The sequence below is a fragment of the Chaetodon auriga genome, chromosome 18, assembly GCF_051107435.1.
Source record: "Chaetodon auriga isolate fChaAug3 chromosome 18, fChaAug3.hap1, whole genome shotgun sequence".
Taxonomy (NCBI): domain Eukaryota; kingdom Metazoa; phylum Chordata; class Actinopteri; order Chaetodontiformes; family Chaetodontidae; genus Chaetodon; species Chaetodon auriga.
This window is the reverse complement of record NC_135091.1, coordinates 3522739-3771629: the sequence shown is the minus strand read 5'-3', so window position 1 is coordinate 3771629 and position 248891 is coordinate 3522739. Positions and strand designations below refer to the sequence as shown.

The window sequence follows — 248891 nt, the reverse complement described above, 5'->3', positions numbered from 1 at the left end:
TGAGTTTGGTGTACAACAGTTTTGAATGACCGACCCCAGACTTTATTAAGGGAGAATAACAGTTCAGAATTTACATATGATTCATTTCTTTATTAAACGGTTTAATTGCTAATTAAGCAAAACATAAGAACCAATGACTTCTGATTGTGCACCTTTTGGATTTATCCTACTTTAAAACACTTTGTCCTGATAACTGACACAAGGCAGCACTCGGTGAGATTTCTCTGTCTGCACCTGTCAAGAAGTGACAACAGGAGAATTTAAATAGAATAGACTGGTTCACTGAACACCATTGTCATGCTTTATCAGGCACTCACAAAAGCATTCAATTGTATATCCACCGCGGGACACTTAGCAGCGCTTCAGCTCAGGCAGCCAAAAGCAAACATCAGAGAGTGAGAGTGGTTATCTTCGCTCTACACCTGAGGAGTTGGGAATTAAATGGAGGACAGCGCTAAAAGGTGGGACTTTTTAAGCTTGGTGAAAAGGGAATTTCCGTGGTTCCTGGGTCATTTCAACGACTTAATATTTGTGCATGCAAGCAACAATATCCACACAGCAGCACGTCACAGTGCTGGATGAGCCGTGAATTAGGAATACAGCCACACCGCCTGCCTGAGCACATTCAATTTTTGCACATTTTCCATTTAAAAATGTGTGACCTGATGTGTAGAGCTGCAATGATTAATTGATTAATCAGCTCGTTCACCTGCGGAAAATAATCAATTCATCGTTTCAGCCATTATTCAAGCAAAAATGTATATTCTCTGATTTCACATGCTCAAATGGGGAGATTTTGCTGGTTTTCTTTGTCATTTAACATCTTTATATTTGGGTTTTGGTCGAATAGAAAAAAGGAATTTAAAGACATTAACTTCACATCCTGGAAAATTACAATATTTGCACGATTTGATTTGCAGATCAGTCAAGAAAGTGAAACAATCATCAGTTTCAGTGTGGAAACTGCTGTATTTTGAGGTGAGGATGTTCTGTGTGACCTGCCTGTGTTTAATCATCTCTCTGTCCTCCTTTGTCTGTATGATTACCAGCATGACTTTCTGCATCTTCCTCCTCCTCCAGCTGACTGCTATCAGAGCAGAACAGGGCGTCCGTAGGCTGGCAGGAGATCCAGGAACTCCATCATTTGCTGTTACTTCCACAGCTTGTTCTGACCCTCCTGCTGCACCACTTTGCACTGAATTCATGAACTGTGCAAAATGTCACTTGTATTATATTTAAATCACTGAGAATCTTTTTAATATTAGAGCTGGATGTCTGCTGCTGATTTATCCCAGTGGCCAACCACGGTACTGCAACAAAACACCTGAAGCAACACATTTTTCCCTCAGCAGACGTCTGTAAAAGTGTTACACAGGACACCTTTAATTGCAAATGCGTAATTACTCTTCAGTTCTCTTCCATTCGAACATCCACAGGAGCCTTGAAGGTGCAGACAGTTACACACACGAAGCTTCTTCAGCAGATCAGGTCAGCTTTTTATCAGTAAAACCAAGCACGGGCAGCTGCAATGAAAGCTTTCTCTTCTTTCAGGTTTAATCAGGTCTGGTCAGGTAACACTACATGACCGAGTGCATTTCTGCTTCTCGCTCACACCTGTTGAGCTTGTGAAATTTTTTTTTTATGAAGATGCAGTGAGAGACCCAGAAGCAGACGATCCAGGAAAATAAATCTTATATTCAATCATCTTCACCGATGTGGGCTTCTCTCTCTCTCACACACGCACACACACACACACACACACGCACAGTTCATCGTCAGCTCCCATTTCACAGGATTCCCATTAGAGGCCTCCAACTGTAATGAGACAGTCATGAATAAATTAGCATGTCATTGGTGAGAGAAATCACACAGATTGTATTGGGCATGGATTTAAGAAATTATGCGAAAGTGTGTCGATTATCGATTCTAGCTAACACGACAGCGAGCCGAACCTCACACCAGGCTGAGAGCGACGATGAAGCAGCACGCAGGTTAAAGGAGCAGTCCACCAAAAGTCGGACTTTTGTGGACTTTCCTGTGTGTAAAAGCAGGTGATCATCCATGAGACACAGAAATGAAGAGCACCGTTGTTGTTGTCTTACATGCCACACGTGACTGCAGCTTATTATGAAGTGAAACAAAAAACATCTGTGTATATATACAGCAGTTTATTACCTCTTGGAAATATGGAAACAGTAAATGGGTGCAAAGTTCTGCGCATGTAAACATATCTGTGTATATGGAAAACTCCACATGGAGCCTTTAATAAATCAGAAATAACGAGTCTGCAGAAGGAAAACAAGCAAGAAACAACAGTGTCTTCAGACTCTTGAGGTTCTGCATCTTCTCTCCTCATTATGTGTGACTTCGGGACTGACTGCAGAGATTTAACAGTAATCGTTATTCCTGCAGGTTTAAGGACTAAATCTATCGTTGTTGGGTTTAATGAGCGAACAAAGGCCGGCCTTCCCTGCTCGTTTATCTGACCGGTAAACCACACACTGGCCTTTTCAGCTGCCTAATTAAACTGATTACAAGTCAAGGAGTCTTAATCACACTGACAGGATCTCACCAGTGTGTGTGTGTGTGTGTGTGTGTGTGAGAGAGACACTGACAGTCTGACCGGCCTGCTTTCATAAGGCGTTACAGGTTAATGCAACACCAGCACCAGCTCTTCCTTCACAGCTTCCATCTCACCTCCGGGTCAGTCCTCTGTGCGTGTGTGTGTGTGTGTGTGTGTGTGTGTGTGTGTGTGTGTGAGTGAGTGGCACAGAGGCAGTTGTTATTTCCAAACCGCGGGTCTGAACCTGAGGGTCGGCGTTGATATCCGACAGCTCGTGTTACCCGCCTAATGACAGATTTGATGCAGCTTGTTCGTTTCTAGCGTGCGTAATCGTCATCGACCTGGAATTCAATGAACGCCTGTGGCTCACGATATCAATGCAGTTTTCACATACATACGCAGCGTGACAGGAATCCAAATCGTAATGAAGCGCAGACTGTGTGTCATTAAGGAGCTTTATTTGTCTTAAAGATGGCCACATGTGCAGAATGGTCGGGCCTCTTTCTGCGTTCTTAATGCTGCAGTGTCTTTGGATGAATACCCCTCCGAAACAAACCTGAGGACAGTTCGTGTGGTGCATTTCTGCAGGTGATGCTTTAGTTTTCAGGGTCATCCCTCTCAGAGCGCCAGGCTGTGTCGGAGTCATCCTCCCTCCTTCCTCCCTCTGCCTTGTTGGGGTGTAATTATTCGGCAATGAGGCAGAAAGACCATTAAAATCCACTTAAGGGAAAAAGTAGTGTTTTGGGGCCGTCAGAGGTCATTGGTCAGCTCCTCTATAAAGCATGGAGAGAAGAAGTCACACAGAAACACGCATGCTTAAAAACACACGCCAACACTCACAGAGGCAGAACAGGTGCGTACAAACATGAACACAGAACCAAAAGCATCCACACAAGGGTTCAATCCAGATCATTTTTTACGACTGGAAGTAGACGCGTTTTTTTATTTAACCCGTCATTATGAATTAAATGTTGATTGCACGATGTAACAGCTATAGAATAATGATGCCATTAGTGTTTAGATTGGACCCCTATAAGCTTTGCTTTCACTGTGTAATTCTGTCTGCAGCGGGTATGATCTCCTGGGGAAGTGAAGGCTAAATAAATACATTCATATACCCTTAGAGTGCAAATGCTCTACATGGCCGTTCCAATAGTTACATTTAGTAATGAACGACACCTCGTGGCTCCTTTAATGGCTTCCTATATAAAGGGTTCTTATATGTGTTTTTGGGGGTAACAGCTCCTGAAAGTCTCTCCAAGCAAATTGTTCCTGATGAAGGGTCAGAGAGATGAAGAAGCCTTGTGGAGAACAAAGCAGCCTTGTCCAAATTAGGGATGCTGAGGTCCCCCTCATGGAGGGGGGGCTCATTAGCCCTAATCTGGGAGGGGAGTTTACTCTGGTGAGTGACCAGAAATAACACGGAGCCACTGTCTTATGGATCCACCACCTACAAGGTTAGCGGTCATGCAGAATGGCAGGTGACGGGTAAAGGTGGAGGTTTCAGCGTGCTCACCCCAGGCCAGAAAACCTGGTTTGATGGATGTGCAATATCATCCTTCTGGTGCTGCAAATTTTTTCCTGGCTGTGACCGTTGGGAGTCTTTACATCGCTGTGAGCTTGTCTGGAAACCAGCAGAGGCTTCACAAGTCATTGCGGTCAGCTACAGATTTCGAGGTGTTGGTAGGTGTAGTTTTGATCTTTGGAGGGAGCAAGGCTAGCTGTTTCCCCCTGCTCCCAGTCTTTATGCTAAGCTAGGCTAACCACATCTGGACCCCAGCTCTGTACTTATTACACAAATTACAATTAAATGCTGATTTACTGTTTCAGAATGAAGTCCTTTAAATCATGAATGCACTGATGCAGAACCTGCACTGTTTGTATCACGTCAGGAAGTCAAGTGACATCTTCTGCAATTCAGACACAAAGTCTTTTATTCTTTTGTGCTCATTCCCTGTGAGTAAACTCTGCACCTCCTCAGCTGCACTACAAGCTGCTCAGGAACGAATCATGACATTATGACATGGCATAAAAAAAAAAAAAAACAGCGCTGAGGCGACAAACAATGAAAGCAGAAACAGGGAGTTAAAACATTAGGAGGGATGTCTCATCTGTCCAAAGTGCCAGATGTGATTCCAGGAAACGCAGCGCTGAGGGGACAGACGGACAGAAAGAGACAGTGAGTCAGAGACATACACAGAGCACCACAATTAGTTCCCAGCAACACAATAACCTCTGAATCAAGCAGAAACCCAGAGAAAATCACACTGCACACAGCAGTGATCGGGATGGGAAGCCAAGTGTTGATTGGATGGAAGATGTGTAAAAGAGGAGGAAACAGTCATGATGGTTTTTCTAAGCATCTTGCCACCAATGTTCTCATTCTGCGATTTCTCATTTCAAAGGCACAACAGGAGCCTTTCCTGGTCTTTTTGTTAGCTGCTCACCCCGGAGGCCATTGTACAAGAGGCAGTCAAATAAGAAGAGAAACTCCTCATCATCATTTTAAGGGTCAATTAGAAAACAGCAACTTCCAAGCTTGGATAATATCTTACCTCCGCCATGTCCTTCAGTAATTAAATGTGTCCTCAGATGATCGGTGACATCTCTCTGGGTTTCTGCCAGTGTTTGTTAGTTATCGGTAGCTGCTTAGAGAACTATTAATACTTTATCATTTACTGATAAACGAGGCTCTCATACGAAGAGAGGACTATAGGTGAAAACCAGGACAGAGAGATTTGATTGTAATCAGGGGAAAGAAGCACTTCAGGCAACAAAAAGACTCTGACTCTGCTCCTGACAACATGAAATCCATTATGTCTGAGTCATGACTGTAACCACCAGAGCAGAACAACACAAATGGAGGAGCTGTGTTCATCCTGGGAGACTGAGTGTGTAGAAAACGTCCCACAGAGGAAGTCGCAGCATGAAGATGTTGATAGATGCACCACGGCATCAGATTATACTCAGAAGGTTTACTTCCAATTAGGTGACGGCAGAAAAGAGGTGGCTCCGTCATGTATGGATAAAATTGCATTTTGTAATTATGAGGACAGAAAGGATTGAGAAGCATGTAAACAGAAATGAATTTCCCAAAGGATTACAGAGGTTACCGAACGCACCGAGGACCATGACATCATTCACTGCTCAGCTGGAGGCAAATCCGGAAACCACAGCGCATTACATGAGTCGCTGTACAGGAGCAGGGGGAAGACAATTATTAAGAGGCCTGAAAAATTGACATTAGGGACTGAAGGAAGATCATTTTCTAAAAGGAAATGAAGTTATGTGGAGCTTCAAAGCAAAATTTTGGAGAAAATAGGAAGCAGAAATGAACGTATGCTGTCTGAACGTTTGTGGAAGACGTATTATATGTAAAATTTATGTTAAGATGTCCGCGGTTTGCAGAAACGTACAATGCTGACATTTTATTCTGGTGACGGGCTGGAAGAGAAAACAAAGACGAACAGCAGAGTGACGACCAAAACTGTCCGAAACCAGAGCAGCTTATTTGAATAATGTTAATGTTTGCTTAATGTTAAGCATAAGTATGGGCATGGCTGCTTTGAGTGACAGCTCGCCGCTAGTTTTCAACATCCCCTCTATGTTCTTGAGTCACGCCAACATTTTTTGACTCTAATTGGCTAAACTGACGGTGACCATCTTGTGTAAATGGAAGCATACGTATAGAGCATCTGTTGGCTCCTACAGGTCTTCAAAGACGCTGCAGGTGTGGATTATCGTAAAAATCTAACGAGGAGAGAAGACAAAGACAACCGGACAGAAAAGAACTGCACCAAAGTTTTTCAAAATGTGCATATCATGTTTTCCTCCTCACTTTTCTCCCCTCCAGTTTTGTCCAGACTCCAGCCAGGATCAATAAAGTTTCATCTCACTTTTGCAAAGCTGAAAATAATTCTGACACAGACATGACATGCTGGCATCTCAGAAGGCTGTGAAGTGAAAACACCTCATCTGAGACGCTCTAAAGGGATCAATACGACCCTTTGAGTGTTTCTCATCAGTCCCACCTCACACACACGCCTTCCAGACACACCGGTCATCTGGCTGCAGGCCGGCATGAGCAAACTTTCATCCATCCTGTGAATAATACACGAGCAGCGCAAGTCAACTCACGGAGCATTTTGCATTCGCACATGAGATTAACATTTTACTTCTCTGAAACCAGATGTGTTGGTCCCGAATCATCGCGTTTCGATTTTACTCTCACTGCAGTCAGTTAAAGTTGAGCGTGACATGGAGGAAGCTCCCGAATCCCACTTTGAATGACGCGCCCAGGTCGCCCGGTGAGGCGGCGACTGCTCTCCAACTTTATGTTCTCACAAGTCAGGGCTGCAGAGAAAACTGCACAACAGAGAATAAACACTAATATGATGCCAATAAATAAGTATCAGCATTATTATTAACACACAACACATACAGGCTTACTGCCTGATGTAGCTTTAGTGATATATCTGCCGAGCCTTGTAGAACACTCTGGTCGTGTGCACAGGCAGAGTGCACTGAAAAGGTGACTTGCACAGTGCGTGCGTTGGTGCTGGCCGAGCTCACACATCTGCAGGGTTACAGTCCAACAGAAACGGCTCTAATTCCAAACAACTTAAAATTTCGACTTGTTGAATTGTTGCCAAGTACTTTTTCATTACGGATAAATGTGCTTGGGGGGGCTTTTACAATCAATTGGTAATGTGCTCCTGCGCTCTCTGCATGTTTCGGATTCAGCCATATTTGCATAATGAGAGCTAAATTGAAAGGTGGCATCATCTCTTTCTGAGTTTTTGAGGCTTTTTACAGGTTGATGGATTCTGCTGGAGTAAAACTGACAGGCAGTTTCACCGACACACGTTCTGAAAACGTTTTAAATGGAAGGACCTTCTTCCTTATTCAGCCCCACGGTGTTAAGCCCATATGAGATTTCCTCCAGTGTAAGTAACCATAACATGGAGGGTCGATCATTCCCAGCGCGTCGTGTATGTCATCTTTCCTTCAGTAACGAGCTCCCTCGCCTGCTCTTCACTGACATGGACTTCTTTCTTCTTGCTCTTCCTCTCTTGTCTTTAACTTTTCTTTCCTCTCCCGTTTATTTTGTCTCTTGTTAGGTTTCTCCTCAGCTTCCTCTATTGTTTCTGCTGCCTCTTTCTTCCCTCTGTTGTTGTCTCTCTTTGTTGCTTTTGGCCTCTGTCCAGCCGGATGATTTCAAAAACTGAGGATGATGCCAACAAAAGACCTGATAGAAAGAGAGTAGTTTGCAGAAAATTAGTCTGCATTTGATGATTACACTGTTGGACAAGAGCACCAGGCTTGTAAAGGGGTTGTATCAGCACAAAATGCACATGTGGAACAAAACAGGACGATGGCAACAACAGGAAGCTGCTGATGGAGGAAATATATTGACAAAATTTAGCATTCAGAAGTTGCTTCTTGAGCAAAGTGAGTGTAGAAAAGAAATTCAGTGTCAGAGCATCCAGTGAAATCTTCACTCCCACACCTTGACCTTGGGACACAAAAGCAGCGCTATCTGAACCAAGATTATAGTTTAGCATGCTAATATTAGCGTTTAGCTCAAAGCACCACTGTGCCTAATTAGCCTCAGAGATCTGCTAGCATGAAAGACTGATCTTAGTCTCATCACGTACACAAAAACTAATCATTTTAACGTTTGTATGGTCAAAAACCTTATTTTAGTGCCATTACTGCCTTTTAATAAGAGTTGTACTACATTCAGTCATACGTCCTGAGGAGACTCAGCCCTTTCATTTTCCTTTCCAAAGTCAAAAACTGCACGTCTGTCAACACGAGCACCTACACAAAGGTTGTGCTGGCCTGAAACGGGGATCGTTATTATCATGTCAGAGCCCAGGCAACATGAAAAGTAAAGACTCCCCTCTTGAGAGTGGACAAAATTACAGTCTAAAGTAGCAGCTTTATTATTTGGTTCAATCGTTGAGCTCCAGGGTGAGCGATGGAAAATAAACAAACTGGAACTTCACCAAAGCCCTGAGCTCGGTGAGATGGCATTTAAATAGGACACACGGAATAACAGAACGTTCAAAGTCGCCGTTTTATTATGATTTCGCTCAATCAAAGAGCTTCACGAGAAATGCCAAAATAAACCGGAACTACAGCGAAAACCTGCGACGTGCAGACAGCAAAAGAAATGAAAGAAGATAAAAAATACCAGCAGCAAAACAAATCCCTCGAAGGCTGCAGGGGAAATCAAATTACCCAGACAAAATCACTTCCCACAGAATACTGGACTGTTATGTGTTTTCTTATTTACAGCAGATACAGTATTTACAGCACATCTTAAAGTGACTTCAATCTATCCAAGCACGTGCCTTTGAATGTCTCATCCAATATATACAACCTTTTCTCAAATGTTATACATGTTATACTGGTGTGCCACATCTTTATTTCAGCTGCTTTCCTCAGTTTGTTTTCTCAGGAAACAAATGTATTTGAGCCAGTTCTTCAACACAATGCAACTCAAGAAAACACCTACAAATAGCCAAAATACACGGTGACGTAGTTCAGTTTACCAGAGCGTGCATGAACCAATGATGGCCCAGCAGCACATCGTCCACAGCCTAACCAGAGGGAGTGCTGTAATGGGAGTTGATTTTAGAATTCAAGGACATCCTGTTGGCAGTTGTTGGAGGCATCATTAATCCAAATCAACCACACATGGGAGCTCAAAGTGGTATGACACAGCGTGACTTTGAGAAATCATCAATCTGACATTCAAGCCAGGGTTTGAACTTGTCTCTCCAGCTCTCTTCTGTCATCCTGCACTCAGTATTTCGCACGCTATGAGCGTCCTCCAAGAGAGACTGCATGTACGCTGCTGTCCTCACATTCAAGTGTCTGCTGTCTTTCTATGGCCACAAGCTTTTCACTTCACCTTCGAGTGGAAAACACGTTGAAGTATAAAGCAGTTTTTTTCCCGTATAACTCATCTCCTGTTCTCTTCTTACCCTTTAAACTGTTGCTCTGATATAGCTGCTCAGACTCTCATGTTCAGTGGACTGCTGGTTGTGTCCTCGTCTACATCCAAAGCAAAGCGATGCACATCACCTGATGGCAGGTCCAGAATGTGTCTGGCAGTGTGTTGTTTTGTCTCGGGTAGGTAGAGGCTGCCGTCCATCTGATACCACACATGAAATGTCACATGCTGCTTGCGCTGACCAATGGCCTGTGCAGCAAGTAAACAAAAATCAAACATGGATAGTCGTACTTTATAAGAAACTGAAGGGGACTGTCCATACCCCGACAGCGACCAGATTTTCAGCTGACTTTTCTCACTTTGGATGGCAGCATCTGTTAAACACCTAACACGCAGTATAAAACCTAACAAGTGGGCGAATGAGCAGGGAGGACAGCTGTTCCCTTATCTGCTGCAGCCAATGAGCAGGGCAGTCAAAGACAGAGACAGACAAACTGTCAGCTAATAGCTTTGTTCTTACAAATCCCACATGCTATCATTGTGTGCTGTTTATTTTCCCCCACCTAATGATGTTTATAATGGAACGTACGCTAGCATCACACTTCCATTTCAAGATTTTGACACCATTGTTCTGATAATGTGGCACTGAGCCCAGCAGCTGAATGAGCGCTAATGGCTGAATTTCAATCTGTTCACTTCAGCTGTGCTCTGATTATTCAGGCGGCGTGACGTTCTCCACAGCAGCCTTATCGGCTGTCAGGTCGGTCGGCGTTCGGCCGAGGTGCAGACTCAAGCCACACGACTTCAAGAGTTATGGATGTGATAAGATTGATAAAAAAAAAACCTTAATTAATGCCACGCCAGGGCAATTAAATTGTTAGAGACACGGAGAAGAGCAAAAAAGACAGCACAAAAGGATGTACTTCATATAGATATATGTTCTTCACTTGGACTTCAGGGATTCCTTGAATAACTTTGTGTCCACTCATTGAATCATTAAAAACTGTTATACAAAGTGTGCAGTGAATGATTTCTTGACTTTACTGAAAACAGATGAACTCTGCATGAATCTGACAGTCAGCACTGAACAACAAGCAGAGAGGAAACATGAGTCCAGCTGATCGTACGTCTCGGTTTGACTGATAGTTCTGGGATGTTCTCAGACGGATGCTTTCATTATATTCTCCACACTAACTGCTATTTGAACCTGAGACTCCTTTGTGCAGTCAGACCGTTCGCACTGTTCCATTCACGGTGACAGAGAGCGGTGATCGTGAGCTTCACGCCGACACCATCGCTCCAGCGAGAGGCAGCAGGTGAACAGATACCTGCCGCCTGGTGATAGTGATGAGACGCTTACACGGTGAAAAATGCAGACTGCAGTGACGCACCTTTCACTCGGAGGCTCAGCTCAAAGTTGTGCAGCTCACTTTTGCAGAAACTATGAAAACAATCTCACAGTGAGACACACTGACACCCTGGAAGCTGTGTGTTTTTATTCTCATTGTGAGACGACCCGAGCAGGAGACGCTAACATTTCCATATAAATATCGGTCGGCCTTGTGTGTGCTTTCTTCACTGAAATGAAAGGACTTCGCCAATCGAAGCTCAGCTTTGGGAAGACAAAAGAAAAGGGACAAGACGAAGAGGCTGAGAGGAAAAGAACAAGCTGATGTGATGGAGATGAGAGAGGAAGAGCAGGGAAAGTCCACTGTGCTGTTCAACACAAACCAAAATGACCCGATACACATGTTGTTTTGGTAATTACAGTGAAACCTTTAGGCTGAATTTAACAACAACACAGACTAATAATGTGTCATATTATTATATACAAATATTATTGAATCATACACATTTCGCTTGTGTTTCACATTTCTGTGATTCTAATTCAAAATGATGCAAACTCAAACACAAGCATGAAATAAAGAGGCTGCATTTAATTTTACAGAATTATTTTTAATGCGCTTTGATGGGAGTCGGAGAGAAAGAGACAGGCAGTGAATACAGAGCGAACAAAGAGTGGAGGACGGAGAGCGAAATGAACAGAAAGAATGTGATGCTGAAGGCAGAGAGACAAGAAGGAGTAAGGGGGAGGAAGGAGGTGATGAAGAGCAGGGACACAGAAAAGGAGACACAAAGACAGCAAAAGATTTCTACATGAAGTTGATCCAGTTTAATAATGAGCGACAACAGATGAAGTGCTGCTTATCACAGGCTTAGATGTTCCCTTTCACAAGATCCCACTTGCTGTGCTATTTATATGTTATTTCGCAAAATAAATAAATAAATAAAAACCCACCATTTTCTTGAAGGAGTGATTTTGACATTGGAAAAATGCTTGTGGGGAGAATCAGTTGTTGTCCGGGGAACCTAAAGTCATCTGAGCTCACTGGGAATATTCTGTTAGCTGCACAAGGGCAGCAGAAAGCTGTAATTGTCGAGCTCATCTCATCTAAATGCATTTATCTGAAAATGCGTTAGACTGAAAAAGGTTTCTGAATGATACAACAGCTACTGACTGAACTGAGGGAGGAAAGGGGCGAGAAAAGACTGCAGGCAGCGTAGAGGAGGAGGCGGATTATTGAGGGACGAAAATGACATCTAATTATCCACCGCTGCAATAATATACTACAGCTGATAGAGGTGTGATTGAATGAATGGGCTCATTTATCTCATGTGTGGGTAGAGCACAATGCAAATCAGCCAAGCAATCCATCCCACTGTGCACCAAATGATTCAATAAGCACCATCGTCCATTCATTTGGCATCCTGAAGCAGCTTCATTCAAGAGGCGTGCACGCAGACTGAAAATACAGTTCGACATATGACGCTTTTCACAGACGTGCAAATGACACGCTGACGAATAAAAGAGATCTGCAGCCTGATGCGTTTTGAATGAGGGAGCACCAGTCGTCCATTGGCAGGTAGAAGTCAGAGGAGATAGTATGTGAGGAGTCAGAGGAGATAGCATGTGAGGAGTCAGAGGAGATAGCATGCGAGGAGTCAGAGGAGATGCATGCGAGGAGTCAGAGGAGATAGCATGTGAGGAGTCAGAGGAGATAGCATGTGAGGAGTCAGAGGAGATGCATGCGAGGAGTCAGAGGAGATAGCATGCGAGGAGTCAGAGGAGATGCATGCGAGGAGTCAGAGGAGATGCATGCGAGGAGTCAGAGGAGATGCATGCGAGGAGTCAGAGGAGACGCATGCTCTGGCTGTGAGCTGCCTGAAAAGGCTGCCACAGGTTGGCCAGTAATCAGACTGTCACAGGAGGCGGCTGACAGTGAGGAGGAAGGCCAAAAATAACTTCCTCCGTCTTATTAGTGTTGATGATGAGATGAGAGCGTTTCTGTCACATCAATCAGTTCATCAGCCAATCAGCATTCCACTGGTAGAGTCTGGGGTCAGCGCTGTCAGTCAGGTGGAGGGAGTACATCACGCTGAGGTGCATGAAATGCAGATGAAGAGTTCAGGCAAAGTGAAAAGCATCCTGTTGTAGATTATGATCTTTTCCAAAGATTTCAGAATATTTGTTGATTTTTAACAGGGGGGTGTGCGGCCCAATGGGAGCAATGAGTGAACACACGTCCCTCCAAAAATATGTTGTATTCTGGGATGTATTTTCAGCAGCAAAGACCTGCTGATCGATCATAAGAATATTACAGGAATATTACAGGCAGCAGTGTGTCTCTATGATCCTCTCGCTCTTCCATGACTCGTTAGCTGCTACAGTATAAAGGCTACAATATAGTCGAGAATTGAGAGGAAAAAGCGCGATCGCTAATCCGTCTGCCGGTTCAGCACCACGGACAGCGCCATGAATCTATCAGTGCACAGCACAGTGGATCCACAGTGACGCACAGATTCTACAAAGCTCAGGCGGATAGAGGATCAGCGAGTCAGGCAGACTGACATTCAACCACACGACCCCTCTGCCAGTGCACTCTGCTGCTGGGGGGCGGAGAGGGGGGCGGCAGTTAACAAGGGGGGTGGCATCCAGGCCAGACAGGGCAAGAAAACAAGAGCACAGCTTGAGTCGGGGTCAGGATCTCCTCGAGATGGTACGCTGGAAAATGCATCGACTTCAACAATCCAGCAGGCCATAAATGAAAACTGACATTTAAAGTTCATGAAAGCACACCTGACACTGAAAATGAGAGCAGGAAAACACGCTCCTGATAACATGCAGTGTCACCCTGTTCGCATTCAGCTCAGTGAATGATCAGGTGATTAACCTGAGCTGCAGACCATGATGCTTTCATAGAGAGGGTGAGAAAACTGAGAGCATTGTTTGGTCAGAAGCAAAGGGAGAAACAACTCTGGTGTTCACACAGACAAACAGTCAGCATCACATCGCGGTTTTGTGATAATAATTAGAAGAAAAACAATGTTTTTTTTTTATATTTGTTTCAGGCGTTTTGGATTTATTGGACTGTGTCACTGTGGAGGAGTGAAAGAGGAATGATGCTGTTGGTGCATTCCTGCTCCTGGAAGTTTGTTCCTTGCACCTCCTTCGTGATGACACGATGGGACAGGAACCAACACGTATAGTCTGTCATGTTCCTCAGCCAGGTCACAGCGAGACGTTCTGACTCTGCAATCATCTAACCTGACACAGAGGCCATTTTAACAGTATTTTTCTACCTGAGAAAAACAGACCATGTCTTACTTGCAGTCTCCTGTGTGGAAGTCCTGCGTTTGGAGAGGCAGCGTTCTCTTACTGCGGACCAAAGTGTGGAACAACCTGCCCTCAAATGTCAGCCGTGTCATTTCTGTAAAGTCCTTTAAGAATCGAAATGCATCAGTGCCGATATGACGAGACGCTGCTTCCGCCTTGAACAACAATCTAACTTTTTAAGGTTTCCCCAGAACTTCTCGTGCACCTGGAGCACATTTACAACCACTTCACGAGCAGCTTCCTCCAGTCTGGACTTCCCAGACTTTAGTGACAAAAGTCTTAACTCTTAAATAGTCTTAAATATTTAGAAGGACCAAATACTGAGCCACAGTTCCTGGTGGTAAGAAATGGACTGTCAGCAGGTAAAAGTCATCATCAGTCTCACCTGAGCCCCATCAGTGAGCAGAGTGTGTGTGTGAGAGAGACTGTAGGTGGTGAATAACATCTAATTCATCTAAATCCTCATATGTTGACAGCTGTAAGTACCCGAGGAACATAAAAACCACACAGTCATCTACCTGCCTCCTTCACACCCTCGTCCTCTCACTCCCTGTTACATTGACATGACAGGATTTAAAACCCGATTATCAAAGCAATATCAGTTCAGGTGCACTCTGACTCTCCTCGCAGGCAGGCAGCAGGTGTTCTGCTCAAATTGTTCTATAAAAGGGCAGAAATAACAGTTTATTTAATACAAGCGCAGGTGTGATTACCTTACAATGTTTTGTTTGTTTGGTTACACATCTGTGGCCCTTGTGGTTCACACTGGACACATACTGGAAGGCCTTAAGAGCATTTTTAAATATGCATTGCAATGACTACTGCTGAATGTAAGCCACACGCGGCCAAAGGAAGACTCATCATGGCTGAAACAATCCCGGAAACTGAAAACGCGTCTGGCTGCACGCAGTCAACCCTGAGCGACTCTTTGAGAAGACACCAGTGGTTGGAAAATACGATGAAACGTTTGATCAAAAATGGTTTGAAATAACAAACAAACCTGATAAAGAAACTCAAACAACACCAGGAAGAAATCAGCCAGACCAGAAGAGGAATGTCCAAGATCAAATACCCGATTCTTGGACGTCAGAACAACTAGAAAAGCTCAAAAAAGATTCAAATGGTTATAAAGAAAAGCTTTTATTCAGTGACAGACACCAGAGTTACCTGGTGCCTCTGATGAAGAGCAAACCTGCCTCTAAACACTAAACTCTTGTCAAATGAATCAAGGAGAAACTGCAGCATTTGACACGGAAATGAGATTCTGGACACTTTATCAACATTTTTCTGACAGGTGTAATGTCACCACTGCAGTACTGAAAAAAAAAAAAAAAAAATCCATATGTTCCCTGACGCAGTATGTGAGACACTCTACCCACATACACACACATGAAGAAGTGCAATCTCAGAAAGCCTCTCATACACTCTTGAGCAGCTGTGATTAAATGAAGTGACGCATGCCGAACATGTTTGATTAAAAGGTACGAGCCCGTCTAAAAAAATACTGATGTGGCTCATAAACATCCATCTGTGCTCACTGTGACTCCCACGTCCTGCTGTATGAAGAGAGGATCTTCATTTCCACACAGCTGAGGGTAAATACTGGAAACTGTGAGTTGTTGTGAAAGAGATAACAAAAGTAAAGATGTGTTATTTACAGTGGGCCGTTGTGGTTTTCTGCAGTTGATTGTAAGGCAACCAAAAACAAAGTTTCCTCAATAAGCAGAGCCGTTTCTGCACACTGACGCTGTGGTCGACCGTTCTTCATCGACCCCAAATACCACGAGCAAGTAAGGCAGCGCGATGCTGCTCGTAAACCTCAGACGCTTCCTGATGGTCAACATTTAACAGTAAGAGGACACATTAGAGGTTTTAGTCTGATGACATGAGTGAACTGTCAGCTGAAGCTGCACGTCGTCGTGAAGTGCTGACAGGCTTCTTCCTCTCCCTCCTCATCATCCCTCTCTCCTCTGCCTCCGTCCATCATTTCACCCTTCAGCCTGTTCGATAACGTGTAAACACATGATGGAGATGTAAAACAGACACGAAATGCACACCTATGAGCACACGCACATGAAAACCCACAAGCACACACCTTCAGCGTTCTGGCTTTATGCTGGGAACACGTTGTTTGTCTGACAGCCTCCTTTATTGGCTCAATCATCGACTGTGTCACAGCGGGGAGCCGGGCCGGGCCGGTGCTGAAGGTCCAGAAATAAAACTCCTCTCATCGTGTTTTTAAGTCACAGTTCATCCCGAGCGTCACATCTTTTTAAAGCAGCGCACAGATGGGAGCGATGGTTGAGTGATTCGGGGCAGTTGTGCGGTAATCAGGTGGAGAACATGTGCTTTATTCTCCGGCTGTGGATTTGTTGATACAGCTGTCAGTTGGTCTTCCTTTAAAAGGGTCACTCCAGCATTTTAGTATTGCACTTTCATAAAGCAGACAGCCTAGATGAAGAAACATGAAAAACATCCTGTCCATTACGCCACATTCATATGGAAACTACCGTACTGGTTTTCAACTAATCACAGCTGACGTTTTCTGAGAGCTCCGATTTTTTCTACTTGGGCAAACGTGGACGCCAAAAAACATCAAAAAAGCCGCTCTTCATCACACACGACAGACTCAGGCTGGAGGTCCGTTAGGCCTTTTTTTCTTCGATGCGTATGTGTCGCTTTGGGTCATGGATCTTTGCTACACTTTGCACCATCCTGGGCCGATTTGCATCTAAATGGGTCTTTTATTATTGTTGCTAAGCAGAGTTTCAGCCACCTTTGTCACCTTCACTTTTTGCTTGCCACAAACCAGATTTTCCTCTTCTTCCTTTCTTTTCCTTCATCCTCTGTTGATCCTCTGTCACTGTTCCTCTATTTCCCATCGTCCTCCTCTCCTTCGCCTTATCCGTTTCTTAAATTCTTCTGATTTCTCAAACGGGTGATTTAAGCTTCTGAGTCACACAAGTGTTTTTCTTCCCGGTGATGTTGACGACTCGGACGGCACGTTTGAACATTTCGCTCGAGAAAAGCAAAAGAAATCTGTTGAATGGCACAAACTCTCTGAAATGCCTCATCTTCATTATTCGTCTCTTTCGTTCCCTATTTTTCTTCATCTGAACCATCTATTTGATCTTCTTCTATCTTCTGATCCGACTCATTTCTTTCTTCCACCCTCCTGTTGTTTTAGCGCACTAGCTCTTACTTTCCCAACACTTTCCTACACCTTCATCTCATCACTGTAATCCTCCTGTTTGTCTTGAGTATTCTCGCCCCATCCCTCTCCTCCTCATCCTCCTTTTCTTTACTCACCTCTCACTCTTCTTCTGTAGTCTTAATTTTTTCCTCTCTTACAAAACTTTCTGCGCTTTGTGTGCGCCTCTTCCTCACCACCTCCTCCTTCCTCTCACCTCACCCTCTCATCCTTTCCTTGTTTCTTCTCACTTCATCTCTCCATCTTTTCATCCTTCACACACACTTCATCCCTCATCCCTGTCAGCTGCTCCTGATGGTCTCGACTTTCTCCTTCATGCTCGGAGCAGCTTGTCTGTTGAAAACAAGTCGCGGTGGGTAAAGCCATTAGACAAGACGGATGTGTTTGGAAGTGGATGAGAGGCCGTCTGTTCTGATAGCTCGAGGGCTCACGAGCCAAAACACCAGCATGACTCATGTCTCCGTCTTTATTTCGACGGAGTTCAGCTGTAAACAAAACAACACAAAAAGACTGACGGCCCCGATCGTCACTCCTGGAGGAGACGCTGCTCATTACAGCACAAATTACACTGAGTCAGCAAGAGACTGACCAACAGCATAAAGGCCTGACCAGAAAGTCATAATACGCTGTATAACTATTCTTTAATGCCTCTTAATACTATTTTTTAATTATAGTGACACAGCAAAATGCGTGAATACAAAAACTAAAAACACAATAAGTAAAAATATAAGAAACTGATTCAAAATAATATAAGAGGAAATGTCGACTCTATGCATGTGACCTTTGGGAAGCTTATAACAGTCGTCCAGTGGCTGTCCAACCCCTCCGGACCCAGACAACATAACGCCAACTGTTCCTGTTATTGTGTCCATCCTCGTCACACATGCATACTGTACATCCACGTGTGGAGGTGGTGCACAGAACGGAGACGCTGCAGTCAGCCTCAGTTTCTTTTAACCACAATCACATTTGTCTACCAGGTAGATTTTTATTTCAATCCAAACCATCCTGAACCTTCTTTGTGCCTAAACCTCACTGAGCTCGCAGATCAGAAACCCCTTAAATGAATATTTTTGTAACAGCTAATGAAAGCTAAGCAAGCTGGTCCAGATGTTTTTCTTCCCAGTCATGTCCTCCAGCTCCTCTTGGAGGATCCTGTGGTCAGGCCAGATGGAATATATAATCCCGTCGATGTGCTCCAGGTCTCCCCTGGGGTCTCCTCCAACTTGAATGTGTCCAGAATACGTTCACAGGGAGGCATCCTGATCATCTGAAGTGGCTCCTTTAAGCACGAACAAGCCGTGTTTGTACTTTGAGCTCCTTCTGGTTATCTGAGCTCCTCAGCTTATAAGCAATATTTTAAAAAACAAATATTTAAAAACAATCCACATCGACCAAAGTGCTGTAAAGACCAGTGCAGGTACTCCACACAAACCACAAACACTAGAAACACCGACTCAACACAGCTCAAAGCCACACATAAACAACATATAGGAATAGGAACAAGTCGCAAATCAGGCTCATCAGGAGGATTCAAACACTCGTAGATGAAAGTAGGTTTTCAACCTGGACTTAAAAGAATGGAAGGGACAGAACTGTCAACCAATCAGCTCAAAATATTAATATGATAAGAATAAAAGCTTAAGTGGGTGAACGCAGCTCCTGAATCTGACAAAACAAATAAAACAGCCAAGTTATTTTTGGCCTGTCGTCAAGTTACTTGCAGGATTGACACGAATGAACCCGTGGAGGCGATGGTCAGCACTGGCTGACAATGAGAAGCTACTACCTGAATGTTGTGTACACTGTTGCTCTTTCCCAAAAAGAAAGAGAAAGCAGAGATTACAGATTTGACAACAGATTTGTTAGCGTTAGCTGGCTTAGCTCAGGACTTCTCTAGATAAGATCAGAACTTCAAGAGACAAAAGTATGAACAGGACGGAGTTAACAAATGAGGAGAGAAGAAGAACCCAAAGACTGATGCTGGAAGGTTGTCAAAATAGAGCGTGTTTAACACAAAAATAACTTTTTTAGACACATTTTACTGTACAGATTTAGTAATGCCAGTTTTGGCGGGAAAGGTTAGACGATGGAGATGTCAGGTTTTCTAAAATGTGCATTGATCTCTGCTCCAAAATGTTATTTGTACGGACTGGAAATGTTTTATATGTTAAAATGCAAATGCTGCCTAACAATCAAAGTCCATTATTTTGCTTCAGTAGCTTTTTGCAAATAATCAATATCTCATTTTCAGGCAGCACACCAAAACTACTAGTTTTCATTGATCATTCTTAAAATAGCCTTTGTTTTCACTTGTCATGGCTGCCGCTGAATGATCGCAGATGCATGTTTGTAATTAGACATTTACTTGTTTCTGTTTTACCTTTTATTGCTGCACAGGGAGCTTAAAGAGAAAGAGTTGTCCTCGGATGGAGCTGAGCTGAATATGTGGTGAGACTTGTTAAAGAGGGCAGAATTAAGAGGAAAAGACATTACAAAGAGAAACAGCCTTTACATATATATATATATGTATGGGTTGTCCAACAAAGAGCTAAAATCACTACCAGTGATAATGTTTGTTTAATAATCATGATTGTAATGAAAAAACGCTTGTGTGCATCGTCTCGTGACCTTTTTGCATCTGTCCTTTTATCTGTGTCGAGAACGAAGGATGATTTGAAACCAGCGCACAGAAATGATCAATGGAACAGGTTGACACATGAAGAGCTCTGTTTACACCTGTTACTAACATGCATCTCCTGGGATCCAATCACAAGTGGACAGCCCAATAGTTCAGTACAGGTGTGAATGCACCCAAGAAGCATTGAGGACGCATTGAGAGGTGTAAACGGGGCTTACGAGCCGAAACCTGATTGTGTTTCTTTCCATCTTTCCAACTGAATGGCTCTTGAGGATGATTACAATCGAACAACACGTGTATGTGCTGTACTTTGTTTCCGAGGGCTGTCAGCACGAGCGTCACAGGGATGGACAGTTTTCACAGACGGCTACGACTCTGCCGAGGTTGGGAGGAGATGAGCAGTCGTTCCACATCTCTGTAACGGTCATAAACGTCAGTCATTACAGGCATCATTTGATCATAAACATCCAGGTGGTCGTGCAGCACTGCCATGTGAGCAATCTGCCGATACGAATCGAGAAGCAACAGATGAGTGTATTTCCTCAGAGAAAATACAGGCACAGACTGGATATAACAAAGCGACACAATGTGGAGAAGAAAAGGGGGCAGTAAACAAATAAATGCACACGATGGCGAGGTCAAAACAAGACGAACTCCATCTGTGTCGAATTTACAGGCTTGAAAAGCTGAAATCCCTGGTGCTTAGGCAGAAAACCCAGAGAAGACGTCCAGACGCGTGGAGATTTGTGTGTTTTTCTTTTTTTTCTCAGCTGTTTTTGTGCAGAAACTTATGTCTTTAATGATGTCTTAATTTTATTTGCTAGGTTTTATGATGCCGTCAGATGTTTGGCGTTGCCACAGCTTGCAATATAGTTCATTTTATTAAAAGTACAAGAGAATAAGAATCAGGAATTTGTAATTAAAAAGGCTTTAATTGTATTGGTGGTCTTGCTGTCGGCTTTGAACACAGATGTTTTCAGTTATTGTGGCTAATTAAACTTGAAGTCAGGTTGAAATTGTCCAGAACTACAAACACACTCTGTACGACTAATCTCCAAAACCCACCACATGCTTCTCACGCCATTTTGCGTCAACGGCCCTTTGTGACACGTCACTAAAACACCACGTGAACCAGCAGCATCATGACCAATGCAGACAAATATCAGCTCATCCTCACCAGAAAAACAGCCATAAAGGTCGACAAGTAGGTTTACGACCCGTATTCATGCTTATTGTTAGGTGGAGACCTCTAGAAAATAGTAAAGGAGGAAGTCAGGTGACGTAGTAGAAAGAGCAAAACAGTGGAAGGATGGGTCAACTGAAGCAATAACGTACGTTACAAGTAGCTCATATATGCAGTTTATGTATGTAACAGAAAGCGTAACCAAGAATATGAATCTTTGTTGGATTAGAGAACAGTGGGCACATTCTTGTTTGTGTCATGAAAGAAGGAAAATGCTTTGAGAAATGAAGTGTTCATCAGTAAGAAGGTGTTTAAGAAGCGTCGGGAAACAGGTGGATGTTCGTGTTTCCACTGACCGCACGCTTTGTCTGCCACTCGCCGTGTTTGCTGCCGTCATTGGGATTAAAGGGAGCAGCTCGAGCGTTAATATGAATCCACTCTGACATCTTGTAAGGTCGCCGCTGCCGTCTGGAGACGGGAGGAGTGGTACATGCAAAAGGTCTCAGCGCCGGACCGACTCCCAGGGGCATGGCGGTAACAGACAGACATGCAGATATACATGACCGCGCATCTATTTCCACAAGTCAGGCGCACATTAAAGAGAAGAGGACAGACCGAAATGATACTTTGACACGCACGGCTTTTCAAACACTCCATTTATGTTCACTCAACCAGACTGAACAAATATTTGATTTCTTCACAGTTGCACTTTGCATGCTTGACAAGATTCACACCTGGGAGCCGCTCGGCCTGACGGCTGCAATCTGTCGGACGCAGCGTCCATCTAAAATGAAGCGTCTCAGTCTGCATGAGGGGCAACGCCGGCGAGCAGCAAGACGCTGAGAGATTCAGTAACAAGAAAAAAATCGGGTTCATGTGAACATTGATTCCCTTCATTGGATCCACATTTCCTTCACACGCTGAGGAGCTGCTGAAGGGAGCTGACAGCTGATCCAGCTGTGCTGCAGTCATCCGACAGCGATGCTGCTTCAGATGGCGTCTCAGAGGAAAGGACGTCTCGTTTCTTGTTTCCTCGGGACATTTTGTCTCACATCGTTTTCTTACGGACGTCCTCAGTGAGAAGCTGCAAGTTCACGCACTGAAAACTCTGCACACCTGCTGCTGGACTGCCGTGAGGGTTTGTAGAGGCATTCATGTTGCCGAGAGTCGTGAGGTTCACATTTGTGGTTTTGAGTAAAAAGTCGCAAAAACTTGAGACCAGTAACGTCATTGTGAGCATGTTAGCATGCTGACGTTAGCATTTAGCTCAAACAGCCACTGAGCTCCTTGCATGGCTGTAGACTCTTAATCTTGTTGAACCATAAACCAAACCGACATTGTAAAATGGAGCCATAAAGAGATTCTAACAGCTCGTTAGCGGTGACAGATGCTGTTTCATGAGATCTCAGCAGACAGCGGACTGGACTATGTATGGAAGACCCAGTGTCGGTTTTCAGCAATAAGTTAATGTGCAATGCACAATCAAGCGGCAAATGATTGTAATTGTACATTTAGAGGTTTTTCTTATTCATACACTCAGATAAAGGGCTAAATTATCAAGATACTTATTGCACAGGTCAGATCGATCATGACTGTTTCCATCATTGATTCGGGTCTGAGCAATCCAAAGCCCAAATCTCACATTAGAGAAGCGGAAGCACAGAAGAACTGACATTTCTGCTTGGTAATAAAATTGATCAGCCATCAGAATTATTGTCAAATTTGCTGCCGATAGATAGTTCAGCACCCACCGACCCTGTAAACCCTTTAAGCGACAGCAGTTTTATAATATTGTAGCTTTAGTTAGTTTAGAAAATGTGAAATAGAGCTGAGACTTTATAAAAAACAAGATGACTCCAGCTCTGTACAAGCTTTTCTCTCTGTTATTGATTCTGCCTCCACCCTGCTCCTCTGCTTCGCCCTCTCTCTCATTTCACCATCTAACCTCCATGAATTACCAATTAGTCACAGTTCATCTCAAAATGAAATCTTTATGTTTTCACCTTCCGCCTTAACTTAATGTCAGTCGACTGTTTGCGTTAAAAGCTTAACACGGACGGTCTGACGGACTGCAGGTCTTAAAGGGACTTGATGAACAGAAATGTGAAACTTCTTGGAGTGTTTCAGTTGTCCTTTGGTTGTTTTTTCAAGCGTACTTTAACTGTTTTAAAAAGGAGGAAACTCAACTGGAAGGTAATATATACAAAAAGATGCAGTTCAGTGTGTGCACACTTCAAACACACTTTGCGGTGTCTTCATTCAGGGAGTCCAGCGTTCGGTTTGCATCCAGAGTGTTTTTTGTCCGAAGTCTCTCAGGTGGATGATGATGGATTAAAGTCTCTGGCGGACGGACAGAGAGCAGGGGGATTAGGAGGGATGGTGTTTTCAAGAGTAGCTCAGTGTGAGTGACCACATACACTTGTGCCTTTTTTTAAAATTTCACGCCTAATAAAACCCGGACTGAGCTGTAATAATGTTGATGCACTTCCATATGGACCTCTGAACAGCTCTCGCACCGCGCAGAACAAAGCGCACTGAATTAACCTCAGCCACGTGCCGGGGGTGCTTAATTTTCTAGGAATTTAACGAATCAAGGGAAAAACAAACCAGCGTCTGAGCTCTGTACGTGGCGGTTCTTCACTCGACACGGAGGATGGAAAGTGTTCTCAGTAATTTTGCTGTTAAATGTGCCGAAGGCTTCATTATTGTTCTGTTGCTGCCGAGTCTCGTTAGAGTCTTTGCTCCATCCTGCAGCGACAGTGTTGGAAAGAGTACATTTACTCAAGGACAGTAGCAGAACTTTGTTCCCTCCTCTCTCCTCTCCCATTCATTATCTCACACATTGATCTGTGGCACTTTAGAGGGGCCCGTCCCCTTGGTTGGGAACCACTGGACTGAAGCTGACTGTATATAAAGTAGTTCAAAGGAGCTCCACCTGCTGCAACACTAAACAATGATATTACATTAATACTGATGCACCATTTTTCTGCAAAACTTTTGATGGTTTATGTTCAGATGAAACTCCTGTACTTTTAGTTAAGTTTGATCTTGAATGCAATAGAGTACACACAGTACGTATGCCGGCATTATAGTGCATTACTGTGCTTTTTCACTCATGTTCTCACTACAAGAGGAGACTGTGAAATCTCTGCTGGCGTTAACGCCGCGACTGTGACTTCTGCTGCATGGCCATCCTTCATTTTAAACATAAACCCCTCTATATGCTTTCTGTTTATACCCAATGCACTTCTGCTTTTCTAATGTGCATCATGCAGTCCTTCAGGACTCCCTGTATTCTCATTTACACTTTACAACATGCAACAAGTTAGACATCGTTGTATTTAAAATGCAGAAGTAGACGCTGCAGTCATGAAATTTTAGCATTTCTACATGTATGATTCATCACAGTATACAATTTTTACAACTTTGTGCAGTTAGTGGTGACTGTGTCGTCAATGATAGGAGCGTGTATGTGTTTAATGCAGTGTGAAAGGCAGGTTAATTGCATGAAGCAGGATCAATAAACACACTGCCTAGTGGCAAGTGGGTATAGATAATGGATGGTTAATGCCGTAAATACTGGGGGGAAAGTCTAATTTGGCTGTTGGCATGTGCTTTTTTTAAATTCCCAGCCTTTGGGAGCAACATGTTCAATAACACACACTTGAGCCACTTGAATTAGTTCTTGCCTCTTCCTGTCATTAAAAGAGGCAGGAAGAGTTGAGGATCATGGACTCGGCATGCACAGAGAAGGTCCATGACAGCATCCAGTGAAGCTTAGCACGCAGCTGATGAACTGTCTCTGCACGAGCAATTAAAAGACCACTCGCTGGGATGTCCCCAACAACCAGAACTAGTTCTATGCTAAATGTGCACCATAGTGTGTCTGTGTGATTGAGAGGGTTTGCAAGAAGGCATGCAAGTGTGAAAGCCAGTGACATGTAGCAGTGTTCACGCTGAGTCTGTATCAGTAATTAAGACTGCCAAAACACCGTATGTTTCAGGACAGCCTGGACCTCAGCACGTGTCTGCAACCAGAGTATAAAAGGAGGCTGCCAGAAGCAATATTTCAAAAATACACATGTAAAGGTCCCCAATAGGGCTAATTATTGGGAAAAAACAGGGATAAAATATATGTGAATAGCAGCCTACAATATGTGAATACTGATCCAAACTAGGGCCAAAGCACAACAAATCTGCTTCAAAGCAAGATTGAAATACAGCGAGTGTCAGACCAAAGTGAGGCGAAAACACCAGTGAATGCAGGACCGAGCTGGGGCTAAAGCACCAGTGAAGTCTGGGCTAAATCACAGAACACTGGACAAAACCATGGAAACACCAGTGAATGTTTGTAGTCCTTTGCCTCTTGTTAGACCTGGACTGGAAGGGTTAACGTTGGCTTTGTCAGCGTGCTACGACTCCTCTCGGTCTGATGTTGGTTTGTTTATTTTCTCCGGCTGATAAAATATGAAGGGGTGCTTTAGAATTTCTTTTAATCTCCTCTGCTGATATTTGACAGCAGCACACTTGTTTTTATGTCCAGTCTTGTTTTCGGTCTTTGGCTTTGTCTGGGTTCATTTTGACCGTTGAGCACAATACACACATATATCATCTATTTCACTGGCTGCTAATTTAATCTGCAGTTAAAATGGGTTAAAGCAACTCCTCCAGTAAGTTTAGCATGTTGGTACTGGGGATCAGAATCAGCGCTTTTAAAACAAACAGCGTTAATCCCACTCGAAACCTTCAGCAAAAAGCTCTTCTTCCACCCTATTTCCACTGGTGCGCATCCTGGATGGAAGCTGACACAGTGTCTTCCTCTCCAGCACGTCTCAGCAGTCTCTTACTAAAAGGTTAAGAGCTGACAGAGAGCTCCACCACTTCACCTGCAAGGTACCAGAGCAGGAGAGCTGCCTCAGTTCTTAATGAGAGGGCTGACACGAGGCAGGCATTAGTACAGGGCTCCGAGACACAAACACATTAAGCATGGCCTTTAATTAAAGTTATTCTAAAATCCGCCCGGCTCATTGCTTAAACTGATTATCTCCGCACACTTTTAAAGCAAAGAGTTGTAAGGGAGGAAGTTAGATGCTTTCATGGAAGATATGTTTCCAAATGTTCTTTAAATAACTGGCTTTGTATAAATGATAACTGATTTTTAAACACAGTGGAGGTGTGATAATGAGTCAGCGGCAATGACTCATGATGATAAAACGTCTGGAGGGAACTTCCAAATGACCGCTGACGAAAAGCAGCATGTACAAAAGGAAGGGAGCTTTATTCCAGATGACAGTTTGCATGAATAACTGCTGACTAGATTTTAATTTAGACAAGACAATCATTTACGCATTCACATTAGCACAGAAAGAACAATGGAAACTAATCTAGCTGCTCTGATTTGTTCAATTTGCTCCAGTCAATCTTCTCCATCAAGCATCAGTGCCTCAGTCGGTTGGAGCTCTGTCTGAGGTTGCGGTTCCTGAGAGTTCGGGCACCGGTCGCCCTCGTTACCAGCATCCTTTGCTGCTTTCTCGACCGCCCGCTGTCTCTCTTTCACGACTGGTTTACACAGCAGCCAGGCGAGACTTGGCGCCTGCTCGGGTTCCCATTGACTCTGTGGGTGCAGCTGATGGTTTCTGTCAAAAGGGCAGGGCAGGCGTAATGTCACTGCATCGACATCGTGACTCTTTTCAAGAAAAGATAATAATCCCACAGCAGGTAATTTACAGTGATACAGCAGCAGAGGGGGTAGAGTAAAAGTCAGAGGCTTCAGTAAAAAAAAGCAAGATATGATAAGTAAAGAGCATTTTTGAAACAGACAATGGTTGAATTCACATTATTGCACACAGGAAATCTCCTAAAGAGAGAGAACATTTTAAGATTATTGTTTTCTTAATTGACAAAAATGGTTATAATGCAGATCATGAGAACAACCACAAATGAAAATGGAGTCGATGTGGTGGTTAGGTTGATGGTACGTGTGATCAAACGACAGCAGAACACAGTGACATTCAAGAGAGGAGCAGTTTGATAATGAAGCGATGAGTGAAGGGCCTTAGAAATAAATAGAAACCAGCGGCTGTCACGTTTCTCTGTTAGAGAAAACCACCCAACCTTTTCATAGAAGGTGCAACGACGAGTAGAATGACTGTCAGCAGTAATGAATGTTAAGGTGGAGTAATGAACTGAATGTAGGGGTTTAAGAGTGGGGGCAGAGGCGTTTCCATAGGTAACATCACCATAATGCAAAGCAGACACAAAGACGGCCTCAAGTGTCCACTTGCAATTGAGCTTTTCTCAAAGCTTGCAGAAATTTAAATGCAACATGCCCAGCCAGACACCAAGATACAGCTTGCATACCCTGAGACCCTCTCAATACTGTGATCATTCAGAGGTGATGTGCAGACCCTCCACGGTGTCTCCGCCTGTAGAGAGTAGCATAAATTTTAGTCTTATTTGCAAATTAAAAAGTGCATCTTGCAATTTATCAAAGGCTTGTTGCTGGGTTTCAGTGGCTGAGTGAGCAGTATTAGCAAAGCAATACAAAACAAACTATCATCTGCATAAAGATGAGCACTCCTTTCTTCTAGAGGATGTATTGTTCACATAAATTGAAGCTTGTGGATCCCAGAATCACACATTGCTGCCTGTGAGACTGTTAGTCCGGAAAGCACTTTGAGTCAAAACCAGCATCACATCACACAGCCTCTGCAGGAGCATAGCATGATCAGCAGGATCAAAAGGTCGGTTAAACCTGCAAAGATGGCAGCGCAGCAGATACCATATCCTTTGTACCCAAAGCAGGAGCTGTGACGATGCTTTGCTGAGTTCTGAAACCAGATTAAAGTGGACTTCACACAGAATTCAGTGAGAGGAATGATTTCATCGTTCATTCGTTTGGAAATTGACCGATAACTGCTCAGGTCGTTTTTGTCACCACCCTTGTGCAGTGGGACTAAACGTGTTGATCTCCAGACCTGAGGGCTCAATCCAGCAGAGATACAGAGATTAAACACATTTTTTTCAGCAATGAACACAAGGGGTGATTTTTTTTTAAAGCACAGCAGGCACAGTGCTTTAAAAAATAAGTCTAGTTTATCCTTCCCAGCAAATTGATGGCTTGCAGTGCTGTTTGCAAGTGCTCGACTCTTTGCGGTTGTCACACTTGAAAGCAGGTTTAACAGAGCGACATGAGACTGGACCCAAATGCAGACTTCAGAGACTGAGCTGGTGCAGCTAAGTGATTTATTCACACACTAAATGGTACAAAGCTTATGGGATGGTGTAGCAGGCAAAGGTCAGAACCAGATAACGCAGTCGGACAGGCTGACAAATCCCACAGGGAGCCGGGAAAACAAAAAAAATCCAATAACAGGTGGGGTCTGAGGGGGGGGACAAAGCAAACAGCCAGAAAAACAGGAAAACCACAAGGAAAGGTCTGGACGGCTTGACGCAAAGACAGAGTGGCACAGTGTGAGCAGAACACACACACTGAATACACCTGGGAGGAGAGGATGACGAGAAACATGTAAACCAATCAGGGCGTGGCCGATAATCAGACAGGCGGGACGTGAGGCGATGTGGAAGGAGGAGAGAGGAAATTAACGATGAATCAATGAATCAATAAAAAGACCGAGTGGTTTGTTCTGAGGGTCACATCTGTGGCGCTTTTACAGCTTTTAAGATGCATCAAGTTAACTTCACTCGATGATCTTCTCTCAGTTAACAATGATCTGAGTGTGAAGTCTGATTGCAGACATGGACGCTCGGTCGGGACCCCTTGCCTCCACGAACCAAGTAGTTTTCTGCCTTAACGTTTTTCCAAGAGAGGCCACAAAATGGAAATATCACTTTTGCCCTCATGACATTAAAGCAGCATCATTATTTTTATTACTATTTACTCAGGCACAGGTGGACCTTTCCTTTAACTACATGAACGTTAATTTTACTATGACTTCACTGAAGGAACGGTGTATTTCTTCCAGCACCGCTCAAACAACAACCTTTACGGATGTTATTTAAATCCTGTTTTCACTGGAGGACATCTGCAGGTCCAGGTGGACGAGCCTCAAGGACGTGACCTGAGTGCAGCTACGGCTCGGAGGCCTTGGAAATACTCCGTCTGTCCAGCTTCAGATGTGAGAAGGCCGGACATAGAGCCATCCACCTCTGCAGTCCTGACAGCCACCCCTGCAGCACAGTCAGCCTGGATGAGCTCTTCCTTCCTGAAAACTTCTTTTCAAAGCTGCGCAGGAGAACCAGTATGATGCTGAATCTGTTGACCGCAACCTTTCACGCACAAGTTCATTAATAGTTCATAAAGTTATAGTTCTGAAGGCTCGCGGTCATCAATTTTGACTGCCGTACACAGAGGTGTACAACATATTTTATTTGTTTATTATTCTTCATGCATGTTTACACATGTGGCTACCCATCCTACAAATAAAAATGCCTTCTGGGAATAAGCCTGTTATGGAAATGCATTGAGTTGAGGTGGGTGTGCACTGTAACTGTGGATTTATATGAATAATCTAACTGTGAGGTGCTGTGTGAATAGAAGAATGCAGGAGTTATATGTGGTATTGAAGTTGTTTGTGCCGACAGTGAGATTATGCAGACAATAGCTGGATCTGATCCTGCCTCCCTCATAGCTGTGAACCTCTAGAAGCCGTGAAGGATACAGGTGGCCTTCACACACAGCTCAGCAGTGGCAGGGCAATAACATGCCAGGACAGACGCCACTGGGAGGAAAAGGCGCCAAATGCATCCTCAGCAGCCAGCCCGGCGTGGCCGAGGCGGCAGCTGAAGAAACACTTCCCAGGCTCTGGTGATGTTGGCGCCTGGCAAGTGTTGCATCAGATTTCTGGGAAAATCCTCACGTCTCCAGAAGACATTCGGCGGCGGACCACGGCGCTCTGCTCCTGGAATCTTCTCAGGTTTCAAGGAACTTAATACATGGATATCACTCGCACACATGCACAGGATATACTGCAGCAACAAGCAGCAATATTAATGATGTTTTAATGTTCATATCAGTGTTTTTGTCTATTGTCTAAATGTAGCTGGTCAGATTGTACTTTTGATGCTTTGGCAGCATTAACATTAACCTGTACTGTTTATCTCCCAGAGCTAGCGAGCTTGCTAACTGAATAGTCTGGTTGCTAACAGGGAATGAGGTTGAGACTGTATAATTGACTGCTGTCTCCTAACTGTGTGTCTGTTCTGGAGCAGTTTGTACTCGCAAAGAGGAGTGGAACCAGTGATTAACTGCTCTTCCTGCACCTCTTTTGTCCTAAATGTGGTTAATTACCCTTTTAAAAGTTTTCATTGTTTTCCACGGAGTAATGTAGCCAGCCTCTCACATCAGCTGTTTTATGGATTTAACTGGTTGCCTACTTGCACACAAGCCCCAGAGGGGATGAGGTGCTCGGGCAGGCTGGTGTACAGATCCATACACAGGTTATTTACTTGACTGCCTGCCCAAATATTAATAGTATGCCAGGTCAATACTTGTTTTGGATTCATTTCAGATGACTTATCTCTGCAGTTTTCACCAGTGGCAGTACAATATTCAGCCAATACTACAACACCATTACTACTCGACTGTGACCTCAGAGCCTGGAAATGTGAATTGCTAATATTATAATTGAAATGTCATTGGACCTCAAACAAGACGTCACGCTGACACCCGCTGGGACACAAACGCTGCATGTGTGGAAATGTGAGGACAGAACCACAGCGGGTTCATTTCACTTGATCATTTTGTGCTTATTTGATTGGAAAATGTCTCGATGCTCATTTGTTCTTACATTGTTTTTGACATAAACTCATACAGAATATACTTATTCTGAATTTGATGCAGCAACACGTTTCAAACACGTTGGGACAGGAGCGACTAAAGACTGGAAAAAACACCTGTTTGGAACATTCCACAGGTGAACAGGTCGATTGGTAACAGGTGAGAGGATCATGATTGGGTATGAAAGAGTTGATCACAAGCGAGGATGGAGGAGGTTCACCACTTTGTGTACACATGATTGTTGAAAAGAGATTACAACACTGAGGAACACTTTATAAAACTATTGTCAGTACACACAGTTTGTTTGCAAATCCAAGCTTTTTTCAGTCAGGGTTGTGCATCTACGAGAAAATCCCAAATTCCAGGAACACTGAAGTGATTTACTCTGGACGAATATCAAGGCAGAAGAGAGCTGGCTGCAAATACAAGGGGTGTCAGGGCGGCGTGGGGGTGCATACTAACAGCAGAGAGAGAAAAGGAAAGAAAAAAGATCAACCGTCATGCTGTCAGTAGCTTATGTTTACTGCCCGGACCACCTCGCAAACAGCAATTTCCATGGTTTTTTGGCTGAGGCACAAACCCAGTCGCCTCAAAAATCACAAACGACTCAGTCAATTAAAAAGCTGTAACCATCACACAACAGCACGAATGCGTGTGTTGCACTCGCAGTAAGCACTGTTGCATATGCATGGCACATATTTATTCATAGCTGGCACATCTTCCGACATGGCATGAGGCTTCCTGTGCTTTTTGTACGCACATAGCTGTCGGGACAGATTCTTCTACTACTAATCTCCCAACGCGATTTCCGCTAGATATTCAAAATCCATTACTTCATGTGAGCAGGTTTATTGTGGGGAGCACTTAGTGCATGTCTCATATAAACAGACACTCGCTTTCCTCGAGCCTGTTGTGACAGTCGCTCATGCAAATGTTCCCTGATGTGTGAGTTTCTTTCTCCACATCATGCACTGCTGAAGGCACATTTGGGATGCTGTATGTGATCGACTCCTGGAGCAAAAAATGCTTCTTCTCCGTTGGGCTCATTTTGACTATTTGTTGCTTTTAAAGCTCTGATGGGAGGATGGCGGGATGTGACTGACTGTCAACCCATCTCCAGCGATGCCACTTTTTATTTTTAATAAAACTAGCCGCTTTTTTTTTTTTTTTTTTTTTTTTAAACATAGATCTTGCCAAGGCCACCACTTTAGCTAAACTGGCACTGAGGCAGAAAATGGAAAAACTTCTTCAAATAATAATATTGAAGTTTTAAGAGTGTTCGCCCCAACATAGTTTAAGATAAACAGTGTGTCTCTGTCGGCGTTGATGCTAACCATTGTTCGCTTCCACTAATTTTCAGTTCGTGAACAACTTGAATAAGGCACAAATGACTCTGACACAGAGGTCATGATCGACGCTCAGGTGCCATATTTTCAGAGGTAATTAGTTTTTTCCTGTATTTATAACACTCTGGTGTTTTAAACATCTTATTAAATGGCCTTGTTTCTTTCTCATCGAGATTGAAGTCAACCGACGGCGCTTTGATTTCAATGTCAGCAGCTTCCCTGGATTCAATAAAGAAAAAATAATGTTCCAATCATTGCAGGTCCTAAGGAGTGAGGAAATAGCCTCCAAGATGATTTTTCTCTCAATATGTTGCCACACTAATTGAACTGCATCACAGTGAGAAATATGCAGAAAGCACCACCTGTGATGGATGCTGTGACAACAAGGAGTCTGATGGTGACGCAGAGATCAAGACTCGGAGCGTGTTTGTGGCTGCATTTGTGTGTGAAATCTATTGCTGCTGAGTCAGCAGTATAAACACCGCAGTAATTCACAGAAGCAGTGAGCACATCTTAGAAGAATCCTCCAGGAGTATACAGAGCTGTGTTTAAAGGGACGATGTGGTATTATTACACGCACAGCAGGGTTACGTTTCAAATACACGGCGGCATTCAAACAAAAAATCGTACTTAAAAACATCCAAAGCTGAGAATCGTGTGGCTGAATGCTGACAGACAGAGCTGAGAGAGCTACTGCTGAGGAGCTAAAACATCTTTAAGGTTAGAATATCAAGAGGACGAGAGGACGGAGACATCTGGGAGACAATGTGTCCCTCCAGTGAGACTGGGCGTAACTACACCTGATGTCAGTGTCCTGATCCACAAAGCTGCTCGGTGCCGTAGATAGAAAATGAAGCATGATTCTGACGGTGCACGGCTAATTTAACACCTACAACTCGTTTAGAAAGTAATTTGGTAGAAATTTTGGAAAAATCCAAAAATCATCCATAGTCATGAAAATGGTATGACATGACACAGCTGATATAACAGACAGCAACGAACAGCCAATAGACACTAAGAGTTTGAAACAGGTGATCTGCATCCCTCATGAGATCAATTTTCAGATAAAAATATGGCATTTTTAAGATAGTTTAATATATGGCTTTATTCATATTGACATGTCCAACCAAAGACACACACACACACACACACACACACACACACACACACACACACACACTCTTCACACAGTCTGGTAAAAACACCACTGATGCACCTGAGGGACTTCAGGTGCTGGTCACAGTTTTTGAGCAGCCAGACAAAGTGATGTATTTCTCACCTCAGCTGGACTTCTGAGGATACTTCAGCTCTTTGCATGTTGGTGAGAAACGTTGGATCAGAAAGCCTTTTTCAAACAACTGATAGTCTTAACAACAGAAAAGATGAAAAAAGAAAACAGGTACACGAAGTTGAGAAATGTATTAAGAATAACTGAATTATTCACAATGTGTTCACTGCGATCAGTGGGCTCGTTTGTGGAGGAGAAGTAAATCTGCAAACAATGTTTTGTCTTGAGCTCAACTTTAGTGACCTTTGACATATAAATTTGCATAGCTGACCAATAGCAAACAGTTTTGACGGAGATGACCTTTAAGGGAACAGAGAGTCCAAAACAGAAGAAGCTATCGTGGCTCCTCAGCTGTCCGGTTTCATGTAGTTCTGCTCTGCTGGAGTTTAAGCTGCGCCACAAAAGAGGCGTGGTTTACAGATAGTAATGAGACAGCAGTCGATCATAACTGCTGTGAATATTGTGAAGGAGCAGTACGGATGATGAAGGGATTAGAAAAGCAGCTACGTTACGTGACCCTCAGCAAGGTTCCCACAAAAAACAGCATTAGAGCAGATAAAGCTCCCGTCGCCTCGGCTGTCATCTTCTGCAGCCATGCTTGAGTTTACTTACTGGGATGGAGTTTTCTCAATGAGATTGTGCAGTGATTTCCATGGAGCCATTATCATTATTAGCCATATCACCTTCCAAAATTTTCCCCACACTCAGGAGAACTCCCCAACACCTGGAAGTAGGGATCAGCCCAGTGTCGTTTTTGGTCTTATGGGTCATTTTGACACGAACTGACAGCAGGAACTGGTGTGGTTTGGTTATATTCACGGTGGAGGATCTGGTCTGCTGGAACTTGACTGAAAGAAGGAAAAACTGTGAGAGCATTTTGATGATAATCCAGCAGCGAACTTGCATAAATCATCTTCTCTCCAAAGTGTTTTACCCCTACTTGGTCGCCTGCCAGCTGTCTAATGAGCCAACTTGTTTGCCTTACGAGCCACTGGCTCTTTCCCATTTCGTATTTTGCTGCATCATTTCTTGTGTGTGCATGCATAATTTACGGTTGATTCCTCTGAAAATTTGAATATCGTGCAGGAGCAGCAAGGACAATGAGGAGATTAATGTAGAAAAGTAGTCACATTATGTGACCCTCAGCAAGGTTTCTACAAAAACAACATTAAAGTAGATAAAGCTTGGAATCGCCTCAGCTGTCATCTTGTACAACCATTTTTACATTTTGTTATTGGTATGGAGTTTTCTGATTGGCTGGCCTTGGATAACTGATGGGAACAGTTACACAAATATGTGTACGCACTCTGCTCTCTCTGTCAGTGCACGTGGGAGTTAAAATACACCTCAGTCGGTGAAGTGCTCGATCTTGGGAGAGGACATTGATTTAATCGAGTGGCTTTAATTGGCGAAGACATTTGGCTCTGAATGATACTTTGTATACTGTAAACTGCAATGTCTCACACAGCAAATGAAGAGCGGTTACCTGGTTTCACTGGCAATGCCTTACACGATCAATGCAAATGTTATGCAGAGCACCAAAAAGAAGAAAAAACCATGAGCTCAGACACAGTCGATACAGACTGAGTCCTCTCCGGACAGCAGAGTAAAGATCCCACATGGAGGAAAAAGCCGCCTACATCACCGTGTTCTTCGCCTCGGCTTCATCAGATGTAGATGAAGATGATGGCAAACATAGGCTGGAGGAATCCTTATGTCCTATCCAGACATTACCGGCTGCATATGCTGGAGGCAGAAAAAGCGACAGCAGCACCATCGCAGACGGTATCAAGCATGTTGTGACCAGTATGTTTCTCCTGCCAGTGAGAGAAACTGACATTGAAAACACCACCAGTACTTCAACCATCTGCCACGCAGTGAGCCGGTCAAGGGTTAAAAGCGAGTGTATGCTGGCCATGCAGTGAAAAACTTGGTCAAACACTGTTTAAAGTGTTGTTTTGTTTTTCAGGCTCATCTCTCGTTTCTGGCTCTCCGCTGACCCTCTCTCCAAGTCTCCGAGGAGCGGTTGAAGGACAGGCCTCCTCTGCCTGTCTCGGGGTAACATGCATTGATAAAACAAAGCGCATCCCCGCTGAAGAAGCCCTTCTCTCCGCCCGCTGCACCTCAATTGAAATTTCACACCTTTTGCCTTCTATCAAAAGCTCAAGGGGGATTTGAAATCACCGTTACCAAGAAGACCTTGGACAAAGGGAAAATTAATTATCCCTCAGGTGTGTGTGTGTGTGTGTGGGGGGGGGGGGCTTGAAAGTAGTTTCACGTTTTCCCTCTATTGTGTAAATCGTACACTGCTCCCTCCTGCTGGTGCAACATGATTAGTTGCTGCTGGATTCAGTCAATGCATATCCGTCAGCAGGAACATGATGAGGGGCAAATCAGAAAATGATCCCTCCCAGAAAACAAAAATACTCAAGGCGGAATCTACCTCTACCTAATTATTTCTGCATCACCTGCTGCTCAGAGCTGAGGCTTTTCTTTCGTTTAATAAGACAGAATGAATTCTGGTGATCGAGCTCGGCTCTGTGTCTTCAGTTGCTGTGAAGTGTCCTGAATGCTGTCTGTCCTCTTTAATAACCAGTCGCTATCGTTTTCATCTGCTCACTGATTTCCATTCCTCTGATCCTGCTGAGATTAAAGCCCCAACATGGGAGTTTAAATCCTAAAGAAGAGCTGCATATTTTGGTTGATAGGGACGTATAGTTGGGAAATTAAGTTTTTACAGTGTACTCAGGTGCGTCTCAAAGTCAAGGCCCTCTTTACATCAGTGCACCCGACCAGTGCAGATCTTAACTAAACATCAGTTTCCTCCCTTAAACATCTGCCTTGAAATGATCCTCTGAGCTGAAAAAGCTGCACATTTGACTCGACTGTATAGCTGAACAGATTAAAAATGTGACGGTTGAAGCTGATAATGGCGGTGACAAGCTCACCGAGCCTCAGCCTTATTGTCCTCTTCGCTGCATTTTTAAACATTGTTTTCATGTATTTCTATGCCTGACATGAAGCACTTTGAATTATGAATTATGCCTTGTGTGTTGGGAGCAAAGGAGGAAATAGTGAGATGTTGTTATTGAGCAGCAGAGACGGAGGAGCTCAGGGTGGATGGATGTGTTACAACCATTTACAAACAGACATGGTTCAGTTCTGGTAGCTTTGAAAATGGTCGATAAGAGAAGCAGTTAACTACTGCTACTCACCAGGTGGTTCTCTGCTATTTCTGAAGGCACAGACAGACTTTTTGTAGTGTCCATGGTCAGAATTGTGGTGTTCAGTGAGCAGATTTCATTGAAAGTAATGGGGCATGGCTGTATGCAGCTCTCTTCATACTTTAATGGAACTTTCTGCAGTATTAATCAAGCACATCTCGCACAAAGGCTTCAATTTGATTGACTTTGTCAGGTGAGCTTTTCCGTTTCTTCCAGTTTGGCCTTTTAATGATTTCAGTTACCACATATAAAACCACAAAAACACACTTCAGAAATGACGCAATAATCAGCAAAAACTCCAATGAAGTTCAGTCAAAACTCACCCACGCAGTCTCATGATAATAAAGAGGGTGAGCCTTTAAAGCAACTGCGATAGAAAAGATGATGCTGTCTTTATAGGTTTTATTAGACATATTGAGAATTACTGCAGTGACATTTTCTCTCCAACAGGCCCTTCAGAGACGGCCATCGAAACAACAGAACGGTGTGATAAAGCCTGAACCGGGCCCGTAAAAGAGCATCACCTAGACCGAGCTGCCTGTTTCATTCCAGTAAAACCTGACGGCTTTGATAAAGACAAAATGAGGACACAGCAGAGGCGGGTCAGCACACACACATTCAGGTCAGGAGTGTCAATTCAAATACTGACAAAGACTGAAGCCTCCTGCAGTACAAATGGACTCCTCCTGTCTTTGTTGTCAAGTAACCAAGAGGTCAAGAACAATCTTCCAGCTGCCGCTCGGCTGATTGGTTTCTCCTCGGTTGGTCTTTGGGCGACTGTAAGAGGTCTGGAGCAAATAAATGAACCCAACAAGCCCAATTTTTAAAAGCCACAGATACAAGCAGCAGTGGAATCAGCTGAGAGACGCTGAGCCAGTGATGACATCTGAGGGTTTGGCACTATGAGCATCTTTTTCCATCGTTCGTATTGAAATACTGCGTCTCAGATGGCTCAAAATCACTGCAGCACCACCAGAGATATCATTCCACACATTCATCTTCCTTCTAAAAACCTGGTGCCTACATTACCCACAATGCAACTAGACCACTGATAGTTCAGTCAGATTCAAGTGTGTTATGCTGGTAATGTCTCTTTAAGGAACCCCAACCGATGCTGCCTCAAGTGACATCACATGAGGACATTTGTCAGGCTTCGCGCAGCTCCCTCTGGAGCCTAATGAGTCCAAAATCAGATGTTATTGACTTAATGTTGAGTTTCGTGTGAACTTGTGGTTGATTATTTTCATGACGTGCACCAACGTTTGAACCACAAACTGAAGTTTATAATGGCGGTGACGGCCTCGCCGAGGCTAACGACCGCACGCTGAGGCACAAATGAGAAAACGAGGCAGCGGCTTTTTCGAGGCTCGGCCTGAGAGTCGAGTCCACCGCTGAGCCTGCAGACAGATTGACCTCAATCTGAGTGTAATGGACAGAAGATTGATGTGAACCGCTCCTCTGTTAGTGTGTGAAAATGACAGCCGCTCAAGAACTAATGGAAACACACAAACACACAACAAATACTGATATAAAGTGGTACATGGGAGGTGAGAAGCAGCAGATATCAGGATTGCTTTGAGATAGCTCAAAAAGTAGATACACATAAACATCCTCGTCTTACTAGACTTGTGAGGACCTTCATTGAGCTCATTCGGTCCTTAACCCTTCAATATTCTCATCTGTCAAGAGGAAATTTTGTAATGGCTGGAGTTTCACTAATTCCATGCCTGTTCTGATTCTGATATCCACTAGTTTTTACACTTTTTTAATTATGTTATCAGATATTTCCTGTTTGACCCATCACAGAAATGACTGTTTTCTGATCTTCCACCACTACAGTTCAGGTGCTTAAGTTTAAACACAAACACATCTTGGGTAGATCAGGTTGACTTTTGTGGTTTTCATGAAATCTTCATTGGTTTATGATCAAACACCTGCAAGACTAGAAACATTCCCACAAGCCTCAGCTGTTTCGTGCCAGTTGGAAGAGGTTAGCATGCTAATATGCTAACCTATGATGGTGGGCATAGTAAACATTATACCTGCTCAACGTCAGCTTGAGCTGCTAGCCACACAACACTTGTTAGCATAGGATCGTTGCTGGTTTGGAAAATCACTCTGCAAAAAGTGAAATCTAAATAAGACTGAATATCTTAAATAAAGGCAAAATATGTTTGTTATCTTTTTACCAGGGAGTTTTTACTTGTTTTAAAAATCCGAAAAAAGAAAAAAAAAAGAAAGTGAAATTTCCAAGCTGATTGGCAGATACTTTTCTTTGTCTGAAGTAATATATCCCAATTTTTCTACTCTTTTTTTCTTGTTTTTGAGAGCTGATTTTTTTTTCAGTGCACCAGACTTTATCCTTTAAAACAGAAGTCACAAGGTCATGCGGCCTGTGGTTCACGCTGAAAATGTGCAAAAGTGCAGAAGGAGGACACTCATGAGCACTCTTGACAGGATACAAAGATGTTAATGGACTGAAATTAGCTTGAAACCTTGACTCTTGCTGTTAAAATGGACGCTGTCCACTGGACCTTCTGTCCTGTTTAATGTCACCATCAGTTCATTTCCCAGCAGCCTGGTGAGGGTACAACAAGGCCAAAGCTCCACCAAAGACTCATCCTCCCTCCTCTGGTTCGGACTGCGCACCCTGATATTTCCACCTCGCACAAAATAAAAGATGACAAAGAAAAATTTGGGTCATGTGAAAACAGATGGATGGCTTTATTCAGCCGAGTGAGCAGCGGTTAAAGCGAGCAGCTGGGCTGATTTATCAGAAGAACCCACCCACTGACGTTGGATAATGGTCAGCGTTGTTACCTACAGGCCATCAGGATTGTCATTGTTTTGGTATGAAATAAAAGCACAGGTGGGGACGGGACAGCGGCTTTTTCTCGTGTTTTATCAATCTTTCCTGATCTGTTCCTGTGTGTGTGTAGGCCCTGATTTTAAGTGACGTCGGCGTGTGTGGCTGCTTTAAACCAATGAACGACGGTGGCCATGTTTCCTTTCCTTCATGTGTAATAGATGATGCTGGCAGGTGGTCAGCACTGAAACCCAAACAGCAGGGAGGATCAGGTGGCAGCGAACGGAGGACTGAAATATGCAGCGCTGCTCGGAAACGTTCTCGTGCGACATTTGTACCAATAAGGACGTTTGAGTGCTTCATGAATAATGGAAGGAGAGGATGAGCTGTGGTGAAGAGGAGGAGGGCGGTGGAAACAAACTAGAGGGCTGGGAGTTTTCCAGCTTCCTCTGCCACAACCACACTTTTACAGATGAATGACAATAACATACGCTACTGGAAAACGTGGCTGCTCTATAAAATAAACTGAACGAATGCAGAAACTGGCATCGGTCCGTCTCGCCCTAAACAGGTACAATAAAACTTAGCAGAGATTTCTGGAGCTCCTAAACGCCGTCTGCAGTCATCCACACTCTGCTGAGGAGAAATCTAATCAGGTGGAATAAGTGAAGACACCTGCAGAGAGAAAACTACACTCAGGTGTTTAGTTTTACTCCCTGATTAGCAGCATTTACCAAACAGCGTCAACCAACTGCTGCATATCTGCTGATGTTCACTTGATGAATGAAACTCTACAAGTGTTTCCTTTTGTTATTGCTTTGTTTGCTATGTCCCAAACCCTGACTGACACACTGCTGGTGTTGGACAGTTCTTCAAAACCCTGGATTAAATGAAATGATTTCAAATGATCTTCTGTAAGCATGCTAACATTTGCTAATTAGCAGTGAGATAAGCGCAGCAGAGGCTGATGGGAATGTCATTAGTTTTGCAGGGAGATTAATCTTCCCTGATGATGGCACGAGACCGAACATGGATGTCTGAGCCAAATTTCATGCCAATCCATCCAATAGTTGTTGAGATGATTCACTCAGTCAATCAGTGAAGTTAATGATGTGCTACTGGGAGCCGCTTACTGGTCGGATTCCTGCAACGCATTTATGGATTTTATTCTGTTCTTCATAATTACATTCTACTTCATTAAAATATGCGCAACATAATTCATCAATCCTTACAATCTAAACAAGCAAGTGGGATGAATTTCTTCATGTTTCCATCAGAGCAGCGCGCTCTTTTCTTTTGGAGTTGGTTCGCTGCCCGCTGTCTCTCTTAATGGAGAAGAGCTAATTTCCCTCCGGACCAATAAAGATAAAGACCTTTTCTAATCTAATCAGATGTCTCTTAGTCTTGGGTCATTAATTGGATCCTCCCTCATCATAGTGATATTCCAGTTCTATTAATTTGAGCTTCTCCATGCTGTTGCTCTAATGGATCCTGTTCATGTAAGTGATGGTGCTGGAAGCTGGAGCTGCAGAGAGACCGGTGACCAAACCTCTGCATGTCAAGTCTGTGGAAGTGAGGGGAAAAGTCAATAAAAAGGTTGCACGCTGGCTCATGATTGGCTTCCAAACTGGTTGCGAGGTCGTCAATCCTGCTGGTGCGTTCAGGTGTTAAACTCAGATTTAAAGTGAGCTCGGAGCAACTTTCCTCTCCAGCTGATGGATGTGAAAACAACCTCTGTACATCCATCATTCTGCACTGTGAAGCAACAATAAACTTAATGCATTTTTGAGAGGAAGTGGCCTTAAAGGGGGGCAGTTTAACATCCTGATGAACTGCAAAAATTTCCTGCTTGTTGGTAAAAGTTTACGAGCATCAACTTCTCGTACAGCCAATTACTGTATCTACAAAACAGATGACTGTGGCAGTTGGAATATACTCTGTGCTATTATTGGAGCAGCTACCGCCTTTAATTCTTATTAACAGCTTGATGCTTCATAGAGACAGATGGTGCTTTATAACCAGCTCACCTGTCTCCTCACTTCCCTCCTTTGCATCTCCCCCTTAAGATAGCTCGTTAAGGATGTCCTTTAATAGAGAGCGAGATTTAAATCACAGCTTTAAAAAACACACCTGACACCCAATGACACCTGCTCCATCACTGATCTGTTACCATCATCTCACCGACCTTATTTAAAACTCCTGTCCAGACATGTTTTAATGTGTTTCTGGGTCATAAAATGACATCTACTCCCTCTCCCTCATTTCAGATTCCAGAATGTATGAATATGTAATTACTTTTCATTTCCAAAGATGTTCTCACTTGTGTAAGTTGAATATTTGCATCCAAACTAGTGTAGGTGACAGTGCAGGTGAATCATGCCGGTTGGCCCGCCCCTTGAAATGGGATTTTAAGTGAGCAAAGACAAGCTTTCCACTTTCAGTAGACAAATATGAATACAACCTTGTAGAGTTCTGCTTGTGCATCATTCTGTGCAGTGAAGCTCAAACATTCAACTGTAGGAACAAGAAGAAAACTGCATTTTGACCTGAGGTGGACTTAAGAACATCTCCATTGGCCTGACCACAAATCTGACAGCAGCCCATGTTGGTTTTGACAACAACATGTAACGATAGTCCAGAAGGGATTTGGTGATGCGCCTGAAGCTGTTTGGTAGAATAACATCAATGGGAGCATCGTGGTCACAGTAATATCAGTTTAGCTTTAGGTCTTCACACTCTATCTCTTGCTGCTACTTCACACGCACAAATAAAAGCTTCCTCATCCACACAGATCGCTCTGATTGAACTGGTCAGGCATCAGAAACAACCGTTAAGTGCAACTTCTGTTTGATAACGTGTTGAATTCACAGGAGCCGCTTTTCTCAAGCACGGGGATGGAGGATGGATGGAGGATGACGGCTACTGAAACTCCTTTATCACAGCACTTAGTGAAGTGGTTCCGGCAGAGTTCCCAGAGAACACTTCTGTGTGCGACGTGTACATTTTCACCTTTTTAAAACTGTTCTAGAAAGCATCTACAACTGGATTTTGTTCTGTCTTGACAGCATTGAGGGTGCTTTTATTCTAGCTATGGCTCCCTGATTGGGTCTCAGATAGATTCGTCATTCAGATTATGAACTCAAACATAGGAATATGAGCCGTCCTAATACGCTCACCTACAGTATTGTATTACAGTGATGTGAATATTACAATTATGCAGCTGTTTCTAAATTGGTTCCTCGCTCCAAGCTCCTCTCAAAGCCTCCTCTGTCCTCCAAGTCACACATCAGCGGCCGGCTCATCTTTAATGATGGTGGACGTTCATTGATCACAGGCTGAAGGGCAGATGGATGGGCGGATGGGAAAGCTCACTGGTGTCAGCCGCCTGTCACTATGACCTCAGGATGGAGGGACCATATTAACTCCTCTCATGGTCCATCAGGCTGACAGATACCAGTTTGCCATAGAGGGCACTGAAAACAGTGGGAGTGCGGTTCTTCACAACATCATTATGAGAAGAGTCCTTTCCAACCTTTCACCTCTGATGTCACGGACCCCAACGGACTCAAACAGCTGATTATTGGTCACATCCAGTCCTCCATGTTTAAGGAGACAATACAGAGAAACAGTAAGTAATTAACTCTTATTGATTCTGGTGGACAAACTTTTTGTATCTGTTCTTGTATCTGTGAAGTTTTTGGTTTACTATTCAAGATCCAATTATTTATGTGGCAGCATTCAAATTGAGGACTTTTCCAGCTAAATTCTTTGAAACTTCACTCTATAGATGATAAAGGACAAGTTTTATGAAAAAGGTTTTAAAAATATTGAGATAAAATTTTGCTACGGAGGAAGGGGTATGTAAAAAAGACAGTGGATTTAATCAAAGTTCAACAAATGTGCAACAGGTGAGTCTAGGAGATCCATAAACTGAAGCTGGTGAGTGGATAGTAAGTGGACAGGCAGGAAGGGCAGAGGCTGGAGCATGAGGCAGGCACCTGAGCACAGAGGAAGAGGAGTCAGGAAGGCAGACAAGGCTAAAAATAGCAAACAGGTACTAGAAGGATCTCAGGAGTCATGATTGTTACCACCATGGTGAACAGACAGTTCAGTGAATACTGGGTGCTTTTATACTGCGGCAACAGGTGAGCCTTGATTGACTGATTGGTGTCAGGTGTGCTCAGGAGAGGAGGAGGCCGGACCAGACCTGTTAGCCACGCCCTGCAGTTAGACACATACACAAGACAGACAGGGGAGAGACAGACAGGGGACAGAGGGGGAGGGAAACACAAAGACCCGAGGAGCAAACTGAAGCATACAGCTGGTTATTCGGACATTTTCTTCAGCTGATGTCTAATAAAGTCATTCTCATACGTCCACACTTTGGTTTTTAGTCTTTATGTTTTTAGCTATGCTGCCGACGTGGCTTTGGGGATCTTGCACTAACTTTAAGTACGCTAGTTATTGACCCTTTTCCACAGAATCCACAGATCAGGTAAGATGCCTTCTAGACCCCCAAAAAACAACATATCTGAAACCAAGCAACACATCAACATCATCACAGTAGAAAAAAACTGCAAAGAAGACATGATTAGTACTGATTATTGAGTGAGAAAAACTGAGAGCAGCAAAAGTGACACCAGGATTATTTGAATATGTTTTTTTTTTTTTTTTTAGTCTTTCGCCCTTAACAGTGCATCATAATTTACAGGTAAATCATATGTTTTGTATGAAAAATCTGCCTGCAGAGTAACTGGTGACTGCAGCTGTCAGATAAATACAGTGGAGAAAGAAGAAATGCAGTGAAAAAGGATATGTGGTAGCAGTAAAATTGAATTTAGAAGTATCTCAAAATTACACTAAAATACAGTACTTGAGTAAATGTATTTCAGCTCAGAGCAGTTCCGACTGCCGGAAAGCTCGTTTTCTCACCTACTCTTCTCGCTTTGCATCAGCCTTAGCAAAGACACGTGGCGACGCCCGGCGGGCCCTCTCAGCTCCAGCTGTTGCCTTGCAGGTGGAGATGAATCACCCAGGAGGGAAGCTTTCATCTTCCATCAGCTCCTCATCCAGAGCGGTCCACGTCATGGTGGAAGGATGTCAAGCTAGAGCAGCCTAAACAGCTCAAGGACACGTCCAGAGCAACAACAGTCTCGTCCTTATTACATCCCTGCAAGTTATCAATAAATCCTTTAATATCTAATACTTTGGTAAATGTCAAGTCTGTCGATAGCAAATGCTTATTGATTTCAAATTGTACATAATGGGAGATTAAACAGCAGTGATTCACTATATAATAGCCTTTAATTTACCTGAGAGGTCACAAAGTTATTGATTCGTGATATAAATTACTACTGAGTGATGTTGAGGTTTTTCAAAGGGACGCGAACAGAAGCACATATTGTATTTCAGTAAAATATGCAAAAATGTGCCCATATGTGAATTAATCTCCAATGAAAAGAGAAGAAACTGTGGATTGATATATAAAAAAGTGTCTTTCAAGCTGGTGTTAAAAGGCACAACTGCATATGGTTTATGGTTTTATTACTGAAAAGCCCATTGAGGGTTTTCCATCCCCTCTTCACTTCACTTCACTTCACAGAGTCTCTTTAGTTTGAAAATCCCTTCTTGTGCTTCAGCAGACAGAGTGTCAGTGTGTGGCGACATGAACCTGATTTAGACAAATCAAGCGTATATATTCCAGACTGCTGAAACCTCATATTAGCTTCGGCTGAGCTTCAGAGGAGGGCTGAGGGTTTTGTCCCCCGTCACTTACATTGAAGCTGTTTTAAGACTCACTGTGGAAACTACGAGCAGGTGAAACACACAGCAGTCAAAAACTCTCAATGTACAGTAGACACACGCATCAGTGCATTAAGACGGACTTGAATCCTTTGAATTAAATCAATCAAGTCACTTTTTGAAGAGTTTAAACACATTCTCCGTCCTCATCAAAACCTGACACCTGCGTTACCCACAATGCAACATAACGACTGACAGCTCAGTGGGAGATCGGGCCGTGTTCTGCTAGCAGCAGCTAATGGAGCCTGCAGCCTGCAGCAGAAGTCTCATTAGATCACTTCCTTCCTCTTTTGATCCATCTATGTGAAGCACTCTCCAATACCTGGAAACACACTTTGATGTGGAAAATCTGTTCAAATTGTGCACATTTACAAAAATGCTAAATGCACCCAAAAGTTTCGTAATGCTCACAGAAAAACGTACTTTCTGCTCCACATTTGAATATAAAAGCTTTATTCGTACGAGTCGGGGCTGCTTCTCCTCCTCCCTCATGTGCAACACGAACGTATAGAAACATACATGTGGGCCGGCTCTCTGCTGAGTGATTGACAGCTGGCTGATAAGCTGTAATGACAGAGGTCAGCGGGCGGCAAACACACACAGGCACCGCTTGATGTGTTGTGATGAGAGTCGGTGCTCACACACACACACGCTGAAACACACACATTTGATGAGACGTGATCAATCAACAGAGCCGTCCCTGTTTTTTTCTTTTCTTTTATTCAATTTGCCTGTTCCTCGTTGACTCTCATTAGCCGAAGTCTCATCGGTCGCTGGACATCCCGGGGTCCAATAAGAGACTCGTAACAAGCTTTATGACACGACGCAGACCTCGGCCTGACGGGCAGCAGAACCAAACCACCAGACGCTGATCGGGCAGGAAACACTTCGAGAAGTCTGAACAGGTGCAAGACGCCTCCCTGCATTTGTGTCTCTCACTGAGAGGTGATTGGTTTTGTCTCATTATGACTCTGTGTGTGTGTGTGTGTGTGTGTGTGTGTGTGTGTGTGTGGTCCTGCTCTTATTGCTGTTTTATCCTTGTCCTTTCCTTTACATGTGAGAGATTTAAGTTATTTATTAGCAATTCATTTAATTAACTTACATTAGTTTTTATAAAAGGCTTAAGAACACTGAAATGTCCCTGCCGTAATTCTTAATATTATTTGAAGGAGAAAACGCATAAAAAGGCCATAAAATGGTGTGAACTCTTGCTGACACTGTGCACACGGTGACGTGCATGAACGTCATCCAAAGACGGCAGCATCGGTGCGGCTGATGTTCTTTAGAGCCAAGCAAGACATTTTGCCATCAGCTGGACTGACTTTCCTGCAGTTCGTAGTCCATAGAGGATAAATCCAAACGCGTAAATGCCCTCCCCCTCGGGCTGCCGTGATCTTTGCGACGGCAAAAATGGAGGAAACTAGCCGAGCCGAGCTGAACAGACGATTGTGAGTTATGCGTGAAAGCGTTTCAGATTCGACTCCCCGAGGCAGCAAATAAACAGAACAGCATCAATTCTACAAAGTAGTTTAAGATCAGGCTGCATGAGCTGCTTTAACATTAATTTCCTTGCACTGTGTTGAATGGAGGATATGTCCAAAAGGATTAGCAAAACCTCAGATTTCTGGAATCAGGGTTTTAAATGTGTAGAAATACACTTCTTTATATATATTTTTTAATACAGTTACTGTCTTGTAGCTGCAGTTGGGGACTTCTAACACTATGAGTTAGTGTTTTTCTTGTTAAGTCCACTCGTAGGTTTTCTCTTCTGTTGGAACCACATGTTCTCCGTCTGTGAAGTGGAGGGTCTGTGGTCTTAATTCCATTATTTCATGATTTCCTTCATTCAGCTTTAAGAAATCCACTCCAAATGAGGGTTTTTTTGTTTTTTGTTTTTTGTTTTTTTTGCCTCCCTCACATAACAAACTAATCTGATTATGCCTGTGGTGCTCGACCATCTCCGTCTCACCAGTGGTGGTAATATAATTGTGTGCGAGGTGGATAATAAGAGCTGCAGTCTCTTATTCTGAAAGGAGCTAATCCAGCCTCCACGGGGAGACACAGGGTGAAATATAATGAAAAGGGTTTATCTGTTCTGAATCTGCCCTCTCATGGTCACAACAACACTAACGAATCTTGTTTGTTGATTTAGTGCTTCGTATTAATACCTCAAACCAGATGTGCTAGAATACTACGAGGGAGAGCTCACAGATTTCCAACAGTCACATCTGTGATGATCTGTTGTCGAGGATTTGTAGGCATGATATGAATTTTCATGCTAATCAGACAACATCTGCTTCTTGTGGAATTAAAGTTTGTTCATGACTGAAAAGACAAAACACTTTGGTTTTTGACCTGATGAAAAGGCAGAAGATGATCAGATCTGTAAGTTTCATCGTCTGGGATCATAAATGTCTGCAGAAAATTTAACGGTAATCCATGATGATGATCAGATATTTGGGCTGAGCCATGCTGCTAACAAGGCGAAGGACAAGGAGGCGTGAAGTCTGACATTTGAGCCTCATTAATTAATTAAATTTTTAATCCTAATATGTCAGGGCTTTGGGCTTGTCGGCTTGTTGCAGAGATTTTCTGAAACAAACATTCATGAATGTGGTTTTAAATCACGTTTTGATGGAGTGTTTTCTCAGCCTCCTGGACTACCAAGCTCAGTTCGAGGCCAAAAAACTGCAGCTAACAAACAAAATCCTGTAAATCTTGACGTATTCTTGGCTCTAAACGCCTCCTGGATGAAAAGAAAACAAGCTTTTAATTCTCCAAACAAACTATAAATTCGTCCACTCCATAAAGAAAGCATCTTTTTGGCCGTTCACAGCTCGACGCTGAGAGACGAGCGCGAGGAAGCGTCTCATCCATCTAACCACAAGATGTGTTTCAGCTCAGCAGCATTTATAATATCCTGACTCAGTGAATGAATTGAGAATAAATCAGCTCGGCGTCCCGGCAGAAGAGTGAGCAGAATCCATTTTCATAATTTGAACAAAAAGTGCTTCGGCGTCGAAATGCTGAGGGTCAAACTCCCCATAACTGCCGTCACACAAGCTGAAGTATCCCCGGAGGCCGTTAACCCGCCAAGAACACGACAGGACCGCTCAGAGGTGGAAGAAATAAAGCGAAACACACCTCCCTTAACTCATGTCTGCGCCTGCTCACCTCCAACCTCCTCCATCACCACCCCCTCCCCTCCTCTCCCCCTCCAATTTCTACAAATTAAAAGCCCGGAGTCGTGGTTTGATCCATCATTACCATGGATTAAGTTACTCTCACACTAACGGATGCTGTCTCTGCAGGCTGACTTGCACAGCGTGACCCTCTTGTCTTTTATCTCGCACCGACAGACGCAGGAGGGCGAGTGAGAACGACGCTAAATAAAGCGCAGCACTTTGATTATGCCACTTAACGTTTCACCGGGAAAATTAGTGGGGAAATTGATGCTGAAAATGAACACTGAGGCACTTCGGAGGTTACGTAAGTAATGATTGGTAATGAATTTGAGTGTTATTTCCCCCGAGAATTAATTGTCTGTTTAAAATTAGTGCAGCTGGTTGTGTAAATCCATTCTGACCTACATACTCAGAGCGGGAGGCTCGGTTCTAATGTACAACAAACAACAGGCGAGAAGTGGCTGACAACTTTCGTCTCTGCAGGAGGAATAACTCTCAGGGCTTTTTCGCAGTCCATCAGAGCATGTGTTAACAAGTCAACACCGTCAGAAAACAGCTTCTGGATGCTTCAAATGTTCCGCTGATCAACGAGCCTGCAGACACAGGAAAATGACTTATGCATAATTAAAATTTGACTTCTGCCATCATAAGTTCCAGACCTATTAGAATATTTCTTCAGCAGATTTACCAAACGGGGTAAGTTTTATTGTTTTGCAACGTTTGAATGGAAGGAGATTTAATGTGTCTTGACCAGCAGAAAAGGCCAACCCAGCAACTCCAGGCTGGATTTACAGGTTAGCTGTGTTTATGATCCCGAGAAGATGATTCTCAACGATCCTGAACCTTCAGAGCTTCTGAGACACCACCAAGGTTTTGTGTCGGCCAGCTTTAGTTCATAACAAGATATCTTGAAAAACTAATTGTTGGATTTCCATGAACTCCACCAGATGATGAATCCTGATGAAGCTGATGACGTCTGACATTTCCCTTGACCTCTCATAGCAAACGTTTCACTTGCACATAAGACACAAGAATCTAACCAGCAGATTTCCATGACATTTTAGAGCATTCATGCTCCCATGAGGACGAACCGTTCCATTTTGTTCACCCTATTTTACTTTGGCAACACCCTCAAAATATTGCATTGAATGCTTGATATTCAGTCATTCAATGTACAGTGAAATTGTTTTTAAATTGTGTCAACTTGTCCTTTTCATTTAAATTATTATTGTAAAAATCCCAAATTATATTTTTTTAGAGCAGCAACAATTAGTTGATTAATTGGCAAATATTTAGCAAATCAAATACATTTTTTGGTAAAGCAGAAATGCAAACATTTGCTGGTTTTCTGTCTGAATGTCTTTGAGTTTTGGACTGTTGGTCAGACAAAATAAGACTTTTAGAGACATGAGACATTTTTCACTATTTTCTGGCATCTGAAGGACAACAGTTAATCTGTTGTTCAACAAAATAAGTGGCACGTTACTCGATAATTGAGATGCAGTTAGCCTTAAATTACTTGATGATTTTTAACTGAAGCACCTCAAAGTAAGTTTAACAAGCTTCAACACTTAAATCACAAAGTTTTCCCACATCCAGCTGTGAGGATCGGAAATAAAGATGCAAACGATGCTTTTAAAGTGTGAGGACACCAAATAAAAGGATGGAAGGATGCTAATAAGAACCAGCGTGAAACACCTGATCGTCACACTAAATGGCTTCTCGTCGGCACTCACAGGTCTGTGGCTGCTTCACTGCATGTACTCATTAAAATATCATTTGCGCCGCCTGTGATTTCAGGTCTGTGATCAGATGCAACGCGTCTGCAGATGAAAGGCATGAAGCAGAAAAACAGAGGGAGTGACAGAACAGGAGAGTCGAGACACTGGTGGAAATGCTAATACAATAAAAAAAAAAAAAAAGGTGTTTGACAGTGTTGGGAGTCTTCTGGAGGAAGAATTCACAGATACAGTTTCACAGCAGTGTGACAGATGTTCATAGTCCCCAGACTTTCGTTTGCCCACTGGAGTCCATCACGACGCACCTTTTGGGCTGCAGTATCCCTCAATTCAACGCTCATGACTCAGCCGTCGCAGTCATCTCTGCCTTTTGATTGATATGAGCGACGTAAAGAGAGAAGTTTGCCGAGCTTTTGTTGCGGAGGTCTGCTGTTAATTGCACAAGATTTAATCAGAGAAAGAACGTTGAATCTGTTCTGTGTAATTGCGCATTGACAGCGCGCATCAGTCAAATCAGAGGCAGCAGATGGATCACGTACCTGTTTTAAAGACAGGGAAGGCCGTCATACATGTGAGATACTGCGCTAAGGATGAAACATTAATCTTCATTCTTCTCCTCTGGCAGCACGGCCATGATTTCTTTTAGGTTGCCTGCCAGTAGAAGAATGTATAATAAAAGTGAAATAGGCAGTTAGGTGCTTGATGTGAGTCCATCTCCACTAATTACAGTGATTAAAATACTACTGGACGCGAGTGCATTAGGACTTATTGACCTGGTCGACCTTGTGTACGATGGAAAGTGTAAAACCTGTGGAAGGACACTGCTGGCTTGGCAGAGACGCTTCCACTTTCGGCTGCTCAAACACTTTGGTTTCATCGGGGGAAACGTGTCTCTGGCCTTGTGTTTTGAGTTGCCTGAACAGAACTCGGTTCATGAACTGTTACAAAGGAACCACATCAGGATATGATTTGTCTGTCTGAGTTGCAGCAAACTGCAGTCACAGTCGTCTCCTTCTGGGATCATGAAGGTATCAAACGGTCTGTCGACTTTAGAAGAACAAGGAGCAACGAGACAAGTCCTCAGGCTTTGTACTTAATTTCTGACGGGTGATATTACTGCAGTTGTCTCCTGAAAAGAGGACTGCAGCTGTACTTTATCTGCACTCTGTTTACATCTGCATCTACAGCTCGAACTGTGTCTAACATACACAGAACCTGGGGGTTACTGTTGTATTTCTGGCCTTGAAGAGACATTATTCACGTCTTAAAAAGTGTCATTTTAACATCAATAATTCATCAACATGCACATACTGTACTGTATAAGAGGGTATAAGTAGAAGAAAGGTTCATCACTGAGAAAACTGCTGCGTGTTACGTTCAAATCAGTCAGTTAATTAGTTAAGTCTTGTAAAACAACAAGTTCAGGTTAAGATCAGTTTCTCCCGCGCCCTGCACTGCTCAGGCTCCCTCCTCACGATCCTTTCGCCTTTTGACGATCGACTCTTCTCTCACTTTTTATGGTCTGAACATTTAAAAAAAAAATCACATTCACTAAAGTGAAATTTAAGAGCAGACCAACAAAGAGTCAAACTGACTGAGAGAAGGATAAATCTTCATCGTTTGCTCCCTGCACAGATGCCCCAACTTATGAGACAAAACACCACATCAACCAACGTCTTCTGGCACTTTCTATACGTTCTACCTCGGCCAGTTCTCTTGGCACCAATTTTCTCCCATTAGGACATGACAGATGATGATTAATCGTGCCGCACTGTAGGAATTACTTCATTTCTATCAAGTGCCAAAGTTCAAAATCAATGCAGGAAGTAAGTACGTAGAGAATGTGAAAGTGAAGCTCTGGAGGTCGAGGTGGTGGGCGGGCGTGTAGCATCTCAACGTTCACGCAGGAGACTGGAGATCTGCGATTTCTGTTTGTTTTTCTCATAAACTGTAACGTTAACCATATCATAGTCGCTATTTGCAGCCATTGGTGTATAATCAGCTTTACTGTGCAGGTTTTGAAAAGTTATTGTCAGATATGGTTTTGGCACTCACACTAAAAGCAGAGAAAGGTTTGGATCGGAGATGAAGCTCTGAGAGACTCCCTGCAGTCAACAGTGGAGGAAACTGTCAGCTCACAGCAGACGAACTGCAGGCTGTCGTTAGCATCGCTGCTACTGAGAGTCTCAAGTACCTTCGAGCAGTTTGCCTTCCACAATCCAAAGGCATCTAACTAAAAGAGGAGTCTGATCAAAAAGGTCTCGCTAACAAAATCAAGCAAAGATCTCATTTGTGCTGCCGGCTGGTGCAACAGAAGACGCAGCTGGGTGTCATAGAGCTGATTGAGAGTCAACACAGGAAACTCTTCAGCGGGGCAGACACGACTTCAGGCCTGTTGTGTTGTAATCATCAGTGGGACCGAACAAACAGCTTTCCTCTGCCCACTCACAGTGATGTAAGCTCATCTGAATAATTCACAAAACACTCAGAGAGCTCACAAGTCACTTAGAAGAGCTCGTACATCCTGTCTCAGCAGACTTTTGTCGATCCAGCGTGGCTCTCAATGAAAGGTGGGCGTGTTGATGGGAGACACATGCTGGCCTGTCGGTTTAGAGCTGAACTGATTGCAGCCACTCCTCTTACTTAAAATACAATCTTAGAGTGTGGAAACTGATTACTGTGTTAAGGTTTTCGATGCATTTGAGTCGATGAATGAGCCTAAAAGTACAGGGCGCCTTCAGTCATCAGCTGTTTTTAAAAGTTTTTCAGGGCCTTGTTACGAACAGCAGAGAAAAAGAAAAAGTTCTTGTGTGATTTTCATCTCTTCAGATGGTGTTTTTCTGTTTCTGCTGATGGTCCGTGTTGGCAGCCTGGAGGCTTTGGATTAAAAAGCAGATAAACTCCTTCAGGCCACTATGTCATTGCCTGAGTGGGAGCCATTAAACCACTGCTCCTGTTTCTGGCTCCCGTTCTTCCCTCTGTTCTCCACCATGTTGTTCTCCTCCATCACTCCGTCCACTTCTTACAATCACAGAATTTCTCTCGATCCCTGCGCCTCTCCAGCTTGACCCTGCATGGTGGTCGTGCTTTTTGTTTTTGCAATCTCGCCATCACTCAGCCTCTTTTCTTGGCTCTGCATTTCTGGCTTCATCCTCTCCATCATCCGTTCTGCCAAAACAAAAACCTGAAGTGGAGTTATTTGCCTCAGTTTTGTTATTTCTGCTTCTGCAAAAACAACCAATTACGGCTAAAAAGTTAGGAGACACAGAAGAAAAGGGCGGTGGGCAATCGATAGCTGACCATCTGTGTCCAATATAACAAAGACTTACTCTGTGCCGGTCAATTAGTGCATTGAGAGAAAAATAATCACCCTCAGTTTGATAACTGATTCGCTGTTTAAGTCATTTTGACTTGAAATACTAAGTACTACTAAAAAACAGAGCAGGGACTTCAAAAAATACTTGCTGTTCTTTGTTCTTCTGTCAGTGAAAACTCTCGAGTGCTAGTATAACTCACGCTAACACGCCATCTAAGCTAACCTCTCTAGGAGCCGACATTGTTTTTAGATTAATATTAGAAACTATCCCTCATAAGATCTGTGCTGTCCCCACCTGTGTGCAGGATCTCTATGCCTGATGAGATAGAAACACTGAATATGTGTGATGTGTTCCTTAAAAAGAGGTGCAGACGATCATTAGAAGAAGGCATCCAAGTTGTCTTCACCCACCTGTTTCCTGATATTGATGGTCTGCAGTGCTTCCAGAGTGTGATCAATGGGGAAAGGCTGAATGGAGAACTGGGACTCTGAGCTAGCGGTAAGCATACGATCATTAACTGTGGAAGTGCTCACAATAGATCTGTCCTGAAGTGAGCAAAGTGTTTATTAAAAGCTGGGCGGACATCATCGGGCTCTGGCACTGAGCAGCCGTCAAGTTTAAGACTTGGGGGAGGAGGAACGGTGGCTTTATTCTTTTTGACTGTCTTCCAGAATTTGGTCCAAATAGGAATTTTTAATTAAGTCCAGATAGTTTGTTGACTTGGCAGCCGGACTGCAGCTGTGCACGTGTTTCTTAGGCGTCCAAACGGCGTCCAGTGGATTCGATCGCCTCTTCGTGTGGCGAGTGACCAGACTTCATCCCTCTTCTTAGAGAGAGCTGGTAAGTCTGGGGAATACCAAGGACTCACTCTACTTTTATTCTTTTTAAAGGAGCATGTTCAGTAATGATTGATAGGCAGGACTTTCTGAAGTAATCCAGAGCATCTGGAATAAGAGAGATGTGGTTAATATCGCTGTGAAATTCGTCATTTAGGAGCTTCAACATTTCTTTTAGTTGTTTGTGTCTAACACAAGCCAATGGGCCAATGAGCACCGGTACCCAGCTCAAATACGCCGGGGCCAGCAATTATATTAATTCTATTAAAGCAGATTAAATCCATTAAGGTTGATTTTGTGCGATATTTCAGATTACAGGTCTTCTCCTGGATTTCCCCACCCGAGGCCTCCACCGGGAACTGAACCATCCGCCGAGGTCTCTTCACAGCAGCTGCAGTCGCTTTATCACCGCTGCGAGCAGCTCTTGAAACGAACTTAAAATCCACATCTGACGAGTAAAGTCCTTTATTTCCTTAATAACTACCTTGCAGTGCAGCTGAGTCATAACTCACAAGCCTGTCAGAGAGATCTTGGGATGCCAATTAGAAAACCTGAAAAGCTACAGATAAGTTAAATGACTGTCTATTTTTAGTCATTTTCAAGTAATTAAGAACATTATTCTCATGGTAATTAACTGCATTAATACAGTAGATAAGAGTAGAAGTTTAAAGCAGAAAGTGATCCAGTTCATGAGGATTATTAAAAAGGAGGCAGAGTTCTTAAAAATTCTCGTCCTTGGTCAGAGTAAATATATTCAAGATACTTGAATATGGAGGAAATACTGAGCAGCCGACTGCACCTTCAGTCCAAACTTCAGCATCAACACTTTTTATTTGAATCCAGGTCATTTGTTTCTGATCCAGTGTAGGTATGTGTGTTAGTGCACATTACACTGTGTGTGTGTGTGTGTGTGTGTGTGTGTGTGTGTGTGTGTGTGTGTGTGTGTGATCTCCCCACGTTTCTGTCAGTCTATCCATCCCCCTCGTCGTGTTTTAATAAGCGTCTGTGTTTGCTGCTGTCTCTATCCATTAGTCGTGCAGCAGATCTTCCAGCCGTCCTGACCGTAGCTGGCCTGCTGCCACAAACCTCCATCAGCAGACGTGCACTTAGAAAGAGACGGAGCGAGTTCGACAGGAAAAGTTGGAGAGAGAAAAGCTTCACATTGTTATGTGGAGTTTTAGGAAATACAGCCTGTCCTCTCCAGAAAAACAGCCCCGTAGGTGATTTGTCTAAGCAGGATTTTGCGCATTTTTTGTGAAGCTGCGACCTCTAGTGGCCGTTTGGATGAGTCAAACAAACAAACAAACGCGTGTACAGAGCAGTAATGTTATCAAACCAAACCATGATCTTTTCATAAACCTAACCAAGCAGTTTTGTTGCCTGAACCAAAGAAAACTGCTGCCGTCTCACAATGTGAGACCTGAGGATGAGGGTCCGCCTTCATCACATCAGCCTGTCGCTGTACTCTGCAGTGGTGATACATGTCAGCCTGGGAGTCACTGATGATCGACCTTTTCGGTTGTTCGGGTATGAGGACGTGTGGAATAAGACGGAGGACAGGGTGGCAGAATATTCGAGGGCCGTGAGTGACAGAAAACTGAGACACTCGCTGCCAAATATGAAATCATTAGAGCAAAAGTTACTGACAGACAGACCTGCTGCTGACTCAGCGAGTTCTGAGCTGCGTTCTGCTTGTTTGGTCAGGTCTTACATTGGAGCTGCTTTGTTAGTCTTTTGTTGTGTTTATTAGGTGCAAACAGGCTGTAATGTTTTCTTCATACATTTTATTTGTGGGATTAAGGTCAGATTTGCATGTATGCGTTGCCTCCTCAGTTTACCAGCCTCAAATAAATCAATAGATCCAAGAAAGCGTTAAAGACAAATATCATTGTTTGCATACAGCAGCAGCTGTCATGTTCAGGTGATGTCTGATTAATGTGTGTGTGTGTGTGTGTGTGTGTGTGTGTGTGTGTGAGAGAGAGAGAGAGAGAGAGAGAGAGAGAGTCTCTGCAGCCTGCAGAGATGCAGCTGCTGCATCTTAACATCAGATGTGATGAGCTCCCTCAGAGTCGCTGCAGTATTGGTGTGTGTGCACAATGGTTTTATGTTTCTATCTTTGTGAGGACCCAAAGCTGCACACACATCTTTTAGACTGACTCCGGTCCTTCAGAGTGTTGAAGAGTTGGTCTTAGGTTAAGGTTGGGGTTGTTAAGGTTTAAGGTTTAGGTGTTTAGTTGTGATTGCTGGTTAAAGCACAGAGGCAGGTTATTCCCTCAGGAGCTGGTGGAGACCAAACCGGAGCTAAAAGCAGAGTAAATATTAGAATTAACCTTCATCAGGTGGACACGAACACGACTCCTGCTAGTCTGTGTCTGCTGGATGTGGAAATAAGCAAATGTTTGCAAACATGGAAGTGATGGCGTCTCTATAAGAAGAGACTTGGTGTCTGTCACCACACTAAAGGATGAAGAAAATGACTGAAACTTGAAGAACTTTGTATCCCATAAACTATTCAATGACTCGCAGCGTGGCACTTTGAGACCTCTTCATCTCGTCCATTCGTTATGAAGTGTGTTGATGTTTGAGGTTAGTGGAGGCGCTGAGGGATTCACCCCCACCTCGCTCCTCCATCTTTATTGGAGTTCTGTGCTAATATAAAACCTGCCACTTCTGATCCCGTGTGACAGAGAGCCGTCACCATGATGGAAAACTTTTAGTGGCTGAACATTCAGTCCGTGAGCAGGAGAGATAGTCGACAATGAGGAGGGAGGCTGGGAGGAGGTGTGTTTTGACGTTTGTGTGGATTAAAAAACAGGCCTGAATGACTGGATGTGATTGTGTTTAATTAAAAGCTGTGTCTGCCTGTCAGGCCGGCCGCGTTTTTTTTGGCGTGTTGTTCTATTGTTTATGCCAAATCTGAAAACCTCGACACAATGGAATACACAGTGAGCACTCGTACTTTTTAATAAAGCTCCAATCAGCACCTGCGCTGACACCACAGTGTCCCCTCATTTGTGGTCTTTTTACACCCCAATTAGTTGGTGAGTGTTGTTTTCATCAAACAACAAACAGAAACAAAGAGGAACTTTTCACCTGCCGGGAAACTTTTTGCAGACCTGAACTTCTTACCTCACCGCAGTGATGTACAGGTGTACTCAGGTGTACTCAGGTGTACTCAGGTGTACACAGGTGTACTCAGGTGTACTCAGGTGTGGTCATTTACACTCATTTGCTGAAGGAGGGGACATTTCTCTGAGCTCGCTCTCTCAATTTAACGCCGGGATGTACCTGCAGGATTCTGTGACATCACAGCCAGTTTGGGAGCCAATCACCATCCAGCATGAAACATGATGTGCAAATACAGTCTGAAACGATTGTGTCCAGCACTTAAACTCAGATTCTGGATAATGGAATGAGGAAGAAGGAGGACATGCAATTTTTTTGCAGAAACAAAAGCAGAGTATTTTAATATTTAATATTTCAGCTGCTGCTGCTGCTGGAACCAGTAAATGTGCTGCCAAACCAGTGATGATCTTAAAGTGGCCAAAAGGCTCAGTTGAACTACAGACTTGGTGATAGTTGTCTGTGGTTTTATCCCTCGAAGCATCCCTTTCATAACACAAGAAGTAGTTCTTTGAGTCAGTGTGTTTCTATGTGAAATAGCAATAAGTGGAGTTTTAACTGTCACAAGCTAATTTAGGAGGCACAGCCTCTTAAACGGCTGATCAACACAAGTTTAATTAAATATGAGCCAATAAACCAAGTTTAATGTGTCGCTGTGGGGATTTTGAGATAACACAAGCTGGTTCTGTCGGTCCACAGCCTGGCTAATATCTGTCAGGAGATGACAGCTCCTAATTCATTTAGTGCTTCAGCTTAGTCACGGTGATGGAAAGGGACAAAGAGCCGTGAAGAAGAATAAGAGAATTCATCCCTCCTGCTGCATCATCGATCTGCATTAAAAGGTGTGAGGAAATAAAGAGGGAGTGAAGGGAAGTGATGCAGCAGGGAACAGAGGAAAGTCTCTTTGTCAGCATGAGCCTCAACAACACGTCTGATGAACTTCTACCTTTTTAGAGGAAAAGTTAATAATTAGCTCGGCCTGCTTTTAAAAATGTAATTAAAAGGAAAAAGCAGAAGCATGTGTCCTGACAGTGTTAGCGTCACTCACCATCTCTCTCCTCCAGTCAGATGACAGGTTTGCCATCCAAGCTGAGTTTCCAGAGTGAATCCAATTGATGTCAGTGTGCTTTTAGAACTTAACCTCAGATTGCCAGCGAACAAACTGTCATCCACAACAAGCAGAAACGTTCTCACAAATGTTCCAAACAGGCTATGTTGAGTATTCACTCGCCTTTTGGCTCCAGCTTGAGTGGGTTTGTCAAAACAGCTGCTGGCTGCTGCTAGAAACCAGGTCGGTGAGTACGCCAATGAGGCCAAAGACTCAAAAAAAAAATAATAAAAACTGGGTTCGGGCTGACTTCCCACCTCTGTTCTGATTGCATCTGCACTCGTGTTTCTGGAAATGGCTCTCGATGAAAGCGTCGACCAAATGTGCAATGTTTAAATCGTCCATCATTGAGGTGAAGTCATGAGAGCGATGGAGGAACATCCACGCTGTCGCTTTTCTTTGATTGCTTCTGCAAACGGCTCCTTAATCAAACCACTGAATGGGTCAAGTGGTATTACTGCTGATTAGATGGCCCTGGCTCGGCCCTCTGAAGATGACGTATCCTCGACCTCTCTCATCATTCACCGACTCTCAGTTTTTCTGTCCCTGTCTTTCTCTCTCTATCTAAAACAAGTTCACATTTCATTTTGCTTCCTCTCATTTGCTTCTCCATCATCCATTTCCCGATCAATGATTGGTATGATTGACGCCAAAGTTGGTAAAGTTGGAGAAAAAGACTGAAAGCTACCTCATGTCTCATTTACATGTAAGAAAACATTAAACGAACATGAACAACACTCATGGCTATTGTTGGTCCTCACAGCTCTCAAGCTAACGTGTTAGCATTGGCTGCTTCCTCTGCCATGCTTGTGTGGCTAGCTCACTATAGCTTTAGCAACATATCTGCCCAGCCATGAGGAAGACTCTGGTCAGAGTGTAGGCAGGTGCGTAGGTAGACAGGCAGGTGTTAACAAATATAGGCCAAAAGTTTTAAATGATGTTGCGTTTAGGTGCAGGTGTGTTTCTTTGACACTTTATGCAGGTTGGTTATTGGGAGAAATTTTACCTCTGAGTGTTTGCTCATTTACTTCAGATCATTTGGCTCCATCTAATGAAATTCCACAGCGGTAAAGCGTGTTTAATGATGAGATGTTACGAGTGCGGTGCAGAGGCAGTCGGCCGGCTTTGCTTTGGAGCAGCTGCAGACGAGCATCCGCTGAGGATACGTGAGCAGAAGAATTCAGCTGAAGATGAAGCCGTTGAGCAGTGGAGGTCAAAACCAAAACAGTGCTTTGTTTACCACACAGGGGATTTGTTTGGTCCCTGGACACGCTGCAGCATTGGAAAGTAGAGCGGGTAAAATATTGATTAATGTACTTTAGTTTCTTTACATGTGAAGATTTTATTGATTTCTCATGTTCTCGTGTGTTTTCCAGGGTTTCATGTCTAATTATGTCTTTTTCTCTGGTTTTCTCGTCTTTCGTTCTTCACTTTTTCCCTCCCTCAGTCTGTCTCTCTGGATCTGATCTTTACTACAAGACAGCTCTGATGGTATTTTATGTCATTTATTACACAGACTTACATTCATTTCCCACAGACTTACAGAAACCCAAACCATAATCATAGCCACTCCTACCCTTACCTTAATTTTAACCCAAGTCTTCACTCTAAAACTTCATGATTCATGTTTTATCTGCACAAAGAAGGCGAGTCCCCCACCCCCACAAACTCACAAATATGCTGCAAACAGACAATGGACCGTCTTATTAGTCTGTATGAGAATGAATGTGAGACGCAAACAGGGAAGAGGAGAGTTTGAGAGAGACATTCAGATGCAGAAATACAAAAAGAGAAAAGAAATCATGAAGGACACTGAGTCCGAGAATAAAAAGAGATTTTGATTAAAAAAAGGTGAAAGAGAAGTTTGAAAATGAGAGAACGATGAGATACAAAGACTGAAAATCAAGAGACAAGACACAAACATCTAAGCTTGTGATTCTGCAGTTGTTGCTCACAGAAGAGGAAAATGGACAGACAGCCTTTCTATTCTTTGATTCTCACCAGTAATGAGTGAGAAACTAGTGCAGTTTGTCCCGTAGGTGGCAGGAGAGGACAGGTCGTGCGACATGGTGGCTTTGTTAGGGCCTGTCAGTCACAAAGGGAACGGGAAATGGACTGCATTCATGTGCTCTTCTAGTCTACCAGCCACTCAAAGCGCTTTACAACACATTCACACTCACATTCACACACCAATGGGACAGCCATCAGGTGCAATTTGGGGTTCGGCACCTGGCCCGAGGACGCTTGGACATGCAGGCTTCAACATGAACGTAAACCAAAGAGCTTCTGAACCACAGCCAGCCCTGGAGCAAGGACATGGCAGGGAGGAGCAGGTAACATGTTCATTGACAAAACATGCCGTTGTAAGAGTCGTTATTTCTGCAAGCCGCCCTGCACAGCTGTCAAACATCTCACCCACACTTGACAGCGTTTTTTGCAACACTATTTCTTGGGACTCTGCCAGAGGAAGACGTCTCAATCCTATTTAGTTTTGATTGGCTCGCACGTTTCTCCAAGCAGCAAAGCAGCCCTGAACACAAGGCCTGTTTGAATGGAGATGTGAGCTGTGATTTGGATGTCTGGAGCCATGGTGTGCTTTTCTTTTCATCTTATGAAGAGAAAACCCCAGAAACATGTTTCAGCTTTCAGAAAGATGGATGAAAGGAACCCTCTTAGAGAGAGCTTATTGTGCAAGAAAGGCTCATAAGGTGAGCGGGCGGCTGCATGGTTCTCTACAGAGAAGACGTGAACATTCACACGGTGATGGACACTGAGGAAGAAAACAAGAGGACAGACAAAGAGCAAAGGAGACGCACAAAGAAAATGAGCCTCATAGCTGCAAGGATCATCAGCAAAATTCCAGGTCTGGAAAATAAGGATCTCTGCATGTCCGGAGATTTAAAGAGAAAAAGGTGAAAGGACTTTGTCTCCACTGCGTGGCTACTGCAGAAAAGGACACTCAGTCAAATCCAGCGTGTGCCATCAAAGAGACTCAGCTGCAGAGCATACATTACATCCCATTATTCCTCCTATGGATGAAAAGCAGAAGATAATGGAGGAGGAAGATGAAGAGGAGGAGGTCTCCGTCAGGCGACGAGGGCAGAGAGAGGAAGGAATGAAGAGAGACTTTGTGAGATGCTGGAAGAGACAGACGTACGACGTAAGACGGCAGTGAGAGACAGAATAGAGACAGGAGGAAAGAAAGAATATGAGGATGAAAGAGCAAAAGATTTTCAAAGTAATGTGAAAAATAAAACCTTTACCAAAATCTCTATTTGTTTTCACTGACAAAAACAGAAGACAGAATATTAGCAGGAGGAGCTCCAGGCTAAAACTAGCTTGCTAGCTAATGCCATGCGGTCAGAAACAGCAGCCCAGCAAGCACCTTTCTGCAAAGCTGCATGTTTTCCATGTTTTTCCAAAGCTGATAAAAAATAACAAGGACATTTGACACAGGACTGAGACGAAGACTAAAGTTAATGCTGCTCAGGTCTGTTAACCTTTAGCTTGAGTTAAAAAGAACGATCTAACGTCACTTAGAAATAAGAGACAAACGATGAATGGATGAAACAGAAATGAAGAAGGCAGGAGTGTGACGGAGCGGGAAAGACAGGAAGTGATCAAACTAAAATGCAGCGGCCTGATTATTGAATTCAGTAGAAATCTGCTGACAGTGAGCAGCCGGGGGGACTTAAAAAAGAGCATGAGACAGGCCTTCAGATCAGGAGCCACAGAGGGACTTCTCCACTCACACATCATCAGAGCGAGGAAGCTCGACACAGCGGTGCCGATGGCTTAATCCCAGCTTTCGAAACATATCCGCTAACGGAGCGCAGCAGCTCAGTCAATAGCAGGAAGCACAAACAGCAGATTTCTTCACACTGAACATTTGAAACGTTCGATTGCTTTGGTCTGGGCGGTGGAGAATCCCTCGCATCAGCTCAGACGGGGTTTCTTTCCCCGTCTGTTCCTTTGCCTTTCTGTCTGAGCCCTATAAGTTAAAGTCATGTGAAACGTTTGTCGCTAGCAACATTTAGCGCCGATACTCGTGTAACACTCATGTCCCAAGCACACGAGCTGCAGAGCATCCAATGACACGCTTCATTTGACTACACGCCGCTCGCGCAGCAGCAGCTCACGGCACAGTATGAACTAAAACACAGACTGAACTGGATCATCTGGGGTCCCGTGCTGAGTTTTTGTATTATTTCACTGAGCCTGAAAAGCCAGTCTCTCCAAATACGACTCACCAGGGAATACCTTTTTCAATATCACTGGAAATGATCAGATCCAGGCTTTTATTTCAGAAAAAAATTTATAAAACATGTTAAAAATAAAGGTCTCTCTTCTCTTATGTTCTGTTTGATCATATTTTAGTAAGAAAACTTCCTCCATGCCTTGTTTCAGCAACATCAGCTGCTCTATGAGGCTGTCCTGCACACAGCGGTTCATTGAGCTACATGCTAACTCCAGCATGCTAAAAATGCTAACATGTGGATGTTAAGCAGGTGTATCACCATCGTCAGCGTGTTCATGAGGGCCGAACACAAAGGGCAGCCGAAGCTGATGTCATTAGTATTTCAGCGTTTGGTCATAAAGTGTCGGACAAATTACAATTTTGAGCTGATTTTGATGCTGCTAGCGTGGAAAACAATCTAAAAGCTGTCATTTATTTCGACTAAAACAATTTGGTGGAAGAAAAGGGGCTTTTAGGTGTTGCCTGAGGGGAATCAGGCAGGTCCCCCACGGATCGTCTTCATGAACGTCTGTGTGCTTTTAAAAGCCCACAAACTGGGGTTCTTTCATGAACCTTTGATGGGTGTTTTTGTTTGTTTTCTGGTGAGGGACCTTTAAGCCTTTTGGTAATGGAGTTTTAACATTCGGCTCAAGTCACAGGAGGGTCCACGGAGAGCAGAAGGGCTTCAATTAGAGAGCGTTTTCTTCTTATTAATCTTACTAAACCTTCAATGCAGCTTAGATATATGAGGTTTGAATAGAGGCAGCGGGTGTGTGTGTGTGTGTGTGTGTGTGTGTGTGTGTGTGTGTGTGCTGTATAAAGGTCTAAGTGTGTGTTTGTGGTGTTCAGATGTAAGCCATGTTGAAATACAGTGTGTTTGACTGTGTGCACGACCGAGGTGATGACAGAGAGAGCGAGAGCGTGTGTGTGTAAGTGTGTGTAAGTGTGTGAGTGGCAAATAGAAAACCTGAGTGACTGAGAGCGATCTGTTTGTTGCACACACACACACACACACACACACACACACACACACACACACACACACACACACACTCCTGGAGGGGGTTTCAGGAGTTTCTGGGTCCACACAGGAATCTGACTCAGACTGTGAAGCGCTCTGACGGCTCACTGCTGCCATCAACTGGTCACCAGCAGAACACACTTCACACCTGCTGTAGCTCCTTACACACACCCCACCACTGCTCATAGGGTCCTCACTGAGACCAGGAAAGACCACATCAGTCCAGTTCTCAGATCTTTGCACTCACTTCCTGTTCGTTAAAGAAATGATCTCAGATCCACTTCATGTGTATCATGGTATGAATAGTCATGTGGTTCAGTATTAGTTATTATTGTGCATGAGTGTCCCGTCATCAGTGCTGTGACTTGTGTGAACACAAGAGGGCGCTGCTGCATCGTCTATCCTGCTGATTTACATCCTCCCTGAAACCTGAATATGCTGTTTTTAACTCCTCACATGTTCTCTTAGTAAACTGGATCCTCCAGTTTTATGCAAATTACATGTTGAATAACACCCTTATACCAGTGTCCAGTGAAAACCACTTATCTCTGACTTTGATGATTTTAAGGATTCTATGTTTCTCTATGGGTTGAAACATTTCCTCTACCTTTTAAAGAAGTCATGAAATCCCTTTAAAATTCCATTTATTATCTCAGTCTGTTGTTGCCAGCCTGAAAATGCATCAGTTATGTGTTAAATTTATCACACGTGGCATGAAAACAAAGACTTCAGGACTTCTCCCTGTAAAACATGGCCCTCTGAGGCGTATGGCTTAAGTAGTGTGATGATATTCACATTATTCACTGCAAATGATGTATAACTGGAGGAGCGTCTACACTCAACTGCTTTCACTTGTTGTTTCTTTTCTAGTTGTTGAGACTCACTCTGAACCAAAAATGTCAAGCTCGTGGTGGCACTGGAGGCAGAGTGATCACCAGAGTCACTATGATTCATGCTGCTGGGACCACAGATATCTGTACAAATTTTCATGGCGATCCATCAAACAGTTGTTGAGATATTTCAGGCTTCAGGCGTTCACTACAACTGCAAGTGAACACATCTGCATTTCCATAATATTTCCATAATATGAAGCTGTATACAGATTAGCTGCAGTCCGGTGGGAGCTTGACGTCTGCGTTTGTCCCACAGCTTCGTGCTCAGATCTCAGCTTGTGAGTCAGACCTGATCTTCGTGCTGTTTTCTGGCCTTATTAGAGCTTCTGATTTCAGCTGACAGGACTAATTACTGGAGGGAGGAATTACTAATGCTTCTTGATGCAGACGTAACCTCGGGTGGCCTTTACCACACACACATACTTGATACTTAATGGTTGCATAAATTAGTGGGCTAGCAGAGCCTGCATCGCAACCACCTGCTTGGTCATCAAACTTCACAGCTGCTTCACGAGAACTGAGCCCGGAGCCAAAATTACACACTACAGTTTGATCAGTGTGTGGGCAAGTCTGTGTAAGAGAGCATTTCAGCCCACAATATAGACCACGCTATTACAGCTTTTATTTATTTATCTAGATTTATCGTCCAGATTCAACTTCCTGTCAAAACCTGTCCTCAACCAATCCTCCTCTCTGCTCTGTACATGAGAAACTCCACCTGGACTTCAGCTCTAAATCTCAAACTGAGCAGCAATAACAGCCAGACTGTTGGTCCAACACATCTGTCCAGAGGTATCACCACAGGCACTGGATGGATTATAGATTGGATGAGCTGGACCCCAGAAGATGTTGAGCAAAACATGCGATGGATTTTTGGATCTGGAGAGTCAATGTGTGAAAATAAGGGAACAGTGTCAGAGAGGAAGAATTAAAACTCCTCTCTGAGCTGATTCATGACAAAGAAAACTGACTGTAATGTCGTACTGCAAGTATTTGTGTGTGTGTGTGTGTGTGTGTGTGTGTGTGTGTGTGTGTGGAGAGTAGTTTCTCATAAATCATTAAAATTCATGAAAAACAGTAAAAAATACCACCAGGAAATTTTAGTGCCGTACAGAGCGAGAGAAGGGCAGCTGGCCAGAGTACACACACACACACACACACACACACACACACACACACACACACACACACACTCCAGCTGACCAGCTGGGTGATGATAATGACGGTGGACCAAATGAATCATGCAGCAAGTTTCTGTTACAGCAGCAAACATTTGTCATTCGTCTTCATCACTGTTACCGTGGCGACGGGGGGGGGTGGGGGGGGGAGGGTAACGGAGGAGGGAGGAAGAAGAGGTTTTTCAGTTTTCACAGTTTATGCTGCAAGACTGAAATTGCGCTGATGAAGGTACGGAATGAGAAGGTCGCCACGAGGATCTCTAAGCTTTATTCAGATCTGATTGGCTCTAATGAGAAGTTTGGGTTAAAAAAAAAAAAAAAAAAAAAAACACAGTTCAGGTGTCGAGTGTTCAGGTTTTAGCATTAAGCTACATCACAGTCTGAGAGATAACAATTAGAGCTGCAGGGATTAGTCAGTTAATCCATCAATGATCAACGGAAAATGAACCCATTGATCGTTTCAGTCATTCTTCAGGCAGCACCTCAGGCGTCTTAAATGTGACGATTTTCTGCTTTTTTTTTGTTTTGTGTCATTATTTACTGAATATCTTTGGCTGTGGGAGATTATAACGGGTATTTTTCACTGTTTTCTGACATTTTATGGACAGAATAGATCTCTGGAAAGCCTCGGCCAACTGCTGTCTGTGATTTCTCTGCAGATGAGCCCGTTTCGATGGAAGATCTGTGCTCACTGCTTGACAAATTCAGCCCTACTAACACAGAATGTGGTTTTGAATATGTTTAATTTACATTTAGTCCATATCGTTAATAAAATTAGTAAATTAGAACAGTTAGCAGACAGACACACCTCATCTACTTCACTAGCAGCGTCATTGTTAACGGCATCTCAGCAGCAGCGGTAAATACTGAGTTTTATATCAATGTACTCCAACTGTAAAACATGCTAATAGAAGTAATATGAGTATGACCGTGAAGGTAAGAGCCTCGTGACACTGTTTCTGTCTTTCCTTCACATGCCAGCAGGTGAATCAATCAGACCGTAGAATAAACCAAAACAGTCTTTTGGGATTCATTAGATTTGAAGCTCTGACGCATTTTTCACAATATTTGCTCTTGTTGAAATGCCAAGAGACGCAGACAGTAGTGGAGTAAAGTAAGGGTGGAGGAAGTATTGGGAGTACGGAGAGACAGGAGCTGAGAGCAGAGGAGGAGGTGGAGGGAATGATTTGGGAAGGAAAAGTGAGGATGTGTGCAGGTTTGGAGAGAAGAGGGTCCACAGTCCAGATGTGCAGGATGGTCTCACTGTGGCAGAACACGTGACTTTCTCTTTCGCTTGGACGTGAGTTTCCACACAATTCTTTTCTAAAACTGGACAACAAGCACCAGTCTGCACTGCTGGTTTTACTGCTGATCCAGGTGCTCCGTGGCGGCCGTGCCGTTAGACTGATGGTCACATAGAACACATCATGTATCGCACTTCTGTCCAATGCGGATCTCACACCGTCCAAAGGAGCCTGAGCTTTTTGTGACTGAAAAAAAAAAAAACGCCATCAAAACGCATGCGTGATGTCAACCAGATGCCTCAACACCGGGCTGAGAGAGGACCGGAGTGACAACTGATCGGTGCGCAACGAGCGAAGCAGCGAGTTTGGTGCGTAAGAGCGCAAAAAAGGAAAAGATGGTTACAGCATGAAGCTCTTCCAGTGGCGACAATCGGCGATGCGATTTTTGGAGGACATCTAGGCAACTTTGTTTTTTTGGACGGTGAGTGTCTGTTTCTTACAGGATAGATAATCATTTTTGAAATGTGATCAACTGTCGCCCCCTGCTTTGTATGCGCACAGACCAAATCTGTATCATGTGTGTATAAGTACATGTCAGCAGTCATTCTACTTCGGATGGTACATTATCTGATTCCCATCTATCCCCCCAGCAGCGACGAGTATTCAACGAGGATGAGGGCTGTTGATGATATATGTTGTGTGTGAGAGTGACACAAAGTCTCTTCCCCTTCTCCCATATGTCAGTAAACGTCTCTTCAGGCCAGATGTGTGTGTTCAGTTGTGTATTCTTGTTCTCACAGATCCTCTGTCAGCTGATGCAGCCTGTGCTGTCCACGATGAGCCGCCCAGGTGAACTCGCCGCGCTGCCCCGCGCCGCCTATCGCGACCAGCCACGCAGAAAGCAGAACGTGAGACACTTCTCGACCTCGCTTCAACTCCAGCAGCCGCTGCAGCTCGAATATGACGGACTCACGATGGGGCACCGTGCAGTGACCGATGTGGCGCATTCAGTCGGGAGCGCGCATGTGAGCATTGGGAATGTTGACAGTAATGTTGTGCGTCACGGAGTGCGCATCTTTTCCCACTTCCCGGGCCCCAGCTGCGCTGCAGCATCACCGGGACAGCTGTCGGCCAGCAGGCACCTGCAGAAACTGAACACACAGTATCGTAACCACGGGCAGACTGCATCCCGTCACCGGAGTCACATGCACGAGCCACAGTCCGTGAACTACCCGGAGCGGTTTGGAGACCACAGCGACGTGACGCACCTCAGTGCGCCCGGATGGACTCCGGCGGGTCTCTTGGAACACGTCCCCGGAATAGACTCTGATCTGGTGGACGAGGAGGTTCTGATGAGTCTGGTGGTGGAGTTCGGTCTGGACCGTGTGACGGAGCTGCCCGAGCTGTGGCTCGGACACAACGAGTTCGAGCTGGTGGCGGATTTTGTGTGTAAACAGCAAACCAGAGTGATCTGAGCTGGACGACGAACGCTCCTGTGGATCACTGATGTCCTTTCATTTGACCGTGGGACATTTTTCTTTCGAATAGAACAGAACTAAGCGAGGCCTTTGGTTTGATGTGGATGAGACGGTGTAATAATTCTCTTCAGATGCTTCTTCAGCTTGATACCCTGCTGGGAGCTCCGACTTTTCCGACTCCAGTAATGATTAAAAACAGCTTTTTAGAGAAGTGAGCACTATCTCATTTTTTGTTCTTACTGTATTGATTTGATATAGTAATGCTATGATGTCGCCAGTGTTGTAATGTAACTAATTACTGTACTTCAGTAAAGTACAAGTACCTCAAATTCCTTTGAGTCTTTTCATGCCACTTCCTGCTTCTACTCCACCACATCTCATATACAACCATGTAACAGTCACAGGGAGCAAAAACAGAGATAAGAGGCAATGAAACAATTAAAAACTGAATCAATAAATCAATGGATGTAAAACATCCTCATCAAACGTGAAGCTGAAGAGGTTTTCGGGTTGAATTTGAAGAGATCAGCACGTTCAGCTGCTCTCACGCTGTTTGGAAGGTAAACCAAATGTTTTGTGCTGCTGTTTGTGAGTTCCCTCCAGCCAAGCCCCGCCCCCTTTTGTCCACTGTCAGAGCACACATCCACACAGTATATGAGCACACACACACACACACACACACACACTCGTGGCCTGCAGCCTCAGAGTGTGAGCTGAGCCTCTCAGGTTATTTTGGGGGTCAGCTGTCGTTCGGCCCGTCAGCAGGATCCTCCTCCTCCTCCTCCTCCTCCTCCTCCTCTCTCCTTCCTCTGCCTCCTCTCTGTCTCTCCTTCACTCCACTGATCCTGGTAAGACTCTTTTCCTTCTGTTCCCCTTAACAAATGTCTTGTTTCAGTAGTTTCTTCATGTTTACATTCGTGCTGTGTTGTTGCCAAAAGTGGACAACTGAAGTGTCATTTTTGCTACTTTTGTGCTTCATAATTGAGTTAATTGGTTTGGAAAAATACATTTTTATTGCTTTACAGGCATTAAAATGGCCTGGTGGTTGGTTTAGGGACACTAATCTGGTTTATTGTGATGTTCTAATGTGGAAAAAACACATGGAAGGCGTCCATAATGGCTGCCGCGACACAACAAGTTGCTTTGTCACTGTCAGTGAAGTCAGCGTGAAATAATCTGTCCTCACGTCACAGTTTCAAGTCGCACTATAATCTCATATTAGAAGACTGAGAATACTTAATTTAAAGGCTTTTTTTAGACAGTGTGATATTATTACTGTTTGAACTTCAGACTTTTCACTGTCAACTTCAAGAGTTTGGGACTTTTTGGCCTCTTGTGCCGTTAACTCACATTAATAACTCACATTCATTTCCTGTTTTGGATAAACAGAAACAGGTTTTACACATCAATCTTCAACATTAACTCATCTTTTGACTTGATGTGACTCACTGTCATCTGTCTTTGTTATTTAGTCAATAAGGTACATTTGATGTGGTGTTTCTGTTATTTTGTCCACCTCCTGTCTGTTGTGATTTTAGATTTGAAGACACATTTTTGAGTGTGTTCATCATCAGGTAAAGATACCATGACAGGCTGTTTATTTTGAAGTGGTGGACAGCTTGAACTTCAGGAGGAGGGGCTGTGATTGGTTGCGTAACTTAGTGGGCGGAGCCTGATTTGGCTTTTTACCGCAGGACTTTTGGGTTAGAGTGTGTCACATGAAACAGGTAAACAGACAAAGTAGCTGAGTTGCATGAACACACACAAATCCCCATGTTTCATGTGGTGTGTGTGTGTGTGTGTGTGTGTGTGTGTGTGTGTGTATACACCTTGTGTGCGTGTGTGGCAGTTTGACCATATTTGGATACTCTCAGAATAGATGCGACTAGAACAGGTGTCTGTTCATGAGTGTGTGTGTGTGTGTGTGTGTGTGTGTGTGTGTCACAGTAGGGTCTGGCTGCCTCAGACGCCTAATTTTAACCGACCAGATACAATAACGGTGGCAGCCGTCACATTGCGACAGAGCTGTGAGGATAAACAGCCGCTGGACTCACTGGATATATTCACACACACACACATTTATTTGATGTGGTTTTACAAGATTTCACCAAGATTTCAGAAAATTCAGCCACAGCCAATCATTTATTGTCCCTTGCAGAGAGCATCTACGGGCCTGTAGTCATGTGGTGGCAGAGAAAGGTAAACGTGGTTGTCCTCTGCATAAAAGATAAGATAAGATAAGATATAACTTTAATAATGCCCACTGGGGAAATAAGGGTGTTCCAGACAGCAGCTATAGTAGCAGGAATTAAGAGGAGACGTAGAAGAGAGTAAAATAATACAAGCAGCAGCTCATGAAAACTGCCAAAAACCAGGCACCTTCTTACCAGCCAATCAGATTTGTTGTTTGAACGTGACTTAGCTCACGCTGACCCACAGGAGCTGTGCACATCAACCAGAGAGGCTGCTGGGAGGCGAGAGGCGCCGCAGGAGTTTAGAGGCTTATTTTCCTCCTCTGTTTAAATCCATTAATAACTTGACAGACATGCTGACAGACTGATCTGTCACATCTAAGCCCGTTTTTTTTAGGCTGAATTAAAAGATTAAGATCAAATGTGGACTTAGCTGATGGATATTTTTACGCAGGATGAGTTTGGTGGTTAAAAACAGATGCTGACCACACGTCACGTGTCACTGAATGGGTTAAAATGACTGCTGGGGACACGTCCACAATGAGAAGAGTCAAATCAGTCTTTTGTCTTTTGATTTGCTGAAACTTTAAAGAAAAACATGATAAACTTTATTTCGGAAATCGTGCAAATTTCTCTACAAACATTGTCTCCCTCCGTTATTCACAGACCGCTGAGGATGGAGACGTCTGTGAAAGCAGCTGAAGTGTTGGTGCCCCCCCAGCCGGATGTGGCGTCCTCCTCCCCGGACGCCGACAGCACTGAGGGTGAGGCGGCGGCTCCTCCTGCGGCCTGCACCTCCTCCAACCTCATCGACCCCATGGAGGAGTTCAGCAAACGGCTGGAGGACATCATCAGCACCTACGGCCCTGCGTCCAGCGTCCTGGACAGACAGGTAGGTCACATGACGTCAATTCACGCGTTAAAACAACCTTCCTAACTCGAGTTGATTCTGTCAATAAAGTTTCAAACTGTTTTGACCGCAGCTGAGTGTGATGGAGGTGGAGGCAAAAGATGACGTCGCAGTTTCGATGGAGACAGGTGAGACAGCAGGATGCTAAAGGTGAAGCTAACAGCAGGTATTGTTTGTCAGTGTCATTCCTTTGATTAATGCACAAAGAAGAAGAGGGTCAAAATCAATGCAGCAAGAGGTGAAGGTGTCCTTATGTTTACTCAGTGATCCTACATTTCCCATAATGCAATGGGATGTAGTCTTTCATTCATGGCGTTGTGTTGTTCTGAGAGGTGTTTGATATTTTGTCTGCGCTGATTTTTGATTTCTCTTTTGGGCAGTTTGCAGTGGTGGGAAGTAACTGAGTACACTGACGAGTACTCAAGAGACTCAGGGGCAAGGATCACACAAAAAAGTCCAAAAGCTAAAAAAATGAATCAAACTCGAGGTAGAAGCAGAACAAAAAGACAAGGCAGGAAGAAAAATAACAAAAAAAAAAACATCACACAGCCAAAAACTGCTAACAAGCAACAACAGAGACGACAGAAGCTGCTGGAAGCCAAACAGAACAAACAGAAGCAGGACTATAAATACTGGAGGGCTGATTGGATCATTGAGAACAGGTGGGAAGTAAAAGTGGCAGGAAACAGAACAAACACAGGAAGTAAATGTACAGAAATGCATAGGGAGGCTACTACAAAATAAAACAGGAAATGCAGTTAACAAGACTCCATGCATGACGTCACAGAGGTACTTGTACTTCACTTGAGTATTTGCATTTTGTGTTACTTCTCCACCACATTTCAGAGGTAAATATTTAAACTTTAAAACCTTTAAACTCCACTGTGATTGATTCACGGATTTAGTTTTGAGTTACAGATTCAGAAATTAACTTTTACCAGCTGCAGTATTAAAGTGATGAGCATTAATCTATCAGTGATTGCATAATCCAATCAAACATTACCTTTTCAAAGTCTTTTAATATAAATTATTATTCTGTAATTGGCATTATTACTTTTACTGAAGTAAAAAAAAAGTCTATAAGTCAGTCTATAAGAAATCTTCCTCTTCTGTTTGTCTTCGTCTCTCTACAGAAATCTCCGACATCATGCAGAGTCTGAACAAACTCTCTTCTCCAGAGCAGAAACTGGAAGATCTGGTCAAGAAATACGCTGAACTGGTGAGATTTCTTTCAGACTTTTTGCAGAATTTTCTGCCTCAATTTCATTCAAATAGAAATGTTGTCGTGTTTGATGATTGCAGCCATAAAGCAGCAAAAACAAGCTTCTCGCCCTCCACCCGTGTGTGTGTGTGTGTGTGTGTGTGTGTGTGTGTGTGTGTGTGCGTGTGTGTGTGTGTGTGTGTGTATGTATGTGTGCGTGTGTGTGTGTGTGCAGGCGGCCCTGCGGCGCTCTGATGAGAAGCAGCTGAGCGTCCTGCAGCAGAGGTTGTCCGTCCTGCTGGACGAGCGGCAGCAGCTGCAGGCTGAGAGTCGCAGCAGCATCGCAGCTCGCAGCAAGCTGGAGACTCTGTGCCGAGAGCTGCAGGGACACTACACCGTGATGACGGTACGTGGGCACAGCCGGGAGCATCCGGGAGGCTGCCGGATGTGCTGCAATGTGTCAAATAATTTCACATCTTTGGGACTAACACTGAGTCCCTCAGAGGAGTTTTAGCCTCTGGTAGAAAACACCCTGCAGGCCAATCTGACACCAGAAAACAGGGGGAGAGATTCAGCCACAGCTGAATCCCTTTTCTCCATCCACTGAACCCACTCTGCCCCCCCCCCCAGGAGAAGACGATCCAGCGCTGCAGGGAGGATGAGGAGAAGAGGACGGAGATGGCCAACCACTTCCAGATGATGCTGACGGACATCCAGGCTCAGATCGAGCAGCACAGCACCCGAAACGACAAGCTGTGCCACGAAAACAGCTACCTGACAGACAAGCTGGAGGGCCTCATGAACCAGTGCGAGCTGAGGGAGGCGGTAAGTGGGGAGGAAGATTCCTCCACTGGAACACTTCAATGAGCCATCAAGGTGAAGCGAAAAAGATAACACACACACAAGTTTACCTTATCAGGACGTGGTGCATAATGAATACAGTCAATACTGTATTTAGATTGAATATTGGTGTATATCCAGCGCTTAATCTACATTTGCTAATAAACATAGCTAAAACTTCTATGATAGTAAACGTAATGTCTTTGGGTTTTGGACTAAACAAAAGAAGCAGTTAGAAGATGCAAAGTCAGACTTTTAGAAGACGTTTATCCACAGTTTGCTGCATAAAGAAAGGAGCTGTTTCACGCTCAGATTCCTCTCGTCTCTGCAGAATTTGGAGAAGATCAACAATCACCGCGAGCTGCAGCACAAACTGACGGAAGCCAAGCTGGAGGAGGCCAACGCTCTGCTGACGGAGGCCGAGGAGAAGCACAAGAGGGAGAAAGAATACGTGAGTTTCAACAAACTGAGGCTTTCAGCAGTGATGGTTCAAAGATCAGATTTACATAAACGGACCTCTTTCTGCTCAGAAACACAGTGTTACTGCCTAAATGCAATTAAATGTAGTATCACACATGGATTGTTATCATTCATTATTAATTATGCAACCATGTATTTTACATTATTCTCTTTTAGATTTGTCTTCATAGACTTTATGGGAGTTTCTGTTTCTGCTGCCACTGCTAATTAATCTCATTCATACATGTCTCCCTCATTTGTTTGCATTGCTTAATCACCTCAGAGCCACAGTTGCAGTAACACATCTTTATCCTTGTTAAATACAATGCTCAGCAGTAGCAGTAGTCTGGTGTTTTTATTAACACATTAGTCATCCTCAATGTGTGAAGGCCACCCGCATTGACTGTGTATTGTCTCTGTTGCCGTAGTTGCTTAGGGAGGCTATTGACAAAACAAAGAAATGCTTCGCTATGAAGGAGCAGGAGCTGACCATGAAGAAGAAGGTAAAGAAACGTCTGTAATGTGTCTCTGTTTGCTCTCTTCTAACCAGTTACTGGTTCAGGCTGCTGAGTGGAAACTGCAGGCTCAGACACTCAGAGAGCAGGCGACTGTCATGCAGGCACAGGTGAATATTCACTGACGAAACTAACATGCTGACAACGAGGACAGGCGGCACACAGCGAGCAGGGATGAGCTGATGGCCACAGAAAGGCAGGGCAGAAGGAAAGGACACATTTCGAGTTTTAAATTCACCTGGAAACTCTATTTTCTGTCTAAACTCTGATTGCTCAATCTAATAATGCATGATATTAATAAGCCTCAGCCCATGAAGGGACACGTTCACTGGACAAGAAGTAACTAGTTACTAAAGCTGTCAGACAAAAGTAGTGGAGTAAAAAATATAATGTTTGTCTCTGAGATGGAGTTGCGTAAAATGGGTAAGTACAAGTACCTCAAGTCACAAAAACAAAGAATTGAGGTCTGACTTGAACTTGACTGACATGAGACTTGATGATCCAAAGACGTTTGACTTGTGAAAGAAAAACAGTTTTCACCCGTGAAAGGGTTGAAATAACGTGATATTAGCACTCACACAGCAACTTATTTTAAGTATTTTCCCAGCCAGGTAAAGAAAGTTAACGGGTCAAAAGTGTCCTAAATCAGTCAAAAGACGTTTGAGCTCGAGCTCAGTTTAAGAAGGATGAACTCAGTGTCGTATGAGACTGAATATAGATTTACAAATGATCAAGCTGCCATTTTCCTCGATTTCTTCCTGCAAATAAGTTCATTTCTGCGAGATCTGCTGAGTTTGAAGTGTCGGACTCCTTCATTTATAATGCTGAATGCAAAACCGTGCAAGTGTGAATGATTAATGGCCCCCAGCAGTGTGCATAGCTCATAATTAATGACTGGTGCAATTTGTAATTAATCATTTAGAGACCCTGTCATTATCCAATGCCTTATGTTTCCTAAGAGTTAGAGCAAAAATCAGGTTCAGGCTCTTTAGTTATTATTAATTATTATTATTAATTATGTGCCTGCGCTGGGCTGTCTTTTAGGGTTGAGACTCTCCTTGAACAATGATGTTTGCAGTTTTTCAGTGACCACATTCAATTTTCACTGCAAGTAAATAAAAGAGAGCGTTGCATCTTTTAATTTCCTAAAAGAAACACTAAACTTTTAGTCGATTTAGGCCCCGAGAACAGTGGCAGAATAAGTATTCACATCTTTTATTTATGTCAAAGTAAAAGTACAAAAGGATAGTTACACTTCAGAACAATGTTTATTCTGTGATTGGTTGAAAGTTTCATCTTTGTCTGTTTTTGTGTGATTCATCCAAATGTACAAGTACAAGATAACTAAAAGTTTCAAATCAATACAGTGGAGAAAAAGTAAAAAAGCTCAGTATTTGCCTCTGAACTGCAGAGGAGTGGAAGTATAAATTAGCATAAAATGGAGCTTGATTGCTCTGGAATGATCACTGCACCGATTTTGCTGGTTTTGTGGCCTTGTTAACGTCTCAGTCTCAGTCAGGATTCACTGTAAGACATTTGTTGTCATGTTGTCTTAAAACGGTGAGTTAATCAAACAGTTTGCCTCAGAAAATCAGAGAATATTCAGGATGCTTTCTGAAATCCTCTGTCTGTGGTTCATTCTGTCCTCCTGTCCACAGCTGACCCTCTACGCTCAGAAGTTTGACGAGTTTCAGGCGACACTGGCCAAAAGCAACGAAATCTACGTCCGCTTCAAGAAGGAGATGGATAATGTAGGTGGTGACCACAGTATGAAGTATTGTATTTTTCGGTCTGATTGTCTTCCCTCAGGACTCGTTCGTCTTACTTTGTAAATGTCAAAAAGGGTTTGCAGGCGTCAGTGCGGCCGTTTCATTTTAAACTCTCCCCCCTTTCAGATGTCACAGAAGATGAAAAAAATGGAAAAAGAGTCAAATCTTTGGAAGACGAGGTTTGAGAACTGCAACAAGGCTCTGACCGACATGATTGAAGAGGTACGTTGTTCTGTTTGTTGGTTTTGGAGAGGATTAGATTTACTGTGTTTGAAAACCCCTTTCCTTACTTTCCGAGGTTTATTTTCACTTTCGTTGCTTCTCGTTTTCTCTGTTCCAGAGAGCCGAGAAAAGCAAAGAGTACGACCTCTTCGTCATGAAGATTCAGAAGCTGGAGAAGCTGTGCCGCGCCCTGCAGGAAGAGAGGGTGGTCCTCTATGACAAGATCAAGGAAGTCCGCCAGGCTAACGCCAACGTCCCATCAAAGGTCTTTGGCAGCTCAATCCCCAGCGACATCCTTGACACTGAAGGTGCTGACAAATCTCCCCTGCTGACCCCTGTGGATCTCCAGGAGATCCAGAAGGAGGACCCGGTCTTAACGGAAGACATGACCCGTCTGAGGGAGGAGCAGGCCAAGCTGCAGGAGTTCGCTGCCTGCCTTCTGGCTACACCCAGTGATGATGAAGAAGAGGAAAATCATGATTTAGACCTTCAAGGAGACATGGTGGCTTCGGCATTTGACCAGTTCAAAACCAAACCTCAGGTCAAAGAGGAGGCGGTTTCAGTCCCGGAGGTGGTAGAAGTAAAATCAGAGGCAGCAGAATCAGCTCTCCCAGAGGCTCCAACACCTGTGGAGAAGACCTCTGAAATGATACCAGCAGACGCAAAACCTAAAGCAGCGACAGTTCAACCAAAGGTGGAGGACAAAGAGGTGCAACCAGTTCAACCAAAGGTGGAGGACAAAGAGGTGCAACCAGGTCAACCACAGGTGGAGAACAAAGAGGTGCAACCAGGTCAACCACAGGTGGAGGACAAAGAGGTGCAACCAGATCAACCACAGGTGGAGGACAAAGAGGTGCAACCAGTTAAACCAGATGAGGAGATCCAGCAGCAACATTCTGAACCAGAGCCGACACCAAAACCTGAGCAAGTCAAGATGGATCCACCAGCAGACCTGAAGCCAGAGGCAGCAGAGGCTGAGATCTTGGTCAAGCCAGTTGAGGTCAAACCAGTGATCCCAGTGGAAGAGGCTCAGGCTGAGCCAGTGGTACCACAAGGAGCACCAACCACATCAGAGTCAGCTCCACCCTCTGAAAACGCACCTGAAATGACTGCCGCCTCCAACTCTGACTCCTCCAAGAAGCAAACGCCAAAGAAAAAGAAGAAGAGGAACGGCAAGAGCGCGAGCTAGAGTTTAGGATGTGCAGACAGTGTGTGTGTGTGTGTGTGTGTGTGTGTGTGTGTGTGCGTGCGTGTGCGTGTGTGTGTGTGCGTGCGTGTAGGTGTGTGCAAGGCTGAAATCATACGGTGCTTTTGTGCCTTGTGTAAATGTTCGAATCTTTAATTTGTCCCAACTTAAGTGCTGTCACAGATTCAAAGTTACCAGGTGAGGACGGACAAATAAGTCGACTGTATTTCAGTCTGAATGTCTAAATAAACATTTTGTTTGTCCTGGTAGAGGGAATTAAACGACATCCTGAAGTATTTCTACACGATTTTTCTGTCAGAAGGATTATATTAGTGTTCACAGAAGTGCCGTAAAGAGTAAACTTTCCTCCTTATGGAAATCACTGATGAAACAAAACCATTGGTTGCATCGAGGCCAGTAAACTACAAATCACAATGCTTTGCCACAACACCAATAAAGTGGTTTTTCTGTAAACTTTACATTTTTGTGTGTTTTTTTTTTATTTTGTTGAACTGGAAATTTTACATCACAGTATTATCAAAGGGACCTGAGCATCGACGACTCTTGTATGTACACGTTTTCACTGCCATACTTACGAGGACCCTCGCTGACGTTGTTCCTTGGCCTGAAAGATGATGCAGTACAGCAAAATCTCAGCTAGATGGAGCTGTTTTCCTCCACAGGTGAAGGGTTTTACACCTGTCTATAATATGCATGATGTAGTACAACCACAGAGCCACTAGATGGAGACAGTATTCCTCGTATCACACCTGTATCACACGATGATGGTTTCACACTGATTTTCAAGGCATTTCTGGGTAATTTCAAGGTTTTTGACACGTTTAATGCTGTCACACTTTACTGAGCTCCTGACCCACTTTTTCTCTTTATCACTGAGCAACAGAAGCTGAAACACCAACGGCAGCAGTGTTTGGGTCACCGTCATGACTTTCACTCTGAATCATTGTGTCCACTGAATACAGTATATGAGTGTGTCTCCCAAACACACCTGATAGTGTTGGTAAATAACTTGTGTAAGTTCTTCAAACCTCAACTTCTAGTCCTCATCATCGAGGGCTGTTTGTCCTGACCACTGGGTCTGCTGCAGATGACCATGTGATATGATAAAAAGCTCAAAGTCAAATAAGTCTGTTTGAATAACTCTCATTTGTTTTATTCTGACATTTAGTGGAGAGTTTTAGTGTTAATGAAGGCTCCTTTCCACAGTGATTAGCTCACTTATGGGCTAAACACTGAATAACAAGTCACACATAACCTGTAAATGACTATATTATATGATGAAGGGTTCATGTGTTGTCAGTTTCTCTCTCACCCACAGAGGAAAATTGGGTGTTTTTCAGTGCGACATCTTGAGCAAGAAAAAATAAAGTGGAGCGTTACAGTGTTCAGGAAAAGAGAGAGGAGGAAACAGTTGAGAGGAGAAGTACAAAGGGTTTTTAAAATGTAAGATAAGAGCCTCGTAGAGAGAGTGGGAGAGGGGCACAGAGATATGGGAGAGGGGGATTTGATTCAAGGCAGAAATGAAGAGGTTTTTTTAAGTGTTTCGACCTTGTGACAGAAGATAAGAGTTGACTTAATGAGTCTGTGTATGAAGGATCTGAGCACTCTGATTACCATGTAAGAGGTTAGTGGAGTCATAATCATCCTTGAATAAAGTTCAACATGTTAAAGTTTAACCAATCAAATCAGTTTTAACTCACAAGTGATTTGTTTTTGGCATGAATCCTGCCACCACGGGGCCACTTAAAAAGTACTTTTGTTCAACATGAATCAATTAGTAAAGGCCAGAGTCATCTCAGCCTAAAGAGATTTTCCATCATTTTTAATTTGTCACATTATTTTCAGCCGAATTTGCTCCTCAAAACGTCCTGAAAAGTATTTTTGGATGTACAGGGACATGCAGTGTGTAATGGTGTTGCCTCTGCTGAGCTCCTTACAGCTCAGTGCACAGCCAATGACGTGCGTCCGGACTGATGGAGACACTATCTGCTGGATGCTGCTGCCTGTAATGAACATCTATCATACCTCACGTGTGGACCTCTCATGTGTAGACCCAAACAAGTACTCGGTGTATCTACTGAACGAGTATTGTGTGTGTATCAAAACCTGATAGATCGTCGATTCGTCTGTGTCGTAGAGCTCAGAGCTCAGTCAGATTTCCATATTCAGTAGGAACCAGTGGGCTTGGAGCTGAGAGCCGCAGTCCTCCTCTCTGTCCTCTGTCTTCCCTCCCCGAACACACTGTTGTTCCCTCACACAATTCTTCATCACATTCAGTCAAACTCCTGCAAAAGTCAACTTTTGCAGCATTTAAAGCAAATCCCGACAATGCGAGCATTCAATGAGAAACGGCAGGTGGGAAATGCAAAGCGGGCCTGATGCACGCTCCTGTCAGTCTGCAGGAAACACGCGGGAGGCGAGTTTCATGTGTGCTGCTGATTAAACTAAGTTAAGCTGCATTCTGACTGTTGTGAGCCTGAAGCATGCGGATGCGGGAAATTACACTGACGTCCAGAAAGAGAAGAGGGAGACGTTAATTTCCGACTTGCTAACCTCTCTTTAATCCACACAGGCATCAAAATCTTTTCTACACAGTTTCTCTTTTCTGCTGCAGGAGGCCTTCGTCGACAAACCGTCCTCTGTGTCTGCAAATAACCAGCTTTATGTGAGCTACAGAGCCAAAAGTATGTGGATTCATATACAAGAGCATCAGCGAGGTCCAAGACTGATGTTGGGTGATCAGGTCTGACTGTTACTTTGAGCAAAGAACTGAGCTAAACCAACATTTAGACAAGAGAGCAGTAAAACTCTGTGATTATTTACCCTTCAAGCGTGTCTGCAGAGGTCAGGATTGTAGAGGGAAGCGGTGAATTATGATACAGTAGTGAATCGTGGGCTTGTGGGTAACTCTCAGTCTCGTCCTCTGTGCTCAGAGCTCAAAGCGTAACCACCGATCAGACACAAACAGAGTTGAGGGTGTATTTCTCTGTGTGTGCTGCTGCCTGATAAAATCAACTCCAGGCCTGCAAACAACCTTTTGAAGAAGTGCACACGTCCCAAAATATCCTCACTCTACGAAACTGTCCTCCCTGTCGAGGTCCCACACGCAGCAGGCAAAAGAAAAGCATCAAATAACAGCAAAATGTTACTGATTGAATTCATGCATTTCATCTTTAGCCTCATTGTGCTTCATCTGTCTTTTGCCATGAAGCAGTTTCACGTGCTTTACATTCATTAATCTTTCTAACATCCTGCATGTTCCTGTGCAGCAGCGCGGCCCGTGGATGAGAGCAGAGCGGCGTGTTGAACGGAAAGATTAGCTCCTGAAACACACACGCTCACCTCTGTCAGATTCAGGCTTCAGCCTGACAGCGGCTGCACTTCAGAGCAAATCCAGATCGCACCGCGGGAGCTGTGCGTGAGCGACTTCATGTGCTTCTATCTTTGTGAGGACCAGAATGAGCTTCAAACAGAAAGTGATAACATGTCTGGAAATCACATTCATAGTCTACTTATTTCTAAAAGAAACATGATTAGGTTCCTCCAATGACAAATGTGCTCGCAAGTTGTAAGGAGGTGTTTCCAGCTGTGGTCCCCCTGAGGTCTCTTTGGGCCATGGTCCCCACATCGTCCTGCCGATTCACACACACACAGGAGTAGAACATGGACCTGAACCTAAACAAACCTCTTTGTGGTCCCTGTCATTATTGATGCAGTGTGTAATGGTGTTGCCTCTATTGAGCTCCTTGCAGTTCAGTGCGCAGCCAATGATGTGCGTCAGAACTGATGGAGACGCTATCTGCTGGATGCTGCTGCCTGTAATGAACACACACACACACACACACACATAGACAGTATATGTCTGGAGCTTTACTACGCACACAAGCGAACATATGAGCAGTTGGAGGGTCATGTAGCCTGGAAGCAGACTGTGATTATGGCCGTTTTTTTTTTTGTCTTCTATCAGATTTTAGTCTTTGAAGCGATCCTGATCTGATCGGACGGCTGACTGCGGTTGTAATTTCTGCCTGTCAGAGCTTCGGTACAGCACAGTCTGACATGATGCTCACTCACAATCTCGCCCACTGTACCATTTCTCCACTTTAGTGTCAGACACTTTTGAAGGAGGCGACTTCTGAAATAGAACACAGCTCTTTCAGAAGCCGCCTCCTTCAAAGTCCACATTTACTGAGCATGTCATTATGAGCTGATGAGGCTAAATTTTAGCCTTTATATAGTGAAAGTGAAAGAAGCAGCTCATAAACTGTGACAGAGCTTTGGGCCCCGAGGAGTCCTGCTCTGTCACGGTCCGATCACTGGAAGCTCAACCTCAGGACTCATCGTTCATGAATAAGCAGGAGGTGGTAATTCTGCTCAGAAAGAAATGCTGAAGGTTGTGAAGAATGGGGACGGATAAAGAGACACATGGCATTAAAAGTTAGATTCAAGAGAGAAAATCCCAGATCTGTATCAATAGTTGTGTTATTTGTTATGAAACTGAAATGAATATTAGAAAAAAAAACTATCTTCAGTGCTTCCTGAATGTCTCATCTGTCCAGTCTGAGGCTCGTTTTCTCTGCGGGTTAAAGTCGACTCAGCTAAATGACTCCTCGGCTGCTAACTGTGTGAAATCACTCGGCGTGAATGCTGCTGCTGCAGCTCGCTGGCTGGGAAACAGTTGACGGAGGCGCCTTGACTTTGACTTTGAAAGCTCTCCACCAAGTCGATACTTCACTGCACCTGCTGGAGGTTTGAGAGGAGCAGCTCTCACACTTTCTCATGCACATTTAAACATCAGTGCACCTGCTTATCCTCCCAGTAACATTACGATGTGTACGCTGTAACTTTGAAAAACTAACTTAAATGTCCACATATGTTTGCTCCTTCTTCGTATTTGAGCCACAACAGAATGATGCACCACCAGCACCTTCAGGTAACCAGAGTAAGACGCTCCCTCAAAACATCTAATGAGCACAAACTGCGAAGCTTTATTTCCTCACTTCTTCACACCCTGACCTGATTGCACTGTTGACGTGTTTGTACCTTTTCACACTTAGTGTTTATTTTTGGCTTTATTTTTTAAGTATTTTTCCTCTACAGTGGACGTGCAGATAAACTTGAAACCCGATAAGCCGCTTTGCATTAATTTCACCATTATTATTCTTCTCCACGCAGCCAAAACGAACGGTGCTCAAGGTCCTTTTCCGGCTGCAGTGTGACGGCTGAAATTACGTCTGAGGTGAGATATTTCTCTGCTTCATGCTGAGAACTTTTTAGCTTCCAGCACTTTATTCTCTAAAAAAACATCAACAAAGAACACGCAACTTCTCAGCAGCGCATCATTTCCTTTGAAAGGTACATGAAAAGCCCCAAAAAAAACACAGAATATTTTTGGGATCTTACGCAAAACAGGATTTCTGTGCGTATTTCCTGTCATTTCCTGCAAGTAAATGTGTGCTTCAACCATGTTTTCTCTGCTTTCAAACGACATTTGAGTGAAATCCACAGAGACAAAGCAGTTCTTGTAAACTTACGGGACAGTAAGCTCAGAGCCAAAAAACTAATCCCGAAATGAGTCTAAAAGCCTCTTCAGAAATGAAATCACTGCCTGTTCTGCTGATGTCCAAAATGGAGGCTGTTTCTGTCTGAATCTGAGCCAAATTCTATTCAATTTCGCTGAAAAGATAAAAGCATGGTGTCAAACGCGTCCTCCATCTCTCTATTTTACTTCACCACACCTGGTTTCTCTCCTTCCTCCTATTTTTTTCTTGTCATTCACTCTTTCATGCTCTTCCTCCTCTTCAACCCAACAAATGAGTTTCAGTCACTTCTTTCCCTGCAAATGGCTCGTTATCAGCAGGCAGACAACCTGCAAATTGTGCCATTATGTGCAGGTGTGTGTGTGTGTGTGCGTGTGTGTGTGTGTGTGTGCGTGTGTGTGTGTGTGCGTGCTGCAGTCCTACTGAAGCGTTTGAAGGACAGTTTTCGGATGGATTTTCCAGCAGCATAGTGCTGAGTGTGCCTATTAGAAGGACCATTTTCTCCTTATTCCTCACTTGTCTTTCATCCCTCTTTCTTCTCCTGCAGCACCACATCTACTTTAAACTGCTGCCTCAGAGTGTAGAGACGCACCTGTGCCTCTGAGCAAGGCATTAACCCCCCGCTGACCCAACAGAGCTGCTGCAGGTTGTATTATAGGCACAGAAAACTTTAAGCTGCAGCACAAACTCGAAGGGATTTCAGACGATTTCCACATCAATCTCATGCCTTTGTGTTAAGTTTGGGTTTTGGCCCTAGCTAGCGTGGTTAGCGTAGCTTTGCGTAAACAGCTAAACTGGTTTTGTCCATAGTTCAAAAATACATCTAACAAAACCTCTGAAGCTCAGTGATTAACATGTTGTACCTCGTCTGTTTCATCCGTACACAAACACAACTGTGCAAACAACTAGTTGTGGTTTTGGTTTTGGAGTTGCGTGACAGATCTATTTCTTGGCTGGGTGACATCCCGGAGCTCCACCGGGTGCCTGGCTACCTCACTGGGACTCAAACGCTTTTTGATTTTTGTTGGTTTTAGACCAAAACTGAAATCAGTTACAGCTAAATTAAGTTTTGGGTGGCAAAGAAAACTCTCTGGTTCTGCAGATGTTTGCAGGTTTGAGTGTAATAAACTGAGGACTCTTAATGGACAAATACCAAGTGGTGGAATATAACTATGAGTACATATACTCAAGTACTCTACCGAACTATAAATTTGAGTTACTGTATTTGCGTCTTTTCTTTCACATTAACTCCATCCAACTACATCTCAGAGGGAAATATGGCACTCATATTCACTGAGTACACAGATTCATCCAGAGTGAGAATGATCATTAGCTCCAGTTCTACACAAAATACTTTAAAAGTACAACAGTAAAATCCTGCTTTGACATGAATGCATGAGTCACAATAACCTAATGAGATCTTATATAACAGTAGAAAAGTCAGAGGGGAAATTTTCCTGCTTTGAGTACTTTATGTATATTTTCTTGATTATATTTAAATAATTTTATTTAACTGCCATCTTCAGTTCAAGACTTTCACTTGTAACAATGTTTTTTTTTTCACAATGTGATGTTAGTACTTTAACTTAAGGTTTAAGGCTTAAGTAACAGTTTCAAGTATGAGCTTAGTTTTAAGTCAGGAAGACGAGTTGTGTGTCAGAGCAAACAGCAGTGAAGCAGACTAAAAGGTGTTCTGTTTTCCCTGGAGGAGGATAACGATCTCTGCCATGATGATGAAACATTCAGCCCACCTCTGCTAACACACACACACACACACACACACACACAATCCCCGAAGAACACGTGTGCTCATACACACATGATGATCCATACCATGAATATAATAATCTCATCATGTCTGCGAGCTTCCACCGTCTTTATGTCTGTATTTTGTGCAGTGAAGCTCATCCGTCACGGCTGTCTGATGACGGAGACAACATCATCGCCATTGAAACGCATCTGTAAACAGGCCCCACCCCCACACAAAACAACAATAAACATCCTGCTGAGAGATTTCTTTATGTGAAAAAAAAAAAAAGATTTTCAATTTACTTTGCATTGAACATGCAAATTGAAGAGCAGAAGGTCTTTTCACTTCACCAGACAGACTTTTTTTTCTTCTTCTCAGGGACAATACAAACGCAAAACAACAACGTCACGTGCAAATTAAAAGAAGGAAACATCGTACAAATAAACACCAACCTGGGAATTATTGTTTCTTTACTTGTATTCCAAGTCTCTTAAAACAATCTGGGGAGTAGTTTAATATCCACTTTACCCTGGATCTGTGTGTGAGTATCCTCGTGTACTTGTGAGGACCGGATTTTAGACCTTCAAAGTGAGGACATCTTCTTTGGTCCTCATAAAACAGTTACGTCTGCACAAAACAGGACATTTGAGCGCTGCGACTGAGCAAATATCAACCTTTATTTAATGAAGGATTGGGAAGGAGGTTCATTTTGATGATTTTTTTCCACTCATTTCTTTTTTGGTGGGAGGTTTTTGTAAATGTAAGTGTGGTTTTAAGGGATTTGCAGGTTTTAGGGTTAGCAAGAAAATATGTGCTGGGGTTTGACATGTAGCTTTGATAGAGAATACTTGGGGGGTGTGTTATATCAATGATGGTCCTCACAAGTACAGAGCAGATTTGTGTGTGTGGGCCTCATTAGCATGAATGCGCTCTCACTGACCTCGTGTCAATTACAAGCTGTCAATATGACTGACAGATCAATAGAAAACATTAACCTTTGTCTTTTACAAATCAGCACATTGGCATCCCTGCAGGTTTCACTGTCGCTCCAAAGGGACTTTAGACATGTTGGTTTTGACAGCAACAGTAAATTCATACATTTATTTATTGTTTGAGCAGCTCTGTTGTAGCCCAAAGCTTCACCTTCTTTCTTGGTCTTTGCATCAAGCAACTGCCACAGTTAAATATCCAAAAACAGCCATTAGCCATTCTACAATAACACTGTTTCAGGGAATTAATTGCTAATGCTAAAGCTAACTGCACTTCATGCATGCATCAGCCTTTAGGCATTAAAGACCCTCACTGATTACAATGATAGAAACATGCACACGTCATGAATGGGAATTGGGGAGTGGAAACATTCTTGTAAAACATCTTATTTGGCGTAGTTTTCTCTTCTCTTCATTTTGCCAAATTGCCACAGGATTTAACTCTAGAAAGGCCAAATCTCTTTGCATGCAGAAGCGTACAGTCAGTGTTACCAGTGACCAACTTTAGCATTAGCCCTGAGCACAGGAAATAATGACAGGATGCAACAGCCAGGGTGAAAGTTTGGGCCACTCACAGAACACATTTGCTGCATCCAAGTCCCTTTTGATTCCAACAAAAGTGACATTTTTTCTACATAATCTGGTAAAATACTGTGAAATGAGCATGTGCAGTACTGTGACATGAAAAAATAAGCTTTATAGATGCGTCTACATTTGAAAATGTACCTTTGACATATGTATGTTTTGTTTTCAAATCAGCTTGATTTTGGTCAACAAAAAAAACAAAAATATCTTGTAGAAAGAGAAAAGAGATCAGATTTTTCATGTACAGACATCTTCTGTTTTTTTCTTTAAGACATCTGCTCATTTCACAAAGTTTCATGACACCAGGCTTGTTTATTTACTCATCACGATGCTGCTGTGTCTGAATTCATAACTGCTTTCCAAACAATGTCTTTGTCACTTCAAGTCCTTTCAGTTGGGAACACAGTGACAGTTTGTGTACAGTACATTCACTGGAGTTCAAATTAGTTTTACAGACAGAGAAACAGAGGTACACACTTAAAAACACACTGACAGAAAGGCAAACATAGAGATTTAATTAATTTACTGCTATGAACGTCTTCTGCACACAGAATCTCAACAGAAGATTCCTGGAAGGAACTGTGTTATAATTGTAGGGAAAACATGAGCTGCAGTTCCAATATAAACCCATTATTCACTGATGATTGAAAACTTTACACATATGTTCAACTGTTAGTTTGCCTTTAGACAAATTGAATATTTTCGCATGCTGACCCTGATGCAAGCTCAGCTGACATGCTGTTCACTGATTACAAAGACGTTATGGAAGCAATCATTGGAATTAATTAACTGGAAGTGTATTAGCTGAACACTCAATTTTCTCCATTTTCTCTATGGCTGGTACCAAATTACACAGTTCTTTCCAGGAAACATGACATGAAATTATGAGGAAGTTGTAGAATAAATCCCAGTTTTCTCTGTTTTAGGCATGTTTTGGTAATTTAAACAAATGCTGGTTGATGTGACCTACGACAAACAAATCTGGCTCTAATGTTATTTACATTATTCAAGTAAGGAGTGTCTACAATATGCAGAACGAATGTGGGACGATGCATCAAAGGGAGAAAGTGAGGAATGATTTAATGTCAGCTGCCTTATAAGAAACTTGCTCTGATTTTGTACTTGATTTTGTTTTTTTGCCTGTTTCAACTTAACATCCAGGCTGTTTCAGTTGGTTTTGCAGTGATTCTCATCATCTAGATCTGGATGCAAGATGGAAAAAATAAACATTTCAAATACATTCATGCACTTTTGGCATCTTGAGTCACATGTACAAAAAGTCTAAAAGGAAATGAAAGTAATTCAGTTTTATAATGTTCCATGTTTTCCCTTCAGTGAAGCTTCATCTCGGCCACAATGTCCAAAATTACTGTGAGACATTACACATCAGTTTATCATGGTGATGCCCACTGACCCATTATCACCCAATAACATACCCGAAACACCAAACAACTCACATATCATGCTTTAACAACTATATTCATCTTTTCAGTAAAATGTTAATGGTCAGAATAACATCTAAACCAGGCTGCTACAAACAGCCCACACCCTGTTTGCTGCAGCTTGAGGGGACATCAGATCTTTTGTACCGTTAAATGAAGTTTGGGGACTGTGAGAAGAAAAATCAATATCAATCAATATCACTGGCTGACAGCTTTTTCTCTCCGCACAATTCAAGACGCCTGTAGCTTTTTCTGTGTGGAGGGAGACAATATTTGAAGGAAAGGAGATTAATGTTTCCAGTTTGGGTTTAAAGACAGAAATGAGGAGGCTGGAGACGCAGGATTCAGCTCAGATACTACGTGGTTCACACTCACATTGTTTTCAACATAAGCCCTCACACCACGAGGTCTTGACATAAACCATTTTCCTATTTCCCAACATCGAGCTCTATAGAAAAGCAGCAATTTTTATCAAATTCTCCTCCTGGACTGGCACTTCCAGGCCACCTGACGTCTGCTTTTGTCTGTGTGTTTGCACTACAGCTATCAGCACACACACCTGAAATGACGTGACGCTCCACTGGAGCCTGTAGCATAAAGATGATGCTTATTGTCTTTTTTGTTGCATGCCTGAAGAAGGTCTGGCACTGAAATGTAACCTCTTCTTTCCCTCAACAGTCTCAGTTTCAGTGTCCTACTCGCGGGTTTACACTACATTATAAAGATTTAAGTTAATCAGTAATGAAAGTAATTGTTAGTTGCAGCCCTAATCTTGTTTTAAAATGGTACACAAAGTAAAAGATGTTGTGGTTTTATAAGCAGTTTGGTGCTCAAAATATTTCTTGTCAAAGGCTGCACAGCAACCGCACTGTGATTAAAAGCTTCCAGTAAGTAGCTGTGCACAGACGCTGTTTGCCAGGAAATGGTACGCCTCTAAAACTGAAGATACAATTTATTATTGAGCTTTAAGCGTGTTTCTAGGTGCATTTTTTAACTTACCTAAGGCTAGCTGATTCCCTCCTTTCTAGTCTTTAAGCTAAGCTAGTCTTGCCATTGCTAAGCTAGGCTAACCACCCTGAGCCCAGCTCTGCACAGTCATGAATGAAGCCAGCTTCCTGTTTCAGCTACTTTACAATTTAATCACCTTCAGATTAACAGGAATTAATTAACTGATAATGTCTTTTGAAAGATTTATTGATCACAAACTGCTGATCCCACCTTTAAAATCAGAGATGATTAAACATAATTCTTTGGAGCATTAGTAGCTTTAATAGCTAACCGAAGCTGTAACCTGATCCCAGCCATCTTTCCCTCCACCTCCTCTCCATGCCATTTATCCAGCTGCCTGCACTGAATTAGGACAGGAATAAGAAAGGGATAATCCACACCAAGGTGTGCATTCAAGGATGCAGATGCACAACAAAGAGACAACCACTCTCTGCTTTGTGTTGGACGCCTCCACACAGACCTCACTGTGGGCAGGAATTACTGGCAATTATTTTGGAGGTAAATAAAAACTAACTGTTCATAGATTTATTAAATTAATGGAATAGTCAGAGTAACCAAGACATTGTTGCTGTCAAACAGCAATTCAATTTTCAAGTTTCAATGGCTGTAAACAGTATGAAAACTGAAACTGCAGCATTCACCATCGAGTCAGTTATTCTACTTATGACCTATAAGAAACTTGGACAAGTGAGTTTGTACTGTTGACCAACAGAAAACCATCTTGACTGCTGACTTTCAAGAGAGCCCAAAACAGGGGACGCTATTGTAGCTTGTTAGCTGGACGCCATCCATTTTTATTTGACTTGACGCCTTCACAAAAGGGGCATGGTCTGCAGACGGCCAGTGGTACAAATACAGTCTGTCGCTTAAATGAACTGACTGACTATGTTAGCAACCGAGCTAACATGCTTGCATTAGCAGGGCTACTGATTGACAGCAAGCTAGCTGGGTTGGAAAGCTACTATGACTGACTAGCATGCTTCAACCATGCTAGTTAGCAGTTACCTCACCAGCTATACAAGTTCAACTTCAACGTCACCTAACTTCTAGCACCACCTATTTAATGAGGTCACACAGGTGAATTTAACTGTGCCACTGTGTGTCACAGTAGCTTTATTAGTGGCACAATTGAAGGAAACAAGAAAGATAAAACACCTCACTGATCTGGGAGAAGCTCAACATGATGGCACATTATTATTTTTTCATTCAGTTTCTCCTTCATACATTTAAAACAGGCGTTGACACAGTTTTGGGTCTCAGATGCTAACTAGACACATAAATGGTAAACCAACAGTGAACAAGCGTGACAGTGGACCTGCAGAGTTACAACTCAAACAAACAAACCCAGTGTGAACACAGCCGTAGATTAGTTAGCGTTTTGTGGCCAGAGCATGCTTTTACAAGTGGATAAATGTGATCTGATCCAAATGTGCATTAAAGGTTTTAATTCTCACTCTGCAGCCAATCAGAAACAAGAATTCACCCAGGTTCTCGTGTAACAAAACAGAAACTGTTTGCTGCTCCCTGATTGGATGTGATATTTGAGTCTGCACAAGATTCACTCTTTTTTTCTGTAAGACCTGCTTTGTTTGGCTAATCAGTGGGGACACAAACCAAACTAAATCATGCTACACCGCGGCTGTCCTGGTCCCCGCCGGACGCCACAGAGCTGAAGGAGACAAGAGGCAGAATTTATCACTGACAGGCAGCTTCTTCTATAAGTCTTCATCCACTTTTCTCCACCAGGAACCTCTTTTTATCCTGCTTTTAACAAAACTGAGGGCCTGTTCTTTGCATTCAAAGCCTTGGCTTTCATTGAGGTATCGCAACAACTGCACTGAACATCACCAGTGTTTCCTGTAAACACTTCTTCAGCACTGCTAATGCTAATAAAAGAGGCTCCCGGTGGACACAGATTTATAGACTGTCATTTTGATTCTACCCATCTCCTTTTCTTCTCCTCTGGTCTCTTCAGCATGTTCAAGACTTTTTTATCCTCTAATTAATTCCCAGTTTTCTTTTTTAGTCTGTCCAGGTCTCGGTCCTGCGCCTACGGACTCTGCTGCTCCATGTTATCAATCAAAGGGTCTTTCTTCATAAACTGCAGATGTCTGATGGATCTCCACACCCCGACATAGCTGTCACTAACTGGCTGACTGGAGGCGGTGTTCTCCCTTTGGAGGTGCTCCCTCTGCATCTCCAACACCTCCTTTTCCGTCATAACGCGGGAATTCACGCCTTCCTCTCCTTGTCTGCCATCTCCTGTCCACACCTCTCCATTAGGCAATCCAGTTGGCGCTGCCTCCTCCTTCCCATCACTGCTCAACACTCCCTCGATCTCCGGATTTCCTGGATCAGAGCCAGCAGCAGGTCCATCACCGTTCAGCGGTGGTTTTTCTTTGTACGGTTCACCGGGTAGCGTACCATCCTTCCCAGCCTCCTCCAGGTCCTCGTACAGGCTCTTCTTCTTTGTCTCAAAGTATTTGACCACACAGTAGGTGATGGAGCCTACGGTGTTGACCACCACGCCGCCGATGAACAAACCAGTCGGTGCAACATCACTGAACGCCAGCATGCCAACAGTGATGGTGGCGATGCTCTTGACCACACCAACAAAGCTGGTGGTGACGGCAGAGTTGATGTAGGTGCAGTGCAACGTGGTGAAATTCATGGCACAGCCGATGAAGACACAGAAGACGAAGATGACTGTGATGTGGGGGTCCTTCCAGCCCTCGTACGTCCACATGTTGATGGTATCCATTGAGATGATGGAGCACACCAGGAGCACCTGGGGAGAGCAACGCAAAGGAGTGTCACAAAGAGGAAAAATATAAGAAGAGACAAAGCAGAGGGACAGAGGTGGAGGAAACAATGGAGACAACATAGAATAAGAGGAGCTAGAAAGAAGGGAAGTGGAGAGAAAACAGAAAAGGAAAGTAAGAAAAGAAAAAAAGGTCAAGAGACATACAAAAAATGAGTGGCAGGGAAAGAGGAAACTAGGAAAAGACAACAGAAAGACATTGATCAGATGGAGAGATGATTCCTTTGCAGTGCTGATGCCTTGCTCATTACCGGTGAGGCCATGACGGCGATGGCGTACTGCGCTGTGAGCGGCCCATACTCGCTGTCCACACTGGTTTTCTGGATCAGGACCAGGTAGGACGCATGAATGATGACCGCCAGCACGCCGGTGACGTAACCGAAGGGATCGCCGGTGAGATCGCCAGCACCTGAGGAGCAAATCAAGTGAAGGTTCAAACTGTGACGCAAAAAACAAGACAGTCTGACCGGTTTTCCCAATGTTTGCATATATATTTTGATTTACTGATTGTTCACTTTTATTATTTAAGATAAGAGAAACCTTTACTGATCCCACACCACGGAAATTAAGATGTTCCAGACAGCAATAAAAGCAAGAATAAAAAGGACAAAACAAATGGACAATAAATTGATGTATCTGTGGAGTCTTTTGTTATTTGGACCTGAAGAACTGCAGGTGATTGCTCACTGAGGCACTCCCATGGTGCAGGCTTGTCAGGGTGACTGTGTACTGTTTACCCTCACACTGATACCAGCCACTTGGGTAACAAAAGATGAGTTTATTTTCTATAATTAAAAGGGAAAATCAACATAAAGACAAACAAAATCAAACAGGTTGGAAGCCAGGAGAGGAAAGACTCCTGTGTTCTTGCAGGCAGACCAGGTGAGCTGAATGTCCCTGACGAGCCGACTCCACCACCAGAGGGTCGGCATGAACAGCACAGGTGTGCTCTATTTGATTTGGCTTCATTATTGAATATATTATTGTTCTGGACCAGAGATCCTTTTTCCACATTTGATTTGTTCTTTTGCACCACGGCAACATATCAGACAAAAGGGACTGATAAAAATAGACACCAAAATAAGAGGAAAGAGGGAGGAAGAGTGGGAGAATTAAGGTGGGAAAGAGGATGAATGAAGTCAGAAAATGGAGCAGGAGGAGGACAAGATGGAAAATTAATCCTGTGCCGAGTCCATATGTAGGCTGGAAACTTACATTCAAACTGAGAGAGCCACGAAAACCAGCTGCTGCTCACACACACACACACACAGTTTAAAAGTGGAAATCTGGATCAGATCTAACGTTTATGAATCTGGGCAGAAACTCCTCTGAGTCTACTGTTCATTTTGACTTTTGAGGCAACACAACTCTTCACTGAAATCAAAGGTAGTAAAAATAAAAGACGTCACGTTTTATATGGAATCTGATCAAAAGGCTGCAGACAATCAACCAGAATCAATAATCTTAATGACTTTTCACACATGAGCGGCGACGACCACATCAGTCAATGAAAGAGTTGTGTATGTCAGTATTTACAACCATGATAATTCCGGTTCAGATCTTCTTTTAATTGTTATTTGAAAGAATTTTTGGCTTAAAAATTATTTTAAAACCACAGTTTGTTTTTTTTCCTCTGCCTGGAAGCAACATTCACAATGACCCACCGTTAAAGCAACACATATATTAAATGTTGACGAAAGGACGAGATCTCACTTGTTTAATGATGTCGATGAGCTGCAAATATTTGATTTTTCACAGCTTCAAAGGTGATTATCACCTAAATCAAACCCGCTATGATGAATCAGTTCATTAGATTCACATTGTGCACGTCTCACACTTAATGTTCGACCTCCCTCCTGCCTGAGAGCAGCAGCTGCGGAAATTGATTAAGGAAATTAATTATCTGTAGTTTCTTCTTTTGTTGTTATTAACAGTAATGGAAGAGAAGAATTTACTGCTGAGGAAGCTGATTTACAGCACGAAAAATTAATGTACTGGTTAAACAGCTTCACTGATGAGGAGACGCTGTATAACCGGGACTCTTTAAGGTTTATGGCTTTAAAAACACACTGCACGCACCAAACAGCACACAGGCAGCAACACAGTTAGCGAGCAGCTAGCTAAAGAAGCACAGCTCAAAGAAAAGTGGTGTTTCTTTCATCAGGTGGACACAAACACAAATTAATGCTAATGTTGCTTCATATCTGCTGAGTGTGTCAACAGGCAGATGTTTCCTTAAGAGTTCACTATATCAAATTAGAAGGCGATAATATGTCGGTGTTCACAGCTTGTCTCTGCTGCCCCCAAGTGGCCACGACGTTGTTGTAGAAAACTACTGCAAATTCAGCCACTTTGTGCTGCAGAATAATCACATAAACCCACTGGAAACACGGTGATATGAGAGTGTGTGCACGATACGTGGATGATGTGTGTTTACCAGCCAGTGCAGCTCCAGCGGTGGTGATGATCACGGCGGTCACCACACCGACGGACGGCACGCCATTCCTCAGCACACACACGCCGATGATGAGCGTGAAGAGCGGCAGGCAGCGCTTGAACACGACGTACATGGGCAGGCTGAGGCCACGCAGAGACCACAGAGTGAGGGTGGACTGCAGCGTGGAGAGGATACACACCGAGCCGAAGTCCTGCACGGAGACACACACACACAGTGTCGGTACATTCTCATCTTCTTCATCACCTGAATACTTTTTCTGAGCTGTTTTTGCCTCAAGGGGACCTCAAACTGCTTGTGGGACTCAGTCTTGAAGCAACAACAACCCTCCATGAGTGGGGACATTAAATCTGAATGAACATTACTTTTAAACAGCTGCTTCTGCTCAACAGAACGCCGGAATTTTCTATGAAATCCAAACACAGCAGCATTTCACAGTAAGTGCTGAAAGAAGCTTCATTGGTCGGATTTCCCAAAGAAGGTTCATGTCAGGTTTATCTGCCTCTTTCACCTGAACTTTAGTAAGCTGGTCCTCTTTCATCTTGATGGGTAGCGTTTGATTTTTGGTTGTAGCTCAACTCTTTTGCCCAGAGTGAAATTTCTCAACCAAGAATTCCATGATTGCCATTAAACGTTGTTCAGTCGTGGTCCCCTGGAGATAAATTCCAGTGAATTTGATTAAAATGTCCTCTTGTACATCGCTTCAGTTCATGGGAGGATCCTGTAGCTCAGCCTCAGATAAACTCTTAATGCTAACCTAGCATGCTGGTTGTGTAAAGAAAATCTTATTGGAGTCCCCATAGATGAAGAGTACATCACACACACTTCCAGCCTTGTTTTCCCCTGCAGAGCTGCAGATGAAATGGAAGGTTCCATGAGATCTGTATGCAGGAACTACAGTCCTGGATCAGGACTCGGAACCACCAAGCTGAAAATAATCAGTCAGGTGTGTGATTAGCTAATTTACTGTAATATGATAAGCGAGAATGATTCATTTGCGTATTTTGAGTTCTTAAACTAATAATAATAATCCAGAAATCCATCTGTCTGTCTGTCTGTCTGTCTGACTTCTGTCTTCTGATTTTTTTCAGCGACCATTCATCCGATCGACTTCACGCTCGGCGAGTGTGGCCTGAGGACAAAAGGAAGTGCAGTATCGAGTGTGAGCTGTCGAGTCCTGCAGGACATATTTGTTTGTAGTGCAGACTACCACCAGAAGTACACACTGTGGTGCACTGAGAGGGGACGCTTGTTAACTGTTACACCGCCGAACGGCATGCTGGGTACAGCTCGCCCACAGCAAGACAGTCAAGAACAGATGAAGAGAGACGGGAGGCTTCATACTGTAGCAAAGACTTTGCCATTTTGTTTTGCGAAACTCAAACACTTCAAGCATCAGCGATGTAACTTTTTGTTCCTGGAAATAGCCTCATCCCAAGTATCTAAAAACTGGTTCCCAAAATCCAAAATCCATTGCACCAATCAAACGACCATGATACCAAACATTCCTGCCCCGGGAAGACAATCCTGTAGGGGGCGCTGTCACAGCAGAGACATACATCCAAAACTAAATTGCTTCTTTTTAGCAACTACGAATTTGACCATATTGTAACACTATTGACATTTGTACTTGTTTCTTAAATGAATTTTCGTTTCAGTTCACCCTGGATGTGTTTCGCTGCGCACACATTGGTCCTGCACAGCTTTTTGGCCGCAGCGATTTTGACAAGTCCTGCCAATAATGTTAATGAATGGTATCAGTCAATCAGCCACTCAGCCAATCTGTTAGTCAGTCAATCATCCAGTCAGTCAATCATTCAGTCAATCAGCCAATCATCAACTGGAAAATACCAGCAGGCAAGTTTACCAATACTGGAACTGGAGGGAGCGTCTACACTGGTTTACAGTGTTAAAACCATCATGATGCCAATAAAGCAATAAACTCATAATCCATGATTATTTTATTTTGCACAATAAACGAGCATCATAAACATTAAAATGTGATGATGATGATGATGATGATGATGATGAGATGACCTTTTTATCACTTTCCCCTCTTTGGTCCATGTTGAATAAAAACTGAAAACGTCTCCCAAACCACAATATTCAGCTGGTTTACAGCTGCAGGTTAAAGACGGGAACGAGAGGATTGTGAAGTAAAAATAACTGTAATCCAGCAGGCTTCAACTACTTTAACTGTTAGTATTTCTGTATGAAACGAAAACTAAATCTTTGGATTTTACACTCCTATTGTTGTTTGTTCTGTCATTCAAGTAAATTAAGCATCAAATTCTATTAGTTTTATTTTGTCCTGAAGAGTATGATTACTTATCGTGATTGCATAACTCCAATAAAAGTATGTCTGCTTCACTTCTGAATATGGACCTATGTGAGTTCCAGGACGCCAGACAATTTGGAGTCTCTGGATCTGTTCAGGAATCATCGAACTCTCAGACTTTCCTGCTCAGTTACCTTGCACAGCTGCAGGCCGAAGGGGGGGATGTCGATCTTCCCCAGCCGCCGGAGGGTCTCCAGAGTGAGAGCCGCGGTGCTGCTGGTCAGCAGCTGGATGAGCGTCAGGAAGTTGAAGTGATAATTACTGATGAGGAACTTCAGCAAGATGTTCAGAGAGCCGGAGAAAACGCCGTGCGCCACGGCCACGGAGATCCCCAGCAGCCGTCTCTTGAACACATCCATGGCGGTGTGCTGGTGGATTTAAAAAAGTCAAACAGGAGAAAGAAAGTACTGCCGGTCCCCTTCACAGCCCGCTTTGGAGAGGTTTGGTCGCGGAGCTGAGCGGTTTGGTTTGGTTTTTGCGCACAGCCGCGACGCACTGCTGCTGAACGGACAGACGGGAGGAAGGAAAGGACGCGAGGCTGGAAAAAGCCCCCGTTTGTACCGTCTGTGAAGGGGAAAGAATCTGCATTCAGGAGCTTTTAGTGGAAGCACCTAAGAGTGAAGGAGAAAACAGGGGTGAGGAGGAGCCGGAGGAGATCCTCTGCTCGGTTCTGCTGACTCGTCTCTTCGCTCTTCCCTCCTGAGTTTGAACTGCAGTTCAGTTCAGCGCTCTTTTCAGCTGCGTTTACCAGAAATATTCAAAAACTCAGTGTTTCTTTTCGTCCCCACTCATCATCATCAAGCAGAAGCCTTCATCAGGGACTTTTTCTTTGCGCTTCTGTTCCAAAAAGAAAAAAAAACTAAATAAACCTCCGATAACTGCCAGAGACGCAGAGGAGGAGAAAAAAGAGGAGAGGAAGTGATTCCCCGGGAGCGCAAGCTGCGGTAGATACAGTAGAAGTGCAGCAGATGTACAGGAGGTGTACAGTAGAGGGGAGGTCGTCCTCTGAGAGCGCTGCCGGTGAAACATGACGGTTTGCCGCAGCGCCTCTTGGCTGTGGACCAGAGAGAGAGAGAGAGAGAGAGAGAGAGAGAGAGAGAGAGAGAGAGAGAGAGAGAGAGAGAGAGAGAGAGAGCAGAACAACAAAACACAGACAAACAGATGATTTAGTGCCTTTATTTAAGAGGTCATTCATTCATTTAACCTTTATTTACAACCTTGATTCCAAAGAAGTCAGGACTCTGTGTAAAACATAAATGTTCCTGACCTCATGTAATAACATCCTTTATCCAATCATGTGTTCACAAAGTGGTGACCCCTCCTCCTGAGCCTTTCCAGGATGCCCCTTTCATACCCAATCATGATGCTATCACCTGTTACCAATGAGCCTGTTTACCTGTGGAATGATCCAAACAGGTGTTTTTGGAGCGTTCCACATCTTTCCCAGTCTTAAGCTGCTCCTGAACCAACGTGTTTGAAACGTGTTGCTGCATCAAATTCTGCTGATAAGGTCAAACATTAACTACACTGACTGCTGCTGTGTGACGGCTGCAGCTAGAATCGACTGAAAAGGAGGAATCTGACGTTCTCCAAGTCGTCGTCGTCAAGCAGAACATCAGCGTTGAGGTTTTGGTAAAACCCTCGATTCTCAGAGTCGACTCAGTGGAGGGCATCAGACACTAATCTGCCTGTTACAGACGCTGCCTGAATCCCACTAAAAGTTGCATTTTGATGTGTAATATCGAGCTGCAGTGGATAAAACAAGGCAAAGAGGGCATCGTCCAAAAGCTCATTGTAGAGGGAAACATTCAGTGAACTGACACACACAAAGCTTGACCTGATGGTGGCGCTGTTGAAAAGTTAAGGGATCGCCAAAGTTCCCAAAGCCTGTGAGTGTCTGTGGAGAGATTTTACAGGAAGCACAACAGGAAGTGGATCAGCAGAGTCGGCAGGATTCATCCTCTGTGGATCACGAATGTCTGCACGAACTGTCAGGACGATCCATCGAAAAGCTGTTGAGATATTTCTGGACCAAACAAACGTAAATTCATCGGAAAATGAACCAAATTCAGACTGCGCTGCCTGATCTGCATCAGTCCTCCCACATTGGTGCAAATGAAGGAAACCACTGAACAGACACATGCAAACGAACTATGGCAAAAAACGCATTACAACTACTGTTGATCTGCGGTACTGCAGGAAAACAGAGCTCTTGGTCTCTTTGCCGTCGCTGCACTCGCTCTCTTCTCACAGTTCATTTCAGTTCAGTTCAAATCTGCTTTATTGGCGTGACAGATAAAGGATTTGTATCTTCCCAAAGCTTTTGCAGGGATGAAATGAATCAGAAAATTAACAGATACAAGATTAAATAATCGACCAATTCTGCAAAAGCACATCAGGACGCAGAAGCAGCCGAGAACATTCAGTACTAATTCACGCTCATCGACACAGAACATGAGGAGAAATAGTTTGTTTGGAGAAATAACTGCATTATTTCCTCTCAAATAGTGTCTAAAATGTTTTTGGGGCCTGAGGTGACGTCGTCATACGTCTTTCCTTTAGTTGACCAACAGAGCAGATTTTCAGTTCTAATAAAAGTGAGAAAAACTGAGAATAATCATGTCGGAGAAGCTGAACCAGAGAAAGTTTGATGAATGACTTCCATGATTGATTAAATTGTTGCCAATTAATTTTCTGCCAGTGAACAGTTTTCATAACTAATTTCATCTGTTGCAGTCTTTCTGCAGACAGACTGAAGGCTGCTTTGTGCTTCAAACACGTCACTTCACTGTTCACTTCACGTGACAAGAACAAATAATACACAAAGGGACTCTAATGCACACAGAAAGCTCAGGGTTGAAGGCTCCAGAACAGCTACGGAAGACAGTTTATGGCCAAAAGTATGTGGACACCTGCAGCCATGTGTCCTGTGTTCGGTTCATCCCAAAGGTGTTTGGGGTTGAGGTCGGGTCTCTGTGCAGGCCCGTGAAGATCGTTCACACCTAACTGGGAAATCCATTTGTTTATGGACCCATGAGAGGCCTCACTGAGTCATCGTGCTGCAGCATTAAGATTTACCTTCACTGGACCGAAGCCTGAAGATGTAAAACAATAAACCAATCTTTAAAAACACCTGCAGCTTTTCTCTGGAAGTAAAATGTTTGGATGTTTGCCATCATGGCAGAGGACAGAGTCTCTTCCTCCTCCTCCTCCTCCTCCTCCTCCTCATCAGAGACAGAGACATCACCATCACTCATAACAGGCGTGGAAATGGCTTGGACAATATTTTAATTGAAATACTTCATCAGAAAATCAGTTTCCAGGCCACAAGGGAGGATGATCCGCCCTTATCGAGCACAGACCATTAGCCTCCAATTAACACACGGAGACAGAAGACGACGGAGACGCTTTCAAACGTGAGGAGATTAAGACCAGGACGGGGATTTAGACCAGGACTGTTCTCTGCTGGGAGGTGGAAAAAATATGCATGCATCCATTATTCCACAAACTATAGATTAGGCTGAGTAATTTAACTTAAAACACCGAATGGAACAGGCCTCGATCCATTTTAATACGGATTTCCAAATTAATATGTAGCATACAATCACGGTGAATGACTGAGGAAACACCTACAGTGCAGCCAGTTAGCAACACTGAGGCCGCGGTGATTTTCTATTGGTTCACCAGCTGTTTGTGCACATGGATTCGTCTGGTTACACGTTTGTCTCCAGTTTATTTGGCAATAATTGAAAATAACTAAATTATAAATCTTATTAAAAAAAAAAAAGATAGTTACCAATAGGATCGATGCAAAAACTGTTGTGCACGGCAGCACAGTGCACTCACCGGTGAATTTTAATTATGGCTGCATCTGGAAATCATGACCATATTTAGTCATTATGATTGTGTCCTTATGGGAAAACTATCCTGTAGTCAAATTTCCAGAAGAAATAAATGTGGAAAAAAAACAGTGGAAAAGCTGATTGGCAAACCACTCGGACAACACTTAAATTTAAGATACAAAAGCGATAAAAAAGAATGTGAAACATTTCCTTAATCTGAAATAAACATTGTCTCAAGACCAGAACACACCCTCCAACAAACCGCTTCCCTCCCTTTAACTTTCTAATTAGATTAACTAATAAACTAAAGGTTTTGTGGCCTGTTTCTTTTTGGAGCAGAGTAATTTTCTTCATGATAGTGAAGGAGGGAACGAGGAAGAGGAGGAGAAAAAACAAGGAGGGGGAAAAGAGGATGGATATAAAGAGTAAAAGAGGATAGGAGAGAACAAATGAAAGGAAAGGGAAGTGAAGGAAGAGAAAAGGGTTGGAACAGCCAGGGATGAAGAAGAGAGGAGGATGAAGAAGGAAGGAAAAGGAGAAGAGAGAGAGATGAAGGAAAGAGTGGAAAAGAAAGGAGAGAAAGGAAATGGGATGGTAATGAAAAAAGGAAGGGGAAAAAAAAGAGGGAATTAAAGGAAGGAAAGAAAGGTGAAGGAAGGGAAGGAAAGGAAGGAACAGAGAGTGTAACTGAAGGACAGAGAAGGAAAAGAAGAAGATAGGAAAGGAAAGGATGCAAGGGGTGAACAGAACAGAAAAGGAAGTGAAAAAGAAAGGCAAGGAGGAGGACTGAAGGAAAGGAGGTGAAGAAAATAGGGCAAAAAATGTCAATGTGAAGGGGAGGATGGAAGACAAGGAAAGAAAAAAGGAAAAGCTAAGAAAGAAGGTGAAGGTGAAGAAGGATGAGAGAACATAAGGTGGACTGAGCTGAGGAGCGTGACAGAAAGAAGAGCATCGGGGGAAAAAATGAGGAAAAAAAGAAGGAAACAAGGGGAGGAGGAGGAGGAGGAGGAGGAGGAGGAGAAGGAGGGGGAGGAGGAGGAGGAGAAGAGGAGGAGGAGGAGGAGCAGTAAAGAGAATCTGTCTTCGTGATGTTTTGTTCCCAGTGAAAGTGAGGCTGGGTTTTCCCTGCAGAGAGGAACCCTTCACGCATCATCACCAGCAGAGCTGTGATTGGCTGCCACTAGGACGATAGGGGAGACACACATTCATCATCATCATCATCATCATCATCATCATCATCATCATCATCATCAGTGATATTTACAGCCCTCCACATTTTCACTGGAGCAACACTGTACAACTGAGCTCTTGGAGGGACGTGGACAAAATAATAGAAACAGGAATAGCCTTGAGAATCAGGCAATTTTTCAAAATAAAACGCCCTGTGCAGACCACCGCTCACATATCAACAATAAACACATCTAAAACAGGCAAAAAAGAAACCACGTAAGTACGCAGCCTACTGACAAAGTTTATCGAGGAGTGTTCGTGTGATATTTCCATCTTTATTGAAGGCACTGCACATATAGGTCATCAACAACATCCTTATCTACACACATGACATTCAAGTAGTGAAATTAGTCACAGATGACATTTTTTTCAAGTTTGTTATGGATCATAATCCCTGCAAAGCATCCTGATTCACACAGTTCATTTACAATAAAGTCAACTTGTTTTTCAAGCCTGAAACATAAAGGATGCTTAAAAATATGGCTTTCCCCACTGACTGAAGGGAAATGTATTCATATACAAATGTACACAAATGTACTCAGTACTTCAAATTAAGTTAAAATTCTAATTAAAAAGCAAGCTTTGAAAGAAAATGAAAGAAACTGTTTATAGACCAAGAGACTCCAGTGAAACTGTGGACAAAACTCAGGAAAGGCAGGCGGTGGTTTTACGGTGGTGTGTGTGTGTGTGTGTGTGTGTGTGTGTGTGTGTGTGTGTGTGTGTTTAAAATAACTTCATCCATTAACGGGGGCTTGGCTGCAAAGGTTTCCGAGGCCTCACTGAATGAAGCTCAACATAATGTCCTCAGAAGTATGGCCGTACTTGTCCGTGTGTGTTCTACGGTGCTGTGCTGTGAGGTCCAGCAGACAGACAGGCAGGTGTGTAGATCTTCACCGTCTCATCCCAGGAACAGTCCACCACCTGCAGCCAACACAACACAACACAGCACAGCACACACTGTTGGAGACACGGCGGGGCTTGAGGTGTGCAGGTGCCTTGCATTTAGCTGGAAGCACCTTTGTGGCTGACAGACAGACTGAATGGAGGTAATTTTATGTTAATCATCCTGATGCTCGTCCTCTCCGTCCATTGGTATCAAGGCTTATTGGTGTGTTGGGAGGATAAACAGAGAACAGCAGAGGGGCTCCTGTCTAACAGCATGCAGACAGTAAAAACAGACCAGAATCAGGTGAAAGCTGCTTCATGGCCACATGGACTGAATGTTCTCTCCTGTAAGAGGACATTACGGTGTACCGACAGGAGGGTGGTGGATGGAAACACACATGCTTATATATGCACACACACACAGTGTTTCTCTGCAGAGCAGAGGGTGGTCTGCTCTTGTAAGTGCCATGACACTCGAGTTTCCATCTGAAAGAACCTGAACTCCTCTGTGCTGCAGGTGAAGAGTGGACACTCAGGGAGGACAGACAAGAGGGACGAGACGTTCAGCTCTGCGTCTCCTCTGGCACACACTTACATCAAAGTGTTCCACCTAAATTACTCTCCATTAGCTGGTCTGGGACAAAGGCATTAGTCTTCTTTGCTTCTCTTTCCTCCTTTGTTTTCTTCACTGCTCCCTTTCCAGGAGTTGCCACGAAAGCAAAAGACCAAACAATAGAGGTGCAAAGATAGCAAAAAAAATTATACCAATGTCAGCCGGCAGGTGTTTTTAAAAGCCTTTTTAACTGAGACACTGTCTCAGCTAATCTGATATTGAGGTGGAGTTTATTCCAGTGTTGGAGCTGGAACAGTAAAAGCATGGTCCGCTTTGCTTTAAACCTACACCGTGGAACTTTTAACAACCTTATATTCTCTGATCTGAGGGTCCTCGAAGCAGAAGGTAAGAGTTCTGAAATGCAAAGCAGAGCCAGACCACGTGGGAATGTAAAGGTAATCAATAGAATCTTAAATTGAATTCTGTAGTGGACGGTGGGCCAGTGTAATCCCACCAGGACCAATAACCAATAACAAGGACTTCAGTTTGGTTGCAGGACGTTGGAAGCCACATAGTCCTTAAATGTGTGAACAACAGTACAACACAGGGGTGAAATGGCAAGTAACAAGGCCAAAGGGGCAACAAACTGAACGAAACAGGGCCGAGGATTGAGCCCTGTGGGACGCCACATGACATGAGGGGTGTTAAAGAACTAATGTTGTCAACATCGACTTTGGATATGATGAAACTAAGATGAAAACCGGTTCCACCGAGGTCAAACCAGTTCCTGAATCCGTTGAGTAGAACTGTATGAGCAACCGTATCGAAGGCTGCCCTCAAGTCCAGCTCAGCGAGAACAGTCGGACTGGGCTGTTTCCACATTGCGGTTTGTTCTCAAGCTGGATTGAAATTTTTTTTAATTTTCTTTCCATCATTTCTAAAAATTGCTTGGCAACCACCTTTTCGACAATTTTTGAAACCAAAGGTAATTTGGATATGGAGCGGTGGTTATGGAGGCGTGCTGGATCTGAACCAGGTTTCTTAAGAAGAGGCTGGATACAGGCCAGATTCAAAATGAAGCAAAGAAGCCAAGTTTAGAGGCACAAGCAGCAGCTGGGGATGGATTTACAAGACTGTTGGTGGTAATGAAGAGAAATCTTGAGTTCTTCATAGAGGCAACTAGATTGAAAAGTTTCTAACTTTTTACAAGCGAATTAAATGAAGATAACAGTTCACTCATAAGGAGTCCACGGACTTCAAATTTAGCTCTTCGACATTCTCTTTTTTAGCTTTCTTATATTTTCTGTGTTTTTTTTTTTTTATCTGTGCACTTCATCCAATGCAGGGTTCAAACTTTCTTAGCACGGCGGTCTGTTTTCATGACGGTAATTACCAGCAGAGAACATTCAGTCCATTGTCCATCACTCAATTGTGGCGTGTTTTCACCTCTAATTGCTGAGCGTAATGGTTCCCTGCGAGCCTCTCAGTACGCATACAGGGAGATGGGGGTTTGCTACCTGCAAACCAATCCCAAAGTTTTAGTTCAGGTGGCTCCATTTACCTTCTCAACACATAAATAAGCCTTGATATGAGATAGAAAATGAAAGAGAAAGAGTGTGAGCGCAAACATTTAACTAAACAGAGACGGAAACTTGAAATGAATGAAATGAAACAGGCAGCGCGAGTGGGTGATGGGGAGAGGACATGACGGCTGCAGTGGGGCATGGTCGACCGAGATATGATCATAATTAAAAATCATGTGAAAGAGAGAAAAAAATTACAAGTTACAAAGTGATTCCTATAAGTAGGTACGAGTACTGACAGAAAACTAATCAGCAAATGTTTAATAATGGATTAATCATTTTCAAAATGACAAATATTGCAAAGTCCCAGTTTCTGGTCTGTCTGTCTTTTCTTTGGATGGATGGTTGGTTGAACAAAACAAGCTACGTGAAGACGTCACCTTTGGCTTCAGGACGTTTTTCACCATTTTCTGACATTTTATCCATCAAACAATCATCAATTGATCAAGAACACAATGTGCAGATGAACTGGTAGTGAAGATCATTGTTAGTTTGTGAGACAGAGAGAAAGACAGAGACAAAGTGAGACAAAGATTGGTTTGAACAGATTTCCTCAGCAGGTGAAACTTCTAAAGGTTCTCAGCAATCTGTTTGACGCAGTGTGGGAGAAATAAAGCCGTGTCTCCATCTCCTCTTTACTCTATAATCAAGCGGGACGTGGCTATCATCTGAATGACATGCCTCTGCGGGGACATGGCTATCATCTGAATGACATGCCTCTGCGGGGACGTGGCTATCAGCTGAACGACACGACCTCTCTGTCGTCTCTTCTGGCTGCAGAACACACAGCAGCTGATGGGTCTGGCCTCTGCTTTCAAAGTAAAACACCGGTTCCACTTGACTTTCACCTTGAGGACGATAAAGCCACTTTTCTGTCCACGCCGTCACAGGTGTTGGGACCGGCTCTGGGTGTGGTTAAACAGTGAAACAGAAGGGGAAGCTGCAGCCTGCCCGTTGAAGAAGTGGGATTATAAAAACATGAAGGATGAGTCTGAATCCAAACTGAGAAATCTGGATCCTCACCCTCATTCTGCTGTAGGTCTTTCCTATTTAGCTGGTTGCATTTTGGGTGTAAAGGTCCCTAAAAAATTGCAAGCAGCACAGCCAATCAGGAATGAGCAGTCAGCTCAGAAATGAAATGTCAGCAGGTTTGTGCTATAATTAATTATAATCCATCACCATGACAGACAGGGTTGTTTAAAATCTGTCACAGTCTATTTGTACCTGCCATGTTTGCTTCCTGGTATCATCCAAACCTGTTAACTGTCACATTTTCTATGTGTAAACTCTAAAAAGCTTAAATCCCTGGAAAACATGAGTATTTTGGAAAGTATTAAAGCTATGAATGAGAAAAGTAACAGCATGTCTCTAACTGAGCTGAACGCTTCGATGTTTGAAAGAAGTTTCTGTGCTGAAAGCTGTTGGTGGAGTTCTCCTTCTCCTAAATGCTAATGTTAGCATGCTAACATGCTCACAATGGCAAAAATAACATGTTGACGTTTAGAAAGCTATACTGTTTGTTTTTTCACCATCTTAGTTTAGCATGTTAGCATGCTAACGTTCGCTAATTAGCAATAAACATAGAGCATGATGGGATGGGCCGGTAGGGACGTCATTATTTTTTCAGGAATTTGACAAACTGACATTTTGACCTGATGATGACGCCAGATGAAGAGTCAGACGATCACCAGCGTTACTAGAATTAAACTCTGAGGGGCACATGAATGTCGAAGACGAATTTTAACACGATCCATTTCAATAGTTGGCAACATTTCAGTCCAACCAACCAAACATCTCACTGCCATCCTTAGGTCAGCGTGGCCAGAAAAACGTGAACATCTACGAGTGATAATCATCAGCAGCAGCAGCAGCAGCTGATCCGGCACAGTTTCCACAGTCACACAGCAGCGAGCACAAGTCTGAAAAGGTCAAACTGCAGCAGCAGCGTTGGACAACAGACAAATCTGTGCTTGTTCATGTGGGTGGCAATCACATCCCCCTCCTGTGCTGCTGCCATCCCACCGGGCTGCAGACCGCCAGGCTCTCTCTGAAATGAACAACTGCTCCGTAAGGGCCTCAGATTGTGGCTCTCAGGCGAGAGGAGATTCAGACTGAAGCTATTTCTCACAACTGGTGTAATGACAAGTCCTCCAGAACAACACATTTAAGCAGCTTCTGATCTGAATCAGTAATATGTTTATCAGGTTTCACTGGTCTCTGTAGCATACGGTGGACGCCCCTGCTTTGCATAATGTTTGGTCTGCACACAAACGCAGCATTCCCTTCTCCATGACGGTATCACGCTTCCTCAGGCTCATTCTGGGCTCCTGATTGGATCTCTGAATCAGAGTCAACCAGCTGAGCAGCCTCTCGGAGCATGAGTAAGCAAAGTAGTTGTGCGGTGAGTCAGCCATCGAGAAGAGGAATGCCCTTCTTTAATTAACTTTAACGGCCGGCCGTAATGGAACGGCGCGCGCACGGGCCAAGACTGCAGCAGAGCACAAAGAAAGTGAGAGAGCGAACGAGTCGGTGTGTAACGAGGAGGGGAGGAGTGGTCGAAGGGAGGAGGAATATAAAAGCAAGACAGTTCAAAGTCTGACTCACATTCTTAAATGTCTTTTTTTATTTCAAATAATTAGAAGAAGAAACAATAATTAAAACGCCAATAAGCTTGTGGCAGATACGTGTTGTAAAGGGGGGAAAGCAAGCGGCGGTCACAATACGCTCGTTATCACGGTTACATTGTCAAGGTAACGGCGCTTTGAGTGACACTTCCTCAGCCGCAATGTGAAAAGGAGTCGACAGCCGCTGAGGTTGGCGGCAGAAATAATCTAAAATGATGTACTTTTACTATGCTTTTGTTTTGAAAGTCGTCAGCATGAACAGGCCTGAACATGATGATCGCCAATTATTTCCTTGATTAACTGACTAATTGTTTTGTCTGCAAACTGTCGGAACTGCAAAATATCCAGAGCACCAGGTAACGGCTTTGAAAGTCTGTGCTGTCTGACCAAAACGACCCGTTCTGTAAACCCAGACATACGATGAAATAAAACCGAGAAGCAGAAAATCATCACATTTGAGGAATATCTCTGGTGTTACGGCATGAAAATTCAATCGAATTATTCCTTCTGAAATTATAGAGAAGGGAGGTCAGAAAGTAGTGAGACACACTAACACATTGTTGGTGTTGTATATGTATATCTATATGTATTTATGTTACTACATTAGTAGCACAAATACCACAACATACTACACTGACACTGTAGTAGTACTATAGCACAGACAGTATCCTGTATCACAGTACGAGGCTGTGCTCACCTGTGATTGGCTGTCATCCTGCACTCTTTTATGATCTATCACCATCCTATCTCTCTCTCACGGGCATGTGCACGCACGCATGCACGCACGCACGCACGCACGCACGCACGCACACACACACACAGCAAAAGTCCTCTATGCCCGATTTGTTTGTAAGTGTTTGTGTGTGTGTGGTTTGGCCTGCAGTGCCCTAAGGAGGGTGATCCATCACACACACACGTGGCCACGACCAGATAAGACCAGAGACCACACCAGTGAAGGAGTGTGTGTGTGTGTGTGTGTGTGTGTGTGTGTGTGTGTGAGTGTGAGAGAGGGAATAGTCAGTGATCAAGGCAAGAACTAATTAGAAGAAGAGGAATAAGAGCAAGTTCCCACTGAGGATGAAGTTAAAACACAGAAGAAGAAAAGAGTCTAAAGGGAAGAACAAGAACAGACGAACCTTAAGAGAGTAGAGAGGGGGTGAGAGCGGAGACAAAAAAAAAAAAAAAAAAAAAAAGATGTGACAAAACAAGAAGAGGAGGATGAGTTTGATATCTGACGGCGGGACGGTAACGCAGCGTCAATGACACGTCACTCACACGCCTGCACCTGAAGCCATGGACGGACCTCCACGTGTTCTTGGTGTGCGCTCAGTTTTCCTGTGTAGGACGTAAAGATGCGCACACACACATCGACACACATGCACATGTAAGCGTGCACAGACACACGGCAGCTCCGGTCAGAGGTCTCGATGGAGGACAAAGAGCTGACTCAGCCAGTCACAGTGATGAGGGAGGAACAGTAGATCACAGCTGTCAATGTCGCTCTCTCTCTCACACACACGCACACACATGAACACGCACACACACAAGGTCTAGACATGACAGGTCTTATTTATCGAAGCAGTTGAGTTTCAGCTCCTCTAAGAATAACAGGTGGTTCCATCAGGTCCAGTAGAAAAATGACTGCGTGCAAGCAATTAATAGCCAATGTGAATCAGCCGACACTGCACATTTATTTAGCTTTTTAGCCTCCGTGTCCACTCCAGAATAACTGAAGATATCCTAAATGTGATATGACGTTTGTCATTACTCCCAATTTAATGAACTGTGCTGTTTCAGAAAAATCAGCAGTGAGCAGAGACGACCGAGTGACTCATGAAAATGATAAAGCCGAACAAGCCACTGTCTTATTGGTATGACATCTTTTTACACGTTCAAACCTTACAGAGGGACTGTTAACTACTGCCTGATGTGATTGGCTGAGAGGGTGACACGCAGATTGTGAATGGACTCCACTTATGCAGCACTTTTCTAGTCAACTGACCACCAAACCGCCGGTCGATTGAACCATCGACCTTCTGATTAGAAGCCAATGATCGCTCTCCCTCCTGAGCCGCAGCTGCCTCGTGTCGAGATAAGAAGTACAGAGACGTGGCAAAAAAAAAATCAAGTTGAGAGAAAAAGAAAGATGGAGAGGGCGGGCAGAGACGGAAAGTAGGACAGAATGACTGAAAATAGAAGGGAGATCTGCTCTGTGATGTCAGTCTTAGTGTCCTGAACGCTGCCGCAGCCATGTGAGGGTCTGTCGTTCAGCAGCCCGCTCGTCTGTAATGACGTCTGATAACAACACGCCAACAATGCAGCTCATTACAGCCGTCGCCTCCTCCCACGCACTCACACACATGTTCTCACACACTGACAACAGGGACAATACAGCTCATTAGCGCACCTCTGTCACAGACACAAACACATCCGCTCGGAGTCGGGACGGCTCGGCCTCTGCGATTGGCTGCCGTGGGAAACCGGCCGTGTGCCGTGACGCCGCGGGTTCGCGCTCCGGCTCGCGAGGCGTTATCTCGTACGCACTTCCACCTCGTCATTATCGGTGTCCTGGAAAAGTGCTCGCTCTGATTTTCCGGCGAGCTATTTTTGGTTCCGAGTGCAAACTCTGGTGAAAGGTGCGAGTCGAGAAAGCAGAAATGTGTCGCGTAGATGCAGAAAAAGGAAATCCTGCAGCAGAGGGATCACATGAAAAGCCCAAAACCAACAACATGTCAGTCCATCTCTCGATACTTTCTGACTTCCTGTCTGTGGCTCTCAGCTCCAAGCCCATTGGCTCCTGCTGCTGACACTACAGTGTGTGTGTTCATAATGAAGGAACATGGCAGCCAGTGCAACAGTGCAGCTCAGTGATGTGTTTTTAATAGTTTTGGGACAACAGTGGAGCTCCACGGCTCAGAGGAAGAAGACGGATCAGGCTCTGATATTCACATTTACGCACATTTGTTGATAATAAAACGACTTGTCCTCTGTTGGACGAGCAGCTGCAGCACCACGGACAGTTCCATATTTCCTCGGTTTGTACATTTCTCAAGGACAAATTTCAGTAACTTCGACTGTGATTTCCAGAGAATATTTTGTCTGAGATTCTGTTCTGGCTCCAGTTTGGGAAACACTGAAACAACATTTCAGATTTCCGTCCTTCTCAGGACGCCATGAAAATGTCGCTTGGGACGCCACATCACAGCAGATATTCGTCACCTTATTTCATCTCTTGGCCGTCGGTGTCTCGTGGAAGAGTTCTTGAACCCGGCCGTGCAAACTGATTTTCAAAGTGTTACTGAAATGAGCCGAATCCGATGGCCACCCTGAGGGTACGCTATCGCTCTCAAAACTAATGGCACGCTTTGGAAAATGGTCCGCGGTGATGCATGCACCATTTACAGTTAATGGGCTAAAACATACAAAGACACTCAGGCTCGATTTGGCTACATGGTCAGACAAAAACACAGAAGACCGAAAAGGCCGGAGGCGTTTTAGGGGCTGTTGTGCTAACAAAGCTAAACTTTCCTCCACTTCCAAGCGCAGCACAAGAGTTTCGAAATGACGCAGTTGTGTACGATTGATGGCCTCAGTTCACTTTTTCCGTTTCCTTCTGCACCAAAGTGAGTCTGCAGACAGCTGCAGCTGATTTCAGCGCTCATTTCCCATCGCAGCGTCAACCCCAGCACGGCTTTTGTCACCATTTCCCACGCATTTCTCCCGTGGCTTCGAGCTGTGCTCTGCCGGCTGTCATTTCGCCATATCGCTTTGGACTTTGTTCTGCGGGGGGAGCGGCCACGCGCTGTGAGAGACACCGTGTCCAAATTAGCCCAAAAACTGAATTAGACAAGAGTGGCCTTTTCAACTCGCCGCTTTTTTACCCCGACACGTTCGAGCACACGGCTCCCCGACAGCCCTGCGTTACTGTGTGTTACCGCGTGTTAGTGTGTGTGGGTTAACCTCGGCCGCATCCTCTGCAGACAGATTGATGGATGGCCCCATTTTAAGAACTACAGCAAACACTCGGGCAGATAGAAAAGCAGACGTGGACACAGTAATTTGATGGGTGCCCACGCACAGGCCAGACAAAGAGGTGAGTAAAGGAGGAGGAGATGTTCCTAAATCTGAAAACAAATTGGAAAAATACAAATACTCCCTGACCCAAATATTTCCTTCTGCATTTTCTATTCTGGATGTGAATTATTCTCAATATGATGGCAATAAACACAAGTTTTAAGGTTAATTCCCTGGAGCTTTGCAGTAATATGAACGATAGCAAAACCAGACGCTATTTCACTGTCGCTCATTAATGCTGCCTGCAGCTGAAGCATCTGTCATGCATCCATTGTCCACAGCTCATCCAGGTCTGGGTGGCAGCAGTCTAAAGGGCAACCTCCCACATTTTTTATGGACCAAGTCTTTCTCTGACGTGCTTAGTGAAGCGTAATCTCCATAAGCAGCAAAGCTCCTGCTGTCTGCATGTCATGGACTTATTAACTACATCTATAATGATGGACCAAGGCCCCCAGTTTCACTGTGATCTCTGTTTCACAGTGTGTGTGTGCGTGTGTGTGTGCGTGTGCGTGTGTGTGTGTGTGTGTGTGTTACCTGGTTGGGGATGTGCAGGTTAAAGTCGAGTCCACAGACAAACTCTGAGTGATGTTCCACAGTGTCCAGAAGAGGCTGGTTCCGACTGTAATCCCAGAACCTGCAAACACACAAACACAGAAATTTACTCACATGTAAGATTCCCAAAAGTTTAAAGGTACAACGAGGACGAACTGGCCGCCTGACGGTGATTTCTTCAAACGAATGAGGGGCAGCGTATCACCAGAGTGACCGCTAACTGCTGCTCGCTACCGTGAAGACATGGGACAGGAGAGAGGTGAACCAGGAGAGCAGCTCGAGGAAGGTCGGCCATCACCAGCACGGAAATATTTTCACATGTACACGGCAAAAAGTCAAATCTAAGTCAGATGAAATATCTTAAATTAAGGCAGTATGTGCTTGTTTTGTGTCTGACAGGACATCTTCTTCTTCTTACCGTGCAGTTTGTATGTTTGTCCTTAATTATCTTAAAAAGATAAAACATCTTCATGAGATTTTATTACTCGTTTGCCAGCAGGGACGACTGGTGCCGGACGGTGGTGGACGACATGATATCTAGAAAAACGTTTCTATGAATGCAGTTGATACTCTCGATCCGTGGTGGATGGAGAGCATCGATTTTGGTGAAGCCTCAGCCTTTCATCCAATGTCACAGGCATTGATCCATGACAGAGTACCTCAAAAACTACTGGCCAGGATTTCTATTAGAATTATGTCGATCATGGTGCCAAAAAATGAATCCAAAAGAGAGTCAGAGATGAAGGCTCTGACTTCACGATTAGGCCAAGATCTCCTTTCCAAGAAATGAGAAAGACTTAATGGACGGGATACAATTTACTGAGCGCCCTCATGCTCCCCTGAGGATGACAGCTCTCGTTTCCAGACACCATCACTGAGCAAAATACTTAAAAAATGCGAGAAAATTTACACAGAAGCCTGTAAACTGATGTGTGTGGAGATCTGACTGACAGACTGACAAAGAGCAAACACCTGCTCATACCTGTAATGTCTCACTTCATACAGTTTTTGATGAATAGGATTTAATAAAGAAAAGGGAAGATGATGAGGAAGAGGAAGAGAAGGAGAGACCTGCAGAGAGAGAGAGAGAGGTTTAAAAGACACAAAGAAGAAGGGATGTTACAAAAAGGCAGGAGAGAGAGAGAGAGAGAGAGAGAGAGAGAGCGAGACGAGAGGTGGAAAGAAAGAGCCAATGAAACACTGCCTCCAGACTTCAGGCAGCAGCGGCCAATCAGACTAATTGAAAGACTGTTTCTCTTCCTGGTATTGACAGAGTGGTGTGTGTGTGTGTGTGTGTGTGTGTGTGCGCGCACCCAAAGGCCTGACGCAGCAAACACTCCCTACAGACTCATCCACTTTGCAAATGTAATTAAATCATTTTCAGAGGGAATGCTGCAGTTCCCATTGGGCTCCATTAGGCCTGTATTAATACTGAAGCTGCAAAACACACACACACACACACACACACACACACACACACACACACACACACACACACACACACTGAGTGATGGGTGTCTGGGGAGAGTCGTGCATTGAGAGATATTATATATTGAGTGAGCTGTGAGTGTAAATCACTGCTCACACTCAGTGTCTGTGTGTGGGTGTGTGTGTGTGTGTGTGTGTGTGTGTGTGTGTGTGTGTGTGTGTGTGTTCTACGACGCTGCAGCACAGACTGTCGTTCACCATCGTTCAGACTGAGTTTCTCTCTCCACTTTGGCACTGACTTATGACCCAAATTAGGAAGCTAACATCCAACCATGAGTGACTTCAACATTTCTTTGAACCTGTTTGGTGACTGGGATGCAGCCACGTTAGCACGTCAACATGCTAAATGTAGAAATCTTAGATTATATACATATGAAGTCAGTGTTTCTGGCATCTCTCCAAGAGCTCTGTGTCATATTTCTGTCTTTGTATTCTCATCACAGTCAAAGAGTAGAAATGAGGACAACAGCACAAACTTTCGGACAGTTTCTTTTCAAAGTCAAGCAGTTTGAGAAAGTTTGTGAAGTTCAGCTGAGGCCCACTTTCACACCTCCACATCGTCGACCGATCACGGCGTAGAGAGGCCGTGATTGCCGGTGTGTCTGTTTCAGAGAGCTGCCAAAATTGCGAGATGCACCTCACCTCCAATTCCACACTTAGAGCCACGGTTTCAGATGCCGTTAGACAACGAGCACTTTGAAGAAAACCTGGTTTAAGCTGATGAAAGCCGGGCCTGCCCCGACCACGCAGAGCTGAGAGCAACAAGCTGAGTTTGAAGTGTCCTCAAACTGAACATTAGGTATCGACACGGCCTTTCTTCTGATGCCACCCTCATCTTCCTCCCAGTGACACCATGAAAACAGATATTTAAAACACCATAGAATACAGACATAAGTAATAAATAAGGATGTATAACCACAGTGAAAGGGGGTTTTTGTACAGTCATTCACATACATATGCATGAAGTGGAAGTCCAGCACATTCATCACCCACAGTGCAGAGCAATATGTCCGCAGCATAATGAAGTGCAGTGGCAATAAAAAAAAATCTCCCCTGAAATGAATGCGTTTCTGTCAGAGCGCTCCCATCCAGTGCATTAAGAGGCAGGAGTAATAATCCTGCAGCTAAGAGCCACTGTAGCCTTGATTAGCTTCATAAAACGAGCAGCAGCAATGATTTACTGTCCGCTGCATCGGTCCGATTTCTAGATTTCAGCGCTGTGAGTAAAACGCAGCAGCAGACGTAGAATTCAGGGATGAACTAGAAGAATTAAGTCTTTTTTTTTTTTAACGTGGAAATCATCTGATGAGGCCTTGCGGTGGTGCCAGGACCCAATTCATCGATTCCCAGCATACTTTAATGGACCAGTATGGGCTAAAATAGAGTCACCTCAGCCCGCTAATGCTGCAGTGCTCTTCTTCAGAACGTAGAACGTGAATTTAGGTGAGCCAGTGTCGCTAATCTCTGACTGTTTACTCATTGGCAGAAGAAGAAAAACATTCAGGAAGCAGCTCCTCATTTGAGCGCTTGAGTCGTATCAAGAGTCACAAAGATCATCCGTGAGGGAAGAGCCTCCACTCTGTAACCCCACCAAACAACCGATACATCCAACATAGTGATGCAGCTTCTCCTCGGCCAATCACGTCACCTTTTCCCAGTTCAGCTTTAATTGTATTTAAATGAATAATCTGATCATCTTCATAGTTCTGCCGTCGGTGCTTGGATCAAGTCGTTCTGCTGCTATGTAAAGTATCGGCTCCGACTCAGTGCTGGCAGATAGTTGATATCAAAGGACTCGAATCCGGGCCAAAAAACTTATTTTGGCGCCTCCCTGTTGATTAGTGAATCAGCAGAAAACTATTGGTACCTCGGTACAGTCATGCTGTCCTCTGTTCAACATCATATGTCTTTTACGAACTGAACATGGACACTTCAAACACAAACGGACAAACCGTGATTCCTGGAAACTGTCAGCAGATTAACTGATGATGAAAACAACGCATTTGCTGCCTGAGTTAAAAGATTCTTCTTCAGCAAATTCTCAAACAGAGAACTTTAAAAAGGCGTCAACATTTCTGTCTCAGTATACCTTTTATCTTTAAAAGCAAGAGTCAGATTCATGTGTGACACTGATTACAGGTTTGGCTGACGTCTGTGTGTGTGTGTGCATGTGTGTGTGTGTGTGTGTGTGCGTGTGTGTGTGTGTGTGTGTATAAGACCAGATGACTGACCCAGTTAGACAAATACACCGTGGTGTTTGTATAAATGCGGCTCGTGCTGCCTTTTGTCCCAAATTTCCATGGTAGGTAATTATTTATCTTCTATTGTGTTTCATTCTGTGGAAGCGTCCGTTCACCTGTCAGCTTTGTGCGTGTGTGTGTCTATTACTATGAAACTCATTAAGTCACAGCAGACGGAGAGAAAAGGAGGGGGGGGGGGGGCATCGGAGCACAAAAAAAATAAAAGCCATAAAACATTTCTGATAAGAGCAGAAGTGACAGACGACAAGAAGAAGACAGAAACGTAAAGGCTGACTCGACCCTCCTTCGAGTCGCGAGTCGCTGATGCTTTTAATCAAAACAGGAAATTAATGTGAAGGGTCACACAAACACACAGACCGCGGCGAAGCAGAGAACACGTTATCTAAAGCAAACATGAGTCATCTAACCTGCTGTTAAAACGCAAAAACATGACCTCACTCACGAGCCTCGCTGTAATACCAAATACCGACTGTCGCCGTGTTTTCAGTGAGTCGGCTGTCTGAGTGTTTACTCTTCCACAAAACCACAAAAAAAAGCAAAGAGAGACATTAAGGCCGTAGAGAGGGAGCTCTGCCATCACAACGGAGGACGACAACATGAGAAGAGAACTCAGGCAACAAGTTTTTCTGGTGAGGACAGACTCTTAATATGAGCTGATGACGGTGTGTGCTAATAAGGACGGTCTCTGTCACACAGGAAGGCCTGTGGAAGCAGGTGTGTGTGTGTGTGTGTGTGTGTGTGTGTGTGTGTGTGTGTGAGCTGATGGAGTTTACACAGTGGAAGGTGAAACAGGCTGAATACACCAACAGGTGAAAGCAGGGGCGCTCAGATTTAAGACTCAGCTCACCTTCACGTCTGATAATCTGGACGATCGACGGCTGCATTTCAACACCTTTTAGCGCCACTCAGATGCAAACGAAGCAAACAAAACATGTTGATTGACGGCTCACTTTTGTTAGCTTTGGATTTAGCCACGCTGGCTGTTCCAGTCATTTCCAGTCACTGTGCTAAGCTAAGCTATCCAGCTGAGAATGAACCGATCTGAGCATCTAACTAGCCGATAAGCTTATTTCCCAAAATGCTGAACTTCTAGACTTACTAAGGAAAGTACAGTAAAAACAATACATCACAATTAATCAGTACAAAAGCGACATAAGTATGTGTTAAAACAAACAATGTAGCAAAAAATAAAATTCATATTTGATCACTTTCAACAAACGTTAAAAGCTGCAGAGAAGCTGATGATCAACAGACGGAGACGAGACCGACGGCTAACGATCTGAAGCCATGAGGCCGCTGTTAATGATGTGATCAGAGCCTCCTGCAGTCGGCCACGATCGATGCTTAGAGGGTTCACACATACATGACCGCACACACACACACACACACACACACACACACACACACACACACACACACACACACACGCACACACACACGCACACACGCACTCTCTGGCTGGATTCACATTGAGAATAGGTGATAATTAGCTTGATACCTTACGTGTTTGGATTATTTAACACAAAGAAAACCTACGTGTGGTTGCTATGGAGGAAAAGCACACGCACGCATGCGCGCACACACACACACACACACACACACACACACACACACACAGGATAATTTGGGGCCTTGGCTCCGTCCCATTCACAATGTTTTAATAAGGCAAGATCAGACGAAGCAAACCCACTGAAACTGTGTTACCGCAGCTGTAATGGACGGATTAAGAATTATCTCAGAGGGGACAGTGGACGAGCTAATAAAGGAGAAGATTAAATTAAAGATGCTGCACATTTTCAGTGCTTGAAGAGTGTCTGAAGCAGCTTCAGGATCTAAAGGGGGCATCTGCGGCCTGAGCTCTGCTCTCAGCTTCAGTCCAGACAGGTAACAGGTGAGAGTGTCTGCACCTGGAATCATTTTCCTTTGTTTGCAGCCTCCAGACTTCTTCTGGGAAAACAAAAATAAATGTTGTTTGGTTCTTTTTTGATTTCTTTCAAGGGATTATTACTACAGACACTGTTTTGTTAGCAGCCAGAGGCCAAAGTCAACCAGAATCTGGTGTGTGTATGTGTGTGTGTGTGTGTGTGTGTGTGTGTGTGTGTGTGTGTGTGTGTGTGTGTGTCTGAGCAGCCTATAATGAAAGCAGTGCTCAGCTCAGAGTATTTGAGCCAATGAAAGCACGGATCGATAGAACACGAGGTTTGTCAGCGAGCCAGCTCTCCCCACATTCATCTTCAGGCCTTCCCTCTTCCTCCTTGGCATTTCACGCCTCCTCCCCTCTCGCTTATCTCTCCATCGTTACACACAACTAACACCTGGCATTTATATCAGCATTACGCCTCTGTCAGCTCGCCACCAATCGTGCCTCCATCTTCTGCTCGGTGTCTCGTCAGCGACGGTAGAAGCGTAATTTAGTCATTTGAGCTCATGAAACGAAAATGATGGAAAAAATGCTCTAAACTGGTTTCTGCTATCGAGGGTTGGGAGATATGTCGACATGTGAAGAGTCTGATGTAATATTTTGGTATTTGACCCTCTAAATCGTCTGGGTGTAACCCTGTGTGGCCCCTCGTCACATGCTGCATCCTGTGTGACTGCGACCTGCAATCAAAGAGCATTATTTTTGTTTTATTTGCTTATTTTTAGAGGCCTGAAGGACTAAAATAATCCTCTAAAGTCACAGAGAAAACGCTAACATTAGAGGAAAGTTAGACATTTTGTGTGAGCCATCACGTTTATCCGCTTTGATTTCTCTGGAAACAGAATCCCAAATGAGTATTTTATCTGTAAATGGTTTTGCAATTAAATTTCCATCAAATGTACTGTATTACGGTTTATACTGTCTCCCAAAGTATGCCTAACACTGTTATCCGCTCTCTTTTAAATGACTTCCTTGTTGCATCTGGTAATAAAGGAAACCAAATCCATTTGATTGTGAAGAAGAAAGAGAGCAGATATGAGTTATCTACAGTAAAACTTACATTTCCAGGTTTTTCACTTTGCACTGAGACAAAATAAATGTGTGTGTGTGTGTGTGTGTGTGTGTGTGTGTGTGTGTGTGTGTGTGCTTCATAACTTTTATTGTACCAAGATATATTACTGTATACTGTATATTCAGAGTGCAGCTCACAACTATTTTGATAATTCATCTGTGAATAATTAATTATTAATTTGATTTTTTTTAAAGGGTACATCGGTGGAGTTAGCTTTATCATGAGTTAGCTTTAAAATGGCTAACATTATATCAGGGGAGTTAGCATTATCATGAGTTAGCTCTATAATAGCTAACATTATACTAGTGGAGTTAGCTTTATCATGAGTTAGCTTTAAAATGGCTAACATTATATCAGGGGAGTTAGCATTATCATGAGTTAACTCTATAATAGCTAACATTATACTAGTGGAGTTAGCTTTATCATGAGTTAGCTTTAAAATAGCTAACATTATACCAGGGGAGTTAGCATTTTCATGAGTTAGCTTTAAAATAGCTAAGATTATACCAGGGGAGTTAGCATTTTCATGAGTTAGCTTTAAAATAGCTAACATTGTACCAGGGGAGTTAGCTGCCAACTGTTTTCATACTGTTTTTCCCTGCGCTTCCTCTTTCATTCATCCTTCCATCTCATCTCGTCTGCAAAAGCATTCATCGTCACTGACAGATCTTATGTTAAACGTAGGGCAGCAGAAACTGGCGAACTCCTTCACTGAAGCAGCACATCCTCATCAGAAACACAGAGGCAGCCTTGCTTGATATTACAGGTTTTATTAACTGAGCCTCTGCAGCTCATCTCATCGCCATCTTTCTCTCCATCACACACACCAGTTCACTTTATCACACGTTATCACAGCGTCCTCACTCACTGCTACATCTAGGATGACACCATCCATCCACTTTGGACTGAAAGAAGAGGTGCGTGAGCAGAAGTGCGACACCGTGCTGGAGATCACATCTGGACACGTGTCTGTTACACCACACAGAAAGAGGGCTAGGCACTGTTATTCCAATCTGTTTGTGTCTTTACTGCATATTTATTGCATGGTTTGCAAAATGCTTAGCGATGATGAACGGTGATGTGACATGACTCATAGCAAATGCTGTAAAAAGTGCAAAATCACTGGTAGGAGGAAGCTAATCCAAGTATTTGGAAGTATTGTGCTGCAGAGTAACTTCATTATCAGGAGTATTTGTTCGCGTCTAATAAGCTCCCCGGGGGGGCGTCTCTCTCAAAATGACTTTGTTCAAACTCAATTAAACTTAAACCTGCAAAACTTCCCTCATTTTCTGTGGCTCATTAATGTGAAATGACTTACACGCATACTTCACAGTCTTGAGTGAAGCGCCGACAAACAAGTCAATGAAAACGATATGAATAACAATGAATGAAAGAAGAAGAAGAAGGAAGCAGTGACTGCTGGTCTTACCTGACAGTGAAGTCGTACGAGCAGGACGCCAGCAAAGTCTTACTGAACGGAGAAAACTGCAGGAAGAGGAATTACAACAAATTAGCATCATGTTAGCATTTGAAAACGCTAAAATTATGTTCTCTGTTACATTAATTCTGAATTTCCATCACAACATGTTATGTTATGATATGCGGTGATTCAGCTTTCAGAAGCCTGTTCAGTATCGGCCGTTAGCTCACATGCTATCCATGTTTGCTAAGCTAACCTGCTAACCTGTGTCGACAGCTAACGGCGATACGCGTGAACATTAACGTCCACGTGGAGATTTGTTTTTCATGTTTGGGCTTCAGCTTTGCAGCGAACATGAACGCAGCATCATGAACACTGTGACACGTTTGGAAAGAATAAAATGCTTAAAGATTTCTGACGCCGACCCGCTGCGTTGTTTACAGCTCGTTTGGGTGAAGAACACACTGAGCGTTTTGGCTCCTCGGGGACTCCTGAGTAACGAGCCTTCATCTGACGTCTCTTTCTGGGCCGCAGTCGGAGGTTTTCCCTCATCTTGTGAAACAGTGTGAGCGTTAAAAAAAAAAAGCAGACGAGCGAAAATCGGCTTCGGGCGGGCTGAGCAGAGTTTTCAACCTTTTTTCTGCTCAGCAGTTCCAGGATTGTGCCGACGCCGAGAGCGAGGAGGGTCCACAGAGAGTCATTTCCCCGACTGTCGGCTAAGCGCTCCTGAATTAATTTATTCGTCCATTTGTTCCCCCTCTCTGCTTCCCACAGGTTCACCTTTCTTAGCGGGCAGATTCTCGCTGCGTCTCTGCCTCGTTTAACACCTCCCTCCTTCACCGCCATCTCTCTTTGTCTCTTTATTATATTTTCTGCTGCTTTACTGGCATCATCAGCAAAAGCCGTTTGTTACCGAAGTGAAAGCAGACAGAAGACTGAGGTGATGGAGCACAGAGTCACCCGGCAGAGTCTCTTCATTTCTCTGTTCTTCATCTTTCTCTGCGTCTGTCTGAACCCCTTTATTGTGGGATTTGTTGTATTTTGATGGAATCAACTGGAAAACTGAACAGAAACAATCAACTCGGATCGTTTTTGATGATTTTCAGTCTGACTGGTGCTGGATTTTTGATGCTGATGTCAGACTGAAGGCTGACACTGTTGAGACAGATACACTCAGTTGCCAGTTTATTAGGTACACCTCGCTGAAACTAATGCGGCCTAATACAACAGTCCTGCCTTTGTGAAGCCTGTCACATTCAGTTTGTGCTGAAACTGTTCTGACGGTGTGTGTTGAACACACTGTAGCCGACAGGAGCGAGGACAGAGGCCGTGATTCCATCTGCTGTCAGGTGAAACCTCGAAGTGTCTTTCACTTTATTTTCAGCTCTTTTCTCTTCTTCTGCTGATCATGAATCTGTTCAGCGTCCAGGAAATCGATACAAGCAGACGCAGACAAAACACACACACACACACACACACACACACACACACACACACACACACACACACACACTCTTACGTCTACAGTGAGTTCTATTGATCAAGTAGTGACACCTGTCCTGAAAAACACATCTTGAGCAACACAGGTCTTTGATTGGGTGAACTCAGGTGAGTGTGTCCAGTGGTTTGTGTTTGCAGTTATATGTGTGTGTGTGTGTGTGTGTGTGTGTGTGTGTGTGTGTGTGTCAGTGTGTGCGTATTCATGACGTCTGTGTTTGTGTGTGACACACGTTTAATCTGAGTAAGTGGGATGTGTTTAAGGACTCCTCTGCAGCTGTCTTTTCTCATACACACACACACACACACACACACACACACACACACACACGTCTCCATATATAATATGTGTGTGTGTGTGTGTGTGTGTGTGTGTGTGTGTGTGGTCTTATTAGGTCCATTTAAGTGGGCGTTTTGATGCTGTCAGGCCCTGCACTGCATCTTCGCGACAACACACACACACACACACACACACACACACACACATAAACATGCACATGCACACGCACGCACGCAGCTCTAAATTCTGAGAACAGAGTGTTGTTACAAGACATTTGACAGTGTAAACCAGGCCGTGTGTGTGTGTGTGTGTGTGTGTGTGTGTGTGTGTACCTTGACTCTGCGGATGGCGTAGGTGTGGCCTCGCAGTTGACTGACAGGCTGTCGGACATTCCTCAGGTCCCACACACACACACTGCAGTCGACTGAGCCTGTGGCCACGATGTTCTACACACAAATGACAAAATTCACTATTAGAGAAAAAAAACATATATATTCATAAACATGTAGTTAAATATCCTTTAATCTGAAGATAACTAAAGCTCCGTAAGGCAGAATATAGATGCTAGAAACAAAGAAGCACGTCCTTCAAAGCATAAAGCACAGAAAAAAGCTCAATACTTGACTATATTTCACAATAAAAAATGCTGTTAAATGCAGTGATGGTGGAGTAAACTTGATCATCTGGTGGGTTTTCAAGTCTTAAAATAAAAATAATGCAGGTTAAAAACTCTTTAAAATGAATAAACCTGTTGAAATGTACTTTAGTCTGAAATGAAGTTGGTTTTTTACCTGAGACAGATGTATTAATACTTAACATAAACTCCATTTGTCAAGGATAAAAACACAGCAAAGCAAATGCTGCAGCATCAGGTGGCCGCTCACCTGGTCATATTTGCACCAATCACAGCTAAGGATCTCAGCCTTGTGTGCTGGGACAGCCAATCGACACGCAGCGCCTTTCACATCCCAAACTCTGAGCGTGCCGTCACCTGGAGGTAGAGACACAGCAGAGATTTACCCAGCATGCACGGCGTGACTCAAGCCCACACTGGTGACCTGTGAGCAGACGTGCACATTCACGCTTTACATGACTTTAGAGAGAGAGAAGAAAAGCATTATTAAACCAAGAATGTATATGAAGGTTCCTCGACCAAACCTGAAACAGAAAGCATTTTTTAATTGATTAATAACCCTTTTATTCCAGCCCACTGAACCGCAGGGTCACAAGCTGTTAAACTCTCATTACACTGAAACCCTAACACACCCAACAGGAGGGACGAGGGGTCTGCAGCCACACCAGAGGCGTCATCCTGGCTACATGCTCACTGTGACAATGCTAACTTGCTGATGCTGACACTCGCTTATTAACACTAAACACAAATTACAGCCGAGGCTGATGGGAACGGCGTTAGTTTGCAGGAGTTTGGTCATAAATCAGAGAGAGAGAGAGAGAGAGAGAGAGAGGGAGAGAGAGAGAGAGAGGGAGAACTGAAGGCAGATGAAGAGAGACAGAAAGAAAGAAGAGGTTAATAGAGGGGAAGACGACTGGCAGCGTTTTCAGCTCCTTCAGACATCACGTTTTATTTTACTGTGTGTGTGTGTGTGTGTGTGTGTGTGTGTGTGTGTGTGTGTGTGTGTGTGTGTGTGTGCGTGCGTGTAACTTATTCTCTTGTGAACCATGCTCCTCATTTCAGGGATCACTTCATCATGGCATCAGCCCAACAGCGAGCGTGTGTGTGTGTGTGTGTGGCGGAGGGTCTGCCAACACACTGCAACAATCATAAAGCAGAACCTTTACACTATGTTCTCCTCCCTTCTGTCTTCTTCCTCCCTCTGGCTCCTCCTCCTCCTCCTCCTCCTCATTCATTTCACAGCCAGCAGCTTCTGAGAGGTTTATTCAAACTCTGCAGGCTTTTCCGCCTTCATGCTAACGTCAGAGCGGAGGCCTCAGCACGCTTCAAACCAACTCCAAACCTGCTGTCAAACAGCGTTTTCATCCACCTGTTTGAGCGCAAACAGCAGAAAACTGTTGGAGCGTTGCCAAAAAAAAGTTTCAAAGGTGTTCAAAAACGCCCAGACGGACTTTTTATAGAAGCACGGCTCTGTGCAGCTTCTGGAAAAAGGATTTTTTTGTACCATCGAGCATGAAACATCACCTCAAGGCCAAGCAGCGAGCTCAGAGGTCAGACCCAGCGTCATCAAGCCACATGTTCAACAGACTGAGAAAGTCCACCTGTGACAGATCACCTATGGCATGTATCTACATTAATGTCTATCTTCATTAAGGCAGGATGGACCTCAGGGCCACTGCCCAGGTGTACCTCACATTACCTGCCTCTCATTGCTCTCCTTCATGGAACAGAAGTCACGGTCGTAGCGTTTTGCGTTGGCAGGACTGAGTGCTTTAAATGTTATAAACGATGCTCGTGTGGTCCAAAGAACATTTAGAAAGGATGAAAGTTTGGGATAAAGTTTGCTGCCAAAAAAATAAATTTGCTTAATAGGATTAAGTAACAGGGACTCTTCTGAAACAATGCCACCTAAAGTCCCTCCAAAGGCACCGCGAGGGCCGAGCAGGCCGGAGCGTTCGGGGTCTGAGCTCAGTGAGGCTGAATGAACACAATCCTGACTGTTTGTTGCAGGGACAGATTAAAGAGTCCAGCAAGGGAGCTTCTTCCTGGCTTCACCTCATGTTTACTGACCGGCAGATTAATCCTCTCCAACATGCTTCCTCCTCTTTAATCCCAACACTGGATGAAAACCCAACACACCCTCCCAGCGCCGGCGTCCAGCAGACCTCATCCTCCCGCTCGTTATCGATTATTTCAGAGCTGTCTGAACCCTCCGAACCCTTCTTTCTTTATTCATCCTCACTCACACGCTCCACTCCTCAGCGAGGCGTGGAAGCTGCTCCGGCACCGCCGAGTGGAAAACATGCCAACTAGACTGTGTGTGTGTGTGTGCGTGTGTGTGTGTGTGTGTGTGCATCACCTTTGATGACATCCAAAAAGTTTAACATTGTGTTTCTTCTGCAGCGGCAGCGAAGAGAGTCTGTGGATGTAAATGTATGAGGACGCGTGCGTGTGTGTGTGTGTGTGTGTGTGTGTGTGTGTGTGTGTGTGTGTGTGTGTGTGCGTGTGCGTGTGTGTGTGTGTCTGAAGAGGCTGGCTTGTGTTAAAGGGCTCTCGCTTTATTACACCTGGTATCTGTGCTGTATCAGCAAGTTCAGCTAACAGGCACACACACACCAGACACACACACACACACACACGCACGCGCACGCACACACACACACACACACACACACACACACACACACACACACACACACTTGATGCCAGCGAACTAAACCTGAAAAATGTGAAAAGGAAAACATTCAGTTCATCTAGTTTAAAAAGAACAAAATGGAAAAAACAGGAACATAAATCCGATTTTAAAATTAGAGTTTGCAATTATTTATGAATTATTTCTAAAATGACAATTTGTCTTTTTATTCCCCGCTAAGTGCTGACGGTGTTGTTATTCATGAAATTATTGTTTCCATCAAGGTGTTTTTATGAGCATTTTGAAATAATATCACATTCGAAAACACACATTTTACACTCAGCTGAGGTGGTTTTTCACATTCTTCTTCTTCTACTCTGTTTATTACAGGCATGCGTGACGTAGCCCGCGCCACCACCCTCTGAGGAAACGACACCTCGTGCAGCCGAGTTTATTTGCTCCAAACCAGCTTAATTCACCTTTTCTTCGTTTTTTCTGCTTTGCAACATTTCAAAGTTTTGCTCACAATTCGCTCGACAGTAGACGGAAACACAGCCGCAGTCAGTTCCAGTAGAAACCAGGAAAGACCAACCCCGAGTGGTTCAGCCGCTTCTCCAGTGCCAGAACTTGATTCGATGAACAGATTCAGATTTTTTAAAATGCTACTGAAACTGAAACCATCTCAAGTTCCTCAACGACGCCTCCATCCCAGGTTGAACTCCACGTGTCCAAACACTGGTGGTCCCTCCTGTCTCAGCCTCAGTCTGCTCCCTCCCTGCTCGGATCTCTCTCATCCTTCATGCACAAGTCTTTGCATCTATAAAATATATTTTTCTGCTCTCAATCAATTTTCAGTGGAGTCGAGGCTCAACGTAATCTCAGCGGGTGTGTGGGTGACTGTAGCAAAAAGGGTTCAAATGAAAAGCCAGAGAGCTGCATCCACACAGGTTGACGGGATTGTTTTCATTGGCTGATGAAGCTCAGATCAGCCACCTCCGGAGCTTATCTGTTACACCACTGGTACAGCAGCACGGGGCTGAAAACAAACACACACACACACAGCTGGATGGCGTCTTCCTCTGAGGCGAGCTGGCAGAGCAGACGTGTCGTGAAACACAAACAAGCAGAGGAATTACATGCAGGATAAAGACTCTGCCTTTTATTCTGAGATTATGTTTCAGCGGTTAAATTCTGTGAACGGTGGCAGCAAACACGAGAAGAGAAGAAGGAGAAGACAAAGGTTTGATGGCGTCTGCAAGGAACCGTGTGACGGCACGGTGAGGGCAGCCCGGCGCTCCTGCTGTCATTAGCAGGTCTGTCTCAGTCGGCCACAGCGGAGCGCCGCTCTGCTGGTCGAACCGAGCCAGAGACACGGCCTCGTCGTGGCTCCTGCGGCCGTGACTTGTAAGCTAACGTTGGATCTGCTGATGTGCAGCTAATTTGTGGGTGCTGAGGTGTAACATTAAGCATTAAGCTGGCCGAGGAGGAAACTCTGCCGGCTTCTAAGAACCTGATGTAACACCACAGTTATCAACACACAGTAAAATGTCCTATCGCCAGGCCTTGACTCTCACCCGAGCACAGAGCTCAGACTCTGCAGCTCATCCCGGCTTTATATCTGCATTGTATCTGCTCAGACTAAACTACCGCGGCTGGACCCTCTGGCTCGAATGGCAGCTTCATCAGGTTGCCACAGCTGGTAAAGTGGTCCAGCAACAAGTTAGCAACACCACTGACACGAGAAACTTTTCATGAATCATATGCCTTGATATATTATGAGGTTTAAGTGTCCAATAATGTTGCATTGCTGCAAAAAGAAAGCAGAAAGTTTGGTTGTTTCCTGAAGCTCTGATTTGTTGCAGAGCTGCGAGCGACTCCAGCTAACAGCGCCAATGACACCAGAGGAGACCTGGAGGGCGGATTTAAGATGAAAACACACACACACACACACACACACACACTGCGGGTGATGGAGGTGGTGGTCTTGTGTGGCGCTGAAGCAAACTGGGGGGTTGGCGAAAAGATGAGAGGAGAGAGAAGAAGAGGAGGAGAAACATGAGAAGATGTCAGGAGGAGAGGCAGCGAGGAGCGTGGAAGACCCCGATAAGCTTATCGTAATGAGACGCCATCTGGCCCTGCTCTCCCCCTATCGCCGTCTCCTCTCCCTCACTTCCTCTTCAAAGCCGGCAGCGGCAGTGGCCTCTCATGTTAACTGCAAAATGCCACCAGAGGGAAAGCCTCCACGGGGAGATAAGGCAGCAATTCTCCACCGTGCGCTAATGCTAGCTAGCGCTGTTTGACAACTCAGTATCACCATCCATCCGACCATAACGTCACCAGAATAACACATGGCTGCCGCAGCTCATCCCGAGCTCACACTTTGTCATGTTTAGAGATGTTTTAAAGCACGATTTTTGTGCGATGTAATCTCCCTCCTGCTGCATGTTTTGAGCCTCCAGGCTCTAACAGCTGGAGGTGATGGTGGCAAAGAGCTGATTTAAATACAAGACTGACTTATGATTCTGAGCCGTTTCAGCCAAAACTTAAAGGGCCGAGCTGCAAAGAACAATCGTTTTTACAGGAGTTAAGTCAATAAATATTAAAAAGGGACCGAATTTTCTGAGTCCAACGTGTTAAATTGCTTGTTTTGTTCTATCAACCCAACCCAAATATGTTGAAATGAGAGCAAAATCCTCACTTTGAGGAGCTAAAACCAGAGAATGCTTGGCACGTTTGACTCATGATAAATGATTTAAATAATTAATCAACTCTCCAAATGTTTTTCTATGTTCACTGACGGTTGTTGAACTGATTAATTCATTCCAGAGAAAGCTGCTGAATTAAATCCACATGAACTAATCACATGTTCCCCGGCAGAGTGGCCGAACTTTCCACCAAATTTCATTGATATTTGTAAAGTTTTTCCAGCTAAATCTCCAGAAAATGTTACAACTGGTCCCCCCGCGCACCCGTGTTGGTAAAATCCTGCTGATCCACTCAGTGTTTAAAACTCATTGCTTCACTGTGAAGGTTGAAGAAAAGCTTGAGCCCTGAAGGACTCAAAGCTCAGCAACCCCGGGTCAAAGAGAGGAAAAATGGATCCCACCACAGCAAGCTTCTGCGTTCCAGGCATCAGGGAACACTTAGGTCTATTTCTAACCTTTATCTGAGGACGCCTCAGCTACGCCCGGCTTCACTTTTATCATTCCAGTGAAACCACAGCCTTCCGTGGGTTTGCAGGGCGGCTCCACGAGCGGCTTCAAGACGCACTCGTGAAAGGTCAGTTTCATTTCCAGGTCACCTCGTCAGTGGTCACTGAGCAACACCACAGGGACCCGGAACACCACAACCATTACACACTATAATTCAGCTGTCAGAGAGACTTCTGGGAGAATTTGTGAGGATTTTAGCCTCCATCCACCAATGGACACTCGAGTGGAAGCAGAAAGAACGTATGTCCAAGAAGAATGAAAAACCATGAAACAACTATGAGAGTAAATGCATTCAACGTGTTTGTCAGCGACTTATCAAAGCTTATTGATTCAGAAAAAAGTATTCTTCTAAAGGATAATCTTCACGTTCATGTGACTGGAAAAAAAACTTTCAACCTCTGTTGCACCAGAGCCACGTTTAAAAAAACTCAGCTGACGTACAGCCTTGATATTGATCGCCGCCCGGCGTCTCACTTCGCTCTGACCAGGCCTGCAGCAGCACCGATCTGATGTGAGACACGACCCCTCTATCAACACCAGCCCCCACAGAGGAGTGCTTCCTGTTCGTGTGTGTGTGTGTGTGTGTGTGTGTGTGTGTGTGTGTGTGTGTGTGCCATCACAGCTGAGAGCTCCTAACGTGGGCTGTGAGGGTTAGCATGTGAGTGAGTTAACTTCACGTTTCACTGCATCATTAATCTCCACCTCATCAGTTCACCTGCAGAGGTCTGCAGTGAGGTGTGCGTGTGTGTGTGTGTGTGTGTGTGTGTGTGCGTGCGTGTGTGTGTGTGTGTGTGTGTGTGTTACTTTGCATGTGTGCAAGCGCTCTGATGGATGCCTGCTATCAATTATTTAACCAGACTCTACCTGGTATCACCGAACAAACACAAACAAACACACATACAATTAACAGAAGGACTGCGTGTGTGTGTGTGTGTGTGTGTGTGTGTGTGTGTGTGTGTGTGTGTCTGTGTGTGAGTGTGTGTGAGTGTGCGAGTGTGTATGTGTGAGTGCGTGTGTGAGTACGTTTCAGTGTTCTGCAAAACATCATTTGGCTGACGAGCACTTTAGTCTCTGGCAAAACAGTCACACAGATACTGAACAAGCACATACACACACAAACAGACACACACACATAGAGACACAAACACACACAGACACAGACACACACACACGTAGAGACACAAACACACACACACACACACACACACAGCTGCTGACGCTGCTCTTTACTTTCACCTCTCCTGACAGTTCAGACTTCTGGTGACCCTTCAGCTCCTTTCACTGTTCACACTCTGACTGACAGTTTAACTCCTTTGACTTGAACTCAGCTCAGACACTTAAGACGTTAACGTCATCCGGCACGTCACGCTCCGCCCCTACGGCAGATAAAACGTGGTAAAGTGACCTATGCCAGGCCCTTCTGACGGAGATAAATGCATCACGACTTCCTGCATGTTGGTGCTGTGTTTGAAAAGCTGTTTTAATGTGGGTTTTTCCTGACTGCAGGACAAATCTGTGAAAGTCCGACGTGAGAGGGAAAGAAGAAGGCAGCAGGAAACAGAGGAAAGAAACTGAGACAGAGACAGAAAGTGGAGCAAAAGCGAGATAAACGACTGAACTGGACTCAACTTAATTTCAACAAAGTGAAGCAAACAGCAGACGGTCAGAGAGCGACGTGGACACAGAGGGTGATTTGTTCTGGTGCGTGTGACCTCCTGCGGGTCGGAAAGCAGAGTGGAGCTCGTGACCTTCACCTCGGGCCGCCGCAGTAAACGACCCATCAACCGGGCGGCTTAATAAAGCTTTGACAAAAACAGCTCTCCTCTCGCTATCAGGTTATTTTCAGACTCGGTCCCACATAATTCAGTCTGGGCCCCGGCTTCTTTGGGGAGGTGGAGTCATTACGGCCCGTTTGTTTTCAGGCACGAGAACGCTTCTGAACTTTGGACTGATTGAAACACACGATGAAACATGAAGCGAATTTCAGGAGCCTGAACCTTCCAGTGAGTTTTTTCCCCAAAGTGGAGGAGTTGAAGGATCTTGAGGTCTTGCTCATGAGGGTAAAATGGAGCACGGCACGGTGGACGGGTGGATCGGTGCAGCGATGCAGGCGCTGTTCAGGACCGCTGTGGTTCAGAGAGGCGAATCTGAAGATGAAGCTACGTCTCAACCCTCACCTACGGTCGTTCATGAGCTTTGGAGCAAGACCAAAAGACTGGGATCACGAATACAAGCGACTGAAATGAGTTTCTTCTGCAGGCTGTCAGGACTCAGCCTTAGAGATGAGTGGAGGAGCTCCAGAGGGAGCTCGGAGTCCATCTGCTGCTCTTCCGTGCGGAAAGGAGCCACTGGAGGTGCTTCGGGTATCTGATCAGGATCCTCCTGGGCGCCTCTTCTGGAGGTTTGCTGGGCACATCCAACTAGTAAGAGACCCCAGGGCAGAGCCAGAACACACTGGAGAGATTATAGGTCTTATCTGGCCTGGGAACTCCTCAGGATCCCCAGAAGGAGCAGAAGGAGGTGGAAAATGGAAGGATGGAGCTTCTGAATGCAGAATGTGTATGTATGTGCAATTAATGCTGCAGATCTTCAGCTGCTCTGTTTCTTTACGATGTGTACTGACCATCTTTGGCACAGACATGTCTTTCAGGATAAATGAAGTTCTCTCATCTCATTTTCTGGTTTCAGCTTCAGTGTTAAACTGTCATTTCGGTGATTATACGTATCAGACTGGACACAAGTTGGGATCTGGGCCATAACAATTTGATTGGGACATCACTAGTTGTACTGTACATACCTAGTAAAGACTGTTTAAACCAACACATTAAATAAACATGAAACAAACCAACAGTGAGACAGACGGTCTGAAACGTCAGCTTTGGTAAAAAGCAGCGAGCTGACTGTAACAGGGCCGTCTGCTGAGCGCCGTCTGCGCGAGCTGCTGGCGGGTCGACGCATCAGATCAGATGTGAACACGAAGGTGAGCAGCTGGAACACAGACAGTCCGTCCACGGTAATGGTTTCATTATGGAGGTCGGCGCTCAGTAAACCATTTAGCTGCAGAGGTCAGCAGAGCTCCAGAGCTCCACTGGAGGACTTATCTGATCTGGACTCGGTGTGCTCACAGATCTAATGAGCTCTGCGTCGCTGGTCTGAAACTCAAATAACACTTCAACTCTGACTTCTGCAATTGAATTACGCTTTGATTCGAAATGCATCTTTATTTACATCTCAAGTGTCCTGATGGACCAGCGGATTTTATTGTGGTGAAGTTTGTTTGCACTGATCCTGCATGTATCCATTAACCACCTTCTCCCAAAGTCTAGAGCACACACCTCCAAATATGAATGACTGCAAGTTACTGTGTGAAAGAAAGAGGCAAATCTCTTTGTTTTTGCCACGTGAGCAGCTGCAATTTTGTGGTCCACGCACTGAATGAGTGGCTCACAAAGTACACAGAGTTCGTTGGAAATGAGCCGCCTGCAGCCGTTCATTCATCTTTTTATTGTTGTGTCGTTCCGCTCTGCGATATTTTAAACTGGCCTACTGAAATATGCATGCGCGAACGCACAAAGACGATCATTTGAAGAGCTGGACACAAAGCACAGGATGAAGAAACAGCACAGAAAATGAGTTCTGTCAGAGAGCAGCAGACAGTCAGAACTCCAGCAGCTCCTTCACAATAAAAGCCAATGACAACTTTTAATCTGAAAAACTTAATAAAATAACAATAAGTTATTTATTCTCATTTTTTTCCTGGTTTGAGCGAAGATGAAAATTAAACCTTAAAGGTAGCATCGCTGAACGGAGAATAACCCCCGAGCGGCCGGAGCTTAACGTCTTCCTGGGTATAAAATCTCATCAGAGATTTCCGCTCGCTCTCACAAACCAATTAACCCAAACTCACGAGCCAACGTGTTCAAGCGCTTCACAAGCTGATCCTGAACCGAAGACAGCTGCTGCTGATTTGACTCCAGATGGGCTCCAATCTGAGCGGAGAGTTGACGAAACACACATCCATCAGCAGCGCAGCTCCACCCCTCTGATAAAGTTAGCGCCCCACACAAACTGATAAGATAATCCCAGCTCTCCCTCTGGGCACACACTCACTGGCTTAATTGCCTTCTGAATGAAGCTAATTTCCAAAGCTCACTTCCTCGATAGAGCGAGAGGAGGAGGAGGAGCGGCATCATAACCGCCACCGGGGCTCCTGCAGAGAACTCCTTTTCCTTATTTATTTTCTATTCTTCCTTCACAGGATGACCTGAAGTCAGGTGTGGTCAGCTGAACTGTCAAACACAGGGAACGCTTCAGGAGCCGGGCACCAGCTCAAACTGAGCCCAGATATGATTTAAACAGGTTTGCACTGCACCAACTTGTTCCTACACAGAGATTCACTGTGTGTGAAACAACACATAACTCGTTTCCTGGTGTGAAGCTGGAATTGATTCTTGGTGCAAACAGAAGCTGCGAGCTGCAGATTGAGCTTAAAGTCGGATTAAACGTGTGACCATCTTTTAACACTTCCTGCATGTGTTACCGGCCATCTGGATCAGGATGCTGCTTCCTTTGTGACTTTGGGTCCGTGCAGGCGGCGCTACATTAACACAGCTACAACGCCACCTTGTGACGAGATTTATTAATCCGGCTTGAGAAAATCAGTGCTGGGATTAAATCTAAACTCATTTAAAGGCTCTTTGAGACACAAAGAATTTAACAAATATAAACTAAAAACAGACATCTGAAGCCTGTGTTCTCACCTGAGGCTGAAGCAAAGCATCCTGGGATGTGAGGCGACCAAATGGTGCTGTAGATGACCCCTTCGTGACCCCTGAGCGTGGTCAGCGATTGGCTGAGAGTAGGGTCCCACTGGGCGGACGAAAACACACAAAAACAAGTAAGACTGCTGTCAGAGGAGAGAAAAGACGCCGAAAGTAAAAGAAAAAAAAGGACTAAAATAAAGAAAACTCACCACTTTAACGGTTTGATCCCACGATCCAGAGACGATGAGGTTCTCCGCTCTGGTTTGACTCCAGTCCACAGAATACACCTTCACACACACACACACACACACACACACAGAGTTAAAGTCCATCTTCATTAAAGGCCACAGCTGTATCCCTGCATTAGTGCATCAGTGAGTGTTTGAACGTGTGTTTCACCTCCTGTGTGTGTTCTGTGGCCACTCTCAGCGGAGCGTTGTGATTGGCTGTGTCCCACAGCTGCAGGCTGCCGTCCCCGCCTGCTGCGACCATGACATGTTCATTGGCTTCACTCCACGCTACGTCAAACAGACCGTCACTCCACTCCCAGCTGACACACACACACACACACACACACATGTATTATCATACAGACTAACAAACATGGAAATTTCAGACTGAATGGAGGATCACACACTAACACACTAACCCTGAAGTAACTAAGGTGAAGGAAGCAAAAGGAAAATAATGAATAAAATGTAGAGCTCAGACCAAGAACAAAAAAAACTTAAAGGTAAACTTCTTAAAGGAATCTTCTCTCCGGTCAAATACAAAAACATTTATACTGAGAGAGACACGAAGAAACTGCAAGATAAGAAAGAAGCTTTACCTCCTCACTAGAGTGACCCCTGTCTCCGTGTCATCCAGGACCAGGAGGGTACCACAACCTACACACAGTGCATTTATCTGGGTGAATACACTCATTACTCAGGTGTGTTTTCCTTTATGTTGTCACCATGTTTGAACGTCTCTCTTATCCCAATGTGTCTGTTCTGCAGTGTATGCGCTGTGCTGTACTAACCAGCTATGCCGTAATACTGGGAGGCAGCGCAGGCCACTCTGTTGGGGATGAATGGAGACATTTCCACGGCGTAGCCATGACGGCCTGGACAGCGAAACACCTTCGCCATCGTCAGCTGGAAAAACTGAGGACTGAAAATGAATAGGCAACTCTTCTGATGATGGTTTAAGTCAGTTTTCATGCAAAAACATGTCATGGCTCCGAGTGTGTATTAGTACTTTTACTTAAGGAGGATTTGAGTACTTCCACCACCACTGACCTGAATTGGTAAAGTACAGTTTTGCTCTTCCTCTGGCTGACAGTGTGCTGAACAGTGTTGGGTCAGCAGCTCCTACCTCATACCGTTAGTGACCGTAACTTGTCGCAGTACTCATAGATGATAGAAAAGTACTTTTCAGTCTCTATCGTCGCGTCGAAACGTTAAAACAACTAGAAAGCGTTTCATAAATCCATAAAAGCCGAGATTTCCACGAGTCCAGCTCCCCTCCTCCTCCTCCTCCAGCCCGCTATAAACTTCACAACCGCAGCTGCTTCCGTGTTTTGATCAGCTGACCCAATAACCCGGATGTCGGTTCAGTTGTAAGTCTCGCGAGGTTTCGGTAGGTGGCGACGTTTCTCAAAAGCACCATTTGTGATCCCTCTAATCTTACTCGATGTGGTTATTTCCTAAATATACCGCATGTTTGGGAAACTAAGAACAAATTTGAACAACCAGACTCTTCCTGAATCAGTGCTGTTTGTACTGAACGTCACTTTTTCGGTTTAATTGATGACCAAACTGCCTATAAATAGCTTCATCATACAGCACAGTATCACCTTTTTTTTAGTACACATTTCTGCTAACATTAATATTCCCATTTCTCTGCTTTGCATTATGTGCTTTTCTGTGATGCATGTTTTATATTACTAACTGTAAAATGTTTTCTTTGAACTAATATTCCTTTCTTTTAATGTTCTGAGCATTGTGAGGGAAGTAGATGGAATATGTGGATGTGGACAGTGTATGGATGGAATATTTGAAACCGGATGGTCTTATGTTATCTGTATTGCTGGTGAACCAAGAACTGAGTGCACTGAGTGTATGTATTTTTATTGTTTTTCAAGCTGTGCTTATCTTGCTCACTTTGTTAAATACTTCATATATTTAAACAAAAATTACTGTTAGAAGAGGATTTTATTAAAAATAGCACAAAACATGAGAAGGGAGAGGCTCAGCAACAGTACTATAAAAATGGAAAGAAAACAAACTCCTCTGTGGGTGAAATAGTGTGTGTTCCATAGAGTATTTATAAAAATGTAAAGCATTTCAGGATCACTGGAAATTGGTAGCGCCAAACTCTGCCTCGTGTAGAAACTGCTGTATTTTGGTTCTGACCCATGACTGTTTCTCTGCAGGAAGTCTTCTCATAGCAGGAGCTAAGCTGAGTAAGAACAGTGTAACATCGTCTCTATGATCCACGTCCCGGTCTCTCTGAGCCTCCCTGGCCTCCATCCTCCTAAGGTACTCCTCCAGGAGACTGTCTGCGCTCTTCCTGGCCCGGGTCGGCCGGGGAGACACAGAACGACACTCCTCCTCTCTGTCAGCGTGGTCCAACAGCTCCACAGCCACAACCTCCTGCTCCTCTGTCTTCAGGTGGTTCAGCCTGGACGTGGCGCAGGATGGCTGCGCAGGAGGCGGCAGCTGATCCAGGAGCTGCAACGAAGAGTGTGAAGACGCTAAGTTCGTAGCGAGAGATGTGACTGACTGCATCATCATTTCAAAGAGTTCCTTCAGGTTGAAATGCTGGACTTGTGATTGCATGCCGTCGTCTGTAGCAGCGGTTTCTGAGGTCACTTCAGTCTTTGCCTCTTTTAGTCTGATGGCGTCGGCGCTGGCGGAGGACGGTCGCTTCCTCTGAACAAACTCTGTGGAGGATGACGACGATGTTGTTGTAGCATCTGCTACAGCGATTCCTGCAAAGACAGACAAAACGATCACCTTTCATTTTCATTCTCAGCCCTGCAGTGAATCCTCCCTGCATGAAGGTGTGAACGTTCTGCAGGCTGCAGCTTCTGGTGCTCCTCAACTGCACTGCATTACGCTGACAGGTGTTTCTATTATTGTGCCCACCCCATTCATATCAATGAGATTAAGATAAACAGTTCTCTCTGTCAGGCGATACTGGCTCATCAATAACTATACTTAAGAGAAAACTCTTGTAGTAGCAGTATCGGTGTGGCTTGATTGGCTTCTTTAATTTAATTCTGATCTGCATTTTTCAGTATTTTCTGATGTCTTATAGAGGAAACAATTCAAATACAACAGGGAGAATAACGCAGAATGGCAACAATCATCAGCTGAAGCCTAATTAAAACAATTATCATTTGTAGGTTCCAGCTTCCTAAAGCTGCCACCAGGGGGCAGAAGCACTCCACTACAAACTGACAAAAACAAAGCATGAGACGCTGATGTACATGAAGTCTATGAGGACACTTATACATCCAGCAGATGCAGAGAAACATCCCACTGAATGCTACGACCATATTCACTGTTAAATGCTCCATGTTTATCATCAGCTAATCTCTGACTGTGTCTGCTGTTTGTTTCACACCTGCAAAGCTGGAACCAGTTAATTTACTTGTAAACCTTCTGGCTTCTTGACTGCAAGTCAGACTAAATAATCTCAACCTGTTCTTGTTTTATTTCTTTTTCACACTCGATGTAGAAATGTGCATCCATCTGTTTCTCTCCTTTTCTACAACCTGCTCTGGAAAAACTGTCCTTAAAATGGATTTATGTGAAGATCACACTGTCCCTGCAGCCTCAGTCCAACATTTGGGGAAGTTCCACACATCTTCCTGTACAAACCGTAATTCTCGTCGTCGTCGCTCCGCGTCTCGGTGGTCGTGCTGCAGCCCACCATGTCGGACGCCTGGAGCCGAGGGGGCTGCTGGTCCAGAGCCCAGCCGTTGGTGCCTGCAGCTCTGGCATCGATAAACGGGTTCAGAAAGGACAGAATAGCCGAATATCTCCACGGCCTGTAGTTGATGAGCCCCACGCCGCTCTCGCGTCGCTCCTTCTCCCGCTGCCTCTCCCTCCGGTGCTGATCCCTCAGCATCTTCCACTTCCTCCTGCATTCAGACTCTAATGAAGACAAGAGGAAAAAGGCATTTCCAACATTTCTGCCAACATTCAACAAATCTGTGAGGACGCAAACCAACAATGAGCTGATTCTACTGAAGTATTGTCCAAAAACTATGAAAAACACACCTGTGAGCCTCACTGCTGACATGTCCCTGCACTACCATGATCACACACACTGTTTATTTGGACTCCACAGACACACACTGACTGAAACTTCACGAGTAAAAGCATGAACAGCTTTAGTGTCAGCTTCTTCACTTTGCAGCTTGTCTACGAAAACATACTCAGTGGCAAAAATAATAATAATAATAATAATAATAATAATAATAATAATAATAATAATTTAAGTGATTCAATTTTAAACAAAGAGGGAAAAGACGTCCAACATTCAGACAGAAAATCCTAAAATTCTCAGAGCTGACATCTTCACTTTATCCCCTGACAAACAGAGTAAGTTTAGAAATACCATTTGTGATCAGCTGTTCTCTAATTTGACAATAATGTCATTAAAATATTCATTATGAAGCTGGACAGAGACAGACGGGAAGGGCAGAACAGAGAAAAATCCTCGTTATCGGTGACAAATTTGTACCTTTACAGTGTTAAAACGGCAGGCCTGAAAACCAAAACGACGAGCTGGAGCCTGGAACACTCACCGGGGACACCGACGATCTCCGCGACCTGCCTCCACGCATCGCTCCGCATGTTCAGGTCCCGGTAGGTCAGCAAGTTACTGTCGTAGAGACTCGGGAAACCGGACACCGCCATGATCAGCTTATACTCCATGCTGTTAAAAAGCCCGGAGGCGAGAGGAGCAGAGGAGCGAGAGGAGGAGAAAACAGCTGGATGCTCCCACAAAACAACAACCGTCCGTCCCCAAACAAACGAGGGGGGAAAAAAATGCTTCCGGTTCCGGTGCGAATATAAACGACCGCTATTGGTTCTCGCTGCCGCGCGTCACAGTCACGTGTTGGAAGTCATTTGAATAAAAGGCTTCATGTATGAATGTAACTGAGTACATTAGTTCAAGTAGGATTTCGGGGTAGACTTCCGTTCTCTCTGCTCCACTACTTTTACTTTCAACTCTCGTTACTTTGCAGATGTAGATTATTGATACAAAACCAATCAACCAATAAATTATGATGTATTATCACTCAAAAACCATGGTTTTACACCTGCGACCTCACATGTTTGAATCTCAGATTATTGAATTAGAAGGAATAGTTTGATATTTTGGGAAATACTTGACTTCTTACAGAGAACACGAGCTGCCAAAATGTACTTTGAAGCAGTTTTTGTCCACACTGGCCGTGAAGAGACCTTTTGCTGAAGAACAAAGTTCAAAGTCCTTCCAAGTGAAATGCTGAAGCTCCTGAGCTCAAATCAAGTGGGTTTCTTCCAAAATTGCAGTCTTTTTGTACAAAAGTCCCCCTTTGTGTTTCCTGCTCAATGAACACAAACATGACTGACTGAGGCTTCACATCAGCCCCTGATGCTGAAGTTACTCTCAGCATCAGGTGAGAGTAACTTCAGGTGAGGTGCTTCGGCCTCCAAACGAAGCCTCTGCAAACAGTGAGTAGATGCACTTCTGAATGTTCACCTGCAGGTGGCAGCGCTGCTCTGCTGAAGCTAACAGCAGAGGAAACGTTTGTGGTAATCACTCAGTTTTTTCTGTGTCTCCTTCAGGCCTTGTATCCTCATCATGGACTCCCTGCGAGGTCCGGCCAGGTCGACGATGGTGAAAACTCTGAGAGAGTGAGTGTCTGCTGCTGCACCTCATAGCTTTTACTGCTTTTTCTGATTCAACCCAGCAGTGGCTCCCAACCTTTTTCATATGCATGAACTGATAAGTGATTTTCACTTCTCAGATTATTTCATCTGAGTGACTTTTATAAACCTCGAGGGGATCAAACCATCCAGCATCTCACAAGAAGTCATTATAGAAGAGGCTGAAAATTTACATCATTTGGTGAACCTGAAAATGGAGACTTCCTGCCATCCCATTAATTATCTCAGGACCCCTCAGGTTTATACTGCGACCCCTTTGTGGGGTCTGACCCACAAGTTGGGAGTCAGTACGGAGCAGAGGGTGGGCTGAAGGTGACCATGAGCCAAAGCTCAAGGAGGCAGTCAGGATCAAGGATCAAGGATTTTCAGTGTCAATAAATCATCTTAAAATCCCAGAAAAGGAATGCAAGAACTCCAGAAATGGCCTGAGAATCATCTCGTTTTAAGCTTTTCTTCACTGTCAAAGCGATCCAGTGGTAGTTGTCTGCACACAAACGAGTACACTGCAAAGACTCTTCTTCCACCAGTGAACGTCCTCAGCTCGTCAGACGCAGCTTTCAGCCGAGCGGACAGCTGACAGAGAGCTGAAGCAGCTGAGCTGTACCTGCTGCCATGCTGCGGCTAACACAGTTAGCATGTTAATGAGGTGGACATGCCCTGTAAACTGTCACCTGCCACATTCTCAGCGTTCCAGACGTTCTCTCCTGTTAATCACTATGGGACAGGCATGTAGACACCTGACTGTGTGTATGAGAGTGTGTGACCAGTGGAGGTGTGTGTGTGTGTGTGTGTGTGTGTGTGTGTCGTCTTCTTTCATGTCCATCTTAATGTCTTAACTCCTCTCTGAAGGGATCTCACACTATGTCACACTACTTCTACACTCGCACATACGTTCAGACTGAAGCTGGTGAGAGATCAGTTTTAGTTTACGCTGAAGCTAATTTGGTAGAAAATCAAAGGGAGTCCCGTCCACTCGACCTGTCTGATCTCAGAAAAGTACTTTCCTGCACTTTCTCCCAGCTGGAGCAAACATGGCTGCCCGTTGGCACCGTGTCAGCCTTCATGCGGCTCCAGGCCGAGCGCTGCGGTCATGGCGTGGCCTTCAGAACAAACATGAAGGCAGACTTTCTGTTTACTCTGACATAAACTGAGCTCATATCAACTCCTTTATATACTGCTGACTGGTTTAATCTACAACAATGCATCATATTCCATAAGATAACATCATATGTTTGCAGCCTGGCCGTCCTGTGAGAACCACGTATCTCCAAAAAGTTCGATGAGCTCAGAAAAACAGGCTGTTTTCAGCTTTGTGACGATGCATTTTCAGCTGATCCGAGAGGCTTTTTAAAGAGTTTACTGAGCTGAAGAAGGAGGAGAATTCTCTCAGCACATAAAGGAAAACTTCATCCTTCAGTTTATCCCAGTTCGGTTTAATCGACTCCTGTGTTCAAGTAACTTGAGCTGTTGTCATTTCCCACATCAGCCACATTAACGTCGGTGTCATGAAAACTGCTCTGGACTCTGAGCCTGAGAATCCGACTTCAGGGACTGAAACCAAACAATTGCTGCCGTGCCGCTCACTGCCTGAGTCAACAAACACACTGACGGCTGCACACACACACACACACACACACACACACACACACACACACACACACACACACACACACACACACACTCCGGCCGCCGTGCACTACTTCCTTGCTTTCTGCTTCTCAGACATCCTAACGCTGCTCTAACCCACAGCTCTCTTTCTTCTTCTCTCACTCTCTCTCTCCCACTGTCTCTCTATAGGTCTCTCTCTCTCTCTCTCTCTCTCTCTCTGATTAATTACCACTAAATCACCCGCAGTCACAAAACCATCACGGGCAGCTTTTCTTTCTCCGAGTCCTTCGCTCTCTTCCTCCTTTTCTCTGACTTCCCTCCTTCTTCTGTGGCATTTCAGATGGTCCTCCTCCTCGCTCATTGTTCTGGAATAAACTGGAGGATTGCTCATTCACTGGCGCTGAACTTGTTTTTCTCCAAATTTTATTTATCCAGGCCACGGAGGCCCCTCTGTTTCACACATTCCCACCTGGGAGCCTCCCAGTACAAACAGTCCTCTTCTGGGCTTTTACAGTCAACTAAAACAAAGACGAAATGACAAGCTTGGCTGAAATTGCAGCAGAAGGTTCAATGAAATGTTTAATCTCCAGGTCGATATTATGAAAACAGTCCGTGCTCAGACTGTAATCACCAATATCAGGATGAGGGTTCATCCTCTTGACACCGTGAATTTCTGCTGACGAACAACTGATTCAAGCTGTTTTGTTGCTGAGGTGAAAGGACCTGCTGATTGTGTGTGTGTGTGTGTGTGTGTGTGTGTGTGTGTGTGTGTGCGCATGTGTGTGTGTGTGCGCATGTGTGTGTGTTCAGTCACTTCAATAACGATCCACGAAAACAGTGTGTGGCTATGTTGAGCTGGTTTTCCCCCTCAGTCACGAAGGAGGCACGAAAGGAAATATGTGTGTGTGTGTGTGTGTGTGTGTGTGTGTGTGTGTGTGTGTGCTTTGTATATACATACATCTTAAAGACTGTGTGTGTGTACAGCATAGCAGTAGTGGAAGTATGCAAGTATGCAGTGTGCAAATCATTTATGTAAGTAAGAGTATGAATACCTCATGAGTATAAATGGAAGTACAAGTACACACTGTCAGCTAAATGTACCTGAAGTATCAAAAGTAAAAGTACTCATAATGCTGAAAAATTAGTGTTTTATTGTTAGATACTGTCTTATTGTATATACTGTGTTATTAGTGCAGACGCAGTCATGTGTAATTAGCATTTTACTGTTGTAGTTTAAATATTTGGAATAATTTTGAGTACTGTTGGGTTGTTTGATGTACCACTGAATACTTCCCTCTGACGTGTAGTCACATAGAAGTATAAAGTAGCATAAAATCAAAATAGTCAAGTCAGCTATAAGTACCTCAGTACTTGAGTTCAAGTATTTAGTTACATTCTACTACTGGTGTACAAAGACTGCAGACTGTCGAGGATGTGTGTGTGCGTGTGTGTGTGTGTGTGTGTGTGTGTGTGTGTGTGTGTGTGTGTGTGTGTGTGTGTGTGTGCGCATGCTGTGGTGGGAAACACAGCAGTGTTTCCTGATCTTGATAGTTCTTAACAAGGGTGGAGTATCTGTGCGTGTGTGCGTGTGTGTGTGTGTGAGTGTGTGTGTGTGTTTATGTAGGGGTCTCATATCATCGTGGTGATCACTTCCAACAACAGAGGGAAGTGGTTCAGAGCAAAAGCCATTGTATCTCTAATGCTGTGTGTGTGTGTGTGTGTGTGTGTGTGTGTGTGTGTGTGAGTGTGTGTGTGTGTGTGTGTGTGTGTGTGTGTGTGTGTGTGTATGTGTGTGTGTGCTGTAAGCTAAAACATCATGGTGTCTCATCCCTCATCGGCCAAAACCGACGCTTCTTTTCACTCTTGTTATCCTATGTCCAGGATGCAGACTGACCCAAACCTGAAAATCCAGCCATAACTATCATCATCATCATCATCATCATCATCATCATCATCATCACTACATCTGAAATCAGATGGCTCACCACAGAGAAGCAGCTCCAGCCATCACATTAGAGATGAGTGTGACATACGTGTAGTTTAACTCAGTAAATTACTCATTTCGAATGACGCTGCAGCTCACAGGCTGTGTTACACAGTGTTAGTGTGTTTGGGTCTTAGCGGCTAACACCGCTCATGCTAACTACACAGTTATTCTGCTTCTCTTTGTTGCAAAGAAATCTGAACCATGACGTGCATTTTTTCCCAAGAAAAACTCATCTGCAACTTAACATTTAATTACTGTGACTGATTAAATGACTTTGTGTGTTTGCTTTTGTCTGCCTGTGTGCCTTTTTAATATGTGCGTGTGTCTGTGTGTGTGCGTGTGTGTGTGCAATCGTTGCAGTGTTGTGCTTGTACCCACATTAGTATTGGTTTTGTGCATATGTGTGCATATGTGCATATTTGTGTGTGTGACGGGCAGTGACAGGCGTAGGCTCTGCTACAATAAGAGCCTGTGTCGCTGCAGCAGGGGGCAGGAAGCACCATGAGGGGCAGAAAGAGGGCAGAGAGGGGCATGAAGTCGGGTCAAACACCCTGGGAGAGCAGGCCTGGGAAAACCATGGGAACAGAGGGGAGGGGTGAGGAGGAGAGGGGAGGACCACGTGCACACCAGAGTGCACGCTCAGATCTGTTCTAGGACTGATGGTGGCGTTTTTCCTACCTTCCCACAAACACCTGAACACACCATCCTCCAAGGGATGTAAGATTTTTTTTCAAAGACCCATTGATGCAAAGTTAAAGCTAACGAATGCTAGCTCTTCGCTAACGTTAGCTTAGCTGTCTAAAGAGTGTTTTGAATATTGGTCAAAGTCATTGGAGTTGCAAGTCTCCTCTGATACTTTCAGGTCTGTAAGCTACTTTTTAGAAGCTCGTTTAGAAGATGTTATCCACGAGCTCCACGCGTGAACAAAAACGCGTGATACCGATCTCTCGGTTTTGTGGCTGAGAGTGGACACAGTTCTGTGTTGCATCGGGGAGATAATCTTGAGTAAGCCTCCTCCGGCGGCTTGCGGACATCAGGTCTGAGGGCGACTATCAGGATGTGTGATCTCAGATGACCGGTCCCACTGGTAAACTCCACTCAACAATGACCGCCTCTCAGCAGCGCCAAAGAACAACACTCTTTCACTGTGGAAACTCACAATTATCCTTTTCTCTCTTCATCCACCGGCCTCTGTCCCTCCAACTCTCTCAGTCTTCCTTCCTTTCATTCATCGGTCAAGATGTTAATTCACTTAAAGTACGACTTAACGCACAAAGAAATCCCCTTCATTCTCTTCAGTGTCCACCACCATCAAAGCTCTTCTCGTGCTCTGTATTTATAGAAATTGATGGGAAACAAAGAAACAGGACTTTTCCGGTGTTTGTGTGTAATTTTTGTGTTTTGTGTGTCTTGTTGCAGTTTGCTTAAAGCCACATATGATGGCAAAGTTTTTCATTTTCATTGATTTCCTTTAAGTATTCAAACGAACAAACATATTTTTGAGATGTCACTGCCAACAAACATGTTGAAGATCTTCTGTTTTTCAGGTCAACAAACGCAAACATAGGCTTTTGTGTTTGTTAGCAGGGTAGGAGAGCAGGAGCGGTGACGTCAAAGACCAACCATTAATTTCACTGCACACGACCGCCTTCTAAGAACTGAAAACTCATTAAAAGCTTTTAACTGCCGAATCATCTCAGATGTGACCGTGAGTCAGAGAAATTGACTAAATAAAACAACGGCATCGTTGTCATTCAAGGGGGACCTTGGCAGGACAGTGAAAGAAGCCGTTCAAAGCCCTCAGATGACTGGCTCGTAAAGCAGGTTGTTAACCTCTCAAATGACGTCCACTTTAAGCTAGCTGAATGTTAGCGTGCATCGTTTTCTCAGCCGTTATCCACAGTGACTTTTGATAGATGTGAGTTTACATTAGCGTTAGCTAAAAGCACGGTGCGTCTCACGCAGACGGTATTCTGCCGTCCAGCGTGGTTTTAAACATGTTGCACTATTTACTTCTTTTAACTATTCAGCTAAATCTTTTTGTCAGGAAGTGGTGGAGACCAAACCAGTGCTAAAAGAGAGTGAAACCTGGCGTTCATCAAAACGTGACTCCTGTGAGACGATCATGTTGCTCTGCGTATGCTGGATGTGGACGTAGGCAGCTGTTTCCCAACACGTTCGCCATATAACTTTTGTGTTGTAGCGGTTTTTGAACTGAAAAATTAATAAAGAAGAAGCAGATTTTTTCAGAAGACGTCCGGATCATAGTGGTTTGATCAACATGCAAGTAGAGACACTCAGGCGATTAGTGTTCGTCTGTTAGCAGATAACCTTTGTCACCTATTTTACACCTGTTCTGTTGACTGACAACAGCTACATCGTGAATCTATCTGCATTAAAACTAAGACATTTAGCATCTCGCCTTCCGCTGTACTCCACCTGCCTTTTCCTCAACTGGTGAAATGTAAAAATATAAACGGTGGAGTCGCTGCAGTGAGCGATGTTTCTGAGAATCTGAGCTCTGGTCACATTGAAATATTATTGAAGCTGAAGGGACTTTCCCAGCAGCTCTCAGACATCACACACACACACACACACACACACACACACACACACACACACACACACACACACACACACGCACACACACACAAAGATAAAGTGCTGGGAGAGTTGGGGGAGTTGGATATCAGCTGACCGTGTGTGAGAGTGTGTGTCGTGGAGAGTCTAAGATGGGCGAGCAGGTCTTTCCCACACCCACTTTCTCTCTTTAGAATGTGCCACAAATGTCAACACACACACACACACACACACACACACACACACACACACACACACAGACTGTGGCCCCCCATCAGTGGAACGTGTGGGGTCAGGAGGCCACAAAGACCGGGTCACGTTCCCGCTGAAGAGGAGGCAGCCATCAGGACCAGGAGACTGACAGCACTGATCTGAGGTCTGCAGTTCAAGTTAAATCTAAGTTCTCAGGTTTGAAATGCTGTTAAACGTCATAATGGGAGCAAACTGAGACCAAAACGAATGTTTGTCGTGTTATTGGATCATAATTACCGAAGCATTCATGTGTTCATGACTTGCGTCAGGTAAAGGCGGAGCAGTGGCAGCGCGCTCTGTCACGACGCGGATGGAACGTGGACGCTACGGTGGAAATGAGGTGTTGCAGTCCTAAATGGTGCATGTGTGTGTTTTTATGCAGGCGGTAGCAGGAATGTGTGTGTCGTGTTGACTCGATAGAAGTGTTCAAGCCTCCTGAGGCGAGACTAATGCTGAACAGAACATCTGAGAGAGCAGTGGAGCTCTCACTGCAAACACCAGCTCTCACACATACTGACACGAAGAGAGGCCATTCGTGTTTTCAGTGACAGGTGGTGAAGATGATGAAGAACACGGCGGTTCAAGTCAAGTATAGTTCAGGCCATTATCACAAGAAAGGTTTGGAAGGACTTTAAGGGGCCACGACAACAACAGAAGTCAAGTAAAGGCTCTGAGGATGCTGATCAAAAGGATATGAAATTTTTTTTCTTGGCTGCCCTTCATGACCAAACACCTGCAAAACTAATGTTTTTCCATCAGCCTTTGCTGTACTGTATGTTTTATCCCATTAGCAAGTAATTAGCATGCTAAAACATTAAACTAAGGTGGTGAACATGGTAAACATTACACCTGTGTTAACATCAACATGCCATTATTGTCATTGTGAGCATGTTAGCTTAGCGATGACTGCATTTAGCTCAAGGCGCAGAGCTGCTAGCATGACTGCTAACATCAAACACCTGAAACACCAAAGTGTTTCAAAACCTACCTGATGTAGAAAGTTTGATTGAAAAAGTCTGATGGAAGCGTCTTGAGAGACTGACCTCCCAAGAAAAACAACAGCATCAGTCGTTTCAGCCGCTGCCGGAGAAATTATGACTTTTGTCAAGCGAAGGAGGAAACAGTGATGTTGTTCCAGAGCCGCAAAGTCCACAGAATGAGGAGGTCAGGGTGAATGGACGCGTCAACAATACATCCAAATTTAACTCAGGAGATTTATGTTTCCTACCAAAAGTCAGCGCTGGCCCCGTGACCTTAATGAAGTTATTCTAACCCAAACCACCTTCTGTCTCTAACCTGAACAGGCCGCTCAATTAGAAGTAAAGTGTCTTGTCTTTCAATTCAGAGGACTTGTTGGTTTTTGGATGAACTGTGACACATGTGGGACCTGCTTTTGTTTCATCAGAGGTACTGAACAGTACTCAGATCCTCAAATTTCAATATTTTTCTGGAGATTCAGCATCGGGAAGCTCATGTATCTCAACAACACAAAGCTTTGTTCCAACAGAAAGACGATCTACAATAAACTACTATGTCATGACTTTATGCCATCTCATGTGACACACAAGAGAACACACTCAGCAGTCCTCCTGTGGTTAAATAAAGACGTTATAACAGCGCTGTAAGCTGTGTGAATTTCCAGACGGGGTGTTGCCCCTGACAAGTTCAAACCAGAGAACAACTCTGAGCGAGAGAGATAAGAAACGACTGGAAGAAATCTACAGCACCTACAGCAATCAACACAACACAATAACCAAACAGCAACAATTTCATCCACATGAGTTTAAATCTAAGAGTTAAAAAAGGTGTGTGCATATGTGTGTGTATGGCTTAGGGTAGTTTCGGGGAGATGTTTCAGACTCCAGTTAAATTGGGGCAGCTGGTGCAACTGGGAACTGAGTCCCTGATTGGAAAACGGTTGATTTTTGGGTCAGTGATTAAAGGCACAATGTGTAAGAATTGTCCACCTGCTGAAGGTCCCTCCACGCAAATAGGGGGTAGCATAGCACCAGAGTAAAAGCTAACTGCTATCTATGGCTGTAGCCACTAGCGGGTGTTAGCCATTTAGCTCAGTTAGCCTTGCAGCTCATCTTAAACACTAAACCTTTAAGGTTAGGGTACGTCTCCATGCAAGGTCCCCAAAAGTGATGCAAATATGATTGTGTGTGTATGTTTGTGTGTGTGTGTGTGTGTGTGTGTGTGTGTGTGTGTGTGTGTGTGTGAGAAAGTTGAAGTCCAGATTGTGGAACATACTTGTCACCAACAACACCACCTCTCATCACACCTACAGTCTGTGAGTCTGTTAATACCAGGACACACATGCACACACACACACACACACACACACACGCATGTATACACGCACACGCTACAGACCCCCGAGGGTTCCCGTACGCTGCCAAGTGTGTGCTGACGTGTGTGCAGATTAGAGGCTCAGGCGTCTCTGATGCTCCTCCACCTCCTCCACTGCTGGAGCTCCTCCTCTTCTTCTCTCCTCGTCTTCTGATAAAATAAAGGGTTCTTCAGGAGCTGTTAGTACAGTTCTGCTCTCTTACACATGAAAAGGATCGTTTTCTGGTTTGGTATGAAATCATTTTTCTCCACAGTGTTTCTGTCTTCAGTATCTGACTGCTGCTGTTTGACTTAACCTTTATTTAGAGGAGAGCTTGAAGAAAGGTCAGAGGTCAAGTGAGCAGTGAAATGACTCTCAACACGTCTGAGCGATAACAGCAGCCTCCAGTTTCTTTGTGTGGATCATCCTCCAAACACCCTCTACCCAGGTTAAAAAACATAATACTTCAATTATACCTTTTGAAGAATGTACTAAGTACACTTTTTCAACTATACTTAAATGTACTGAAGGAGTCCCTGAGAACCATATACTTCAAATGTAGTGAAATTAAAGTACATTTTAATTAAGCAAGCTAACAGCGAACTGCAAAGGAACTGGAAATAAGTATAGTTTTCATAAGTACACTTTATTACTATTAAAAGTATTTATAATTTAATACACTTTTTAAAAGTACACTTAAGTAGAATTTATAATCCACTTATAATAAAGTACACTTTTTACAAGTACTTTGCAGTATCAGTATTCATTTTTAATACATTTAAGTACAATTTAATGACATCTATTTTGAAGTACAGTTTGTAAAAGTACAAGTCAAACATACTTTAAATTAAGCACAAAATGTGAAAGTGTACTTCTAATGATGTTTCTATAACTAAACTATATTTGTACTGCATTAAAGTGTACTACTTTTTGACCTGAGTACAAAGTTTGACATTAAAGTCTATTTGCCGCATCAAAGGCTGATTTGGAAACGGTTCAAAAACTGCAAAAAAACTTTCATTAAACTTTTTTATTTTTCAGTTTTTATCATCTCTGAGTTGAACGCCTGCATCTCATCAGGTTGTACAAACACACACAAACATCAGGCCACACACACACATTTGGCTCTTACCTCCCCATCGTGTCCTGATGGGAAACGCAGGTCAGGTGACAGGAAGGAAGTGGAGTAGCGCAGCACCTGCAGGTTGGTAGTACGACGCTCCCGGAGGACGTGTCTGCAGGTTTCCTTCATCACAACAATAGACCATTATGTCCTCAAACAACAGACATTCATACAGTCTGTGGGAGTGAATTAAAGGCTGGTGATAAACGTCGTAAATTTCTCTTCACCCCCCCCCCACCTCCCCCGACCACAAACACACACACACACACACACACACACACACACACACTCACACACTCTGACCTCCTCTTCACCCTCCAGTACGCAACAATTACTCCTATTATTGTTATAATTATCGATTCTGTGTCATGTTGTGATTCCACGTCATCACTTTTTTATCAGTTAAGTTTCATTTGCTCTGTTTGAAGCTGCTGTCGCCTCGTTAATGTTGAAGAAGATGTTTTTCACTATCAACATAATCTGTTTGTTTGGACAGCGCAGAAAAAAGCTGCAGTGATGTAGAGTTTAACTTTTACGACTTGAGGAGAGGCCCTCCGAAAACACTCAGGAGGTGCATCCAATCAACCGGAAAGAGAGATTTTTTTTTTTTTCTGAAGCAGGATCGCTTGGCTCTCGAGCAGTTTTGTCGTTCAGGTGTTTGGTTCAGTTCTGCAGGTGCGCGCTCATCTGATTGGACGGTTTTATCCGCACCGATCTGCTCGGACTTGCTTGGAGATCCTCCGGTGAAGCTCAGCACGGCAGATAAAGCCTGTCCACACCGAACACTTTACACCTAGTGGAGTCAAAATGTGTCCTCCACCGACTGAGCATGTTTCGGTTACTTCTTCTGTGTGTGTGTGTGTGTGTGTGTGTGTGTGTGTGGGACGTCCTGTGGGAACGAGGGGTTGAGCGGTGTGAGGTCTGAGGCGTCGTAGGGACGGACGGGCGGCGAGCACCGTCTAACTGAGAATAATACACCACTTCCTCCCATTCTCCCTCTCTCCAAACACACACACACACACACACACACACACACACACACACACACAGCTTCCAGTCATGTTCTCCTGTTCCAAAAGGATTTCCGACTCACGGCTTGGCGCTCCGGCCGAGCGTTCCCCGAGATATTAACCTCCTCACACACACACGCACACACACACACACACACACAGATATTCCTCCTTCAACACTCAGCGTTTCCTGCTATAGGATGGCCCTGCTTGTCCTCCGTGACCCCTGACACTAATAAACCTCTGATACCATCGACACACACACACACACACACACACACACACACACACACACTGCTCGAATAAATATGATTTTTATCAATGCAAACATGCTTGAATGTCACTTTCCTCCACTTCTGGTACTTTCCAGAAACACTCAGAAGCAGATTTACCTTCAGATCACGCAGACAGAAGATAAAATCGTGACTCATAGCATTACAAACAGTGTGTTTTAAACCTTCAAACGCAGGGATCAGTGGACGTCCTGGATCATATTTTAGAGGTAGACCAACACAGCTCTGTGTTTCGAGGCTGAAGTTCCTCCTCCAATAGTGTTCATGGTGCTGAACTTTAACACATCTGACCATCATAAATCCAGTGTTTTAGAGAAACGTTAGCATCTAGCTAAGAGAAGTTACTGTCCTCCAAAGTTGGACTCATATTAGTGTCAAATTCAGGAAACAGTCTGTGGATACAAAGAGGGAATTTCACGCTAAAAACACTGAAAGCTACCCACTTTATTTGTCTGACACAGACTGCAGAGGCCTCATATTCGCTTCAGCTCAACTCTAAAGATCGCATGTTTACACAGAACAAGGACTTACATTGAAATCACTCCAGGAAGGGATCCAGTACGAGCAAGAGGAGCGATAACAGCGACGGAAAACCCTTTCAAAGTACAAACGAGCGTGTCGAGCTAGATTTTAAGATATGACAGTGAGACTGTTCTTCAACCAACTGTGGTCATTAAAATCCTGCTAAAAACAGAAATATGTGTGTGTGTCATAACAAACAATAATATTAGGTTAGTTTTTAAGTGCACCATCCTCATCCATCGATCATATGGAGCGAACCACATGTCATATTGTTGAGAAATCCAAGCCTTGATTTTTAGTTATTAGCATATTTACTGACGTCAGTGGGATTTTGAATGAGGTCTTTACAGTTTCCCAGTAAGCCACACCAGTTAAGAAGCATGCACAGCGAGTAATGGGCTTTATGAGTGTGTTACTCATGTTTGACGAGTCCGTTTGAAAAATTGTTTATTGTTGTTTGTTCCAGCTCCTAAAAATAACACAAATTGAAAGTTTCTTGGACAAAGTGTAACCCGACACCAAGTGTTTAGAGCAGCAAATGTTCTGGTTTAGAGCTTTAATGAAGCCTACGATGTGTAGACGGACCCACTGTTGTGTTACAGCAATAATAATCTGAGCAGGAGTTCAGCCAATGAGAGGGTGCTGACAGGCCCATCTGAAGTTATACCAATGGATAAGTGGTGTGTGTGCATGAGTGTGTGTGTGTGTGTGTGTGTGTGTGTGTGCGTGAGTGTGTGTGTGTGTGTGTGCGTGTGTGTGAGAGCAGCTAAATTATAATTCCTGCATTAAATCCTTGTTGTACTGCAAAAAGATTAGCAGGTGTGAAAAGACAGCCGCCTCAGTGTGTGTGTGTGTGTGTGTGTGTGTGTGTGTGTGTGTGTGTGTGTGTGTGTGTGTGTGTCTGACCTCTCTCACACGATGATTGGGTTTCAGTGTGGGAACGTCTACACACACACTGTGTCAGTGTCTTTTTTCTATTTTCGGCTCTCTCTGCTTCTCCAGACTCACAAAGCGTTCCACTGCAGTCATGTGGGAATGATGACAGGATGCTAACCTAGCATGCTAACCTAGCATGTTTACATAACGCACTGTTAGCGGGTAACGTGACTTCAGTCACTGCTTCAGGAATGCTGGTGTTAAGTTATTAAGATTCATCCTCTGGGGAACATGAACGTCTGAATTTCATGTTCACCACCCTCCTAAACACCACTGCAGACCAAGTACACCTCCTCATGGCAGTGGTCTCACCCAGCAGGACGGTGTGCCCCCCCCCCACACTGCAAAACCTGCTCAGGAACGATGCGAGGACCATGACAAAGAGCTCACGGAGTTGATCCAGATTCTCCAGATCCCAGTCCGACCAAGCACCCGCAGGATGTGCCGGAACAAGTCCAACTGAGGCTCCACTCTGCTGCCAACATCCAGAGACCACAGGACACCCCCAGAGGTCCCGTGTCCATGCAGGGAAGGGGGTTTTGCCATTGTGGCTGCTGGGTGTATATAATAGAAGCATAAAACCTGTGTTTGAGTGCACACGGGCGCTGGCTGTGCAACATGGTGGACTCCATGGACCTGCTCCCTCTGTAGATACAAAGAGCTCATTCTAAGGTAGTGAAAACACAACGATTCTTATTTTCATGTTGTTGTACACTAATTAAAACATGAATATGAATATTATATTCCATTTCTGCCGATGGATCGTCCTAAATCCTGCACACTGGACCATTAGGGTACAGAATATGATGCTGCCTGCAGGGCTTCAGATTCAGACGAGTCATGTGGAGAATAAATCCAGTCTGTGAATGAATGAAATCAAAGTACTGTTCTGTAAAATAGACTAAAGAGTATCCTGACATTCATTCCACAGTTTCATGGAGTTTCACAGTATGAAAAGTAAATGTACCCGTGATGCAGTAAAATGTTCCTGGTCAATGTTTTACTGTTAAATATGATGTTTTACTGCTGTTTTGGATTAATATTACAGTCCAGTCTGAAAGCTGTTGCCTTATATAATGACTATTTTTTGACTATCAGAAGTGGCCTCATTCCCATGCGCGCACACACACACACACACACACACACACACACAGACACACACACACAGACACACACACACTGAACCAGACAGGCGGTATTATCAGGAGAGAAGGACCAGCCCTGCCGAGACTGCAAAAAACTTCCATCTCAAATTTGTGTTTGAGTGCACGTGGGCGGTTCCACTGTGTGTGTGTGTGTGTGTGTGTGTGTGTGTGTGTGTGTGTGTGTGTGTGTGTGTGTGTGTGTGGCTCCCAGGCTCCGTGGGAAAGCTCCAGCAGAGGGGTCACCAGTCCAGTCTGCAGCCGACACACGGGCCACCTGCCCCGGACTATTTCCCGGACACGCACCGCTGGAAAAAAGAACTCCTGGAAGCTTTTATACTGAAAGATTTTCTTTGACTGACTTCAGACACTAAAGACAGTGAGAGGGGAAGATTTGCATCATGTTTGTCAGCAGTTTCTTCCTTTGCTGAAGACTTCTTTTTCTGGAGGGATCATTAATCTCACATTCTGCGAGAGGAAAAACTTTCCGGGAAGGAAACTCACCTGAAACTCGAGCGTCTTTTGGATTAAATAGAAATCACTCAATATCTCCTTTAATATTCCTGTAAGAGCCTCTCACTCACAGTGCTTTGATAACAGTTTTAATGTCACTCCTGTAGCGACATTTATCCTCTAAAAATACATGAAAAGAGTCAGAAAAGCTGGTGTTTTTTTGTTCAAAGGGGAATAAACTTTGACAAACCTCCACCTCTCCTCCGGCGGAGCGACGCACAGCTCCCGCGCCGTCCCTGCACCATGAAGCGGCCGTGTGAGGACAGCAGCTCGGCAGAAAGCGACGTGGAGGAGACCATCGATGTGGGCAGTGAGAGCGTTTATCCCGGGTGAGTTAGGAGCGATTTCTTCATCGTATTTCCCAATGAAAAGCTGCAGCGGCTGATTATTAAATCTGTCCATAATATGTCAGAGTTTAAAGTCTTTATGTTGTTCATGCGTGAGAAAAGTCTGCAGAGCATCGCTTTTTTAAAAAAAATATTCAGATTATAACTCCCTTTTATTACAAATGTTAAAAGATGAAGCTGTAAGTATAATTTAATTTAGTCATTCCAAGATTTGAAGTCACCTGCTGCCCTTTGAAAAGCACATTATTTTATTTTAAGCTTCCTCAATATCCGTCTAACATGCAGCAGAGGCTGTTTTCATCTTGTAAATTAAAGTTAATCAACAATCAGTGACATTAACACTTCGAGTTAAACTGCAGTATTAGTACCAGGACAGTGTATTTATTCACATTTATCAACAGTTAAAGTCTAAATAATGGCTTCATGTGATTATTATATATGTTATTATTAGACAGTTATTACTGATGAACGAGTGAATGAGGTGGAGCTCATTTTGATTTACATGCTGTTTGGCAGCTGAAACTATAATATGAATCATGTTATAAACTAATGTGAAATAGGTTTTATTTATTATTAAAAATAATAAACTGCAGTGAAACTCCACAGCTGCAGGGAACATCTGGATGTGATCGCACAAAACACATTAACAGACAAAGAAATGATCCAGAAGTTCTATATTTGTGCTTGAAAACTTAGTTTTTTCTACAATATCCTGCACGACATTTGTCCCCAGACTAACTGTACACATTTGAAGTACTGAAAATAAAAGTTTTCTCCATTTTTCTTAAAGTCAGCTGCAGCTCAAACACGTCTTTTTAATGTACTGATTCAGTTGCTGTTCTACTTTTCAGGCACATGAAGGCCTCCTTTATAAGATGTGGATCACCGACCACGACCACTCAAGTGATGGCGAGGAAGAAGCGCAGAGGGGTAAAGTTACTGTGCCAGTTTTAAATCATGGATGTACAGTTCAGGGACAGTTTGAGCTTTTCATTCTCTCCTTCAATATGTCAGATCATCGAGAAGAGACGCAGAGACAGAATCAACAACAGCCTGTCGGAGCTACGGAGGCTCGTCCCCACAGCGTTTGAGAAGCAGGTGAGAATCTGTTTGTCTCCACGGAACCAGCACAGAGGTCCATCGGGGTTCTCACAGGGTCCAGCAGAACCAGTAAACAGACGCCTCACTCCTCACTGTTCAACCGCGAGCTAACGAGCTCACCAGCACAAACGCTGACAGGAAGAAGTTGACACGAGGCGCATTTGTCTGCAAACCTGCAAAGAGCAGTTCATCAAACCTGGATGGAAAAAGCAGCTAATAAGCTACAATAATAATAATTATTATTAGTATGATAATAAACTTTAGCTGTATTTCATCTTTCATATGAAAAACGCAGCCTGAAGTGCTTTAAAACAAAGAAATTACATGCACCAAGTGCTTCTCATAAAAACAGTGGCTCTCCCTCAAAGATCAGCGCAGTCGAGGCGGTTTGTTGCTGGTCAGCAGCACAAATTCACAGGTTTACTCAAAGCGGGAGAATCCATTCACTGCAGCGTTTATCATGACTTCCACAGCTTTAAATAGTGACATTTAGGCTTCTCCTCATTCTAATAAGCACACCTGTCTGATTCACCATTGCGTTCACCTGTGTGGTCTCACTCACTCTGATCACTCAGAGGTTTGTTCACCTGCGGCCTTCACAGCAGATCCACGACTCAAGCAAACCAGCTCAGTGGAAGAGATTTCAAAATGTGCTTAAAATTCAATATAAAATAAACAGATGTTGAAAGTATTGAACTGAGCTCCACTGCCCTGATTACTTCAGACTAAACTCATCTTTGTGGTTTGTGGTCACGGTTTGCTTGAAATTGTGAATTTTGTGAAATGATGACATGATGTGACACAATCAGACCAACAAGGTGGTGCATCAAGGTGGTGTTCAGGTGCATCGTACGTTCAGCTTCTGCTTTGTTTTATCAGGGCTCAGCTAAACTGGAGAAGGCGGAGATTCTGCAGATGACTGTGGACCATCTGAAGCTGCTGCAGGCCACGGGGGGGAAAGGTAACGGGGACGTGTCTGCCGCCCGGAAATGAAAACCACATCAGAGCTCCGCCGAAAGTTCTGTCGAAGCTTTTTGAAAGCTTTCAAAGTGCTCGTGCAGCGTTGTCAAAGTTCAGAAGTCCAGTATCAGCGAGTCCCGTTCGCTCGAGTCCTCAGGTCAAACTAGCGCTGACACTGACTCATTCAGAGCACCTGTGTTAAAGATCTGCAGGCTGAACTAAGCCTTAGACGTGTAGACCACCAGGACTCGAGGACTTGGACCAAACCAGCATACTGCTGCATGTAAAGCAGGGCCGCTAACAGCTGGAGGACACATGACAGATGACAGTGACAGTGTGAGTTCTGGTGCTCGTCGTGGTTCAGCTCAGACTCCTGAAAAGGTAGTTGTCCCACAAACTGACGAGGCCAAAGCGACTGTTGACTTCTGTCAGGTCTCCATGATGCATTCAGGTGCAGCTTTTAACAGAGGACGTGTCAGTGCTCGCTCTTTGAAGTCGGAGCATCAGTGTGGACATGATGTCAGTCAAACACTCGGTTTGAATCGTGTGTGTGTGTGTGTGTGTGTGTGTGTGTGTGTGTGTGTGACAGAGGGAGGTGGCGAGTCCATGGGAAAATGCTGCAGGGATAAAAGCACCACTTGACCCCGAGCAGCGCTGTTTGCTTTCATAAAGCCAGCGGCTGGGGGGAGGACGCGTGAGGGAGGGGGAGAGGAGGTGAGGGTCAGTGTCGGCTGCGTTCACAGGCCGTCTCTCTGCAGCGTCTGTTTGGGTTCACCAGCGGCAGCAGCGCGTAGAGTCAGACAGAGCAAACAGTCAGCTGATCGCAGCAGGAAACATCCACCGTCACAAGTCAGACGTGAACACGGTGAAGCAGATCAATTCGCTGATGTTCAGAAAGCAGGTGAAGAAATCTGACTGAGGCCGGTTTGACCACGTTTTATGTTCTTCACTGCTGCTCTTAAATTAGGTGTTTATTGAGGTGTTGGTTCCTGAGGTTGTGGTTTGCAGCTGTGGTGAAGCTGCACCGGCCTTGTTGAGGTGCAGCTGTGACTGTTGTGAATTAAAGTTTTTGAGTAGTTTTAATCAGCCCGTCTTAATGGAACTTAGAACACGGTATTTCGCCCTCTCTCTGTCTGCAGGGTATTTCGATGCTCACGCTCTGGCCCTGGACTTCCTGTCTCTGGGTTTCCGGGAGTGTGTGACGGAGGTTTCCCGCTACCTGAGCGCCGTCGAAGGCCTGGACTCCGGCGACCCGCTGCGCTCCCGCCTCCTCTCCCACCTCACCTCCTGCGCCTCGCAGCGTGACGCCGCCGCCCTCACCCTGACCTCCCATTCGCCACATCACCAGCACCACCACCAGCAGCCTCACCCTTTACCTCACCCCTTCCACCCCCACCACTGGGCTGCTGCGGCCGCCGCCGTCGCCACCGCGGCTGCGTTTCGGCCTCTGCCGTACGGACTGAGCGGGCTTTCTGTTTCAGAAGCTGGAGGAGGTGGAGCTCCCCAGAGGCTGGCGGAGTTGTCACAACGCAGCTCAGCCTCCTCCTTTTCCTCCTATGCAGACTCCACCACCTCCTCCTCTCCTTCCTCCTCCTCCTCTTCTTCCTCGTCTCTCATGCTCCCCTGTGGCCCCTCTCCTCTCTCCACCTCCCTCCTCTCCTTCTCAGCATCGTTTCCCATCACTCTCCACGGAGGGTTCCCCATCGTTCCTCCCTCCTCCTTCATCTCCACCACTGCTACCACCAGCCCTCCCATCTCCTCTTCCTCCTCCTCCTCCTCCTCCTCGTCCTCCCAGACTCCTCACAGCAGCAGCAGTAAACCCTACAGGCCGTGGGGGACTGAGGTCGGAGCCTTCTGACCGTTTGACTGATTTCGCTGCAGACTAACATCTGACCTGCTGACTGTTTTAACAGCCTGGAAACACTTCGACCACCAATGAACAAAACACTTAACACTTGACCCAAACGACTCGTTCTATTAACTCTTAACCTTTGAGGTGTTTTTGATTGTTTTCCACCTGCTGATTTCACAAAGTGACCAGTTACTCAACTGTGACCTCTCAAGACTCCAACTGTGTGATGTGGTCTGCTGACACAACGGCTGAGTTCGATGTGTCTCATCGTTGGAAAGCTTGTGATTTGATTGGTGCAAACCATTTCAACAGCACATGATACCAACGGCAACAACAAGGAAACATTTATGAAATTCAGGCAACTCACTGATGAAGCAATCATAGTAATACACTGATCAATAACAAGGAGAATACAGTAATCCATTGAAATTTCTATTTGCCAATCTCGCAAGCATGTAGTCGTAGAAGAGATGTTGGTTTCAAAATGGCCGCTGTGCTCAGACTTTTCTCACTTTTTCCAATGAGGATCGTCACGTCATGTCCACAGCCAACAATAGCCAACCAGAGCCTGCGTCCAAAGCAAGTGCCTCACTCTCTTCTTTCCTGCAAAGATGGAGCTGCTTCACATAGTCAGTGAAATTCAGAAAATGAATATAAATACACATGTTTATTGAGATAAATGTAGTAAATGGCCTTCCTTCTGAAGAACGCCCTGACATACTGTGAGATAAACATGTAAAATACTCTGTTTCTGTGGTATTGGTATTCATTTTATTGAGCTTGGACCAGGTTACGGTTTCATGCTGTTCTGTCCAGCTGATCAGGCCCAGATAAAATCATCTGCAGGCATCTGTATGAAACTATTTATATGTATTCAGGCAGAAATCAAAGCCTTCTATTTCAGTGTGTTCAAACCTCTTCATACAGGAAAGGGAAGGAGCTTTAACATGTTTGACTGAGTTCAACTGATGTGTTGATTTAGATTTACTCCACTTTTGATCCCTGTCTACTGGTCCTCTGAATATTGTAAACCAAAGTTTGCCTCTGAGATAATCAATTCACCGACGTTTAACCCGACTAACCAGAAGGACGCTGTTGAAGAGAAACTATTAACTGAGAATGAAATGGTTTTCAAACTGGACCACTGCAGACCTGCCAAAACCAGTTCAGTCTCAGACGTGTGTGTCCAGCGTGGTGTCGAGCAGCATCAACAGATTTGATTGTCTGTGGTTTACATGTGAACTGTCACCGAATCAAAGCTGATTTGCTGTGTTTTTACGAATAAATAAAGATGAAGTAACAATGTCGGTGCAGTCATGAAACACGAACACGAAGCATTGAGACGCTGAGAGGTTTCATCTGAGAGTATTTGAAATCATTAGTCCTGCTCTTACGTTCTGAACAAGAGTCTCAATTCTAAAATTATTGAAGCACCACAGCAGTTTGTTTGTAGGTTTTATCCCTTAAAGGAAAAATTCAACAAAACACACAAATTTGCTCACTTGCTAAACTTACTGATCCATACCAGTATCATGTCCGAGTGTTTTTTAGGGTGTTTAGCTTAGCGTAAAGGGTGAAAACAGGGGCAAACAGCTAGCCTAGCTCTGTCCACATGTTTTGTGTTGATGAGGTGTTGGTAGATGTATTCTCTGTATTTGTTTCCTGTCTTTAGGCTGCAGTCTCTTTCTCTGAGAAATGATGTATATGTACAACTGATCTGCATTCACAATTTAGTAACTGCTGCCTGGATTATTTTCAGAGTCAACGTTTGTTGCGGTGAATGAAACATGACTTTTTCTGTACTTCGGTGGAGTTACTGGTTGGAGGTCGGGGTGGATGGGAGCTGCTCAGTGCAGGTCTGTGAGACCAGAATCAGGGTTCACGTCCACACTGTGGTCAGGTTTAGGCAACAGAAGCACTTTGGTTCAGGTTCGGGAAAGATCCTGATTGCTGCTGACTTGAAGTGCTGCCTGTGCCTGAGCAGAACCATGAAGAAGCAGAATAAGGCTGTACTCACTACGAGCGCACGGTGCATCGCTTCATCGCCTGGTCCGGTGGAAAACAGTTGAAATATGTTGTCAGAATCAACATTTTTTGCAATTTGCCCGGTACGTTAATGAACAAAACAAAGTGTTTTTCACCTCTTTGACTTTGACGTCTCTTCACATCCCAACAGCAATCAATAAAGAACGTGCTGTGAAAAAGAAAACTGGTATCTGTGGCTGTTACAGGCTGTAATAAACCCATCCAATCATTTCACTGGAGGGCCGACCTGCTCGTCTACGTACCTTCCTACCTGCCCGTGAGCTCGCTGTGCGTGACCGAAATCTTCCACCGAGCAAAGCAGATATTTTATTTTCCTGAAGCTATCGTGAGCTCGTCGCACAAGAATGCAGCTGCACCTCCACCTCCAACAGCCTTCGCTGCTCAACAAAGGAAGAAAAGACAGACGGACGCAGAAGAGGTCAAACCAGAGTGAACGTCGGTTTGGCTTTGGACCGACGGCGAGCTGGAGGGCCTGAAGACCAACGCCATGGGAGCTGCGCTGGACAGGTCATCGTCTGGTTCGTCTGGTTTTGCCATGTTTGCAGTTGTTCGTTCTCATGAAGCGAAGTGTTTCCTTACATGTTAATGATGTCATCCCCGGCGCTCTCTGGTGGACTCGACCTCGAGCAGCGACCAGGAGGTGTAGGGGGACGTGATGGGATACTTTTCGCTTGGATACCTTTAAAATGTAGCTGCTGTGATTACCCAGACTGCACTCCCAAGTTGGGAAAGTATTACAGAATCACACACACACACACACACACACACACACACACACAGGCTTGCTAATCCACTCCTTCTTTGCCTTCATCTTGCAGTTGATTTACACACTAAAATCACTGCTGCACCCGTTAAATCCTCCCAGAGAAGAAAACGGCGTCATTTCCAGCTGAATGGAGGATTAAAGGCTGACAGGCCTGGGAACAGCTCCGCGGGCCGTAAATCCGCCCCGGTCAGCCGACACGGTTCTCACGCCGGGACGCCGCTTTGAAGTGACCGGCGGTAAATTGGGTGACATGAGCCGGTCAGCACTTTACATCCAGAATCACAGAGAGGCCAAACAGGCCAGACACGAGGAGGACAGGAAGCGTCCGAGGAGACGCTGAAGCCAGAGGACGTCCACTGACGGACGCTGTTAGAGTCCAGAGGACATGAATACTGTGTTTGTCTGAGAACAACCAGCTCCTGGAAACACACTGGAAAGCAGTTTCCTTTTAACCATCTAACACATGCTACTGTTGTACACATTGTACACAGTATGTACTACAGTAATGTTTCACCTCGTGTTTCTGCTGTTTGTGTACAATAAGGCAGGAAGTGATGCAATGCGTCCATCAAGCGGCTGCTGTTAATTTAGCTTTACTCACAGGAAGCTAAATGTTTTATTTAGATTTTTAATGTTTTTATTTAACTTTTGCAGCTGCTATGTCTTCTTCTACTTCCTTTCTGCGTTGCATTGTGGGAGAATTTCACGCACCAGCAGCAAAAAACGTGACGGACCTTTAGGAGCCGGGACAGTTTGTCTCCGGGTCATCAGAAATACTTGGTTGTACTTTGGTTGTTACTGCTTCTGAACCTTTTTTTTTTCTGTTGCTGTGTATTTGTGACATTTTTTCTGTTGTCTGTTGTTTCATATGCAGAGTCAGGTGATTTTTGGTTATTTGATTACATTGAATTTTCCAAAATAAAGTTGTGTTTCATCAAAATACCACAGAGTAACACACAGAAGACCTGCAGCAGCCTTGAGGAGTACTGGTTGGTGTATAATAGAGTTTATACCTGTGAAGGTGGAGGCATCAGGGCAACATTTTAATTTGTCCAATGATTTATCATCTTTACATGTTTCAGCTCATCAACACTGCAGCAGACTGTCGACAGAGTCAAAGAAGCAGCGACTGCTTTCTGTTTCCTGTTTTTTTATTTTCTCATTTTTCAGGAAAGGAGGAACAGCAGAGCAACAGAACAAGAGAAGGAAATGTGAACCAGGAGCTGGACTGAGTGTGTGTGAGCGTCAAAGGTGTGTCATGTAAACAAAGTCTTCGTCCGTCTCCTCGCTGTTAGCCCTGAGCGTCCCCGTGGGCTCTGCTTTAAGGGGACATTAAGGACACCATGTGGTTCGGACTTAAAATCTCGATCCAGTAGCCGTCAGGATCCTGAATGAAGGCCAGATCCTTCATTTTACCTGTGAGGAGACATGACGGTGAACTTCTTAGAGGAACACTGCACTGATTCAGATTTAACACCACGACCCACAACCAGCAGACGGCCAGCTGGACCTGAGCGCCACCTCCTGGCTGGAACTGATGCTGAGCAGCAACACGAGAGCGACGTGGAGACATTTCTTTCAAATATCACAGTAAGACGCTGAAGACTTCAAACGTTTGCTCTTCAGTAATCTAATGACTGTAGATGGGAGAGTACAACAGTCACAGGGGACACTTTACTGCATGGAGTACTTTTACTCTGAATACTTTAAATACATTTTCCAGATTATACTTAGATGTTTTTACTCAAGTAACTTTTTAAGAGTAGTAGTAGTAAGAGTACTTTTACTTCAGTAAATGATCTGAATACTTCCGCTGCTCTGTGAGCAGGTGTTGTAAAACTTGTGCCAGTGTTTTATTTAACTTTATTTATTTAATATGTGGGGTTTTTTTAATGGGATTTTCTTCACACGTAGAAGAACAACAGAGAGTGACGCCTCAGAACTCACCTGAGTCTGGTTTCTTGACAAACTTCACTTGTTGCTCTTCAAATAATTTGCAGGCAGCGTGAAGATCAGGAACAGCAATGCCAATATGACCTGCAATGACAGCGCGGGTTACACACACACACACACACACACACACACGTAAAGAACACAAGCGTAGCTGCTTCCTGCTTCACTTTTTCTCTCAGCTCATCTTGAACACAAGCAATAGGCTTAAAATCAGTTAATTACAGTGAAAAGTGACGATGAAATCTACGTGAGCTCAGTCAAAGTTCTCACCGAATCCTCGCGGCAGGTTGTTCCCGTTGTGGTAGCACAGACTTTCATCTGACTCTGAGCCCCAGTTACTGACACACAGAGAAGGGACACTGATGAAAACACAGACGCTGGTGGTCGTCCTGCAGATGAAACGCCTCGTCGCGTCATCATACGTACTGAGTGAGCTCTATGGTGGCCCGACGGGAGAAGGTCCACGCCGTCCTCTCTTTGATGTCGGCCGGGATGTCCGACTTCTCCTCGTAACCCAGGAAGTAGAGGGTGAAACGCATCGAAGGGAAGTCGATTTTCTGGAGCAAGCTGGAAACCCGAGAGGAGCCCGGCGGTTAACGGCGTGCACAGAGTTTGAATCAGATTTACCTGGACAGGTTCAGCGTCAGACTCACGTCATGCCCAGGATCCGAGTGTAGAAGTCTAAGGACTTTGCTGGATCTTTGACCCTCAGCATCGTCTGCTGCATCATGTAGTCCTGCAAACGGCAAAGAGAGCTCTTTAAAGCTGCACTCATCAACATGTTATTTAAAAAAAGCCGTTTGAGGGAAGAAACTGACGGATTTTCATCACCAGCTCTGCAGCTCTGAGCAGCGTTTCAGCCGCTTTCAGCTCATAGTTTTGGTTTTGCAGCTTATTTACTGTCTGATTCAGCCTCAGCAGGACGATTAAAACAACCTTCATCAGATTCAGATTATCAATACAAAACATATCAACTAATAAATTCTGATGTATTTCTGTAATTCGTTCTACACTGCAGTACTTAAAGTACTTTAAACCTTCACCAGCAACATATTAATTATAACCCAATAATACGATATTCATTGTCCTGAAAGGGGCCATTCTGCTAACTTTTGATTTAATACTTATACTTTTGTACTTTTGCTGAAGTAAACATTTGAATCCAGAACCATTATTTTGCGTATTTCCACACTGTTGTACCGGTACATGTACTTAAGCAGAAGGTGTGATCTCAGATTTCTGTCTCAGCACTTTGATAACAGATCAACGATCAACTGTCTAAATTTAACAATTCAGCAGCAGAAACTGTTCAGAGAAACTCTCCCACTGAGCAAAGCTGACTGATCCACCGCCCACTGAAAGGCCTCTCTGGATCATCCAGGACTCTCCGTCTGGAAAGACGAGTTGTCGTTGAGTTCTTTGAATGTCACCTGAGGCTTCAGCAGAGCTCGATCTTGGCACATGAAACTAAAGCTCCTGACGTGGATGCCAGGAGAACCAGAGTCTAACTGAACACCTGAACGCTCCTCACAGCGGAGGCTCCTGCAGCTCTGAAGACGTCCTGTGTGAAGTGTCAGCGCGGCCGACAGGCAGCTGCAGGTCTGCAGTCACAGATCAATTACTGCCAACAGGTTTGACTGCATTGCAGCCTCCCCACGCCGCCCGGCTCCTCTGCCCCAGCAGGGAATTAAAGCAAACCCCCCGAAATGAGACGTGAAAGAAGGTCACCTTGGTGATGGGGTCTCCTTCTTTGCAGGCAGCGGACACGGCGTCGTTCGACAGTCCTCCTCGACCCTCCATGGCGCTCATCAGACTGACTGACCCTTCAGGTTCCTCCACCAGCGCCTTCGCTGTGCTGCCTTCAGGTGCTGCTCGTTCATTGTGCCTCTGAGATGTGATATGATGCTTCAAAGGTTTTTGAGTTGCTGGTTGTTGTTTAGTTTTAGGGATCAGAGTTAAATTATGAAAACCTAAATGAGTGAATCATTCATGTCTTCATCTTATGTTTACTTTCATTTGTCTTAAACATGAAGCAGCTTTGAGGCTCCTGACAAACGTGTAACATTAAAGGATCAGTCAGTTATTTTTTATTCCTTCATTCGTGCATTGATGTTGTATTTCATAGAACTGAATTTGATTTTATTTGTTCTTAAATAGAAACTGGTTGTAAAATGTCATATAGAAATAAATTTACTTCTGTTATTGCTGCTTTTATTAATTGTACTAATACAACTAATGTTACTGTGTCATTAACGATAAACTGACTAAAGTGCTCAATACAAAAAGATCTTTAGTTTTCTCAGTTTAACAGCATGGTTCTCGTGTCTTTAGAAGAGATTTTTCTTTTTATGATGATTTTTTTATTACCGCTCACCAAATAACGAAATCAACTTAGGGAAGTTTGTTATGTTCAGAAGTTAAACTGGTGTGTGTCAGTTTCCTTTTGAAACAAGATACGTTAACAGGAGCATGAAAAGCAGCTCAGATATCACAGAGATTTCGCCAGTTTAGAGATTTCTGACAGAACCTGAAGGCAGCAGACGTTTTGTTCCCAGCCAGGTGTTTCTGCTGAGGGGCGTGGTCACAGGACAGCTGCTGCCTTCAGGTCCTGGCCGAGCTGCGGTGAACGCCCACAGCATTCCCACGACACGCCGCCGAGCAGACTGACTGAGGGGGAAGTTAAATTCCAAAAACAAGATATTTACACGCTCCACAGAGCGCGAACGAATGAGGAAACATCTCTGGAACATCAAACCACAGTCAGCGTCTGTTCTCCAAGAACAAAGACAGAACGAGCTGAGAGAACAGCACTGAAAGTTAAACGAAGTCTGGCAACATTAGCACCGATTAGCATCAAAGGTTTTACTGTCCAATAGATTAATTCTGATTGAGAAGATGACCCGGAGCTTATTATGTAACCAGCTTGTTTGTCAACATCAGTTTTAAGATGAACGTGTTTGTGGTAAACCCTCGGGGCGGTGGACGATCTTGTAAACATACAGGTAGAAAAATGCAGTTAAGCTGAGCTGCAGGTCTGAACAGGTAACAGATCAGAGGTGAGAGGATGAGTGGGCATACATGGAGTCTACTGATCAGGTGATGAGTGCAGCTTTAAAGGCACGTCTCTGCTGCCATCTGGTGGTCGTATCAAGTATGACGCAGGCGCCGGTTGTATTTTAGACTATTTTATCGTTGATTCAGTGATAAAGAAAGCTGTGATCACTCTGACATGTGGGAAACTCTTTAGTGTTCCTGTGAATTATCAACATTTCAAGTCTTTCAACAGTGAAAAAACATTTTAAAAAAAGGCAAAATCATCGTCTCAGCCTCCCGTTTATGGAAAGTGTGAATATAAAATCAGTCTTTTAAAAAACAGTAATTCTTAAATAGTTTTTGCATGTTATGGAGGCTCAACACAAATTTTATTCTTTACCAAAGAACATCAGTCATCACTCCCGGGACAATTTGGAAGCAAAATGAAAGTAGAAAAGCAACTAAAAGTATTTACATTTTTCTGTATGTACAGATTCTGATCAGGAGCTCAACTCGTCCTCCGGGGACCTTTCACCAAACCTCTCGTTTTCAGACGAAGGCAGCGCGGCGCCGTCATCTCCGAGCCGCCTTGTGGCTCTCCAGCAGCAGGACCACCAGGCGGCTCTTCAGCGTGGCCAGCTTGCTGCTGTAGTTCTGCTGCAGGACGGACGCCAGCTGGCAGCGGAGGCTCCGGAGGCTCGGCGGCGAGTCGCAGTCGGGCACGTTCAGCAGAGTGTGGAAGAAGTGCTGCCACAGGTCGCTGTGGGGGTTCCTGTGGAGTCAGACAGGAGACCCTGATACACTGACGCGGCCAGCTTCTTCACCTGACCCAGTTCTGATCCACTTCACTGTGGCAGACCAGGACCGAGGATGAATCGATTTTAGACCGACATTCACACTAATCATCTAATCATCAACGCTCTGCCATGAAGAAACACGACAAGCTGCACCAGAGACATGAACCCTCTTTGGACGCATTACCTTCTGAATGCGCCGTTTGTCCTCCACACGCCGCCTTCGTTCGTGACCTGCATGTACGTCCCAAACAGCATGCAGTACACAGTCCCTGCTATCCCAAAGTAATCCGTCTAAACACACACACACACGGGCAACATACAGGACAGCAGACACAGTGAGACCGTTAAAAGAAACCTGCCTTCAATGGTGTTTTAACTTAAGGATAATTCTCTGAATGTCACTACTGTTTCTGCACTAATACAGAACGTGTGACTCCTCTCCGGTTACAGGAGCGGACTGCGTGCGCTCACCTGATAGTTCCAGGGTTTCCCGCTGAGCATCTCGGTACACTGGAAGCCTGAGGTCATACACCTGGAGGTGAAAGCAGTGCCTTCTGGGAAAAGCTCCATGTCGATGCTCTGTCCGAGGTCGATGAGGACGAGGCCGTGGTCCACGTTCTCTGCATCGAAACACTTGTTCTCCAAGAACCTGGAACACAACAGCAGCGATGAGGAAAACCATAAAACTTCACAGCATTGACAGTAATGCGCATGTCGATGAACGTGGTTGTTGGCTGTTACCGCTCTCCGAGCAGGAAGTTGTCAGGCTTGATGTCGGCGTGGATGACACGGATGCTGTGCAGCTGCTCCACCATGTTCAGGATGCAGATGGCGAAGTACATGACGAGAGGCTGAGGCATCACTTTGTCACTCAGGGTTTTAAAGATGTTCACTGCGTTCTGAGAGAGGAGTCAAAGGTTCAGGACTCGACAGACAGAAGATGGCGTTCGTGTTCTTGTCTCTGATGCGAACCTACCAGCAGAGTGCCGTAGTTGTGAAGCTCGCCGAGCAGCACGCTCCCGTTGTGGAAGAGGTGAGCGGAGCGAATGCTGCTGTAGAGGTGACGGACGCCGGGCTGCAGCCGAGCGTCCAGCTGAGTGTTGATGTAAAACTCCCAGGGGTTGGCGGGCTTCTGAACCTGCAGTGACCATTATAAAGACAAAGATGAGGAGTGAGATATTCACTGGGAACATGAAGCAAACACCTCGTGGGTCTTCATCTGCAAACGCCACCATCTTACCTTTAACACCATCCTCTCTGAGGTCATGGGGTCAGTCGCCTGGAAGACCGTCGCAAAAGCGCCTTTTCCGAGGATGCAGTCGACTCGCAGGGACGCTTTTCCTGCCGGGAGGAAAAGATTTTCAATTCAGCGTCTTCTGGTTTTCTTCACTTCGCCTCAGCTCAGTGACAGCTTTGGTACGTTTGGAATCAAACCAGAAAACCTGAGTATTCAAGGGTCTGGCTGAGCTCACTGAGCAGCAAACACACAAGAATAAACCACATGAAACGAATTTTTGGATAGAATATAGTTGGCTGCTCTGTGGGAGTGTTCAAGCCCCTCTAAAATGGCGCCCTAATGACAGCTGCAGCTCGCCTTCTTACCCATGCTGATGGTGATCTTGGGGCTGATGTTGGGCACGTTGCACTGCCAGGTGATGCAGCGGGGGTGGGAGGTGAGAGGTGGTGTGAGCGCTGACAGCAGATTAGAGATCAGCTCCTCATCCCAGGGGTCCGACAGCAGCTGGGCCGCGGCTGTCCTGGCTGGTGTTGCTGCGTTCATGGACACGTCGGCGCCCGGCCTGAGTCCTCTGTCTGGACTCATCATGGGCTCGTCTGCGGCGCTGAACTGGCGCAGCTGCACCGGGCTCATGGGCACGTCGGCACAGAGCCGGGGCTGTTCTGGACTCATGAGGATGTCCCGGCTCTTGTTGGGGACGACCTCCCCTTTCTTGTGCAGACGGGGACTCAGGAAGGCGTCCAGGTCTGGCTCGACCAGGGCCTCTGGGCTTCTGATGGCCAGCCAGTCCGGGTTTAGAGCACACTCTGGGCTCATGGGGACATCGCAGACTGGTTTCTGGGCTCGTTCTGGACTCGCAGGGTTGTTGAAATCTTCCATGATTGTAAAGGGTTCCGCTTTGGGTCTGACTGAACTCTCGGGCTGCCGTGAGATCAGGGACGCTGGTTTTGGAGGCTGCTCTGGACTCGAGTACACTTCCCAGCCGGGCGCAGTGGTCCTGTGGACGGAGGAGTTGGTGGGACAGATGGTCTGGTCTCTGAAGGAGAGCGCAGCAGGAGGGGGAGGCTGCACCATGGTGGAGGAGGAGGAGGTCAGGCAGAGCTGGGCTGAGGCGAGACCTTCGCCGACGATGGTGCCGTGTCTCTCAGAGGAAGACACAAACTGACTGACGGCCGTTTCTGAGAGCTTCTCATCGGACGAACTCTGCTCCATGATGGGGCTGCGGGGGGGCGACAGAGGACACAGACAGACAGAGACGCTTTTACTTCAACTGCAGGCTATTGGCAAAACAAATGATATACAGGAAATAAAACCGGACCAAAGATCACATTTAAAATTATTTCCACAAGGAAATCAGTCATTCGGCTTTTCAGAGGTCGTCTAATGTCTGTACGTTTTTGCTGATACTCTGAATCACCATCATTACCTGAGATTTGTCGGCTGGCGTCTGATGAAAGCCTCGTCATCGCCATCACCTCCGTCGCAGTTGTTCTCTGGAGTTGAAAAAAGTATTATTTTTCAATCATGCTCCCAAAACTGAAGGAGTAAGAGCGCGACTGTTGTGTCTGACAGAAAAGGATATCGGTCATAATGAAGTGTGTGTGTGTGTGTGTGTGTGTACCTTTGTCCTGGAAAAAGTTGGTGCTGGAAGGCGTTTTGTGTGTGAACGGGGTGGAGACAAACTGAGCCAGCATGGCAAAGTCTGTGGTGCTGTTGGGACACGCAGCCAGCGAGTTCAGGGAGTTGTAGCGAGCGCCCCACATGGTGCTTTCATCCGGCATCAGATCCGAGGGAGTCTCCTGATCAGCAGACGGACAGTTAGAAAAACACACAGCAACTACAATAAAATTACTTTGGCCTGGATCAGAAAACACGACACGACGCCTCATTGTCGACATGACGCCAGTAATTCATAAGCTCAGAGTGGGTTGTTGACATGAAGTTAAAGGTTGGTGGTGATGGTGTTTGTGAAAAGGTGACGAAAACAAGTCGTGTTGAACTTTTTCATTCTGTTTTCTTCACACTCACGTTGGACTTGTTCGACACTTGGATTTCGGCCAGGGCTTTGATTGGTTTAGACCTCTCGACCACAGACGGAGCAGCGCCTCTGAGCACCGTGAAAGAGGGACAAAATAACAGGAGCGTCATTCATTGAAAGGTTAAGTGCAACCTTTCGTTTCATCACAGAATCACAAAAAAGCATCTAATAAGTTTTCATTTTAAATTTGTGTCTTTTGGATCGACATGCGACAGCTGACAGACGTCCACCATCTTTAGTTTTACAGAATATATTCAGGGTGTCATGCTGCTCGCTCTCTGGTGACCTGAGTCCATATTTACCTGCCATTTTCTTTGTCGGTGTCATCCTGGAAGATGGTGAACTGGGCTGTGGTCGGGGGCTTCGTGACAGAGGAGATGCCTCCTTCAGAAATCAATGGGACAAGAATTTAGTGAAGTGACAGGAAGCAGCAGGAAACTTAAACAGAAAGCATGAACATTTGAGAACGTCCACACCCGTTTACGACTTATTTACCGTTTCGTGGGTAGCCGGGTTCCACCTCCTTCTCAGCGGCGTGGAGCGCTGATGTGTTGTTGAACGGGTCCTCTAGGAGAGTCGGAGCCTGGAACATGTCCATGATCACATCTGGATGATACAAAACCAGACGAAATGTTATTCACTGCAACAGAATTTAGTGAGTCGCCATCGAAAGCTGGACTGAAGACGTGAAACTCCCCGGTAAAGGACTGAAAACCCTACAGCAAAGACAACCATGTGACCTAAAGTGAAGAGGCTGTGGCGCTCACCCAGTGCTTCCCGTGTGTTGACAGTAGGTGACGGCAGCACCCTGGACGGTGTGGCCTGAACAAAGCCCAGTGAATTGTTGGGAGTGATGTGAGACAGGTTGCCCGTGCCTCCCTGTGACACTGAGAGACACAAAGAGAAGGCTTGAAAACTCCCGGAAGAAGCTGAGATTAGAGGCCTTACTCATGAGCAACTGGTGGACTTACTGTTGAGTTTCTCCTCGGGTTCTGGAGGGTCATCAACATGCCTGAGAGGGGAAAAAAAAAAGCAATTTAGAAGAATGTAACTGTCTCTTTAACACCAGCCTGCGTCCATTGCTTTCAGCTCACTCATTCTCTTTGCCTCTCGTCTCTCCCTGCATGCAGCCCTCAGGGTGTTCTAGAATAACACAATTTTCACAAGCCTGCAAGAGCACCGTCTCCCCTGTCTGCTTCTTCAGATGTAGAGAGGAGATTCAAAAACTACTGTTGCTCTAAATAACACTAACTCCTGCAATGGTCTCAGCTGAATTAGAAGCCACTCACTGATGTGTGGCGTTGTGCTCTGGGAGCTGTCGGCTCTCCGTGCTGCTGGGATGAGTTCGATCGTCCTGGCAGAAAGCGTCAGTGTTCACAGCGGAGGTGCAGGCGGGTCTGTGGAGCGGCGGCTTCATCTGCTCGAAGAGTAAGGGCTGCTGCGCTGCCTGAGGCGGAACCATCGCTCGGTCCGTGGACAGTGAAGCCGGTGTGGAGTTTGGTAAATGAATGCTCCTGTCAGTCAGCACAGAGGGCTGAAGCGACACCCCTGAGCTCAGAGTGTTTGTGCTGCTCTGCTGATGAGGAGGTTCAGGGACCGCTGCAGCCTCGTGGATGAAGGTCGGCTCGGTGTGTAATCTCAAGCCGAGAGAGCGCCGGCTGCTCAGGTGATTTGAGGGTTGAGGACGCCCAAAGGGCTGCTGGGTAGGATTAGGGTTCAGACCGGTGGATGTTTCCACTGCAGACAGCTGCAGCAAAGAACACAAAGGTTGACAATTCATGTAAGATTTTACATTGTTAAACAGCACAAGGTGGTTCGATAACTGAATTACAATAACTGCATGGCAATACAGTGGTCATGTGACGCCTGTCGTGAGGTTGAGCTCATTACTATGATCACTAGGGGTTAGAGGTCGACCGATTAAGTGGTCCAGCTGATTAATCTGCGCTGATGGGAGGTTTCACAGACTATCGTTATCAGTGGAACGTGGCTCTGATTCTGGCGAGAGTCAACCGTCTCACCATCTGTGATGACAGCTGGCAGGTTGAACCTCCACAGGCGTCCAGATCCCGGTTTACTTCCTCCAACATACATTTAATGCTCAGGATGCCCTCCTCGTGCTCCCTCAGCTTCTTCTCCACTTCAAACAAAACAAAAACACATTATAACAAAGTCACTTAATAAAACACATCACGTGCGTCGTGCCAGCAGTACTTGGGATTTGTTTTTAACCCTCGATTGTCTCAGAGCAGATAATCAGTAAGCAGTCTACAGTTGGATTTTAAAACAGCAGCTTACTGATTTCTCTCAGCTCCTTCTCCTGCTTCCTCTGAAGCTCGAAGAAGTATCTTTCTGCTCGGACCTCCTCAAAGCATAATTCAGATCCTTCGCAAACAAGCGCTTCCGTCGTGTACTCAGGCACAGTCTGAACACTGGAGCCTTGACTCGAGGGAGTCGTCCCTGAAGTCTCAGAGCGGGAGACTCTGTGGGGGAGAAAAGAGAGATCATTAAAAAACGATCTTCCTGAAGCACTTCCAGTGCTACAGATCATACAAGAGTAGATTACAGTGCATGTTAGGTCACAGAAAACTAATTTTACTTACGTTATGATGGTTTTTCGTGTGGGTGGTTTGGGTGGACAGTCCACAGAGGCCTGTAACAGAGGACGAAGATTACTACTCGGTTTGAAAAGCACATGTTGAAGTTATTCAATGGTTATCGTGGAAATTCAAATATACACACCTTGTTTTGAGCAACAGGCTCTCTGTGGGATGGCATCTGATTGGTCAAATGGGAATTTTGCCATGGGGTTCGAGCTCCTGCTTTAAAGTCGAATAAAAATCCAACAGTCAGTTGCTGATTCAATATATAGAAATCTCTTTAAATAAAAAAGGAAGGAACACACACTCCTACCTGATGCTGATGTCCTGCTTCTGGTTCTTGTCTGAAACAGCCTGCAGATCAGATTTATTTTTTATTTAAAGCAAATTAAAGTTATTGTTGTGCATGATTTTGTTCGACAGTGCATAATCCACGTTCTCGTGCCTATACTTTACATTTTGTTGTTGTTACCTGTATTCATTGAGGACAGTGTCGGCTGGCTGGGCTTGGTTCTCTATTGCTTTCTGGTACACGGCATCGGCCTGGTCGTTCAAACCCCTCTGTTCAAACTGCTGTGCCCAGACCACATAGAGGGCAGCCGTCCTGGTGCCGATGCCCTTACTGTAGATGTGACTGTACAGCGCAGTGGGGTCGGAATAATAACTCGCCTGTCGGACAGGTTGAATGAAGAAGGCTTTCAACGTCTGAATAACAAACTGACTGTGGTCATGTGACTGCTGCATAATCCGGTAATATTTGAGTCAGACTTACACATTTGATGCAGTAGTTCACATATCTGATGTCATTTGCGTATCGCTCAACAGTCAAAAATCTCTCTACAAGAGTGTCAAAGACCAGTGACATCTCGTTGCCACCGTCTACAGGTAATGTTTTCTCCAGGTAATCCACAAACCTTGGAAATATAGAGGGACACGTCTTCAGTACTGTGTCAGCTATCAGTCATACATATGTCATTAAAGTGCAGTTAAAAGTTGGACAGAGAGCATTACAGAGTAAATACCAACAGCAAAGAAAACTCAGTCCGAAGCAGAGTAAACAAAGATAATTAACTAACAACTGATCAGAGACAATTTTCAAAATCAAGAGACTGAACAACATTACAAGTTAACTGAATTAATAATTAAATTAGAGAACTGGCAAGTGAATATGAGACTGCTGCTGTTAAGTCAGCTTTGTTTCCTATGTAAAAAATCTTTTCGAGCTAGATGAAGTAAGAACATTTGCTAGCATATGCTAACTTAAACCAGTCAAACTACTCACTTGTCCCATGGATCCAGTGGGTCGTCTCCTGTATATGAGCTCAAACTCCTTTCAAAACACCTAAAGGGGCGAACACACGCCAAAATCAAAGAAAAGTAGTGTAATGTCTGAGAGTAAGACCGTTTATATATTAGTTGTAATTCAGCGACACATCCGTAGCGCTAAAGCTAACCGTTAGCACAGAGCTAACCGTTACTGAAGTAGCTACCGGTGACTTACTGTAAAGAAGTGGCAACATCCATTTCGCCTTGGATTAAAAAAAAATCCTTTAAAAACGCAAACAGTAAACAAACCCGTGTGTTGGTACCGACCAATCTATCTGACTGACTGTTTGGCTGGCTTTACAAATCAATTTCGCCGGACAGCTTCCATCGTTGGGTTTGTTTCTCTCCTCTAAGACGGGGCCGTTCCTGCTCGCTACATTTGAAATTTCGCGCTCAGCCAATAGCAACGCAAGCGATTTGCTTTTTACCGGAAAGACACGCCCCCATGACGTGACGAAGTTCCGGGTAAAAAATACACAACACCAGAGCTATCAAAACAAATAAATAAATAAGCGCTGAACAGCACAGTACAAGTCAAGAATTAAGAGAAAAAATACACCAGAAGGAAGTCAAATTAAATTAAAATCGATCTAAATCAACGTATATTACCTTACCTGCCTTGCTTTTCCCCTTAATAAAGTTAAGAGATGCACATAATTGCACTCAATAAAATCATATTTACTCCAAACCCATATTTCCCTTCCTCATACGTTACGAAAAGTTATTATTATTATTGTTATTATTATTGTTATTATTATTATTATTATTATTATTATTATTATTATTATTATACGTGAAAGGTAGGCTGAGGATGTAGTTTCTATCTCGATTCGTGTTTTCCGGTTTAAGTTTCAAAATAAAAGTTGTAACTCGTAGACAAAATAAAATATTTACCAAGAAAGTAGTGTGGCTTGTGTTTAATTTCCACCTCTAACACATAGCACAAAATTAGTAAAGCATTATATCCACAGTAATTTGCCACAAAAGAGTGTTGTTGCCAGTGAAGGCCACAGTTAGCTGGGGTGAAGATATATACAAATGTAGCAACGATATGCTGAACCGCAAGGTAGTATGAGATATTCGTAGCTTTGTTATCGGGATAAAGTGTGAGCTAATCAGAGCTAGTGACAAGCTGTAAAAAAAAAAAAAAAAAAAAAAAAAAAAAGCTATAATGAAAATCAGTCACTGGATCAGTGTCACTTCTGGCCGGACGCAAGCTTGTGAAAACTGAGCAGCCCGTGAGGAGCCGTTTAAGAAACCCCTTACATACAGGCGAGAAGCAGAGCTCGCGACGTTACGTAGCCGCCATTTTGTTTCACCGGGAGTAAAGAAACCAAGCAGAAAAGCACCGGCGTCAATATTTTCCTTTATTAGAAGCACCTTCAACACGGCGGATCAACATCGTGCACCCAAGTTTAAACACGCATGGTATGTGTAAACTGAACTGACCGATAAACTACAGGAACAGGTTATGCTGACTTAGTGCTTTATGCACAGTGATGTTGGATGCGTTGCACGACCGGCCAGTGTTGGCTAATATTACAGAGCAGCTCGTTTACATGGCTAGCCGGCATTTTGAAAAATGGGCCCGCTTTGATTGACGGCCGGTTAAACAGATGTTGTATGCATGGCAAAGGTGTTCGTAATTTAGAGAAACAGCAAATGCACTAAAGGTTTTTGCTGCGAGATTCATTTTTTAATGTTAGCCTCACTGAGGTTGGACCTCCACACGCGCGGCGAAGGCTGGGGCCTGTGATGTGCACGAGCCAGCGATGCTAGTTATCATTAGCTTCAGAGGCGTGGTGAATGTTTGGAAGTGAGCTGCATTTAGCTGGACCTCATGAATTTATTATATTGTGTTTTGATAGGTCAGTCTGAGCGGTGTCCGCCCTTTTCGATGAAGTTATGAGTAAGTGATGAGACGTTAAAGTTGGACAAACATGGTCCAAATGTTGTCTCAGTTTCGTAACTAGTGCTACCAGTGCAGCCTCTCCGAAAGCATTAGTTTGCCAGCGGTGCTTAGTCTTGAACGATGGCGCCAAACTGCACACCTAATTTGTTGGCCCAGTTTCTCTTGTGACCGCAGTCGTTTAATTCTTCTATAATCTTATGCACACAGATGTCTGGAGACATGGCCACAGATCATGTTAACGGGAACGGTACGGAGGAACCAATGGACACTACCGCAGCGGTGACCCACTCAGAACATTTTCCAGCTTTACTGGAAGCTGGTTTACCTCAGAAAGTTGCTGAGAAGCTAGATGAACTTTACGTAGCAGGTAAGCATAAGTTCTGACATTGTCTCTTGTACATGCCTGCTTTGAGAAAAGCATGTTCATACAGATGTCAGGCAGCACCACACTGTTGTGAAACAGGACATGTGAGAGATATGGGATATGGCAAATGCCAAAAGTCTTTCTCCTTTCTTCAGATAAGTGTGGCAGTATTCTGTGTTTGTTATTGTAAACAAATCCCATGAAAAGATCAGAACAGCTGTGAGTTTATCCCACGTACATACAAGTATGTATCTGAAGTCGCATGCATCTTATCCCTCTGTGCCGTACAGCTTTATTGTTGACCAAAAACATATCAGTGAGCCACGCTGTAGCTCTGTCTGACATGTTCCTTCATTACCACAAACAGAGACTGTATTTTGTTTTGAGTCAAGCCCACACACACTGTCCTGCTGCCAGAAATATTCACTGGAACTCCAAATGTGTATTTATCCAAAACTGAAAGTAAAACCTAACACGCAAGCAATTCTTGTGTGAACATTAACTGTGAAATACTTAAGTGCACAGCTGTTCTGGAAATCATTCATCCTCCTATTTTAGTAGAACATTTGTGATCTGTTATTAAAGATTCATGTCTCTGGTAGAAACCAATGGGTTTGGGGCTGCTTCAGACAGGGTTCGCAAGACTGAAAGTACTGAGCAGCAGAACAAATTGCTGCCTTTCATGGGATTTGTTGACAGTTTGAAGATAGGCTATCAACAGAGTTGCGCTTTAACATTGATCACTGAAAACAATGGTGACCAGGGAAATGAAATATCATTCACTCATTGATGATTCCCCTGTAATATAATCAGCTAATAACTGAAATTGAAGCCGTCGTTGAAGGTTGTTAAACTAATCATTTGGGCAGCAGGATGACAGAGGGGTAGTTAGTTCACAAGTTAAGTAGGATTTGTCTAACTGCTTGTTTTGCCATGTGTCTTCTTCCCTGATCGATGCCCAGCATTCACGTCTATTTGGATTAAATCATGAGATAAAGGTGCTGCCTCTGTTTTACATGGATATGTTGCTGTAGGTCTCAGTCTGAGTGTTGTCCTGCTGTTATGTGTCGAGGCTGAACTGAATGGGTAGAAGGATGTCGCCATAAAAGGTTTAAGGAAAGTAGATTGAAGCCAGCTGGCACTGTGGCACGCATAGAAACAATAGAGCAGCTGTCTGGCTGCAGCAGGTGAATTGTACTCTTTGAAAGGGAGCTGAAGGAGCCTCAAAGGTGTTATCCGGACTGTCAATTGCACCACTTGTGGTTGAAGTGTTTTAGAGAATCTTGATGTCTTTTAAATCTAGTTTTGACAGCATTTGTTTCAGTTTGAGTCACAGTGCCCTTTGTTATTGTTTTTGACAGTGTCTGTTGTACCAGTTTTCTGCTGCAGGTCTGATTGATTGTGTTGAAGCTGTGCACTGTATGGGACTGTAAAACATTAGCATACAGAAAAATGAAACTTATACAGAATTTAAGTTTTGTGTCTTCAGCTATCATTTTCCTCCGGTACAGATCGTTTATTATGAAGCCTCTATTGTGCAACTGCTTCATGGCCGCATGAGTCATACACCCTTGGTTTCTGAGTGCAAACATGCTCAGATGATTCTTCTTTGAACACCATATTTGCAATATTTTGTCACCAGGCCTCGTAGCACATAGTGACCTAGACGAAAGGGCTATTGAAGCTTTGAAAGAATTCAATGAGGAGGGAGCCCTGCAAGTGCTGGTCCAGTTCAAAGAGAGTGATCTGTCACACGTGCAAGTAAGTTCAATCACCTGGAAAACAGAGTTGTTGGTTAATATGTTGCTTCAGGACAACATTTGTGGCTTACAAATACTACGTGCTGTTTTTCCCCTATAATAGGTAAATATCGAAGTTTGAACAGTTTTTCTTCATTCCAGAACAAAAGTGCCTTTCTGTGTGGGGTAATGAAGACTTACAGGCAGAGAGAGAAACAAGGGACGAAAGTTTCAGATTCCACTAAAGGACCAGATGAGGCTAAAATCAAAGAACTCCTGGACAGAACCAACTACACACTTGATGTAACAACAGGCCAGCGAAAGTATGGCGGGCCCCCACCTGAGTCAGTGTACGCAGGTGCCCAACCCAATGTTGGAACAGAGGTACACTTTGTTATGTTGTTTGAAGAGTAAATCACTGCTGTCAGTCGGCGGTGGGAACTGAATTAGTTTTTTCTTTAACTGCATCTAATTGCTCACTGAGCTCTCATAGTGATACAGTTTTTTCACTCTTAGCTTTAAGACTCTGCAAGATTAAGCAATACAGACTGCCTGATATTTTGCATATTACCGCAGATGTTCAGAGCCAAGTTTGAACAAGTCACTTCACACTTAACGTCTATTATACAAACAGTTTGCATGAAAGGAAGGGTTAGTTGGATTTCTTTATCCATCTGAACTTGCTCACAAATTAATGACTCTGTCAACTTGTAAATTGTTAGTGGTTGAACCCTACAAAGAAGCCACACTAGCTTGTGTGTCAGTAGAAAGTTTAGTCAGAAACACCTGCGGTTGTAGTTGTTGTCATTGTTGTAAGAGTGAAAACTCACATGGATCACATCCTTATCAATGCAGTTCTCATAAAGTGGCTATTGACTGGATTTTTATTGGCAGTTTTCCCAGTTTAATAGCAGCAGGGGTTGTCTGGTCTGTAAAGGGGAAGTATCTTTCTAAATGTTCCTTATGTTCTGGTAGATTTTTGTTGGGAAGATTCCTCGTGACTTGTTTGAAGATGAGCTGGTTCCTCTCTTTGAGAATGCTGGGCCTATCTGGGACCTCAGGCTAATGATGGACCCACTGAGTGGCCTGAACAGGGGCTATGCCTTTGTCACCTTCTGCACTAAAGAAGCAGCCCAGGGGGCAGTGAAGCTGGTAAGTTTGCCATAAATGCACTGAATTGAGTCAGGATGGTAGTTTTTGAACAACATCCAGTTAAATTGTGTGTGCAAAATTACCTGAATACTCCACAAATAATAGCCCAGGAGCTTGCAGCTTAATTGTAAACGAGAGAAAAATTACTTATTTCACATGTAGATGAAAAATTCCCCTCCTTTAGGTAAAGTTTTCAACTTTCTGTGAAATGTTCTTAGCAGAAAGTTGGATGTGGTTGACCTGTTGTCATCTGTCATCATAATTCACAGTATATTGTTTACATGTTCTTTTCCAGTGTAATAATCATGAGATTCGCCCTGGAAAGCACATTGGGGTGTGTATATCTGTTGCCAACAACAGGCTATTTGTTGGTTCCATTCCCAAGAGTAAAACAAAGGAGCAGATTGTCGAAGAGTTTGCTAAAGTCACAGGTAAAGAAGTCTGCTGCTGCAGGTGTGAAATTTGGTTTGCCAGTTATTCTATTCAATCCAATCTGAAGCACTTAAACTTGATTGCTCAGTCTGAGAAAATCTTATTTCTGTCTGCTCACAGAGGGTCTCAGTGATGTCATATTGTACCATCAGCCCGATGACAAAAAGAAGAACCGAGGCTTCTGTTTCCTGGAGTACGAAGACCATAAAACTGCTGCTCAGGCTCGCCGCCGGCTAATGAGCGGAAAGGTCAAGGTTTGGGGCAATGTGGTGACAGTAGAGTGGGCCGATCCCATTGAAGATCCTGACCCAGAGGTTATGGCCAAGGTGAGCACCAGCAGTCGTGGAAAATACCAAATATTGAGGAAAAGGGTCTTGAAATGTCACTTTCTACTACTTGGCAGACAGTGTTAATGGCGTAAATGGTACCAAAATCGTCTTATGGAATAATGATAACAGGCTTTATGGGCCTTTAGCTTGAAAATGAACTGCGTATCATCCTAAAATGCTTTTCATGTCTCTAATCTGTGTCTCTGTCCATTTTGCAGGTGAAGGTTTTATTTGTGAGAAATCTTGCCAACGGCGTCACAGAGGAGATCCTGGAGAAGTCGTTTAGTGAGTTTGGAAAACTGGAGCGAGTTAAGAAGCTCAAAGACTACGCTTTCATTCACTTTGAAGAGAGGGATGGTGCAGTAAAGGTATTTTCTCTCAGCCTGTTTTGCAGGGTTTTTTTTCCATGTTTTTAAGCCATGAATTCTAGCAGAAGCTAACTCGTCTGTACTGTTTTCATCGAGTAGTTACCCGGGACGGCACTTTCTCGGCTTGAACCTAAATACTGCGATTGTTGAACCGTAAGACATTAGCAAAAATGTGAAGAAACGTGTCCGACGTCCTGCTTTTCTCAGGCATTGGAAGAAATGAATGGGAAGGAGCTTGAGGGAGAGCCGATTGAGATTGTTTTTGCCAAACCACCCGATCAGAAACGGAAGGAGCGCAAAGCCCAGAGACAAGCAGCCAAAACCCAAATGTAAGAAACATCTCAGCGGGTCCTCTGATTGTGAGATTTTCAGGATGGTATCCTCTGAAATTGTGCTCATCATCTTGTCTCTTGTTTATGCTCCTTGAAATCTTTCACACTCCTCAGGTATGATGACTATTACTACTACCCTCCCCCTCCCCACATGCCTCCTCCTGTCAGAGGCCGGGGCAGAGGTGGCAACCGGGGCGGCTATGCGTACCCCCCCGACTACTACGGTTATGATGACTACTATGACTACTATGGCTATGACTATCACAGCTACCGCGGAGGCTACGAGGACCCGTACTACGGGTATGACGACTTCCAGGCTCCGGGACGAGGCCGGGGCGGCAACAGAGGCTCCCGGGGTGGATCCTCTCCGGCCAGAGGACGCGGTGGCGCCGGGGCACCCAGGGGCAGGGCCAACTTCTCCCAGCGTGGCGGACCCGGACCAGGCCGCGGCGGGCGGGGCGCAAGAGGAGGCGTGCAGCCGAGAGGGCGAGGAGGGGTACGTGGTGCTCGGGGTGGCCGCGGTGGAAATGTAGGAGGAAAGCGCAAAGCTGATGGGTACAACCAGCCAGATTCCAAGCGTCGCCAGACCAATAATCAGAACTGGGGCTCTCAACCCATTGCTCAGCAACCGCTCCAAGGTGGTGATCATTCTGGTAACTATTCCGGTTACAAATCCGACAACCAGGAATTTTATCAGGATTCTTTTGGGCAACAGTGGAAGTAAACCAGTAGGGCTTTGATAACAAAATCCGTGTTTATTGTTTTTGTTTTTGTCTTTTTATTTAGAGACTTGATCTGATTGGCCCTCAATCCCATACGGTTGCCTGCGTTTTTTTCCTCAAAATTGGTGACATCTGGCAAGATATCTTTTTGTACATATTTTAATAATCCGCTTGGACTCAAACAGTAGTCACACTCCCACCTGTTTCTGGCGAACTGGTTTTCTTTTTTCTTTTTCTTTTTTCCTTTTTTCCTTTTTTTTAAAGATGGTCGTTAAAAAGATTTTCCATAACAAAGTTTGAAAAAAAAAAATTTTTAGATGCAAATATGTGCTCGAGCTGTCTATTTGGCTATAGCTTTATGTATGTTTTTAGAAATTCTGGTTTTCATGTTTTACGTAGCTAACAGCAACAAAGCATATGTCTCCTAAACCTGTATTTAAAACAAATGAAAATACAATTTGTATTGTCACAAAGTAATGCGTGTCTTGTTATTGAAAAGAAAAAAAAAAAGGACCATCGTAGTCCTATTTTTTGGCTTTACATTTTGGCTTGTATTCTTTGCTGTTTGTCTGCTTTAATAAACATACACGCACACGTGTACAAAACTTCAAATTGTGTTGCAAATTCATGTTTCGGCAAATTCTCTCTTCAAATTGCCTTCAAATTTAAGGCTCCTTGTGGAAGAAAATGGACTAAAGGTTTGCCAATGTTGGCCACATGCTACAGTGTCACCTTGCATGCCATCAAATTCCAAATCACCTATAGTCGGCATCTCTCAAGTGCTCTGTATATGTAGTGACATACTTCATCCTTATGAGTTCCTCTCATGTCCAAAAACATAAATGTGTCACAAATTGGTGTCCTAAATTCACTGTCGATGCAGCATTTAGACTAAACTCCACCCCCTACAATTCTGTCATACAAGTACCTTTTGTTACTCGTGGGGGGAATAAAAGCACAATTTGATTTATTAATTTGAAAGTGAAGCTTTTCCTTGTCCCAGAAGGATCTACCTGGCCGTTGAAGGCCTGGATACTAATCTTGCATGTTTATCTGGAGGTTTGATATTGTGCCAATGTGGGAGATAACTGCCATGCATGACCCGCTTGTAGTGTTTTTGTTCCCTTTGCTTTCCTAGACACAATGGCTGCTCTTAACCCCCCCGCCCCTCCTCCCCCTCTCTGCCTGTCTGAGCGTGTCCACGTTTCACCTGCCGCACCTCGAACTTTTTACGTTTTGTGGTCCGGAGCGGGCCGATTCTCTGCTTGTCGTCCTCCTTTAAGGCATTGACATGTGCATGTTAAACCAGGGCGTGCGAGTCTGTGAGAGTGCTTTGTCTTACGTATGCAAATTCATGTTTTACTCGTCACACAGTTTCTCCCTCTGCAGTTAAACTGAGTGCGAGTGTGTGAGCGCGAGGGACACAGAACAGTAGATGTGTGTGTAGATGTAACATGATCCTGTTTTCCATTCTCTAATTGCTTCCTTTTGTTACCTGACTAGCAGGGAAAAGGGGTCGAGGCCGGTCCTGATGTGTCGCTATGAAGACTGACCAGTGTTTGGCGTTACACACTGCAGGCTACCAGTGGATGGAATGGTAAGGTCAACTGACTCAGTGGTCCAATGGCATTCCAGCCTTTTTAAGGAGCAGATCTCCTGAAAACTGCCATGTTTGAAGATAATCAGAAGAGCAAAACTTGATTTTAAGTTTTTTTCTTTCTTCTTCTTTTTTTTTTTTTTTTTTTAAGAGTTTTAAGTTTATAAGCCCCCAGCCCCAAATATGCCATTTGAGACTTACTGAGTAGGAGTTCATGATGGACATCCTTCTGGAAAAGTCTTTGCACTTTTTTTGTTTGGAGTGGTTTAGTGGAACTTGATGCTATTTTTTTTTTCTTTTTGTTTCTTTGAGCTCTTAAACTACATCTTTATGGTGGACTAGACATGATAATCTATGATTATCACAGATAGCTTTGAGGTTTGATCATCTGGTATTGAAGGTTGGGCATTCCAGGAGAGTTGTTCTGTTAAGAACCTAAGCCACCAAGGGTCCGTTAACTACCTCAGTTTCGAGGACTCGCCTGCTCTGCCCGATTTTGTACTCGAGGAAACCGAGGCAGGGTTCAAACCCCTTCCCCAGCTCTCACCCCTCCACCTCAGAGATATGCACAGGCAACAACAGCAGCACTTGATGAATATTAGTTCTCACCTGAGACTTGACGTAGGCTACAGACGTTAGCTGGTCCTCCTGAAATGAGCCTCAACAAGCTTTGCTGTCTTGATACATGAATTGAGTGATTATGTAGTTTACAGACAGCTGTTGTGTTATAACTGTTATTTTTCTGTGTAAAATCTTAACTGCCTGGAAACCATCATACTTTGTCTTCCACGATGGGAAAACTGTCTTATTTTTTGTTTCTGTTTGTGGCCATCAGTGTGAGGATGTTTGCAAAGTCGTGTCTCAGGCTGTCTGCTTTGCACACCCATCTGTGTTTCTTCATGACGCGAATGACCACTGACATCCCATGAAGCTGCCTTTTATTTAGGCTCTCTGAGCAGGACTGGAATAAAAATTTATTTATTTCTGTGTCCTGAGAAGTTAAGGAATCGAACTAAACATGGCATGGAAAAGGTTTTCATCGCAAAAGCATGATTATATATTTCACCTTTTATGTCGCTGTAGACTGATTATCATGCCAGATTTGTGGTTGTGACAAATTATAGAGTAAAACTTGTGTTAATTCATCATTGTACACATTATACTGGAAGTCAAAGTGTTAAGAATTTAAAGGAGCAAATCCATCCTGATGTATTTTGGCGAAACGAAAGGCTTTGGTGATGTACCTTGCATTTTTGGGCGGTGTGCGATGTTATAATACTCTGACAGAGCTGTTAGAGATGTTATTGTCCCACAGATGTCAGTGGCTTCTGACGTCTCTGTGGTACGGTGTGTGTGGGGTGGAGTGAAAATGCACTACAGTGTGCGTGTCCTTGGTAATGAGGGGACATGTCAGTGCAACAGCGAGGCTCGGTGGTGTGTTTTTTGGAGCTCTATGGCTCAGAGGAAGGAGATGTATCAGGCTTTGATACGCACAGTACTTGTTAGGTGAATATTTGGGTTGTTTTTTTTTGGGGGGGGGGGGGGGGGGCGGTAGTGTTAATAAGAAAAAGATATAAAATGTCAGGCTTGCCCTTTGAATGATGCGAGGTACCAATCATGTTTTGGTGTGCATGGAGCACTTTTTGAACTCTGTGTGCACCAATGCACAGCAGGCACAGGGAGGAAATCTGTTGCACAAACATCAATTTATGCACTCACACGACGCATTACGTCTGTGGGACTGTTTCTATTTTAAGAACACGACAGCAATATTTATATTTCCCGACTATACAGAAAGGCATCCTGGGAATTGTAGGAATAAAGCAGTTTACGTCATTGAGAGTAACCCTAAATGCATTGTACGCCACAGGTGTGCACAGGTAATGGTGAATCAGTGTCAGAGGTTGGATTTCTCCTTTAAGCTCTTTCAAACATTAGTTGACAGTAATCTTGTTGCCTTTTTGTGGCGTTTGCCGCCAAATGTCTTGAACCTGACTCGTGTTTAGCGTTCTTCCAGTTCAGAAAGGATTGTGCAGCTTCTTTTCTCTTTTTACCAGGTTTGCCAGAAAGAGCCTGATGACTTTTTTTTTTTTCATACTAGTATTGACTCTGTTGGATCACCAATTTTAAGGGTCAAGAATGTTGTTTTTTTGTTGTTGTTTTTGCTAACAAGTGTGTTTGCATTCTTGCAAATGAATTGTTTTATACTGTACAGTGAGGTGAGTTAAACCTATTTTTCTAATAAAGTTATTGACTTTGATCTGGGGTTGTGTATTTTGTTATATAGCCACTTTTATTGCTTGTAGATATGTATAGATATGTGGAACTCCATATCATGAATATATGGTTTCTATTTTAAACAACACGGTACAGTATAAATAGATATTTTTGAGTTCATGAAGATGTTCACGAGTGTACTTTTCACTGTTCTGCAAGCAGCTAAATTCAGTCAAATGTATTAGTACAGGAGTTTAATGTGCACAGGCAAGCAACGTGTGATTATTTTACAGCCCTTTAAATTATGGGCCTGTCGTTTAATCTCAGACTAAGAACTGTCCCTTTAACGTGGAGAGAAACCAGTTTATTCACAAACTTTAATGAACTGCGTTAAAATAAAAAAACTAAAATATAGATTTTTAATAGTAAATGAGTTCCTGGATGAACATTTCATGGTTTTTCCAATCATTAATGTCAGTACATTAACAGAAAAACATTGATTGTCCAAGCGGAAGCGGCGTTGTTTGGATTGTGGGTTGCCATGTCCGTTTAGTAAAAGACACGTTTGGTGCGTATGTCTCTGAGATGATTTTATCAATTCAGGAAATAGTTTGTTCTTCCCAGGTATTTTCTGACATTTTCCAGAAACGTGAATAATGGAGGAAATAATCTTCAGATTAACGGATCCTAAAAATAGTTGCAACTCTATACTTAAAGTGAATAATTAAGTGCACATTTTGTCTGTATAACATCCATAACTGTATAGACGTCTCCCCGTGTGTAACCTTTAAATAAAGTAATAAAATATTTTAGGTTTCAGAAAAATCTTAAAATCCATGATGCTTTAAATTTCCTGTAATTATAGTTAATCAATGAAAAATTTTAAGATCGAAATACAAGTGAATCCATTCACATTTTCTTTTCAAAAGACAAAGATAATTTGCATGAGTGATTAGTTTGATTAGTGTCATCACTGTCTGCCATATAATCCCATTAAACTGTGTTTCAAAGAACAGAGGTCGTGGTTTTCTCCACAAGCGTCGTCCGGCCTGTAACGGGTCGCCTTCGCTCGTGTCTTTTTGACGGATCTGGCAACCCTGGTCGGATTAGAAAACATTCCATCTGTCAAGGAAGTCGCTCTGGACTTTAAAACATGGAAAAACGACGCAGAAACTTCAGAAACTGACCAAAGTTACTTGAATTCGGGACTAGTCTGGCCAACAGCCGACGTCTCCGCTTGTGAATAAGATGTGTTTTCTTATATGAAGAAGTGCTCCGATAACGTAAGTATTGTCGCTGCTAACTGAAAAAAAAACGAACGTTAACGTTAGCTAGCGCAGCTAGCCTGGGCTAGCTATCTCCCTCGTAGTTTACTCTTAAAATGTACATGCTTAACCTCACTTTTGTCCGATATAAGTCGTTAAAACAGCCCGAAGCATCCCTTTATCGTGTTAACATGTGAAAGGAAACGTTTACTCTGTATATCAACAGGTCCTTCGAAAGGATGGCGGGTGTCGTAACGTATCTGAAGCGGGGACTGAAGGTTGACGTCCTGAGAGAAGCCGGACGTCAGTATCCGCTCTTTTGCTTTCTGCTGCTGTCTATGCTGTTGCTGACTGTGCTGCTCAACAGGTAAACCCCACAGACTGTAGGTAAACTGAGGGGAAAGCGTGTTCACTGGGCTGGAGGGTGTCAGATTATCTCTGATCACTGGGCGGGTCATGTGATGTCTGACCTGCTGTAGTCTTATCAGGGCAGCGCGGTTTAATCTGCGGGCTGCGTGTTCAATCAGGCCTCCAGAAACCTGATTAACCGACTGTGGTGAGGTCAATTAATGGCAGCACTGAAGCATGTGTGCTCCCAAATCTGCAGCTTTCTCTGCCCACCTAGAAATATTGTGATTACTGTTTATTGGATTTCACTAACGTCTGTGTATGTGCAGTGCTGCTGATACTGTGCTCTGTGTTTTCATCTTTTAAAGAGCAATGCAGGATGCTACGTGTCGCACAATAAAACCTACAACTTTATGTAAGATATAACCATCTAAAAATCCCAAATGCTACAGTTGCAGTGCACGTGCAGTGAACACAAGGGGGAGCTCCAGATTAAACAGTGATTCCTTCAAACTGAACAGTTGTTTTTAGTTCATCTCCATAAACGTGTAAAATAATCTCCCTGCAGGTATATCCATATCCTGATGGTCTTCTGGTCATTCCTGGCTGGTGTCATCACTTTCTATTGCTCCCTTGGACCAGAGACCCTCCTTCCAAACATGTTCTTTGCTATAAAGCCAAGGAACAAAGTGAGTCATACGTCTGACAGCCTGTTTGATATCGATTCACTGTGTGGAGCAGTTTGTTCGCTATATTCAGAAAATAGCTGGACACAGTTTATAATGTGAGATTATGTGAGATTAAGGGAACGGGTTACTCTGTTTTTCTTCCAGCAGCGGCAGGAGCAGGAGTTGTTTCCTCTGGGCCACAGCTGTGCCGTGTGCGGGAAGGTCAAGTGCAAACGACACCGGTATGTTCACAGCATGTCTGAGCGGAGAAACAGCGAACAGACACGTTACATCAGTGTGCCATCTAGTGGATATTCTTCAGCAGTGTTAGTTTAATGTCATCAATAACGTCTGAGTGACACACAGCATTAACCTCTGCCGACCCAAAGACCCATAGCACGGCATCAAAAGAAAAATAAAGTACCCATGAATCACAGGGTCATCAGAGGTCTCTTGGACGTCACTACAAAGACACATTGATTAAAAAATCTAATATCACCACTGCAGCAAAACTCCACTGTAGAGTTCTTTGACAAAAAAACACTCGTCAGCCATTGACGCCTTTCACAGAGCTGGAGTGAGTTTTCACGCTGGTGATCTGTGTCGCTTTCAAGTGCGATGGGCCGAGGTGCGTTCAGGAAGCACACGCTGATCAAATGTTTTATCCTCTGCAGGCCGACGCTGCTCCTCGAAAACTATCAGCCATGGTTGGACCTGAAGGTTCATTCAAAAGTGGACGCTTCAATAGCAGAGGTGCCTCAGGGGGTGGATGCATGTTTATGGTTTAATCCATAATGTCTTATTGGTTATTGTAAGAAGTGTGGATGTTAGATTGACAAAGTGTTGAGAAAAATATACTGCAAGTTTTATCTGACTTTCCTCTGACATTTACTGACAAGCTTCCATTTTAATGTCTTTAAAATTGGAATTAAACTCTTAATGTATGTAAAAGTCTTCAGTTCATCTTACAGGCCGACTTATTTCTGACCTCTTCTCACTGTCTCTGTCTCGTAGGTGTTCGAGCTCGTCCTTGAGAACTTTGTGTACCCCTGGTACAGGTAAGAACAACGTGCTTTTATTGTCTTAAAGTCCAGATGAAAGCGAGGACTTTGCCTCTGTATGATGATGATGATGATGATGATGATGATGATGATGTGGTCTTGAAGGGTTAAAAAGGCATTTTCGAGTTGTTACTATAAACTCCCCCCTCTGGGTTTCAGGGACATCACAGATGATGAAGCCTGTGTGGATGAAGTGAGGATGACCTTTCGCTTCTTCGCATCAGTGCTCGTCCGCCGGGCTCAGAAGGTGACGCTTAAACACTCCTCAGCCAAAATAAAGCAGCACCAGGAAGGTTTTTACGACTGTAACTGTTCTCATTATTGATCACTGTATGTGCAGATTGTTTTCCTGGTGAATCATCTCATGTAGGGTTAAGTAGGTTTGGGAGGTGTGACAGTGTGATGAACTGTCCAAGAAGAAGAGCAGCTTTAAGTTTCTCCTTTTTCTTTGAATACACACTGCTCCTTCCATCCCTCTCATCATATACTTTGATTTTTGTACCTGCAGCGGCAAGTTGAGTTTCAGGGGTTAATATTTCTCTTTTAGCCTTTATTTGTGCACTCCGACGCATCATCTCAGCTTCTCCCTTATCAAGAGCAAGTTTCTTCTTAAGACCTTCAGCTCTTTCAGCTTCGGCCTTACATCTGGATGATGAGGCTGTAGATGATTTGCTTCTCACACTGCTCTGATGAACCTCGCTCACCGTCCCAACAGACACGACAGAAATACTCTCTTCTGTTTTTTCTGCTAATGGCTGATCATGTGCGAGTGCTGCTGCATCTTTCATCCACTGCTTTAATGTATTTTTGAATTCGTGGAACTGAGCAATTTTTGGTAAATACCATTTCGTGTGATCTTGTTCCCTTTCATCTTCTGGAAGCATTTCGTAAACAGAGACTTGAATTTTGCCGAAGTCTTCACAAAGTTCCTTAAAAGAGTCATACACCTGTTGAAAGGTCTCGAGGTGATCGTATTCCACCATGAGTGACTCAGTTTGATTTCTTTTTGTTGTCATCTGCTTTAGTTTGGCAATTCTTGTTTTTATCAGTTGCTCAATTTTAGCTTCAAGGCCTTTTTTTTTGGGGGGGGGGGGGGGGGGGCACTCTCTTTTGGAGCTCTGGCTTGCTTTCACTATTTTCCTCAAGCTCCTTTGAGTCAACATCAACAACGTCGTCATGCTTGACCGACATGCAGTCAGTATTCGGGTTACGGTCAATATTCCGGTTTCTGAAACATTCGGAATAACCTGTTTACATGCGTGAGCAAACAGGGTTTTTCCTGTATCCATGGTAATTATAATCAATTGGGATATCCCGATCAAAACAGCGACGCACGAACAACGTGTCGACGCACGGAGAACGTCATGGCGCAATGCACGTCATTTCAGCTTGGTAACTCTTCGCTCACCTTGTCCATCTCGCTGTCCCGGTACTTTCTACCGTCCACAGAAGACACGATATTCATGTCTTTCACCACACCTACGAGCTGACTTCCTCCTCGCTCCGAAAGTGTGGCGTCCTCCGTTTCGCCATGTTTTCAACAAGGACTTCCTGCACTCCAAAGACCAAGATTCCTTGCGAATAGAACATGCGCAGAACACAAATTAATGTTCCGTTTGATGGGGATATTCCGACAGGCGTATACATGACCAAATATTCGGGTTAGAAAAGGAGGAACCCAGGGGTCATATTCGGGTTTTTAAATTATTCAAGGTGTTTACGTGACCGTGCGCAACCGGATTATTGCTGATATTCCGGTTATGAAAGGGTTTTTGACTGCAGGTAAACGTAGTCATAATTTCTGTCACTTTTTTTTGTTTTTTTTTTTTAATTTTTTGTTTTTTGTTTTTTGTTTTAACGCTTTTCTTCCAGACGTCACTATGCACACACAGCAGCTGTGGGCTTCACAGGACGTTCACATCGGCGCCTCATTTGACAGCACAGACAGTAGAACAAGTTCATCACGGAGCAATACGGTGAACTCAAGTTAATTATCACGTCAAACAAGTCCGTTACACGTGCATCAGTTTCTCCGTGCAGACCACCTTTACTCCACTAAGCAAACAGTCAACGAGTCCTTTTTAGTGACGTGCCGTCAGCTTCAGAGCAGTTTTAACTTTTTTTTTGTGTGTTGGCCTTTAAACAGGACGCCAGGCACAGTCTCACGCGCTCGAATGCGCTTTCAGACGTTTTCTTGGGTTACTTACAGGGGATGAATTGTTGGTTGAAGGTCCGGGTTGGTTTGCAGCAGGTCGAGTGAATGAATGAATGAATGAACGAGTGAATGTGTGCGTTCGTGTAAACAATGACACGTCAAACAAAGAACGAGGATTAAACGCGTTAAACTCACGCGGGTGTCGGTTGAAACCTCTTTCTGCTCGGCGTCCTTCAGCACCTGAGCCCACTTTCCTTAATGAGACGATGACGTCAAAAAGCAACGCTTTGTAGTTCTTTACAACAAAACACAAAAATGGCTCCTACAAAGAAAGTGACGAGAAAACACGGAGGAGGAGAGTGAAACTGTAAATACTGTGAAGGAAGATTCAGCTCGGAACCAGCAGATTTTTATCTTTTACATCTGGAAAATGACTCATTTCTCAGAAGAGTCTCTGATTAATTGACTGATTGTTGCAGCTCCTCAGATTTTACCTGCTGTTCCTTCGTTCCTTTCAAAGGCTCATTTACAAAGACAGTCAGATGCAGGTTGTTGCATTATGAGCAGACTGTTTGGTCTTTGTGCTCCTCAGTGTTTCGCTGAAGTGTATTTGATTGTTTGCCTGAAGTTGATATTCCCTGCGTCAGTAAAGCCACAGCGGATGAAGAAGAAGCAGATGGCTCAAGCATGCAGTCTTAATTTGGATATATTCAAAATGCAAAAAGGAAATTTATGCGTGATCTCACTTCTTGATCTGAGATATAAAAAGTTTTTTTTGTCTTGTTTTTTGGTTCGCAGGTTGATGTTCCAGCTGTGTTCGCAGACAAAGTGATGAAGGCTGCAATGAAGCATATTGAAATTATTGCAAAAGCTCATGAAAAAGGTGAGCGTCTTCACGCATTAACAGAAGTTATCATTGTGGTCTGAACTGGAAATTGCTGACTTTACATTTTAAGAAGTGGCTAATTTGAATTGATTTATTTTCTCAGTCATTTATGTGGATCATTCTTTGAGTTGAAAAACGATGCTGGCAGCTGCTGCCTGCTGTAAAACCAGTTTCATAAAAATAAAATATGGAGAGAGTGAAAGTTTCATGTCCCAAAACTAGAAGCAGAACTGGGCCACATGCCACCACAGACACCGCTGGTGATCCGAGCTGTGTTGTATGTCAAAGATTAGCCTGTGAGAACGTGTTGTGACCCTCTGTGCTTGAGCTGATCCTTGCTTTGGTCGCGGTGGAACATGCTGGTTAAACTGTGGTCGAAGTTTGGAAGCGTTGCTCTGGTTCAGCGTGTAATAGCACTGATGCTGCTGTGTGTGTTTGTGTGCAGTGAAGAGTGTGGAGAGTTTACAGCAGGCAGCTCTGGACGAATATGGCGCCGACCTTCACATCGCGCTGCGCAGTCGAAGGGACGAGCTGCTCTACCTGAGGAAGCTGACTGAGATCCTGTTCCCCTACGTCATGCCGCCCAAAGCGACGGACTGCAGGTAGGCAGACGAAACCAGCCTGCAGAGCGTCAGACTGAGTGGAGGACATCAAACGCTGATCACTGCTGCAGTCGCTCCGTCCAGAGGAGGACGCTGACTGTTCGTGTCTAAGAGTGTCAGAGCTGTTGACAAACCGAACGATCATGTCGGAAGCTGTAAGCGTGTCGTCTTTGTTCAGGTCTCTCTCTCTGCTGCTGCGGGAGGTGATGGCTGGATCTGTCATGTTACCAACCATGGACTTCATGGCCGACCCTGTGAGTAGAGCGGGCTTAGTGTTTATCTGACGGCGTGAAGAAGCCTCAGTTCTGAATGAGCAGGTCACTCTGTGCTGTTTGAATACTGTAAAACCTACAAGCTTGAATTGATTTGGTCATGTTGTCTCTGTTTTTCAGGATACTGTGAACCTCATGGTGCTCATATTTGTCGATGACACTCCAGTAAGTGAAAACAGGAACACTGATCCCATTACATATCGTTCTGTACATAACAAAACACTGTTTCTCCACAGCTTACAAAGCTGAGCTGACTGTGCTTATTTGAATCTTCTGTACCTGCAGCCTGAACCGGCCACAGAGCCGCCGTCTGCCCTGGTTCCATTTTTGCAGAAATATGCAGACGTCAGCAACAAGAAGCCGTCTGTGAGTTCCGCACTGACACTTCTTAACCACTGCAGACCTTGAAAATGAGATATTTCTCACTTTGTACTGCGGTTTCACGTATTGTCTTGCTTGCATTTATCTTTGTGTTCTTTATTCAGTGTTGTTCAATCATTTCCTGTAATGAAGACTGCTTCATGTCCTCCTGTGGCCGTGCAGGTGCTGAAGTTGGAGCTGAAAGAGATCAGGGACCAGCAGGATCTCCTCTTTCGCTTCATGAACTTCCTAAAGCAGGAAGGAGCCGTGCACGTGCTGCAGTTCTGCCTCGCTGTGGGTAAGAACAACCGCCAGACAGACACTTCATCCTGTAGTAGAGCTTAACGGCCGAGCTAACACACGTCAAACTCTGGTCGTTTCCTCCAGAGGAGTTTAACGATAGGATCCTGAGTCCGGAGCTGAGTGACTCTGAGCTGCAGCGTCTCCACGGCGAGGTGCAGCACATCTATGAGACCTACTGCCTGGATGAAAGCATTGACAAGATCAGCTTTGACAAGTTCATCGTGGAGGAGATAAGGAACAGTAAGAGGACATCACGTTCGTTGTCATCGGCTGTCAGTGATGACTGCAAAGCTTTTCTTTCTAACTGCTCACTCGAGACAAAACAAATGTCATTAAGGTCACACTCCACCAGTTTACTCCTAAAATGTCTTCTGCGGCTCTCCACATATGGTCACTTCTGGCTCCGAAAAGCCAAGATGGTGACTGCCATGATGCCAAACTGGAGGCTTCAACCCACTGGATGACAATATGGCTTTGTCCAGTGTTTAAACACTAAGGTGTCAGAGTTTATATGTACAAAGCAACACATTTAGCCTGTAGATGAACTTTTCTTTGGACTTACGGGAACAGCAGCTGGATTTCTTGTGTTTTTTCTGGCCTCCAGTGGTTCAGTTTGTCCCCTGGCTGCAGTGAACTGATGGTGGACTCGAGCACCCTGTGACATCACCGGTGGGTGTGGTTACAGGCATAAGAGATCAGACATTCCTGACCGCATCAAACCCACACCCATCAGTGATGTTGGCGTGTTCAGAGGTGAAACGGACACAGACTTTCACTGCTCCTCAGCCTGGTGTTGAGTTACTCTTTAAACAGTTGAGGATGCAGTTCTGTTTGTGTACAAACTACTTTCCTGTTTGCCTGCAGCGTAAACGTTCTAACGCTGACACGCTGTGTCTCTGTCAGTCGCCAAAGGTCCGTACACTGGCGTGGTGAAGCTGCAGACGATGCGCTGCCTGTTCGAGGCGTACGAACACGTCTTGTCTCTGCTGGAGAGAGTCTTCACCCCCATGTTCTGCCACAGCGATGAAGTAAGAGCTCATGAAGTCAGCCAGCCACACATCTGCACGTCACCCCACAAGGTTTCCAGAATATTAAACAGCAACATCTGCTTTTATGAGACAAACGTGGAAGTCCATTCACTCAAATACTGAACAGTGCTCGTGTGTTAGGTAGTGGTACTTTAGTAGTATATATACTCTCAATTTAATGCTGCCGTATACTTTAACTTCAGTTACTTGTGAGCTTTCAGATTTAGATTTTTACAAAGTATATGATTGTAGTATAAAATACCTCCACACTGATACTTTAAGTACAGTTTCCTGACAGTGCTTCATCCTGAAGTTCTACACATTGACTTGATTGAAGGATCTGAATACTTCGTCCACCAGAGGTCTTTACTGTCCATGTGGTGGTGTGTGTACTTCATTTGAAATCATTTGTACATCGGCCGTGTCTCCTCTCTGTGTTCAGTACTTCAGACACCTGCTGAGGGGAGCAGAGTCTCCAGCAAGGAACAACAGGATCAACAGGTTTGTCGTATGAATGGTTTTTTATAATTTAGTTTGCTGTTGATTTGAGAGTTAGAAATGTGACGCGGTGCTGATGAAACACCTCCCTGGAAAGAACATTATTTCAGCTCTGACGACAGAGATTGAAGGTCTTCTTCTTTGTCATGAGTTGCTCGTGTGTCTTATTCCAGAAATAGCTTCAGTCTGGAGGAGAACAGGTAAGTAAGTCTTTGGCATGTTTTCAGACCTCTCAGTCTGCTGGATGCAAACAAACAGCGTCACAGTTGGATGCATGCAGATCCGCTGTATTCACCGGATGTATGTCAGCCGCTCTGTGCGTCACGTCACCTCGTCCGTGCATCAGTGCTGCCTGTGTGAGTTTAACAGCTTAACATCACGAGCCGCTGCTGGGCTGTGCTGTGTTTACATGGCATGCTGACGCTTGCTCTTTGACTTTAACCTCATGTTTGAGGAGGACAGCGCTGACCCTGCAGGGCTGTGAGGAAGTCCTGTGTCCTGGTGGGATCAGAGCATGTTTGATACACGGTACGAGCAGACAGCATCCATTGGCCGGTGGAGGAGAGATGGCTCCTTTTATGGGTTTTGTGACAGTTTGTCGGATGAGTCGGGCTCTTTGCCGGACACCTAGTCACGGTTAGAAAGTTCAAACTGTCTGATTGGACATCAGTAACTCTGCGCTGCTGTGGCTGCTGGCTTTTTACTGCACGTCTGCTGCCTGACTGACGCTCTGTGCAGAGAAACACACGGACGTGTCAGCGTGTTTGTCTGTCCACCAGAAACATGTCAAAACGAGGAGAGTCGTTCGGGATCAGCCGGATCGGCAGCAAAATCAAAGGCGTGTTCAAAAGCACGACCATGGAGGGAGCCATACTGCCGCCGAGCGCCATGAACGACTTCGACGAGGATTTGGTGAGTGTTTCTTCTTCTTCTTCTTCTTCTTCTTCACCACGTGCGTAAACGCTAAACCTGAGGAATCAGGCGAGGTTACATTCAATTTTCACAACATAATTTGTTCCCGCGGTTCGGCTCTTTGTGCCCCTGCAGGTGGAGGAGGCGACCGTCGTGATGGAGGACGACTCCCCCGCCGAGCCGGCCAGCACGCCGGGCGTCCTCAGGAACCTGTCGGCCTGGAGCATCACCATCCCGTACATCGACATCTACGATGACGAGGTCAAGAGGGAGAAGATCCCCGTCTTCTGCATCGACGTGGAGCGCAACGACAGGAAGGAGGGTGAGTGGAAGCACGAGCGCTGAGCTGCTTTCATGTCAAAGGAAAAAACACATACGTGAGCGGCAGTTTCCCAGTTTGCAAAGTTTACGTGCTTTCACGTACAGCGTCAGTCTTAGCATGAACTTCTTCACACGTCAGCCTGTACATCAGACAAGTCGCTCTTCTTCTCTTCTCACAGTCGGTCATGAGACTGAGAAGTGGTCGGTCTTCAGAAGATACCTGGAGTTCTACGTGCTGGAATCCAAACTCACAGAGTTCCATGGTAACGCTGACCCCCCCCCACCAAACCCACTTTACTGACATCACTGAGCCTCTCCATGATCTAAAGACTGTCAGCCTGCAGTCGTGTAGAATATTAACGTCGAGTCGTGTTTTTTCAGGCACATTTGCAGATGCACAGCTTCCATCCAAAAGGATTATTGGACCAAAGAATTACGAGTTTCTCGCATCAAAAAGGGAAGAATTTGAGGAATATTTACAGGTATTCAACCTTGACTTCAGTGGAAATAATTGTAGTGTTTCTGATTTTGTCGTCATTGAATTCTGTACATCCAGATAAACAAGTTAACAGTTACACAGGTACCATTTCCAAAGGTCAGTCATTTAGGTTTGTGTTCTGGGAGAAACAGCAGTTCAGTGCATAAAGTGTAAATGTATTAAGGTCCGTGTGTGTGTGTGTGTGTGTGTGTGTGTGTGCGCATGCAGAGACTCCTGCAGCATCCAGAGCTCAGTAACAGTCAGCTGCTGGCGGACTTCCTGTCTCCGTACAGCACGGAGTCTCAGTTCCTGGACAGGATGCTGCCTGATGTCAACCTGGGTACGTGCACACCAAACACTTCCTGAAGCAGTGCTTATCCACCTAACGTAAAGGTTGTACACGATGCGTGACGTCCTGATGGTGATTATTCAGTATATGTAGTGTGAGTGTTCGGCACCGTCACCTTTTCTTCCTCCTCCTGAAGTTTACAGTTCAGTCATTTTGGTAACTGAGTCTCTGTTTTACAGGAAAGATTTTCAAGTCTGTGCCGGGGAAGCTGATCAAAGAGGTGAGTCCTTCTCCGTCGCCTCCTCACCTGCAGCATGTTCTCCAGTTTCCAGTGTTCATGCTAAGCTAAGCTAACAGGCTGCCCGCTGTAGCTTCATATTTAAAGTATAAACACGCGTGTGCTATCGATCTTCTCATCTTGTTTTCAAAAAACTTGAAGACATTTATTTGTAAGACTTGATCTCAGTGAAACCAGCAAACATCTCACGCGGCATAAAAAAAAGACTTTATGGGATTTTAGAGCGATGTCCCAATCCTCAGCCTGTATTTCATCAAGATGTGTTTTATTAGCTGTAAGTGCAGTTTAGAGTCCAGCGTTCACAGCTGTCCTCCCCTCTGATGAGTTACCAGACGTCTCTGTGAGCCAGAAACAACAGAGTAGTTGCAGAAAGCAGGGCCCCTGTGGACGACGTGTGTTGTAATAACAGGCTGTGCAGGGTGGAGCAGGGGTGAGGATGGAGGCTTCCTTTCAATCAGAGGACCAGAGTTCAGGGTAAATCATCCGTAACCGCGAGGCTCCTGGGTGTTGTTCTAAAGCTGACCTCTGTGTGAGGGCGTGAGACACGAGACGTTCAGCCCTCAAAGCGTCGTTCTGTCAGCGCCGTGCAGTCGATAACTGATGCTGCACTTTCCTGCTGTCCAACATAAGACCAGTCAGTCCAGATCCTCAGAGGAACGTGTCGCACTCAGAGAGGTGGATCACGTGTCATTACACCTGCCTGCCTGCACCACACCTGCATCGACCAGTTTATGGTCTCATTTGGTCGCTTCAGGTCTGCTTCATTGCGGCGTGTGTGTGTGTGTGTGTGCTTGACACTGACGACGTTTAACGCTGTGAACCTTTCCAGAAAGGACAGAACCTGGAGCCTTTCATCCAGTCCTTCTTCAACTCGTGCGAGTCGCCCAAACCCAAACCCAGCAGGCCTGAGCTGACCATCCTCAGCCCGTCTGCCGAGAACAACAAGAAGGTAAAAGAATGAAAGTTCTCTCCTGCTGCTCATTAGTGCTGAAACGATCTGCTGATGGAAAAGTGCAGTTTTATCAGGCTTTAGAGGAAAGGAGTTTCCTCTGCCCTCTGGGAGGAAGAAGAAGGTCTGTTCGTACGATAACCACAATGTTTTTCTCCATGGAGACAGTTTGATTAAACAGGGGGGTGTGTCCAACAGGAAGCTAGTATTATTAGCACCACACAGGCTCTTAAAGGCCATGTTTGTGTTCACTCTCAGTAACTGAGGTGAGTGATGTGGATAAAATCCTCTATGTGTCATTTCATAGTGTGTTTATGTGTGAGAGCTCCTGAAGTTCAGTTGAGAAACTGTTAACTGATAAAATCAGCAGACAGGAAAATCTGTTTGTGGTCAATCCAGAACAGTAAATCCAGGGTGGGCATTGTGCAGTCCTGGTTAATGTTGATCACATGACTCTGCCCATGACCCTCTCTCACCTGCAGCTCTTCAGCGAGCTGTTCAAGAACAACGCGAACCTGTCCGAGAGCTCGGAGAGGAAACACAACCACAACTACTTCATGGAAATGGTCGCCGTTGACGGCATGTATGACTACATGATGTACGTCGGTAAGTGAGACACGTCTGGGCTCGTTTGAGTTCTCCTGACAGACCCTCTGACCTTCTCTGCTGCCCTCCACGTACAAAGAGCTCAGACTAATCCATCATCATCCCGTCTCCGTCTCTGTTTGACCCACAGGGCGGACGGTGTTCCACATGTCCGACTGGCTGCACCACGTCCTGGCGGCGGGGAGGATCGTGCTGAAGAACACGTTCGAAGCCTACATGGACCAGTACATGCAGTCCAAACTGGAGCAGGTCCTGCAGGAGCACCACATGGTGTCGCTCATCACACAGCTCAGAGGTGGGAAACGGCGCGCACACACAGGAAGACGTGTTTTTAAAGACAGGAATGAACAATATGTGCAGCGTTTTTTAACTTAAATCTGACCTCCCGGTGGAGAAAACACCTGTTAGCCTCCCAGCAGCCGCACGGCTCGATGGCCTTTTCCCTCTTTACGCTCACGTGCTTTAATATTCCAAATAAAAGAAGGAAAGGGTTGATTACTGTACGTACCGTTAAACTCGAACGCTTTGAGTCGACGGCTGCGTCAACATTTGATCGTGTGTTCGTACAGACGCCGTGTTCTGTGAGAGCAGCGAGGAGCGAACGGCAGAGGACAAACAAGCCCGAGCCAAGCAGACGTTTGAGGAGATGATGAAGTATTTACCAGGTCAGTGTTCAAGCCGCACCGACCTCCTCATCCTCCACCACCAGAACCAAAGAAGAGTAAAACATTTCACGAGACTTTAATGTCGTCTTATTAATCCTTCATACAATCACTCATTAATCTTCTGTATCTAAATGAACCAGGTCAGTTAAACCCGGTTAACTCACTCAAACCCACTCATGATTAAAACTGCACGCTTCTATTTTTGGGGTGGAAGACGTGCAGAATGATTAAATGTTGGTTCAGTACATTTAAACTGTGTTTGACTTCAGACTTCGTGGGAAAATGCATCGGTGAGGAGGCAAAATACGAAGGCATCCGGCTCCTGTTTGACGGCTTCCAGCAGCCGCTCCTCAACAAGCAGGTAAAGAGACGACTGCACACGAGCACAGAACAACACACAGCAACAGATGCTGACTTCACGAAGCTCGCTTTTATTCTGAAGTTGTCAGATTTGGGTAATTCAGGGTCACCTTTGACAAAACACTCTCACTGTATTCAAGAAGTCACAAGACAAAACGGCTGGAAACAGTTTTTGTCTCAGAAAATCTTAATCTGGAAAGTTAAGTACAACTGCTGTCTGATAAATGCAGTATAAAGTCAAAGTACTCAAGTACTATACTTAAGTACAATTTTGAGGTACTTGTACTTGAGTACTCTAGAGGACGCCGTTCGTGTTTTTAGCGGCCATCGAGGCGAGGAACAGACGCCAAACACACGAGACGACAGCTTCACAGAGACCGAGCCGAGTAACAAGAAAACAAAGAAAATGTATTCACGTGTTTCCTCAAATCATTTTCTACATTTAACAAAAGTTCACAACAAGTTTACGCAAATATAACAGTTTAAAAATCCTTCTTAAAATCTGAATAAACTAATAAAAAGATCATGACTGACGTTCGACTTCCTTCAGCTCTTCAGAGTCTTTGATGCTCAGTCCTGCTGTACATACGTGTCACACACACGTGTATTTGTAGATGTTTTCAGCTTGTCTTCAGTCATCAGCAGTAAATATAACATGTTCTGTGAACTAAAAGCCACGTTCATCGTGTGTCTCCTCAGATGACGTACGTCCTGCTGGACATCGCCGTGCAGGAGCTTTTCCCCGAACTGTACAAGGTAAACAAGTGACAGCGGAGAATGTGGAGATGGAAGAGACACGACTCAGGAGGGGAAACATGTGCACCCCGTGAAAGGCTTTTAATGTGAAACAGGAAGTGGGTTCGTTCCCTCAACGTGGCTGAACGTGATATAAATCAGGCTTGTTTGGTTTCTGTCGCGGAGTGTAAACACTGAGCCTGTTCGCTTGTTTATGTCTGAAGTTCAGAGCGCAGGAATCAGCTGAAATCAGGTAAACTCCTAAAAGCATCTGCTGCCATCCACGTGGAGCGAACGCCTGATTTACGCCTCAGATGTCAGTCTCAGTTCAAAACATCCAAGAAGCCGACAGTCACGGCGAGAAGAGATGCACGAAAAGGAGAAGTGATGTTTAAAAGTAGAGTTTGTGCGGTTGAACTTCTTTAAATTCAGTGCAGGTGTTGGTGACGTACGCGAAGCTCAGCTGACAGATGTCACTTCATTAATACGACACCAGTGCAGGCTGTGAAACGTCCAGTGATGATCGACATTCAACACGTCTCTGGACGTGAAGCATCTCAGCTGGCGGCGGACTCGGTCAGTGAGCGCAGATTTGGCTTCTTTATTCTTGCTGATGTTGGTTTTAGTGCAGCTGCTCGATGGATTGCGGTGAAATTTTGGAGATCGTCTGACTTTTCATCTAGCACCACCAGCAGGTTTAATTCGTCCAGAGCTTGAGTTTATGACTGAATACCTGCTGAAGGAATGCCACTCCCATCAGCCTCAGCTTTGGTCTAATTCGGAAACGTTAGCATGCATTTAGCTTGTGCAGCCTCACAGGGCTGCTAGCATGTGAGTGACAGCTGGCCTTTACTGAGCTTTCGAGGCATTTGGAGCAGGCTAGCTGTTTCCACCGGCTTCCAGTCTTTATGCTAAGCTAGGCTAACCAGGCTAACCAGCGAAATACATTACTAATAATAAGGTGAATTATGACTCGACATGATTAGTGCACATGAAAGTTCTCCTGTGCTGTGAAACATGATGAAAGTTTGCGACACAGCAACAACACTGAATGAGCACGTTAAAGATGGCGGCCGTGGTCAAAGTGAACCAGCAGAACGTAAACGCTGCAGGAAACTGAGCCACAGAAACTCCCGAAGCTAACCACAACGTTCAGCTCAGCTCAGGCGTCAGTCGCCTCCACAGCAGCGAGCGAACCCACCAGCGCTGCTTTCTTCCAGTTTCAGTCACGTAACGTTCAGGTGAACACATTAAACTGATGGCGTTTCCTTTTCAGGGCGCGAAGGAAGCGACCATCATGTGAACCAGACGATGTACCGAACACTGTATCCACACGTCTCCCACATCCTGGATTATGGAAGTGCAATACTCAGCTATGTCCAAAACCTCTGGGACCATCCTCACATTCCAGTGTGTATTCATGCACTAATAAAAAGAAATATATTTATTGATGCCACTACAGAAAACACTGTCTGCTGTCTTTTCCTTCACCACCAAAGACTGTTTGTACATGACTAAAGTTATCACAGCTTCAGGTTTTTCAAGAGCAGATTTGTCAAAACTTTTTTTTAAAAAAATCTATTTTCCTAAATCTTGGGAGCCTGCAGGAAAAACTTCCTCACAAAACACGTCGTCAGTCCTGATTGTACAGACGGAACTTTTAACAGGTCGACACACTTTAAAGAAACAGCTCAGTTAAAGCTGAACGGTGATGCGTTCGCTGACTGCAGCGAACTGACCCTTTAAAGTGACTGAGGAGCTCAGTGTCAACACGTCTCGCTCCACTGAATGACTAAAAATAAAACCATTTGAAGCCACAAATGAAAAAACTGTCCTGACCGAGCAGGACTGACTCCTTCTTGTGACCCTCTGTTGTCTTCAGCTCGTCTCGCCGCAGCACAACGCTTTCCGTGTGCTTGTTTTCCGGCACTTGGCAGCTCGCGCCGGTGCAGGCCGGTGCCAGCTGTGTTACACTCAGTGAACTGATTAATGAGGACTTCCCGGACATTAACAGGCAGCGAGCGTTGTCTGGGAGATCCCTCACACAGAGGAGGCCTTGTTCAGCGAGGAGCTCCGCTTCAAAAAACGCTGGATGTTGCAAATATGGGACGAGGTTCAACGCTCTGTGAAACACAGGGTTGTATGACTGCATGGGCTGGGGAGCACTTTGAAACTGTTTATGTTAGCCTTTCTGCCTCGTACATAGAGGAGTTTTGGCTCAAGGACACTGCAGCAGGTAAAGACTCTCTGTCACACTCAAAATCCTTCAGTCTAAATGTCTCAGAGTTTCACAAAGCCAACACACAATTCAGCTTGAAGATGTTTATACAACCACACAAAAGCATCTGAGAGGCATTTCTGACCACTTTGTTGTGATTCTGAGAATAAATCTGCAGATCTAAACACCAGATGAGACATTCCCAACATTTCCTGTGAGCTTTCCGAGAAAGACGGCGTACCCTGGTGTACCCTGGCACTACGCTGGACCAGAAAAATGTGAAACTTGAACAAGTTTCCAGTGATGAAAGATGACTTTTTCTCTCTCTGTGAAACCAGCGAGTCTGCAGCCATGCCGGCAGCTCTGCGCAGCCTGATGATGGCGCTAGATAAAAAGTCGGAGACGATTCATCCTGATGGGAAGGTGAATGTGAAAAGTTTTGTGGCCGACCAGCTGCTGCTTTTATCCTGTCAGAAGCTTCGATTTGGAGCTACAGCATCTCTGCATTACAGTAAATATGGACAACGAGGTGACGCTGAGGTGTGATGCGTTCTTTCTTAGCTAATACCTTCATAATGCATAAAGATTTCTCAAATTTCCACCCAAGAAACATGAGAACTAACGATTATTTTTTTTACATCTGAGACCTTGACTGCTCGTGTAAAGAGTGGTTTTCTTTCATGTTTCTGGGTAGAAGTTTGAGGGCTTCCAGTTCGAGTCTGTTTTCTTCTTAAGTCACCTCAGCTGTGGCTTTTTTTTATCCAAACTTGGTCCACACGGAGTTGTTTGGGGAGAACGTTGCTGCTGGAGCTGCTTTTGATTTAAAATAGCAGTAAAACAGGATTCAAAGTCAGGTCAGATCATGTTTTCGGCCCTGCAGACTTACATCCATCGTGCAGTTCGGTGGAAAACCGTTTTCTGTCCTCTGGTGTTTCCCGGATGACGTCAGCCTCACATGCTCCCACACAAAGCCCACAGCAGCCCCAGTGAAACCAGTAAAACCAGTGGAGTGGTTCGTCCAGAAGCCGAGTTGTAGATCTTGATGCGTCCTTCAACAGACGGATAAACTTTACTTCTTTGCATGATGTAGCTGGACACAACCGAAATGTCCAAATCCCCTGAAAGGAAAAACAGAATCAGACGTCTGGTCTCTGCTCGTCGACGCAGATCCCAACCCCCCAACATCCCAACATCCCAGCATCCCAACCCACCAACATCCCAACATCCCAACATCCCAACCCCCCAACCCCCCAACATCCCAACATCCCAACATCCCAACATCCCAACATCCCAGCACCTCACCGCTGTTGTGTTTGAGCGTCTCGTTTCTGATCATGGAGAATCCGTCTCCGCCCGACACCATGTAGGACGGCAGCACCACCGTGTAAACCGCCTCATCCTCGACGGGCTCGTAGCGAGGAACTCGACATTTCGTGCAGAGGATGGCGAGGCTCCTCACGCGGCGCCCCGGAGGCTTGAAGAGGTCAAACTCTACCTGAAATCCTGTCGGAAACGTCAGCAGAGTTACCCGTCGATAGTCGCTGAGGATCAGACATCAACACCTTTGTGGTACCCACAGAAATATAAATACTACTACAAATACTGAAAGGTGGCATCGAACGCCATGAAGATGAAGCTCAGCAGAGTTCCACATTTACCAGCTGCAACATGACAGAGATTGAAGTGTAAGTATTCTGAAAAGGGCCATTCTGCACAATGAGTACTTTTACTACTTTAAGCATACTTTCATGTTCATACTTTATCTTGTGTAACATTTTCAATGCAGGACAATACTTGCAACACAGTATTTGTACACCGTGGTATCGCTCGTTATACTTAAGTAGTGAATATCTGAGGACTTCTTCCATCTCTGGATTTGTACATATTTTCATGTTTTAATTGAGCCTTTGCGTTTGGTGAAAACAGGTGAAAAAGGCAGATCTGGTTAAGAAACGTCTTCTTCTCCTGAGGGATTGAAGTGTTCCACCATCCTGAAGACGATTCATAAACAGAGGTAAAAACAAAGGTACCGGACACTTGGAGGAACTCTCCGGTGCTCTGGCCGTATCGTTTCACCGAGTGCTCGAAGGCTTTCCTCAGCGTGGAGCCCTTCAGCTGCACCAGGTCGAAGGTTCCTCCGAAAGGTAAGACGGAGATCAGGTCCTCCATGGTGATGGAGCCTACAGAACAACCAGCACTGTTTTAGAAAGTTCTTCTGACAAAACACAAACGGTCAACGACCTCTAGAGAAGTTTGACTCGGAGGAAAAGTGACCGAGTCGTTCGCTCTCGGCTTGGTTTTGATTCTACTTCCACAGAAACGAGCGACGCACCGTTTCTGCCGTGCTCGTCCACGGACGTGCGGATGCCTCCTCCGTTGAAGATGGCCGCGCTGACGTGGTTCCACTGGACGTCTTCTAAGAACCTGATGTTGTTGCTGACCTGAATGATGGAGACAGAAGAAGATCCCCTCAGTCAGTTAGCTTAAAGCTAATGATCAGCATGTCGGTTGCTAGCAGCTAGCACGAGAACTGATCGAGGTCTGACCTGGACTTAAATCTGACAGCCAAAACAAACCGAACTAAAGAAGAAATTTTGAACGAACCGAACCAAACCAATATAAGTTCATGTAGTTCTGTCGACATTTTGTGTGTTGCTTCAAGCGGCTCTACAGAATCTAAGATCCGCTCCCACAAACGCTGGAGCGGCACCTTTCAAAGGACAGACCTTCATGATGTACTGTATGTAATGAAGCACTCTGACTGACCATGGCGTCGCAGATCAGGTTTCCCAGGTTGCATTCCCGAAATCGGCACTCTTCCGTGGTCCCGTTCAGGAAGACCAGAGTCTTTCCCACCACCTGAGACGAGTAGTTGGCCAGGTTCTTCTTCCATTCCTCCACCTGGGCGAGAACTTCTGGATCTGGACAAGATACTTAACCTCAGTAAGAGCGGAGCTACTAATTGCAGACCATTGCAGGAAAAACCAAATATGAAACACTGTCTCACAGTTCGTTATGTAATCTGTGGATCTGTATTTCATGTCCACAGGGCTTCAGAAAAGCGTCTGTCAGCGAACATCAGAGAGAAGAATGAAAGCACGAGCAGGGATCAGACTGAGGTCTCTGTACCTTGTGGGATGCTGCTGTTCAGCAGGATGGGGTTTCCTGTGGACTTCACCACGTTCCCAGCATCGTCAAAGGTCACCTTCAGATAACCCAGATATTTTCCGAAGGCGTAGGCCTGCACGACGGGAACCTGCCGCCCGTCCTCTGCTCTCACCATGAAGGGATAAGGACCGGCCGGGACCTCAGAGGAAGGAGGTGGTCCTGAAAGATGGAGCTTCAGAAAATTACAATCTGTGGACATGTTCAATTTGAAACAGTAAATCTTGTGACATGGTACACACAGCCTGAGCTAATGACCCCTGTGTTTCCACTGATTCCCATTAATCCCTGTGGAGAGGGAACAAACCAATAACTGGGATGAATGCAGTAATCAGCTGTACAGACAGTAAGAGGGAGAGGTGCGTGCAGATGAAAACATCTGGAAGTCCTCGGTCCAATCTGACCACACAGATTAGATTAGATTCACTCAAGGGAGACTTTGAACTCATCATTCATTTCTGCTTCATGACACCAACAAACTTCAACAGTGACTCAACTCTGCCAGGAGAAAAGTCCAAATCTCAGCGTGTGTGTTTGGTGCCAGTGACTATTAAATTAGTATCAAACCACTTCAGATCTGATGAATCATCCGGGAGGAACTGTGGCGTCATCACAGACATTAAGAAGAAAAGTGAATCACACGCTGGCAGAGCTTTTATTTCCCAATATCTGATGCTTCTGACCCTCCTGCACTGCAGCATAATGTTGTGACTAACAATTTTATATTATACTGTATTTATTATTGTTAGTCAACGTCTGAATTTCCACTCTGGGGATTATCGAAGGTTTATCTTATATAATTATATTGTATTAGGAGGAAATCTGTGCTTTTATTGTGAAGAAAGTTTGTCTGGTCACTACAGTACTAGTTGAGGTGTGTTGACTGTGGCTGCAGCTGATGATCTTCTGGTCTATAAATCCTCAAAAAAACAGACAAAATAAGCAAAATAAAGACGTCAGCTTATGTTTTAGGAGTTTGTTTCGTAACGTGAGACGAGGAAAAGCAGAAAATCCTCATATTTAAGAAGCTGGAACCATCGAATGTTTCACATTTTTGCTTGAGAACTGACTTGAAAGATTAACTGATTATAAGAACAGGCGTAGGTTCATTGTCTGTCGATCAGCTGATCAGCAAGACAAAGGCAGGTGTAGCCTCAGTGTGGGCAGGGCGGCATGACGGAGGCGTCTGTGGGATTTACTGAATTTTACAGCATAAATCTGCACTTCACAGGAGGTCTTGAATGCATCACTGTCAGCTTCAAGAGCACTTGTCCAAACAAAGACTAAGAACTAACTCAGAGGGGCCTCGTAGTTACACGCTGCCTGATGTTTGCTGCAGAGTTTCTGCAGCCTGGCGTCCAAACCAACAACTCACTTCCTGTCTGCTCACTGAGTCCTCGCGCTGCTGCTTATATGAAACACTACAGAGTTATTTATGGAGACCACGCTCGTGCCGACACCATGTTTACTTTGAGCTAACTGCCTGTATGAAGACTCAAAGTTTCCTCCCGGCCCGGAGGGAGAACACAGCTCACACAGACAGCTGCTGTTCGACTCTGCAGGAGGGAGAAATCAACCAAAAACAACAGGATCGCTCCAAAGTTTGTCCTGAAACTTCCAGTCACACATTCACAGCTCAGTCACATTTCTGTCTGGCTGCTGATTAATTAACTGAACATGCTGCCGCCCTCCCAAACCCAATGAGTGTCTGTCCAGAGGACCACAGCCATGAGAGCAAATCCACCCATAAATGCTAAAAATGGAGATGGTCTGCACAAAAAGATGCTGTTTTCGTCTCTCAGTGCTTCTAAAAGGGTCTAAAGCTTTCAAATCCAGTGAGAAAGACACACAGCAGAATTCACCGGCACGTCTTAGTGTAGTAAGGAATGTTAGAGGACTGCTGATGAAGTGACTTACTGAAGAGAAATAAAGCTCTGCAAACCAGCTAGCTTACTGTCGTTTAGCTAACGAGCTTGTTAAGCTGAAAGGCAATCAGGGAATTAAGGATAAGGGTGATGTTTGGAATTTAGTCACCATAAGTCACCATAACGTGTTAACAGCCGACCTGTGAAGAGGAACGTGTTGGTGTGTCCACCGATGACGACGTCGACTCCGCGGACCTTCTTGGCGATCATCTGATCCACGGTGAAGCCGGAGTGACCGAGAGCGATGATCTTATTCACTCCCAGCGTCTGCAGCTTGTTCACCTGCAGCTGCAGAGACTTCACCTCCTCCTCGAACAGGAGGCGTGGGCCTGTACGCCAACAAGGAGGTGAGAGATCAGTTCAGCGTCTGCATTTAAAGGCTTTCCACAGACAAAGAGGCATTAACCCAATCACATTCTTAGAGGGTTTTTTTTTTTTTTTTTTTTAAGAGATCTCTGTCGTCATTCCCATCATGAAAATTAGAGTGACTGTGAAAAACTTTTTGGCTGCACCAGTGATCTGACATCCAACTTGGCAGAAGACACGGATTCTGGACGCGGGCCGAGCCAACGGTGTGACGAGGCCTTCAAACGGAGCTCCAGCAAGGATATTTAACTGTGCACAGTCAGAGGAAACTGGAGATTTGTTCTTCCACAACTTTGTTTATTGTGAGTTTATTGTTTTCTATTTGTTTTACTTAGAGGACAAGAGGTTCCTCCATTTTCATTTTGAAGACCTTTTCTCGAAAGCAACTCTCCACGACAGCTGGAGAGGAAACAGCGTACACTACGCTGATGGATGCCTTGAAAATAACAGCGAGAGAGAGAGAGGGAGTGCATCTGAGTCTATATATGGAAACGATGTGAGAGGGAGACAAACAGAGACAGAAACCATCCACTTCCACTCACCAGGTTTGGACAGAGCAGGAGTTTCCTGCGATGTGTAGCCCACCACTCCCACCCTCTCGCCGCCAACAGTCAGTATCTTATAAGGCAAGTACGAGCTGCCAAACGTCGGGGCCAGACTTTTATCTGGTTTGATGTTGGCGCTGAGCACAGGACACTTGATCTCCTCCATGAACGGCTTCATGAGTCCCTCCACCCCGTTGTCAAACTCGTGGTTTCCTAAAGCCTGAAAAACAAGAAGGAAAGTCAAACAGCTGCTGTCGCTGATTACCATATTACACACAAACGCAGATGTTCAGTTCAGTAAAATAACGCAGACTCAGGACAGGTTTCATAAAGTACTGCAGGTCTTTGAGTTCAACCAGTCCAACCAAAACCAATCAAAACTGTTTCACTTGAATATATGAAGAGGTAGAAAACTGATGAAGGCCACAAGCCGCGAAGTGATGGTCTGACAATGACTTTGTTCTTCTTACACCTCAACCTGCCCAATGATGGCTGCTAAAACGTAAAAGTCTCCCTGTAGAGCCTGGTTTGTCTCATTTGTCCCTTCTGGGCTACTGTAGAAACACGGTGATGCAACATGGTGGACTCCTTGGAAGAGGATCCGCTCCTCTGGAGACATGAAGAGCTCATTCTCAGGTAACGAAAACACAGTGGTTTCCAGGCCATCCTTAGTGGGTTTGGCCAATGGACGGATGACTGCTCAACCAGGTTATTGCTGTAGTTACATCAGACAGTAACAGTGAGCATGTTAATCATTGTGTACTTAAATTGTGGAGTGTTGTTTGAATGTGAATACACAAAAGTGTACTGTGGCCCATCACAGAGCAAGAATGTAAATGAAAGCCAGCGACAGGAAACCAAACTGTGCTTCTGGACAGATGAAGATGGATGTTGACACGCAACAGCCAGCAGCACTTCAGGAAAGTGAAGCAGCAGAGAACCAAAAGGAGCGCGGTCGCCACGGGACGCCTCCCTCTGCCATCCAATGACAGCGTGACAATTAACCAGGAATAAAACAGCAGGACGGAGACGAGCCGTGTTCCTTCTGCGTCCACAGGCAGGTTGACGCTGGCAGACTGGTGGAAAGCTGCTCTGCAGTCAGCAGATCTGTCTCTGAAGCGCAGACTCCCTGATGCATCGCTAGATATGTCACAACGCCGCCAGCCACACCTGTGGAGGGCGTCTCTTTAAGAAGGTGTAGTAACTAAGACAGGCAGTCGTTACCCAGAAGGCATTTAGTTAATGATTTGCAAGTCAAAAGACGTTGATGCATCCAGGTTAAAATCAGGACACAGTTCACAGACCAGGTCCAGGTCCAGGTCCAGGTCCACTGTAACGACACGCTGAGGCCCAGCCATCAGTGGGGCTCTATGAGGCACTGATCCACAGAAAACGTCTCACCCACAGTGGATTTTGCCGTCAGACAGCACTCTCCTTTAGCACTGCATTTTCTCAATCACAGAACGCCCGTGTTCGACGCACTCGGGCAACTGTGCATCGCACCGCATTACGCTGCTCACACAGGAGACAAGAGGAGACCTTTATGAACCAGATTACAGGATGGGATTACCTGACAGCTGAGTACAGCGGCGCTCTTCACTGTCTATCTGGATTACATCCTGGTGGTTAAATGAAGTTTTTATTGTCCTGCAGAAACTCTTTTGCAGTTTTGTGTGATGTCTTTCAGACATGTTCAAACTGCTCAACGTGTTTTCTAATTTCAGTTGTTGTCACAGCGGTGAGGATGTTTCCCTCTTTTGCTTTTCTTCCGTTGCAGTGTGTTGACCTCTCCTGGCCACCGTACAGGAGTCACTCTGTGCACACACAGCAGGTAACAGTGCAGGATTAATTCTCCATCAAGATTTAAAAGGAGTCTAAAGTCATTGCTCTAATTCTGGTGTAAAGATTAAAAGGCAGGAGGGCAAACAGCTGATCCGTTAAAACGTTTCTCTCTGCTATTAAGCTAATTGAAACCAAGAGAAGCCTTTAGTCCTAAATCAATAAATTCAGCCTTTCAGTCTGAATCATCTGCTTTGAACTGAGACCTTTCTGCTGTTCTGTTATCTCTTTGGTTAGGTTTAGGTTTTAGTCGTGTTTACCTGAAGATCTCATCATTGGAAATCATCACGGTGATCAGGGTCCACTGTGTGTGTGTGTGTGTGTGTGTGTGTGTGTGTGTGATGGTGAACTCACTAGTTTCTGTGATTTATGATGTTTTGAAGCTCTTGTGACTCTAATGTTTAGGACTTTTCTGTGGTTATTTAATCGTTTTTTGGAGGAATTATATCAAAATGTGGGACAACAGAAAACCAAACCACATGAAAACACATCCTGCTCTGTATGCGTGAATCTCGACAAACTACAGTAACTGACTGACTGTGATTATCTGTGATCCATGCAGGAGTAAAACCAGGCGTGTAATTCTCACCATCATTGCAAATTAAGATTTTCAAGAACTTTTACTGATAGTTTGTGTATATTTTGCTTGTAAATCTTCTGTACTTTGACTTAAATTTCTTTAATTTAGAAATACTTCTTCCACAACTGGAAATAAAAGCCATTCGAGTATAATGAAGTAAATATAAACTCAAATCACTTCTGCACTATGGAGGCATTAGAACATTTAATAATGCAGCTACTACTGCCATTATTATTATTATTATTATTATTATTATTATTATTATTACTACATATGAAGCTGCTTTCTTACCATGGCATCATAACGCAGCTGGTTCATAAAATGCGCAGCCTCGGCTCCCTTGTAGTAATTGAACCAGACGGTCCCCTGGAACTGGTCTCCGGCGTCCAGCAGCAGCACGTTGCTCTCGGACGCGCGGATCCTCTTGACCATCGTGGCTCTCCGCGCCACCCCGGCGAAACACCCGCCGCCGCTTCGGCCGCTGCATTTCCCGGAGTGCTGGTTGGTCTCCTCCACCCGGGCGTGTACATCGTTGGTGTGGAGGAGAACCAGGTCCCAGGCCGCAGAAGTGGACACACAGAAGCCCAACAGGAACAGGAGGAGGAGGAGGAGGCAGAGCCGCGGCAGAGCGCTCCTCTCCGGGCGCACCGCTCCCATCGCTCCGCTACGCGTAAAAACACTGAAACCAGGCAGAGTTTTTTCTTACATGACCCACCGGAGTGTTTTCTCTCTCCGCTCCTCACGCGCCCTGTGAAGTATCTGTCTTTATGGTTTAAAGGAGAACCCGAGAGAACCGCATGCCGGGCAGACTGAGGAGAGAGAGCGCGTCAGGGGGCGTCTTCGGGAAGAAGGAGGAGGAGGAGGAGGAGGAGGAGGAGGAGGAGGAGGAGGAAGGCATCGGGGAGGACTTCGGTTGTTAAGATACGCCTTTTCCTTCTCTGATGGCCCCCCACCTCTCACTCATCGACACATTTGTTAACCAAACCTTCATTTGGTTTAAACGTAAACGGTCTTACTGTGAATCAGACGCATTTGTTTGCGCTTCTCCTCTTAAATCTCACGCTGGAGGGAAGCTGCGCGCGGCACGGGGAGGAACTCCTCCATGAGTTTACTGGAGCATCTTTCAACAAAGCGTTGACACGAGACATTAAAGGCATTAAGGGGATGAAAAAGAGGAACATAAAGACTGAATGAAACCTCACAGAACTCTGATCTGTAGATCTGGAGGTCTGATGCTCTAATTTACATCAAAATTCATTCTAATAAACTGGAATTTGGCTTTTTTCGTCTTTTACTTTAACATTTTGATCACTGAGTAATGTTTCCTTACAAAACCATGTATGTTCAGTCTAATTACAAATGAGTGACAGTAGAAATCAAACTGCTGTGGTTCATAATAAATGTATGAAGATGTGTTTCAGCTCAGGTTCTCTTTGATATGCTGATGCTATATTAAAGAGAGAGAGAGTCGAGGAGGAAGTGAAGGAGCTGCTGCTGTCTGTTAATTTCACTGTAATGAGAAAATCTGTTTACAGAGACTTGAAATGAGGTTAACGAGGAAACTGGTCACAGCGAACATCATGTCTGCTTTTTTTTCTGGCCGGAACCAAACGACACATCGCACACCGAAGCCACCAGAATCAGACACAAACCTCTTCCTTTGCCATTTCTACGGTTTGGACGTTCAGCAGAGGACACGTTCAGTCATCCAGCTTCAGGACTGAGTCTTTTCACTCTCAAACTCCGTCCACTTTGGTCCAGACTGAAATACCTTTGATGGACTGACGTGAACTTTGGTGAATCCGGACGTCTTGGATGCTGTAATACTGTACCTGCAAAGCTAATGACACCTCCATCATCTCAGCTGCTGATTAGCAAAGGCCAGCAAGCTAACATGCTAAACTAAAATCATGTTAGCACTGTCACAGAATATTACAGTGTACACACACTGTGCACATAACATCCGTTCAGAGTCAAAGTTCAAGCTCATGTGAGCATCGACCGACACACAAACCTCCGACTGCACGAACATAAAGTAAATAATTATACTGCTTTGTGCTCTTGGACTATTTTTAACTGTGTGCACAGTTTACAGGAGCAGTTCGGCCTTTATGTAATCCAGAAACGAAAGCAGTCGTCACATTCTGGTGGATCACTTCGACAGGTTTGAACTTGAAAACGAGGGGAAAGCTGAGGCTGCCTGCAGAGAAGGAGCGCAGTGACACGCCTTCTTCGACCTTCGCAGCAGCATCAGCTTTCCTTTACGTCACCTTCGTTCTTTATCATCACTCAAAGGCAGCGAAGAGCAGCGAGTTCAGCGGTCGGAGGACAACTCCAACCTGAAGCGTTTTAGTCCACAGATGCCGGACGTGGACATCAAGTCCAGATATTCGTCAGAAGCTTTGAGAAAGAGGAACGAGGCATCTTCTCATCAGGAGAATCTCACCACAGCTGCTCCCTCAACACCTGAAACCACCACAAAGTATTCTGGGAGTGTATCACAGCACTCTCACATCCACACGCCACACTGCCCCTGAGTTTTGAAAGCACTGTATAAATGTGTCTTGCCTTCACATTCTGTAAATACGTGTGTGTGAAAGTGTGTATTTACGTGTCTGTACGAGTATCGGTGTGTATCAGCTGGCTTCCTGACGAGTGTGTGTAGAGAAAACCCACAAATGACGTCTGTGAAGATCCTCATTCATCCAGGTCGTGCTACTTCTGAGTGCTTCCAAAGGTCTTCTAGAACCACAAACAAGTCCAGCTGCCTTTGAAGCACTTAGAAAAACCCACAAATGACTTTTTTTAATCTACAAAGTGAGGAAACATTTTAAAGGAACAAATCTGCAGTCAGTCTGTCCACTTCCACACAAACATCCTCTAACAGCAACTACAGGAGTCTACAGCTGTCCTTTAGCTCAATGCTAACATCAGCATGCTAACATTTGCTCAGCAGTGTGTCAGGGATTTAGCCATGAACCAAAGCCTTGGACAAAATTTTGACCGGTGGTTGGTGCTAAAGGAAAAGCCACCAAAGTTATTAAAATTCACCCTGAAGGGAACGAGAAGGGCTGTACGAAGATTTTTGGTGACCCATGCCAATCCATCCAATTAGGACCAACCGCAAGAGCTGTGATTGGTCAGCTCTGGCTGCTTGTTTTTGCTTTACTAAGTTAGCTGGATGTAACTCCAGAAGTGCTGTGATGGTGAAGTCAATGAGTGAAACCTCGTATCTACACCTGCTGCAATGCAAGTTTTTCAACCAGGAACAATTCGTCAAAGTAGTGCAAAATGCCTCTCCCACCTCCTTATGTGTAATGAGCTGTGTCAGTCTGTCATTAGGGCACACGCTGAGTCGAGTTTAAACTCAGCCTTAACTTAACCACACACTGGACAAAATGCTGACCAGCATCCGCCCAACTTCCACTGCATGACTGCTGTTTGGTACAAGAACATAATTCATTGTGGGCTGACCGTCGCCAGAGAAAATAACCCAGGCACCACTTACATTTCCTCCAAAACACATCGGGAAAAACAATGAAGCACAATCCTGATTCCAAAACAGTTGGGACAGAAGCTGATAATTTGCTGCCCCTTTGTGACATAAACTCAACTGAAAACAGCACAAAGACAAGATATTTAATGTTTGAGCTCATCAGCTTCATCGATTTTTGTAAATATCTGCTTATTGTGAATTTGTTGTTGGAACAGGAGCAACTGAAGACTGGGAAAGATGTGGAACGCTCCAAAAACACCTGTTTGGAACATTCCACAGGTAAACAGGTTGATTGGTAACAGGTGAGAGGCTCATGATTGGGGATGAAAGGGGCATCCTGGAAAGGCTCAGTCACTCACAGGCGAGGATGGAGCGAGGTTTGTGTTTGACAGTGATGGCGTCTTGTTTAGTTTTACGCTGCATCCTGACTTGTTTAGACTCGGGATCGTAGTATATAAATGTAACGCACAGGACACGGGGATGGTCCAAGCTCATGTTTAAAAGCTACACCTCTAAAATCACCAGTGGGCGTCTGAATCATGACGATATGACCGCCTGGAGGTCACAGCTGCCTGCAGCTGACATTTAAGTGGCCCACACTGCTGCAGAGAGCTCGTTAAACACTCCCACACAGCTCTGAGGCTCAAACCACACGCAGCCAAACCCAACTGAGCGCCATCATGGAAACAGACTGTCTGGTTGTTTCAGCCTTCAGAGCAGAACCACTTTGACACCTCCTGAGCAGTCTGAGTTTATTTATGGAGCCCGAACTCACCAGAGGCCTTCACTGGTGTCTGTCTCTAGAGCTTTAATTCAGTAAGCCGCTCGCGCCAATACTAGCAGCTAACATCCCACATCAATTCACTCTGTGGTTTCATGCATTTCATCCTGATTCTGTCTTGCTTTTGTCTTTGCTGTAAAGACTTTGAGCTGCAGTTTCTGTACGACAGGTGACAAACTGCACTTCCCCCAAAGCTCAACTGGTTTGTGGTGTGAACTGAACTTGTGGCGCTCTCCTACAGCTCTGTGGTCGTCAGTCGTCACCTCTGCAGGTGACAAACAGGTTAGAACATCCAGTCGACGCTGGCATCAGTGTTGAACTGCCTGATCTGTCTCAGTCTCCATAAGAGGACAACATCCAAGATATCTGACATCCTGCCTCTGCCTGAGCTTTGAGGCTCGAGCACAGGCCAGGTTGAACAGGGGGAGCAGTTCTTTCAGCTCTCACCAAACTATTAAACACTCACAGTGACTCAGCCGTTTCCCATGCAGCTGTTAGACTGCACAGCCACGGCTCTGGATTTTATCATGTTTTATGTGCTTCAGAGGTGTTAAGGGTGAAGATCGGCCCATTGTGGGAGTTTGTATTGTGTCTCTTCCCTGCAGCTGACTAATTACAGTAATTCAGCGCCCTGAATTTAACTTAATCCACAGCTGTAGTCATCCACTCTGCTGCTCTCCAAAGGCACATCCTCGCCTGGTTATGTTCCCTTTGTTACCTTCATGCACATCACACAGCTCTCACTCTACAGATCTTGAGTCCGGCGCTCTTAATTTGGCCTAATTTGGGTTTAGTTTGAGTTAATGAAAAGCTTCTTTGTTAACTGCTGCGTCTCTTTTGTTGTTCTCAGCTCATGACACAAATGGATCAATGAAGTGATGACGAGGGACTGGAACCGCTCGTCTTTCTTTAAATGTTCTGTCACGTCTGAATGAAGCCGTAAGGAACATTAACGTTAGAGTCTCGTCCGTCTGAACGACAGAGCGCCGTCATGTTAACAGACAGATGGAGCAGTAACGTTACTATTCCACGTCTGAAAAGGCACGAACGCTCTCCAGAAAAAGAAAACTGCCATACTCTGAACACCTTCTCTTAACGTCGCGCTCCTGATTGGATAAAAGCTTCTGCAGAATGAATAAATGTAAATGACTTACTGCACAATGACCTCTCCTCCGTCCCCTGACTGTCTAATCATGCCTACTTTGACATAGATCATGAAGGACTGAGCAGGCTTGATGTAGACGTGATCTCGCTGAATACTTTCTAGTGTTTTTGTAGTGTTTTTCTGTCATATTTTTGCACACATTTACGTGAGTACCCCCCCTCAGATCGGGCAGGTAGGATGGAGCTTAGTTCGAGGTCTTATAACCGTTTATTTGCTGTTGGAAACACGTCATTCAGACTTCTGTCTCACCTTTGCCTCTTCAGCACAGAACAGCATTGTGGAGATCAGACTTTTAAACCCTCTCGTGGAGTTTATTGTCTAATATTTGTGTTTTTCTGGAGGCGGGTTTGCATGCGCAGCTATCGGAGTGTCAGATAAACTCACTAATTCACTCGCTCACCCTCAGGCTTCAATTATGTGCGAGCACAGAAACAAGAAGCCGCATATCATTCTTGGCTGCTCTTTCTAAAATGAAAGCACTCGGGGATTTATGTGTGTTCATTCTTGGTTGTACTTTTTTTATGATGTTTTCGGCTTCCTGAGGGAGTCTGTGTTTGTTTAAGTGTCTGCAGACTTGAGATGGTAATCTGTTCTGTAACGGGTGAGAGTCAATGGGTGAGTTTGAGGATGATTCTGACTCAATAAAACTTGCAGTAAAATGCAGCTGAACGGCTCAGCAAGCAGCTCTTAACATCTGGATGACATCTATCAATTACTTCCTCATTCGAAGTCGACATTTTCATTACGTGATAATGTGCTGAGGGCATTTTATTTCCTCTGAGACGACTCCAGCAGCTACGCCCCCGTGGAGATCACAGTTTAGCTGCTATCAGCCAAGTCTCCCAAAAGAAAAACAAATCTTTGGCGGAAGCTTCGGCTCGTCGTGGTTCTGTGAGCAGGAAAACTAGAGCTGCATCCTTCTCATTATCCAATAATCTGCCATTAATTTTACTAAGATATTAAGTTTACCATCACAGACGACAGAAAACCAGCAGAGATTCACCGAGAAGCTCGAAACAGATAACGATCATTATCAAAGTCACTGCTGGGTTTTTTTCTGTGGACCAGCTGATCAATGAATCCACTACTTGCTTCAAGTCTGCAGGAAACTCAGGTATCAAACATGCACACGATCTACTTTTACCTTTAATCATGTGATCATCTTCATCTTTAATCTTTATTCCCATGGAGCCGCATCATGGTTACGCTCTATTCATTTACAAAATAAAAGAAGAAATTCTATTTTGAAAATTGACATTTTGGGAGTGTTTTGAAGTGGCCTCTTTTTGAATTTGTGGAGGTGTACATTACGATTTGTCCTGCTTGTCATGACTGTGTAGTGTCTTATGAGCCCACACAGGCTGGGTACCAAATCAATCAATCAATCAATCAATCAATCAATCAATCAATCAATCAACCTGGTTTATTTTATACAATTACTTTAAAAATCTGAGTTGTTCATGAGCAATCAAAAATGTTCTTGAAGAGCGTGTGTTTGTTTTGAAGCTGTGATGCTACAAACGCAGTTTTAACTGTATTCAGGCCTGTGCTGTCCAAATACTTCTGGACACGTGTAGCTTTTAATGTGCGTACACTGTGTGTTTTCTCTATTACATACAGTACATATATGTGTGTGTGTGTGTGTGTGTGTGTGGGAGTGAAGACGTGTCCTACTTTCCACGAGAGTACAGATGTTGTAACACAGTCTTGACACCGGCGGCGGCTTTGATCTCGACCCTCCTGGGTGCATCCACACTGATGCAGCAGTCACTGGAGCCGGATCAGCGCCCCGTCTTTAAGAAGCGGATCAAAAGGATGAAAAGCCAGCTGACACATGCATCAGTGTTTCCGTAGCAACGCGCACTTCATTGGCCACGACTTACTACGAAACCAGAGGTGTCAGTGATACACTGGTGGTTATATTACACCATGAGCTATTACATTATACGACGCATCACTCCTTCGACTGAGTCTTATTTCTGCAGGTTGCTGACTTTGCTGCGACTGGTACTGCAGCATTAGTTTGGACAGATTTATCAGCTTCAGGGAGGATCTCGCAGCATTTGGCTGCTGGCTTGTGGTCGTTTCTCTTCCTGCACCTTCCCATGAAAAATGAATCAAGTGTCTCGTCTCACTAGAGGGCAGCAACCTGCAGGAAATGAACTGACAAGGTGAGGAGCGTCTCGTTCAGTGTCACCGTGAGCATGCCTGGGTCAAATGAGAGAAGTCAGCGTGTTTGTGTATCAGCTGTTTGAGTAGTGGTTATTCGTGGTTCTGAGGGTGGTTTGGAGTGAAATGTCTCAACTCGTCTGTTGGATGGACTGCCATGAAATGTGGTTCAGACATTCATGTTCGCCTCAGATATTTCAACTTATCGCAGGAGAAGCTCAGCTGACTCAGTGCTTTGACATAATTCACGTGTTCATCATAAACACTTTAACTAAAGTTTCATTCATGAAAGACCAATCAGTGAACTCTGACTCCATCAAACATACTGAATGCTGTTGGTGAAGCCGCTGCGGTCGGTGCAGGTGCTGACTGTCTAAACAGGTCTTTAAGCACACCAGAACCACTCATCAGCCTCAGGGAAGGTTCAGCAGCGTTTTCCGGCGCCTTCTGTTCATCCCCCATCAGATTCTATTAAACATGAATCCCGGTCACAGGAGAGGGCAGTAGAGTGCAAGAAATGAACCAACAGAGGAGTCAGGATTACTGCTCAGTGTCAGCATCTCCACACTACACAGCGACACGCCAGGACACAACAACACGAGCCAGACCGTCCATTTATGTTAAAGCTCTGCATATGTCTGATATGAAAAATGAAAAGGCAGGACTGGAGTGTTTTCATGAGGAATGTGTGGCTGCTCTGACAGCCACTGTGGGGGAATCAAAGAAATGGATGAGGGTGTGAAGAACGGCAGTGACGCAGCCTTTTTTCAGCCTTTCTTACTCCAGCTGATGGATAACAACAGCTCTCCAGAGAGCAGCCGAGTGTATCTGGAGAATGTAGCAGGCAGTACAGTGTACAATAAAACTCCTCCTTCATGCATTCATCCTGTCCGCCCTGCATTAATACTCTGCACAGTGACACAGCTCCCTGATGGATTCATCCCTCATCTGCTCTCTGCCTTACAGCTCAAATCTGGCAGCGAAGGTGGCGGAGCGTCTGCTGTCGCCTTTGTGAACTCGTTTCACCTTTTTGTTTGTGTGGAGGGAAAACTGACCACAAACAGACGGGCGGCAAACGAAAGGGACAAATCCGAATAAATGGGCTGAGGAGAGCAGATGACGAGGCTCGCTGAGCCGTTTTACCAAAACGACGTGAATCATGTGCGGTGGCCTTCACATCGTCATCGGATCTGAACCCGACGTACACCTGTGGGAGATGTTGGAGCGACGTAACGAGCCCTTTTCAGTCAAGGAAGCCTCTGATGGGGCTTTAACACATTCGCCTCATGTTTGAATAAGCACGCTGGTTAAGTTCACGTTTCCTCATCACTATCAACATGACGCAAGTCTGAACTTGGCTGCCGGCAGATGAACGTAAACCTGCAGAGAGAGAGAAAAATCTGCGTCCGTCAATATCAATATCGCCTTCTCAGATCACTGTGATCTCAATCTTCAATCTCCAATGTCCAAAATCAGCTTAATGAACTCAGACACTGTGCAAGAGCCAAGGCCAGCTGTTGAGGAAACTCTCCTCAGATCAGTCAGTCCATACTTCTGCTCTCGTGGTGTTTCGGTGGAGTCACTGTGCTGGTGAGCGTTGCTCACGCTCCTGGTGGTTATTAAAGTCTTCGTCGGCCAAACGTGCTTTAAAATCATCAGTGATGCAGCCTGAGAGAGAACAGGAAACCGTCTTCTTCTTCCTGGTTATCAACATTTTATCTCCTGTCTTGTCAACTTCATGCTATAATTTCATTTCCCATCATGTTAACAAGGCTTCAGATGATTAATCAATTATCAAAATGATCTGATTTATTTCCTGTTGATCGACATAAGCTGTGCTTCAAACTGCTGAGTCGCCCCGCTGGTCCATGTGAAGGTCATGGCCTTGCTCAGGAGCACTCTGTCAGCTGCTGCTGATGAATGGCAGGGCTGACTCTGCCGTTTTAATCCCTCCTCTTTGAACCCTGCCATGACCAGCATGTGTGTCTGAGCTTCAGGCCAACATCTTCACTAATCAATGAAAACTGCTCTTCAGTGCATCGACCTTCTAACGATCCTGGCGATAATGAGACGAGCGTTCGGCGAGCGAAGCCGCTGACACGGCTGCTTACGCCGAACCCTACTGATAATGGCCCAGTGTCCGCTTGATTTATGTCTGTGCGGCTCGTCTGATCTCTGAGGAGGACGCTCATCCTGTTGGCGGGCAGGTCAGAGGTCACGGCCGCCCCCACAGCAGCACTCCCAGGAGCTGCTGGGGCTTCGGCGTCTTCCTCAAGGACTCGTCAGCAGGGCAGATGCAGGAGCTGATTCCCACAGTGGCGCTGGCGTTTTCCATGACTTTCATGTGACTTTCTGGAACTGCACTTGAGCATGTCCACGGTCTCCAAATGGTTTTTTTACTGCTGGTTTTCTGAAGGGCAAGCAGTCACTTTCACTGCAAATCTGCTGTGAAGATGAACAGGTGGAAGCAAACCGTTGACAGAGATTTAAATGATATGTGAGCTGCCATGTTGGACGTAACTTTGTTTTTCATGACACTAAAGAAATTCAATTCAATATTCCTTTATTTGTCCCGCGAGGGGAAATTCCATGAAATGAAAGAGCGAACACCTGTGGGAGTGAATGAAAACTACAAATCATCTGACTGTTACAACTTGTCAACCAATCAGTGGAATTGTGTGAAGATACTGACACTTATCCAAAACCTGCTCCATGGAACCACCAGTGGTCAAAAGCCCTCTCACTATGAGCGAGACAGTCCCAGATGCTCCCAGAGAAAAGCTTACATTACAGACATTTACCAAAGCAAAGCAAGTCTTTCCTCTTGTGAACCTGAAAAGAGCTGCCACACCGCCGCCCACGCTTCAGGATTTGCGTCACTGATCCCCTCTCCAGCCATCAGTGCACGTCAGCTGCCAGAGACGAGCCTCCCACAGCGAACGCTGGAGGAGGTCTGATGATGAGGCGTGATCTGTCTGAAGGGCAGAGCCGGCGAGTGTCAAAACCTCAGCTTCAATTAAACCCGTCATCCCGTCGACGTCTAAAATCCTCCGAGACGGCGTCCAGAGAGGCCTCCTGCAAGGAATATCAAACGGAGGGACACGAGGAAGCACCAGGACGAGGTTTCACTCCAAAACAAGATGTCATAAATGATGGAGTGTGTTTGGCTTTCCTCACAAGTTGATGCAATTTTCAGCCACAGGTGAGCTGCGTCCGAGTCAACGAGTTCAAAAGAGACAAAGAGGCGCCGTGTTCCTGTTGGAAAGGTTTTACTCTTAAATCTAATTTAAGAAGGAGGAAAGAAAGAAGAAGGAGATGGAGAACACAAAGTTCCCTGAAAAAGATGTGCAAATAACGGAGGCTTTTGATGCATAAATCAGAAGGATTTAATGGGAGCTCAGAGGGGACACAAAGCACAGCAGCGAAAACAGAAAGAAAACAGGCCGAGATCAAACCGATAAGAGAACAAACGTCATGATGTTTGTTCTCTTTCATCTCACCCTGTTTTGATTTTGTACTTTCTGTCACTTCAGCAGACTTTATTAAACTCTTTAAAACCTTTGTGTGTTCACTTCCCATTTTCCAGACGGAGAGCGGTACTCATGCACCGCAAACTCATTCAACTTATTGAGTGTTTAAAGATGATCTGCCATCACCACAAGAGCGACATCTCAGCTGCAATCAGCGTTTTTGAAATGAAGCGATGCATGTTCATTTGGCAGCTCTTCTGTTCTGAAATCAGAGTCTCAGCAGGGTTCACAGAGTTAAATGTAAGACTTTCTGTAACCTTTATGATGCCACGCAGAATGAAATCTAATATCTGCACTGTAAAAAATGCCCCTGAAATCCATAGTAATTTGCTGTCTGTGCACAGTAAATCACTATATGTAATTTCACAGCAGAATACTTTGCATTCAATCAAAAGAAGATCAAAGAGATACTGCAGAAATTCACAGGAACTAATTATGTACCGTAAGAAAACCACAACTACAGCGGCCAAAGCACTAGAGCATGATGGGAAACCAGCAGGGACGATATGGGCTGGAATTAGTTCTGATTACAGTGTGGGATTTTTTTCAGTATTTCCCTGCACTATTTAACAAAAGCTCCTAATGATGTAACGATTAGAAACTATTATATGTAATGAAAACATGACTTGGACCGAGCTAACCACCAGAAAATGAATGGATGCATGAAGCGATGGAAAATAATGAAGGTTTGGCCAAAATCAACATTTATTATGAGACAACGAGCTTCCCAGCAAGCAGTACTGACGGTGTTCGCTGCAGGTCGAGAACACCTTTAAAGATCAGTAATCAACCAGTTTGCTGGTCAGACTGTACGATTTAAGCCTGAGTTAACCCCAAACTGGTCGTCGAAGAGGAATCTGAAAATTGGGCAGAACGTCTACCAGATCGCTTGTCGTTCGTTGTGCATTTTGAGCTCAGGAAACTCGATGTATCGCCTGGATGATCAACACTGTGGCTCTGCCATCACGTGATCTGCTCTCTGATTGGTGGGCTTTTCCAGGCTTTAAGTGTTGCTGTTCATCTAAATGAATTTTACCAGATAACAGTCAGAGGTTTTTCCAAAGACGTCCATCTTTAAAATGCCCGTCCACATGCGACATGTTTGTTTAGTGTGTCGCTACAATGGAAAGCTGCTTTGGGGGAGTCAATACAGACATCAAGAATATGTCTTGGATGAGCGTTTTGGCGAGGAGGAGGAGAGAACATTATTCACTCATTTCCCCACCCATATTTTTTCCCAGATGGTCTGAAAAGTTTGAAACAGTAATTTGCTGCTCACACACGCCCACTTTTCTAACCTTGAGTCTGGGCTGCAAATGACAGCAGAAAGTTACAGCAGGAGGAGGAGGAGGAGGAGGAGGAGGAGGAGGAGGAGGGGAAATAATTTCTCTCCGCCACAGCAGAAGGTTTGCAGAGATGACAGAATGATGCTGCAGATGAAAAAGTGAAGTTATCTTGGAAAAGTAAAAACATTTCCTGAACACGGCCGTCTAAACTCAACACCACATCCTTTTTGATTTTCTCCACAGCATAAATTTCAAGCATTACAATAGTTTGTTGTGAAGATTTGATCCTTCGTCAGTCCAGACTACAAAAGCCAGATGGCTAACTTTGTGTGAAGTGGTTTTGAGATGACTCGATACAAACAGCAGCCTGCTGCTTATGAAAAGAAATATCTCCCAGCATGCTTCGAGACCCAGGGGTACTTCAACCATGACATGATTAATAACTCTGCACTTAAAATAGGCTTCAAAAATAATTATAGGAGATGGATGGGGGAAGTGCAGATTCTGAACCAGAATCACTTTAATTACAGAGCACAAAGAACGTGGAGGGATTTGTGTTGGTGGGATAAGTGCAGGGACAAAGCAACAATAAAGGCAAAGTGCGGCTGGGAGGCTGGTTCTGACACTGCCGGGACTCAGAGAGACTAAATGTACACAAAGTGACTTCAAAAAGTCCATTTCCACCATATGAATTCACCCTGGCAGAACGTCGGTGTGTTCAGACTCAAACGGAGTAACACCTGACAAACATATGTCACAGCAGACATTTTACAGCGTTGTGCAAAATGACGTTAGTGCACCGAAAGCATGAACCTCTCTGGGAATTTAATATTCCGTAATTCACCCCAAACATCGTTCATATCAGCGCTTATCGGTTAACATATATGCCGATACCCCCAACACTGAGCCAGCACGAAGCAGAAGGAGACTATTTTCAGGCCGGTTTGATCATGAACTTGATTTCTTGGTCACTCATGGGGGAGGTGAGCTGAACTGGAAGGAATTCAAAGCGAGGTTGTTGTGTCAAGAACAAACTTACAACTGAAGAGAGACAAAAAAAACTTTCAAAAACCAGCTCAAATTACTCTTTTCACCTGAAATAATACATGTGAATTGATCTATTATGACTCTTTTATGATCAGGCTTTGCAGGCCTGCAACACTTCAGTCAGACACTTTTGTAAGAAATAAAATTCACAAGACAATAATATTTTACACTCAAGCCGCAGGCTGGAGCGTCCGACTGAGTTGAAGCTGAGACAAATTACAACTCCTGAGACAATAATCAAGTCAATAATTGATGATGTATTTACATAAAATGAAACAAACGGTCGTTCACAAGATCCACGGAACACGACTGGAACCTGGAAATACAAATGATTTTCATAAAATGTGTTTTTAGGGCCTTCAAGAAATGGGATCAAGACAAAATCAACCTTCTGACTGCCGATGAAATGGATAGTGGAAGTGAAACGGGTGCAGTCTACTCTCTGAATGGGACTTTTATCACTGATGCATCGCGTTAATTGTTCACTGATTAGAGGCATTAAACTTTAGCTCTGTTCCCACTGGACTACTTCCTGGAGTCCTCCTGCGATTTATTTTAATTGCTGAAGAAGTCTGAACTGTGGCTGAATGTGATGTGAGCGTCTGAGGTGATCTGATTATTAGTCCCACATGGATCAGGATCAATAATTATGCGGTCCCGTTGTATTTTCATCTCCCTGAAAGTCTTATTTTTTACTTTCTGTTCTGGGTCAAGAATTACTGGAGCTGCAGCTGAGAGTATTGATGAAAGTGAAGATTGCACTCGGAGCAATTAAATGGAATTTTGGTGCAACGGCTCATCTGTCTATCGATTGGTTGTTGGTGGTTTATTCAAAGTAAAGCAGCTGTACTTGCAGCTGCGTCTGGAGATAACTGTAATGTTTTGCCAGTGATTTTTAATGAAATACGAACTTGAGCTCAGCAGGAGATCTGGGTCCAGAGTGAGCAGGTCATGTGACTCCATCATGACGCCGCAGGTGGAAGAGTAAGTCGATCGTGATCCTCAAAGTTAGTTATGATAGGAATAAGCCAGAAACCAGAAATCCTGCCCAGTGTTGCTCCCTAGAGACACAGCAGTAGTAGTCGGGGACACATGAGGACTGTTGAGCCAGGTGAGCTGGGAAGACTCCACCCAGGTAAGGGTCCAGACAGCGTCAGTCTGAGGGCTCGCACCATCACACCTTTAACCTGACGTCTCTTTTGCAAACCAAACAGATAAATTTGCGTGCTGTTACAACTCTTCCCAAAACCAATCATCTGTTTCTTGGCTCATGTCTTAAACTTTGGAATCAGTTATAGATGTTTCTCATTTCCTGGAGGAGGACAATGGGATTTCTGGTCCGTGTGATTTGAGGTGAGGACTGTGTGTTCCCTCCCTGTCTGAACCCTGATTCATTCATTCTCCGCTGAGATGTCACCTCTAAAACGGCCCTCAGGCCTCGTCGAGTCGCTGTCAACGTTCGCTCAATCAACCAATCGCACAGAGAGACGATGCTGATTGAGACGTCAGAGATACATGAGGCTTCAGGACAGACTCCCCTTCTTCACACTGAGCGGGGTATCCATTCTTTTTACTTCATATTTAAATGGATGCCTCTGTTTTCCCACAATCCATAAGTATTCTCTGAAAAGTGCTCTTCAATATGCAGAGACATTAAAAAAAAGGAGGCTGCGCAGAAGGCTAATTAGCTCCCTGGTTACCTCTCGCTAGCTCAACAATGATTCATAGGCACACTGTGCAGTGTGCTGGAAGGCTCGCTGACAAACACACAACATGTGCAGTTACAGCAAACAGGAAGCAACCCACATTTGTGTGTTCTGTCACTAACTCTGTCATACAGGTCAGTTACTCTGCTGGACACCGAGGATTTTACTGCACTCTGTTGATGCAAGCGAGCCTCCTTCTGTGGGCAGGACCTCCACAGAACAAGACTAGTAGGTGCAGTTTGAAGCTTTTCTTTCTTTTGCCTTGCTGTGTCCATGTTTGATGAGACAAAAAAAACAAAACAAAACCCAAAACTGTACACTAATTCCAAACTGTGAACCTCAAAGTCTTTATAAAGCCAGAGATCAGTGGCTGAGGAGCGTCAGCTGGGGGCATTGCTCGGGACGAATGTGCCATAAAAACCTCGACTGGATTCAATCAAGAGTGTTAAAAGTTTGAATTGGGAAAAATTCAGTGAGCTGAGGTGGATGGATTCAGTTGGATTAAGTTTATCCAAAGATTTGAAGTGGAGTGAAAATATTAACGTCAGTGATCACCCGGTGAATCTGAATAATGTGAAGTGGTTGTGGTTTCTGGGGCAGTCTTGGGTCTCCACAGAGAAGGCCCACAGTGAGATTAAATCCATGAGAAGACGTTCTGAACGCCTGCTTTGATGTAATTAAGACCATTAGTGAATCAATATCTGTTGAGAAGGAAAGATCCTGTTGTGTGTGAGGACCGTACAAAGCAGAGACGCCAGGCGAAAAAGCCTTTTTAGAGCTTCGTCCTGATGGATTTCTTCAAAAATTGTACCACTAATACAACACTAAAGCCATTTTAAACACTAAGGAGATTTAGATGCTGCAGAAGTGTTTATTGACGTGTTGTTGTTTGCTGTTTGAAAATGTCTGGTGAATTAAGGTGAAGGTTGTAACATGGGTAATAATCAGCCCGCAGCGGGTAGTGACAGAAACCGGACGAGAATGGGCGGTTCATAGTCTGAGGACGTTGGACGAATGGGTTCCTTCAGCTGACAGTTCTGCAGAGAGTGGGCGATGTGTTTGACATTGAGACCTAATGAGTTACAATTAGAGAGACGGATAGTTACATTTGTGGTGATTTACGCCTGTGGGCTTAGACAGGATGACAGCCCCTATCTGTGAACGCCATCCCACCGTGCTGCCATCTTTAGCTTTTTTTTTTCTTCTATATGAATCCACTTACTAACATAAAACCTGCTGCTGATACATAAGCAGTGTTAGTGTTTTGATGCGGTTTATTGTAGAAATAAAAAAAATCACTTCTGTACAATGAAATACCTGAGCTAGAATAAATATCAAATATCATACAACAGGAGAACTTTGGTTTTGGGTTTGGAGCAAACTGACGATAATTTCATAAATCCTTTAAAGGGACTTTAAGGTGAGAGCATGAGCATAACTAACAGTACGAGAGCTGAAGCTTTGCCTCTGCAGAGCCGTTCTGAGCTTAAAATTAATCGACTGTGTGGTTCCCAGAGGACGACTCAGGAGTCCCGCCAACTCGCAGGTCAGAGGTGGAGAAGGAGTTTCAGGTGGACACAAAGCCACAGCTCCTTCCATCCCCATCCGTCCCGCCGTACCTCTCAGCCACTGAAAAACCACATCCTAATGATTTTCTCCACTTTTCAAAGCCCGACGAGAACTTCAAAAGTCTTTTGCTTTTTCCTCTCACAGCTGCGTTCCACTCTGCTGCGGGCCAGGGGATGACCTGCGGAGGAGGCCAGGGATTTAGCCCACATTTCATAGTTCAGGCTCTCATCAGAAGAGCCGGCGCTGCCCTGTCGACCAGCTGCAGACGCTGCCTCATCGGCCGGGACGCCGGCAGAATACTAAGAGGCTTCTTCACTGAGACAAGAGGCTGGAAGTGGCTGAGAAAGTGTTTTACACATCGTTTGGCACATGTTCTGGAAATCTTCCAACTGCATTAAAGAGAAAACTATTCATAGTATTAAACTGTGTTTTTAGCGTCTTTCAATATGAGTGAATGCACTGACTCCTCATTTTATCTACATGAATACATTTAAAGTCAGAGTACACAGGTCTAAGCAGTAACACTGATGATGACTCTTCTTCTTCTTCTAATTAAAGGGAAAAATATAGTTTACGGCAACATGGGAGTCCACAAAGACAGTGAAGTTCTGCGATGACCTCAGCAGACATAGGCCAGTGCTCTTGAAGACTAGAGTTGACGCCTCGTGGGTGTTTGCCTCCGCCAAGCAGTCAAATTAGACTTTCCATCCACGTCTGTCCAGACTTACATTACAGTGAAGACTTTGAAGGAATTTAATTAATGGCATCAAGTGTCTTTTTTGGTGGAATGGAAGTTCTCACAATACTGACGTGTATGATTCCAGTGACTGACGGAGAGCTTCATCGCATGGAGCAACAACAATCACCTGAAGATCAATATCAGCAGAACCAATGAGCTTCTGCTGGATACAATACTTCAAATATGGATGTTGCTGCAAAGAAGCCAGACATTGTAAAATGTGGATGCTTCACACTCGGGTTGGGCGATTGGAGTTTCTTTTGGGTGATTTTTCTTTTGCTAATCAGGTAGACATCAGGTACAACAACTGAGAGCAAAGTACAAACTGCAGTACGACAGTCTGAGGACTAGTTTGGTGCTCATTTCCAATCCTCGTCACTGACTAACTTCCTGTCTGTCTTACAGGGCGCCGACGGCGGCAGAGGTCCACCAGGAGAAGCCGGCGACTCGCTGCAGACGTGACAGTCGTACACTCATTAAGATCAGCGCCGAAGCTACGCTCTGATTGACTGCAATTTCCTAGCTGCTGACTGCTGCACACCGATCTCTCTGCAGCAGCTCAGTGGGTATTTGTGTCAATCGGCCCCCGCTGAGATCGCTCCTGCCCCGGCAATGACGGGCTGTTCAGACTAGTAAGCTGTGACGGGCTCAATAAGAGTCCACAGCACACGGTGGTCCAGATGGATGCACTGCTGGTAAACAAGACGCTGTCGATAACGTCCATAAAACAAGAGGATGACTGCTGACATTACTGGGCTGCTGCACTCTAAAAAAGACCTGTTGACTCTGAACTTGTGTTACTCTGAAGTGAAGAGAAATGTAAGTTTTCTTCCCCTCCTCATTCAGACAGGAGCTACAAATTACGACTATGTTTATTACTGATTCATCTGGCCAATATTTCCTTCATTAATCGACTGTTTAGTCTTTCAAATGTCCGAAAAATAGTGACCCATCACTGTTTCCCAGAGATTGACTGTCAAACTAATTAACCATTTGATTTTTCATCATATCATAGTGAACGACAGAGTAAACCTTGGATAAACATTGGATTAATTAATTGAGGGGAAATGAATGACAGCTACTTTAAATTAAAAATTGAAGACAAGTTTCAAGTTTCTTCCTCTGATGTGAAGATCTGCTGCTTCACAACGACAACACAAATTCTTAGTGGCCGAACCAAAGCAGAAGCAGAAGCTAGATTCTGCTGCGTGATTTGTGTGATGAAGGCAAAGAAATGGGAGGACGCGAGGACAACAAGGGCTGTAAACTGTGCAGAGAGAGCTGGAGGTGAGTGAACCTCATCAGGTGAGCTGCAGCTGAACTGATGAACTACTGGACTATGAAATAACATCCACATTTACACAACTGTGCTACCATTTACTTTGTGTGTTCAGACAGATCCTATCAGCGTTTCTCACACTTAACGGTTACAGACTGAGACGTGGTTCAGTTCATGTTAAGGAGATAGTTTTTTACTCGGTGGTTACTCAAGCTAACATCAGCTACGGCTAGCAAACTTTAGTTTAATTATTAGGCTACATGGTAACATTGTGTTTATGTGAAAATGTGCTAACCACTAAGAGTTAGATGCTCTTTTCTGGATTAGCCTCCTGTTTGAGACCACACACACACACACACACACACACACACACACACACACACACACACACACACACACACACACACACACACACACCTGCATCATGATGCCTCAAACCGCTGAGTGAAGTTTTAGTCCAGTCTCTGCGTCCTGACCCGACACCTGGTGAAAAACACCTGAGCCTGCGAGATCCTTCAGTACATAAACATTCTTTCAACACGTCTGCTCCTTAAACTCCTCCTTGGGAACGATCCAGGTTTGGCTTAAACTGAACAATTAAAAAGAAACCAACACTGACTGTTGGTCGGTAAACAGGAATCAAACAGCAGTCTCACATGTTAAAGTCCGAAGTCTTTATTGATCCATCCACACACAACAACCTCCTCCCTCTGTGGACTCTGTTGGTCTACAGAAACATCACTCAACATCCTCCTTTGTTCACTTTATGACGTCAGCTTCAACCTAAACACATATCGTTTCAGGGCACTTGAAACCGCTGATGCCGTCGTTCTTCCTGGGTGGATTCAGTAAATCAAAACAATGGGCTGAAAGAAGCTACAAGCACCTGCTGCCCAATGAGGCTCTTTACACACCAGACAACAGGTAGTCAGTCGCCTTTCTGACTAGAAAACCAGCTAAGGTTGGAAAGAAAAATCCCTGAATTTAAGTTAACATGCCAACAAGCAGCCGCCCTGCTCAAGAGTCCTGGAACGAGACACAGAATTCCCATCTGCTACTTCCTGTCGCAGCAGCAGAGAAACCAAACACACCAGCACGTTACTCGTCTAATTTCGTGCTAATTCTCTTGAAATAGGTTTCTCTCTCTTCTCTTCTAAATGGAGTAAATATCAATTTGGAAAATTTGTTCCAATTACCAGAAAATCAATGAGCAAGGTCTGAAAAAGACAAAACATGATGCAGCTTCAGGGAGCTTCAAATCCAAACCATGTGAAAGCCCAGACTTCCCGAAGGGAAATACAAATACAGCAGCCTTGTTTCTGCATGGAAGCAGAGTCCCCACAGTGCGAGTAAAACCCGTCCAACACCCCCGGACTCAAACTGCTCGTTGCCTTGGAGATGAGGAGGTTTTTTCCGTCTCTCTGCTCTGCAGCTCGGACTGAAAGGACACGCAACATGTCATTCAGCGTGATGAAACTGAATGATGAAAGTCTCGCCGGGTCAAACTCATCATCGACTCGACTGCAGCCTAATTAAGACGAGCTGAAGGTGCTGCCGTGGACTTCTCGACAGAACAAATGCAGTTGGAACTTCAGCACTCTGCACGCTCTTGGATAAAATGGTGTCCTGTGGACCACATCCGGCCCTTCAACGTGTGCATTTGGCCCCTGAAGGTGGTTCACAGTGAGGCGTCTACACGATGTTGCTGGGATTCACATGATCTCATGCTTTCTTCTTGTCTGCATGTTTTCCTTCACCTGCAGTCAAAGTTGACCTCTGGGCCTTCGAAACTAAACGAAAAGCCCAATTTTAAACACAACATCCATGTTAGAGATTAAATTAGGATTCTTCTGTGCTGATAAATGGCCACCTCTGCTCTGCTCGTCTGATTTTCTGCTCCACTTCCCGGCTTTCATCTCTTGTTGATCGGACTCTGTTTTCTTCCAAAGCAAAGATACGGATGACTTTTCCACTCCTCGTTAGTCATGTTACACACATGAACCAGCCGGGCCATGATGAAGACCAGCACCTCGCACACGTCATGACTCACATGCTGCAGAGGAGATCCCAGGCTGCAGCAGACGTGGAACCACTGCAACGATCTGTCATGGTTTTCCTGTAATTCTGGAGCTCTGGAGATACGAGCTGTCGGAGGAAATCTGCAGCTCATAATTTACTTTTAAAAGTCTCTTGGTGGGAGACCAGTGCAGAGATGCTTCATTCTGCCGTCTGTGACAGGGAGTCATTTAACAGCGCAAGTGGTAAGATTTGAACGATCCAGGCGCACAATTGACGATCAGTGTGGGCAGATCATTTACTGAGAGCCTTTGAGACGAGGTTCACTGAGACACGTGAGATCGTGTTACAGTAAAACCAACTGTTGTATTTTGGGGTTTTTGCCTGTTTGCAGGTTTTCAACACACAGGAAGTGACTGTATATAAACAGAGGAGAGCGTCTATAAGATATAACAACCACGTTGATCACAGAATTAGTTCTGACAAAAACAATGTAATATCGACGATCGGGCGTCTGACCTCGTGTAGTGCGACATGCTAAACGGGACGCCCCGACACTCAAACAACAAGACTAGCATGTCAGAGTATTTTTGTCTTGACTCGTCTGGTGTGACATCTCCTACGACATGTTCCTGAGCGTGGCAACCATGACAAAGAGGAGGAGGAGGAGTAGGAGGAGGAGGAGGAGGGATGCTGAGGTTGCTGCTGACAGGTGGGACAACGAAAGAGGGGAAAAGCTTGTTGAGCCAAAGTTTGGGCCGAAGTTTACACCATCTCTTGCATTTGCTTTTAATGTTAAAGCACATCCACGGCCGTTTTCTCTTTCTTTCTGTTTGTGTGGTACAGACACAACGCTTCTGTCAGTTTGATTGACAGTTGCTCTGATGTCATTCGTGATCGTGAGATAAGACGCGCCATGATCGATCGGGGTCAAACGTGTAGGCAGTGTGATCGTTAAATTTGACACTGTGACCATTGTTGAAGACAAAAAACTGTGTAGTCTGTAAACACAGCACTCAGTGGAAGTAGGCCAACAGCTTCTTTTTTGGGTTATTTAAGTACTTAAAATTTGGGCGTGTTTTCAGATGTCAAAGACAGTGTAAACTTCTGCTTCATGTAAAGGCAAGAAAAACCTTCAAACTGCAAGAAAACTTTGTCGGCAGCAGCAGTACACTGAGGTGAAGTCTGGAGGCGGTGGGCTGGCTGCTGAGTTTGACTGATGTGTGAATCAATACAGCCAAACATAGAAACCTCTGTCAGACTTAAAAATATCAAAACTGCAATTAGTGTATGTGGTTTCTTCCCTCCTGATGAGATACCAACGAAAAGCATTTCAGATGCAGCCCACGTGTGCATGCAGAGGCTGGAGACTGTCATTGTTTTGGAAGCCTAAACTGGACTTGATAAGATTTGTATCAGGAATGCATTTGCTGTCAGATATCATTCAGCTGATGTTAGCTTACTGCAAAGTTTTCTGGTAAACACGGTTGTGTGTACGGCACAAGCCTTGTGTTTGAAGGTGCTTTTCATCATCTGTGATGTGAAAACGTCAGATTTCCACACTCCAGCTCACCTGACGGCTCAGACAGCTGAACAGTCCAATGACACTGAGCAGCAGAGGAGGCTGCACCGGCGTCAGGGCAATTAGTGTTGCAGTTGGTAATTTTGAGACGTTTATATCTTGCCATGCTGAGCTGCTGTCTGTGCAATGACGCGGCTAAGTCGAGAAAAAGACGAAAACTGACTTGACTGATGATTCAACTCAACTACTTTATGCTCGGTGTTTCACACAAGAACTTTCGCTGCTAAATGTCTCGAAGCGTTACTGCCAGCCGTTGATCACTAGCGTAGCATGAAGCCACCTGCAGGAAGGTGCACTCACCTTGGCACAAGCATGCATGTCCTTGTAGGCCCGTGCAAAAAACAAAGAAAGCAGGGGTGCACCCAGGGACCACCGAACCAAACCATGTCTCATACGTCTTAAAATGATAATAATATATTATCCGGTGGTCCGTTTGGGCTACGTGAAATTTCTCTTCTTTCTCTTTTTGAGACTTGAACTTGTGTTGGATTGACAATGCAAAGAGTATGTCAACAGAAAAATGAAAACTGGTCTCAGATACATAACATATTTAGCCCTGCAAACCCAAAAATGTCCCTATGAACCCAATGAAGGCTCTACTACCAACATCTACAGTTTCTCAATCAAAACAGCCACATGGAGCTCACTGCAAAGACAGCACAGTCTGTTACCACAGGTAAGACTTTGAAGGGACTCTGCAGGCATCTACACTTCCTAATTCCAGATATAACTGGAACCACGTTGATCCCTGACGGCCTTTGACCAAATCCAGCCAGTGCTTTACGTCCAGTGAAGCTAAAAAAGGAACACAAAAGGGGAGTTTTTCCTTTTTCCAAACCTGTTTAAATCAGATTTTCACCACCTGACATCACAAAATGAGCACAATGATCAATGAGCTGAAGGAAAGGAGTTGATATCAAGCTTCTGCTTAACGTTTGACAGACGATTTACCCAAAAGTAAATCATGTTTACATGCACAGGGAGAGAAATTGGGTTGAGAAAACAAAGCGGAGACTGATATTTGTGTGGTTCAGACAAATACTGACAGACGACATTTGTGTGCTAATGGGCCTTCATCACGAGAGGTGTTGACCAATTCTCAGAGAAGACTTGTTGTACAAACGTCTCAATTAGCTGACAGCTTGTAAGCCGAGAAATGTCAAAGTATGATGGATTCTGTAATGAGCTTGTAAAAGTCGAAAGACCTGCAGTGAGAGGACGGATTAATCATAACTGAGGCGGCGGTTTCTGAAATGTTCGATTTGGAAAAAGGCAGTTTGTCAGGGGAGGACCTGCTGGGTTGGTTTGGGGTTTTTATTTATGTCTGAGAGCTTTGGCAGCTACAGGCCATTACTTATGCTACTTCTGATTGGTGGAGCTGACTACAGGCTTTTAGAGGAACCAAACTGAAAGAAGACACAACCGCAGAGAGAAGCAGTCACCTCAGGCTGTAACTGAAGCTGCATTTATTTCTAATGCTCGAGACTTTTATGGAGAAAAACACCTGTTTTACCATCCTGAATGACTTCCTCTACTGGTGGAGCTCATCCACTGCAGGAGCGCAGAGAACAATTACAGTGAGCACTAACCCCGTCCATGCACATACAGTATGGCTTCTTCCAGACACGGCCGGTGTTATTAAAAAATGTGTCAGTCTGTCAGCACTCTTTGACGTCCTTTCTGTGGCTGTCAGTTACTTTTCCCTGATCGCTTTAAGGCCTTCTCATCCAGAAAGGTGAAAATTCACATCATGTTCAGTCTGAGCGCACCTCCAGCAGAAAGCCGGCGTCCTTGACAAAAACACTGAAACCCAGTGGATCTCAGTGAATCTCTCCCAGTGGATGAGCCAGTGTCCAGTGTGTGTGTGTGTGTGTGTGTGTGTGTGTGTGTGTGTGAGAGAGATTGGAATTGTAAAGCCTTTTGGATAAAGACTCCATATAAATGCAGTCCGGTTACAATACGCCTGGCTTTGGATTTGCACGCAGTACTTATTGGTGGATCAGTTCCTTGTTGTTTTGGGTCTTTTCAGGGGATTATCTGACAGCAGAAAGATGTGGTGTTTTTAATTTGACCTGGATAAACTCAAAAATAGATGGATGGAGTATTTGTTGTCAGTGAAATTACAATATGCTGTATGTTACCCTTCAGCAAAAACACCAAACAGCCCGACCGGACAGACGTAGGAAACGAAAACGGGCGACGACTGCAGGTTAACTGAACAGTGACGCCACATCTGAACACGTCACCACGTCCCGACAGAAAGACGAGCAGGTCTGAGTTATTTTGCCTTCTCGTGCAGAGTCTGATAAATTCCACATTGTTTTCTGTGACCAATAGGAGCACAGAGCGCTCTTCTGCTATGAACATGGCGAAGCAAAGGAATGATGTCGTACTTCTTTCTGTGTCAGAACCACAGAATAAGACAGGACGACCGAGGATGCGAGTCTCTGCTCTGATGAAATCTGCAATCAGCACTGTACGATTTCAGCTTTGAAGACTCTGTGTACAAATGCATGAAACATCGGAGTCAATCATCTGTCCAAACGTCTGATTTTCATCACCCCAAGAATGTCAGAGAAATCACGAGTGAGTGAGTGACTCAGTGCGATCACTGCGGTGACTTTCATGCCTCATGTCAAAGGACTGATTAACGCCGGTGCAGCCGACACTCGCATTTTCACCTCTGTCGTCTTCAACGCTGGAGCGATTTTTACACAGTGATGATAATTGTAATCCTTCTGTTCTAATGATGTTCACACCTGCAGCTCCACTGTAGACCCACAGGTGAATTACACAGCGGCCTCTGTAAGACTGTGAATAAAGCACAGTGTACTGAAGAAGCGTTTTAATGTTGATGGACTTGCAGATTCAGTATGTTTCCAGCTGCCTTGCCTTCATCAAGGTGGTTTCCACATTCCATAAATGCAGTCTATTGATCAGTCGCGTCACATGTAGATCACCACAGACACACCGAGGACAGAAGGCAACTTCATGATCATCAAAGCAAAACATCACATTTACCAGCAGAGTGGATACTCAGGAAGTAAACACCCTCTTATGAGTGCTGCTTTGCCTGGTTTTGTCATCTTTTACATTAACAGAAGACATCTGGTGTACATCTAATGTCTGGTACAGTTTTATGGCGAACAGCAGGATTTTCATGCATGCTAATTCTTTTTGTATGCTAATGTGAGATGTATGTGCGTGGGGCAGCTCGTTGATGGTCTGGAGCACACTCGTCATTTCTAAAAACTACCTCTGTAGACTCTGTTAGTGTTATTACTGCCATTAGCTGACGTCTCACTGGCGAATGTGTCGTGTTAGCTCGCCGGAGCGAACGGATGTCAATCAACGCTGGAAACGTGAGGCGCCTCCTGAATATATCACGAAAAGGAAAAAACTTTGCAGCCAGTTGATTTATTTCTGTTATTTTCTGCCTAAATCTTGCATTTGCATCCTGGTTCGTCTGTAAGCGAGAAAACAGCTGAACCATTGCACACTTACTGTCTGTGGGTTGCTGCTCATCCTGAAGTAATTCACCAAATAATAAATAAGACCCTCCAGTATCAGCTAAAACTGCAGAAAAAAAAAAATCTCAGAATAAAGATATATTGTGTATATTATTCTATTTCCAAACAAAACAAATGAGCTTTTTGTGCAAATGCCGACCTCATTTAGTGATTTCACGATCTCTGACCTGCTCCATGTCACAGTGCTATCACACACACTCTTGTGCTGCTCTCCCAAGCAGCTGTTTTTGTTCTCAAAGTCTAATTTATGTATCTGCGAACATTGTTGTTGCTCTGTCAGGCTCCAGGGTCACTGCAGACAATGTCAGGGAATACTAATAACATGCAAATCCTTTTAATTATACATTGTTTATTCCTCTTTCCCTCAAGCTATAGTTTGATTGCAAAGTCCAGGTCCTCCTTTCGCTGGCTGAGCAGCAGCCTGAGGGGTACAGTAAAGCCTGGTTCAGGCCGGAGCGGACCTCTCTTAATGAATCCAAACAGGATTTCTCTGACTTTGTTTTTCTGTGCTGCAGGTGGTTTAACGTAGTACAGCTGCTGTGGTGAAAACAGGTTCACAGAAGCTTCCCAGCTCCTATAATTTCTGCTCATTTATGGTTTTAAGTGACTTAAACGATAATTAGATTGATGAAAACTGTCAAAGAGAAATATAATGTCATACATCACACCATTAAAGCTTCTAAAAGTTGTCAATTTCACCGTACATGGTTAAAATTAGAAGAAGAAATTAGACTCTCACAGTTCAGATGTGAAAAGCTGCTGACACTGACAATGAAGTGAAACACAGACGGCACAAACTTCCACTGCGACTCGCTAGTTTTCCACAAAAAGTGCCATGAGAATAATTTTAGCGATCATCTCAGAACAAACGCAACAAGCTCTTGAACTTCAGTTTTTCCAGTTTCTGTAGAAAAGAAGTTGAATTCCTGCACACTGTCAGCTGATTAGGACCTTCACCACCATCCTGACGAAGGCTCATGACCACAAGTTTGCACCTCCACAAAGATTAAAGCTGAAGGTGTGAGGGAAATCAATGTTTTCCTTTACATGATTTCATTTTAAGGTGCACCTGTCTACCAGGTGGCACACTGGCACTTCATACCTGACCTATGCTAACAAACAAATCTGTTTCTGTCTCTTATTGTGACAAAAACCTCTGAACCTTTCATTTCATGGCCACAAGGGGCCACAGTGTGGCCCTCTGCAGACAGCAGGAGAGGATGTCTGTGATCTTTTTCTAATGTCCCAAAAAATGGGACATCGCTGAAACAAGACACAGGACGAGAAAATACTCAATGCACCCACCGAAGTAGGAAAATAAGTTAAAAAAAACACACAAGCAGATGATGTTTTGGTCAAACATCAGAAAATGGATCGCAGACAATGAGTAACCATGAGACGCTCAACGGGAGGAAGGGACCAAAACACCACCGTAGATATCACAAACTGTAGAAAGAGTGATGCTGATGAGTTTCATTTTAACCTGCATCTCTATGTAAATCTGCAGAGACGACACACCAGACAGTGAAATGCTCTGTGCATGTGTGGTCTCATTTACATACCCATTACATTCATGCAAACAATACGGGGCCCCCATGCATTCCTTTGCAGGGAAACTAGTGGTGCAAAAAGTCCCTTTAATGAATTAACGCCTGCCTTGTGGGCTCTGCTGAGAAGGTGTCACACCTAAACAAGGCTCTTAAAGCTAAAGCGAATCGTGCTCAGTGTCCAGCGCTGTGCTGGGACTGTGCAGGCGCAGAGAAATAACAAGCCTACTCAGCAAATCTTCTCTGTGAAAATAAAGGTGAAACAAGCAGCAAGAGACAATGCATTCATCCTCTGCTGACTCAGACCATCTGTGTTACTGCTGACCTTGGTCGCTGCAGGAGGAAAGGCCATTTCACAGATCTCACCTGAGGAGATGAGATTGAGTTGCCAATACTCCCAGTCAGCCTGTATCTCAGGTGTCAGCCGCTTTCTGAGAGATATGGAGGCTGGATTTTCAGCCCGGGCGTGCATGTGTTGCAGTCATATAGGAAGGATAAGGATAAGTAAAATTGACAAAAATAGATAATGTCAATTAAAAAATGTTAACTTTTATTTCAATTTCCAAACAGTGTGGGTTTATACTGAAGAATATTTCATAAACTGAAATATAAACATATCTTGTAAACCTTTTAACACCTCCATGCAAACACTGTAAATAAAGTACGTTTTAGCCCGACTTTAAGCTGCTGTTACTGCTGTAAACTGGTCACATGCAGGAGTTTGCTCATCTACAATATTAATCAATAAAACTGATTATCACTAAGATTTGCTGCTTTTCTCTGTTTCACGTCATCGTAAAGTGAATATTTTCACTTATGTCACCTTGAGCTCTGGGAAGACTGTAATGTGCATTATTTACAAGTGTGTGAGAGCTTATATAATAAGCAACTAATCAAAAAGACATAATCACATTGATCTGTAATAAAAATAGCAATTTGTTGCAGCTTTGGCTCATTTATGTCATTTTCATTCTCATGGCATCTTAAGCAGCGACTGAAGGCCATTAAAACCATGTGACTGCAGTAATCTGAACGCTAACAATGTCGTGACTGACAGAGCAACCACTGCCTTCACAAGGCAGGTATGAGCCGGAAGTCACTATTTATGTTAATCTCTTGCTGCTTACTGAGCAGAAAACTTTGACAAGCTCACATATTAACATTACTTACAAGGAAAGGCAAACAAGCTCCTTGTGTCGCATCTGAGTCATTTCACAATGAAGCTACGAGCAATTGAAACATGCGAGGCGGATTCAGTCGGGCAGGGATTTCCTAATTCATTAGTGATCCAAAGAGAGTGATTAACTGAGCTGCACAGAAGGTCTCTGCTCCACATTTATTGTTTCACATTTCAGAAAACTGTGGTGTGTGTTGGAGGATCGTCATGTGCACAAGACTAGAAAATTGAGTTCTACAGAATAAGGCTGAGCAATTATTGGCAATCACACACAAACCTACGTTAAAGTATGAAAAACATCAAATCAGCATGTAGAGACTAATTTATTTTATCAGCAGGCTGCAGTATGACTGGAATAATAACACTGTATCTGCTATGTCATGCAATCTGCCATCCCTCCTGGACCTGCACTCCTCCAGGACCCTGAGGCGTGCAGATAAGATTGTGGCTGACCCCTCCCACCCCAGACACGAACTTTTTGAGGCACCCCCCCTCGGGCAGGAGGCTGCGGTCCATCAGGACCAAAACCTCACACCATAAGAACAGTTTTTCCCAACTTCAGCTGGTCCCAGAGACGCTCCGTCCACCCAGGTATTACACATTCCCTGGTGAATCCTCCACAAAACTGTACAGCGGTCATACAGTATATATTGTTTTTAGAATATTCTTTCTACTTAATTATCAAATTTCCATTCATTCTTGCTTTTTAACTTTCTTTATATGTCTCCACACACTGTACTTCTCCTATGTGAAAACCTACTTGGCAATGAACCGAATCTGGTGTACCTTTGGTATCGATATAAAGCCGCTATCAGGTGAAACCCTTGTAGAAACAGATTGATTTTGCCACTGATCCTTTTCTCTTTGTAATAATGTGTGCCTGAACTATCAGGTCCAGGAACTAGAACAGAAAATATACAAGTCAAATCATGTGAAATGCTTTTTGGACAGTTTAGTGGCAGCAAACCAGAGAAGACGTTTGATAGATCTATACATTTTCCACCGTCTATGAGGAGCAGCAGGCTCAGAAAGGCAGGCCAAGCTTTCCTCTCCTCTGCATCATTTCCAACTCTTCTTGGGGATCCTGAAGCCTTCCACAAGTCAGATATATAATTCCTCCAAGGTGTTCAGGGTTTCTTCCTGGGTCTCCTATCAGTTGAATGGAAAACCACCACAAGGATGTACCAAGGATGCATCCTGATCCTTGTGAAGATGGGGTATGAAGCATAGATCTACGAGTGAATCGATCTACAAGTGAATCGATCCAATATGCTGCACCACTCTGCCCATTGATCGCTCTTGCACAAGACTACAAGATACTCCTTCAGTTGCAGCAACTCACTCCTAACCAATTTCCAAGCCTAAATGTGGCTCAGAAATTGACCCAACAAGCTTACTAAAAGTTCCTGAGACTCAATAACACCTTTGCAGCAGCTCGATACCTCATGACTTGGTCAATAAGTTAAATGAGACTACTTAAATGACATTTGACAGACATAAAAGTCCCTCTCACAGTTTGACATTTTGATTGCTGAAAATGTCACAAAGACGCCTCGAAACACATTTAAATTCTGCTCTTCTACAATCTCTATTCATGAGCCATGTGTGGTCAGACGACTGAGGCAAGATGACTATATTTAGTGGGATTTAGACATTCAAACACAAGAATAGCTCATTAACAGGCATCAGCCCTCTGCAAAATGTTGTGATGACAGTCCGAAGCAGATAATTAGCAATTTGTTACGCTGCATTGGAAATGGAGAGGAAGGAACTTAATTAAAAAAGCCTGTAATGTTTACTTACTGTGCCAATGCACAAGGAGATCAGCTTAATCTGCTCACTGTAGGTTACGCCTATTAGTGCACTAATAAGCAACAGGAATTTAGGTTTTGACACTACAGCCGATCTCTTTGCTGCCACCAACCAAAACACACACTCAGCTGAGTCGAAGGGAGACAAAGGGTGCAAACAAAGCTTTAAAGGATAAGGTTGATGATATTCTATTATTTGTTTTATTGTCAGCAAATCCCATGGAAAGACCAAAACCAACAGTGAATGTATATACTAACAAGTACTGTGTGTGTGTGTGTGTGTGTGTGTGTGTGTGTGTGTGTGTGTGTGTGTGTGTCAACCTTTGATGTATCTTCTTCCTCTGTGCCATAAAGCTGCACTGTTGTTCAAAAACAATTTAAAACAGATTAATGTGCGTTTGTGTTTTTAAAGATGTACTTGTCTCCAGAAGGAACCAATGGGCTTGGGGCTGAGAGCCACAGACAGCAGTAGGGAAGTCAGAGAGCATTAACAGACCGACTAAGAAATGACTGGTTTCGATCTTCTCATTGAATTTGGTGACAATAAGAAGTATAGAATAATGACAGCCTTATCCTGCAAATGAAGCCGTCCCCTCATGTTTCTAGGTTATTGTCAGAAAAGCAGTGAGACTGCACGGTTGCATGTTTAGGTGGATGCAAGCCAAGTGGAGAATGCGCCCTGTATTAATAAGATGAGAGAAACTGCTGCCTGACAGGCCCACTGAGGATGAGAGCAATCACCTTTATTCATGTGGTGGGTGCTTTTGTCCAAAGTGACATACAAATGAGGAACATCTAAGCCTCCATCGATCAAGGAGAGCCCATCGTTGGGTAATTGTTGGATCACTTTTGGAGTTATAAAATCGTCGAATGAGGCCGCTTCATATTTCCAACGTTGGAAAGTGTTGGGGGAGGCTGTATCTGTCCTGAAAGCCATCCAACATTTGATGTGAGAATGTATAAATGTCTTAAATTAAGTCCTTCGGTCGTCATTTGCAGCAGTGAATCAGTTCATTTTGTACATTTCTGTTTTAGGTATTGAGTCATCTCTCTTACTGAGAATTATTAAGCAACAAGGGCTCAGCGTGAAGCATGTTTTGACAGATATTGATTGACACACTGCTTGCTGTGATGGTCAAGATTCTGATCATCATGTTCTCTTTTCTATCTAATAACTGAACTCCAGCGCGCTGCAGTTTTCTCAACAAGTCATTGAATTCACAGCTTTACACTGTGCTGCTGTGTTTGGCTGCCCTTCCTGTCAGGTGAAAAGTGATCAATAAAGATTGAAAAAAGATACAAAGAGGCTGAGCTCACAGTGATTGTATGGAGGCATGGACGCTCAGCTTCATTCCAGACAGTCAGACATAATCTGAGGAGACCACAGCTTCTATCACAGCCAGTTTATCTTACTATTTGTTGAATATTTCAGTGGGCTGCATGGAAAAAGAGGGACGTAATGAAAATTTCACTGTCAAGTGAATTAAGAGGAATCTGAAAGAAGCTAGATCAAACCAACCAGTAACACAAGAAAATGAGAGTCCTCACCATTCACTTTGGTCCCACGGCTTATTAAGGAATTCCCATAGGGGGCGACATGCAAAGCAAAGGCCAAAATTGCCCTAGATTAAAATTGAACCTAAGCATTACGTGTCATGCTCGGATTAACTGAGAAAAACATCAAGTCCAAGTCATTCTGGGCTCAGGTAATTCATTGATAGATCTGGAGCTGCTCAAAGTCGTTTTGCATCAAAGGAACGGAGAAAACAGAGCTCCCTAAGTGCACCTGAAAGCTAATTCAGAGTGATTTTTCAACTGTGCATAAATTAATAACAATGTCCAGGCATGAGATGACAAGATTCAGCTCCATTTTCAGTGTGATGAACAATTACATTATGCAGCAAATTACACCATAGACTACACAGCTGAGAAAATACTGCATTAAAACAACCTTTCAACCCTATCGATATAAGAAGTAACATTCACAATGAATATTCTGACTTTACTGATAAAATCCTGGTTAACATTTTCTCTATCATAATGCCAAAGAGCCCAAGGACGTTGCTTCTTTCAGTTTTTTTTAACTTAAACCATCTGGAAATATTTTCTTAGACAGTATTTACTTCAAGCAAAATAGAAGTACTATTCAGTTTTAAAAGACCCAGGATTGACCCCTGAGGAACACCACAACCCATCCTGGTCTAATTTGGGGGCAGGGTGTGGACAGACGTACGACTACTCCCCTTCACCGAGCGCCTCTTCTACCCATCAGGTAAAGCCAGAGAGACAATGTACGCATTACGTCATATGTTAACACCAAATTTGTTGGTAGCTCCCAGCTGCTTTTAGCATTGTGCTGAATGTCATGTCAATCAAGAGGAAAAAAAGTGTCACACTTTGTGTTTCTGTGTGTGTGTGTTGGTCCTGTCCTGCCGCTCACTGCTCTTCCTGCACACCTGTCGTCCATCAGCTGGTCACTTGCCCTGTTTTTTAACTCTTCTCCCATTCGTCACCAGATCATCGTCTCGGCTACAGTGGCCCTCGCATGCTTCCAGCCTCTCTAGTTTTCTGTGATCTGTTGTTCGTGTTGATCCCTCGTGCCTGTGGATCATCTCTCATCTCATGCCTGCCTGCCTCTCTGCTTGGCTGTCTGCTAACCCTGAGGTAACTCCAGCCTGTCCACGGCGCTCACGTTCTTCTGTTTGTCCAGCCTGGCTCGGCTTCGCCATTCACCATCGCCCCTCTGTCCTCTGTTTCTGCTAGCCAACTCATCCTCGCCTCTCCTCCCTGCAATAAATCTTCCTTTACTCACCCTACCCCTGTGTCTCTTCCTGTGCCTGGGACCACCCTGGCAGCACTGTGACACAAGACGTCATCTTGGATTCTTTGTCACCGGCCAAACGATCATTCAAATAATAACAATAAATCAAATTAATTGTATACATAGTGTAGCTACAGCAGTCATAGTCCCAGACACGCCATCTGATTTCTCAGTCTTTTCCAAAATGACCTGACTGAAGCACAAAAGTGAAGCTCAGGTCTGTTTATCGGGGTATGAATTAGGTTCAGGTGCACAGCCGAGACAGTGATGGAAATTTCACTGGCAGGCCTCACTTAAAACGCCTGGATTGGTGATGAGGTGACCGGGTGGGGAAGCTTTTTAACAAACATGAACCTCGGCCGCTGCGGTGGGACCGGCATCTAAAGTGTTCCCTCTCTGCTGATTGTGTTATTGACAGTGTGCATCCATTACTGCTTGTGTTTTTCAGAAATGAATGTCATTAATGAGTAGCAGAGAGCACCTGGTGCTGATGGCCACAATCAGCCTCTGAAAAGCCCGAACCGAGGAGGCAGCCAGTGGGAAGGCCGGGAGTTCAAACGCTGCCTGTCAAATTAGGCTGAATTAAAGACCAAATCATCCGTTTGCTGGACTGATGGACGAGACGGACTGGATTCACACATGGAAAGCTCGAGTCAGTGGCACAAAGCGTTAGTCACTTGGTCTTTTTACTATTTTCACAGGCTGGTTTTTATCATTTGCAATGTTTAAACTGTTGATAAAATTCAGCTTTTCTTTAGTAAAGTTTTCAATTCACAATTCACGTTAATGTTGAGTCCATGTGAGGGTGGCAGAAATGAGAGGAATCAGCTCCTCTGATTTTCCCGACACCACCGCAACGCTGCTCAGTGGAGTGTGCCTTTAAAAACGCTCTGATGTTGTTTATTGAGATTGATGGATGTTGTCTCTTTCTCCTTTGTGTATTTCCACTGATACGCTGAGAAGTAATGTGTCAACTGAACATGGGTGAAGTGAAAATAATGCTGTCATCTCCCAGTGATGCAAAAACCTTTGGAATGAAGACGAATGAGCAGGAGTCGTCTTCAATTTACAGCTTGCTAAACCAGATTACATTAATCAGCCTGACTGCGTGCTCACAGAGCGGGCGGATGAGACGGGGCACGGACTGGCTGCTTGTACTCAAACTGTATGACAGCAGGTTATTTGGGGGATGTTGAAGAGCTAACAGAAGGAAGTAACTGGAAGAACATCAACAGTTCTGTAGTGAGTTGCTTCTAATTTCAAGAACTATATGTCCTCCTGGGAAAGGAAACAGATTTATTAGACGCTTTCCAGCTCAAAGCAATTATTTTTAACACTACAGCAATAAACGTTAAAGCAGCCTTTGAACAACAGATGCCTCTTTGCTTTGGGTTCATGGTGAGCCCTTAATTGCATTTTAATTTTTTCTGGCAACTATCGAGGACTTTGAATGCTGAACTTGTCAAGTCTGAGAAACAATCCTGAAATCTTTGTTGTGTCCTTCTGCAATGCTCTTTTGTTTAATAGTAAAATAATAATAATATTTCTGTCACTGTTAGCAGAGTTAGTTAGCAAAGCTGTTTTTAAAACAAAGAAAGAGCCTCTAGATGAAGACGACGAGCTCGTACTGGCGAACCAGCACACCTCCAGCACATCATCAATGAAAACAGGCGTTTTTAACCTTGCCGTTCTCTGCAGTGAAAAGACACAGCCACGATGCCAGCAGGGCTTGAGTGGCTGCAGCTGCTCGACGTGACTCCCCTCACCACGGCTGAAAAGCTGCCATACAAACATTCAAACTGAGTCACTCCACTGGAAGGGTGCTGTTGGAGGGCACATCAACAGAAGCCACTATCAGACGCCAAGCCACACACCTGGTTTGTCTTTTCTCCACCATCAGCTCATTTTACCGTCTGATTTTTCGTCCAAACAGAGGCTGTTTTCTGCAGCTTGGAATCTCTCATTTCAACGAGCCTTTCAAAGAGCGGTTATGAATATCTTTTTGAGGGTCGAATCTGGCGCGCTAATTGCTCTCTGCTAATAAAATCATTAGCTAGCGTTTCAGTTGATTTTGAAACAGCTGTCAAATAAGGCCAGTGATCTAGAACATCAGACACTAAGCATCTGGAAAAGCATCAAAGGTCAGTTAGTTAGTGTATCAATCAAGGTGAAAAAGTCTCTAAAAGTCATCATTACCACAAACACCCCGTCCGTATGGATAAAAAGGAAACTCCTCGTATCCCCTTTTCAACTCTCTTAACACCTCTTTTGAATTCAAAATACACAGACATGGAGAGCTTTAATCCTCTGCTCTTGCTCCGAGGATTGTGATGAATGTTTCTTTAAATCAATGCTCCCATGAGTTCAGAATACAAATCTCTTCCCATCGCCTTCCAGTGAATACATCACGTCAGCCTCAATGCAGTCCGCTCTGTTGTCTTACTCTCAGACTCTTTTGTTAAACCTGGCGTACAAACGATCTACCAAGCAGCATTTACTCTTGTAAAAGCTCTATTTTCTTGCTTGTGTGACAGCTAAGCTCCTTTTCAGTCCATAAAAACACAGAGGACGAAGTGCGAGCTGAATTTTTCTAAATAATCTCTATTTCTATTCCTACTCCAAAAGCCTGTATTACATCCAAATGATCGAACTTTGGATGGACAACCTTGAACCTTTCAGGACTTTCAGGACTGGCCGTCAAAGATCCTCTGATCTATAACAACGGCGGCCCAACATACGGAAAATGAATTTTCATATCAATCAAGGTTGTGCAGATTTAAGGCGCCTCAGAGCTCATAAATCATCCTCTCCTAATGGGAGAGTGTGGATATGCCTTAGTGAAGCATTATTTACACAATCCACACACGGCCTCTGCCGGCTTTGCACAGTAAGCCACTTTACAGCCTCACTGATTTATGTCCTCTTACCTTATTTCATGCTTTTCGTTATGGCTACAGTATTTCATGGTCCAGCAGCCCAATGCTCTGCTGGACACTCATTTGATCTCTTCTACAACCTTTGACTAAAAAACACACTTCCACATAGCACAGTGAGTGTTGTATTTTCAACACTGAGGCCAGGTCGAGTCGAGTCATGGCAATCTAACGGCAAGGCGGGAAGCACAACCTGAACAACAGTCGCAGGAAGGCGCGGAGTAGCATTTGTCCAGCAATGCATGGTGGGTAATAGCCTCGGCCACTTAGCATGCACAGATTTTTCATTGAATTAAACTGAATGAATTCCAGCTGTGCAGGAGGCAGAGAAAACTGAACGAGGGTTTATTTGAAGATGATTACATCACGGAAGGAGATTGTGATCCAAAGCTACATGTCAGCTAGGTCCATTACTGACTTCATGTACCTTTTCACTTTCTCACACAATTTCATGTAGAAGTGTAACTTTTGCATAGTCCACCTATAACACACGGTGCAAAAGATACACCAGCTGCTGCGTAAACTTAAATAGTATTACGTTTTATTTCCTACACCTTGTTTGGCCACACCTCTGGCTAACCTGCATGATAAGTCAAAGCCCCCTCAGTCTTATTAAGACTCCTGCTATGGACAGTTGGACGTCTGAGTGGCCTTGGCAGCTCCATCATACAGACTCTTTTTGCAATGTTCCAGGTGTCTGTAAAGATTTGCTCTTTTACATTTGCTTGCAAAGCAGCATAAATGCTCCTGACTGATTCACTGCCTTTGAATCTGGTTCTCTCAATAGAGTTTTCTTCTCACATTAGAGTTATTTCGGTGAACATCCTGCCCCATCTGCCTGTGTACACTGCGTCATGTGGAGTAATGGACAGTCTGCATTTCTTGATGCAGCTCCAGGAGATATTAGGAGTGTTTGATACGATGGATGCATGAATGAACTGAGATCGTGATCTTAATACCATTAATTGTGCAGCCCTCAGAGGCACAGGGAGCTGCTGTACATCAGGCTTTGCGATACACTGATTGCTGTCATTTCGTGGAGGCAGTAAGAAAAACGTAGAATATCTGCAAGCATGCATTAGCAGGCAGGGTTTTAGAAAACTAGTTTTTTCATTATCACAGTGTTAATCTCCACAGATGAGACGGCTCATGCACATGCGTTGGGAGTCTCTGGGGTTCTCTGCTGATGATGCAACCTGCCATGTCTGCGCCTGTCAATCCTCCACATGATGAGACAGATTACTCCACCACAGAGGCACATTAACCACCAGTGCACGTATGAGCAGTCCATTTTGATTTTTTTTTTAAAGCGTGGCCTATCCCTGCTTTGCTCCCAACAGGATATGAAAGATGAGGAGATCACAGACAGAGACGGGAAGAAACCCAAAGAAGACACAATAGGAGTGATGGCTATCGCTGCAGCCGGGGCCCGTGAGCCTTTGGTAATTCGTGACGTACCAGGAAACTTATTTAGCTGCGCTCATGGCCGGGCCATTATTGCAGACAGCAAATAAGCAGCAGGGAAGAGAACATCACTGCAGATGGAGGCACTCGGTTTCACGAAGAGGGGTAAGACACAGACCAGGGAGTGATGACAGGCTAACAAGCTCAGAGCTTCAGGAAACAGATGCAGGCGTAGAATCCATTAGCAGCGGGTGGCTGTAGTTTCCACTGGGGGATGGAGGAAAAGGCCACCTCACTTTTTTGTCTCCACCTCTTGCTCGATTTACTCCCTCGAATTCCTCTAAACAGCATCCCCAAAACCCAACCAAGCCCTAACATGAAGAGCGAACTGTGCGATCAGAACAGCATGTTCTAATTTTGTACATTTTGGTTGCTGTTACTTCTGAAAACAAACATATTGTGCTGATGTAATAATCTTCAGCTGCAGCCTGTCTGCAGAAAGTCTGCCATGTTGTGTTCTTGTGCTGT

At 44.4% G+C, this 248891-nt stretch overlaps 11 protein-coding genes across 20 annotated transcripts; 5 read left to right on the top strand and 6 right to left on the bottom strand.

Moving 5' to 3' along the window:
- The first annotated feature begins 67228 nt into the window (after positions 1–67228).
- On the top strand, positions 67229–69187 carry LOC143336429 (cbp/p300-interacting transactivator 2-like). Its single transcript, XM_076756582.1, has 2 exons — positions 67229–67864; positions 68184–69187. The coding sequence occupies exon 2, from the start codon at positions 68199–68201 to the stop codon at positions 68856–68858; it is 660 nt and encodes a 219-aa protein (XP_076612697.1). The 5' UTR covers positions 67229–67864; positions 68184–68198; the 3' UTR covers positions 68859–69187.
- A 378-nt stretch (positions 69188–69565) lies between these two features.
- On the top strand, positions 69566–78601 carry txlnba (taxilin beta a). Of its 2 annotated transcripts, none has more exons than XM_076755621.1 (11): positions 69566–69709; positions 71720–71945; positions 72037–72091; positions 73097–73182; positions 73400–73570; positions 73795–73989; positions 74336–74455; positions 75014–75088; positions 76637–76729; positions 76874–76969; positions 77088–78601. In XM_076755621.1, the coding sequence occupies exons 2-11, from the start codon at positions 71730–71732 to the stop codon at positions 78156–78158; spliced, it is 2178 nt and encodes a 725-aa protein (XP_076611736.1). In that variant the 5' UTR covers positions 69566–69709; positions 71720–71729; the 3' UTR covers positions 78159–78601. The 2 variants fall into 2 exon arrangements, with proteins under 2 accessions (XP_076611736.1, XP_076611735.1); XM_076755620.1 differs by lacking the exon at positions 75014–75088 and adding an exon at positions 74892–74966 and having other exon boundaries at positions 69567–69709.
- Positions 78602–90579: 11978 nt separating this feature from the next.
- slc35d3 (solute carrier family 35 member D3) lies at positions 90580–97463 on the bottom strand. The gene is made up of 4 exons (XM_076756801.1): positions 97239–97463; positions 94749–94959; positions 92563–92720; positions 90580–92278 (listed from the first exon to the last, which is right to left on the bottom strand). Exons 1-4 carry the CDS (start codon positions 97461–97463, stop codon positions 91541–91543), a joined length of 1332 nt encoding a protein of 443 aa, XP_076612916.1. The 3' UTR covers positions 90580–91540.
- A 4959-nt stretch (positions 97464–102422) lies between these two features.
- Positions 102423–135203, bottom strand: pex7 (peroxisomal biogenesis factor 7). 2 transcript variants are annotated; one of them, XM_076757095.1, is made up of 11 exons: positions 134908–135203; positions 134649–134779; positions 134457–134514; positions 134027–134177; positions 133837–133914; positions 133625–133733; positions 123271–123377; positions 122719–122832; positions 120619–120674; positions 112430–112529; positions 102423–103097 (listed from the first exon to the last, which is right to left on the bottom strand). In XM_076757095.1, exons 2-11 carry the CDS (start codon positions 134755–134757, stop codon positions 103014–103016), a joined length of 966 nt encoding a protein of 321 aa, XP_076613210.1. In that variant the 5' UTR covers positions 134758–134779; positions 134908–135203; the 3' UTR covers positions 102423–103013. The 2 variants fall into 2 exon arrangements, with proteins under 2 accessions (XP_076613210.1, XP_076613209.1); XM_076757094.1 differs by lacking the exon at positions 102423–103097 and adding an exon at positions 103547–103756 and having other exon boundaries at positions 134908–135046.
- A 602-nt stretch (positions 135204–135805) lies between these two features.
- LOC143336771 (uncharacterized) lies at positions 135806–138674 on the bottom strand. Its single transcript, XM_076757093.1, has 3 exons — positions 138429–138674; positions 137497–137772; positions 135806–136601 (listed from the first exon to the last, which is right to left on the bottom strand). Exons 1-3 carry the CDS (start codon positions 138556–138558, stop codon positions 135961–135963), a joined length of 1047 nt encoding a protein of 348 aa, XP_076613208.1. The 5' UTR covers positions 138559–138674; the 3' UTR covers positions 135806–135960.
- Positions 138675–153635: 14961 nt separating this feature from the next.
- Positions 153636–160167, top strand: hey2 (hes-related family bHLH transcription factor with YRPW motif 2). Its single transcript, XM_076755654.1, has 6 exons — positions 153636–153910; positions 154029–154187; positions 155057–155135; positions 155220–155303; positions 156186–156267; positions 157406–160167. The coding sequence occupies exons 2-6, from the start codon at positions 154102–154104 to the stop codon at positions 158122–158124; spliced, it is 1050 nt and encodes a 349-aa protein (XP_076611769.1). The 5' UTR covers positions 153636–153910; positions 154029–154101; the 3' UTR covers positions 158125–160167.
- Positions 160168–162116: 1949 nt separating this feature from the next.
- On the bottom strand, positions 162117–164724 carry LOC143336081 (lactoylglutathione lyase-like). The gene is made up of 6 exons (XM_076755959.1): positions 164612–164724; positions 163537–163619; positions 163310–163450; positions 163154–163221; positions 162878–162967; positions 162117–162346 (listed from the first exon to the last, which is right to left on the bottom strand). The coding sequence occupies exons 1-6, from the start codon at positions 164690–164692 to the stop codon at positions 162252–162254; spliced, it is 558 nt and encodes a 185-aa protein (XP_076612074.1). The 5' UTR covers positions 164693–164724; the 3' UTR covers positions 162117–162251.
- Positions 164725–166114: 1390 nt separating this feature from the next.
- On the bottom strand, positions 166115–174184 carry bub1 (BUB1 mitotic checkpoint serine/threonine kinase). The gene is made up of 24 exons (XM_076755952.1): positions 174090–174184; positions 173871–173930; positions 173361–173502; positions 173061–173257; positions 172902–172942; positions 172731–172810; positions 172592–172641; positions 172287–172471; positions 172010–172128; positions 171278–171735; positions 170960–171000; positions 170756–170875; positions 170484–170594; positions 170291–170372; positions 169979–170057; positions 169572–169749; positions 169377–169443; positions 168316–169169; positions 167954–168054; positions 167690–167851; positions 167455–167612; positions 167185–167362; positions 166898–167004; positions 166115–166688 (listed from the first exon to the last, which is right to left on the bottom strand). Exons 1-24 carry the CDS (start codon positions 174110–174112, stop codon positions 166490–166492), a joined length of 3792 nt encoding a protein of 1263 aa, XP_076612067.1. The 5' UTR covers positions 174113–174184; the 3' UTR covers positions 166115–166489.
- Positions 174185–175218: 1034 nt separating this feature from the next.
- On the top strand, positions 175219–185121 carry LOC143336080 (heterogeneous nuclear ribonucleoprotein Q-like). Of its 5 annotated transcripts, none has more exons than XM_076755958.1 (11): positions 175225–175342; positions 176034–176193; positions 177833–177951; positions 178092–178313; positions 178905–179081; positions 179377–179512; positions 179634–179839; positions 180061–180210; positions 180418–180539; positions 180657–181038; positions 182771–185121. In XM_076755958.1, the coding sequence occupies exons 1-11, from the start codon at positions 175340–175342 to the stop codon at positions 182807–182809; spliced, it is 1716 nt and encodes a 571-aa protein (XP_076612073.1). In that variant the 5' UTR covers positions 175225–175339; the 3' UTR covers positions 182810–185121. The 5 variants fall into 5 exon arrangements, with proteins under 5 accessions (XP_076612068.1, XP_076612073.1, XP_076612072.1 ...); XM_076755957.1 differs by having other exon boundaries at positions 182768–185121; XM_076755956.1 differs by having other exon boundaries at positions 180657–181195.
- Positions 185122–186181: 1060 nt separating this feature from the next.
- Positions 186182–201599, top strand: LOC143336072 (sorting nexin-14-like). Of its 4 annotated transcripts, none has more exons than XM_076755938.1 (30): positions 186182–186361; positions 186570–186710; positions 187260–187380; positions 187525–187601; positions 188034–188112; positions 188374–188417; positions 188580–188667; positions 191374–191458; positions 191907–192063; positions 192242–192317; positions 192456–192500; positions 192621–192701; positions 192879–192993; positions 193083–193238; positions 193902–194026; positions 194469–194527; positions 194698–194724; positions 195304–195436; positions 195572–195758; positions 195937–196020; positions 196139–196239; positions 196464–196575; positions 196764–196804; positions 197652–197771; positions 198254–198377; positions 198508–198672; positions 198947–199042; positions 199312–199403; positions 200102–200158; positions 201414–201599. In XM_076755938.1, the coding sequence occupies exons 2-30, from the start codon at positions 186583–186585 to the stop codon at positions 201438–201440; spliced, it is 2802 nt and encodes a 933-aa protein (XP_076612053.1). In that variant the 5' UTR covers positions 186182–186361; positions 186570–186582; the 3' UTR covers positions 201441–201599. The 4 variants fall into 4 exon arrangements, with proteins under 4 accessions (XP_076612053.1, XP_076612055.1, XP_076612054.1 ...); XM_076755939.1 differs by having other exon boundaries at positions 186203–186361; positions 187528–187601; XM_076755940.1 differs by lacking the exon at positions 194698–194724.
- Positions 201600–201709: 110 nt separating this feature from the next.
- On the bottom strand, positions 201710–211599 carry nt5e (5'-nucleotidase, ecto (CD73)). The gene is made up of 9 exons (XM_076755943.1): positions 211067–211599; positions 208354–208576; positions 207586–207774; positions 205485–205682; positions 205122–205276; positions 204688–204796; positions 204386–204535; positions 203658–203858; positions 201710–203473 (listed from the first exon to the last, which is right to left on the bottom strand). The coding sequence occupies exons 1-9, from the start codon at positions 211430–211432 to the stop codon at positions 203307–203309; spliced, it is 1758 nt and encodes a 585-aa protein (XP_076612058.1). The 5' UTR covers positions 211433–211599; the 3' UTR covers positions 201710–203306.
- Positions 211600–248891: the final 37292 nt, after the last annotated feature.

Excerpts from the sequence above, each read along its gene's own strand:
- LOC143336429 (XM_076756582.1), top strand. The coding sequence starts at position 68,199 with ATGCAGCCTGTGCTGTCCACGATGAGCCGCCCAGGTGAACTCGCCGCG.
- txlnba (XM_076755621.1), top strand. The coding sequence starts at position 71,730 with ATGGAGACGTCTGTGAAAGCAGCTGAAGTGTTGGTGCCCCCCCAGCCG. Across the intron at positions 73,990-74,335 it reads AGTGCGAGCTGAGGGAGGCG|AATTTGGAGAAGATCAACAA; the intron begins GTAAGTGGGGAG and ends TCGTCTCTGCAG. Across the intron at positions 76,730-76,873 it reads TCAAGAAGGAGATGGATAAT|ATGTCACAGAAGATGAAAAA; the intron begins GTAGGTGGTGAC and ends CCCCCCTTTCAG.
- slc35d3 (XM_076756801.1), bottom strand. The coding sequence starts at position 97,463 with ATGGATGTGTTCAAGAGACGGCTGCTGGGGATCTCCGTGGCCGTGGCG. Across the intron at positions 94,960-97,238 it reads TCGGCCTGCAGCTGTGCAAG|GACTTCGGCTCGGTGTGTAT; the intron begins GTAACTGAGCAG and ends GTCTCCGTGCAG. Across the intron at positions 92,721-94,748 it reads CGCTGGAGCTGCACTGGCTG|GTGCTGGCGATCTCACCGGC; the intron begins GTAAACACACAT and ends TTTGCTCCTCAG.
- pex7 (XM_076757094.1), bottom strand. The coding sequence starts at position 134,757 with ATGGCGAAGGTGTTTCGCTGTCCAGGCCGTCATGGCTACGCCGTGGAA. Across the intron at positions 134,515-134,648 it reads CCAGTATTACGGCATAGCTG|GTTGTGGTACCCTCCTGGTC; the intron begins GTTAGTACAGCA and ends CACTGTGTGTAG. Across the intron at positions 122,833-123,270 it reads ATTGGTGCAAATATGACCAG|AACATCGTGGCCACAGGCTC; the intron begins GTGAGCGGCCAC and ends ATTTGTGTGTAG.
- LOC143336771 (XM_076757093.1), bottom strand. The coding sequence starts at position 138,558 with ATGGAGTATAAGCTGATCATGGCGGTGTCCGGTTTCCCGAGTCTCTAC. Across the intron at positions 137,773-138,428 it reads GGAGATCGTCGGTGTCCCCG|AGTCTGAATGCAGGAGGAAG; the intron begins GTGAGTGTTCCA and ends TGTCTTCATTAG. Across the intron at positions 136,602-137,496 it reads CGACGACGACGAGAATTACG|GAATCGCTGTAGCAGATGCT; the intron begins GTTTGTACAGGA and ends CTGTCTTTGCAG.
- hey2 (XM_076755654.1), top strand. The coding sequence starts at position 154,102 with ATGAAGCGGCCGTGTGAGGACAGCAGCTCGGCAGAAAGCGACGTGGAG. Across the intron at positions 155,304-156,185 it reads CCACAGCGTTTGAGAAGCAG|GGCTCAGCTAAACTGGAGAA; the intron begins GTGAGAATCTGT and ends TTGTTTTATCAG. Across the intron at positions 156,268-157,405 it reads GCAGGCCACGGGGGGGAAAG|GGTATTTCGATGCTCACGCT; the intron begins GTAACGGGGACG and ends CTCTGTCTGCAG.
- LOC143336081 (XM_076755959.1), bottom strand. The coding sequence starts at position 164,692 with ATGAGCGCCATGGAGGGTCGAGGAGGACTGTCGAACGACGCCGTGTCC. Across the intron at positions 163,451-163,536 it reads ACTCGGATCCTGGGCATGAC|CTTGCTCCAGAAAATCGACT; the intron begins GTGAGTCTGACG and ends TCGGGTTTCCAG. Across the intron at positions 162,347-162,877 it reads TGTCAAGAAACCAGACTCAG|GTAAAATGAAGGATCTGGCC; the intron begins GTGAGTTCTGAG and ends GTCTCCTCACAG.
- bub1 (XM_076755952.1), bottom strand. The coding sequence starts at position 174,112 with ATGGATGTTGCCACTTCTTTACA. Across the intron at positions 172,129-172,286 it reads GAAGGAGCTGAGAGAAATCA|TGGAGAAGAAGCTGAGGGAG; the intron begins GTAAGCTGCTGT and ends TTTTGTTTGAAG. Across the intron at positions 167,852-167,953 it reads CAGAGAGGATGGTGTTAAAG|GTTCAGAAGCCCGCCAACCC; the intron begins GTAAGATGGTGG and ends TGGTCACTGCAG.
- LOC143336080 (XM_076755953.1), top strand. Across the intron at positions 176,194-177,832 it reads AGATGAACTTTACGTAGCAG|GCCTCGTAGCACATAGTGAC; the intron begins GTAAGCATAAGT and ends TTTTGTCACCAG. Across the intron at positions 179,840-180,060 it reads ACCCAGAGGTTATGGCCAAG|GTGAAGGTTTTATTTGTGAG; the intron begins GTGAGCACCAGC and ends TCCATTTTGCAG.
- LOC143336072 (XM_076755938.1), top strand. The coding sequence starts at position 186,583 with ATGGCGGGTGTCGTAACGTATCTGAAGCGGGGACTGAAGGTTGACGTC. Across the intron at positions 192,064-192,241 it reads CCCAAAGCGACGGACTGCAG|GTCTCTCTCTCTGCTGCTGC; the intron begins GTAGGCAGACGA and ends GTCTTTGTTCAG. Across the intron at positions 195,437-195,571 it reads ACGACTTCGACGAGGATTTG|GTGGAGGAGGCGACCGTCGT; the intron begins GTGAGTGTTTCT and ends GTGCCCCTGCAG.
- nt5e (XM_076755943.1), bottom strand. The coding sequence starts at position 211,432 with ATGGGAGCGGTGCGCCCGGAGAGGAGCGCTCTGCCGCGGCTCTGCCTC. Across the intron at positions 204,797-205,121 it reads ACCTGATCTGCGACGCCATG|GTCAGCAACAACATCAGGTT; the intron begins GTCAGTCAGAGT and ends TCCATCATTCAG. Across the intron at positions 203,474-203,657 it reads GACGCTCAAACACAACAGCG|GGGATTTGGACATTTCGGTT; the intron begins GTGAGGTGCTGG and ends TTTTCCTTTCAG.